Source organism: Urtica dioica, chromosome 11 (genome assembly GCF_054948205.1).
Source record: "Urtica dioica subsp. dioica isolate 48M chromosome 11, U.dioica_male_clone48M_v1_H2, whole genome shotgun sequence".
NCBI classification, from domain to species: Eukaryota; Viridiplantae; Streptophyta; class Magnoliopsida; order Rosales; family Urticaceae; genus Urtica; species Urtica dioica.
In genome coordinates this window covers 22,062,444-22,336,409 of record NC_142766.1, presented here as the reverse complement: position 1 = coordinate 22,336,409, position 273,966 = coordinate 22,062,444, and the positions used below count along the sequence as shown (strand labels likewise).

The 273,966-nt window shown below is 37.3% G+C and overlaps 44 protein-coding genes, 1 long non-coding RNA gene and 1 pseudogene across 52 annotated transcripts in view; 9 read left to right on the top strand and 37 right to left on the bottom strand.

Annotated features, from left to right (window-relative positions):
• VPS54 overlaps positions 1-1,834 on the top strand; it is an 8,446-nt gene extending 6,612 nt beyond the window's left edge. Inside the window, exons 16-19 of the mRNA XM_089630649.1 lie at positions 391-552; positions 660-727; positions 1,061-1,141; positions 1,244-1,834. Of these exons, the coding sequence (XP_089486775.1) occupies positions 391-552; positions 660-727; positions 1,061-1,141; positions 1,244-1,379 (447 nt within the window). The 3' untranslated portion in view covers positions 1,380-1,834. The remainder of the gene's footprint in view (positions 1-390; positions 553-659; positions 728-1,060; positions 1,142-1,243) is intronic.
• A 1,244-nt stretch (positions 1,835-3,078) lies between these two features.
• Positions 3,079-7,084, bottom strand: LOC149382474 (subtilisin-like protease SBT3). Its single transcript, XM_089630846.1, has 2 exons — positions 5,715-7,084; positions 3,079-4,308 (listed from the first exon to the last, which is right to left on the bottom strand). The coding sequence occupies exons 1-2, from the start codon at positions 7,008-7,010 to the stop codon at positions 3,295-3,297; spliced, it is 2,310 nt and encodes a 769-aa protein (XP_089486972.1). The 5' UTR covers positions 7,011-7,084; the 3' UTR covers positions 3,079-3,294.
• A 3,730-nt stretch (positions 7,085-10,814) lies between these two features.
• On the bottom strand, positions 10,815-13,790 carry LOC149382473 (subtilisin-like protease SBT3). Its single transcript, XM_089601842.1, has 2 exons — positions 12,397-13,790; positions 10,815-12,047 (listed from the first exon to the last, which is right to left on the bottom strand). The coding sequence occupies exons 1-2, from the start codon at positions 13,708-13,710 to the stop codon at positions 11,019-11,021; spliced, it is 2,343 nt and encodes a 780-aa protein (XP_089457968.1). The 5' UTR covers positions 13,711-13,790; the 3' UTR covers positions 10,815-11,018.
• A 2,794-nt stretch (positions 13,791-16,584) lies between these two features.
• Positions 16,585-19,990, bottom strand: LOC149382472 (subtilisin-like protease SBT3). The gene is made up of 2 exons (XM_089600733.1): positions 18,494-19,990; positions 16,585-17,700 (listed from the first exon to the last, which is right to left on the bottom strand). Exons 1-2 carry the CDS (start codon positions 19,808-19,810, stop codon positions 16,702-16,704), a joined length of 2,316 nt encoding a protein of 771 aa, XP_089456859.1. The 5' UTR covers positions 19,811-19,990; the 3' UTR covers positions 16,585-16,701.
• Positions 19,991-23,265: 3,275 nt separating this feature from the next.
• On the bottom strand, positions 23,266-28,523 carry LOC149382471 (subtilisin-like protease SBT3). Its single transcript, XM_089630689.1, has 2 exons — positions 27,123-28,523; positions 23,266-24,390 (listed from the first exon to the last, which is right to left on the bottom strand). The coding sequence occupies exons 1-2, from the start codon at positions 28,437-28,439 to the stop codon at positions 23,404-23,406; spliced, it is 2,304 nt and encodes a 767-aa protein (XP_089486815.1). The 5' UTR covers positions 28,440-28,523; the 3' UTR covers positions 23,266-23,403.
• Positions 28,524-30,756: 2,233 nt separating this feature from the next.
• LOC149382470 (subtilisin-like protease SBT3) lies at positions 30,757-33,824 on the bottom strand. The gene is made up of 2 exons (XM_089629850.1): positions 32,393-33,824; positions 30,757-31,991 (listed from the first exon to the last, which is right to left on the bottom strand). The coding sequence occupies exons 1-2, from the start codon at positions 33,704-33,706 to the stop codon at positions 30,966-30,968; spliced, it is 2,340 nt and encodes a 779-aa protein (XP_089485976.1). The 5' UTR covers positions 33,707-33,824; the 3' UTR covers positions 30,757-30,965.
• A 133-nt stretch (positions 33,825-33,957) lies between these two features.
• On the bottom strand, positions 33,958-39,086 carry LOC149382469 (subtilisin-like protease SBT3). Its single transcript, XM_089629851.1, has 3 exons — positions 38,338-39,086; positions 36,528-37,254; positions 33,958-35,184 (listed from the first exon to the last, which is right to left on the bottom strand). The coding sequence occupies exons 1-3, from the start codon at positions 38,928-38,930 to the stop codon at positions 34,171-34,173; spliced, it is 2,334 nt and encodes a 777-aa protein (XP_089485977.1). The 5' UTR covers positions 38,931-39,086; the 3' UTR covers positions 33,958-34,170.
• A 2,267-nt stretch (positions 39,087-41,353) lies between these two features.
• On the bottom strand, positions 41,354-44,745 carry LOC149382468 (subtilisin-like protease SBT3). The gene is made up of 3 exons (XM_089630450.1): positions 44,005-44,745; positions 42,931-43,657; positions 41,354-42,521 (listed from the first exon to the last, which is right to left on the bottom strand). The coding sequence occupies exons 1-3, from the start codon at positions 44,595-44,597 to the stop codon at positions 41,508-41,510; spliced, it is 2,334 nt and encodes a 777-aa protein (XP_089486576.1). The 5' UTR covers positions 44,598-44,745; the 3' UTR covers positions 41,354-41,507.
• A 2,958-nt stretch (positions 44,746-47,703) lies between these two features.
• On the top strand, positions 47,704-49,845 carry LOC149382467 (uncharacterized). The gene is made up of 2 exons (XR_016293779.1): positions 47,704-48,063; positions 48,191-49,845. It is a non-coding gene; the product is annotated as an uncharacterized LOC149382467 (long non-coding RNA).
• On the bottom strand, positions 48,398-51,791 carry LOC149382466 (subtilisin-like protease SBT3). The gene is made up of 2 exons (XM_089600704.1): positions 50,400-51,791; positions 48,398-49,555 (listed from the first exon to the last, which is right to left on the bottom strand). Exons 1-2 carry the CDS (start codon positions 51,702-51,704, stop codon positions 48,542-48,544), a joined length of 2,319 nt encoding a protein of 772 aa, XP_089456830.1. The 5' UTR covers positions 51,705-51,791; the 3' UTR covers positions 48,398-48,541.
• Positions 51,792-59,749: 7,958 nt separating this feature from the next.
• Positions 59,750-62,554, top strand: LOC149382465 (Nucleotidylyl transferase superfamily protein). The gene is made up of 12 exons (XM_089630361.1): positions 59,750-60,074; positions 60,156-60,275; positions 60,374-60,559; positions 60,651-60,702; positions 60,793-60,858; positions 61,152-61,238; positions 61,340-61,432; positions 61,599-61,679; positions 61,802-61,873; positions 61,941-62,009; positions 62,107-62,217; positions 62,324-62,554. Exons 1-12 carry the CDS (start codon positions 59,845-59,847, stop codon positions 62,372-62,374), a joined length of 1,218 nt encoding a protein of 405 aa, XP_089486487.1. The 5' UTR covers positions 59,750-59,844; the 3' UTR covers positions 62,375-62,554.
• Positions 62,555-62,787: 233 nt separating this feature from the next.
• Positions 62,788-65,812, bottom strand: LOC149382464 (uncharacterized). Its single transcript, XM_089630360.1, has 2 exons — positions 65,690-65,812; positions 62,788-65,051 (listed from the first exon to the last, which is right to left on the bottom strand). The coding sequence occupies exon 2, from the start codon at positions 64,842-64,844 to the stop codon at positions 62,991-62,993; it is 1,854 nt and encodes a 617-aa protein (XP_089486486.1). The 5' UTR covers positions 64,845-65,051; positions 65,690-65,812; the 3' UTR covers positions 62,788-62,990.
• A 2,059-nt stretch (positions 65,813-67,871) lies between these two features.
• Positions 67,872-70,334, bottom strand: LOC149382463 (F-box protein At2g02240-like). Its single transcript, XM_089630216.1, has 3 exons — positions 69,828-70,334; positions 69,036-69,154; positions 67,872-68,700 (listed from the first exon to the last, which is right to left on the bottom strand). The coding sequence occupies exons 1-3, from the start codon at positions 70,119-70,121 to the stop codon at positions 68,292-68,294; spliced, it is 822 nt and encodes a 273-aa protein (XP_089486342.1). The 5' UTR covers positions 70,122-70,334; the 3' UTR covers positions 67,872-68,291.
• A 4,508-nt stretch (positions 70,335-74,842) lies between these two features.
• Positions 74,843-77,473, bottom strand: LOC149382462 (putative F-box protein PP2-B12). The gene is made up of 3 exons (XM_089630215.1): positions 76,858-77,473; positions 76,060-76,178; positions 74,843-75,749 (listed from the first exon to the last, which is right to left on the bottom strand). The coding sequence occupies exons 1-3, from the start codon at positions 77,149-77,151 to the stop codon at positions 75,242-75,244; spliced, it is 921 nt and encodes a 306-aa protein (XP_089486341.1). The 5' UTR covers positions 77,152-77,473; the 3' UTR covers positions 74,843-75,241.
• An 11,354-nt stretch (positions 77,474-88,827) lies between these two features.
• LOC149382461 (putative serine/threonine-protein kinase PBL25) lies at positions 88,828-91,561 on the top strand. Its single transcript, XM_089601498.1, has 5 exons — positions 88,828-88,924; positions 89,229-89,377; positions 89,472-89,661; positions 89,909-90,300; positions 90,653-91,561. The coding sequence occupies exons 1-5, from the start codon at positions 88,828-88,830 to the stop codon at positions 91,559-91,561; spliced, it is 1,737 nt and encodes a 578-aa protein (XP_089457624.1).
• Positions 91,562-92,647: 1,086 nt separating this feature from the next.
• Positions 92,648-95,587, top strand: LOC149382460 (inactive protein kinase SELMODRAFT_444075-like). The gene is made up of 9 exons (XM_089630819.1): positions 92,648-92,866; positions 92,937-93,073; positions 93,146-93,237; positions 93,305-94,269; positions 94,338-94,501; positions 94,600-94,676; positions 94,763-94,898; positions 94,965-95,114; positions 95,290-95,587. Exons 1-9 carry the CDS (start codon positions 92,677-92,679, stop codon positions 95,524-95,526), a joined length of 2,148 nt encoding a protein of 715 aa, XP_089486945.1. The 5' UTR covers positions 92,648-92,676; the 3' UTR covers positions 95,527-95,587.
• NPQ1 (non-photochemical quenching 1) lies at positions 95,563-97,920 on the bottom strand. The gene is made up of 6 exons (XM_089630820.1): positions 97,716-97,920; positions 97,375-97,621; positions 97,119-97,291; positions 96,939-97,035; positions 96,482-96,873; positions 95,563-96,212 (listed from the first exon to the last, which is right to left on the bottom strand). Exons 2-6 carry the CDS (start codon positions 97,582-97,584, stop codon positions 95,699-95,701), a joined length of 1,386 nt encoding a protein of 461 aa, XP_089486946.1. The 5' UTR covers positions 97,585-97,621; positions 97,716-97,920; the 3' UTR covers positions 95,563-95,698.
• Positions 97,921-98,057: 137 nt separating this feature from the next.
• Positions 98,058-101,204, top strand: LOC149382458 (Tetratricopeptide repeat (TPR)-like superfamily protein). Its single transcript, XM_089629966.1, has one exon. It carries the CDS (start codon positions 98,210-98,212, stop codon positions 100,424-100,426), a length of 2,217 nt encoding a protein of 738 aa, XP_089486092.1. The 5' UTR covers positions 98,058-98,209; the 3' UTR covers positions 100,427-101,204.
• A 291-nt stretch (positions 101,205-101,495) lies between these two features.
• Positions 101,496-108,689, bottom strand: LOC149382457 (uncharacterized). Its single transcript, XM_089601497.1, has 15 exons — positions 108,121-108,689; positions 107,885-108,041; positions 107,633-107,801; positions 107,452-107,532; positions 107,242-107,349; positions 106,889-107,161; positions 106,703-106,792; positions 104,924-104,998; positions 103,258-103,735; positions 103,005-103,167; positions 102,736-102,925; positions 102,572-102,652; positions 102,377-102,484; positions 102,043-102,309; positions 101,496-101,948 (listed from the first exon to the last, which is right to left on the bottom strand). Exons 1-15 carry the CDS (start codon positions 108,461-108,463, stop codon positions 101,847-101,849), a joined length of 2,685 nt encoding a protein of 894 aa, XP_089457623.1. The 5' UTR covers positions 108,464-108,689; the 3' UTR covers positions 101,496-101,846.
• Positions 108,690-110,010: 1,321 nt separating this feature from the next.
• DJ1D (Class I glutamine amidotransferase-like superfamily protein) lies at positions 110,011-112,716 on the top strand. 2 transcript variants are annotated; one of them, XM_089601741.1, is made up of 5 exons: positions 110,011-110,129; positions 110,186-110,441; positions 111,206-111,649; positions 111,741-112,103; positions 112,182-112,716. In XM_089601741.1, exons 2-5 carry the CDS (start codon positions 110,265-110,267, stop codon positions 112,368-112,370), a joined length of 1,173 nt encoding a protein of 390 aa, XP_089457867.1. In that variant the 5' UTR covers positions 110,011-110,129; positions 110,186-110,264; the 3' UTR covers positions 112,371-112,716. The 2 variants fall into 2 exon arrangements, with proteins under 2 accessions (XP_089457867.1, XP_089457865.1); XM_089601739.1 differs by lacking the exon at positions 110,011-110,129 and having other exon boundaries at positions 110,144-110,441.
• Positions 112,717-123,056: 10,340 nt separating this feature from the next.
• Positions 123,057-125,675, top strand: LOC149382455 (ubiquitin hydrolase). 2 transcript variants are annotated; one of them, XM_089629841.1, is made up of 4 exons: positions 123,057-123,362; positions 123,492-123,740; positions 123,849-124,100; positions 125,508-125,675. In XM_089629841.1, exons 1-4 carry the CDS (start codon positions 123,342-123,344, stop codon positions 125,559-125,561), a joined length of 576 nt encoding a protein of 191 aa, XP_089485967.1. In that variant the 5' UTR covers positions 123,057-123,341; the 3' UTR covers positions 125,562-125,675. The 2 variants fall into 2 exon arrangements, with proteins under 2 accessions (XP_089485967.1, XP_089485968.1); XM_089629842.1 differs by having other exon boundaries at positions 123,101-123,362; positions 123,852-124,100.
• Positions 125,676-133,530: 7,855 nt separating this feature from the next.
• On the bottom strand, positions 133,531-136,356 carry LOC149382454 (U-box domain-containing protein 9-like). 2 transcript variants are annotated; one of them, XM_089629693.1, is made up of 4 exons: positions 135,888-136,356; positions 135,604-135,665; positions 134,775-135,425; positions 133,531-134,219 (listed from the first exon to the last, which is right to left on the bottom strand). In XM_089629693.1, exons 1-4 carry the CDS (start codon positions 135,940-135,942, stop codon positions 133,779-133,781), a joined length of 1,209 nt encoding a protein of 402 aa, XP_089485819.1. In that variant the 5' UTR covers positions 135,943-136,356; the 3' UTR covers positions 133,531-133,778. The 2 variants fall into 2 exon arrangements, with proteins under 2 accessions (XP_089485819.1, XP_089485818.1); XM_089629692.1 differs by lacking the exon at positions 135,604-135,665.
• A 3,155-nt stretch (positions 136,357-139,511) lies between these two features.
• Positions 139,512-143,621, bottom strand: LOC149382453 (U11/U12 small nuclear ribonucleoprotein 48 kDa protein-like). Of its 4 annotated transcripts, none has more exons than XM_089601733.1 (5): positions 142,202-143,621; positions 141,991-142,105; positions 141,555-141,662; positions 140,692-141,361; positions 139,512-139,956 (listed from the first exon to the last, which is right to left on the bottom strand). In XM_089601733.1, exons 1-4 carry the CDS (start codon positions 143,557-143,559, stop codon positions 140,729-140,731), a joined length of 2,214 nt encoding a protein of 737 aa, XP_089457859.1. In that variant the 5' UTR covers positions 143,560-143,621; the 3' UTR covers positions 139,512-139,956; positions 140,692-140,728. The 4 variants fall into 4 exon arrangements, with proteins under 4 accessions (XP_089457859.1, XP_089457856.1, XP_089457857.1 ...); XM_089601730.1 differs by lacking the exon at positions 139,512-139,956 and adding an exon at positions 139,987-140,588; XM_089601731.1 differs by lacking the exon at positions 139,512-139,956 and adding an exon at positions 139,987-140,574.
• A 7,842-nt stretch (positions 143,622-151,463) lies between these two features.
• On the bottom strand, positions 151,464-152,657 carry LOC149382452 (uncharacterized). The gene has a single exon (XM_089601496.1). The coding sequence runs from the start codon at positions 152,655-152,657 to the stop codon at positions 151,464-151,466; it is 1,194 nt and encodes a 397-aa protein (XP_089457622.1).
• A 2,009-nt stretch (positions 152,658-154,666) lies between these two features.
• Positions 154,667-156,195, bottom strand: LOC149382451 (germin-like protein subfamily 1 member 17). The gene is made up of 2 exons (XM_089630305.1): positions 155,969-156,195; positions 154,667-155,407 (listed from the first exon to the last, which is right to left on the bottom strand). Exons 1-2 carry the CDS (start codon positions 156,084-156,086, stop codon positions 154,851-154,853), a joined length of 675 nt encoding a protein of 224 aa, XP_089486431.1. The 5' UTR covers positions 156,087-156,195; the 3' UTR covers positions 154,667-154,850.
• An 8,126-nt stretch (positions 156,196-164,321) lies between these two features.
• On the bottom strand, positions 164,322-165,169 carry LOC149382450 (U11/U12 small nuclear ribonucleoprotein 48 kDa protein-like). Its single transcript, XM_089601619.1, has 2 exons — positions 164,571-165,169; positions 164,322-164,484 (listed from the first exon to the last, which is right to left on the bottom strand). The coding sequence occupies exons 1-2, from the start codon at positions 165,084-165,086 to the stop codon at positions 164,467-164,469; spliced, it is 534 nt and encodes a 177-aa protein (XP_089457745.1). The 5' UTR covers positions 165,087-165,169; the 3' UTR covers positions 164,322-164,466.
• A 2,371-nt stretch (positions 165,170-167,540) lies between these two features.
• On the bottom strand, positions 167,541-169,048 carry LOC149382449 (germin-like protein subfamily 1 member 17). The gene is made up of 2 exons (XM_089630323.1): positions 168,830-169,048; positions 167,541-168,277 (listed from the first exon to the last, which is right to left on the bottom strand). Exons 1-2 carry the CDS (start codon positions 168,945-168,947, stop codon positions 167,721-167,723), a joined length of 675 nt encoding a protein of 224 aa, XP_089486449.1. The 5' UTR covers positions 168,948-169,048; the 3' UTR covers positions 167,541-167,720.
• A 4,300-nt stretch (positions 169,049-173,348) lies between these two features.
• Positions 173,349-174,352, bottom strand: LOC149382448 (germin-like protein subfamily 1 member 17). Its single transcript, XM_089601963.1, has 2 exons — positions 174,171-174,352; positions 173,349-174,109 (listed from the first exon to the last, which is right to left on the bottom strand). Exons 1-2 carry the CDS (start codon positions 174,316-174,318, stop codon positions 173,550-173,552), a joined length of 708 nt encoding a protein of 235 aa, XP_089458089.1. The 5' UTR covers positions 174,319-174,352; the 3' UTR covers positions 173,349-173,549.
• A 2,069-nt stretch (positions 174,353-176,421) lies between these two features.
• Positions 176,422-177,652, bottom strand: LOC149382447 (germin-like protein subfamily 1 member 6). Its single transcript, XM_089602145.1, has 2 exons — positions 177,457-177,652; positions 176,422-177,202 (listed from the first exon to the last, which is right to left on the bottom strand). The coding sequence occupies exons 1-2, from the start codon at positions 177,596-177,598 to the stop codon at positions 176,676-176,678; spliced, it is 669 nt and encodes a 222-aa protein (XP_089458271.1). The 5' UTR covers positions 177,599-177,652; the 3' UTR covers positions 176,422-176,675.
• Positions 177,653-180,055: 2,403 nt separating this feature from the next.
• LOC149382446 (germin-like protein subfamily 1 member 17) lies at positions 180,056-181,446 on the bottom strand. The gene is made up of 2 exons (XM_089630498.1): positions 181,224-181,446; positions 180,056-180,850 (listed from the first exon to the last, which is right to left on the bottom strand). The coding sequence occupies exons 1-2, from the start codon at positions 181,354-181,356 to the stop codon at positions 180,297-180,299; spliced, it is 687 nt and encodes a 228-aa protein (XP_089486624.1). The 5' UTR covers positions 181,357-181,446; the 3' UTR covers positions 180,056-180,296.
• A 2,048-nt stretch (positions 181,447-183,494) lies between these two features.
• On the bottom strand, positions 183,495-185,062 carry LOC149382445 (germin-like protein subfamily 1 member 17). The gene is made up of 2 exons (XM_089630442.1): positions 184,864-185,062; positions 183,495-184,255 (listed from the first exon to the last, which is right to left on the bottom strand). The coding sequence occupies exons 1-2, from the start codon at positions 184,994-184,996 to the stop codon at positions 183,702-183,704; spliced, it is 687 nt and encodes a 228-aa protein (XP_089486568.1). The 5' UTR covers positions 184,997-185,062; the 3' UTR covers positions 183,495-183,701.
• Positions 185,063-187,583: 2,521 nt separating this feature from the next.
• Positions 187,584-188,533, bottom strand: LOC149382444 (germin-like protein subfamily 1 member 17). The gene is made up of 2 exons (XM_089629986.1): positions 188,372-188,533; positions 187,584-188,279 (listed from the first exon to the last, which is right to left on the bottom strand). The coding sequence occupies exons 1-2, from the start codon at positions 188,493-188,495 to the stop codon at positions 187,720-187,722; spliced, it is 684 nt and encodes a 227-aa protein (XP_089486112.1). The 5' UTR covers positions 188,496-188,533; the 3' UTR covers positions 187,584-187,719.
• A 3,052-nt stretch (positions 188,534-191,585) lies between these two features.
• LOC149382443 (germin-like protein subfamily 1 member 17) lies at positions 191,586-192,684 on the bottom strand. Its single transcript, XM_089630843.1, has 2 exons — positions 192,512-192,684; positions 191,586-192,404 (listed from the first exon to the last, which is right to left on the bottom strand). Exons 1-2 carry the CDS (start codon positions 192,630-192,632, stop codon positions 191,845-191,847), a joined length of 681 nt encoding a protein of 226 aa, XP_089486969.1. The 5' UTR covers positions 192,633-192,684; the 3' UTR covers positions 191,586-191,844.
• A 7,670-nt stretch (positions 192,685-200,354) lies between these two features.
• LOC149382442 (uncharacterized) lies at positions 200,355-204,754 on the bottom strand. The gene is made up of 6 exons (XM_089601495.1): positions 203,650-204,754; positions 203,341-203,553; positions 202,087-202,248; positions 201,418-201,892; positions 200,774-201,357; positions 200,355-200,656 (listed from the first exon to the last, which is right to left on the bottom strand). Exons 1-6 carry the CDS (start codon positions 204,752-204,754, stop codon positions 200,355-200,357), a joined length of 2,841 nt encoding a protein of 946 aa, XP_089457621.1.
• A 2,364-nt stretch (positions 204,755-207,118) lies between these two features.
• On the bottom strand, positions 207,119-215,337 carry LOC149382441 (germin-like protein subfamily 1 member 20). The gene is made up of 3 exons (XM_089630844.1): positions 215,164-215,337; positions 215,034-215,068; positions 207,119-207,898 (listed from the first exon to the last, which is right to left on the bottom strand). Exons 1-3 carry the CDS (start codon positions 215,282-215,284, stop codon positions 207,374-207,376), a joined length of 681 nt encoding a protein of 226 aa, XP_089486970.1. The 5' UTR covers positions 215,285-215,337; the 3' UTR covers positions 207,119-207,373.
• A 3,059-nt stretch (positions 215,338-218,396) lies between these two features.
• On the bottom strand, positions 218,397-219,399 carry LOC149382440 (germin-like protein subfamily 1 member 17). Its single transcript, XM_089629985.1, has 2 exons — positions 219,212-219,399; positions 218,397-219,115 (listed from the first exon to the last, which is right to left on the bottom strand). The coding sequence occupies exons 1-2, from the start codon at positions 219,333-219,335 to the stop codon at positions 218,556-218,558; spliced, it is 684 nt and encodes a 227-aa protein (XP_089486111.1). The 5' UTR covers positions 219,336-219,399; the 3' UTR covers positions 218,397-218,555.
• Positions 219,400-228,590: 9,191 nt separating this feature from the next.
• On the top strand, positions 228,591-230,785 carry LOC149382439 (uncharacterized; annotated as a pseudogene). The gene is made up of 2 exons (XR_016293812.1): positions 228,591-228,708; positions 229,695-230,785. The product of XR_016293812.1 is annotated as an uncharacterized LOC149382439 (transcript).
• A 3,395-nt stretch (positions 230,786-234,180) lies between these two features.
• LOC149382438 (germin-like protein subfamily 1 member 17) lies at positions 234,181-235,232 on the bottom strand. The gene is made up of 2 exons (XM_089630036.1): positions 235,038-235,232; positions 234,181-234,941 (listed from the first exon to the last, which is right to left on the bottom strand). The coding sequence occupies exons 1-2, from the start codon at positions 235,159-235,161 to the stop codon at positions 234,382-234,384; spliced, it is 684 nt and encodes a 227-aa protein (XP_089486162.1). The 5' UTR covers positions 235,162-235,232; the 3' UTR covers positions 234,181-234,381.
• A 2,675-nt stretch (positions 235,233-237,907) lies between these two features.
• On the bottom strand, positions 237,908-239,050 carry LOC149382437 (germin-like protein subfamily 1 member 17). Its single transcript, XM_089629995.1, has 2 exons — positions 238,877-239,050; positions 237,908-238,681 (listed from the first exon to the last, which is right to left on the bottom strand). Exons 1-2 carry the CDS (start codon positions 238,998-239,000, stop codon positions 238,119-238,121), a joined length of 687 nt encoding a protein of 228 aa, XP_089486121.1. The 5' UTR covers positions 239,001-239,050; the 3' UTR covers positions 237,908-238,118.
• A 5,715-nt stretch (positions 239,051-244,765) lies between these two features.
• On the bottom strand, positions 244,766-246,613 carry LOC149382436 (uncharacterized). Its single transcript, XM_089601494.1, has 3 exons — positions 246,176-246,613; positions 245,937-246,067; positions 244,766-245,873 (listed from the first exon to the last, which is right to left on the bottom strand). The coding sequence occupies exons 1-3, from the start codon at positions 246,611-246,613 to the stop codon at positions 244,766-244,768; spliced, it is 1,677 nt and encodes a 558-aa protein (XP_089457620.1).
• A 1,732-nt stretch (positions 246,614-248,345) lies between these two features.
• Positions 248,346-249,503, bottom strand: LOC149382435 (germin-like protein subfamily 1 member 17). Its single transcript, XM_089630621.1, has 2 exons — positions 249,329-249,503; positions 248,346-249,137 (listed from the first exon to the last, which is right to left on the bottom strand). Exons 1-2 carry the CDS (start codon positions 249,450-249,452, stop codon positions 248,575-248,577), a joined length of 687 nt encoding a protein of 228 aa, XP_089486747.1. The 5' UTR covers positions 249,453-249,503; the 3' UTR covers positions 248,346-248,574.
• Positions 249,504-251,779: 2,276 nt separating this feature from the next.
• On the bottom strand, positions 251,780-252,831 carry LOC149382434 (germin-like protein subfamily 1 member 17). The gene is made up of 2 exons (XM_089630491.1): positions 252,659-252,831; positions 251,780-252,551 (listed from the first exon to the last, which is right to left on the bottom strand). Exons 1-2 carry the CDS (start codon positions 252,777-252,779, stop codon positions 251,992-251,994), a joined length of 681 nt encoding a protein of 226 aa, XP_089486617.1. The 5' UTR covers positions 252,780-252,831; the 3' UTR covers positions 251,780-251,991.
• A 3,540-nt stretch (positions 252,832-256,371) lies between these two features.
• Positions 256,372-257,242, bottom strand: LOC149382433 (germin-like protein subfamily 1 member 17). The gene is made up of 2 exons (XM_089630065.1): positions 257,050-257,242; positions 256,372-256,955 (listed from the first exon to the last, which is right to left on the bottom strand). Exons 1-2 carry the CDS (start codon positions 257,171-257,173, stop codon positions 256,396-256,398), a joined length of 684 nt encoding a protein of 227 aa, XP_089486191.1. The 5' UTR covers positions 257,174-257,242; the 3' UTR covers positions 256,372-256,395.
• A 7,778-nt stretch (positions 257,243-265,020) lies between these two features.
• LOC149382432 (germin-like protein subfamily 1 member 17) lies at positions 265,021-266,036 on the bottom strand. Its single transcript, XM_089630043.1, has 2 exons — positions 265,883-266,036; positions 265,021-265,700 (listed from the first exon to the last, which is right to left on the bottom strand). The coding sequence occupies exons 1-2, from the start codon at positions 266,004-266,006 to the stop codon at positions 265,138-265,140; spliced, it is 687 nt and encodes a 228-aa protein (XP_089486169.1). The 5' UTR covers positions 266,007-266,036; the 3' UTR covers positions 265,021-265,137.
• Positions 266,037-267,850: 1,814 nt separating this feature from the next.
• LOC149382431 (germin-like protein subfamily 1 member 17) lies at positions 267,851-268,967 on the bottom strand. The gene is made up of 2 exons (XM_089630413.1): positions 268,773-268,967; positions 267,851-268,666 (listed from the first exon to the last, which is right to left on the bottom strand). Exons 1-2 carry the CDS (start codon positions 268,891-268,893, stop codon positions 268,107-268,109), a joined length of 681 nt encoding a protein of 226 aa, XP_089486539.1. The 5' UTR covers positions 268,894-268,967; the 3' UTR covers positions 267,851-268,106.
• A 2,927-nt stretch (positions 268,968-271,894) lies between these two features.
• Positions 271,895-272,927, bottom strand: LOC149382430 (germin-like protein subfamily 1 member 17). Its single transcript, XM_089630023.1, has 2 exons — positions 272,738-272,927; positions 271,895-272,641 (listed from the first exon to the last, which is right to left on the bottom strand). The coding sequence occupies exons 1-2, from the start codon at positions 272,859-272,861 to the stop codon at positions 272,082-272,084; spliced, it is 684 nt and encodes a 227-aa protein (XP_089486149.1). The 5' UTR covers positions 272,862-272,927; the 3' UTR covers positions 271,895-272,081.
• Between the last annotated feature and the right edge of the window lie 1,039 nt (positions 272,928-273,966).

Genomic DNA, 273,966 nt, shown 5'->3' with positions numbered 1-273,966 from the left:
ATGTCACCATTCGTCTGCTATCCTGGTCCGTCTTGTTATTTGGACCTTCAAAACTGCAGTAATATGTTTCCCTTTATTAAAATTGGCAAGAATTGAGTTGCTAGCAGATGATGATTCCCCTTGTATTGTGGGTGGCCTTGTATATCTGTTACAAGTGTCATATATTCCATCTTCTCAAGTATTGCACATTGTCTTCATTGTTTCCACTCTCATTGTTTTCGTATTCGTTTTTACGTGCTCTGACAAGAGAGGATAGCTCATTGATGAGCACCTCCACCTCCCAAATGAGGATATGTTTCAGTCATGCCGGAGATTCTTATTAAAAAGAAATCGCGTGCTTTATGCTTTTAGTTCATTTGTAGTGATATGTATTATGTTTGCTGTAATCAGGATTATAGGGTTCACCGGGATGAAATACATTCAAAACTGGTTCAGATTATGAGAGAAAGGTTACTGGTACATTTGCGTACCTTACCACAGATTGTGGAGGGCTGGAATAGACCTGAAGATACTGACCCGCAGCCTAGTCAGTTTGCCCGTTCCCTGACCAAGGTTAATTTTCTTCTTATGCACCTAGTTTTTCCCTTAATAACATAAAGCTACCTTAATCCGATTTGAATTGTTTTGCTCACATCCTTCATGGTTCAATTTGCTTGTAGGAAGTTGGATTCTTGCAACGTGTTTTATCTCGAACTTTGAATGATGTAGATGTTCAAGCTATTTTCAGGTGTGGACGAATTTAGTTCTTATATTTGCTTGATTACATTATGTGACGTTTATCATTTTCATTGAATTGCCTAATAAACTTAATCTCTGTATAAATGTTATCTGTAGTGCAGTAATTGTAATAATTTGTTAATCAAACTTGATATTGATTATAGTGCTTGCAGCAGAAACTGCTGGCTTTTGTTCTCGTTTATTCAAAATTGTATGCTGAGAGTAATATAAAGCCGAGGAAATCGGTAGTGTCTACATGTATAAATAAACCAAAAAAGGGATGCGGTTCCCATTTGCAACCTCATTTGTACCGTTTCCTCACTTATATGGTTCTCTCTTTCAGGCAAGTGGTTGTAATTTTCCACTCGCAGATTTCGGAAGCATTCTCTCGCATGGAGATAAATACTCCAGAAGCAAAGGACAGGTACTATATATACGTGTGTGTGTGTGTTTTGTAGTCATATACCCATGTAGAATCTTCTTACACTTCAATTGATATGCTTTATTATATTTGCTCTATATCCAGGCTACAACGGGATATCACACACATCCTTGCATGCATTCGATCATTGCCCACCGACAACTTAAACGAATCTGGTACTCCAAACTGGGGTCAACTAGATGAGCTTTTAGCAGAGAGATTCGGGGGTGAAACTGGTTAAAAATGTGAAGGACATTAATTATTCGTTTCAAGAGTCCTAATCTGATACAAGAGCAGATTCCGGGGGAATCCTCAATCAGAGTCCTTGGCTTTGCATCTGCCTCCTGTGCTGTTGAGTTCAGGTAATAAAGCTCGGGAACATTCATTTTTTGAGTGTAAAATATAGGGTTACCACTTCGAGTTTCGGTCTTGAAGTCCACAGTTTGTAAGGAAATCTTGTAGAGAGGAAAGATATAAAAAATTGACACCTATAGATCAAATGAGAGATTTTGCTTGGCCTGTGGTTGAAAGCGATTTTTATTTTAATTTATTTTTTCCTTTCGTTATCAACATGTGAGAGTTCTTTTCTTTTTGGCGTTTGTAATGATCAATTCTTTTGCCCAGGTTTTGCACTTGCTCGTTGACATGTATAAAGTTTTACATTTATAAAGGCTAAAGGTTTTGTTTTTTTGTTTTTTTGTTTTAATTGAAAACTGGCATATCTAGTTGGCCCGGACTTGGTAAAACAAATTGATTTTGGTTTGGTCAATAGTTTCCAATTATCAGTAAAATACCGCTGTTATAATTCATATTCGCACGACGCGTGAAAGGCCAGTTGTCTAGACTGGCTTTAATACTTAAGCTCCTATCTGGTATAAATATGCATGTGCTTTTACCAGTGTTATAAGCTTAAACAACTACAACGCGAATGGAAATTATGCCAGAGTTAAACACTTTTGTGTAACATGTCAAGCCATTGACGGAGTGACATATATGATGGCTGGTTCCACATTTTCAGGCGTAAGGCGAACTTAATACCTTTCTTTCAATAGTAGACATTAGACACCAAAACCTTCCCTCTAGAAAGAAACCCATTTTTTCTTTCTTTCTCTTAAGCATTGTGGTAGTTCTAGCTCTTCATTTGGCTCGGCGTGTTTGGGCTCCTTGGAGGAAGACCATAGTGTTGCGCAGAGGTTGGCCAAGGCTGTCGATTTCCAGGTGTGGAAGTCACTTTGCCAGAGTTTCTAATGATTTACTATGGTGACTCCATTCTCATGTCAAAGGTAGCGCAAGAGAAGTCGATGATGGATATGGAACATGGACTCGAGTTCACCGATCATAAATTGTGCATGCACCTCTAAAGCGGATGCATGGAGGTCGGTGTTGATATGAGTTCACGCTGGTCCTCATTCTCGCTTTCTTTAACCTCTTGCTGGCTCTTTCTGCTGTTGAAGTTGGTTCTTTATTTTTACTTTACCATTTTGCCTTGTTTTTCCCTTTTTGTTCTTGAAAATGGAATAACCACCTTCTGGAGCTGATTTATGGAGTTCTTGTTAGACTTAGGGTCCGTTTGGAACCCGGACAATGTGAGGGAAAAAGAATGAGAATTTACTGTGTTTTCCTAGTTTTGTTTTAATTGAGAAAAATAAGAGATAAATTTGATTTTTTACAGGTTACTGTTAAAAAAAAAAAAAAAATCATCGTACTCAATAGTTTGTGTGGATTAATCGTTTGTGTGCATTATTTATATTTATTGGAGTCTAGTAGTCTACGTTTGAATCCCGTAAATACCTTTCTATTTTATCGATGAGTTTGATTTGGCTTCAAACTAAATCTATGCGTAGAAAATCTATCTTTTTATATCAGCAACGTCTACAGTAGTGATTTTAGATTATGTTTTCTACCAGTTAAGGGTGTAACAAAAATAATAAAATAGAAAATAAGATGGGGTTTAAGCTAGGTAAACAGAAGCACTATTTGTGACAATTTTTTTGTAGAAGAACTTCTCACTTTTCCATCACAATATGATGCAAAAAGCATTACTCATCCTTACTATTTCGTACACAAACAATCGAGAGTCATTTTCAATAGCACGACCAACCCAAAGATAAAAGTAGTTGTACGAATCCATTTCTCATCCTATATCACTTTCGGACTCAGAACTCAGAAGGTGAGACCATAATCGGGCTTCGCACTCTGTGCTTTCCATTTTCCTCGACCCACGTGAGCTCGCCGTATCTTCTACCCTTGACGTTCCTACACCCGACTATAACCGTGTAGCTTCGCTTCTCGTTCTTCTTCCCAAACACTAACTTCTGCGGCGAAACCCTTACTGTCGAACTCTTTGGACTCTTCACTGAAACACTATACGTAGTCGGACCAACCCCGACATTCGTCACAACCCTCCTAAACTTCACAGACCCAGACTCGTCCGCCAAATCGCACAACGCCACAAAAGCCGGGTAATTCAGGTCCAACGACTCCTTCGAACAGTCGTCGGCTTTCGAACGCGTGACGGTCTTTGTCTCCTCGGCCGTGTAGTTCAAAGCACACAAGAAGTTGACGTACTCTTGTGGCCTGATGTCGTAGACCAAGCCGGGATCGACGGCCCTGTTGGGGTCCACGTGGCCGGACCCCATGGCCAGAGGCGAAGCTGGCCTGAAAAAATCTCCGTTGTCGATGATGGGCTTTCCTGTGTTGTCGAGCGGGTTCGCTGTGGTCATCATGGCCGACTTGACCGCCGCGGGGCTCCATTTCGGGTGCACGGATTTTATCAAGGCGGCGATGCCGGAGATGTGAGGACAAGACATGGATGTTCCGGAGAGTAAGTTGTAGTGGCTCGGCAAGGCCACGTTTTTCCCGATCTTGGCGGCGGTTTCGGTGGGGACAGAGGCGGCGAGAATCCTTGTCCCCGGAGCCATGATGTCGGGTTTCAGGATGTGAGGAATCCATATCGCCGGACCTCTCGAGCTGTACGAAGCCGCCGCCGGAGCTGGCTTTGTGCCCACGAAAGTCTGCTGGAATTTTATGGAAGCGATTGGATTATCGGTGCTTTTTGCGTATCTGATCAATTTACGTCCATCTTTTGGGCTCATGATTACGCCGGGACATGCAAAATGTCCGGACTCCAACACTCGTGGCTCGGTTGAGATAAATATAGCTCCGGTCACCTGTGACATGCCATATCAATTGAGTTATATTGGAGTGTATACGCCTTTTGTTTATGACAATTGTTTTAGAAATTGATCAAGGGCTATTAATATTTAATGGAAATTTAGACTCCAATATACAAAAAAAAAAAAAAAAATTGATTCAATGTCTCAATAAATTCTATACTATGCCTATTTTTTTTTAACAAAAAATTAGAAAATAACCAATTTAAACGTTTGATATTATTGTTAAATAGTCAACGTTTGATATACATTAGATAAATAACCATAAATGATGACGTGACTTAATATATGGCAGTAACTATTTATTTAAGATTTACGTTTGTAAATATATGAAATTGTATATTTAACTAATATTTACCAAACGTTGATTATTTAACAATATAAAACGTTTAAGTTGACTATTTTCCTAATGAACTTTTTTTTTTTAATTTAGACAAACATACCCCTCACCTCAAATGAAATCTCATTGACTCATCACCAAATCATCTCATTAACTGTTCCACACCAATATTCGTAGAAATGAGTAAGTGTTCTTATCCCATCAATCTATGGAAAGTTTCAGTATCCATTTTATTACATGTTTAAGAATGATTTTGTACTAGAATATATTAGATTCGAGAACTTTTTTTTAACGAATGGTTGCTCTTAGAAAAATATGGGTTTGCATTTTCGGGTTCATTTTTTTCCCGTAAAACATAGAAACTGTCATATTCTATCGCGATAAGTCATTTTTGTGAGGGTTTAAGCCTTGTGTCTTATTCTGTCGTGAGATGTATTTTACCTTATTATGTTCCTAAACGTCTATTTATTGTCTAATGTTTTATTTAGGGCAAGGGCATTTTGGTAAAAAGAGATCTAGTTCCAAATTAATGTCCAGTTTTAGTGTAAAAGTTTATGCATGAGACGTTTTCAAGAAGAAAAAATGAAAGAGACATAAAAATCTGTCAATAATAAATGCCATTTATATCCCATATATTTCATATGTCAATGTCGTTTTAATGTCTCAGTCCCGTACAGTTGTTTTATTTAATTTTAGTAATTAGAGTATTAGACACACTTCGTGTAATTTCCCCCAAAAAAAAAAAGTAATCAGACTCACCGACAGTTTTTAGTAAACTTATGCAATTTATTGTTTAGGATCTCTTGTCTAGGAGATCCCGGTGATTTATGGATTGTCAGGACTCCTCTTGTCGGCCTAATATTTTTCCTATCATAGCTCAATTTAATCGCTCTATCAATATTGTTTTAATAATATCGAAAGCATAATTATGAAATTGGCATTTCGTATTTAAATTTTAAACAAATTTTACCCCGTGTAAAGAATGTTGTATAATATGATTATAGAAAAGACTCGTTATCCCAATTTCACGTGGGGAAAGCTAAAGTTAGATAGGGTAACGCACCTGTGCCTCAATGACAAAGCCGATTTGAGTGTGCGTGAGCTGATCGCGGTCACTCAGCTCAGGCAAAGTGGAGTCACACACGATTATTTGGTCACTCCCCGAATGACTCACCGCCTCCGCCAACAGCTCCGTCGAATTACACGCCGACACCGTTCTGTTGTAAACCACTCTCACGTTCTCCACAATCGCCGCCGCCGGAAACAAACTAAACCCCGTTATGCTCTCCCCGTTTCCCAGCCTCACTGTCCCTCCGAACGACCGGTCCGCCGTTCCCGCCGCCACCGTCACCGCCCACGGGCTTGGGTTGTTCAGCGTCCGAAAGTCCGGTCCCCTATTCCCCGCCGACAACGACACCACTATCCCCTTTTCCATGGCCCCGAACGCCGCGATAGCCACCGCATCCTCGTAGAGGTGCACGTGGCGGAAGCTGAGTGAGATCGAGAGCACGTCAACGCCGTCCTCCACCGCCTTGTCTATCCCCGCCAGCACGTCCGCCGCCGAACTCCCCTCCGCCCAAAGGACCTTGTACACTGCCAGCCTGGCACGCGGCGCGATCCCCGTGGCGGTCCCGGTGGCGTACCCGAAGTAGGTCGCTCCTTTCACGGCGGAGCCCGCCGCCGTGGAGCCCGTGTGCGTTCCGTGTCCGTCATCGTCTCTGGCGGAGTTCATCCGGAATGTGACGCCGGGATTCTCTGCTGCCACGCCTTTGTTGAAGTACTGCGCTCCGATGAGCTTGCGGTTGCACATCGAGGTGTTGAACTCATGTCCCTCCTGGCATTTCCCCTTCCATTTCTTCGGGATGTTCGCTGACATCCCGTCGTCCTTGAAGCTCTCGCTCTCCGGCCACACTCCGGTGTCGACGACGCCGATGATGACGTCGCCGCCGAAGTTGGACGCGGGCCATATTCCGGAGGTGGGGCTGAGGTGGAGGAATTCCGGGGTGTGAGTGGTGTCGAGCTCGGCGGGTCTGTCGGGAAAGGACGAGACGAAACCCGGAGCGTTCTCGAGTCGCTTAAGCTCGCCTGGGGTTAGTCTGGCGCTGAAGCCGTGGAAAACGGTGTCGTAAGAGTAGATGATGGAAGGAGAGGAATGAGTTGACTTTTGGTCAACGAGGGAGTCGAGAACGGAGGAGTGCCAGTGGCTGTGGCTGGTGAAGGGCTCAGGCATATGAGACTTGTCCATGTGGACAATGTAAGTAGATCTCGCTTCTTCTGCTGAGACTGTATGAGAAATGGCCAACAGAAGCCATAGCAGTGTCGGTGTAACGAGGAAGATAAGATTGTTGGGAAGACTCATTTCTTCGCTTCTGATTTGTGATCTAGAACGAAAAACACATAAAAAGAGGTGAGAGTGAGCGTGTGTAGTGCGCTTTAGGTATTTAGTATATACCCAAGTCAGATTATATAATAGCCAATAGCCCAATACTAGCTCACTTTGAAATTAAACAATTACCCTTCTGAGTACAAAATATAAAATAAAAGAATTAACAAATTATTAAAAAATAACCATAAAATGTATCTCTTTACGTACATACAGGGGAAAAAAATCGAAATTAATAAGTTATTAAAATATCTTCCATATTCTCTTTTGAAATTCTCGATATAAAGCCAACAAAAAATTTTAAATTATTTGTGATTGGTAATTCATAACTTGTTTATATGGTTAGAACTTAGAATTTTAAAATGACTCAAATTTGAACCTAAAAAAATATATACTAAATAACTCGAAAATTAAGAACGAAAAAGTCAAATAAATATCAAAACTAAAACCGCATGAGAGCGAGAGAGAGAGTTTCAAAACCACACTATTATGTTGAAATCTCACATAATAACTTTCCATAAAATTAACTTTATTTTTATTTTATTTAAAATCTGTAATTTATTAGGTTAATTTAGATCTTGTATATTTTTATTATAGTCATCTATAGAAAATTTGGCTATTTAATTAAAAAAAAATTAACTTTACCTAATTAACAATTTTATTTGAGGTTTAAAATGACCTAATTTGCGTATATTTGTTTATGTATCATATGCAAACTTTTTGGCTGCTATGAAAAGTAATTATTAACTACTAGCTGGAGTTGGTGGACGTGGAAGACTAATAATTTTTAATGCGACAAAATTTAGTTTTACTAGTCCTTTATCCCCTGTCACTCTTTTAAGTTTAAATTCAGAAGTTTAATTCTTATTTATTTATTTATGGTTTTTTAGTTTTTGATATATTTATTTAAGTTAAATCTTGAATAATCTTCAACTCAACTATTCTCATTTTTTGTTTTGTTTTTAAATAACTGTTATAATTTATAACTATAATGTACTTTTTGGCTGGCTACTCTCGTTAAAAAAATTTCATGCGGTACGCTCGTTAAAAAAATATGAAAAATGCTTCAAGATCGACGGCCACGGAGAAAAGCTTATCCGTTTGAATAAATTTATACCATGACAAAGCTGCATAATAATAATATTACCACGTGACCACATGCTAAAACATTGGACCCACCTCTCTCTTTCTTGAAAATCAAATATGTAGCATTAGACTCACAAAAACATAATCATTTGCATTTCAATCAACTTTTTTTAAAAGAAATTCGTAAATAATAGTCATAAATATTTCGGGAATACCAATAAATATGATGTATAATTAACATTATTTACATATATTTACTATAAATTTACTCGGCGTAAATAGATTAACGTGGCTGGTTATAAAAAATTAACGAAACATTAATTATTTAAAAAATTTTAACATTTTATATGGCTAAATAACTAATAGACCATAATTTATTATTGATAAGTTTACATTCGACTGAGAATTCTGGTCTATTAGTATCCATATTACCACCCGAGCTTAACGCTTCAAGTTATTCCAATAGATTGGGGATGAAAGTACGTAAAATTGGAATTCGAACTCTACGCATCCCATTTTGTTCGACCCACACAGGTTCTCCGTACGTTGACATCCCATCCTTGCTCTTCTTACACCTAACCCAAACGGTGTAGTTTTGCTTGTCGTTCTTCTTTCCAAACACCAGTCTCCGCGGGGAAACCCTAACCACCGAATCCCTCGGAGCTTTCACCGAAACGCCGTACGTAGCCGGACCTTCTCCCACATTCGTCACAGTCCTCTTCAACTTCAAAACCCTAGACGAGTTTGACTCTCTACACAGAGCCATAAAAGTCGGGTAATTCAGATCCAAATGCGGGCTCGAACAGCCGTACGCGCCTTCGATCTCGTCACCGTCGAGATCTGCTCGCGCGTGAAGTTCAGACCGCACAGGAAGTCGATGTAGTCACGAGGCGCCAGGTCGCCGTACGCCTTCTATTATTTTTCTTTGAATCTGGGAGATGGTTGTCAGGGCCGGCTCAACGAAATTTTGGGCCTTGGGCGATTGAAAAAAACGGGACCTTTTACAATTATATTTAAATTAATTTAAAAATATAATATGTTATAAATTTATCATTAAACAAAATATAAAATATAAAATAACAAGACCATTCAATTTATTAAAAAAAACAAATAACAAAATAAAAAGGTAAGAAAATTACACAAAATCCACTTTTCTTGCTTTTCGAGATGCAAATTCAGAAATTAAATCCTTATAATCAAGTTTGTCTAGCAACTCTTTTTCGACTGACAAAATAGCAAACCCGCTAAGTCTTTTTTGGCACATGGATGATCTCAAATAAGACTTTATCAACTTCAACTTCGAAAAACTTCTCTCTGCGGAAGCAACGGAAACAAGAATAGTCAACATTATTCTATAAGCAACATAAGCATTAGGAAAAGAATCAATGTGCTTAATATAGTTTATAAGTATTTCCATCGAGTTACTATCATCTTTTTGAAAAACTTCCCTTAAAACATATATATATATATATATATATATATATATATATATATATATATATTGGGTGCAGTAGTGTATGCAATGCAAGTGTGAAGGCTAGTAAACCTTTTCTGCTGTAACTAAATATTTCGTCCGTGTGTGTATATATATGACGTATATATAAAACATATATAGTATATTACATCGAGAATATGTACGTGTGATTTATAAGAAAAGCGTTTGGTCCAGTCTGGAGATATATGTGGATATGGTCGTAGATATAAGATATATGATAGCAAGCCAATAGTTGTAAGTGAGGTACGTAGAGAGCAAGCTAATAAATTATCACTTAGCAGCGTTGCATGTGGGGTACGTTGTTCAATCATTCATTTGGATATATTAATGAGTGTAAGGACAATAATTGATCGACCGACAAAAAAGAGGAATAAACATGCTATGTTAGAGGCGTATAAATATAAATCAACCATCCCAGTTTCAAATTTATGGCTGACTTAAATAATAATAGTGATAATAAAAGAATTAACAGACTATACAGTGGTAGCCATGGAGGTCACGAAAGAGATAATATATATGACTACAAATGTTTATGTACGAGCTGGATCAAGATCATGATAGAAGTGTGTTATATAGTGATAAAAGTATCATTTAGTTGTTCAAAGAACTCGATATATCATGCTCGGATACGAAGCATATATAACTGCGATATCACTTTGTCAGATCGGCATTAGAAGATGAAGTGTTAATGCTTGAGAAGCTCGTAGGAAGTCAGAATCCAGCTGATATGTTGATGAAGTCTGTGCTATATGACAAACTGAAGTTGTGCTCCACTTCAGTTGGACTCCTTGCCTGAGGATCGGAGTCGCCGCTGCAGATAGAGACATATGATGAGATTAGTCTCAAAATGAGAGATTGTTTGTGTGTGGAGCCTAATCAATAGCCGGACTGACGAGACGAATTGAAGACCTTTCGACGACTTGCACTCAGATCGATTTGGAGTTTGAAAATGGGGTGGTAAACCCCCTTCTTGGGGGTTGTGGTGGGCAAGGCCTTTTGGGCAAAAATTCTATTGTAAAGTTTATCAGTTGAAGGTATTTTGATAATTCCAAGTCCGTCTATTGGCCCTAACGTATCCTTTATAAATATCATGTGCATCGAATATTTTTGTAGAGCGCAAAAGAGTTGTAAATATATTTTCTTCCGAATTTGAGTTTAGTGAAAATTTGCAACAGCAAATTGTGAATGTAGTTTTCGCATTAAAAGTGAATTACTATAAATATTTACGTGTTATTTGTTCTTTGCGTATTAATTTCATTTTCTGATTTTTGGTCGGATTTGAAAATCAAAGCCTAACACATGGAATGGTCAACTATTCGTTTTGAAATACATTTGCTACCTACTGGTCGGAATTGAACTCACTGGTCAATTATTATCATTCCTCAAAGACGATTATACAATTCCTAGTTGTCAAATGGTAACACTGTAACTGGACACCTAACTCTGTGCTTCCCATTTTCTTCGACCCACACAAGTTCGCCTTCTGTTGAGATCCCCTCCTTGCTCTTCTTGCACCCAACTGAAACGGTATAGCTCTGCTTCTCGTTCTTCTTTCCGAATACCAATCTCCGCGGAGAAACCCTAATTACCGAATTCCCCTTATATTTCACAGAAACGCCGTACGTAGCCGGACCATCTCCCACGTTCGTCACAGTCCTCTTGAACTTCAAAGTCCTAGACACGTTGGACTCTCCGTCTCCGCACATAGCCACAAAGGCCGGGTAGTTCAGATCCAGCGACGGGTTCGAACAGCCATAAGCCTTCGATCTCGTCACCGTCGAGATCTGCTCACGCGTGAAGTTCATGCCGCACATGAAATCGACGTAGTCCCGAGGCTCCATGTCGTAGACCAAGCCCGGGTCGACCGCTCGGTTCGGGACAATGTGACCCGAGCCCATAGCCCACAGTGAGGCGGGCTGAAATCCGTCTCCGTTGTCGATGATGGGCTTTCCGGTGTTGTCGAGCGGGTTCGCGGTGGTCATCATGGCGGACTTGATCGCGGCCGGGCTCCAATCGGGGTGGACAGCTTTTATCAAGGCTGCGACGCCGGAGATGTGAGGACAAGCCATTGATGTTCCGGAGAGTAAGTTAAACTCGCTCGACAAATCCAATTTAAAGCCGATCCGGGCGGTTATTTCATTGGGAGTCGAAGCCGCGAGAATCCTCACCCCCGGAGCCAAGATGTCGGGTTTCATGAGGAACGGCATGTTCAGCGCCGAGCCTCTCGAGCTGAACGAAGCCACCGCCGGAGATGGCTTCGATCCTCCGAAAGTCTGCTGGAATTTGATGGAAGCGGTCGGGTGTTCGGTCCTCTGTGCGTATCTGATCAGAGTTCGTCCGTCTTTTGGACTGATTAATACTCCGGGAAGCAAGAACGGCTCTGATAATTCACGTATTGTTGGATCGGTTGAGATAAATATAGCTCCAGTTAACTGTACAAGTATCCACAATCACGACATCAATGCTAATGCCAAGAATTGGTCATCTGCTAATATCATAACCTATTTATTACCAACAATTCGTTTATTTAAAGAAATCACATTGCAACTTAATTTAAAGATTTGAAGTAAATGAGAAAATCTAAGGTTTGCTATTATTTTATACTTTTTCTATTTGTTTTACTTTAGCCCGTAAAGATTTGTCTAATTTTACATATTACTACAATACTATTGGCACCGGCAACTGATTTTTAGGAAATCATCAAAAACAAAACTATGAACTGCTTCTAAATAAAATAGGGAATTTTGGGATACACAGAGAGGAGTGAATAGAGTAAAGCACCTGTGCAACGGCTACGGCATTTGTCTGTGAGCCTGTAACGCCAAAGAGGCCTTCCAGTTCAGGTAACGTCGAATCACAGACCATGACATAGTTACCTCCCAATTGAAACTCATCTTCCACCGCTTTCAGCGACTCCGCATCACAGGCCGACAATGTCTTGTTGTACACCAGCCTCAAGTTCCGCACTATCGCCGACGCCGGGAACAAAGTCCACCCCTCTATGACGTCACCGTTCCCGAGCGTCACCGTCCCGGCGAACAACCGGTCATCCGTCCCCGCCGCCACCGTCACCGCCCACGGAATCCCGTTGTGGAGCGTCCTGTAGTTCGGCCCCCTGTTCCCCGCCGACAGCGACACCACTATCCCCTTTTCCATGGCCCCGAAAGCCGCTATGGCCACCGGATCTTCGTACATCGGGATCCGCCGGAAACCGAGGGAGATCGAGAGCACGTCAACCCCGTCCTCCACCGCCTTCTCTATCCCCGCCAGCACGTCCGCCGACGAACTCCCTTGCCCTTCCTGCCACAGGACCTTGTACACCGCCAGCCTGGCACGCGGTGCGATCCCCCGCGCCGTCCCTTTGGCGTACCCGAAGTAGGTCGCGCCGGGGACGGCGGAGCCCGCCGCGGTGGCGGCCGTGTGGGTCCCGTGACCGGTTTGGTCTCGGGCGGAGTTCATGCTGAACTTCAGGCCCGGCTCGTGAGCGAGCAGGCCTTTGTTGAAGTACTGCGCTCCGATGAGCTTGCGGTTGCACATCGAGGTGTTGAACTCCTGTCCCGGCTGGCATTTCCCCTTCCATTTCTTCGGGATTTTTGCGGACATTCCGTCGTCCTTGAAGCTGTCGCTCTCCGGCCACACTCCGGTGTCGATGACGCCGATGATGACGTTGTCGCCGAAGTGGGAGGCGGGCCAGAGGCCGGTGGAGAAGCCGAGGCCGAGAAATCCCGGCGTGTGGGTGGTGTCGACCTCGACGGGTCTGTCGGGGAAAGACGAGACGAAATCCGGAGCGTTCTCGAGCCGCTCAAGCTCGGATTCGGTTAGTCTGGCGCTGAAGCCGTGGAAAACGGTGTCGTAAGAGTAGATGATGGAAGGAGGGGAGAGAGTTGACTTTTGGTCAACGAGGGAGTCGAGAATGGAAGAGTGCCAGTGGTGGTGGCTCGTGAATGGCTCGGGCATGTGAGACTTGTCCATGTGGACAATGTAAGTAGATCTCGCTTCTGCACATATGGAGATCGTAGCTTGAATGGCCAAGATAAGCCATAGCATTGTCGTACTAGCGAGGAAGATAAGATTGTTGAGAAGAAACTCTTTCATCTTCTTCTTCTTTTTCGTTTTTTTTTTTTTCTTTTTCTTTTTAATTTGGTAAGATTTGTGTTAATTATCCTGTATATGTATAAGGTCCTAAGGAGCAGTGTATATGGAAGTGTAAAGGGCGGGATCGCAAGTGTGGGTGTCCATGTCCTCCTAATAAATCCGTTAGTTGCGGTTGGTATTATATGACATTAAAGAAATAACATCCTAAAGATATAATGAATTTCGGCATTATTTGCGTACTTGTTTGTTCATTTGGACTCTTGGAGCATACGAATGACGTCAGTTGTAATCGTACTAATGACGTCTGTCTATAATGTATATAAAGTATAAACAATCAGCCAATCAGGTAAACAATGACATATATATATATATATATATATATATATATATATACATGTATATATATACATGTGATATTTATGTTTGATTGGTCCAGAGATATTTAGATATGGTTACACAAGTTGAATATGTCGAGAGAGCAAGTCAAGTTGCAAGTGAAGTAGAGCAAACCAAGGATTAAAATCTCGCATCTCGCGGCCGTACCGCATTTTTTTTTTGGGGGGTATCTCGTCTCGTACCGTGGTATCTCGTGGTATTTGATGAACGTTCGGGGTATCTCGTACCGTGTGGTATACCGCATTTCGCGGGATATACCGCAAAAAAAAAGGTATTCCGCAGGGTATTTAAACAACTTTTTAATTATGATTTTGTATAAGTTTAGGATACACAATCTATATAAATTTTAGAATAAAGTTTACAAAATTCCATACATGTAATATAAAGTTCTCAAGCAAAGTCACACTAAATAAAGAAAACAAATAATTATACACATAATAGAGAGTTTTCACACAAAACAACACAATATAATAAGTGTACTACAAACCAAAACATAGTAAAAAATAGAGTTCACAGTAATTTACTTAAATAAATTACTGCCTAAATTCGGATTTAAAAATAAACCATTTCAAAATCAAAACGACTTCAAGATTAACAACATATAATTCAAATTACCAACTAAATTCGGAATAAAATAAAACTCATCACAATCAACATTAACAACATCATCAAATTATTTAAAATTACTACATACATTCGGATTATAATAACTTCATATCAACAATCCATTAAAAAATACTCAGCAATCCAATAAAAAAATATTCAAAATTCAAAAAAAAAAAAAAAAAATCAGTTTCGAACCTTACCGCGCGAGATCGGGGGTACACGGCGAGATTTGAGCACTTTTACACCTCCAGCGCGCGAGATTCGGAGGTACGCGAGATAGGGCGCGAGATTTCGCGAGATTTGACCAATCTCGCGAGATATACTCATATCCCTCTCGCACCCCTCCCAAACGCGAGATCTCGCGCGAGATACCCCCATCTCGCGCGAGATTTCAAACCTTGGAGCAAACAGCAAAGTAGTGACTAATGTCCTACGCTTCCCGCTTCTGGTCAGTGTTAGTGTAAGAAAAATCCTCTACCGACAAAAAAAGAAAAGAAAAAGGAATATATCTGTTTTGGTATTTAAACTATCTGTGCGTTTTCATAGATGTTTGGCAATCTTTTAACCATCAACTGTAATTTTTTCTGGTGTGAGTTAGGCTCGCACTATTAATTAATATAATACGAGATTATTCCTAAATTATGACATCTTCAATATTTTAGTGTCAAAATTTAATTAGTCAAAATTAATTCAAAAGAAATTATAAAACAAACAATGTCCACAAACATATTAAAACAAAATGAAGACAACCAAACAACGTTTTTGCTCCGAAAAATCATCGATATTACATTAATTTTTGTTGGATTTTCTTTCTCGTATTTTAACGATCTTTTATTTTTAAATTATATGTAAATGTGAGACATTAATATTATCATAAAAGAAGAGGTAATTAATGCTATTTTTTCTCATGATTTTCGTTTTGAAGTTTTCCATTTTTGTTGATTTTTGTGTAAGAAAGGGCATTGAATGTCTATGCTTTGAGGATGGTAGACTTCTATGCTTTGACCTTTGAGGATGATACACATATTTTTACATTAAAAAGTTTAGAAACAAACATGAGACGAGATATAGATACCTAACACAACAAATGACGCAAACGGTACATTTCTTCGTTGGTTTTTCTTATTCTCATCATTTTACAATTTTTTTCCTCTTACTTTTTGTTGATTTTTGTCGTTTATATTTTTGTTGATCATATATGTATATATTATACATACGTCAAATTTTTGTGAGTAAATGGACTTTATCCCACCTAGCTCAAGAACAATTATCAGACTATTAATTAAAGGTCGAATGTTAAGTTATTTTGCTAGACAATCATTACAAATGTGAAAGGGTCAACCAATTTTATTTTAATAGAAGCTGGATAATAAATGATGCTCAATTAACATTATAAATTGAACTCTATCGATTGCGTGAGGAACAACTAGATGAGTTCTATGTATAGATAAACAGCAAACGTTGTATCAAAATCATGGGTCACCCAATTGATCAATTCATAACTCGTATATAAACCTAACTTTTAAAAGATAGACAATACACTATATATATGAGTCAAAAACTATTGGTCTCCATTCTCTGAGGGCTTATTTTTGGTAGAGTGGATTTTAGGGAGGATGGATTAATATAGATAGATTTGGGTGGATGAATTTTTAGTTTCTCTTGTTTGGTATATTTAAAATAGAATATGAAAAGAGTTGTAGGAATGATTTAAATCCGTGGGACTCACAGAAAATCGATCCCCCATAATTTGAAAGGGTTGTGAGAATAGAGGGATTATTTATTTTATTTTACAATAATAACTTTATTTCCTCTATTTTATTTATTTAAACCAAACAACAAATAGAAGGAAAATAATCTTTCATCTCATTATACCAATCAACTTTTTTGAGAAAATTACAATCCATCACTTTCATTTCGTTTCTTTTCCATGTTATTTAATTCATCCATTCATTTCTCCATCTTTCCTACGGAACAAAAGCCTAAAGCTTAGTCATCCGTAAAACCATTATACATTATAATTGGACATCGAACTTTACGCTTCCCATTTTCTTCAACCCACATTAGTTCGCCTTCTGTTGACCACCCAGTTCCGTTCTCCTTACACAACACTGAAACGGTGTAGCTTTGCTTCTCGTTCTTCTTCCCAAATACCAATCTCTGCGGGGAAACCCTAACCACCGAATTCCCCTTATACTTCACAGAGACGGTGTACGTGGCCGGACCATCTCCCACGTTCGTCACAGTCCTCTTGAACGTCCTAGTCACGTTGGACTCTTCGCACATAGCCACAAAAGCCGGGTAGTTGAGATCCAAAGACGGGTTCGAACAACCATAAGCCTTCGATCTCGTCACCGTCGAGATCTGCTCGCGCGTATAGTTCAATCCGCACATGAAATTAACGTAGTCCCGAGGCGTCACGTCGTAGACTAAACCCGGGTCGACTGCTCGGTTCGGGTCAACGTGACCGGAACCCATAGCCCAATGCGAGGCGGGACGAAACCCGTCTCCGATGGGTTTTCCGGTGTTATCGAGCGGGTTCACGGTGGTCATCATGGCGGACTTGACCGCAGCAGAACTCCAATCTGGATGTACGGCTTTTATTAAGGCTGCGACGCCAGAGACATGAGGACAAGCCATTGATGTTCCGGAGAGTATTTCAAACTTGTTGGACGAATGTCCGATTGATGTGGTGATACTTTCCGGAACATAAGCCGCTAGAATTCTCACCCCCGGAGCCAAGATGTCGGGTTTCATGATGAATGGCATGTTTAGCTTCGGACCTCTCGAGCTGAACCAAGCCACCGCCGGAGATGGCTTCGTCCCCACAAAAGTCTGCTGGAATTTGATGGAAGCCGTGGGGTTTTTGGTTCGGTTTGAGTACTTGATCAGAGTTTCTCCGTCATCTAAGTTGATTAATACTCCGGGAAACGGGTCTAATTCTTCACGATGTGCTATATCGTCTGAGATAAATACAGCTCCACTTATCTGTGTACAAGTGATTACAATATGGCTGGATCGTTAAAACATTATTTTAGCTGTGATTATTTTCCTGTGATCACAATTTCATACTTTTTATTTATTTAAAGCCATTAATGTTGTTGCGATGAATTTCATAAAATTTAAATTTATATCACTAACACTTTTGTATTCTTGAGAATCAAACCAAAGGAAATCATATACCCATTAAAAAAAAAAAACAAAAAACAGCTTAAAATAACCTAATGTTATTTTCTCTAAAAGCTATATGGTTCTTTAGTTATATAAAAATAATAAAGCCAAATTCATGCTTATTTTTTCATATTATATGATGTATGCATGAATCTTGTCCTAGTTTTGACTGTTTTCTTCCTTATTAAATACTTATGCAAATGTTTAAGTATGAGATCTAAATAGGTCATACGACTCGCCTAAAATGGTCCTATGTTTTTTTTTGGCAAAATTCATGGTTTATAAATAAAAGGTGTCCAGTTACTGTCTAGTCATATGAAACATATTAGAAATTTTCAAATAGTCAATGTTTCTTTAATTTTTGTTAAATAGTCACGTAAATCTATTTACGCTATCAAAATGATAAAAAATGCATAATAAATTTCTAGTAAATATGTGTAAATAACGTTGATTACATCATATTTGGGCTATTTACGAAATATTTACAAAATATATGCTAAAACGCAAACCCTTATGTTTACGTGACTTATATCACTAAATAATTGTAAATAAAATTTACTCATCATGAATGTATTTTTGAAAATAGAAAAACGTGGAAAGAGTGAAGCACCTGCGCCTTCTGGACGTTATTCATCTGCTCGCCTGTGATGCCCCATTCGTCTTGAAAATCAGGTGATATATCATCATAACACACCATTATATAGTGACCTCTCAAATCATGAAACTCGGCTTTCACCGCTTCCAACGACTCCGAATCACAGACCGCCAACGTCTTGTTGTACACCAGCCTCAAGTCCCGCACCACCGCCGGAGCCCGGAACAAGGTCCACCCCCTTACGCTCTCCCCGTTCCCCAGCGTCACCGTTCCCGCCAAAATCCGGTCATCCGTCCCCGCCGCCACAGTCACCGCCCACGGAATCCCGTTGTGCAGCCACTCTGATTCCGGTCCATCGTTCCCCGCCGACGTCGACACCACTACCCCCTTCTCCATGGCCCCGAACGCCGCTATCGCCACCGGGTCCTCGTGCAGCGGGACCCGTCCGTAGCTGAAGGAGATCGAGAGCACGTCGACCCCGTCCTCCACCGCCTTCTCTATCCCCGCCAGCACGTCCGCCGAAGAACTCGTTTGCACACCCTCTTTCACCCACAGGACCTTGTACACTGCCAGCCTGGCGAGCGTAGCCACACCCCTTGCTGTCCCCGTGGCGTACCCGTCGTGGGTCGCCCCTACCACGGCTGAGCCGCCAGCAATGCTGGCGGTGTGAGTTCCGTGACCGGTCACGTCCCTGGCGGAGTTCATGCTGAACTTCAAGCCCGGATTCTCCGCGAGCATGGCTTTGTTGAAGTACTGCGCTCCGATGAGCTTGCGGTTGCACATCGAGGTGTTGAACTCCTGTCCCTCCTGGCATTTCCCCTTCCATTTCTTCGGGATGTTTGCGGACATTCCGTCGTCCTTGAAGCTCACGCTCTCCGGCCACACTCCGGAGTCGATGACGCCGATGATGACGTTGTCGCCGAAGTGGGAGGCGGGCCAGATTCCGGCGGTGGGGCTGAGGCCGAGGAATTCCGGTGAGTGAGTGGTGTGGAGCTCGGCGGGTCTGTCGGGGAAAGACGAGACGAAACCCGGGGCGTTCTCGAGCCGCTGAAGCTCGGATTTGGTTAGTCTGGCGCTGAAGCCGTGGAAAACGGTGTCGTAAGAGTAGATGATGGAAGGAGGGGAGTGAGTTGACTTTTGGTCAACGAGGGAGTCGAGAACGGAGGAGTGCCAGTGGTGGTGGCTGGTAAAGGGCTCGGGCATGTGAGATTTGTCCATGTGGACAATGTAAGTTGATCTCGTTTCTGCAGATATGGAGATCGTAACTTGAATGGCCAAGAGAAGCGACATCAGGATGATAAGATTGTTGGGAAGATCATGAAGAGCTTTCATCTTTTTTTTTTTGGGGGGGGGTGAGATTTGTGTTAGTTATTCTGTATAGACGGAGCAGTGTGTATGGATGTGTGAGGGCTGGATGGCAAGTGCTGGTGTCTTATAATATATATATAGGCCAGTTTCACCCGGAAATTCTTTTACTAATAATTACGCCGGCTGTGGTTGATATATGATATGAAGAGATAGGGTCTCAAATAGTACGCATTTCAGCACTTACATTTCGGCATTATTCGTCTACTTTACTTTTCAGTCATAGCATTGTTAATGATTGATATGAAGAAATTATATCTCAGAATAAAAAAAAATTATAAATATGAAAAAAATTGAAAATAAATATAATTTGCTAATTGCGAAAAATATAATAAAAAATTATTATAAAAATGAAAAATATAAAAAAATTCGGAAAACATCTCATTTTTCGATTTTTATAATTTTCATTGCTTTTTTACATATTTGTTTTATTTTCGATATTGAATTAAAGAACTTATATATAGCAGAGATTATTCCTAAACTAGACCTCCTCAATATTTTTGGACAAAAATCCAATTGTCAAAATTATTCCAAAAAATTAAGATTTGTCAAATTTGTGTAATTACGCTTTTACGTCTCTCTCTCTCTCTCTCTCTCTCTCTCTCTCTCTCTCTGTGCAATGAGACCGATGTACCTCGCCTTGTTGGCTCCAGCTGAGATCTCGACCCTCGCGGCGGCGGTTACTACCACTCCGAAATCTCCCACCCCGCTCACGGCATCGACATACATCGCCCCGCTGGCATCGATCAAGTCGCTGAACCGAACCATGCCGGACTGATCAAGCTCCGCGCGTGGGAGAAGGGGAAGAGCCTTGACTTGGCTTCGGCGTCTTCATTCATCTTCTCGACTCTTCCATCATGTTGTCGAGATCGCCGGGCCACGAGACCGACACGAGAGCGTCGAGGTCCTCATCGAGTGGCTATAGAAAAACTCCAAAAGTTTGGTTGTATTAGACTGTGGGTATTAAATTGAGATTTTTTTTTATTTTTATTTTTGGGGGTTAATTGTTGCGTTAGTTTCGTACGCAAGTGCACGTAGTCACCCAAGTAGTATAATCGTAAGAACGAGTCGATCCTACGAGGATTGCGAGAGAATTATAGCTACAAATGACCGATAAAATTAAATTAAACAAAGTATGATGGACTTAAAATAAATATTACTAGCCCTACCCACTCAGCAAACACTTATTTTTCAGCGTCAATGCATTTGTGACTGTTATTCCAACCAAACTCACTAGCATTTGGTCTAAGCATTTTAGCAATAACGTGATATATCGTGCATAGCATAATTTTATTCTGGAAATCAGTTTGAAGTTGTCCTATAATTTGAAATCCGTGAATCTTTTCCTCCATTAGCTGAATCCCATGTTTTAAATATGTCATTGTTAGTTTTCCACCTACCATTATTATTTGTGACATCCAATAGAGATGCAACTAGTTTTTCATCTTCATTTCCATTCCACTAATGCTTGGAAGATTTTTCACATGGAATTCAAATTTGTCAAACTTTAAATTATTATCTCATGGTCAATCAATAGACATGGAGAAAATTCAATGGTGCAATCATATCAACAACAGCAATAAAAACAAAGTAAAAAACTTTGGAAATTATATTAACAACAATAATCGTGCAATGATTTATATCATTAACAACAATAAAAACTTAGTCAATTCAGATTAGAACTAATATAGAGCAAAAGTCCAAAATGAGTGGCCAAGTTCCATGGTGATGAGCCTCTAACCACCATCAATAACAAAAGCATTTACAATTTAGAAATAATGTATAATAAAAACAATTTTAGTATACGGGCATCATCCTAAAAATATAAGCCACTCATTAATTTATTTGGTATTGATGGGTATTATGGTTGGGTTAATGACAGACATAGGAACCTGGGGATCACAAATATTATGGAGATTAATGGTCAGCAGCTACATTAAACCAGTGATCTAAAAACTTGCTGTTGAACAATCTTTAAAGAGAAATGATTTTTGACACGACTCACGACTACCCCCAACAAAAGCAATAAACACAAAAAATTGTTCCACTTGTCAACATTGTGTGGATCGTCCAAATTCGGGTCCGTGACAAATAGATTGTTAATGATTTAAACTTTAAAGATCGAAATTTCTAAATTAAAATCACAACACTTCAGCAAATTAAATGCTACAGCAAATAATCCAGCAACGATGTATTATTGGAGTCGCCCACGTCTCAAGTGTTCCAGGCACCTTCGTATCGGACATCTTTGCAAGCATTTATAAAAATATAAAGGGTAAATACTTGATAAAAATTCTAATGAGAAAATATTATTTTAGTTACTCATATTTATCATCGTCAGATACATTATCAGTCTCATCTAAATCAATATCACCATCGACACATCTTCGTCTCTAGCGTAATTAATAAGGTCTTCGCCTTCTTCCTCCTATATAAAAGTGCTTCATGCTCATCGACATTTTTCCCCAATCACAAGAGCTCCGCTACCGATGTTTGGTCACGATGAGACATAAGCTTGAAGTCAATTTGCTGTATTAGCAATGGAACTACATATGAAAAAGGGTTTTCGATGTAAGGAAGCAGGTGTCACACAAACCGACGATTACAATCTTCAACGACATTCCATTTCTTACCATTATGAATGTCGTTTGTATAAAAGACCTGAATCGCTTGAGCATCAAGTGTAAATGACTCGTCCGTGAACTATTTTTTCGTCACATAAGCACTCGTCGTACCACAAATAATATTCTTGCATACTCTTTTCCTTGCGTTGTGCTTGTCAACAACAATGTCAAAATAATACGAGCCAATCAAATCTATAATTCAGCTCCACGGCATCCTCTATTTTCCATAGAACGTATAATCATCTACGAGAGTACACTAATACCGCTGTTTTGAGTGCTTTTCATGTTATCATGATGATAAGTGATATATTTAAAGTTGTTGACCATACTATTCGGATCCATATAGACTGTTTGAAATGGCCACTGACAAAGCGTATAGCTGTTCAAACAATGTCACTGTCTTCTGTTGTAGGGCGTTGGATTCGGGTATGAACGACTTTATCATTTTACATTTCTATCATTTTATTTGATTTTCTGATTTTTTTTTTTTTTTTGGTGAACGACCTTTTAGTGCTGAATTATATGTTATTATGAAACATTAATGTTAGAAAAAAGAAGTAATTAGTGTCATTTTTTTTTCATGATTGCCGTTTTATAGTTTTTCTGTTTTTGTTGGATTTTCGTAGGTTTTTCTTGTTTTTGTCATTTTCAACTTTATTATTTTTCCTTTTTGTTGATTTTTATCGTTTATATTTATATTTGGTCCTTTTTTATTTGTTTTTTTTCCTTTTCATGTCAAAGTTTTGAAATCGGTCTATCTTATTTTTTTCTAAGATAGACCATTTGACTAAATCCCACTTCTTATTCCAAAAATAATTCACTTAATTTTTTTTTTAACACAGTTGCAATTGCAAACACTAAAGGCATTACATCAAGTTTTTTGCGTACAGTCTTGCGACACACAACGGAATAGACTCCATCCATGCATCGGACTACTCAAAAGGAATTATACATCGTAATTGGACTTCGAACTCTGTGCTTCCCATTTTCTTCGACCCACACAAGTTCGCCTTCTGATGAGATCCCATTATTGCTCTCCTTACACTTAACTGAAACGGTATAGCTTTTCTTCTCATTCTTCTTTCGAAATACCAATCTCCTCGGAAAAACCCTAACCACCGATTTCCCCTTATACTTCACAGAAACGCCGTACGTAGCCGGACCAGCTCCCACATTCGTCACAGTCCTCTTGAACGTCCTAGTCACGTTTGACTCTTCGCACATAGCCACAAACGCCGGGTAGTTCAGATCCAAAGACGGGTTCGAACAACCATAAGCCTTCGATCTCGTCACCGTCGAGATCTGCTCGCGCGTATAGTTCAATCCACACATGAAATCAACGTAGTCCCGAGGCGTCACGTCGTAGACCAAACCCGGGTCGACTGCTCGGTTCGGGTCAACGTGGCCCGAACCGATTTCCCAATGCGAGGAGGGATTTTCGTCTCCGATGGGTTTTCCGGTGTTGTCGAGCGGGTTCGCGGTGGTCATCATGGCGGACTTGACCGCTGCGGGGCTCCATTTCGAGTGCACGGCTTTTATTAAGGCTGCGACGCCGGAGATGTGAGGACAAGACATTGATGTTCCGGAGAGTAATCTAAACTCGCGGGACGATTTTCCGATCGATGTGGTGATTCTTTCAGGAACATAAGCCGCGAGAATCCTCACCCCCGGAGCCAAGATGTCGGGTTTCATGAGGAAGGGCATGTTCAGCGCCGGACCTCTCGAGCTTGACGAAGCCACCGCCGGAGAGGGCTTTGTCCCCACGAAAGTCTGCTGGAATTTGATGGAAACCGTGGGGTTTTTGGTTCGGTTTGCGTACTTGATCAGAGTTTCTCCGTCATCTAAGCTGATCATTACTCCGGGAAACGGGTCTAATTGCTCACGTGATGATGGATCGCTTGAGATAAATATAGCTCCAGTTATCTGTTTAAGTGATCACAATATGGCAGGATAGTTGAAAAAAAAAACTTTTTAACTAAGATTATTTTCCTGTGATTTTTTATTTAAATGCCATTAATGCTGTTGGATGAATTTCATAAACTTAATTTAATATAATTATATCACTAACACTAACATTTTGTATTCTTGAGAATCAAACTAAAGGGAATCATATACCTTTTTTTCTTGATAAAAACGGTTTGAAATAGTTAATAGTTACTTTCACTTAAAATTATAGTCTAAATATAAAAATATAGTCAAAGTCATGGTTATCTTTTTCATAACGCATGCTAGAATTTCAACGTATGATATCTAAATATGTCATATGACTCTCTCTCTCTCTCTCTCTCTCTCTCTCTCTCTCTCTCTCTCTCTCTCTCTTGTTTACAAAAATCATATTCGGTTAAATAAATATTTCACGATCGAAATTAACCGTTCGATTAATTTTAACCGGTTAACTTTTGGTTAACCTAGATTATAAGACATATTAGATAAAAAATAATATAATATATTATTTTTTAAAATTAAATTTATTTATTTATTTAACTTAAGTTATAAATAAAAATATCTATTAACAAAATTTAGTATAATTAAACGAAAATTTATTAAAATTTATTTACAAATTTATAATAACTTTAAAAAAATTAAATACATCAATTTACTAATTAATTTAATTATAATGAAAATTAAAAGCTATTAATTTCTTAAATAAATATAAATATTAAATAAATGACATTAAAATTATTCGGTTAATTTCGGTTAAACTAACTAAAAAAAAGAGTTTTATAAGCAACTAGGCCACCTAAAACGTTAGGTTTGGGATCTAGCCTATGTTTGAAGTTTTTTAGGGAAATAACCAAACGTAATAGGTGGCAAATTATGTTTTACTTTTTTGTCCTGAGTTTTTTAATTAGCATATTTTTTTTTCCTTTTTTTGTGCGTTAATTGTTCCTGATACGTAGGAGGCAGTTATTTTGCTTTTGAATCATTATCCACGTTCTCTCTCTCTCTCTCTCTCTCTCTCTCTCTCTCTCTCTCTCTCTCTCTCTCTCCAGCCACTCCACAAATCGGATCTGGGCGTTTTCTCTCTCTCTCTCTCTCTCTCTCCAACCCGAGCGTGGCTGCGCCCGGCGAGATCGGCACCGGGTGGCATTGGCCTAGGAGCGCCGGGGAGAGCCGAGTCGACCGGCGTGGAGGCGTGCTCGGCGAGGCGGCCCGGGCGAAGGTGCGTCGGCCCTCGTCGGCGCTGTCTGCGCCGGAAGCATCGCCAGAGGAGACCCAGGCGGCTCTGGGGGCGCGCGCGGCCTGGGTGGAGTCGCGCAGGTCGAGCCGGGCGCTGGGATGGTCGTGTCGGCCCTGGACGGCGACGCCGGGACTGTTTGGCAGGCGAGCGGCGGCGATGGAGGCCCGGGCAGCCTGGGCCCGGCCTTCCCCGATGGGAGGCGCACCTTACAATTAAGCTTCTGTAGTATATTATTTACAATTATTTCCATTTATTTCGAAACTAGATCTGGGTTTTTTTTAACCAAGATCTCAGATCTGGTTTTTTAAAAAATAGTACAGACTGTGTTGTTACAGATTATTTATTTACAGTTATTTAATTTCCAATAATTTACGTTTATTATATGTGTTGACAGGTTCTCAACAGTAACGCCAATCTTGGTGAGCCGTTCTAGATTAGCGTGCCACGTATAACAATTTTGAAATTTTATGTTATTTTATATTATTATTGCCTATTATTTAATATAAATATATTCATTATTTTCATTTGATTAAGTAAAAGGGCAAATTAGTCTATTAATTATTGACACCTAAGCACGTTGGCTATTTCCCTAAAAGTTATGAAACATAGGCTAAAAACAAAATATATAGTTTCAAAGTCGCTATTTTGGTACAATGCCCCTAAAAGAATTCGGTTAAACGGTTAAATTTTAACCTAAATTTTTTGTTAAAGGTTAACCTAAGTTAATTGGATTTTTACGCCTAAAATGATCCTTAGCCTTTGTTAAGCCTGCAGAATAAACGACATACTCCAAACGACAGTGTAGGAGTAAGTTGTCATTCATTCTGCAGAATTCAAAGAGGCTGTGACGTGGCCTCAACCTCGACAAAGGAATCAATCCCGTACGATTTCTTTCTTACCGTTAATCGGGGAAAATTGTTTCCCTTCATCATATAGTACTCTCTGACAGCTGTGAATGAGCTACAATTATCAATCTCTTGTAATTTACAGCTTCCCTAGAGTCCGTGTACAAACCTGTGTAATTTACAGCTCTACAGTGTATTGATTAATGCTGATAAATCAAAGCATTTCTTTCTGTTTTTATTCTTTGCTACTTTCACATTCTTCATAGCCTTCTACATTTTATTTCCTATACTTATTTAAAAATAAAATAATCTATAATAACCCTTTGATATTTGGCGAAATTTGTCGTCGTCTAATTGAGTCAGGTTTGTGAATAAAAATTGCTCATGAATGTATTTTTGAAAATAGAAAAACACCATAAGATTTTGTTTGTGTTTGTGCCTATGGGTGTTCAAATTTAAAAAAAAAAAAAAAAAAAAAATTCTTTCTAAAAAATCCCCTGCACATGCCGTTTCTTAACTTGACAGAGGGAGTAATTTTTCAAAAAAAAAAACCAGTAAGTTAGGGATATGATTCTCCTTAAAATAAAATAGGAATGTAGGGATATATATAGAGAGAAGAGGTGAAGCACCTTTGCCTTCTTCACGCTAGATATTTGCCAGGCTGTGACGCCAAAATCATCTTGCAAATCAGGCAACGTCGAGTCATAACACACCATGATATAGTTACCTCCCAAATGAAACTCATCTTCCACTGCTTCCAACGACTCCGGCTCACAGTCCGACAATGTCTCGTTGTACACCAGCCTCAAGTTCCGCACCTCCGCCGCCGGCCGGAACAATGTCCACCCCCTCACGATCTCCCCGTTCCCCAGCGTCACCGTCCCCGCCAACAATCGGTCATCCGTCCCCGCCGCCACAGTCACCGCCCACGGAATCCCGTTGTGCAGCGTCTCCAATTCCGGTCCATTGTTCCCCGCCGACAGCGACACCACTATCCCCTTTTCCATGGCCCCGAACGCCGCGATCGCCACCGGATCTTTGTACATCGGGACCCGCCCTTGGCCGAGGGAGATCGAGAGCACGTCCACGCCGTCCTCAACCGCCTTCTCTATCCCCGCCAGCACGTCCGCCGACGAACTCGTTTGCACATCCTCTTTCATCCACAGGACCTTGTACGCCGCCAGCCTGGCACGCGTCGCGATCCCTCTCGCTGTCCCTTTGGCGTACCCGTCGTAGGCCGCCCCTACCACGGCTGAGCCTCCCGCTGTGCTGGCCGTGTGAGTTCCGTGACCGGTCACATCCCGGGTGGAGTTCATGCTGAACTTCAAGCCCGGATTCGCCGCGAGCATGGCTTTGTTGAAGTACTGCGCTCCGATGAGCTTGCGGTTGCACATCGAGGTGTTGAAATCCTGTCCCGGCTGGCATTTTCCCTTCCATTTCTTCGGGATCTTTGCGGACATCCCGTCGTCCTTGAAGCTCTCGCTCTCCGGCCACACTCCGGAGTCGATGACGCCGATGATGACGTTGTCGCCGAAGTGGGAGGCGGGCCAGATTCCGGCGGTGGGGCTGAGGCCGAGGAATTCCGGTGAGTGAGTGGTGTGGAGCTCGGCGGGTCTGTCGGGGAAAGACGAGACGAAACCCGGAGCGTTCTCGAGCTGCTCAAGCTCGGATTTGGTTAGTCTGGCGCTGAAGCCGTGGAAAACGGTGTCGTAAGAGTAGATGATGGAAGGAGGGGAGTGAGTTGACTTTTGGTCAACGAGGGAGTCGAGGACGGAGGAGTGCCAGTGGTGGTGGCTGGTGAATGGCTCGGGCATGTGAGACTTGTCCATGTGGACAATGTAAGTTGACCTTGTTTCTTCAGATATGGAGATCGTAGCTTGAATGGCCAAGAGGAGAAGCCACAGCAGGAAGATAAGATTGTTGGGAAGATCATGAAGCGGTTTCATCCTCTGTTAATAATTCTGTATATACGGAGCAGTGTGTAAGCAAGTAAGATGGCTGGAGTGAGATGACTGGATGGCAAGTGCCAGTCCCGTAATATATAGGACAGTTTCAGGAATCTTTTTAAAAAAGAAATAATTACGCGGTTGTACACATTTCAACTTTAACATTTTGTATCATTCATCTACTATTTCTACTTTTCAATCGTGCATGTGCATTGTTTAGGATTGATATAAAGAAATAAGGGGCAATGAATACCTCGTGCTCAATTAACAAAAATAGCTCAAGTTTCATTTTATATATCATCGATTCGGAGTAAATTAATTAATTAATTAATTTATTTTACTTTGAATTGATGGATTCTTTTTAATAAATTAACATTTAGGCTAGAATCTATAAAGAGTTAGTAGAATAACTAAATTCAACAAATTTTTTAAAAATAATATCTCAAAATACAATAAAAATTATAAAAAATTTCATAAATCGAAAATAAATCTAATATTGTAATAAACTACAGAAAGTTTGAAAATCGCTGATAAAGTTTGAAAATCATTTTTTTTCTTCACTTAATGGTGTTTTTATCATTTCTAATGGACACAAGTATAATCTTCTTTATATTCATAAAACATAGTATGGTTTTCTAATTTGGCCGTCTAACTAGTAGTGTTTCTTAAGTTTTCTTTTCGACATTATTTGTTTACTTTTCTAGTTTTAATCATAGCATTATTTATGATATGAATAAATAATATCTCAAAATACCACATTTTCGGTGGTTTATTTTTCTACTTTTTAATCATATTGATATGAAGAAATAAATCTCAAAATAGAGTATATTTTGGCATTATTTGTCTAATTTTCTACTTTTTTATCAGTGATTTGAAAAAATAATACCTCGAAATACTACAAATTTTTGCATTATTGAGCTACTTTTCTACTTTAAGTTTGAGCCTTATTTTTTTTTTTAGCATTATTTATTTACTTGCTTGTTTGTAGAGGTGACAATTTGGTCGGACCTCTGTGGTCATTCAGCACAGCCATTTTCGGAAGAGTAGTCTAGCTTGGGTTCAATGATGTATAGACCTTTAAGTCATACCCGTATCCATCCTTTAATATTAAAAATAAAAAAACAAATCAGACCTTAATTATTGCCACATAAACATGTTGGCTATTTTCCTAAAAATTGTGAAACGTAGACTAAAAACAAATTTCATAGTTTCATTTTGGTTATTTTGCTACACTGCCCAAAAAAGATTACTTTTAAAAATTTAAATTTTGTCCATCATTTAATTTTGTATATAAATATTTACTCAAGTTAAAGTCTATTGTTGATATAATTGATTTTAAATTAAAAATTAAGTTCTTTTGATTAAAAAATATACATTTTTTATTATAAAAATATTTAATTTTATATATTTAAAGGTTTTGGTTTGATTTTTTTTTTAGGTCCTTTTTAAAATACAAATTTATTCTAATTCACTTTTTTGTCTTATTAATTGAGCTATTTCTTTCGCAACATCTATGATTTTCTCGTATTTTGTTCTTTTTTCTTGTCTCGAGATATATCTAATATCAGTAGAGCATTAGCCAAAATTGATGATGGGTTTTCCTATGTTGTCGAGCGGGTTTGTAGTGGTCATCATGGCAGACTTGACCGCATCGGGGCTCCAATCCCGGTACAAGGATTTTATCAAGTCCGTAACGCTTGAGATGTGATTACAAGCCATTGATGTTTTGAAGATTAAATTGAATTCTCCAAAGAAATCAAATTTAAGTCGATTTTGGCGGTTATTATATTGGATTTCCTAAAATGTTCAAAGTTTGGTTTTCAAATATGAGGTAACATCAACCTTGGTTTCTCAAATTTTCTTGTAAATAAGTAGTTTTTTTTTTAATGTAAATTAAAAAGAAAAAAAATACATTAACACGGTACTGTAATCTGAAAGTCACTTTTTGACGGTTACATTCAGATTATCATCTTTTTTATTTTTTCAAATCGAGATATTCCAACTCAAGAAGAAAAAAAACTCCAACCCATCCACCACGAGCTTGGAACAAATGTCCTTATGAGCTATTTTCAAATTACCAACAGCGACATTCAGATTACCATCTTCTATATTTTCTTTGCACTGCTAATACATGCTATTTTAAGCTTGGAACAAATAAAGTGGTTCAAATTAAAAGAAATTGACTTATCTGAAATTTGTGTGTTTTTTTGTTTGCGGTTCAAGGTCTCTTTGGTGAAGCTTTATGCAGCGAAAAATAAGCTTTAAAAAAATGGCAACATCCGTGACTTGCAAAACACTTTATTACTTAAACCTAGTGTACTTACGTAATTTTTGCAACAGAGAACAGAGAGCCACAATAGTGCAGCAGAAATACAAAACAAAATGTTGAAGCATGAAACCTCCAACTTCTATTTAAAGACACTTAAAAGGTTATATATTCTCGAACTATTTGACTGGCATATTCATTACATATTACACTTAAAAGGTTATGCATACGTATTTGCATATTCTGACCATATGAAAGACCTACTGATCAAGGTCTATTGGAAAAGGCGACACTGCGATTGGACTTCGCACTCTGTGCTTTCCATTTTCTTCAATCCATACTAGTTCGCCGAACATATAAATATCGCTCGTCTTACACCGAACTGAAACAGTGTAGTTTTGCTTATCGTCCTTCTTTCCAAACACAAGCTTCTGTGGGAACACTGTAACTGTCGTATTTTTCGGAGTCTTCACCGAGACCCTGTAAGTGGCCGGACCATTGGCCACATTCGTCACAACCCTTCTAAGCTTCACAGCTCCAGAGGCGTCCGCGTTCACACACAACACGAAAAAAGACGGGTAATTCAGATCCAACGACGCCTTCGAACAATCATTGGCTTTCGATCGAGTGATGGTCTTGATCTGCTCGTCCGTATAGTTCATGGCGCACAAGAAGTTGACGTACTCTTGCGGCCTAATGTCGTACACCAAACCCGGGTCAAGCGCTCGGTTCGGGTCTATATGACCCGACCCCATTGCAACGGCCGAGGCGGGCCGAGATTCGTCTCCATTGTCTGTGATGGGCTTTCCCGTGTTGTCCAGCGGATTCGCGGTGGTCATCATGGCTGACTTGACCACCGCGGGGCTCCATTTCGGGTGTACGGATTTTATCATCGCCGCCACCCCGGAGACATGAGGACAAGACATGGAGGTTCCAGATTTCAAGTCGTAGTGACTCGGAAGCTCGATGTTTGTTCCGATCAGTGCTGAGATTACGGTCGGAACGGTGGCGGCGAGAATCCGAGTCCCCGGGGCCAAGATGTCGGGCTTTATGATGAATGGATTGACTCGCGATGGGCCTCTCGAGCTGAACGAAGCCACCGCAGGAGATGGCTTCGTCCCCGCGAAAGTCTGTTGGAATTTTATGGAAGCTTTTGGATGTTCTGTGCGTTGAGCGTATCTGATTAGCGCTCGTTTATCTTTGGGGCTAATCAACACACCGGGACACGCAAAGCGTCCTGATTCAATTAGATCAATCTCAGATGAGATAAATATAGCTCCGGTCACCTGTGTGTATGAATTTGGATAATATGTAAGGAAAATAAGTGAAAAACGTGTGCGCTTTGAACTATTATATATATATTTCATTTAAGTTACATACTATATAACGAACTATTTTAAGATTTAGAAGGTTAAGTGAAGTGTGTCTTGGTGAATATAGAAATTCAATTTTTCCCATTTGAAAACATGGATAGGAGTCAAGTGACGGAGGTAGGCTGGGCCTAGGGAGGCCCCCCTTAATCTTGTTTATACTTTATATATATTTTTGCCCAATTTTTTAAATTTTATACTTTTTGTTTTACCTTACAAATTAGTCCCCTTTAAATTATTTTTTGTACATTAGCCCCCTTAATTTACATCTCTGGCTAAAAGTAAAGAAAATAAAAAAAAAAGCTACGATAAAGCACCTGTGCCTCGATGATATGATGTATCTGAAAGCTGGTGACCAAAACGCTGTCTTGTAGCTCAGGCAAAGTGGAGTCGCACACGATGATACGTTTGCCGAAATGCGTCCCTGCCTCCGACAACATCGCCGTCGAATTGCACACGGCCAGGGTTCTGTTGTACAGCAGATCCACGTTCTGCACTATCGCCGCCGCCGGGAACAAGCTCCATCCCCTGATGCTCTCCCCGTTCCCCAGCGTCACCGTCCCTCCGAACGACCGGTCCACCGTCCCCGCCCCAACCGTCACCGCCCACGGGCTCGCGTTTCGCACCGTCCCAACGCTGGGTCCCCTATTCCCCGCCGACAGCGACACTACCACGCCCTTTTCCACGGCCCCGAACGCCGCTATCGCCACCGGATCCTCGTACGGCAGATTCCGCTGGAAGTTGAGGGAGATCGACAGCACGTCAACCCCGTCCTCCACCGCCTTATCTATCGCCGCCAGATAGTCCGCCGCCGAACTCCCCTCGAGCCACACCACCTTGTAGACCGCCAGCCGGGCCCGCGGGGCGATCCCCACGGCGGTCCCCGTTGCGTACCCGAAGTAATTCGCTCCCCTGACGGCGGAGCCCGCAGCGGTCGATGCCGTGTGCGTGCCGTGACCGCCCTCGTCTCTGGCGGAGTTCATCTGGAATGTGACGCCGGGATTCTCTGCGGCGACGCCTTTGTTGAAGTACTGCGCTCCGATGAGCTTGCGGTTGCACATCGAGGTGTTGAACTCCTGCCCCTCCTGGCATTTCCCCTTCCATTTCTTCGGGATGTTCGCTGACATCCCGTCGTCCTTGAAGCTCTCGCTCTCCGGCCACACTCCGGTGTCGACAACGCCGATGATGACGTTTTCACCGAAGTCTGACGCAGGCCATATTCCGGCGGTGGTGCTGAGGCCGAGGAATTCGGGGGTGCGAGTGGTGTGAAGCTCGGCGGGTCTGTCGCGATATGCAGAAACAAATCCCGGGGAGTTTTCGAGTTGCTTAAGCTCGCCTGGGGTTAGTCTGGCGCTGAAGCCGTGCATGACGGTATCGTAAGAGTAGATGATGGAAGGAAGAGAGTGAGTTGACTTTTGGTCAACGAGGGAGTCGAGGACGGAGGAGTGCCAGTGGTGGTGGCTGGTGAAGGGCTCGGGCATGTGAGACTTGTCCATATGGACGATGTAACTTGACCTTGTTTCTGCTTCTGCGACAGAGATCATAATAGCATGGATGGCTAACAAAAGCCACAGCATTGTAGTACTAACAGAGAGGAGAAGAGGGCTTCCAATATCAGCGAGTGCTTTCATCGTCTTGTTTTTTTTTCAAAGTTGAGATATCTAAATTGATTTGTATTCTATCTTGACTATATAATGAGTGTAAGGTCACTAGCTGGGTCATCGAAATAAATGCGTCTGTGATGGGTAGGTATTTTATGAGAAAAATAAATATCTCAAGTTATTGATGATTGCATAGCTGCCTTCTTGTTGTGTGGTGTTCGTTTTCGTATCATCCGGCCGATCGAGGATATTTAGTGTGGACTTGGCCGACAAAGAAAACGGAGAAGGATAAGGATCAGAATTGTCAAACATGTACAATACCAACTGTCGCTTATTCAGGCATATTTGTGCTTACTAATAAAACATACGTAATTTGGAATTCCACAGACTACTAATGCCTGAATTAAAGAATTCCATATACAACAACACAACTCAAATCATGAGCACACACTTATTCATATTTGTAAAACCATTTATACAGAGTAAAAAGAGCATTACTCGGGTGTCACCATAATTGGACTTCTCACTCTGCGCTTTCCATTGGCCTCTACCCACACAAGCTCGCCAAACGTCCACGTGCTGTTTTCATTCTTCGGAGCACATCTAATTCCCACGCTATAGCTCAGCTTCTCATTCTTCTTCTTAAACACCAGTTTCGGCGGCGAAACCCTCACCGTCGAACTCGCCAGAGTTTTCACCTTGACACTGTACGTGGCGGGTCCGTCCCCAACGTTGGTCACGACCCTATTGAACTTCACGACCCCAGACTTGTCCGCGGTCTCGCACGCCGCCACGAAAGACGGGTAGTTCAGATCCAGAGAAGCCCTCGAACAATTGTTGGCTTTCGTCCTCGTGACGGCCGCGATTTGGTCGGCGGTGAAGTTGAGAGCGCACATGAAGTCCACGTAGTCCTGCGGGGCCGCGTCGTAGACCAAGCCGGGATCGACGGCCCTGTTGGGGTCCACGTGGCCGGACCCCATTGCCAGAGGCGAAGCTGGGCTGTCGAGCAAGTTGTCGATGATGGGCTTCCCTGTATTGTCGAGCGGGTTCGCGGTGGTCATAATGGCGGACTTCACTGCCGCGGGGCTCCAATCAGGGTGAGACGATTTAAGCATCGCCGCGACTCCGGCGATATGAGGGCAGGCCATGGAGGTTCCGTGGAGCAGATTGTAGTTGCTCGAGATCGCCACGTTTCTCCCGAGCATGGCGGTCTCGACGCCGGGGACCCAGGCGGCGAGGATCCACGTGCCCGGAGCCATAATGTCGGGCTTGATGAGGTAAGGGTTGTCCCGCGCGAAGCCTTCCAAGGTGTACGTGGCAACTGCCGGGGCTGGCTTCGTCCCCAAGAAAGTCTGTTGGAATTTCATGGTGGCGACCGGGGATTCGGTGCTCTGCGCGTATTTTATTACCGTAGGTCCGTCTTTTGGGTTGATCACCATTCCAGGAAATGCGAATTTCTGGGATTCGAGTACCAGCGCGTCGTCGGAGATAAATATTGCTCCCACCACCTGCCATCATTTTAGTTTTATTTTTATTTTTATATATAAGTAGTTTAGGGACTGAGTAACAATTTGGGAAAATAACACATTTATATCCTGTGTTTTAGTTAAATGTCGAGTTTAACCCTCGGTTTTCAAAAATGTCGAGTTCATACCCTCTGTTTAACTAAAATGACGAAATTATACACTTTGTTTAACTAAAATGACGAAATTATACCCTGAAATAGACAACAGTGTCACGAATATTCTTTTTATTGACTTTTCATTGACGTTGACTATAATATTTATATATAAACACCAATTATCTTTATTCATTCGCGTCATATATGTAATTTATTTAAAAACTAAAAAATAAACAACAGTCTCTTAATCGTGAAGAACACAGAAAGAGACAAAAGGATAAACATCAATAGTTGATAGTCATCAAAATCGCATATTCGAACAGATAATCCAGGATTTAGAGTTACAATTCGAACACGGAATGAAGTCATTTATTAGGAGGTATGAGTTTTATTATTTAATTTCAATTTAAGGCTATTTTTATTTCAAAATTGAGAATTTTAAAGTTAGGGTCTGATTTAGATTTGATTTGGTTTTTCTTATATAAGAGTTAATATCAATGAAAGGGAGATTTGTGACGCTGTTATTCATTTCAGGGTATAATTTTGTCATTTTAGTTAAACAGATGGTATAATTTCGTCATTTTAGTTAAACAGAGGGTATGAATTCGACATTTTTGAAAACCGAGGGTTAAACTCGACATTTCACTAAAACACAGGGTATAAATGTGTTATTTTTCCTAACAATTTCACCTAAGTGTATTTTTATATTAGTGGCACTGATGTACAAGAGATTTGATAAAAATGTGTAAAAAAAAATTTTTTTTTGGAAAAATGGTATGAAATAGCCAATTCAAACTATGACATTTGCAAAATAGTCATAGTTTCATTAGGTATAGCAAAATAGCCAATTGAGAGCAGTACGACTTTTAATCATGTCTCGATTAATTTTAATCCAGCCTTCATAAAACTTACATTCTGTCTTTATAGTTCGTTGGGATTAAATTTAATCCAGCCTAAATTAATCTTACTATTTTACAAAAGCTTAAGTTCTATTTGGCTATATAGCCGCTTGACCATTTTTTTTTTTTTGTGTTTTAAAAAATACTTCTATTTAATTTATTTATTTGAACATGTATACACTTCATAACTGAAATATGTTTCCTCAAAAAAAAAAAAAAAAAAAATATGTATACATATATTATGTTTGGGACAAAAATAGAGTAAGAATATAAAAGTCTAAAGCAGCTCATGCGGTGAGTAACTTTCCACGTAAGAGTAAAAGAAACGAACCTGTGCATCCAAGACGCTTCCCATTTGGGTGCTAAGAATGGAAAATTGATCTTTCAGATCAGGCAGAGTCGCGTCGCAGACGACTATGAAACGAGTATCGCCTTGGAAATCCCCTGCTCCAGTTATCAGCTCCGTAGAATTGCAAAACGACACCGTTCTGTTATAGACCACTTTCACGTTTTCCACAATCGCCCCCGCCGGAAACAAGCTCCACCCTCTCACGATCTTCCCGTTGCCGAGCCTCACCGTCCCTCCCACGCTCCGATCCACCGACCCCGCCGCAACCGTCACCGCCCACGGCGCGCCGTTCCTCAGCCGCCTCGAGTCCCGATTCCCGTTCCCGGCCGACAGCGACACCACCACCCCTCTCTCCGCCGCCCCGAACGCCGCTATCGCCAGCGGGTCCTCGTGCAGCGACACCTGGCTGAAGCTGAGGGACACGGACAGCACGTCAACGCCGTCCTCCACCGCCTTGTCGAACGCCGCCAGAACGTCCGACTCGAACATCCCGTTCCCACTCCACATCACCTTGTACACCGCCAGCCTGGCCCGCGGCGCCATTCCACGCGCCGTCCCCGCCGCGTACCCGAAGTACGACGCGCCGGGGGCCGGAGACCCGGCCGCCGTAGCCGCCGTGTGCGTTCCGTGGCCGTCGGTGTCCCTCGCGGAGTTCATGTCGATCTTGATATCGGGTCCACCGTCGGCGATCAATCCCTTGTTGAAGTACCTGTTGCTACAAGGGCTTGATGAGTGGAAATTGCTTCTAATACCTACTTTTAATACTTAAATCTAAAAAAAATATAAAAAATAGCCTCTTTAAAGTTTTTAACTTTTTATTACGAAAATTGATTTTTTATAAGCTCAAAATAGTTACTTTTTTATGTTTATAATTAAAAAAAAAAAAAAAAAAAACATGTTTATTATTATTTGGACTCTATTTCATGAAAAAATGGCGACGTAAAGACCCAATGTTTAAAGGTTCTCTCACTTAAGTACCAAATGTTTAAAAGTGGCGATTAAAGTTCTCAACTTCACTAAACTCTCCCTCCGTTGCAACTCAGGTCGTTAAAATGGATGTCAATTAAAATGGACGGCCAAGATCTATTACAGTATAATAGAAGAAATAAACCCCAAATATATCGACCAAATTCAAATCCCAAATTCGAACCAAAACCCAAAACGTGACGGAACGCGACGGAGATGGCTGACCAAGCCGAAGATGTTGACCTTCGCGAAGACGAGTATGCCGATGACGGAGAAGATGAAGAAATAACGACTCCACAACAATGGTGGTCCAGCGTGAATCAAGCTTGCGTTGAGTTACCTGGCGTTGGGGATGAAGACTCTGATGGTGTCGGAGGCGATGGAAGTGACCTAGAAAGTCTCTGTGGTGATGATGAAGAATAGCGTGACAAGAGTGCACTTGAGTACAATCCGCGCTCAAGTAATTCAAATTTCAAGTTCAAAATTGGAATGGAATTTCCTACCATGGATGATTTAGCCACGTGTATTTGACATCCATTTTAACGACCTGAGTTGCAAAGGAGGGAGAGTTTAGTGAAGTTGGGAACTTTAGCCGCCACTTTTAAACATTAAGTACTTAAGTGGGAGAACCCGAAAATATTGGGTCTTTATGCCGCCATTTTTTCTTTAATTTATTTCCTCTTTACAATTTCATTTGGAAAAAAAAAATTTGTTATCTTTTGAAAGCAGTTATTTTTAAAAAAATTTATAAATAACAGCTATTTTTGAAATATTACACTTAAAAAGTGTTAGTTTTGTAATTTTCCCAATTAATAACTAAGAGTACCTTGCTCCGATGAGCTTGCGGTTGCAAGTGGAAGCGTTGAAGTCCTGTCCCGGCTGGCATATTCCCTTCCACCTCGCCGGGATGTTCGGCGGCATCTCTCGGTCGCTGAAGCTCTCGTGCTCCGGCCACACTCCGGTGTCGACGACGCCGATGATGGCGTCTTCGCCGGAGTTCGTGGCGTTCCAGATCCCGGCGGTGGGTCTGAGGCCGAGGAACTCCGGGGTCCGGGTCGTCTCGAGCTGCCCGGTCCTGTCCCGGGAAGCGGAGAGGAAGCCTCGGGATTTCTTGATGCTCTGTAGCTCGGCCTCGGTCAGGCTCGCGCTGAAGCCGTGGAAAACGGTGCCGTATGAGTAGATGATGGACGGCGGTGAGCCTCCAGGTTGATCGGTCGTTGACTTTTGGTCAACGAGGGAGTCGAGAATGGAAGAGTGCCAGTGTTGGTGGCTGGTGAACGGCTCAGGCATATCAGACTTGTCGGTGTGGATTATGTAAGTTGATCTCGTTTTCGTACATACCGTAGTTTGTAGCTGAATTGCCAAAAAAAGGCATAGCAATATTGAACCCATTATGGATTGAAAATGGTTTGCTTTCATTTTCTTGTTTCAAAGCTTGAATTGGGCATGGGGTTGTGTTTGAACTTTGAAGTCTTAAGTGATTTCAGTTTTCTTCTTCTCAGATGTTAGATCTATTTGAATGCGACCGCATTATCTAAATAATATATTGGTTGAAAGAAAAATACGTGAAGAAGTTTGTCTTTATCATTATTGCTATTACTAAAGAAACAAAAAACTATTAGTCACCAGCCGCCGTGGAAACTAGATTCACGAGATAAGGTGGGACACACACTGGACTAAACCGGATAACTTTGCCTTCTTTTAGGGTGGTCCAATTTATTGGTTTTGTATTATTTTAATTTTTTTGTAATTAATCTAAATTGTTTTTTAAAATTTATTTTAGATTTTTTTTTAATATTACATAATATAGATGCTCGATGATTACTTTAATCAATAAAAAGAAGTTATAGGCCAGAATATTACTGGCCTAAATATAATCCACAAATTTTAAGTAAATTATGGCCTAAATGTTAGGGACACTGGATTGGTTTTGTCGGTGAGTATTCGTAAATTATTTAATGTGTGTGGTAATTAATTCAATGCTTTATGCTAAATCATTGTATTTGACAGCCAATAAATCTAGTGCGGTAGCTTTTGGTCATAAAGCTTCATGAATATGAATGAAAAAAAAAGGAGTGATCGCCTTTGGCTGCGAAAGAATATATGCGGATATGCCCTGTTTGTGTGTGGAAGTTAATTCATTTTATTAAATAACAAAGAAAATAGTTCGAAAAATAGTCAAACTAAAATATAGTAATATACACACAAGCGCGTCAAGATTCCGCAAATATTCCTGCACATAAATAAATAAATAAAAATTCTAACCTTGACCAAATCCAATTGACTATCATAGCTAAGGTTAATAAAAATACATCTCCAACGAAGTTATGCACGTACTATATTGATTTTTTTTTTTTTTGTATTTGATCATTGATTAAATCAAGCTAATGTAATTTATTATGATTATTAATTTAATTTAACATCAATTGCAAAGATGGAACTCGGAAAAAAGAAGTTAGGCTGAGACCGATGTTGACGAAATTTTGTAAGTTTAATTTACTATAAGCATCAATTTAATTTATTTATGAAAACTATTGAGAAATGAAAGGTAACTTTGAAGTTTAAAGTGTTAGAATATAAAATAAGTAAATGGTCAATTATAACGTTTCAAATTGTTATATAGCACACATTTCGTAAATCTTAGATAAATAGTTATAAAGATGATTTACCTGATAAATGGAAGTATTATTTACTTAAATTTACGTCTGTAAATATGTGAAAGTGACTATTTATCTAAGATTTACGAAACGTTGATTATTTAGCAATGTCAAATTATAAATGTGACTATTTACCTAATAATTAGTTAACTAGTCAATTAAAACGTTTGAGATTCCTATATAGCCAACGTTTCGTAAATCTTAACTAAATAGCCATAAAGATGATGTGACATTCCTCATTTGTTATTTCATTGAAATAAAAAGCTGGAGTATTTATGTCAATTTACACATATATATACATAGACATGATTATTTATTTAAAATTTACGAAACATTAATTATATAACAATGTGAAACTGTAAATATGACTATATCATCTTTAAACAATTCATTTATGTATTATTCTTCTACGGAATATATCTAAAAAATTATATTTTTCTTTCCTTTCCATTTTTTTTCCTCGTAAAAGAAGCCATCAGTTCCCCTTTTAATCTTTCCTACCAAACAAAACAAGGCCTTTTTCTCCTCTCTCTCGAACGATTTGGTACTCGAATTGTCGCTGGCGTCGAAGTCACTCTCGGTAAAATGATTTTATTGCGGTGAGACTCCATTGACGAAAACAAAACTTTCATTCTCATTATTTTGCGAAATTTCTCAATTAAAATACTTAACAGCCCAAAGTTTATGAATTGGATCTCAATTTCTCTTTCGTTCGCTCTCGTTCCTCCGTTTCGCATACAAAGTAACCTGAACCCTAGAAAAAGAAAACAGAAATTGACAGAAAACCACTAACCTAAAGATCAAACCATGGAGCTTGTGATGAATTCATTCATAGAGAGAGCCAAGAAAAAAGCAGGGGAAACAGAGGTCAGAATTGCAATTTTATTAAGCTTAATGTTTGCTTGCTCAAAGAACAAAGCCTTGACTGTGTCCCTAATAATTTGTATTGTTGCTTCTATTAATTTGTTTTCTTAAACTTTTTTGTGATTGCAGACCTTGACAAATAGCAACCTGCTAAAAAATCTCTTTATACCTTGGCTGGTACAATATCCTGCAACTCATATTGCTTCTTTTATCACACTCTGTTTTCTTACAATCTTCAGCTGTAGTCTATACGAGCTGATCAGTATAAAATCCTCTTTAAATTAAGGGTTCTGTTGGTGTTTTCTTATATCTAGACGTAGGTGCAGGGATTTAAATGCTTAAAGCAGAAACATATAAGTTATAACGTACATCATATTATTTACAATCCGAAAAAAAGAAAGATACAAAGAGTAGACATTCAAATGACGCACATGAAGGTGTGTGCTGACAAACTAGTATAGAGTCAAAGCGTACACTACTCAGGTGTCACCATAATTGGACTTCTCACTCTGCGCTTTCCATTGGCCTCTACCCACACAAGCTCGCCAAACGTCCACGTGCTGTTTTCATTCTTCGGAGCACATCTAATTCCCACGCTATAGCTCAGCTTCTCATTCTTCTTCTTAAACACCAGTTTCGGCGGCGAAACCCTCACCGTCGAACTCGCCGGAGTTTTCACCTTGACACCGTACGTGGCGGGTCCGTCCCCAACGTTGGTCACGACCCTATTGAACTTCACGACCCCAGACTTGTCCGCGGTCTCGCACGCCGCCACGAAAGACGGGTAGTTCAGATCCAGAGAAGCCCTCGAACAATTATTGGCTTTCGACCTCGTGACGGCCGCGATTTGGTCGGCGGTGAAGTTGAGAGCGCACATGAAGTCCACGTAGTCCTGCGGGGCCGCGTCGTAGACCAAGCCGGGATCGACGGCCCTGTTGGGGTCCACGTGGCCGGACCCCATTGCCAGAGGCGAAGCTGGGCGGTCGAGCAAGTTGTCGATGATGGGCTTCCCAGTGTTGTCGAGCGGGTTCGCGGTGGTCATAATGGCGGACTTCACCGCCGCGGGGCTCCAATCAGGGTGAGCCGATTTCAGCATCGCCGCGACTCCGGCGATGTGAGGGCAGGCCATGGAGGTTCCGAAGAGGATATTGTAGTTGCTCGAGATCGCCACGTTTCTCCCGAGCATGGCGGTCTCGACGCCGGGGACCCAGGCGGCGAGGATCCACGTGCCCGGAGCCATGACGTCGGGCTTGATGAGGTAAGGGTTGTCCCGCGCGAAGCCTTCCAAGGTGTACGTGGCAACTGCCGGGGCTGGCTTCGTCCCCAAGAAAGTCTGTTGGAATTTCATGGTGGCGACCGGAGATTCGGTGCTCTGTGCGTATTTTATCACCGTAGGTCCGTCTTTTGGGTTGATCACCATACCGGGGAACGCGAATTTTTCTTGTTCGAGTACCAGCGCGTCGTCTGAGATAAATATTGCTCCCATCACCTGCCACAATTTTAGTTTTTTTTTTATTTTATTTTATTTTATTATATAAAACTGAGTAACAATTTCGGCCGGTTTATCCACCGTAAGTGCAGTTGCATTGGCTCTTAGTGGCACTTATGTACAAGAACTTTAATAAAAATGTGACAAAATTATCTTTTTTAGTGTGTAAAAAAACTTCTATTTAACTTATTTATTTTAACATGTATGCACTTCAAAATCACATGTGACAAGAATAAGAATATAGAACTCTAAAAATATATGGTTATATACAAATGAAAAAAGAGAGAGGAATAACGTTGAAAAAAAATACTATTTTTTTCTCATTTTATTAAAACAAATAACAAAAAATAATTTAATAGAACAGCTCATGCTGTGAGTAACTTTCTACGTAAGAGTAAAAGAAAAGAACCTGTGCCTCCAAGACGTTTCTCATTTGGGAGCTAAGAATGGAAAATTGATCTTTCAGCTCAGGCAGAGTTGTGTCGCAGACGACTATGAAACGAGTATCGCCTTGGGAATCCCCTGCTCCAGTTATCAACTCCGTAGAATTGCAAAACGACACCGTTCTGTTATAGACCACTTTCACGTTTTCCACAATCGCCCCCGCCGGAAACAAGCTCCACCCTCTCACGATCTTCCCGTTGCCGAGCCTCACCGTCCCTCCCACGCTCCGGTCCACCGACCCCGCCGCCACCGTCACCGCCCACGGCGCGCCGTTCCTCAGCCGCCTCGAGTCCCGATCCCCGTTCCCCGCCGCCAGCGACACCACCACCCCTCTCTCCGCCGCCCCAAACGCCGCTATCGCCAGCGGGTCCTCGTGCAGCGACACCTGGCGGAAGCTGAGGGACACCGACAGCACGTCAACGCCGTCCTCCACCGCCTTGTCGAACGCCGCCAGAACGTCCGACTCGAACATCCCGTTCCCACTCCACATCACCTTGTACACCGCCAGCCTGGCCCGCGGCGCCATTCCACGCGCCGTCCCCGCCGCGTACCCGAAGTACGACGCGCCGGAGGCCGGAGACCCGGCCGCCGTCGCCGCCGTGTGCGTTCCGTGGCCGTTGGTGTCCCTCGCGGAGTTCATGTCGATCTTGATATCGGGTCCACCGTCGGCGATCAATCCCTTGTTGAAATACCTGTTGCAACAAGGGATTGATAAGTGGAAATTGCTTCTAATACCTACTTTTAATACTTTATCTAAAAAAATTAGAAAAAATAGCCTCTTTAAAGTTTTTAACTTTTTATTACGAAAATTGCTTTTTTATAAGCTGAAAATAGTTACTTTTTTATGTTTATAATTAAAAAAAACATGTTTATCATTATTTGGACTCTATTTAATTTATTTCCTCTTTACAATTTCATTTGGAAAAAAAAAATTGTTATCTTTTGAAAGCAGTTATTTTTTAAAGAATAAAGCTATTTTTGAAATATACACTTAAAAAGTGTTAGTTTTGTAATTTTCCCAATTAATAATTAAGAGTACCTTGCTCCGATGAGCTTGCGGTTGCAAGTGGAAGCGTTGAAGTCCTGTCCCGGCTGGCATATTCCCTTCCACCTCGCCGGGATGTTCGGCGGCATCTCTCGGTCGCTGAAGCTCTCGTGCTCCGGCCACACTCCGGTGTCGACGACGCCGATGATGGCGTCTTCGCCGGAGTTCGTGGCGTTCCAGATCCCGGCGGTGGGTCTGAGGCCGAGGAACTCCGGGGTCCGGGTCGTCTCGAGCTGCCCGGTCCTGTCCCGGGAAGCGGAGAGGAAGCCTCGGGATTTCTTGATGCTCTCCAGCTCGGCCTCGGTCAGGCTTGCGCTGAAGCCGTGGAAAACGGTGCCGTATGAGTAGATGATGGACGGCGGTGAGGCTCCGGGTTGATCGGTCGTTGACTTTTGGTCAACGAGGGAGTCGAGAATGGAAGAGTGCCAGTGTTGGTGGCTGGTGAACGGCTCAGGCATATCAGACTTGTCGGTGTGGATTATGTAAGTTGATCTCGTTTTCGTACATACCGTTGTTTGTAGCTGAATTGCCAAAAAAAGGCATAGCAATATTGAACCCATTATGGATTGAAAATGGTTTGCTTTCATTTTCTTGTTTCAAAGCTTGAATTGGGTATGGGGTTGTGTTTGAACTTTGAAGTCTCAAGTGATTTCAGTTTTCTTCTTCTTAGATGTTAGATCTATTTGAATGCCACCTCATTTTCTAAATAATATATTGGTTGAAATAAAAATACGTTGAGAAGTTTGTCTTTATCATTATTGCTTTTTTTTTAGGGACTTTATCATTATTGCTATGGGAAAATAACACATTTATACCCTGTGTTTTAGTGAAATGTCGAGTTTAACCCTCGGTTTTCAAAAATGTCGAGTTCATACCCTTTGTTTAACTAAAATGACGAAATTATACCCCATGTTTAACTAAAATGACGAAATTATACCTTGAAATAGACAACAGTGTCACGAATATTCTTTTTATTGACTTTTCATTGACGTTGACTATAATATGTATATATAAACACCAATTATTTTTATTCATTCGCGCCATATATGTAATTTATTTAAAAACTAAAAAATAAACAACAGTATCTTAATCGTGAAGAACACAGAAAGAGGCAAATGGGTAAACATCGATAGTTGATAGTCATCAAAATCGCATATTCGAACAGAGAATCCAGAATTTAGAGTTACAATTCGAACACGGAATGAAGTCATTTCTTAGGAGGTATGAGTTTTATTATTTAATTTCAATTTAAGGCTATTTTTATTTCAAAATTGAGAATTTGGAAGTTAGGGCACTGATTTAGATTTGATTTGGTTTTTCTTATATAAGAGTTAATATCAATGAAAGGGAGATTTGTGACGCTGTTATTCATTTCAGGGTATAATTTCGTCATTTTAGTTAAACAGATGGTATGAACTCGACATTTTTGAAAACCGAGGGTTAAACTCGACATTTCACTAAAATACAGGGTATAAATGTGATATTTTCCCTATTGCTATTACTAAAGAAACAAAAAAATATTAGTCACCAGCCGCCGTGGAGACTAGATTCGTTTGAGACGAGATAAGGTGGGACACACACTGGACTAAACCGTATAACTTTGCCTTCTTTTTTTTTTTTTTTTTTTTAAAGGCCAACTTTGCCTTCTTTTAGGGTGGTCCAATTTATTGGTTTTGTACTATTTTAATTTTTTTTGTAATTAATCTAAATTGTTTTTTAAAATTTATTTTAGATTTTTGTTTAATATTCCATAATATCGATGTTCGATGATTACTTTAATCAATAAAAAAGAAGTTATAGGCCAAAATGTGACTGACCTAAATATAATACACAAATTTTAAGTAAATTATGGCCTAAATGTTAGGGACACTGGATTGGTTTTGTCGGTGAGTATTCGTAAATTATTTAATGTGTGGGGTAACTAATTCAATGCTTTATACTAAATCATTGTATTTGACAGCCAATAAATCTAGTGTGGTAGCTTTTGGTCATAAAGCTTCATGAATATGAATGAAAAAGAAAGGAGTGATCGCCTTTCGCTGCGAAAGAATATATGCGGATATGCCCTGTGTGTGTGGAAGTTAATTCATTTTATTAAATAACAAAGAAAATAGTTCGAAAAATAGTCAAACTAAAATATACACAATAGCGAAACTAAAATATACACACAAGCGCGTCAAGATTCATCCTGCACATAAATAAATAAATAAAAATTATAACCTTAACCAAATCCAATTGACTATCATAGCTAAGGTTAATAAAAATACATCTCCAACGAAGTTATGCACGTACTATATTGATTTTTTTTTGTATTTGATTATTGATTAAATCAAGTTAATGTAATTTATTATGATTATTAATTTAATTTAATATCAATTGCAAAGATGGAACTCGGAAAAAAGAAGATAGGCTGAGACCGATGTTTTGATGAAATTTTGTAAGTTTAATTTACTATAAGCATCAATTTAATTTACTTATGAAAACTATTGAGAAATGAAAAGTAACTTTAAAGTTTAAAGTATTAGAATATAAAATAAGTGAATAGCCAATTATAACGTTTGAAATTGCTATATAGTACACACTTCGTAAATCTTAGATAAATAATCATATAAATGATGTTGCCTAATAAATGGAAGTGATTATTTACTTAAAATTTACGTCTGTAAATATATGAAAGTGACTATTTGCCTAAGATTTACGAAACGTTGATTATTTAACAATGTCAAATTATAGATAGGGTAATCTAGCAACGTAGCCAATTTCAAACATGATTTTAAGGATGTAGCCAACGTTTGGTAAATTTTGTAATCTAGCCATTTACAGAAATAAACGGTTAGAAAATATCGAAAATACCCTTATGTAACATAAATCATAGAAATCAAATACTAGCCAACGTTTCAGCCAGCCGAAATTTATCGTGCGTAAAATAAACGGAAATTAACAAAGCAGCGGAGATTAACAAAGAATTAGAAAGAAATAAGAAAATGCTCAATAACAAACTTTGCCAAATATAGAATTTTTTTTAAAATTCTAAATATATACACGTGTATTAACTTCGAAAATTTTGATTGATCAAATGTGGGCTACAAGTTTTGTAAGCAAATTCTAGTAGAGTATATTATAGTAATTAACATTTTACATAATTAAGACACGTCATCATTTTTTGCTATAATGAAAATTTGGACGAAACGTTGACTAGATTACAATTTCAACGTTTCAGGAGGCTTAGTTCGACTAATTTTTCTTATAAATATGACTATTTACCTAATAATTAGGTAACTAGCAAACTAAAACGTTTGAGATTTTTATATAGCCAATGTTTCGTAAATCTTAACTAGATAGCCATAAAGATGATGTGTCATTCTTGATTTGTCATTTCATTAAAATAAAAAGGTGAAATATTTATCGTTAATTTACGCATATAAATACATGGACGTGACTATTTACTCAAGATTTATGAAACGTTAATCATATAACGATGTGAAACTGTGAATACGACTATATATTCTTTAAACAATTCATTTATCTATTATTCTTTACTTTCTACCGAATATATCTAAAAAATTATCTTTTTCTTCCTTCCCATTTTTAAAATTATATTTTTCTTTCCTTTCCATTATTTTTTCCCCTTGTAAAAGAAACCATCAGTTCTCCCCTTTTAATCTTTCCTACCAAACAAAACAACAAGGCCTTTTTCTCCTCTCTCTCTCTCTCTCTCGAACGATTTGGTACTCGAATTGTCGCTGGCGTCGAAGTCACTCTCGGTAAAATGATTTTATTGCGGTGAGACTCCATTGACGAAAACAAAACTTTCATTCTCATTATTTTGCGAAATTTCTCAATTAAAATACTTAACAGCCCAAAGTTTATGAATTGGATCTCAATTTCTCTTTCATTCGCTCTCGTTCCTCCGTTTCGCATACAAAGTAACCTGAACCCTAGAAAAAGAAAACAGAAATTGACAGAAAACCACTACCCTAAAGATCAAACCATGGAGCTTGTGATCAATTCATTCATAGAGAGAGCCAAGAAAAAAGCAGGGGAAACACAGAGGTCAGATTTGCAATTTTATTTAGCTTAATGTTTGCTTGCTCAAAGAACACAGCCTTGATTGTGTCCCTAATAATTTGTATTTTTGCTTCTATTTATTTGTTTTCTTGAACTTTTTTTGTGATTGCAGACCTTGACAAATAGCAACCTGCTAAAAAATCTCTTTATACCTTGGCTGGTACAATATCCTGCAACTCATATTGTTTCTTTTATACCACTCTGCTTTCTTACAATCTTCAGCTGTAGTCTATACGAGCTGATCAGTATAAAATCCTGTTTAAATTAAGGGTTCTGTTGGTGTTTTCTTATCTAGACGTAGGTGCAGGGATTTAAATGCTTAAAGCAGAAACATATAACGTGCATCAGATTATTTGCAATCCGAAAAAAAAAAGAAAAAAGATACAAAGAGTAGACATTCAAATGACGCACATGAACACTCAAAGGTGTGTGCTGACAAACTAGTACAGAGTCAAAGCGTACACTACTCGGGTGTCACAATAATTGGACTTCTCACTCTGCGCTTTCCTTTCGCCTCTACCCACACAAGCTCGCCAAATGTAAACGTGCTGTTTCCATTCGGAGTACATCTAATTCCCACGCTATAACTCAGCTTCTCATTCTTCTTCTTAAACACCAGTCTCTGCGGCGAAACCCTCACCGTGGAACTCACCGGAGTTTTCACCCTGACACCGTACGTGGCGGGACCGTCCCCAACGTTGGTCACGACCCTCTTGAACTTCACGACCCCAGACTTGTCCGCGGTCTCGCAGGCCGCCACGAAAGACGGGTAGTTCAGATCCAGAGAAGCCCTCGAACAATTATTGGCTTTCGACCTCGTGACGGCCGCGATTTGGTCGGCGGTGAAGTTGAGAGCGCACATGAAGTCCACGAAGTCCTGCGGGGCCGCGTCGTAGACCAAGCCGGGATCGACGGCCCTGTTGGGGTCCACGTGGCCGGACCCCATTGCCAGAGGCGAAGCTGGGATGTCGAGAAAGTTGTCGTTGATGGGCTTCCCTGTGTTGTCGAGCGGGTTCGCGGTGGTCATAATGGCGGACTTCACCGCCGCGGGGCTCCAATCAGGGTGAGCCGATTTCAGCATCGCCGCGACTCCGGCGATGTGAGGCGTGGCCATGGAGGTTCCGTGGAGGAGATTGTAGTCGCTGAAGACAGCGACGTTTCCGATCATGCCAGTTTTAATGCCGGGGACAGCGGCCGCGAGAATCCACGTGCCCGGAGCCATGATGTCGGGCTTGATGAGGTAAGGGTTGTCCCGCGCGAAGCCTCCTAAGCTGTACGTAGCCACTCCCGGGGCTGGCTTCGTCCCCAAGAAAGTCTGTTGGAATTTCAGTGACGCGACGGGGTTTTTGGTGCTCTGTGCGTACTTTATAACAGCCTTTCCGTCTTTCGGGCTGATCACCAAACCGATGGACCGGAATTTTTCTGATTCAAGTATCAGCGCTTCGTCTGAAATAAATATTGCTCCGACCACATGTGGCTGTAATCATTTTGTGAATGTTAGTACTTCAGGCAGTGAATAGCAACAAAGACTGTAATCATTGGACATCTCTTTTTCTAATATATTGTTGTTTGGCATGGACGTAACGCAAGCGTACTTGCGTTATCGTCCTTTAGTCGCGCATTTATTTCTGGTATTACTGAAATACTATAAAAAAAAAAAATTATATAGACTAAGTTACTTTAAATAATGTGAAGATTGTAATCTAGCCAACGTTTCAGCTAAGTTTCAAATATAGTCACAATTGATGATGTGGTTTTTATTAGTCATTTAATAATTTACATATTTATCTTTTATTTAAAAGTCGGCTGAATATCTCGTCTATTTATTTTCAATTATTTATTACATGCATAAATAAAAATTAACAAAAATTTATTGACGATTCACAAATTACTTATTTTAATCAATATTTAATTTGTTTCTTATATTATATTCATGAATGATTTTCCTTTTAAATATTCAAATTTGAATCCAAGCGTGTACTAAGCCTGATGATGTTGTTGACTTTTTTATTAGTGGGACTCAAACATTGACTACTGTTTTATTTTCACTCATTTAAATCACACAATGGTATATTCGATATTTCATAGTCGTAAATTTCAGTAAATGATTAGATTACAAAATTTATTAAATGTGAGCTAAATTTTAAATATCACGTTTCAAAAAGATTAAGTTGCCAGTTTGCCAAAAAAAAAATGAGCACAGTAGATAGAAACACGTCATATTTTATTTTTCAATGATTTTAATTTGCCTAACTTTAATATAGCAAAAAAAAAAAAAAAAGAGAGAGAGAGGTATCAGATTCGGAGAGAAACAAACAAACCAGTGCATCCAAGAAGCTATTCATTTGAGAGTCAAGAACCGTGGTAGAGTGTTCTCTGAGCTCAGGCAGAGTGGCATCACAGATGATTATGAAACGTTGACGAGTACCTTCACCGTTATTATCCCCCGCGTCCGATATCAGCTCCGACGAAGTGCACGCCGACGCCGTTCTATTGTACACCAATCTATCATTCTCCACAATCACCCCCGCCGGGAACAAGCTCCAGCCTCTGACGCTCTCCCCGTTCCCCAGCCTCACCGTCCCTCCCAATGTCCGGTCCACCGACCCCGCCGCCACCGTCACCGCCCACGGAGCCCCGTTCCTCAGCCACCTCAAGTCCCGATCCCCGTTCCCCGCCGCCAGCGACACCACCACCCCTCTCTCCGCCGCCCCGAACGCCGCTATCGCCAGCGGGTCCTCGTGCAGCGACACCTGGCGGAAGCTGAGGGACACCGACAGCACGTCAACGCCGTCCTCCACCGCCTTGTCCATCGCCGCTATCACGTCCGACGCGAACATCCCGTTCCCCGTCCACGACACCTTGTACACCGCCAGCCGGGCCCGCGGCGCGATCCCACGCGCCGTCCCCTCCGCGTACCCGAAGTACGACGCGCCGGCGGCCGGAGACCCGGCCGCGGTCGCCGCCGTGTGGGTCCCGTGGCCGTCGGTGTCCCTCGCGGAGTTCATGTCGATCACGAGGTCGGGCCCGCGGTCGGCGATCATGCCTTTGTTGAAGTACTGCGCTCCGATGAGCTTGCGGTTGCACATCGAGGCGTTGAAGTCCTGTCCCGGCTGGCATATTCCCTTCCACCTCGCCGGGATGTTCGGCGGCATCTCGCGGTCGCTGAAGCTCTCGTGCTCCGGCCACACTCCGGTGTCGACGACGCCGATGATGGCGTCTTCGCCGGAGTTCGTGGCGTTCCAGATCCCGGCGGTGGGGCTGAGGCCGAGGAACTCCGGGGTCCGGGTCGTCTCGAGCTGCCCGGTCTTGTCCCGGGAAGCCGAGAGGACGCCTCGGGATTTCTTGATGCTCTGTAGCTCGGCCTCGGTCAGGCTCGCGCTGAAGCCGTGGAAAACGGTGCCGTACGAGTAGAGAATGGAAGGCGGTGAGGCTCGAGATTGATCGTTCGTCGAGCCGAGAATGGAAGTGTGCCAGTGGTGGTGGCTGGTGAAAGGCTCGGGCATTTCAGACTTGTCGGTGTGGATTATGTAAGTTGATCTCGTTTCCGTACATACTGTAGTTTGTACCTGAATGGCCAAGAAAAGGCATAGCAATGTACTGAGAACATGGGAGACTGTTTTCATTTTCTTTGTTTCTTTTTTTGGGAGTGAATCTCAAATCTGGCTGTGCATGAAGAAGTCTGATTATATGCGTAACACGAGGCATATCTATATAATTGCAAATATGTTCAGAAATTTTGTTTTTTTTAAGAAAAAGAAACAGAAAAAAGCATTCGACGCTAGCCGCCGGGGACACTAGATTCATTTTTTGTGGGTCAATTAAATGCACGAGATAAGGTGGGACCGCCGGGGTCGGATATTATCATGCATTGCCGCTTCTCATTCAAAGAAGAAGAAAACAAAAAAGACGTTCCCTCTGTTGAATTTAAAATGAAATTATGTGCTAGTAAGTCAAGTTTCACTCTATTCTTTTGTGTGGGTATCGGCTTCGTACCTTTTCTTAAAGGTGTCTGGTGGCTACGTTATAATAATTATTATAAGATCTGTACTAAATCTCTTACAGGCATAAGATGCTAAAATCTAATCAGTCTATCAGTCTGCTATAGCCTTTGGTCGCTACGGGTCATGAATATCAGGAAAGGTATGCTTAAAAAATATATTCGGATATTATCATAAAATATACAGAAGTTACTGCAGCTATGCTTAAAGGAATTTATTTAGCTTGGTTTATAACACTAGCCGAGCTCATGCTATGTTTGTTGTCTTTGACAGCCCCCAAATGTCACTATGATCATGGAAAATGGTTGACATGGATTATATAGTTAGGTCTTTGAACAAATTATGAGTATGTTTAGAGAGCTGTGACATCTTCATTCACGAAAAGGGATAGACACAAGCGTTTGAGACATACAAAATTTAGGTGTCCTAAACGAAGATGATTCATATGTCTCTATGGGTAGTGATGACTTGAAAAGGCTAGAGAGAGGGAAACTTTGCGTTGATGCGGGGACAAGGTCTTGAGGTTGTAGAGTCCAGCACAGAACTCGACATTATAAACCGCTTTCCTTGAATTCGATCGGGTCCTGAAATACACATGGATATTTATCGAATATGGTTAGTCAATGAGAATCTTTATTGAGCTTGTGTACGGAGAGTAGATTACAATGAAATTAGAGGATGAAGAACACAAATTCTAGCTTTAATCTCTTCATAACAAATATTGTTCTCATGCCAATGACTTTCAATTGAGATCCATCTGCTATGGTTACCGATATATCTTTGTCACACGGTTGGTATGTGGAAAAGAGATTTTGATTTTCATCCATGTGGTCATAAGCTCTAGAGTCAACAATCCAGGTTGATGCACTTTCAGAGGAATCATGTAGAGCTCGTGATATATTACGTCATTGTGCTAGATTTATTGAATTTCTTCACCAATCTGAGCTTGTTATTTTAGCTTCATAAAGAGTGTGAGCTGGTCGTTGAGTTTTGAGCTCAACGAGTTGGATTTTGAGGTCGTGGCTGAGCGCCCGTTTGAGATTGAGTCCTTTGTTTTGTGAGCTAATTTCCAGTTTTGTGGCTTCTTATGAATCGTTCAGTAGGTTTCACGGGTATGCCAAGGACAGTGTTCAGTCATTGTAATATGGACGAGCTTTTCGAGAGAGTTCTTCTCGGTGTTAGCTCAAGCTATCGTGCTCTCGTCATAGGTGACTAGGGCTGAGGACTTACAACACGGTCGTAGTAAATAGTAGGAGAAAATGAGCCTTTAAGAGACAAAAATCGCTTTTAACGGCCAAAATCCGCTTCTAAAACTCCATTTAGAAGCAACCATAGTCCAAACAGTCTACTTCTAATGACTAGTACATATGATTCATCTAGACAGCAATAACTCATTTTGAAGTCGCTAGCTATTGCTCTTTTAAATAAAAATATATTAATAAGTATTCGCTCTTTTAAAGGAATATAATTAATTTTATAAAATGAATAATGGTACATATACATTGTGTTTCCTAAGCGCTAAAAAAAAAAAAAAAAAAAAAAAAATTGAAGAAAAGCTGCATCATAGTAACTGAAACTCCTTTGAGCATCCTATTTTCGGGAGCCTGGAAAAAAAAATTACGTACATTAATATGTGAAATTGATCTTAAAGGTGGCAAAAAAATACACAAGAATAGTTATGATAGTTACCAGAGTTTCGCCTAGCCAAAAACATACGCAATTGTGGATCAACGGGCAGACCCATTTGTTCATACAATGGGTCATACAACGAGTTCCTAATCGCTGTTGGTCTGCTTATAAGAATATTGAATCTTGTTATTAATTAAATGAAAAAAAATAAACAATAAGAGAAATATTCTTAATTTTAAAAATTAATCAAACATTTCAGGGATAATTTAACAAAGTTTACCTTGGATTTTGATCAGCTAAGCTACTCTGGCCAGGAGAGCTCTGGCTTTGAGAAAATAAAGTATTAGTTCTCTGCTGAAGATTGGCAGATTGAGAGCTATTATCATTTTGGTCCTGCCACGACGTCAATCACATGTTCAACCCAATTTGTGTGTTAGTTGTGTGGCCAGACAAATATTGTTAAAAAAAATTAATGACAAATAATTCCAGAAATTTAATAAATAAATAAATAAAAGTGACAAAAATCTATACCATGAAAGGCCTTGTTGATGATGAACTTCCAGCTTCAAATCCGCCAGAGTTCATTAAGCTCTCATTTATGTGCCGCTGAAAAACGTGAACAATTAATTTGGTCAAAATCAATATATGTATTGAGATGAGATGTGCAATTATTAAAAAAAAAAAAAAAAAAAATTCCGAGTGATCTCAACTTACAAAAATATAAAACATAATTAATACTAAAATTATACCTGTGGAGGCATTTGTATTGAAGGATGAAATAGGCCTGGGAAGCCACAATCTACAGAACCCATAGAATGAGACCTGTTTTTAATTACCACACAAATTGTATATCAGCCTGACATACTAATATTCATTTAGGATATAAAAAAACGTAATTATTTTGGTATCATACTGTGTCATATGAGGCTCGGCGTCCTGATTTCGCGCGGGCAAACTCAAGTTATGCCCCGTAAGATTCGCATTCGGAAAATGACCGAACGTAAATGTCTCCTGATAGGTAATGTTTAAATTTGTGTTACTTTTTTGTTTATATATAATATGACGCGAAATTGAGAAAAAAAAAAAATGAAAAGAAATTAATACGGAGGCTGGACGAAAGAATCTTCTAGTATCAGCCGGTGGCGGGCTGGCTGAGCCAATTCTGAATATCGATGGTCGTCTGAGTAAAACACGAAATAAAACTATTTAATTGAGTAGTCTTCATAATTCGGCTTTTAATTTAATAAAATGAAAAAAAAAATATTGTATGTCTGTGAACATATGTTGATTAGATTATTCGGCATTTGGCCCTGTCTATGGTGACACACAGACATTGATTAGTAATTTTTTTTTTTGCCCGGAAGTTTTTTCATTGAATTTTTGTGTGTAAAACAATTCCAGTACGATTAATGTGCTCTAACAGCTAATATATGCACAACCATTTTCTTTCATATTGATCTATTTTCGGAAAAAAAAAAAAAAAATCTTGTTAATCTAATTGCGAAGAATTGAAACAGTTTTATATACCTTTGAGGTGAAGACGAGCCTGCCTCAGAGTCATTGGGCCGACTCGTCCCATTCGACGAGGAACCGGGTAAATCGGCTTGCTCTCTGAGCCTTTTGTTTACCTATGAAATAAACATACCATAATTTATTTAATGAGCAAAAATACAAGTTTTCTTGTAATATTTAGCTTCAAATATGATTTTGCCTCAATAGATGCATACCTCAACCTCCATCAGCTTCAGCAGGTCATAGGCTTCTCTAGGCATCTTCGGCATGACTGAAAATTCCTAATTACAAAAAAAATAAAAAATAAAAAAAAGTTATCCACATTGTCTAATTATACAGAATAAAAAGAGACATAAAAGTTATCATACCTGAACTACCGAATATGTTAAACAAAAATCTCAAGGATAGACGAAATACTGATTGAAAACGAGCTTATTCTTAAACAACTGGCTTTTAATCTTGCGTGTAATAAACGAAGTAAATCCCATCTATTTATAAGAGCATGATTGAAGACTGAAATCTCTAGAAAAGGCATGCGAATTAATATATGTATGGATATAGAAAAATCTAAAACCGGATTCTGTAATTATAAAAGTTATCAAGATAAAATCTAAAACTCTTAATTAAAGTATGTTATCAATAGAGAATCCAGTGTTTTGAATTTTACTACTATCAATCTCTCACAAATGGATACCAAAATTAGAGATTCTTAAACGGGTAGTTTTGGATATCAAGAAATGAGTCTAATTAAGCATAATACATATCTCTATAGTATTTTAATTAATACGTGATTGTTCTAAGCGTACCCCGAGCTGGTCTCTACGAGAGACATGTATTCTGGTTGAATTTGTTTCCGTTCCTGCTCATAAAAAAAAATATTAAAATTATAAAGATGCATTTTTATATTATAACATAAGTTGCCAATAATATGCTTACCAATATATATAAGATCTCACACAAAAATGTCTTTTGTTTTGATCTGATCTCCCGAAATATTTCCTGATTTTTCCCGAACACAAATATTTGCCTGTGTGGCCTAATTTTTTTGCGTCTCAATGACATGTTGGGATGTGTCATCAAGGGTGAACAGTGTAAATTCCTGCATGATGAAAGATAACAAAGAGATGTTGTAATAAAATATTGTAGTAACCCAATCATTATATATATAATCAATTTACAAGTTTAACAACGTTATTTCAAAAAACATATATTGACGAACATAAATATATAGCGCAATCTAATTACAATATATATATATATATATATATATATATATATATATGAGATTCAGCCTATATTATACATCAATTTAAATACATATTAAAATTGAAATTCGATAAGCAAAGCATGAAAAAAAAAATTGAAACATCTTATACATCTCTACAAATTTAATCTCATTCAAAATGCGCAAACTTTGACTAATAGACTTGCTATGTAAAAAAAAAAATATATATATATATATATATATATATATATTTACAAAAATTCAATATCTATAGCATAAATCTGTATCGGAAGAATATATAGTTTGGGAAAAAGAAATGGCATGTAAGCTTGATTGAACATATTTTACCGTCATCGACTGCAAAAGACAATATTTGATCGGAAGAACTTAAATTTCTCTTTAAAATACAAATCGGCGCATTGGCATTTTATAAGCGATAGGGTTTTTGTTATGTATCTTAACACTCTCTTTTTATAAGTGCACGAATTAAGATAACGTTTATCTCTTCGTCAGCAAGATGCAAAATGAAGTATTATCAAGCGTATCGGATTAGATTTTATTTATTTCATAAATGTGTTAATCGAAGATAGTATTTCCTAGTGTTTTTCATTTTTCGTTCGAGAATGATGTAATATAAATATTTAGGATATTCATTTATTTAGTAATTGGCTCTTGATTAGGTACTTTCAGTGATCTAGACTATGATATATATCAAGACATATGACAAATCAAGCAATATCTTCACTATGGAGAGATCACACAAGATTTTCATTCTTACACCAGAGACATGTCAATCATAGAAATGTTATAATTAATTTTCTTAACTATTTTTAATGTAATAAATGGCATCTTGTGCTTCATTTAAATACTCTTTTAGAGAACTCGAGTCTTCTATCACAAATAGTTTATTATACAATGCACTAGCACAATGGTTCCTCAAAACCCATCGTGCAAATAACTATAATAAATGTGTTAGTCCTAAAATGTGTTTTATTGCAAGAAGGTTTTGAAAAATCACTGTGCAACTCCCATGTGTTAAGAGTTTCCACGGCAGTTTTCGAAACAACTGTGAAAATTAAACACAACCAAAAAATAGAGTCCGTGTAGTTCTCCGGTGCAATGTCAAAGAAAGAAGGAAAAACAAAATTATACCGAAGGATTTCGCCTTGGAAAAATCCAAAGAAAATACACAATTTGCACGACATCTTTAAAAAGTTTAGTGTAAAACTATTTGTAATCCTATATTATTTGGATTCTTTTTTCTTCTTCTTCTTTCCTATCGTCCTATTTTTTTTATTCTATGTCTTCTTCTTGTGAGACGATGCGAGTCTGGGACGGTAATGACGTTGTAGGAAAAAAATTGGATTTTCCTGGGAGACTCCAATATTAGAAGAAAAAATTTCGTCATGCAAACTTACACGACACTGAATTGGGGATTTTAGGCCTTTCAAATTTCACAATTTCTATCCATGCAAATTTCTATCCCTTTCATTGATCCTCCGCAGCTACCACACTACACCCATCAAAATCAAAATCAAAATAAACAAACATTTACAAAATAATTGTTCCTTAAACTTAATTGGGAATTTGACGGCTCTAAAATGCAAATAGCCGTTAGTTACTTCTCTGCCATTTGATAAACATAAGGCATAAATAGTTACAAAAATTGTAAGCATTAAAGAATAATTGTCTGCAGTTTCAAAGAAAATTGTCGTTCTCTGATGCCTTTCGTCGTTTACTCTGCTATGTCGTTTTTTGACAAATTTCTTCGTTTTCGCTGCTATGTCGTTCCGTCGTTTTCTTTGTTATGTCGTTTTTTTAATACAAATTTCATGGTTTTTGCTGCTATGTCGTTTTTTACTAATTTTGTCGTTTTCCCCTTAAATTCAAAGCACTTTTTTTCGTCGTTTTTTTTACCTCAGAATTTCGTGGTTTCAGCTGCTATGTCGTTTTTTTCTTTTTTTTTGACAAATGTTGTCGTTTTCTCTGTCTTGTCAATTTTTTTTTTACAAATTTCGTCGTTTTCGCTGTCATGTCGTTCTTTACTAATTTTGTCGTTTTCTCGGCTATGTCGTTTTTCCCTTTAAGAGGCAGATCAGAAAAGGGTCGAAGACAAAGAACTACAAGTGGTGACTCCATGGCAAGTCTCTGCAAAAGACGGTGGCAAAATCGACTACGACAAGCTCATCGACCAATTCGGCTGCCAGAGACTCGGCGACTATCTCATCAACCGCGTTCGCCGCCTCACTTCTCGCCCTCCCCACGTTTTCCTCCGCCGCGTCGCCTTCTTCGCTCACCGGTCTCTCTCTCTCTCTCTCTCTCTCTCTCTCTCTCTCTCTCTCTCTCTCTCTCTCTTTGTAACCATTTTAATCTCTCTCAGCTCGTTTAGGTTCCAATGTCAAATCCGGTTTGTCGCAATTGCAGGGACTTCAACGACATTCTCGACGCCTACGAAAAAGGAGAGAATTTCTACTCTACACTGGACGAGGACCTTCCTCGAAGTCTGCATTTCAGTCATCTCGTTCCATTCATATTCACCGAGTCAGATGTTATTGCATAGATTTCCTCTTGGATTACACTTCTGATTTTCAAATATTCAAGGGGATATACCAGTGAAATACCTCGGCTTTTTCCTGGATGACGATGCAGAACTTGAACACATAAAGACAGTAATAGAACCATCCGTTCGCTCGATCCATTCGTCTGCACACACAATTCGTATAAAATCTGACTGACTATTAGCTTAATTCCGATAACTTTTATTTATTTATTTATAAATTGTTAGTAAATTTTCGTCCATTATAGTTAATAGATGCTGATTTGTATGATTTCAGGTTTTTTTACTTGTAAATTGTTAGTAAATTTTCGTTAATTACCGTTAATATGTGTGCTTATTCTTTATGATTATAAATTTTCGTTAATTTTTGTTTATAAATTTTTAGACATTTTATATATTTTTACTATTTTAGGAAATTATCAATTGGAGAAAAGAATAATCGAAGATGGTTGATTAACTCAAAAGATTTTTATAAAATATACTGATTTTGTTGTAAATTGTTTAATATTCATAACAAGAATTAATTAAGTGATGAAGTGACGGATCATTGAAGAAATCTTAGTGAAAAATTGAAAAGTCATGAGATATGCAACAATCACGTAATAAATCTACTTACTTAAAATTTATGGATTATTTAGCAATTTTTTCAATTTTAGCTTATAAATTTGAATTTTAAATGGTATATTTAAGGATCTTGATTTATCAAGTTTCCCTTAGGAAAAGTCCCTACTAAAGGTGAATTGGCCAAAACGCAGCGTCGAAAGAGGAAAGAAAGAAGAATACACAAAAACACATCTTTGTCGTTGCCGCGACGCGAGAGTGAGAGAGAGAGAGGAGTGAAGATGGAGAAGAAAGAGGCAGAGGCTGAACAGAAAGGAGTCGAAGACGAAGAACAACAAGTGGTGAATCCATGGCAAGTCTCTGCAAAAGAGGGTGGCAAAATCGACTACGACAAGCTCATCGACCAATTCGGCTGCCAGAGACTCGACGACTCTCTCATTGACCGCGTTCGCCGCCTCACTTCTCGCCCTCCCCACGTTTTCCTCCGCCGCGGCGTCTTCTTCGCTCACCGGTCTCTCTCTCTCTGTAACCATTTCAATCTCTCTCAGCTCGTTTAGGTTCCAATGTCAAATCTGGTCTGTCGCAATTGCAGGGACTTCAACGACATTCTCGACGCCTACGAGAGGGGAGAGAAGTTCTATCTCTACACCGGACGAGGACCTTCCTCGGAGTCTCTGCATTTAGGTCATCTCGTTCCATTCATGTTCACCAAGTCAGTCTCTCTCTCTCTCTCTCTCTCTCTCTCTTTTTTCTCGCTGTGTCCTGTTTGTCGAAAAAGAAAAGATTTTGATCTGATCGGGAAATCCTTAGGTATCTGCAAGACGCGTTCAAGGTTCCTCTTGTGATTCAGTTGACCGACGACGAGAAGTGCATGTGGAAAAACCTCTCCGTCGAGGAATGCCAGAGACTCGCTCGCGAGAACGCCAAGGACATCATTGCCTGTGGCTTCGACATCACAAGGACATTCATCTTCTCCGATTTCGATTACGTCGGCGGGTCGGTACCAGAATCTCTTCCCTAAAAAAAATGATTTTATACTCTGTGTGATGAATGTAGATTTTGATTTTGGGTAATTCTTTTGTTGCAGCGAGTTCTACAAGAATATGGTGAGGGTTGCAAAGTGTGTCACTTACAACAAGGTACCATCTTTTTTTTTAAAACTTGAATCTCGTCTTTGAAGTTTAGAGATTTCTGTGCTCATTTTGAAATGTTCTTTGGTTATTATGTAGGTTGTGGGTATCTTTGGTTTCACCGGGGAAGATCATATTGGGAAAGTTAGCTTCCCACCTGTTCAGGTATATAAACACCATTTTCAAAAAAATTTCCCTTTCCAATTTTAGTTTCTGAACCTTTGTATAATGGCACCGAAAAGCAATCAAGAGGAAGAACAGCTCTGAGCTATTATAATTGAAAATATATCATAGATGTTTTACAGAGTGATAAGAAGCTTTATATACAAACTAATCTAACTAGTTCATATAAAAAGAAGGAAAGATATTCTAATAGCAGTACCTATGAAAGTGTATTTAGCATAGCTACGTTGCTCGATATTCTTTTGATGTAATATGTTTCACGCGTGTTTGTACAGGCAGTACCATCCTTTCCTAGTTCGTTTCCACATCTTTTCACGGGTAAAGAAAAACTCCGTTGCTTGATTCCTTGTGCAATTGACCAGGTACTGGAAACAAAACTGAATCTTCTTATCTTGTTGTGGAGTTGTTATGCTTGAATGGTACCTCAAATTGAATTATTATTCTATTGGCTTTCATTTTTCAGGATCCTTATTTCAGAATGACACGGGATGTTGCTCCGCGATTAGGCTATAACAAGCCCGCGCTGATTGAGTCGTCTTTCTTCCCTGCACTGCAGGTAAATGTTGCCTTGGCTCAAAGTGCAAAGTTATTTTCTAATTCTTTTTGTACCGAGATAGCAGAAAGTAATATTTGAGAGACGATTTGGAGCTCGGCATGAACCTGAGTGGGTTTTCTTAGTGCTTTCAAGATCTCTTATCTTGTTCCTCTCTTATTATTTGCAGGGAGAGACGGGAAAAATGTCTGCTAGTGACCCGAATTCAGCCATATATGTGACCGACTCTTCTAAAGATATAAAAAACAAGGTTTGAAGCCTCGTTTATTTTGGGTTGCATCATTGCCGGGTCACATAACTTTTGATTGAAGCCTCGTTTATATTAGGTTGCCTTTTTATATGTTTATGTTTCTTTTCTTCTGATTTATGTAGATTAATAGATACGCATTCTCTGGTGGACAAGATTCAATAGAGAAACATAGACAGTACGGGGCAAATCTCGAGGTACTATTACCCTTAAAATTACTGTAGATTTCCTTTTGAATTACACTCATGATTTTCAAATATTCAGGTGGACATACCAGTGAAATACCTCGGCTTTTTCCTAGAGGATGACGCAGAACTCGAACACATAAAGACAGTAATAGAACCATCCGTTCGCTCGATTCATTCATCAGCGCACACTTCTTTCTTGTTCTCTGACAACTTTTTTTTTTTTTTTTTTTTACCAAATAAAGGAGTACGGAGCGGGACGAATGCTGACTGGTGAAGTGAAACAGAGGCTTGTTCAAGTCTTAACTGAGGTAGTGGAAAGACATCGCAAAGCTAGAGCTGCCGTGACAGATGAGGTATTCAACATATATAACATAATCAGAGCATTCCACATGTTCTTCAAAAAGGGGAGAGATTTTTTTTTTTGGTATCGATAATGAGTCGCTTGTTTTCTTGTTTCAGATGGTTGACGCTTTCATGGCTGTGAGACCACTCCCCAATATGTTCAACTGAAGCCTGTGATACAAAATTTCCTGCTTTCCTTGCTGCTATATCATTTAATTATTTCAAATCCAATTGAGATTAGCAAACAGTACTTGCTTTATTTATTTTGATTTCTAAAGGATTGGAAAATTTTGGCAGATTCAATATATGTGTGACAAGAGTACATGTTTACGTACCTCAATTTTTTTTCCCCCCGCGTACATACCACAAACTTTCTTCTTAATCTTTAAATAAATTAATTAAAAAGAGAATCACATGTTTTCCCAGCCATGAACATTAGTAATTTCTCGTCAGATTATTATTTCGATGACCCTCCAAAGACAATATTCCACGACAAGCGGCCAATAGTTCTTTCACAAGATTTATTCGAAATTGAAGAGTACGTAACGGGAAACAATCAAACATCTCAAATCTTAACTACATTTTCGATTAAATGAAACAGAACAACTACATTATGCACATACAGAAACAGATGCAGAAATGACAAAAAGGTTACGTCCTGATTTTGCATCTGATCAGTTAGAATACATCAACATTACAATTACAACAGTGCAACTAATCCATCTCAGAAATACTCGACTAAAAAAAAAAAAAAAAAAAAACCCTCGATAAAGCTCAACTCATGTTAAATGGGCATAGTACATTTCTTCTGGGAATGTCCCAACATATGGCATCGACCACACTGGACAATCCTCTTCGGCCGCTTGAAATTCTCGACTCGCAGAACCTTCTTCTTCGGCCTGCCGGGCGGGCGGCGAGTCCTCGGCGGCCGTATCGCAGTGTCCGGTTTAACACCGCTCACAGTCCCACCACCCTCGATCATCTCGCCTTGTTGGACCCACATACTCTTATCCGGGACGCGATTTATCACCTGCGAATAAGCTTCCCTGTAACTCCCCACAGTGAAACAAGGCTCGGCGAATAGCTGAACGCTGTGGCCGCAAGACATGAGCGCCGCGGCGGCGTGGGCGCACGGCAAGCCGTAGATCTGCCACCGCCGACATGAACAAACCCGAGTCCTTATGTCAACGATGTTCGTCCTCTCGCTCGAGACGATCTCGAACTCAACCTCGTTCGCCCGCAGAACCTGGTAGCACTGAGCGTCCGAGATCGCCTCCATGATCCTCTTCTCCGCCGACGGAACGAGGATCGACGAAAGTCTCATACCGATATCGCGGCGCTCGTCGAACCAACACACTAACTGTTGGCGAATATGTTCCATCATTTGCACGACCGGGAGTTCGTGGCACTCGAGCGCCCAGTTGTACAGAAGCTCCGTGACCCCGAGGGTGAAATGACCGTACCGCACCCCTTCGAAGTACGCCACCGCCCAGAGCTGGGGAGGGAATTGCTGGTACCACGGAATCACGTCCTGCGAGATCTCCACCATCTCCGAGACCTTGCTCTCGAACTCCGCCGCGGTGAGAGCGTAAACGGCGTTCCAGAAGATGTTCACGAGCTTCGTGTTCTTGAAAGTGTCGCGGAAGTTTTCGCTGACGTAACGGAGACAGAAGCCGTGGAAAGCGCTCGGGAAGTGGGTTTCCACGGCCTCGACGAGCCCTCTCTGCCTCTCGGACAGCACGGTGAGTCTCGGCATGCTCTCGGTGTTCACTCCGAGAAGCTTCCGTAATTCGGACATGAACCACATCCAATTCTCGTCGCTCTCTTCGTCCACGATGGCGATCGCCAGCGGAAACAGGGCATCGTCTGCGTCGACGGTCGAGGCGCAGAGAACCGTGCCGAGATATTTTCCCTTGAGGTTCGCCTTGTCGAGCTCCAGAAGAGGCCGACAAGCGTTTATGAACCCGTAAATGGACGCCCGAAACGAGACGAAGAGGCGTTGGAAGCAATTGTCCTGACCGGTCGTGAAAACCGAAGCCACGCTTCCCGGGTTGGTCTTCCTTATTTGGTCGCAGTACGCAGGAAGAAGGCGATACCCTTCCTCGAAGGTCCCGTGAAGCGCAGCCATGCTTCGTTCCTTCCCACGCCAGGCTTGCATATAAGACACAGCCACGCCGTGCTGGTCTCTGATATCTTGAAGAATCTCCTTGGGCTTGTACTGCGGATTATCTCTGACGCGAGCCTCGACCGACCTCGCGACCCAACCCACCGAGGCCTGTTGGTGATGCAGGTTCCGAACCCCCTCGCAAGTGTGTTCCGAGTGGAGCGTTCTGACGGTGAACGTCGAAACTCCGGAGCATTTCGCCACGTGGACGCGCCACGGACAGCCTTCTTTCGAGCACTTGGCTATGAACCGGCTGCGATCCGATTTCACTATCCGGAGATCGAAGTGCATCGCTATGGCGATGTCCTTCATCGTTCTCCTGCAAGTTTCGACGTCAGGGAATTCTTGCCCGATAGCCAACGAATGGTCTACCAGAGGGAGAGACTCGTGGTCCACATCCGCAAGAGAGACGTGCTCTACTTCTAGCATTGAAAGGGAAGCGTTGGTGTCTATGCCTAAAGAATGATCAGCCATGGATTCTCAGCTTAACTGGCAGCAGCCAAATCACATGGTTTGAGAAATTCTCATCGTCGTTCACGCGGATCAAAATCACGAGAAGACTACGAAAACACTTTTTTCAAATACTGCGGGCCAATTAAAGGTCGGGTTTTACAGCAATACCAAGCGATGTATTATAATCCCGTGCTGCTAAACTGGTTGTCTAAAACGGTACGCGTTGATCTGCACAACAAAAAAATAGACACCCAAAAACAGAAGGTTGGATTATTAAGACCAAGGTTTTAAAAACGTTAAAAAGGAATCTACTGAGGCGTGGAAACGGTAAAACGCCCGGAAAACGCCTCAGTAACGTACGTTTTAGGTCTGGAAAATGAGGCGTACGCCTTGCTGGGATTTTTTTTTTTACGTGAATGACCTTGCTTGAACACCAATTTGCAGATTTGGACTTGTTATAAAGACCTTTTCTTTTTCATTTACTTTTATTCAGTTTCAACTAAGAAAAACGCAACCCTAAACATCTAAGTCAAAACCCAGGACAAAATCCCCCAAAATCCAAATACACGAACAAAAACCATCTTCTAAGCCCTAAAATCTGGAATGCTGTACCTGGTACTTGATTAGACTTTGCCAAAAACGGACTTTGCCCAAAACGGAATTTGAATTTTAGACGAGTTCAAATTACATGAACTAAAAACACATCAATTATATATTTTCGCAATGAAATAGGGAATTCAAGCAATACTAATTGACTATATATTTTCAAATTACATAAACTAAAAAAAAACACATCAATTATATATTTTCGCAATGAAATAAGGAATTCAAGCAATACATATTACAATCAAGAGTTTGAAAATCACCTGGTGGTCGTGACAATGAGACGGTGCGATACGGTGGGAGCGCCGGAGAGATGGCGAGCAATTGGATTTTCTAATCGTACAGGTATCACTTACACTTACTAGGTTTTTATATTTAAGAATTATTTTTTTTTCTTTAATTAAGTGGATATAGACCAGGGATTGAAATGTCATTTTATTTGAGTCTCCTGATTAATGGAATATAAATAAATGTGAGAAAAAAAAAATTAATTTACAATTTTTTATGAAAAACCGACAAACGATAAAAAAAAAAGAAAAAAGAACAATGTGACAAAATATATTTTAAATATATAGATATAATATATATACATTGTATATAATACATACATCTATTTTTCAAATTTTAAACACCTTTAATAACAGCTATTTCTTCATATCAAAAGATTGATTTTATTTTTTGACAAAACCTTAGTTTTTATAGCTTTATTGGCTTCCCGCACAAGTATGAGTTCTATATTGAATTCTTTAATGGTTGAAAAGAAAATACATTGCGTATATAACCTTTTTTTATATAGAAAATTGTATATATAATTATATTATATAGATGTGCTAGTAAATATATATATTGTATATATAATATTGTATCATTTTTGTTTTTATGCATTTTTAAAATCAACATTTTATCTTTTGTCTAAATAAAATAGCATACATATAATTAAAAAATAATAATAAAAAAAAATAAAGTAACACAAGCACAACGTGGATCAAGTCGATACCACTCCAAATTTGGAGCAGCATGTCTCGTATTCGAATCCTGGAGGTCGGGTATAATTTTCTTTATTAAGCGAATTAGCAAAAAAAAAAACGACAGAAAAAAAAAATACAACAACAAAATAGTAAATGACAAACAAAAAACGACGACAAAACGAAGAAAAAAAATGCCTTCGTCGACCGGAAAACCTGCAGCAGCGGTGCCGCCGCTGAAAATCAACAAAGTTTAAACCTTAATATAGACATCTTATAAAGTCTTTTATCTCTTTAATTTACTCAAGTTTTTATTAGCAGCTCTCATTCATTTCTATTTTATTTCATTTTTTCTTCCAATTAGTCTTCTTCGTAGATTTATAAATAATGGTAAATTTTACGTATATAATAGTGATTTAATAATAATAGTGAATTATGTGTATGTGATACTAATTTCATGATGAAGTTTTTTTTCTTCTCTATTAAGCGAGGGGTATTATTGGATCATAGTCATGATGATAAAATGTGAATAAATTTGAGCTAAACTTACCTAATAGACTGTAAGAATGAAAACTTGAAAAATTCAGGGTGGATTCAAATCATAACAGACTCCTAACAAAATGTTCATAATCTTTTCTCTTTTTTTTTTTTGGTTCAGGATTCAATGATATCGGGAAAACATTGTAAAACTGGCGAAAAAAGTCGAGTAAACTTTACATTTAAAATACCTAAAGACTATATTACCAATTTATTCCGGTGATTTTAAGTCCGGTCTGAGAAATCCGTTGAAATGCAGACTTAATCATGTTATGCGGGGGTCGAAACCCTTTAATCTCGACATATCTTGTGACAAATTTGGTAATAGATGTCAAAAAATGAATTTTTTTTTAAATTTTAATAAAATCATCCAAAATGATATTATTCATGTCCAATTCCTTTTTAAAGTCATCGATAATATGTGGCAGAACATACAATATGGGCTATTTCAAAATTGATAAGGTTTCTTAAACTTTAATCCGAGTCGAGAACAAGGGTGCTGAAACAAAATGGCCATTCTCATTCTCATTGAGAAGATCAACTCGAGGATCTTTTCAAGTTCTCGCGGACATTGGACTCGTTCCAGAGCACCAAGATTGAAGAAGGGGCTCTGTGACAAAACCAAATTGTATTCTCTTTTATCGTCACAGGAATTTGAGGAGGCCTTGAGCGGTACGAGAATTGGGACAAACCATAAGAAGTGATTTATCACAATTTACGCATTTGCCCCGAGGCCGTCGAATAAAACAATCAGAGTTCTTAGCTTTGCTTTAGAACAATCTGTCGTCGACATAGAATAATTGCGAGATTGTCGAGAGCTTGTTTTTCACAATCTGTATACCGTGAAGACTCTTGTGGCAGAACTGAGCGTAAAGAAAGAAGTGAACACAGCCCTTGCGCACAATTGACCGTATATTCTGAAATTATAATTTATGTTGAAATATTTTGAGTTAAAATAATATTTGTCATTACATTGAATAGAATTCTAGGGTGTAGACTGGAGTCACGGGACCAGTAATCAGTGACAAGACTTCATGAAAATACAGGGTCCTTTTTGTAAATAAAGATTCTGCGTACCATAACCTCGTATCAATTATTACGTCGCTCTTAAGTCTTAAAAAGATTGATACAAGTTACAACATAGAAATACAAATAAATAAATAAAAAACAAAAAAAAAAAAGATAAAAAAAAGGAAATAAAGTACAGGCCACAAAAAGTCCATACATATTGAGAAAGCAAGAAAAAGAAAGATGTATAACAAGAAACAGAAATTATCAGGCATCAAAGGAAACCACTTTACTGAACCCACCAAAAAAAAAAAAAAAAACTAGTTGGCAGTCAATTTGATAGCTTTAATAGATATTATCGCACTTGACGAGCTCTCTCGGAGGGCCTGATTTCGATCCCTTGAAAGACCAGACCTCCTTTCCAATTGAGGCGTCTGACCTCGGTCACGCTCATCTCGAGCTCTCCACCGACTCCGTCGTAGAAAAACTCGCCGAGCTCGACCTCGTACCACCCGTCTGTCCTGACCTTGGGCCTGTTCCTGGGGCTCTGTTCCGATACCAGGTAGACCGTACGGGATTGCTTATCGCCCCCGGCGAGCCCGATCGAGGCCTCCACGGGCTGGTGCTCGAACCCGTACGAGTCCATAGAGGACTTGAACACCAGATTCGCAGTGTACAGTGTCGACGGCGACAGCCTGCTGATATCGGTCTTGCCACGGACTTCGAACCAGCACACCGAGATGAGCTCCGCCACATCTTCAAACCTGTTCCGACAAGCAACAATAACACAATGTCGTGCGTTAGGATGGGAAATGAAAGCCCAATAGATGATGTGAGGGAAAAATCAAGTCAAAGAGTGAATAGAGAGTCACACGAGTCAGGACTAGTATAGGTGGTTATGAACTTCGAATTTTTCTTGATCCAAACAATACACAGCATAAATAAGTCGTGTACCATAGTTTATTCAGTACTAAGAAAATCATTCAAGCACAGCATAATTATCTCTCTGTTCTATACGTTTCCTAGCCAAACAAACGCTATTGTATCATTGATTAGCAACTTATAAGATTGCCAAGAATAAGGTATTATAAGAACTGACCTGGCGTCGGGAAGAGAAACCCATCTCCAGTACCTGGGAGCGTCGCTCCAAATAATGGAGAGCGACCTTGCAGAGAGCATGAAACACTTTTTGCCACTCAGCTTGTCCAGCGAGAAGCTCTGTATAATGTTGAGGAATCATAACTCAGACGAACAGTGCAAGTTTTATTTCAATACAACACAGGAGATAGATGATTTGACGGCCGTAAGAATCCAATTTTAATTAGGAAAAAGCTAATAGATCCAAAGCCTTTTAACAGGAAAAGAGAAATTTCCTCCTTTCGAATCAACGGTCAAAGTCAACCACTACCATCTCAAAAAACTGAAAGAGACTTTCTAGGTATCGCACATGCGAAGAAACAGAGAGAAAATGTAAATCACTCCAAAATATAAGCATTCACGGTCTGTGAAAGCGAAATCGAAATAGAAATCGAGATTCTAACACAAAAGAACAAGAGAAAGATGCGACTTTTATTAATTACAACACAGAGCAGAGTTAATTTGATGGCCGCAAAACCCCAATTTCAATCAGGACAACAAATAACAATGCTATTAGATCCAAAATTCTTAACAGGATTTTCCTGGAAAGAATATCGCACTTTTTCAATCAGTAGAAGAAATGTACACATAAACAACAAAGTCAACGGTCACACTTGATCACCGAAAGCGAAAGCGAAATCGAAAACAAGACTTTGGCTTTATCTGTCACTCAAACAAACAGACCTAAACCTAATCGACGAACCAAGGTAGAGAAGAAACGAGATCTCATTTCGGCGGGTGAGGGTGAAATTACCTTGGTGCCCTGGTCGATGAGGACGGGACGGTCGCAGAGGGAGAGAAAGAGGTGCTTCTTGGAGGGGTAAGGCTGGGGAGAGGCGATGGAGAGACAGTCCGGTGGGAGAAACCGGTCCCACACGGCGTCAGATTCGGCGGCGGACCTGAAGATCCTGGACACGAGGCAGAGCCTGCACGCGTCACGTGGCGTAGTCAGCGACACTATGTTCGCGATACAACCCTCCGGAAGCACGTTGAAGAAATCCTCCGCCGCATCGCCGCCGCGCATCACCATAGCCAAAATGGGCCACATATACAGAATAAATTATGAGAGAGTTTAGAAGGAGATCTTCCTACGATGTTGGCGGAGAGAGCGTGTGCGTGGTTCATGTATTTGTAAGAGATGAGAATGGGTTATGGTAAGGAACCGTATTGGAAATTGATGGGCGGCACTGGCATGACTCGGTCAGCCCAGAATCTCTAATCATATGAAAGCATTTCTTCTTTTCCCCGGCCCCACACCTTTGCCTAATTTTCTCTCCTTTGAATTTCCCAAGTAGACGCGTTTCCCTTCCCTTCTCCGAGGATCTCTACACACGATTTAAATGCCGTTTCGAGACTTCTGATTTACGCAAAATCGATACGTTGAGAAAAATAAAAAAAAAATATGAAAAAAGGTAAATAAAATTCCATTTTCATATACCGTTTTCGATGAAAAATCGACGTGCCGATGAAAAACCGAACGGAAATAATATTGTCTAATATATTAAAAAGATAATACATAATTATATATATATATATATATGTATCTTTTGAATTTTTAAACTTTAAATATATATTCTATATAATATCTATAGATTTAGTACGTATTTATACATATTGGTGTTTATTTTGCTGTTGAGAGTAATATGTATAATAATGTTTTGGGTTTAATACACATATTTTGTTTTTTCAAAAAATTGGCCACATAAGCCTTACAAACGTTGGCAATTGCGTTTTAGCCAACATTTGGTTAATTATTAGTAAATAGCCAATACGCCTACGTGGCAGGATAATAACTGCATTTTTTTTTACTAATTTGCCCTTATTAATTATCGGGCTTCATTATATTTGAGGCAGTTTTTTTTATTTTAAAATAAACTGAATGGGAAAGTATTTAAATTGGACGTGTGATTTGGTCTGTGTATATCGGCATTAATGGTAATGACTCCCTGAAATTCTGGACGTGGTTTGAGTAATATTTAGCGGGAAGTTTCAGAATATTGGTTTCTATATCTGTGGCCGAATAGAATATTCACAGTATCTCAATATATTTAGCATTTACAGACTTATTCTATTTGTGGCAGAATAGAGTATTCACAGTATCACAGTATCTCAATATATTTAGCATTTAAATTCTGAAAAATTATTCTTCATTTTCGCTCATTGAATCTGGTAAGGATCGTTGTTCGCATAATTTTCTCGTTATCTGTTGTTAATTGATTTGTCAGCTTATTTACAATACAAATAAACTGTAAATAAATTTTGTATTTACTGTCTATTAACAGGATTCCAGTAAATAGCGTATATTTTTCTCACAAATTTGATTGGTAGAAGCAAAAATAGACTTTTTGCAGATTGTAAATGAACCAGTATATTTAACATGACATCAATTTACATATAAATGAATCAATTTACAATTTATAATTTACATGACAGCAAATACGCACCAAAAAAAAAATTCCCTTTGTATTCTTTCTTATTGGATCTAAAAACCAGAGCGTTCATCCATTTTTTCCAATCTTTTATTTCTCCGAATCGAAGTGAAAACCCTAGAGATCGGCGATGGAGGAGAGGCATCGCGAGGACGATCATAGCGAGAACAGCGACTACACGTCGCAGGACGAAGGGAATGGTGCTGGTGGCCGCGCGCAGAAGAGAAGAAGGAGAAGAAGACGGCGGCGCTCGGTCTCAGCGGGATGGCGCGCGCGAGGAAGAGAAGCTCGGGCTCGGGTTGGTGCTGGTGGCCGCGCGCAGAAGAGAAGAAGGAGAAGAAGACGGCGGCGCTCGGTCTCAGCGGGATGGCGCGCACGAGGAAGAGAAGCTCGGGCTCGGGCTGGCGCTGGTGGCTGTGCTCAGAAGAGAAGAAGGAGAAGAAGACGATGTTTGACATTTCTGTTTGTGTGAGAGAGAAAATAGCGTGTGAGAGAGAAGATTGTGTGAATTAATGGTATTAATTACGGATCTTTATGATGTTCATCAATAACCGCTGCAGTTATTATCATAATATTTTGATTTATATGAATTTATTTCAGTAATGTAGTGGGCGGGAACATGTTAGGGGTTTTTGGTATTTTTACAACGTGTAAATAAATTGGGCTGACTATTAACCCGAAATTAACAGAATGTTGGCCAAATCCAAATCTGTCTAAATAAGGGAGGCTATTTAGTTATATTACCCTTGTTTTTTTTTTTTTTTTTTTTTGCATTCTTTGTTTTTCCATAGTGTTTGATATTATATAAATATTTAGACAGTAAATAAAATATCTTAATTTCAAATTATATTCGGAATATTTATCACTCAAATGTTTTTACAAAGCTATTAATTTCTTACGGCAGTTTAGCTAATTAGAAAACCATACAACTTCCAGCATATATTATTTGCGGTAATATATGCTTCTTCTGATAATATTCAAAATAATAACTAGAATTAAGACTATGTGGTCCCATGTGTATAATTACAGCCATGGACTTTGACTTCATATGTATATTTTATTATTTCAATGTCTACCTACCAAATAATAACAAAAAATACAAAAGAAAATATGAGCATTGCTTACCTAAACACGCTTCAATCAAGTTTGTTGTCGTAACCTTCATGTAATGTATACATCTCATTTAATTTCCAAACCCCTCTTGACTTCACCATTTGCTTCTTCACAAGTTTGTAGTCGTAAATCAAGTTGTATAGATATATGATTTTAGTTCAAATTTGTGTTGAGAATATGATTTTTTAGTCGTCAGAAAAAATGGTGGTACGCGGGAAAAAATGGTGGTTAGCCGAAATAAATGAAGATTCGCCGAAAGTCCTCCAAAAAATCTGAAAAAATATATATGATAGATCGTCACATTACAAACAACATTCATGAAGGGGATTATATGAAAAAAAAAAAAGAAAAAAAAATATTTTACCCCGGAAAATGAAGATGAGATGTGATGGATCACTGTGTTGTTTGAACTTGAATATTAAGGGAAGGATGAGTGATAATATAATGGAGAAAGTGAATGCTTTGGGGGAACGGCTGAAGATAGAAGGCACGGAGGTGGGGAGAAAGGTATCTGCGGGGATCATTGTGGTTAGCCGAAAAAAAATGAAGGTTCGTCGGAAGTCCTCCAAAAAATCTGAAAAAATATATATGATAGATCGTCACATTACAAACAACATTCATGAATGGAATTATATGAAGAAAAAAAAATTATTTTACCCTAGAAAATGAAGATTTAAATTTCCGATTTTCGTTTTTTTTTTCTCTTTTTCTCCAACTTTCGTCGAAAGTCTTGGGCATTCTACAGCTTGTAATACTACGTTTTGACAGAAAATTGATAGTCGTTTTCGTCCGAAACGGCATGTCGTTTCCACGATATTCGAACGACAAACATGAAGGAAACGACATTTTCCTCTATCGCCGGCCGTTAGCTCACTGAAAACGATTTTCTCCCGGAAATTCCCCGGCATTTTAAACATTGCTACATACACATATTTGTATAATACTATTAATTATTTCATAATGATAAAATGTGAATAAATTTGAGCTAAACTTACCGAATATACTGTAAGAATGAAAACTTGAAAAACTCAGGGTGAATTCAAATCATAACATACTCCTGACAAAATGTTCATATTTTTTGTTCAGGACTCAATGATATCGGGAAAACATTGTAAAACTGGCGAAAAAAGTGAAGTAAATTTTACATTTAAATACCTAAAGACAATATTACCAATTTATTCCGGTGATTTTAAGTCCGGTCTGAGAAATCCGATGAAATTCAGACTTAATCATGTTACGCGGGGGCCGAAACCCTTTAGTCTCGACATATCTTGTGACAAATTTGATAATAGATGTCAAAAAATGAAATATATATATATATATATATATATATATATTAATAAAAGCATCCAAAATGATATTATTCATGTCCGATTCCTTTTTAAAGTCATCGATATTATGTGGCAGAACATACAATATGGGCTATTTCAAAATTGATACCCCGTTTGGTTACATTTTATATCCCTGTTTTCTGTTTTCTGATTCTAATTCTAGAAAACAGTTTTAGAAAAACTGTTTGGTTATAAATTCAGAAAACAGATTTAGAATCATTATTCTGTTTTCTTTGAAATTTGTTAAGAAAACAGAAAACAATGAAAAGTTGTTTTCTATTTTATCTCTATACAATTGAATGAAAAACATAACCAAACAACATTAAAAATATTCTGAAACGTAATTCTAAATCTGTTTTTTAAATTTAAAAATTAGAATCAGAAAACAGAATTTATAAACATAAAACGAGTTTAGAAAACTAAACCAAACGGCCCCTAAGGTTTCTTAAATTTAAATCCGAGTCGAGAAATAAAATGGCCATTCTCATTGAGATGCCACATAAAATTGCATCGCTACTCGGATCAGCTCGAGGATCTTCTCAAGTTCTCGCGGACATTGGCCTCGTTCCAGAGCACCAAGATTGAAGAAGGAGCTCTGTGACAAAAACCAAATTGTATTCTCTTTTATCGTCACATGAATTTGAGGAGGCCTTGAGCGGTATGAGAATTGGGACAAATCATAAGAAGTGATTTATCATAGTTTACGCATTTGCCCCGAGGCCGTCGAATAAAACAATCAGAGTTCGCAGCTTTGCTTTAGAACAATCTGTCGTCGACATAGAATAAGTGCGAGATCATCGAGAGCTTGTTTTTCACAATCAGTATACTGTGAAGACTCGTGGTAGGAAATTATAATTTATGTTGAAATATTTTGAGTTAAAATAATATTTGTCATTGCATTGAATAGAATTCTAGTGTAGACTGGAGTCACGGGACCAGTAATCAGTGACAAGACTTCGTGAAAATACAGGGTCCTTTTTGTAAATAAAGATTCTGAGTACCATAACCTCGTATTAACTATTACGTCGCTCTTAAGTCTTAAGAAGATTGATACAACATAGAAACACAAATAAAAAAACAATAAAAAAAGGAAATAAAGTACAGGCCACAAAAAGTCAATACATATTGAGAAAGCAAGAAAAAGAAAGATGTATAACAAGAAACAGAAATTACCAGTAGGCATCAAAGGAAATCACTTTACTGAACCCACCCAAAAAAAAAAAAAAACACTAGTTGGCAGTCAAGTCGGAGATGTTTTGATAGCTTTAATAGATATTATCACACTTGACGAACGTCTAAGCTCTCTCGGAGGGCCTGATTTCGATCCCTTGAAAGACCAGACCTCCTTTCCAATCGCCGCTTCTGACCTCGGTCACGCTCATCTCGAGCTCTCCACCGACTCCATCGTAGAAAAACTCGCCGAGCTCGACCTCGTACCACCCGTCTGTCCTGACCTTGGGCTGGTTCTCGGCCCCCACTCCGGGGCCCGCCGGCGGCGGCGGCGGCGCTTGGAATTCCGCGTCGTGGTTCCTGAGCTGATGTGGCAGAACCCCGAAGCGGCGCGGGACGAACCTGTTCCTGGGCCTCTGTTCCGATACCAGGTAGACCGTACGGGATTGCTTATCGCCCCCGGCGAGCCCGATCGAGGTCTCCACGGGCTGGTGCTCAAAACCGTACGAGCCCATAGAGGACTTGAACACCAGATTCGCAGTGTACAGTGTCGACGGCGACAGCCTGCTGATATCGGTCTTGCCACAGACTTCGAACCAGCACACCGAGATGAGCTCCGCCACGTCATCAAACCTGTTCCGACGAGCAACAAAAACACAATGTCGTGCGTTAGGATGGGAAATGAAAGCCCGATAGACGATGTGAGGGAAAAATCAAGTCAAAGAGCGAATAGGTGGTTATGAACTTCGAATTTTTCTTGATCCAAACAACACACAGCATAATTAAGTCGTGTACCATAGTTTATTCAGAACTAAGAAGAAAATCAATCAAGCACAGCATAATTATCTCTCTGTTCTATACGTTTCCTAGCCAAACAAACGCTGTTGTATCAGTGATTAGCAACTTATAAGATTGCCAAGAATAAGGTATTAGAAGAACTGACCTGGCGTCGGGAAGAGAAACCCATCTCCAGTACCTGGGAGTGTCGCTCCAAATAATGGAGAGCGACCTTGCAGAGAGCATGAAACACTTTTTGCCACTCAGCTTGTCCAGCGAGAAGCTCTGTATAATGTTGAGGAATCATAACTCAGAAGAACAGTGCAAGTTTTATTTCAATACAACACAGGAGATAGATGATTTGACGGCCGTAAGAATCCAATTTCAATTCGGAAAAAGCTAATAGATCCAAAGCCTTTTGACAGGAAAAGAGAAATTTCCTCCTTTCGAATCAACGGTCAAAGTCAACCACTACCATCTCAAAAAACTGAAAGAGACTTTCTAGGTATCGCACATACGAAGAAACAGAGAGAAAATAAAAATCACTCCAAAATATAAGCATTCACGGTCTGTGAAAGCGAAATCGAAATAGAAATCGAGATTCTAACACAAAAGAACAAGAGAAAGATGCGACTTTTATTAATTACAACACACAGCAGAGTTAATTTGATGGCCGCAAAACCCCAATTTCAATCAGGACAACAAATAACAATGCTATTAGATCCAAAATTCTCAACAGGATTTTCCTGGAAAGAATATCGCACTTTTTCAATCGGTAGAAGAAATAGACAAATAAGCCACAAAGTCAACGGTCACACTTGATCCCCGAAAGCGAAAGCGAAAGCGAAATCGAAAACAAGACTTTGGCTTTATCTGTCACTCAAACAAACAAACCTAAACCTAATCGACGAACCAAGGTAGATAAGAAACGAGATCTCATTTCGGCGGGTGAGGGTGAAATTACCTTGGTGCCCTGGTCGATGAGGACGGGACGGTCGCAGAGGGAGAGAAAGAGGTGCTTCTTGGAGGGGTAAGGCTGGGGAGAGGCGATGGAGAGACAGTCCGGTGGGAGAAACCGGTCCCACACGGCGTCAGATTCGGCGGCGGACCTGAAGATCCTGGACACGAGGCAGAGCCTGCACGCGTCACGTGGCGTCGTCAGCGACACTATGTTCGCGATACAACCCTCCGGAAGCACGTTGAAGAAATCCTCAGCCGCATCGCCGCCGTGCATCACCATAGCCAAAATGGGCCACATATACAGAATAAATTATGAGAGAGTTTAGAAGGAGATCTTCCTATGATGTTGGTGGAGAGAGTGTGTGTGCGTGGTTCATGTATTTGTAAGAGATGAGAATGGGTTTTGGTAAGGAAGCTTAGCGGTGAAGTATTGAAAATTGGTGGGCGTGGCATCTGTGGCATTGGCATGACTCGGTCGGCCCAGAATCTCTATCATATGAAAGCATTTCTTCTTTTTCCCGGCCCCACACCAATTCTCTCTCATTAAAATTCCCCAAGTAGACGCGTGTCCCTTCCCTTCTCCGGGGATCTCTACACAGTACACACACATATTTGTATAATACTATTATTTTTTTCTTTTTTAAGGTAAGGAAAATGACATTATAAATATTTATTGTTATTTTGATAGTTAATGAAAATTTAAACGTGAAAGGTTGAAATTACAAATTAGTCAACAGTTTATAATTGTTTTAAAAATAAGCCAAGAAATATGAAGTAGTAATTCGTGTATTTTTATTTTTACTATTCTCATTTTATTTTTTATTTTATTTTTGTAATTAATTTTTATTCAATTAATTAATTGATTGATTTTGCATATATATAATTGTTGTCGCTTGTTTTCGGACAACTATTTAAAGACTCGCTCGGTTCGACTCAAGGTCAGACGAGCTGATCACGCTCGAGCTTAGGCATCCTGAACTCGGTATCTCGAGTTCGTCCTAAGCCATTGATGGTCTTCCACATCCTCTGAGGTATCCAGAAAGAGAGGAAAGACGATGAACTACAAATGGGAAATAGAGTGATTATCTCTGTTTACCTCTCCGACGCTCAACATTAAGAAGATTTAGATGAAAGAATATAGGATTTATTGTTTAGGGATTGAATGTGAGTGAAACGAGCTTCATAAAGGTTTCAGCAGCATTTTAAGGCTCAAATTTGGATTCCCTTAGGCTTTGGGTCGAGATCTTTATTTACAGAGTTGGGAGAGCTATCCTCTGGACAAGGAACCCTTGTGGACACGTGACTGGCCAGCCGAGTACCGATGGCCAAAGGGCCGAGTGGGAGGGCGCCCTTGGCCGAGTGGTCGAGCGGGTAGGCACATGAGACCGAGAGGCCGGGCGAACGGACGCCAGTGACTGAGAGGCCGAGTGCCCATGGCCAAGAGGCAGATTGGCGATGATCGGATGCGCCCCAGTGACTAGGGGGTCCGAGTAGTGGGCCTTGGCCGAGCCGGGCCTACGGTTTCAATTTGGTGATCCATCATGTCGTTCCGGAGGCCTAGAACGGACGGATAACAATAGTTATATTTACAACGCTTTATTGCACAGTTTAGTTATGGAAAGAATTTAAAAAATTTAAACATAGTTGCCCTCAGATCCACGAGTGAAGTTTTATCTCTCCTCTTGCGATTTTTTTGCCTAACGATCTGATCTCTCTCTCAAATCCAATATTTTATTTCTCAACGTTGTTGTACTACTCTCAGCCGCCATCGTTGAATTCATCGACCACAAGTCAAACACACGACTCATCATCGCTCGTCCTCGACCATTTGCTCTTGTCGTCGCTCGTCCTCGCCGCAAAAGAAGTGAGACTCCTAATCTCTTTGCATTTTTCTTTTATTTTTTTCACTAAAAAAAAATTTGTGGGTGTGTTTTCGATCGGTTGCAAAATAATGCTCTCAAGAATGAAACTCGTTGGCCTGATTATGATATGAAACCTCGTTTTTTGAGATGGACGATGCTTGTATAACGAAAAGTTTGAGTAATTACTGTAAATTTTCGTTAGTTTCTGTTAATAATACTATTATTGTTAATATGCAGTTGTGTTCATCTTCGTCTATAAATATTTCTTTTGGATTTTTTGCTGTGAAATAATTGTTAATTTTAGTATTTTTGTAATTTTGTCGCACAAACGCAGTCTGAATAAATTTGAGACTAAGATGGAATTTTCGAACGCCATAGTGAAGAGTAAAAATTGGAGTAAATCGAGAGACAAATTTATCGTTAATGGAGATAGATAATTGAGGAATGAAGGGTCATTAAACATGGTTATGGTCAACTCATTTAATGACTCATTTTTTTTTATTTGAAATGTTTAATGAAATGTATTTTGGATATTTGATTATCGTTCATTTAGTTAATAACTAATTTACAAAATTAATAAAAATTTAGTTATTTAGCAAAACTTAAAATTTGTTAATTGATTTATCTTAAAAAAATAGTATCTAATATTTTTGTAATTAATTTACAACCCAAAACTTCAACTACATTCTTACAACATCAATATTATCTCCAATCTATTATTTTTATCATATTTTTCCACATTTAATTTCAGCTTTCAAGGTATACGTCTGTCTTTCTCTCTCATGCATGACCGGAACAAATGTCACATTTTCGTAAATCAATAGTTATTTTTTTAGTGGAAACGAACTATTAAAAAAATTATTAAGAAATAAATTGATAACATCAAAATGCATATTTTAAAAACATTGGTTATTTTGTTAAATCTTGAAACATTTATTTTATAATTCTAACGTTTTAACTTTCTTAATCCTTGTAACTTTTGTTTTATTATTGATTTTTTTAGAACATAATGTTTTATTATTGATTTAATTTGAAGAAATATTTCCAACAGTTTTTGACTATTTACAAAAAATTTACAAAACGTTGGTTAAAACACAAACACTTATGTTTATGTGGCTTATATCGCTAATTTTTTTTTTTTTTTTTTTAATTATTCATTTCTGATTTTTATCCAGGTGCATGTGAAATAAGGAGTAGATAAGCCAGGCATTGTGTTTATTGTTCATATTGACCCCTTATTTTCGGGATTCCACAGGATACGTCTTAAATCATGAGAATTGTCATTTCGGGATAGATAATCGTTTTTTATTATTATATATTTATAAAGTTGCAGTTAAAAACATGATCCTGCCCAAATTAATAATATGCAGATACAGATTTATTTATTTTATTCATTTATTTATTAACAGATAACGCAGATAGAGATTATCTGAACAATTTGAATTAGTTTTCTTTATCTGGATACACATTTATCTTGGGAATAACTTATTATCATGTGATATTTGAATAAGCATATTTAGTTTCATTTTTTTGTTAAATTAGTCAGTAAATTGTTCTACTTTATAATTAAATATAAATAATGTCAATTGAATCATCAAATATTATTTAATCATTTTTTAATAAATTTATTGAAGTAATTATAAATACTTATTTATTTATATTTTCAATTTATTAAGCAATTGTATTAGTTAAAAAAAAATACTAAAATCATCCTAAATTTTTTTCACGAAGAACTGCTTTAGTTTTGAATAAATAATGTAATATTGATGTAATGGATAGGTACGTATTTAAGGTGAATTACTCAGGACCATGGACCATTGATTAATCTCGATAAATAACACTTTTCTTATTAAGATTGAAAAGCTTATATATATATATATATATATATATATATATATATATATATATATATATATATATATATATATATATATATATATATATACTCCTTACTTTTGAATTCAATGTATTAGATATTGATAAAGAAGAAATGGCCATGCCCATGAAATGCAACTCAATATCCCAAAATGCAAATTGAATTCAGAAGAATCTTATAGTTATTTTATTGGAACACCTTAAAAACATCCAATATTTATAAATACAAAAATCAGATCGCAGGAACCAAAATCGCCAAACGAGGATCATGGCAAAAGATCTTTGGGTCCACTATGTCACCCGAGCCGAAATCCCACCTCAATTTACATTGTTTTCTGAGCATTTTTGTACTCCAGCTTAAATACATGTCTAGTGAATATAGACACCTTTTTTTTCCCGTGACTCGAACTCTCCTCATTTGAGCACTTTCCGTCTTAGTTAAATTCACACTAATTATCTCAAATATGTGGTGTTCCATCTAAAACCAAGCTTGGTAATTAGAGGAGTAACTCACAAACCTTATAAAGAGCCCATAATCGTAATACCCAGTCGATGTGGGACTATCCTTGATACACCCCTTCACGAGCACATGCACAGACACACATTGGCACAGACACTGTAAGCGTGAAATATAGGCCCGATCAGGTAGCCCACAACCGAGAATGGGTTCCGCTCTGATACCATCTCAAAGGTGTGTGGTTCCATTTAAAACCAAGGGGTGTATCAAGGATAGTCTCACATCGACTGGGTATTACGATCATGAGCTCTTTATAAGGCTTACGAGTTACTCCTCTAATTACCAAGCTTGGTTTTAGATGAAACCCCACACCTTAAAGATGGTATCAGAGCGGGGCCCATTCTTGGTTGTGGGCTACCTGATCGGGTCTATACTTCACGCTTCCAGTGCATGTGCCAATGTGTGCCTGTGCATGTGCGCGTGAGGGGGTGTATCAAGGATAGTCCCACATCGATTGTGTATTACGATCCTGAACTCTTTATAAGGCTTGTGGGTTACTCCTCTAATTACCAAGCTTGGTTTTAGATGGAACCCTACACCTTAAAGATGGTATCAGAGCGGGGCCCATTCTTGGTTGTGAGCTACCTGATCGGGCCTATACTTCACGCTTCCAGTCAATGTGTGCCTGTGCATGTGCGCGTGAGGGGGTGTATCAAAGATAGTCCCACATCGATTGGGTATTACGATCCTGGACTCTTTACAAGGCTTGTGGGTTACTCATCTAATTACCAAGCTTGATTTTAGATGGAACCCCACACCTTTAAGATGGTATCAGAGCGGGACCCAATTTCGATTGTGGGCTACCTGATCGGGCCTATACTTCACGCTTCCAGTGCCTGTGCCAATGTGTGCCTGCGTCTGTGCGCGTGAGGGGGTGTATCAAGGGTAGTCCCACATCGACTGAGTATTACGATCTTGAGCTCTTTATAAAGCTTGTGGGTTACTCCTCTAATTGCCAAGATTGATTTTAGATGTAACCCCACACCTTTAAGAAATTTCGGTAATTAAAAAACAGTTATCTGGTTCTAAATAACAATGATAAAATATCAATTTTACTTGTTGAACGGTTTTTACTCTATTTTTGTTTTCTTTTCAAATCCTATATTATGATGATCTTGTTTAATTTGTTTACCGATTTAATATTTTGGTACGATTAGAACGAAAACTTCAAGTATGCAGTTTCAAAATTGTATGTCTAAGTTCTTATATTGTTATAACATCATTTTCCTATTACGAAAAAGAATAATCCAAATAATAAAAAAGACTATATACTTAATCCATTCGCGACTTGAGCCAAAAAAATCAATTCAAGATTTGAGGCCAAAGGCCAAATCAATTATTAAACACATTTTAAAAAAGTGTGATGTAGTTAAATAACCAATTTAAAGTTATGAATTTGCAAAATAGTCAAGATTTATCTTAATTGACTGAAATAGCCAAAATGTGCACCAAGTTAGTTTAAAAAAAATTTTGAATCCAAGATTAATTTTTTTTAAAAGTGATAAATTGCTTATAATAATCGTCAAAAAAATTAATCTTGGCTGTCAAAAAAATTTTGAAAACGTAAATTTGGCTACTTTGCTGAAAAGTTGAAACTTTGGTTATTTTGCTAATCAATAAGTTTCAAATGGCTACTTTGTATAATTTTTCCTTTAAAAAATTATCGTCCGTGTCCGTTTGAGACCCGTGTGTATAGTTTGTCCGACCTCGTCTGGAGGCCCGTTCTTTATCAACTTCCCTTGTCCGCATCATCCATCTGAGACGTTAGCGCGATATGTCGATCTTATCAATTTGTGGGGCCAGCACAGAAGCTGCCCTTCTATTGTCTTAGCCGGTCTGTGGGGCCGGCCCCAACTTGTTTGAACCTATCCTAAATGGGCTAGCCTCGTCGGTCCCATATGAAGTTGGCACTAACTTTTTTTTTTTTACCTTCTTTGACACATCTTCTTTAGTTCGCCTCTCTTTGGCCCATGAAGCCTCCAAAACTCATTGTGCCCCCTTACCTCTTGCATATAAAAATAAGTTCTTCCCAAGGCACAAGATCACTCTCTCGACCCAATCTCTTCTCTCTCTCTCTCTCTCTCTCATTGTTAGAGGCGGTATAAGATACAATCATCGATCACATTTGATCCGACTAAATATCTAGTACCGGAATGCGTGTTGGAGGAATTCTCGTTGCGTCTCGATTGTTTTTTTATTCTTGTTTTTTAGGCAATAGATTTTGAAGACCCATTTTTTTGCCCAAAAAAAGAACAACAAGAACGGAAAATCGACCCCTCATTAGTTTACGTAGTCCTTCGAATCCATCTCATTAGTTTACGTGTACTCTATTTTAATCAACATTATTAACATAGATTAATTGATGTACCGTGTATTTATCCTCCATCTAATCATATGATATAGTCAATACATAAAATTAGGCTAAACATATGCAAACTCAAACCGAAGTAACATTGTCCTTGAAACAAAAAGGTGGTGTATCCTATTTAAACATAATATGAAAAGTTGTTTTATAGCTTTTAATTAATGATATCCTTCAAGGACCCGAAAAGCTATATATATTTATACATTATTGTGGTGTTTGGTAAAGGCACAAGTATGTGATCTTTTGACGTCTAAGCTGCAACTTTCTACGTGTTAAATCAAAAGCTTGCATGGCTGCCACTACCGATATACTATTCAGCTTACTCGCTTTACTTTGCCTGCGTTTTCCAACATGCTATCCACTATATTTTGATTTATTTTCTTTCTTATTTAATCTACATTCTTCTTTTCGGTGTCCTCAACTTGAGTAATTTTTTTTTTAATTAAAAGTCAGTACTAATTTAAAGTTACAATTACATATATCTATATTATATAATAATCTATAAACATTAATTGAATTATACAGTTTATAAATTACATAACGCAACAAAAGTTAAATCTCTAAATCACACAGATAACATGAAAATAAAGCAAACAGACAAAAGAAATCCGTTTGTTTGTTGTTTTATATGTAACTGACTGACATTACAGATCTAGAAAAGCTAATCAGAAGGACAAATTTGAAAAGAAAAAAAATTTGAGGAGGCTAATTTGAAAAATAAAATCTCAAATGAGGTTAATTTATAAATTTTTAAGTAATTTTTTTTAATATTTTTTAAAATGAGCCAAAAATGTAAAAATAAAATAAAATTGAGAGGGATCACGTGACCCTCCTAGATTCCATGTAAACACGTCACTGAGTGTATGAGTAATAAACGAAAAGAAAAAAAAAACACGTATAATACAATGTTGTAACTAGAAATATTGTATTTATTATATTTGTTTTTATGCATTATTATTGATAACTAAAAATAATCAAACTTTTAAGTTTTTTTAATTTATACTTTTAATGAGTATAAAAAGAGTGATGATAGATAATAACGGATCAACGCCCGCTGTTACTCTAATACAAGTGGGACTTATTGATATATGGGTCCCACCACCTCACTCACATCAGCAGGCGTTGACCGGCCGATGAAAATCATTTTTGGTATAAAAAAGAAGTCTCATCATACAAGGAAGCACGTAGGAGGCTTGAATTGAACATGGTTTTTTACAAAGAAAATAGCATGTCATATATTGACATCTTCTATTTTTAGGTATCATTGGCGCCTGATGGAAATTTTAGTATGCAAGCTGTTTTAGTTTGTAATATGTTCTAAGTTATTTAGATATTAAATTTCATTTAAAATATGTTTTTCTCTTTCGAAAATGATCAAAACGCTATACTATGTTGCAACCATCTAAAAAAATCCCACACTTATACACTTGAAAAGTCCAAATTAACCTACATATTTATTTTTATTTACATGATATCCCAATCATAATAAAGTATGTCTAAGTTATTGAGTTTATAATTTATATCATTCTTATTCATATGTACAAATAGAAAAACGGATAGAATATCATTGTTGAAAGTGTGAAGATTGAAAGTCGACATCTGAAAGTAATGAGTACGTTTCCTTTTTGTGTTTCAACATATAATTGTCCATTTATAAGTTTTTTTTATTGACCAAAAAGTCGCGGGTTCTTTCGTGGGTGGGAGTTTTTCAGATTTTCGATCGATTTTGAATTTTCAACCAAGTTTAAGAACTTTTGACCGTTTAGTATATTTTTTCGACTAATTTAGTTTAGTGTCGTTTTTGGTTGATTTCTGATAAGTGAGATTCATTCACACTTATCTATGACTCTTAGATAAGAATCGAAGCTTGTTCTTAATGTTTTTGATATTATTTTGTAGTTTTTATTGCATTTTCAGGTTTGAGAGAGTATGAGAAGGTTGTGGTGCGAAAACGGGCTAAATCGGAGCTAAATCGAGCAAGTTATGGTCATTTGAAGTCAAGTCAACAAAAGTCAACGACGGTCAATGGAGTCAACGTTTCTCGAGAGGCGCGCTGCGCCTAAAACATGGCGCGCCGCGCCCTGGTGCCAAAATTTACACCGAGAGCTCGAGCAGACGACGCGCAAGAGAAGCGCGGCGCGCCTTCAGAATTTCACGAGTAGCGCGCCGCGCCGTTATGTGGCGCACCGCGCCTTCAGAAAATTCACGAGTGGCGCACCGCGCCGTTATGTGGCGCACCGCGCCAGTTGCTTTTTCAGCACTTTTTGGAGCTCGTCTTTTAGATCATTTTTGGCCCTTGGATCTCATCCAAGGGTCCTTATTTGCTCCGAAAACATTTCCTAAACTCTCATATACACTTATTCAAAGAGAAAAAGGGGAAGCTTTTAGAATAGAACACTTTTGTTTTGGTTTTAAAACTTTAGAGAGAGAAAGTGAGAGAGAGAAAGCTAGGGTTTGGCACCCATTTTGCTCTTGAGCTTGGGAGTGAAGAAGAAGAGGGAGAAGTGACAACCTCCATCATCCTCATCACCTCCATTTGTTCACTCTTAACTCTATCTCTTTTATTTATTGTTCTTTACTTATTTACTCCACTTTTTGCTTGTTGAACATATTTTAAGCTTTCAAGTATTCTATTTGGGTTTTGTTGATTACCTTTGTCATTTGAGCATTGCGATAAGTTTATTGTTTTATCTAAGTGGAATATTGAAGTAGTGCTTGAGTTTTATGATATATTTATTTGGTTGTTGAGATTAGCATTCAATGTCTTGTTTCTTTATTGTTTTGCTTCTTTTACTTATTTCAATTTTACTTTATTTATTCTTAATCATGAGTAGCTAAGTAGATTTGGGGTGCGATGTAGTTAAGTAGTTGAGTTGGTTGGTCAAACATTTGGATTAGATTGGTGCTTAATTCATGGTTGGGTTGAGAGTGAAATTCTATGGGTATGGGGCGTGTGTTAGCGCTAATTAGAGTAGCTACCTAGTTAGTGAATCTTAGACGAGTTTAGAAACCGAGAGGTAATAAACGAGTGAGCTCTACTCGTCCCATCATTAACCTTCCTAGAGCTATAGAAAGACTAGGGGGTAGATGTAGTTGTTTGAAATCCCGGGCTAAAAGCGGTTTTGTGCTTTAATAGAACCCAAACCGAGAGGTGTAAGTTCGACACATAGCTAGATTCCTAAAGACTCGAGAGAGATTAGTGAATGTTATAGAGGGATTGAGACTAAGTTTTAACACTCTAAACCCGAGCTTAGAATCGTATCTTGACCGACCGACTCAATGAAATAACGAAATCGCGCCCCTTCCTTTTAACTTGTGTTTAAATAGTGTTTTCACTTTTATTTACATTTCATCTTGTTCACAAAACAATCAAAAACCCCCATTTTTCATTTTCCATAACTCGAAAAAGAAAGCTAGTGAGTTCGCTTCGAAAATAGTCTAGAGTCCTTGTGGGATCGATATCCGTGCTTTTGCACTCTATTACTTGACGACACGTTCGCGTGCGTCGTGTAGAATTTTTCTTTAGTTAAGAAAATTCGCATCAATTTCTACAAAATTTCGGCCAATTCTTGAGTTTTTGACCATTTATATAACGGTGAACTTTCACCGATTTTAATCGTTTTTAACCATTTAGTATATTTTCGACCAAATGTTAAAAAAAAGGTATTGGGCAATTTTATTTTCATTTAAGGGTAATTTAGACTTTTTAAGTGGGTATGTGTTGGGTTTTTTAGATAATTGATGCATAATGTAGTGTTTTGACCCCAATGGCTCTACAGCATAGGCTTTATCATATTTCTCTTTTTAAGAATTATTTCGTTCTCGCGTATCCTACATTTAAGAATTATCATGCTTTTTCAAATACCATAGCTTATACCCCAGTAGAAGATAACAAAGGAAAACAAATACTCTTAGAAATTCAAAGTCAAGATGTTTATCGTAAATATTCTCAAAAGGGCACCTTTCATGAAGAACCCGCGTTGTTATCATGTCCATCAAATAAGTGGTTGTAAGAATATATTCCGTCCATAATTTAATGGGAATTCGTATCTAGAAAGAACAAAGCACGAGTTACATTTAGCAGGTAATGATGCTTTCTTGCAACCACATCATTTAAAAACAGAGCAGTGATTCACATCAACATCAACGGTCAGCGGTCCGCTGATCAAAAGCATTTCCGTTTAAAAAATGGAGTGAGTTCACTTCACACAAGAAAATTGATGGAAAATTTCAGCTTAAGCAAAAAATTCATTGAACACTAATTCATGCGTATTTTTAGACATGGGAATTGCTTAAATATTGACCTAGCAGACTTTTTTCTCCGAAGCACAAAATTTTGGAATCAAATGATAAACATCATACTTATATTTCATCAGATTAGCCAAACAAAATCTCGTACAATCATCTATCATCTACTGCAGTCAGGTAAAATATATTATTAAAGTGTGATTGTATTTTATTATAAGGCGTCCACACATCACAATGTACAAGTCAAGGAGTTTATGAAAACTTGTATTTTGAAAGAAAGGGCAGTCTTTTTTTATCTGCTAAAATACATATGCAGCCAGATTTATTCTTATAAATGTAACAGAAATCCAAGATTGACCTCAAAGGTTCTAGCTTCTTGAATGACAAGTGGCCAAAAATCAGTTATGACAAAGGCTCATTTTACAAATGGTCTGTTACCATATTCAAAGTTATTAAAGTAGCATTTTATTTATTTATGGTTTAGGTTAATTGAAAACCAAATAAAACTTATATAAAAAAGAAAGAAAAAAACAATTGACATGAAACTAGTAGCATCATCATAGTACAGCTGGAAATTTGGTGGAAATCCAACGGCGTTGAAGTTTGAGTCAAATTATCCTTAAATAAGGATTCCAAAAGCACGTTTGTCATCCCTTAATTCCATTTATAGCCTAAAAATTCGACAAACCAAATTTTTTTTCTCCATTCCTTCACCCACATTTTGCTCTCTCCAAACTTAAATTACCAGAGCTAATATAATTAATTTACGCATTGCACTCGTCCATTCAATCTCCCTCAATTTTCTCTTCGGTATTCGTTAGGAAAACTCTATCACATAATTTTTTTTTCCTTAACTTTTCTGTTCATATGACAGCCCCAGAAAAAAATGGCTTCCTTGTCTCTTGTGGAAGTTTTTTGGTCGACGTTATCACTTGTGGGGTCCTTCAATCACACATTTGGGGGACCCTTTGTTAAATTCGAGTGATGAGTTACAATTTTTTGCTTTGTTTTATTCAACATTCCTGCTTTGTTCTGCCTAAAGACAATAAGAAAATAAACTTGGCATAAGATTATTTGATGTTTTTTTGGCTTAAGCGATTAGGAGAAATGAGTTGTTTTCCGTGTTTCACATCACAAAGAAGTAAGAAGCCGAGTCACCGGAATGACGATAACGGTTTCTCGGGTAAAGCATCCAGATCATCCGGTGAGTTTTCAATGACGACTGGGTTATCATTTACATTATTTGGTCTTAATCCCAATGATGTGTTACGTCGTGAAATTCTTATATTAACCGGTAGATTTTAGTTTAGTTTTCCCTTTTAATTGAGCATGGAGGTCCTAGTTAGAAAAAAAATAGTATCATTATCATTATTCGACTCACTCACGTTAATGTACGTGCATGCAAAATTTGATTTTGTTAGATATTTTTTTTTCTTTTCACGTTTGTAACAAGAATGTCATGGTATAAATAATATAATAAAAAAAACGATATGCAGCGAGAGGAAAAGGTAAACAAGGAGAGGATAAGCATATAAACGCACAGACATTCACTTTTCGTGAGCTTGCCATTGCAACTAACAATTTCCGTCAAGAATGTCTTTTGGGTGAAGGTGGTTTTGGAAGAGTGTATAAGGGCACTATTAAGGCTAGTGGACAGGTTATTTATTCAATAATCACTCCCATACATAAATTAATCAATAATAATAATCCCAATTTTTTTTTTGTAACATTCTATGTGTATGTATATGTAGGTTGTGGCGGTGAAGCAACTTGATAGGAATGGGTTGCAAGGGAACATGGAGTTTTTGGCTGAGGTTTTGACATTAAGCCTTCTTCATCATCCAAACCTGGTCAACCTCATTGGTTACTGTGCAGATGGAGAGCAAAGGCTCTTGGTTTTTGAATACCTCACTGGTGGTTCATTAGAAGATCATCTTATTGGTACGTAACTTTCTTGGTCGACTCTCAGAGCTAGTTTTTGGGTGTGAGTCAGACTCACACTTCTAATATCGATGTTAGGCCACCGATGAACGTTCATTCTTACAAACTTCACTCTCATCCTATGCGCGAGGGTGTGTACGTGTTATAATGTGTCACATATCGACTCCGGATTTATGCAATGTGTTCTTTAAAAGCGTTTGCGAATCCTTACTCTTGAACAGTTTTATTATGTTTTTTTTTGTTGCAGATATAACGCCTGATAAAAACCCGTTGGATTGGTTCACGAGGATCAAGATCGCCTTCGGGATCGCCACGGGGCTCGAGTACTTGCACGAGACGGCAAACCCTCCGGTGATATACCGAGATCTCAAGTCTTCGAACATCCTGTTGGACGGCGAGCTTAACCCCAAACTCTCCGACTTCGGAGGAGGAAAGATCGGACAGCCTGGCGAGAAGGCTAACGTCTCGTCTAGAGCCATGGGGACCTACGGTTACTCTGCTCCCGAGTACACTAGAACCGGCCAACTCACCTTGAAGTCCGACATCTACAGTTACGGGGTCGTCTTGCTCGAACTCATCACCGGACGAAGAGCCATCGACACCACAAGACCAAACGACGAACAAAACCTAGTTTCTTGGGTAAATCATTGCCATAATCTCACACCGAATGTTAGGGACAAGAATTAAGATCATGGGTCACTCTTCTTATCATCAATTAGTTTTTGAAGTAGAATTCCATATAATACTTTAACATGGTATGAGAGTCCAACAATACATAAGAAATTGATTCTCATCAGGGGCAGACCCAGGTGTAAGCCTCAAGAGGCCTGGGCCCTGAAAACCCAAATTTTTGGGCTTAATAAAAAAAATATCTTTTTTTTTTCATTCTAAATTGATTTTTGGCCTTCCCTTCTTTCAAAATCTGGATCTGCCACTGATTCTCATGATACATTTTTTTTCTATTCTGATGATGATTTCATACTCTTGGCAGGCACAGCCGTTTTTCCGAGATCCGAAGAAGTTTCCGGACCTAGCGGACCCACTTCTGGGCGGGGAGTTCCCGGAGAAGGACTTGAACCAGGCGGTGGCGATAGCGGCGATGTGCCTGCAAGACGAGGCGACAGCGAGGCCTCTGATCAGCGACGTCGTGATGACTCTGAGCTTCCTCTCCACCCGAGCTTCCACCGTGATCCTGCCTCCCCCTCCTCCTTCTTCTCCGTCCCCGGAGCCTCCGCCCGATCCAGCTCCGGCAGCAGACCCTCGACAGTACAGAGAAAGCGACAGCGGGAGCGAAACCTCGGAGGACACCGAGACCAACTCCGACTACTACGAGGAACCCAAGTCCGGCGGAAATACCAACAACGGGCCAAAGAAATGGAAAAGCATGACCACGTCGGGGTCGTCAACTTCGAGCTCCGACGAAGAATCAGAAGAAGAAGAAGAAGAAGAAGAAGACCATAACACCAATGACGTCGAAGAAGAAGACGAGGATGAAGACGAAGAAGAAGGGAGCGAGGGTGAAGAGAGCGAGAGCGGGTCTTCAAGCATGTCGAGCAGCGTGGGATCGAGGCGGCTGATTCCGGCGCCGGCTCCGGCGGAGTATCGGGGAACGGGGCCGTACTGGAGGAGGAGGGACTCGACGGCGTCGAGCGGGAGCGCGGCGGCGTTCATGAGCCGCCGGAGGAGAAGGATGTCCAGCGGAAACTTCACTGTCAGCCGCAACGGCAGCGACGTCTCGGTCGGAGTGATGAGCGCGTGCCACGAGCAGAGCTTCAGCTTCGGCTCTCAGGACTGCTTCGGCAACGTCGCTGACAGCGTCGCCGGCGGCTCTTTGGATGGAAGCTTTCGTTCGTCATCAATCAATTATAACAACAATAATAATCATCATCATGGTATATGATCATTCCATTTCCATGTAATGTGTAACTGTTTAATCATGGTGTTTTGTACAAAGCCATGTGATCGTTTCTTTCTTTCTCGGGCTTCATGAAGAAGTGTGTAAGTATTATTTTTCTAGATTTATTTTTTGGGACTTCTGTATTATTATTATTTATTTTTTTGTTGGAAAGGGAATAATTATGTGCTTAGATGACACTTCTTCAATGACTGACCAAAATTTGCATAATTTTCTTCAAAATGTCTGAAGTCAGAAGTACTTCTCAATCATAACATGGCAACCACCAATGAATGTACTCATGTACTGCATGACATGATATACTAGGCAAATACAAAGATATTTATGTTGTCGAATGTATTAAAGTAAAGATTTTAGATCAGTTTTTCTTTTTCAGACCGGACTTTTGGTGCATTATTGAGTTACCAGCCTGGGTCCTTCTCATCCATTGAATTGTTACAACTCATCGGTTGGTAATAGCGAGCCAAGCAAAAACTGGACAAATCCTTGTATAGGTTAAACCACATGATTCCACATTAAAAAGTCATCATTAGTTGTACCTCAAATTAAATAAGGAAAAAATTGTGGGGCCTGAACTTGTAAATAAATGGTAACGAGAGTAGTCAGGTACGTAGTTCAAGAGCAACATTGCCATATAGAAAAGGTCAAGAAAAAGAGATTATACATGTGTGAAAATTGTCGTGGAAAGTATCGGAAGGTCTAACATCGACTAGGTATCTATATTCGGAAATCCTCCGTCTTTTTAGCCGCTTTTAAAGTACGAGTTACGTCCACACTTCTAACATGGTATCAAAGCCAGACCCGATTGATGTTGGATCAGCTGTAGTCATTCTTATAAACTTCACGCTCTAGATTGTTAAGAGCGTGAGAGAGCTTCAATGTTTCATTCATTTGATGATTGAGACTGACATTATTAGCACTCCCCTCCAAAAGCTAAATGACACACAAAAGGACATTTCAAATTGATTCTATCAATCTTTATCAATGACACCTTTGTTTACATTGACTATATTGCAGTATTTGAACCAACTGAAATGTTGATATGCTCATGGTAATTACTAGAAGAAAAAAAAATTCTGTTTGAGATTTTAAGCGGAAATATGGAAAGAAATATAATTTTAGTGGCAGTTGATGCTAGTAAAGAAGGCAGAGAATATGCTCTTGAATGGGCAGCGAGTAACGTGGCAAGAGCTTCAGACTCTCTAATCCTGCTAGCCCTTCTTCCTTCGCACTCTCACCTGAATCCCGATTTCCGACCCCATCAATCAGCAACATCTCAGTTTCGATTTTGTAATTGAATGGGTTTCTTTTTTTCTTTTCGCATTCTTGGCTTATGATTTTTGTCCTGTTTCCATTACAGGCATGTCAAAGAAGTTGAGAGTCGACCAGCGAAAAGAGGGCTGTTCTTATGGAGTCGATCGCAACACATTCTATCGAGCGAAGAATGTCTATTTGAACATGATGCAAGAACTTCGCTCAGTTCATGATCTTACACAGGTATAAGTTTCTAACCGCTCGTAACTCTGAATCCTCAGTTCCTTGTCACTCAAGTCTTATTCTTGGCTCTAGGTGAAAACCGAAGTAAGAGTTGTTGCTTTGCAATCTGGTTCGGTTGCTTCAAAAGCCAAAGAACTTCAGGCAAATTGGGTGATACTGGACAGGTACTATTTCTACAATGGTGATGCTATTTAGTCTTGTACTATTATTAACTTCCAACTGTCATTGCAGGCAGTTATGGAGAGAAAGTGAGTACTGCCTGAAACAACTCGAGTGTAACATTGTGCTCGTAGACCATAACGTACATAAAATCCTCAAAGAAGTAAATTACCCATCAAATGAGAACCTTCAGAGGCAAGGAAACCAGAACAATATTGAAACAGAAATTGGCATACTTAGTCTGCCTCCTATAAATACTCATCGTGATTACGTCGCAGCTGCCAGTCCAGTTTTCAACACACATGTTTCATTCTCACTGAATTCTTGTTTTTTCAATGAGAAAGTAAAAGCTCAAGCCAGATTGAGGGAGTGTAAACTCCGATTCTCTTACAAGCCATCGATTTTCATCACTGGGAAATCTCATCTCAATTTTTTAGCCAATCCCTTTATCAGGGCTAGTTGTACAAGAGCTAGAACCAGAAGTATATTTTGTTCACTATCTTCTACAAGGAAGGAATTAGAACTGAAGTCCGAAGAGCAATGTCACGCGAATCCACACTCTTCAAAATCAAAAGCAGATTTGCTAACAGTGATAAACAGAAGCGACGAGGCCGCTGAAGTTTCCTTTCCAACAATGAATAGAACCTCAAGCATAAGAAAAGCCATGTCCCTTCAGGCTAAACAGCCACCGAACCCTCCACCTCTGTGTTCAGTCTGCAAGCACGAAGCTCCTATATTCGGCAAGGCTCCGAGAAAGCTCGGCTTCAAAGAGATCGAGAGAGCGACAAACGGATTCTCACGAGAGAACTTCTTGGGAGAAGGAGGTTTCGGTCCTGTCCACAAAGGGGTGTTACCGGATGGTCAAGTCGTAGCGGTAAAGCAACACAAGAGAGGATCCGAATTCTGGTCCGAGGTTGGCGTGTTGAGCTGTGCACAGCACAAGAATGTGGTGATTCTACTCGGTTATTGCACTGAAACGGAGTGGTTTTTGGTGTACGAGTTCTCTTGCAATGGTTCTCTCGACAACCATTTGTACGGTAAGCCCTCTTATGTCGAGTCAAAACCAAACGGATTCGTGTCGGCTAATGCGAGAAGGTTTTTGCAGGGAAAGAGAAAAAAGAGTCGATGCCTTGGAGAAGAAGAATGAGAGTCGCGATAGGAGCTGCGAGAGGATTGAGATATCTGCACGAAGATTGCCGGCTCGGTTGCATTGTACACACAGACTTCAGACCCAGAAACATCTTTCTCACTCACGACTTTGAGGCCATGGTCAATCTTTTACTTTTTATTGTTATGTTTTCATGGGTTGCAGAATGTTGTGAATCGAAACTTCCACAGTGGTTGATTTATTTTGTTTATGTGGTAAGGTAGGGGATTTTGGACTTGCAAGATGGCAAGTGAATGGCCAGTCCGCGGAGAAACGGGTTGTTATCGATGCATTAGGGTACTCTTAATTCTTCCACTCTCTCTCCTATTTCATACTGCAGAAAATGACTTAATTCTCTCTTACAACGGAGTATGTTTATGTAGCAGCGCGGCACCTGAATACTCACTGAGTGGCCTCGTCAGTGAGAAAACAGATGTTTATGCGTTCGGGGTGGTTTTGCTAGAGCTCTTGAGTGGCCTCAACGTTACCGATTTTTTGAGGAAATTTGTATCCGAACAGGCAAGTACTCAACCGTAACAATGGAAGTAGTCCGATACTGAAATCTACTAAATATTAAATCCTCAGGGCTCTTTATTATTGCTCGAAGGCATGAATGTCAAGGAGATCATAGACCCTCTTTTGGAGAACTATGTAGAAAAGCAAGTAGAATGTATGATGGTTGCTGCTAAATTATGCATTTCACCAAACCCGGATCAACGGCCAAGAATATCAAAGGTTTTATTTTAATAGTATTTGTTTAATATATTAGCACAATTATTAGCATAATAATATATTGTAAAGTTTGACATAAATTTCAATAGCATAAAAAAATTGCATTAATAATATATTTACTTTTACTTGGAAATAGAAACCAGCTTTAGCCATTAGTATTATCATTACATGTGTGCAGGTGCTGAAAATATTGGAAGGGGACGTTTTTGGGATTATGGCATGTGGCTCTAGAAAGATTTCTTCTATTTGTTCGTCACAGAATACAAGTTTAAGTCGGATTAAATTAGGAAAGCTAAGTGCTTGTGGAGAGAATATAGACAGAAAATCAGACGAACCAGTTAGTCACGGAACACCGAGTGGAGAAAATGCGAGTCGTGTTCCGCTTTCCAAGTTTTTTCAAAACTTGAATTACTGATAAGAAATTCAATTCCTAGTGTATGAAGTAGAGGCATAACAGAATTGAGGATGCTATATATATTGTGCTGTAGAAACTTTGAGACATGGGTGTATTATTATTATTATTGCTTACATGTTCCAAAAAAAAATGTAGAGGGTGAGAAATTTATGAGAAACATTGTTTCATCTGTTTACCTAATCTTCCTGATCGGCAAAGCTTGGCCGAAAAGTCTCTCGACCTCGCTGGCTTCCATTTTAAGCTTGTCAAAGACCTCCATCTCTTCTTTGGTCAGGCTTTTCAAGAAATTTTCCTCGTCTTGTTTGAGCAAATTAAGCCCTTCCAGAAGCTTCTGAAACAAGTTCATCTCCGTCTTTTCGACCACTTCGACTTCCTTCTCCACTTCGCTCTCTATCTCCTCAACTTCTCTCACTATGGTCCTCTCTCCCTCCTCTATCTTCTTCTCCAGCCTCTCCACCAGCGGAGGCTCGGGCCCGCAAGTGTTGTCGGTCCTGATGAACGTGCTGAAATCTCGGCCCACGCTCTTGGCCGCGGCTTCGAGCTCGGGGACTATACTTTCGGGCAATACCGAGCTTCTGGTGTACACGACCGCTCCACCATAGCCGTCCCATGCGTCGTTTCGGCCGCGATAGTACACAAATATGTAATCATCCGGTTTATTTTCAATTTTTGATGCCAGAATATACCTGAAAATGACACAACAAAACAGAAACTCGTCAAAAACAGAACTGTTGGGAATCGATGACAATAAAACAGTAGAATACGGAAAATAGGAACACACAAATATATGTGGGAAATCCAAGAGTAGAAAAAACCCCACGATAAAGTATTTATTAAATTTAGGGCCTGTCGGGATTGCAGCGAATATCAAGTTTCCGGGTCCAACCAAGCTCATCCAGTCACCAAAACGAACAACTAAGAGTGTTATGATCAAGAGAAGCATTGTTTTTTTTACCAGTCATCTTGGTAATGCAGATACTCGTTATCGTGATTGTAAAATACTCCAGGCTGATTCAGGTCCTGAGTGAAAGTCTGAACGGCCGACCGGGTGAAAAATCCGCCATCCGGGGTTCGTATTCTCCAATTTATATTCCCGACAAGCTTTCCGGCTTCTGTGCGAAATTCGTGCAATTGGCAGTCGAACGCATCGAACGTCGGGTTTAAGCCGCTCGTGATGTACCACTTCCCGCTGAAATCGGCGATGTTGAAACTCTGAACAAGGGCAGAGGGCTTGGGGACGGGGAATTCTCCAACATCGGATTTCATAGGAACACACTTCTTCCGCGAAACTGCGCACTCATTAAATTCGTCCACAACGCTGTTCTCAAACAAGTCACCGCATTTTATCTGCAAAATAGTGATGAACAAGACTAAGACGAAACAAAAAAGAAGGAAAAAATATATTAAAATACCTGGCATTCAGTTTCATCAGGTCGATTGTTGCAAGTTTGGAGGCACGCCACGTTGGCGGCGCAAGACGGGTTTGCAATGCACTTGGCAAGTTCTATCCTGACACAAAAGCTCTAGTAATTGAAATTAAAAAGGAAGAATTTCACATATACTTTGGCACCTAGGATTTTGAGTAAAATTACCTGCATTCCTTTAGTAAGCAAGTACAGGTTTTGAGAGCATCAACAGCATTGGCTGATGGAATGACCATGAAAGCAAAAGCAAGCAAGCCAATCACTTTCATCAACTCTACATCTCTCCATTCTTTGGCAGACTTTGATGCTTTTTCCATGAAATGCTTCATCGCTACTCTCATCTATAAAACACAGGCATTTAAAGAAGTTAGAGTCAACAGCCGATTTTATTAGTTACTAGTTGGGAGAGTTTTCTAGGAACTACCTTGGGTTTAGCGGTACTAATGTCAAATGATGAAGAATTCTCCTTTGAACATTTTGACCTAATACAACAACTTTTTCTTCCATAACTCAAGTCCCTGGAGTTTCGGGGCCACAACTTCACAAAAAGTTGTAATTGCATCGAGTTTCTTCGGCGAAAATTGTCCCCAATGGAAGCTTCAGAACTCACAAATACAATCGAACGGGCAGCCATTAATGTAATTGTTAAGTGCCTTGGCCTCAATACTCACCTGAACAAAAGTTTAAAGAAATTAAAGTATCAGCGAAAACAAGACATCCCAAAAACTAAACTTCAAAAATTTGGGAAGAAACAAAAAAATCCACCTTGGAGTGGGATAAGAAGAAAGGTTTGGAATTGGATAGAAGTAATGGTTGGCATTGCAGGAGGAACAAGAAGTATTAAAGGCATAGCAAATAAGAAAACAAAAAAATAATGGGAGGAGATTAGTGTGTGAGCGACGTTGCAAGGTGGGTTTTGTTTAGTTTTTCCTTTAACGGATAAGAGGTGATAATGTGTGGAAATGAGATGAGTAACGTCTCTCTCTCTTTGTTTTCCAGAAACTAGTACAACAATTACAATCCAATGCCGGTCCACGTGTACTAGATATTTAACAATTTCCTTATTGTGTATATATATACTGATTTGAAGTTGAACAGCCCGGTTCTAGTATAATATTATTTTATTTTTTCAGACTATTTGAATGAAACGTTAATAGGCAATAATAGTTGATTGAGGCTTTGAAGGATAATTTACCGAAAGTGAAAGCGCGATGTGAAGATAAACTAGGAAGGCAAGTACAGTTTCTGATAAAGGCGTGATGTTACGCTCGCACTCTCGCGCGTGGTATATAACCCTCAGAGTCAGAAGCTTCTACTCAGCAGCCACAAGTCTCGGCCGCGAAACTGACCAACTCTTTCACAGGGTGCGCGTTCTCGCCACGCGCGGACACGTCGACGAAGCCCTCTCAATCTTCTATTCCTCCGAGAGATCCCAATGCCGTGAAGCCTACGCGGCTCTGTTCCACGAGTGCTCTCGCCGGGGTTTGATCCGAGACGGTCTTCATCTCCACCGCCACATGATCTCCAACAACCCTATTATCTCCGGCGACATATTCGTCTCCAACCACGTCGTTAACATGTACAGTAAATTCGGTTACTTGGACCGCGCGCACCAAGTGTTCGACGAAATGCCTCACAGAAACGCCGTGTCTTGGACCGCTCTCATATCCGGGTACGGGCAACACGGGCTGACCGTTGACTGTTTCAGACTCTTCTCCGCGATGCTGGCCCATTTCCGGCCCAATGAGTTCGCGTTCGCCAGCGCGTTGAGTTCTTGCGGCGGCGGCGATGGACGGTTTGGGAGGCAAGTCCACGCGCTCGCCGCCAAAATGTGCTTGGACTCCTGTAGCCACGTGTCAAACGCTCTCATCTCGATGTACTGCAAGCTCGGCGCTTCCATGGACGAAGCTTGGACCGTGTTCACGACCATGGAATGTCGGAACACCGTGTCGTGGAACTCCATGATCTCAATGCTTCACCGTCACGGCCTCGGAGCTCGAGCCATTGATCTTTTCGCTCAGATGCGTCACGAGGGGATTAACTTAGATCGGACCACTCTTCTAGCCGTCCTTTCTTCGCTCGAAAATAACCCCTGCTCTAGGCTCTGCCTTCAATTACACTGCCTCGCAGTCAAAACGGGGTTTTCCTCGGAAGTCAAAGTGGCCACTGCGTTGGTCAAAGCCTACTCAGACCTAACGAGCAGCGCCGAAGATTGCTTCAGGGTCTTCTCCGAAACGAGCAATCATCGCGACATCGTTTCGTGGACCGGCATTATAACCGCGCTGGCCGAGCGGGACCCAGAGAGAGCTCTTCTCGTCTTTTCGAAGCTGGGCCGAGCGAGCGTCGCTCCGGATTGGTACACTTTCTCAGCGGTCTTGAAAGCCTGCGCTGGTCTCGTGACCGAGACTCACGCCTCGGCCGTCCATTCTCAGTCGATCAAGTCCGGATTCGATGGAGACACGGTGCTCGGAAACTCCCTGGTCCACGCGTACTCGAGGTGCGGCTCGATCTCCATGGCCAAGCGAGCTTTCGACGAGATCGAAAACCCCGACGTCGTCTCGTGGAACTCCGTCCTCAAATCCTACGCGTTGCACGGACGAGCTAAAGAGGCGTTGCAACTCTTCTCTGCGATGAACGTTCCACCCGACTCCGCCACCTTCGTCGCCCTTCTCTCGGCCTGTAGCCACGCCGGCCTCGTCGAACGAGGGGTCGAGATTTTCGAGTCCATGGAGGGAAAGTACGGTACCGCCCCTCGGGTCGACCACTACGCGTGCGTGGTCGACATGTACGGCCGAGCGGGAAAAGTCCACGAGGCCGAGGAGCTCATAGCTCGGATGCCGGTGGAACCGGATTCGGTGGTTTGGAGCGCGTTGTTGGGTTCGTGTAGAAAGCACGGAGATGCTCGGCTGGCCAAGCTAGCCGCGGATAAGCTCAGAGAGTTGGACCCGAAAAGCTCGCTCGGGTACGCCCAAATGTCAAACATATATTGCTCTGGCGGAAACTTCGCGGAAGCCGGTTCGGTCTGGAACGAGATGAAAGAGTGTCGAGTGAGAAAAGAGCCCGGTTTGAGTTGGGTCGAAATCAAGAACCGGGTTCATGAGTTTGCCTCGGGAGGCCAACGCCACCCGGACCGGGTCGCTATACGCCAAAAACTCGACGAACTAATAGGGAAGTTAAAGGAGATTGGTTATGTGGCAGAGACGGGTTTCGCTTCGCAGGACGTGGAAGAGGAACAGAAGGAAGAGCAAGTTTATTACCACAGTGAGAAACTGGCTTTGGCGTTCTCGATCATGACGAGCGAAGAGGAGGGTTTGAACCCTCGGATCAAGATCATAAAGAACATCAGGATTTGCGTGGACTGTCATAATTTCATGAAGTTGGCGTCGGGTCTGATACGGAAGGAGATCGTTGTGAGAGACTCAAACCGGTTCCATCATTTCGAAAATGGAATCTGCTCTTGTGATGACTATTGGTGAGAAAAGTACTGTGGCGTGTTTGCCAATCAAGAGAGCCAGTGTGCTTATTAATAACTTGGAGGTGAAGATAAGTTCAGATCTTGATATTTCAAATTTAATTTGTGCTGCCAAATGTTTTCTTGGTGCCAAAGCTATGATTTTGGCTCTTTCTCTTACCTGAGCTAAAGTTAAAAAGGAGAATCGCCGAATTCAAAATAAAAACTCCCAGAAGACGCACAGAAAAGGAGAGTAACAAAAATCACCAACGGTTTGAGGAACGAGATGATAACAATAATGGAGAATGGAAGGGGATTTTTTTTTGTGACAAGGATAGCATTGTAAAAGGTGGATTGATTATTGGCAATCATCTAAACTTATTAAAGATTAATCGAAGACCTAATTACTTCAGAAACACAAGGAAGGTCGATTTGATTCTGTTTATAATTATATCCTTATGATAGCCAAGAGGATAAACAAATTAAAAGAGAGTGAAGAGAGAGACGGTGGTAGTGACAACTTTATTTTAATTTCTTTTAGTTTTGTTCTCGAGTACATGACCAACTCTGAGCTGACTCGGTCGAGCGATGTGTATAGTTTTGGAATTGTGGTTTTGCAGAGCTTGTCGGGATAGAAGATCGTTCAAGAATTGACACCGTCTTTGACGAGATGGACAAGGCTTGGAAGAACACAACTGAATTCAAGGTGACCATTCACATCTCTAAACGTTGTCAACTTGTCACACATAGTAGAGTAAATGCTGTCTAACCTGTAAAACTTTCTACTTTTCGAAGAAAATGAAGAAGGCAAAGAACGATGCAAGTATTTCATGGGCGACATCGGTGTCAAAACTTCCAGTTTGACTTGACTTCGCGTTTAAGTCGCAGAGCTGAATAAATGGGGTTTTAGAATATAACCCTTTGTGTCTGCATAAATGCTCATTAGTACATCTTTGTGTCGCATATCAAGTTCACACTAAAGCTCTTTGACTATTGGTTTATGCATATTAATTGTGAAGATTTCGCATTTAGTAAACAAAACAACACTAGCTCATGCGACGTAAAAAAAAAAAAAAAACAAGAACAAAACAATAGGACACATTAATATAGTCTATATATTTTTTATATCATTTCATTGTACCAGAAACTTAGTTACAAACTTACAACGCATATTTGAGGATCGTTGCTAGGGGATAAACTAGTTACAAAGCTCAAAAAAAGAGTCGTTTACTAATATCAGCTACCATTTCACAACGCTTCAAAAGATCCCATAAACCATCAAGCTTGTAATCTTAGTTACAAAACTCACAAAAGAGAGTGATTTACAAACATCACCTACCATTTCATAAAGCTTTCACAGCAGAAGAATCTATTTCATAAAACCCTAAAGTCTGTAAACGTAGTTACTACAACGCTCACATAAGAGAGTGATCTACAAACATAAGCTACCATTTAACAAAGCTTTCACAGCAGAAAAAGCTATCCCATAAAACCCTCAAGTCATCCTTAAGCATCTCTTTCAAAGCACTCTCATCAACACTCTGCTCCTGCAAGAAAATCAATGAAAAATCAGGGATGTCACATCTCCGACAAAGTAAAATAAACCCCCAAGGGAGAGAGAACAACTCAATTATTCGGTACCTTCAATTCTGAAGCTATTCTCTTCAGTTTTATGGCTATCTCCCGAGACGCTTCACCCGATAGAGCCCTGAAATCGAACCGATCAGCATCTCTGACCTTGAGCCTCATTGATCGATTCACATAGGTTTTCGATGTCGTGTGCCAAACTCCAACCACGTTAAAACTCCCGGAACTCGACTTCCCCAACGGCCATCTCAGCCCACCCTTAACTTGAGCATCAAGAACAGCATTGTCGATCAATTCTTGGATGCTTTGCATGTCAATGTCCTAGAAAAATCACAAGAGAACCATTAAAAAATAAACAAGTACCAAACACTATTTGCGTAATACTTACGGACAGAGAAGTGATGATCCTTTTGGTGGTTAGCATCAGCCTTAGATCCATATTTTTGTCGAGGCAAGAGATGTCCATGACCATATAACGCACTTGGTTGAGCTCACTCTATACGCAAAAAGAAAGGACGAAATATCAAGTATCACAAAGATGCCATACTATATGGAATCAAGCAATTAATTATCAGAAATATACCTTGTAGAGCACGAGCTTTCCGTCTTTCGACACTCGACATTTGCAAGAAATTGTTGAATCCGGGCGAGTAGAATCCGAGAGCTTTTGCATATTTAAATTCCACAAGTCAAATGACTTCATTCACCATTATGATTATGAAAGACAAGGAAAGAGTAAAAGTATACCTTAACATGGTACAGATCTTTCACCTCTTCAAATTCAACCCCAATCTTTTGGACACCTTCTTTTGATATATATTCCATATATGACTCTGGAATTCTTGTGTTGAAGGACCTTTTCAATCCTCTCAGTGTATCTTCATCGCAAGCCAAATCTTCTGGTTCAGATGCTTGGTTAACTGAAGATCCCCTGAACCTGAAGGTACCAAAAATTAATTTCTCGACCAGCAAAGGAATCAAATACAGAACACAGAGAGAGAAGAAATTACACAAACCTCCTGAAAATAATTTTGCCGAACCTGGCAACCAATGTTGGCGTCAGTAGTTCTTCACGTTCATTGGACCCCATTTCGTTCCTCACACGCTCGAATGACGTAAGCAAGTCTTTCACCACATTCTCTGCCACGTACTCCCACGAGCTTCTCAGGCCCCCACTCTCTGTGAACCAAACTAGTACAGTCATCATAATCTTCTTCATGTTTTGACCCTTCAAGAAAAAGAAAAGAAAAGAAAAAAAAAAAAAAAGACCTTTTTCTTCATTGAAGATCAAAGCTAGAGGCTTTTCACTGATTTTTCGCTCGATGGAGTCGAAGGAAACTGGTTGGAGGGTAACATAATCAGGAAATTTACTCCGATCGTCGTCGTTGTCGAAGCCGACAGGAAACCATTTCGAAATGGACTCGTTAGCGTAAATGATCTTCGAGGTTCTCTGAGCATTGACGTTGGTGCTTCTTGAAGACTTGAACTTGGGGTTGTTAGGGCTGAAAAGAGGCCTTAGAAATTCTGGTTTCGGAGGAGTGTAGTTCTCTGCGCCCTTCGATTGACGTCTGTGTGGAGGTATGTAAGCCATGATCGATTGAAGATCCTCTCTCTCTCTCTCTCTCTCTCTCTCTCTCTCTCTCTCTCTCTCTCTCTCTCTCTCTGCAAGTTTCTCTTTTTTGGGCAATGGAAGCTTGGGAGTTGTTACTTGAGTTGGCCTTGCTTTCATGTCCTTTATAATGTCATTTTATGTCCTTGTACTTCTTTGGGTGTTTCTTTCTTTGCAAGGCCTTCTTTGAGAAGCGTTCAAAACATAGTTTGCTTTAGAAGGAGACCACGGTCTCCTCGGGAATCGACGGTAATAAACTAATTAACCTTAATGATTGAGTCCTATTGTTTCTATAAAAATTGATTCAATCATTGAGCTCTAACTATTCTTTACTTAAATTTTTATAATTAATTTTTTTCCCCGAACATAATAGAATTTAACTATAGCTCTAACAATTATATTTTTAATTTTAAATAATAAAAGTATAATTTCAACGAATCATTGGTCTATTTAAAATAATTTCTTTTTAATAAATATTCGAGAATTTTTTTTTATAAATTTAACGATTTAAGCATAAAAATTAAGAATTAGGGTATTAATTTAACAATTAAACTGTAGAGGGTTAAATTATAAAAATGTAAACAATCAGGATAAAATTAGAAATAATACCACTGAATGACAAAATTTTCAATTTTAGACTATGAAATTACCGAGTGTGTAATGAGATGATTATTAAGCTAATTGACAGAGCAACTAGTTAAATAATTAACTGCTTATGCAAGATAAACAAGCATGCAATCAAAAGTAGAACAACATATACATATAATTGATAATCTAATTTAGTGGACAAGACATTTATTCTGGAGGACGGCGTAAGCTCGGTGGTGAATTGTTTTCACTAATAACTCAAGTTTGCAAACTCCTTCTCAACTTATTCTCTCCTTCAATTCTCTGATAAACTATAATCTAAGTTCCTTCGAAATCAGAGATCTCTCTCTTTTCCATGCGACTTCTCGAAGATCTTCTCAGTGTAATACGTAGAAGTAGAACACACTTTACTAAACAACCCTGTGGATGAAAGTAATTCCTTAAACTCGTTGCCGATATAGCTCTCCAGAGTAGAGAGAGAAGTTCAAGGATAAGTTGACTATGTGAGAGTAAACCAATTGCCAACCTAAACTCAAACCCTTACACGAGTTTTGTTTTGATAAACTAAAAAATTTCCTTGTATCAGTTCGCTTAGAAAATCAAATCCGATTGAATCTCCCCAATATCTCGAAACTAAAAACAAAATATGTTTAGTTCGACTCGTGCGGGAAGAACATGTGACTTAAGTGAGCCAATAATTTTGAACAATTTAATTAAAATATTTTTCTAAACTAAAACCAGGTAAAAATGATCCACCAAACTCTTCTTTGGCATGTTTGACAAAACAACATAAGACACAATGCTGAGTGCTTCCTACAAAAGAATGTTTATAATCGTAATAAAATAATGTCACAATTTACAATAGAATAAGTCAACCATTAGTCTCCAAAATTTTAAACTCTATATTTTTTACACCTTCTGTACATTTGTAATTTTTATTATTTAGTTCATAAACTTCTAATTTAAAAAAAAAAAATCATTTATCTGACACTTAATATTTGTAATATAGTCAATTTTTTCCCCGAACTCTTATGTTGGATTTTGTTGTAATTGATTTTTGTTAAATTAGGAACAATGAAAAATGATATAATATTGGGTAAATTTTTTGAAAAGATAAGTATAAATCGTGAGAATTAAAATTTTTTAAGGGCCAAGTGGTTGGAATTCAGAAATTTGCAATTATTCAAAAAAATTATGGGAGAAGATGTTGGTATGTCTCTTTGATTTAGTATTTGTGGGATTTAGACACCGTGACTGAAGTATTATTGAATGGCAAAAACGAATCAACACAGCAAAGTTCACACAATAACAGCCCTAATAATTTCCGGTTCAAGATTTTAATAAAGAACCTAATTAAGACCGAAAATAAACCAGACTAACAACTATGCAGAGGATTGAATCAATGAACATAAACATGCGTGCAGAAATGTAAAAGACACCAAGGATTATCGTGGTTCGGCGTCCAAATGCCTACTCCACGTTGAGCTCAGAGGATAAGCTCGTTTCACTAATCACAGAAGTCTTTACAAGCACACAAACACTGATTACAACCAGCCAAGATATCGCTGAATCAATACACACGAAAAAACCCCAAACCACAAGAAACCCTAGTTCTTTTCTTGACTCAACCGAGAGTCCCGAGTCGGAGATTCCTCCACAAGATCACAACAATCGCACTCGAACAGAACACACCAGGTCTCGGCAATGAGAGCAACAAGTCGAGCGTATATCAGAAAGAGAAGAACAGCGAGAGGCTGCGAGTTATTTAGAGAGAGAGAGAGAGAGCCGTGTAGAGAGAGAGTCAAAAACTGCCGAATGAATGCTCTGTCTAGGGTTTCCTCTCTTATATGTTGATGTTTCTTTGTGGGCTTGCGAAATGGGCTTGGCCCAGATGAAAACTAATTGGACCTCTTCTATTCCAACAGTATTAATTATACCCGTGTCTTGACATAGACAAAGCTGTTAAAGATTTTGCCAGAAGAAGGACAAGGTTGGGAGATTTTGATTATTTAGATTTCTCTACTAATCTTATACGATATTTTTTAAGACCCGAGAATGTTATCGAAATTGAGGGTGCTTAACGAAACCTATGAACAGTTTTCCGGTCTTAGCGTATTTTGCCAAAACTACATGTATTTTCGATAGAAGTTTTAAGCCAAATTCGATATCGAGTATTGACGGAGATCATTACAATTTACAACATACCAAAAACAAAATTACAAACTCAAAACAGATACTTATAATAGCATTACTAGGGGAAAACTTAAGTTACAAAACTCATATGATATGTTTTTACAAACATCATTTAATATGTTTTTACAAACCTACAACAGATACTTATAATAGCATTACTAGGGGAAAAACTTAGTTACAAAACTCGTATAATATGTTTTTACAAACATCATTTAATATGTTGTTACAAACTTACAACAGATACTTAAAATAGCATTACTAGGGGAAAAACTTAGTTACAAAACTCATATAATATGTTTTTACAAACACCATTTACCACTTTACAAAACTTTCACAGCAAAAGAAGCTATCCCATAAAACTTTCAAGTCATCCTTAAGCATCTCTTTCACAGCATTCTCATCAACACTATTCTCCTACAAGAAATCAATGGAATTATCCTGTCAAATCTCAAAGAAATCACCAAAAAAAATAAAAAAGACTGCCAAGAGAAAAGAACTCAGGTTTCATACCTTCAACTCCGATGCTATTCTTTTCAGCTTTACGACTATCTCACGAGACTTTTCGCCCAAAGAAGTAATGAGATTGAACCTATCAGCGTCTCTGACCTTGAGCTTCATCGACTTTGACTGATTGACATAAGACTTGGCGGTTGTGTGCCAAACACCAACCACGCGAAAACCTTTAAAACTCGACTTGCCCAATGGCCATCTCAGCCCACCCTCAACTCCAGCATCAAGACTAGCATAGCCGATCAATTTTCGGATGCTTTGCATATCATCATCCTAGAAAAAAAAATCACAAGAAAAATATTAACGCTACGAACACCATATCTTATTATATCCATCATATTCGAAATACTTACCGTCAGCAAAGTGGCAATCTTTTTGGCACTGAGCATCAACCTCAGATCCACATTCTTGTCAAGGCAAGAGATGTCCGTTACCATATAACGCTCTTGGTTGAGTTTAGTCTATACACGAGATGAAAAAATTAAATTAGTGACAAAAATAAAATTTTCGTTTTAGTATTTTTCACATGGAACAAAACAAAGTCATTATCAATAGAAACTTGCCTGGTAGAGCTCCAGCTTTCCGTCTTTGGACACTTTACATTTGCAAGAAATGATCGACTCTGGCCGCGAATGAGTGAACAGCTTTTGCATATTCAAACATACATATAACAAGTCAAAATCGGAATTCGACACATTCAAGAGTTATGATTAGTGTGTGAGCGAAAGAGTAAAAAAAAAATACCTTGACATGGTACAGATCTTTGTCCTCTACAAACTCAAATCCAGTCTTTTGGGAACCTTCATTTTGTATGTGCTCCATATATGACTTTGGAATGCTTGTGTTGAAGGTTCTTTTCAGTCCTCTCAATGTATCTTCATCACAAGCCAAATCTTCTTGCTCAGACTCGTCCCTGAATGAACAAAGAAGTTGAATTATCAGCCAACCAAGTAATCAATCACACAACAGAATTAAGATAAGAGAATTCACACTAACCTCCTGAAAATAATTTTGCCGAACCTGGCGACCAAAGTCGGCCTCAGTTTATCACTTTCACTGGACCTAATTTCGCTCCGCACAGACTCGAACGAAGTGAGTAAGTCTTTCACCGCATTTTCGGCCACGTAGTCCCACGGCCTTTTCTCAACTCTCTCTGTGAACCAAACAAGTACATCATAAACAAACTTTGTCATATTTTGACTCCTCAAGGAAAACAAAAAAAAAGTCGCTACCTTTGTCTTCAACGACGTCGTTCAAGATCAACGCCAGAGCATTTTCGCCGACTCTACGCACGACAGAGTCGTATGAAACTGGTTGGAGTGTAACATAATCGGGAAATTTGCTCCGATCATCGTTGTTGTTGAACCCGACGGGAAACCATCTCCATATGGCCTCATTCGCGTAAATGATCTTCGGGAAGCTCAAAGCTACGGCGTTGCCTCTTCTCGGAGACTTGAAATTCGGATTATTGATGTTGAAAAGAGGCCTAATTTGATAGTACTCTGGTTTCGGAGGAGAACATCTCTCTATGCCCATCTTCGATTGATCACGTCTGTGTGGAGGAATGTAAGCCATGATGATCAATGGAAAATCCTCTCTCTCTCTCTCTCTCTCTCTCTCTATCTGTAAATGATTTTCTTTACTAGTGGAACCTTGGATATTGTTATTGACTTGTGATCTACTCTCTGGGCAGTGTACTTATAGTGTCATTCTTTATTTGTCCTTATCCTTCCTTTAATTGTATAATAAAGAAGGTGTTTCTTCTTTGCAAAGACCTTGTTTAAGAAGGTGATCGTGTGATTGGTCTGTACAGAACGATTCCTTTATACTGTTTACTTTTTTATTTTCTTGTCTTCACTTTCGTTAACTACGTTTCGTCGGAAGAATCTTCCTTGTTCCTTCCTGGAGTGGCGATGATAGCATATATAACTTTTAATCGTAAAAGAAAACAGTGGGTTTTCTTTAGCGTTAGATAAATAATATTTAATTGAAAAAGTTGTATATTTGACTGTTTGGGACCTAGGTACAATTATGACTTCCATTTTAGATTTTCTATCTTAAATAGTAGTCTAAACTCTCTAATAATAAAATAAAATAAAAATAGTTGAAATTAAGACAATACGTCTAGCATAATTTAAATAAAAGATGGTCAAACAACAATTTCTAATACTTATCTCATAAAAAAAAAAAAAAACACATTTTCTTATACTTGTTAATTATTAATTGTTGTCCTTAGCTATTATCAGCAACAAAAACGAATGGATTAAGTTATAACTTGAGCCATACGTCCGCGACATTCTAAATAGTTCCAGTCCAAATTAACACCAAACTGTGTTTTTATTAATATTTTTTATATATATATATACATTTTTAATATTGATGTATGTACTTTAGTGTTTGTCTGAAACCATATAACAGTATAAAACAAATAAACATACGTAAAAATGTTCCATGACTAGGTGCTTGTATAAGATGCTCGTCCCGGGTTCGAATACTGAAAGGCGCAACATTTTGAAAAACGACATCTCAGCAAAAACGACATCTCAGAAAAAACGACATAAAGGAACAACGACATAACAGTGAAAACGACATCTCAGCAAAAACAACATAACAGTGAAAACGACATCTCAGAAAAACCGACATCTCCGAAAAAACGACATAAAGGAAAAACGACATAACATTGAAAACGACACAAAGGAAAAACGACATCGAATATAAGACGACATCACAGAAAAACGACAGAAAAGGAAAACGACTTTGAATATATAACGATATCACAAGAAAAACGACGAAAATAGTAAAAAAACAAGACAAAAAAAGGAAAACGACTCTGAATATTAAACGACAGCACTGCAAAAAACGAGAACAAAAAAAAAACAAAACAAAAAAAAACAACAACAACGAAAAAGGGAAAAGATTTCGAATATAAAACGATATCACAGGAAAAAAAAAAAAAAAAAAAAAAAAAAAAAAGACGAAATTTGTCAAAAAAACGTCAAATAGTAAAAACGACAGACGAAATGAAAAATATGCCTTCAATGGCCTCCCGACAGCTCGCCGAATTTTAAAATTATAGATAGTTTTAAAGTATTACATAAATAGATTATAGAGTTTCAATTTTCACGAAATATAAATTTTATAAATTTAATCTCCTTTTAGACGCTCTGACAAGAATATCCCTTAACCGCTAAACCATGTGCAAGAAAATCAAGAACACGTGGCGTATCAGCCAGAAATCAAGGCCGATAATATTTTATAAATCCCATTTCTTTTTCCAGTATAAACCATAGCTCATAGACAGTCCACTACAATTCACGAACTCCTATTCTAATCTTGTGTATTGCGAGAAAGACGAAGAAGAAGAAGAAGACAAATTATGGCGATAGTTGAGAAGAGGGTTCTCTTGCTCTGCGGAGATTTCATGGAGGACTACGAGGCCATGGTTCCTTTCCAGGCACTCCAGGCCTACGGAATTGCCGTCGACGCCGTCTGTCCAGGCAAGAAAGCCGGAGATGTCTGCCGTACCGCCATTCACGACGATCTCGGTCTTCAGGTTTGCCGATTCTCCCTCTCTCTCGTCTGTAACTTGATTGATTTCGTTTCTCTTGTCTACTATGTATATCATTTCCGTCATATCCGGAATTTTGTCAATTTTTGTTACAGATTTGTTGAGATTGCTTTGTTAGGTTTTTATGGGGAAATATTTTAGCAATTTTTAGAAACTTACTAATCTGATTTGTTGTACTCTAGAAAGAAAATATGAAACTGCTTTGCAATTGGACTTCGGAAACCATATTTGACTTCTTGCTGTTTGTGGAAATGCCGATATTTGCGATTGTCGTAATAGTTAGTTGTCTGAAGAATTTAGATATTTCCTTTTGTTGGGGATTGGATTAGAATAATGGACTTGATGAATAATCATATGATTTATGAACTAGTTTGTAACTGAAAGCAATTTGAGCAACCAATAGTTAATTGAATCCAGATATGACATCTTTAAATGGTGGTCTAATATAGTATCCATAGGCTGTCCCACCGATAATTTAATAAAATTTGATATGTTTTTTCAAGTCTAAATTTGATTAGATTTATTGGTTTCTCTGGCCACATAACCTTTCGGAACCGTTATTGGATGACAGATCTTATTCACGGGAACCACATCTTTCTTGATTATTGGATGACAGATCTTATTCACGGCCACATAACCTTTTTGACTACGTTTTAGATATAATCTACAGGAAAAAAAAATGATACGTCCATGGTTTGTTTCCATCGACAAATTTTAAATGGAACCTCGATTATTATCTCTTATTGCAGACTTATTCCGAGTTGAGAGGTCACAACTTCACGCTTAATGCGACTTTTGACGAGGTTGAGTTCAGCAAGTACGATGGGCTGGTAATACCAGGAGGCCGAGCCCCCGAATATCTCGCCATGGACAATTCGGTTGTGGAATTGACCCGCAAATTCGTCGACGCTGAGAAGCCGATTGCTGCGATCTGCCATGGCCAACTGATCTTAGCCGCGGCTGGAGTGCTTTCGGGTCGGAGGTGCACGGCTTACCCTGCAGTGAAACCTCTACTCGTCGCAAACGGTGCTCATTGGATCGAACCGGAGACCTTAAACGTCTGTGTCGTCGATGGTAATATCATAACCGCAGCCACTTATGAAGGCCATCCCGAGTTCATCAGACTCTTTGTATTGGCGCTGGGAGGCAAAATCACCGGGGCCTCCGACAAGAAGATTTTGTTTCTGTGTGGGGTACGCAGTTGAAAAAATTGTCGAATGACATTAATTTTCGTCCTCCAAACAAACTTTTGTAATAATTTCGTTCCATTCTTCGGCGATGCAGGATTTCATGGAGGACTACGAGGTTCAGGTCCCTTTTCAGGCTCTCGAAGCTCTGGGCTGCCTCGTCGACGCGGTTTGCCCAAAGAAGAAGGGCGGCGACACGTGTGCGACAGCTGTACATGATTTCGAGGGCGATCAGACGTACAGCGAGAAGCCAGGTCATAATTTCACTTTGACGGCCGATTTCGATTACTTGGATGTCCCGAGCTACGACGCGCTTGTCATTCCCGGAGGCCGAGCACCGGAGTATTTGGCGTTGGACGATAATGTAATTTCCATTGCAAAGCACTTCATGGAGGCCAAGAAACCCGTTGCCTCAATCTGCCACGGACAGCAGATTTTAGCAGCCGCTGATGTACTCAAGGTATAATAATAATAAAAAATGTCTGTTCTTCTGCGTGTGAGTTTTCTTGATCATCTATTTTTCATGAATTTTTTGCAGGGGAAGAAATGCACTGCATATCCGGCGGTGAAGCTGAATGTGGTCTCGTCGGGGGCGACGTGGTTGGAGCCGAACCCCATCGACCGATGCTTCACCGATGGAAATCTGGTCACCGGAGCAGCATGGCCCGCCCACCCTCAGTTCGTTGCTCAGCTCATGGTTTTGCTTGGCATCCGGGTCTCGTTTTGAGTTCATCTGATACCATAATAATGAAAGAATAGAACCCTCAGTTCGTTGCTCAGCTCATGGTTTTGCTTGGCATCCGGGTCTCGTTTTGAGTTCATCTGATACCATAATAATGAAAGAATAGAAGTACAAAAATGGTCTGAGGTGACAAAGAATAAAGGTTTCTGTAACCGAGTATTTCGTGCGCGGTGTTTTGTTTACAAGTTTCCTGCCATAGTTTTGTTTGCTGTTTTACTTTTTCTACTCATCCGATGGTTACATTACATAGCAACTGTTTTCTCTTCACATTAATGTAGTTGCTTTTTTAATCTTGTACATAAACAACTTATCACAGTTTGCCATAAGTAAACCTACGCCTCTCAGTTAAAGAAATCGGGGCCGGTTTTCGTAGGCCAAAACGATAAGAGGAAACATCTCTTCTTCTGAATTAAAAATAAAATAAAATAAAAATAAAAACCATCCCTTCTTCTCAGACGATAGGGGGTGAGTGTTGGGAAAAATAAAAAAGGGCATGCTGGGCTACAAAACGACGTATTAGAAAAACCTACGTCGTTTTATTTTCGAATTCACATACGTGTAGACAATATTGTAGACATGTGTAGACTTCTACGTGTTGCTTGTGATAGAAACGACAACTCTCTTGCTCTCAAATGCTCATATTGATTATTTCAACTGAAGAAGGAGAAAACGGGTGATCCAAGAAATGATGATGTCAACCTCAACCTCAAGTCTGCTTGAAATAACCCAGAATCTGCTAAGAGTAACCTCGAAAACAGAAAGATCGAAATGATAGACCCCAAGATGGGAACACCCAAAATAGTAAACTAAAACATGGTACGATGCAAAGTGGTAGACTTGAATACGGAGACCTAATATATTCGAAAATGAGACACCCAATAATAGAAATGGCAAAAATGGGACATCCGTTACAGAATTGGAAGAGACAAATAGTAGTGCGTAAAATGCATATCCAAGACCAAAAATTGGAAGCTGTTTTCTCCGACTATTTGAGTCTATCAATGAAGAGGGTGATGCTCGACGAAAATTACATAATATGGATGGAAATTTCTTCACTTTGCAACGCACAATTATTTACTCAACATCTAGAACACGTGTCCATCTAGTTAATGACGCAAACAATTTCTTATTAGTTATTTTCAGCGGAGAGAGTTTGACATATAGTTCATTTAGACCTCCTACTATAAATTCGAACTTACCTATCGGATAATTAAGAATATAGTACAAATTAAGACAACGAAAAATACATTAGAGTAGTTACACTTTATTTTCAATATTTTAATAATTAAATTATAATTTTAATTGAGTGTAGTTATATAACTATTTCAATAATCCGGACAGTGAAATGTAACTAATTAACCCTGACCATTGTAATTACTTAAGCCGGTCGTCGATTGAAAATTAAAATGCTCAAATTTAGTATTAATAGGTTTGTATAGTGAAACACATTTTTTTAAGTCATAAAGAGGACTACAAAACTTGGTATGTTTGTTTACATCTCCACTCCTACACTTATTTATTCAGTGAATTATCAGAATATTATACTTTGGTAATTAACCACATAAACAACAAGCAGAGACAAAAAATCAACAACAAAATTACCTAAGTATCATACTCTGCAGGTAAAATCGTATGTTAGATGACACAAGTTTATTAGCTTACCATGAAGGGGAAACATAGAAAAAACGAAAACGTTCGTCTTCTTTAATGCAGCGACTACGAGTATGACTTGCTTTGCAAGACACATGTACATAATAACTTTATGATCAGAAAAAAAAAATAAAAAAAAAATAAAAAAGAGGAACCATAGTTAAAAAAAATATTGATAATAAAAGGGGACAAGTTAGTTAAGAGCTGAAAACAGCTATAAGACAATGCCTTGTCTTGATAGTATTCAAAGACATGTCGTTATCTTTGCCACTGAGTATTTACGCTACTTTTGTAAGGAAACAATGTACAGCTCTGCATATATATCTAATAAGTTTGAAACTGAAGAACACGTGTTTTTCTTGCTGTAACATTGACATAGCAAACTTGATGTTTCCAATTATATTCTAATTGCATCAGTTTTTCTAATACATACATCATAGCAATAAATTTTAGTTGTGTAATTATGTATTTATCTCAAAGGTGAATTTCCTTCTTCAACTTTGGTGTAAACCAATTTTTTCGGTTAAAAATCACCAAACCCCTTTCCATAATTCCACTACATATTAATGTATATGTATACAGTACTTGTTCATATTTTGACATGTGATAATCAAACAAAAATAAAATACTGATCAAGGTGTGTCCGTGTGATCGGACGTGTGTTCGTGTGCGGAGACACAGAGAGAGAGAGAGAGAGAGAGAGAGAGAGAGAGAGAGAGAGAGAGAGAGAGAGAGAGAGAGAGAGAGAGAGAGAGTCGTATCATACGATATCCATAGAGATCCATCACGATCTCCATATTGGGAAACTTTTATGCCAGAAATTACGGATGTAAATAATATAGCTACAAAACGTGGGAGACACGTGTCTGTGTTGTCATATGTGGAATTGTTGATTTCAAACCTTAACATGTCTGACTGACCATTTTTTCAAACAAATAAATAAATTAATATTTCTCGTGTCATCTTTGTCAAACTATTGCATCGAGGGAAGGTTAGTCTTAGAGTGGTCCCTATGTTAATTTTATTTAATTAATTTTTGTACACTCACATTTACATATACTATTGGCGCCTAACTAAACGATCTTGACTAGATTATAAAAAGTCCATTAAAAAAAATAGTCAATTTAAACGTTTGACATTGTTAAATAATTAGTGTTTGATAAATTTTAGGCCGTTGTAGATTTATAGCAAAAAATAAATTTTAAAATTGGGATGTAACCAATGTTTGCAAATGATTAAAAAAATAGCCAATGAAAATTAAATTTGACTTAAATATCATCATATTAAACATGTTATAATTAACAAAAAAAAATGTAAATAATTTTAAAAAAATCAATAACTAATGACTAGTGTTATAGGCTCCGAATTTCTAGAAAAATTTCAACCTACTTTATTAATTAAAAAAAATCACAAATTTTGTTTTTAGCTTTTCTATGTAAACCAAAAAACTTAGATTAATCTTCATTTAATTTTCATTTATTTCCAAAAAATTTCTGAAAATTTACAGTTATTTCCATTAAAAAAAAATTACATAAATTTCTAGTCTTTCATAGAAAAAACTTGAGTATCGCTGAGAAGAATGCACGACGATAATGAAGACCCTAAAGTTTTATTATGTTTTGGTCTTGAAAATGCGGATCAAAAACCACATCTCGCCGATGAACGGAAAATGTACCAATGGTGGACTCCGGAAGAATTCTATAGCAATAGACATGACATTTTCATCAAACACAATGGGTCTATTTTTTAAGCTCTCTTCGCCACGAATCCGTAGGATTTGGAATCACTCAATTTCGAGTTCATATGAGAATTTATGAATTTTTTAAGTTTTGATGAGAAAAAAAAATTGTACGAGAGAGATAAAAATAGTGATGAAAAAAAAATGAAAATTCAAATGATTTATTCAAGTATCACCTTATTTGTTCCGTTAAACGTGATGTTTTGGATTGACCTAGTAAGTTATAAATTTTTAAATTTTAAGTTAATAGGCACTTTGAAACGTAAATTTTAAGTAAATAGTCATATTTTTTTTATGTATCAAATGTTGGTTATTTACTTAAAATTTACGTGTGAAAGTAATTATTTATATTAAAATTTAACAAACTTTGATTATTTATCCATATCAAATGTTTAAGTCGATTATTTTTCTAATTTTCTTATAACAATATTACTCTCTACTCTATATAATATATATCCGATAAAAAAAATATAATATATATACATACACATTTTCAAAAGAAAAAAAACATATATACTGTATACATATACAATCTATATTCCTCTATAATGGGAGAAGAAAAAGAAAATACTACATGAGCTAGCTTTGCACATGCACTTATCTTGAGTAATAAATTAGTGTCCCCACTGAATGGTTCTCAATATCTGCTATAGATCTGCTAGCTTATGCATATGATAACGAAGCTCGAAGCAGATTTAGAATATCAACATAACGGACGAAAGTGAAAGGAAGCTTTGAAAAAAAATATAATAGAAAAAATGGAAAACTAAAAACTCTCAGAAACCTGCAACGCAGTAATAAAAACAGAAGTTTGTCACTGTAATAAAATAAATAAAATAAAACGTAGCAACTATACATGCCAACAGATATACTGTAGAATATTTAACATTTGGCAGAGATATATCGTGGGCACGATTTATATTTATTCTGTTCACACAGATTCGCAGTTTTAATTACACACTCAACAACAACAGCACATCCATGATTAATTCTTCATCGCTTTTGCTTTGTATTTCCTATGTGAATTTTACTCGGCTATTCCTAGAAAAAACATTCTAAATTTTAATTTTTTTTTTTTTGCATCCGTTTTTATTTGGGTTTATTTATTTATCGGAATTACATTTGGTTTTTTCTAGTACATTATGATACATATTTGTATCCTAGCACATGAAATATATTTTATCGAATCAAATGTCAAATAAATTAATAGTTTAATATTTGTATCCTTATTTATAATTAAAGATCAAATTTTGTAGTATATACGCCATTCTGGATTGATTATTAATAGTTCAAAATAAATTTAAACAAACGTAAGCTCGTTCTTAAGATTATGTCGGAGTTAAATGTGAAGAATAAGCAATCACATTAAATGAGTACTATATTTCAAAAAGCACCAATTTTTTTATTATATAAAATTATATATCTCCTAACCAATTGCTACCAAATACACTTGGCGTTCTTGAGGTTATCTATAATTAATTCAGTTTGGCCGGTCCCCTGGAATTGAAAGGAAGTCAGATGTTTCTAATTTCGTTGGTCCAGCTCTCTATGCCAAACCAACGACTTTTTCAACACTCCTTGGGGCTCTCAAATCAAAATGACTATTTTTTTTCCTTAGCCCTAATCAAGACAAAAAAAAATTATAAAATAAAGTAAAAAACTTTTTAACCAATAAAGAACGATTATGCACAGCAGCACAGGCACAGCCCCACATGGGTAATGCAGATATTTGCTGCGTTTTTGGCTTTATCAATACCTTTTCTAAAAGGTTATTTATTTATCACCATTAAATTAGGTCAACGGGGAAAAACCATAATTTATAGAAGTATTCACGACATTATTACAAACATTTCCAGTTACCGGATTTTCGTAGTAGATCATAATGAATAATATTTCCTGTGTATTATGCTACACCTACTGTTTAAGATGTGAAATATTTTTAACATGCATATGTGGAGTTCAGAGTTATATATAAAAATAAAAAATAAAAAAATGCAGAATTCAGACCATATTTTAGCTATATCTTACGAGTTCAGACAATTTTTTTACTTATTTATTACGAGTTCAGAGTTCAGACAATCGACACTCAATATTTATTTTTTAAAATGCATGCTAAGTTATTATTCCGTTCCTCTCATGCAATGTAACTTTTTGAATCAACTATTTATATTTCCAAAAATTAAATATCTATGGATCCAAAAAAAAAAGAATTCGAAGTTTCTAACTAGAGCAAAAAATACTACTGATAAAAATAAGTACAGCAAATTATTATATCTTGTACGAGAGGTCTTTAACTTTCTACATTTGAAATTTTAACCTTATTTTTGTTTTCTTAAAACAACCATATAAAGTGAGAAAATTTAACATTCTCACTGTGTTGTCTAACTTCGGACTTCGGACCTTCGGTACAAATTTAAATGGAAAATGATTTGCTATATATTAGATGAATCGTTAAAAAGTGCATTTTTCAACCAAAAAAAAAAACTGAGAATAACTAAAATCCAGATATTTACAATGCAAAACGTCTAGTAAATACAGGAAAAACAAACAAAAAAACCAATTATTTACCCACAAAATATTTTGCACTTTTTAAAACATATGAAATTTGTTGTAAAACATGATAACCACATGAGACAATAATATTATGTTTTATTTTATGAGAAAGAAATAATTTAATTTAAATATTCGTGAGAGAATTTTAATTTTTTTGCGAATCAAGATAAATTCTGAAAAATAGAATAAGTGAAAAATTAGGTTTAGGGAATATTTTTTTTATCAAAATTACTATAATTTTTTATTTTGGACATCTTTGTGATATAAACCCAATCTAGTGTACTTATAGATTTTAGTCATATCAAATTTCTCTCACATAAATTTAAGAATTAAAGACTTTGTTTTAGGGTTTTAATTGTAGCAGTATCTGGAAATGGAAACTCTCATATCACATGACTAATCATTAGTCACTAATGATGACTTAACTATTTGATTTTGTATTTCTAACTAAATAAACTGATTCGTACATTATTTCCGTTCCTTTTTTGAAATGTCACAATTGATGTACGTTTTGTAGGTAAGGGGTCACAAAACTAGTGTCTATAATGCTAAGAAAAAATGTACAAGGGTCAAAACTCGCGAAAAGCCTATTATAGCCTTAAATTTGCTACATTTGAGGAGCTCGAGATATTATTATTCCTTGCATGGGACGTTGTCTGGAGACGAATGTCATGGAAACAAAAGGGTAGAAAAAAAAAAAAAACAAAAAAAAAAACAAGTTGCACAAAAACAGGAGATCAAATCGGATTATTAATAACTGTTTGATAGTATCGAAATAGCTTTATCATGGTGGACCATACACATATGCATTATATGGCATTGCTAAAAGTCGATTGAATTGAAGAAATAAAACGAAGTACGGACAACAATTTCCATGATCATTTATGTAGTGTAATGAACACAAAAGAAAAGCTACCACTCGACGTAATAAACAAGTGAATATCAATTCCCTACACAAAGTAATAATCATAGAAACAAACAATAAAATTGAAGATGATCTTTTCGTTCTTCTCTTGATCAAAAGATATGTTCAGACCGTAACAAATTTAATTTGCGTTATGGTCATAGCAGTGGACTTTATGACCGTATTGTCCCTTTCCACACTGGCACTTGATTTTACTTTTATCTTCCTATTAAATCTTGTTAAATACCAAGCTTGGTAGGTACGTTGTGGGAGTTGTTAAAGTTCTCTGTTGGTAATAAGTAAAGAGTAGAGCCAAGTAGCAAGGAATAGTGGTATTCGTATTAAGGCCATCTCCAACCCACACACTATAACATCAAATATGCCGTTTTTTTTCCTCCAACCACACTGCAAAACCAACACCAAATTTGCAGTGGTGTACAGTGCCGCGCCAAATTTGGCGTGGCACTGTTCACACGGCAAATTTTTTTTTTTTTTTTTTTTTTTTATATATATATAACCTTACAAATATTTTTAAAACACCAAAATTCATAAATTGACTACAAAAATACATTAAAACAAAATAACAATACATAAAAATTTAAACATAGATTACAAAATTTAAATTAAACACACAAAATAAAATAAAAACTAAAAACAATAACATAATTTTAAAAGACATAATAAATACTTAAAACACAATTTGATAACCGGGAAAATTATTGGTAAGTACTAAATTATTTTAATCACTTAATTAAAAAATATCACCATTATAATTATTTATTGAAATATTTATTAATAAAGAGATTGTTTTGTTTTAATAATATAATAATGGTGAATAGTATTTTTAGTGTGAAATTTGGTGTTGTGGTTGGAGTTGGAAAAAAATTTGGTGCTAAATCAACACAAAAGTTGTGTTGAATTAACACCAAATATAGAAATTGGGTTGGGATTGCCCTAACCATTAAATTTTTGTAAATATTACATATAGAGTACGTACGTTAGGTCAATTCTATAAATTTTAAAGCGACAAGTAATGAAGTAGATGATAAGATTAGATCATAGCTAGTACGGAATAGTATATGAAGCGAAAGCATGATTGATTTTGAGACAAGATGTCGGTGAACTAATTACAACGGTTTTTGTGCATAATCATGGTGCTTCTAAAACTAATTCAATTGTCTTGCGATAAGAAGTGTAAACAAGATACAGAATCTAAAAATAAAAGAATAAATGGTCATTCAACACAGGTCTTTTATATAGATGTTAGAAATATTATTCCTAAGATAATATTTGAGAGAATAATAATTAGACAAAATAAATGTAATATATTATCAAAATATATCATTATTAGACAAAGGATCACAAAAAATAATACGTGACATATATATATATATATATATATTTGATATATAGCATATATCTCTTTCATATGCTCTCTGTCCCAACCCTTTTCTCAAAGTCTATATATAAAGTAAACACAGGATCAACATATAAGCGCGCGCGCATAATTAAACGTGAACCTAAAAATCATCATTAATAATGATACCTTATAATGGAAGCACAGATCACTATGTTGTTACGCAAGAGTGGGAAACAAAGAAAGTAGATTCATAAGTATGTTATATTTAAAAAGAATGCATTTCATTCATGGTCATCCTCATATCATATTAATATACTGTCGTGCCAAACTTTTTCCTAACTATACTATTACATTACATATTCCTTACGTCCACCGCGTGAACGAATACCCTAATTTATTTTAAAAGCAATTTTTTCTCATAACTTCTATAAACTACAAGTAAAGTATAGTTTACATCCTATTAAACTATGTGGCTAAATTAAATTATAAAAATCTTAAACCAATTAGACAGATAATTTATCTTATTAGCCTTAAAATAAAGAGACAGTTGTATGGCCTTATTGATGTAAAAAAAAAAAATCAGCGCAAAGCAATCTCGACTAATTCGTGATGGAAATTCATCAATTTGAATTTATAGAAATGAGCCTCAAAATTCCGCAACAAGAGTAAATCCGTTCCGAAATAATGAACAAAATACAATAATTGAAATAACGTAAAATAAATGGACGAAAGATGGCTCGGTACCTTTTTTTATCGAATTGAAATGACGATGAACAATAGAAATGACAATGAGAACAACCATTGGCAAGGTCGGGAGCAAAAAAATATCGTAAGAGTTGATAGCAGATTGTAACGTTCGAAAGTATGCTCCTTGATCTTGTATTTATAGCCTTAAGGGGTGATTGGCGAGTTTCGGTTCTTCAGGTCCACGTCGCCCGTCCGAATAGAATCTCGTTGCTCATCTAGGGGTCACATATTACCTATGACTCGGTCTCGGAGGGACGGTTAGAAGTCGTGCTACGTGGGGCTGACGTTATCAAGATTTTCAGGAAAGCGGTTGAAGAGTTTGTTTTTGGGCGAGCTGACCTTTGTAAGAGTGAGCCCGTGGGACGTGAACTGATTCGATGTTGGACTCGTTCAGATAACGATTGGTGATACCGAGCTGAGATCAAATTATGATCTAATCCAGTAAATTTTGCGGCCATGCGATCTGCGCTTTAAGATTACTCGTTGCATGAATCATCAATTTATAAGAATTAATGGATGACGAAATCTAACATCAACAATTCTTGAGATATGAATTTCATGTTTTTTTTATTAATGCATCTAGGTACATATAAATTGTATAGCTAAAGTAATAGGGAGAGCACGCGACAATTTTGATATTATGTTAAAGTATTTAGCTATATTTGTTTTTTCAGTAAAATACAGTTTAATTACAAGATTTCTAAACAAGCTACCTGTTAGAATTTCAAAACTATCGATTTTATTAAAATTAAAAAATACTTTTCTTGTGATGGTTTTTTGGTGAACTGTGCTACATACAACTTCTCCGCCACCAGACAAGTTTTAAGAGCATCGAAAGAAGCTTGAAACTAATCCTACAATGAAGATTTAGATAAAAATGAAAGATGTCAAATTTACAACATAAGTAAAAGAGTAATATAAAAACTCTATTATTATAAGCAAATTGATCCATTCGATATTCTTAGAATTAATTTAAGTTTAAAAATCAGTACTAGAGGCAATTTCTTCAATAAAATATCAAGCATCAACACAATCTATATTGAGGACAGTTAAGTTAAACACAGTTTTAATTTTGTTGGATATTCTTTTTCACAGATGAATTAATGTAGTTTTTTTTTTCTCCTTAGATTTTTATTTTATCGTGCTTTAATTTAAATTTCCAAATAAAACATGAAAATCCAGTCCTTGATATTAGAATATTGATCCGAAATTAAAAATAATTTATACCTATATATTTTTAAATTATTAGAATCTACTTTAAAAAAATATTATCTATAGAGAAAAAAAGAGGAAAAATATTAATTTCGTTACCGTTTTTTTATCCTTCTTAAGTGAATGTATTTAAAGTCTGAAACACATATCCTTATTTTGTTTTTATCGTCGAAATAGTTTATTTGGTATGGCCTTGGATTAGATTCATCATCAACTACTCCACTACTAGGTAAAACCGTAAAAGCACAACAATTTTCTAACCATATAATAATTTATTTTTGTTTTTGTAAAAGCTAGAAAGCCCAAGAGCGTCAAGAGCCAAGACCCACCTAAATGAGTCTCTCTGTCTTTCTTGTCCAGTACTTTACCCCTGTAGGCCATAAATCAAGTAAAAATCAATATTGATTCTAAAATCTCTCTTAAAGAGTCTTTAGATTCTTTCCTCCTCTAATTCTGAGCATAAAATTTATTATCTTTCTGGGATATACACAGAACTTGCTTTTACCTTTTTGCTCCAATATATTATATAATTAAATTAAATATAATATCACAATTCACACACCCTTTTATTTAAGTCCTCCTTCAGAGGCTCCACAATTCACGCCAATGGTTAGAATAAATAGAAAGAGAATAGCCAAGAAGAGAGAAGGAGCTTAGAAAGAAAGAAAAAAAGTTTGTTTGTAAAGCAAACTTTTGTTATCTTCATTTCACTTCTTCGGAATTTTCTGTCTCCCACCACAAACAAACCACCATAAAAACAAAGCCTAAGACAAAAAGGAAACCAAAAGAAAAATGGAAGCTCTTCATCACCATGTAAGTCCTTTCTCCATAAAGTTACAATCTTTTTTCTATCTAGCACAGGCTTTTCCAAGTTAATTTGTTGGTTAAACTTTTTTTTTTCCCTTTCTCTTCTCACATTTGGGTTTATGAAAAAAATTAAAGGACCACTTTTACTTCAACAACCACAAGAAGAGTGGGCAAATACCGGCGTTTGGCAACTGGGATTACGCGAACGAGTTGCCAATCACTCAGTACTTCGATTGCGCTAGGCAAGCGGGTTTGATCCGCTACAGCTCCTCCTCTGGCGATACCGTGGACCACCCATACGTCCCACGTGGCGACTTCCACGCCGTCGATCATCACCAACACACCAAGCCTCATCGCACCGTTCAACAAGTCCCCGCCAGAAAGGTAACGCCTCTCTCCGTCGACAAGACTTAGATAGTTGAACCCAAATATTAATTAATTAATTAATTAAGATTTGGGGAAATGTTATTAAATTTGATAATTGTTACACAGCAGACGAAACGATGCCCACCCAACAAGGAGCAGAAGAAGCAATTACAAGGCAATAATTACAGTAACAATAATAATATTAGTAACTATAAAAATAAGAACAAAGTGTGTGACGTGACGGAACAGCCACGTAAGCTGGTGAGAAACGACGCCGTACATCGGGCTGATCAGACGGCTCACGTTCATCGTGCGCCAAAGCCGGTGGATGAAGATCTCTACAAAATCCCTCCAGAGCTTCTTCACTATTCCAAACGGGTACATTTCCTCTTCTGGGTCCCACGTAGTTTTTTTTTTTTTTTTTGTTACCATGATTTATAATCCCGTGTATCACATTCACTTGTTGCGTGGTGTCATTCCATTTCATTTCAATTCAGTAATTGTCGTCACGTACAATACCAACGGCTTGGTGGATCGTGTGATTGATAGTCAATGCATGATAATTAACCCAGCCGTGCTTTATTTGCTTGAATTATTGTGTCTTGACTCTTGACGTACTAAAGAACACATGTCACGCTCACGAGTTTTGTGATATAATTTTGATTATTTACGGTAATATTTATTACATAATGTCGTCTCAGTGTGCACCGAGTTTCAGAAGTCCTTTGAAAAACTCTCTTGTTTGTCTTTCACGCCGCTAAAGTCAAACACTCTTTTGACTTTGATATTAATGTTTGGGAAAATAACACATTTATACCTCGTGTTTTAATGAAATGTCGAGTTTAACCCTCGGTTTTCAAAAATGTCGAGTTCATACCCTCTGTTTAACTAAAATGACGAAATTATACCCCATGTTTAACTAAAATGATGAAATTATACCCTGAAATACACAACAGTGTCACGAATATTCTTTTTATTAACTTTTCATTGACGTTGACTATAATATGTATATATAAACACCAATTATCTTTATTCATTCGCGCCATATATGTAATTTATTTAAAAACTAAAAAATAAACAACAGTCTCTTAATCGTGAAGAACACAGAAAGATGCAAATGGGTAAACATCGATAGTTGATAGTCATCAAAATCGCATATTCGAACAGAGAATCCAGAATTTAGAGTTACAATTCGAACACGGAATGAAGTCATTTCTTAGGAGGTATGAGTTTTATTATTTAATTTCAATTTAAGGCTATTTTTATTTCAAAATTGAGAATTTGGAAGTTAGGGCACTGATTTAGATTTGATTTGGTTTTTCTTATATAAGAGTTAATATCAATGAAAAGGGAGATTTGTGACGCTGTTATTCATTTCAGGGTATAATTTTGTCATTTTAGTTAAACAGAGGGTATGAACTCGACATTTTTGAAAACCGAGGGTTAAACTCGACATTTCACTAAAACACAGGGTATAAATGTGATATTTTCCCTTAATGTTTTTCCTCTTGAGTCTTGACCTTTGAAATTGATTACGTTGCGTACATAGCATTTAGCACAAACAACAAGGACGAGAATTTATTAATTTTTCTTGATCCACTCGATTTTGTTGATATTAATTAATTTATCAAGTCTAAAGCTGTTATATTCTGTTAGGATTTATAGGGTTATTTAATAATTAAATGATTTTTCTTTCATTCTCCATATTTGTATTTATTTATTTATTTCAATTGTTTCTAGAAATAAAATATTATTTATTCTAATTGTTTTATGTTGTATTTGTAGAAGAAGAGACTGGGAATCTTTTCACGATGCTTGGTTCCAGCTTGCACTTCATGAGTTACGTGAAGGGAGTTATGAAGAAAAATGCATTGAATGCTCTTTTTGCTGCTTTGTTGACCCATTACTAGGTTTTGGATTAAATTAATTAGATATAAATCGTAATTTATTTTTATATATATAGTTCAGTAGCTGGCTAAAGGACTTTGTTCTCCAAGGCAAGTCAGAATGTGTTTTTGGTACACCATGTTGTTATTATAAGCTTTGATTATCAGTGTAAGAAAGCATTATCGTACGAGGCCCTTAAATAGAGTGTACATTTCTTGATGCTTACATATATGTGGACAGTCGTACTCAAATTGATGTCTTGTTTTTATATTACTCAAATTTCTTTTAACAAAAAAAAAAATCTTGACACAGACAAGACTCAAAGGAAAAATTAGAAAAAAAGAAAAAAAGAGGGTAAAAATAGATAATATATATATATATATATATATATATATATATTCTCTCTCCTCCTTTTATTAGTATTTTTGTTAAAATTATGTTTTGGTGGGAAAGATGGTAGTAGTTGATGCAATTTCTCAAATATTAAACTTCCGAATCAATAGTGTTGTAGCAACACCATTTATCCACTCCCGAGAACAATATGTTGGCGTGACTATTGCAATTCGGAATTATGACTGCCCAAATAGTGTTACCAAACAAAGTGTAGGTTCCTACAATATTATTTATTCGTAGAGAAGAAATACATGCAAATGGGATGAAATTCATTTCCTTCCAATCAATCAAGAGTAATGGAAATTTCCTCCCGGTGACAATGTATGGAAGGAATTATTCCTTGTGGTAGACCTCAACCTGGCTTATTGGAAATTTCGGCCTTCCAATAAGCCGATAAGGACGGCTTAATGGCTTAACGAAAATTTTCCTTCCGTTAAGCCATTAAGCCGTTTCCGTTTCTTATTGGAAGCCATTATTCCGTTAAGCCAATAAGCCGTTTTGATTTCAATTAAAATGTAAAATCAAAAGGACAAAAATGTTACGTTTTTAATCAAAAAGGTTAATATGCAAACTAAATTTTATCTTTACATACAAACTATATAATGAAAATATTTTCGAGACGTTTTTATTTTAAGTAAGAAACGTTGACGGAACCACGAAAATTTTATTAATGAACTCTCACTTGTAGCGGAGGAAAACCGTGGTTACAAAAAATATCATAAAACGAAAGGATTACAAAAATAAACCGTGGTACATAAACTATATTTTAGAAACTATATTATATTAAACTATATAGAAAATTTAATTTAGAAACTATATTATATAAATTACATAGAGCTTGATGAGATTGTAGAGAGAATTTGATGGATGATGTTGTGAAAAATTGGATTGAAATGAGTTATATTTATAGAGAAAAAGGATGAAAGTGTAAAAAAATTAATAAATCCGTGTATAAACAGTAAAATAACGGAAACCGCGGAAGCCGAATTTCCGTGTAAACGGTTCCGCGGAAGCCTTCTTTCCGTATAGACGGAAGCCGCTAAGCCGTTAAGCCGAACCACGCGCGGAAGGAAGGAAGGCTTCCGCATTTCCGTCTCCAACAAGCCAGGTTGAGGTAGACCATCGAAAATCAGTGGAAGGTGTACAGAAATGTTCCTTCCGTTGATTTCAATATTTTTTTCAACTTTTTTTTTTATTCTCCTATAAATATTACTCTCATTCACATTATTTTCTCACAGCTTTCTCATCTAATCTCTTCAACTATTCTCATTTCGATACCATATTCTCATATATTTATTGTTATTTTAAAGTTTCTAATTTAATTTTCATTTAATATATAATTTTAGTAAAATTTATATTTTTCTCCACTTTTTCTTCTTCTTCTTCATATATAGTTTGTAATCGAGTTTTAATATATAATTTTCATATATAAATTTTGTATATAAATTGTCGTACTTTATAAGTTTAAAAAAAATAGTATTCATTTTCTCATTTCTATATTATAGTCTTTATTTAAAAAACACTATATTTTAATAATTTGTAAAAATATTAAATTTAATTATATATATATATATATATATATATATATATATATATATATATATATATATATATGAAACTGTAAAGTTTTGCCAATGGAACAGAGCTTTCTCTTCTATAGTTGGTGGAATTCCGATAAATATTGAAAAAAAAAAAAATCATTCTTTTTGAATTAAATACGGAATTCTCTGAGCAATGGAAATGGACATCTAACTTCATTTCACAAGCCCAAATTTAGTTATGGCCTATGGGTAGGATATGGAAATGAATGTCACAGCTACCCAAGTTTTTGATAAAAAAAAATATCACCTCCCACTTGTATTTAACACTTTAGAGCATCTCCAGCCGAGCGGGATAACTATGCTTTGGGGTTATAATTCACTCCAACCGAACCTTATATATAACGCCAATATAGCGTTATCTACTTTTCATAATTGTTTTGCGCTATATATGGTGCATTACTATTCATCACTCTAAAAACACTTTTCACTTGTTATTTAGTCCTTACAAATTTTGTTATTTACTCAATTATCATTGTTTTATAAAAGTATTTCATATTTATCTCAAAAATTATTTATATATATTAAATATTTTAAAAGACCACAATATTTTAAAATACAACATTGACATTTGAAGTTTGGAAAAACTAAAATGACATTAATATTAATACCGAAACGAATTAACATTACAACGACATCGAAATGCAAAACTAAAAAAAAACATTAAAAAAACAGAATACAACAAAATAAAATTACAATACATAAACTAATACTCGGGGAGATTAGCGTCGGATCCTCCAAGACCGGTGAAATATTGCGAATATGAATCGGAATTAGGAAGTGGTGTTTGAGATTGTTGTTGTTCGGCTCTCTTTTGTAAAACATTGGCTTGTTCAGCTTCCGGGAAGCAACAATGACATCAACGTGTTAGAGTCTTCTCACCTATTTTTCAATCTCACTCAAGGTATTGCTCCTCCCGCTCATTATATCATACAGGGAAATGAGTATAATATGGGTTATTATTTGGCTGATAGTATATATCCAAAATGGTCTACTATTGTTCAAACTATTCGAGAACCCCGTGGCCGAAAAAAACAATATTTTGCAATGAAGCAAGAATCCTGTAGAAAAGACGTAGAACGTGCTTTTGGAGTTCTCCAAGAATGGTTTGCAATTGTGGCGGGACCGTCAAGATTTTGGAGAAAAGATGTCTTAAAAGATATAATGACTACATGCATAATAATGCATAACATGATAATAGAAGATGAGCGTGATCTCAACGTGCCCATTGAAGTTAACATAGAAACGCCACCATTGGGGGTTGAATTAGCGGAGAATGATGATACACGATTTCATGAGTTTTTCAGTCGCTACAGACAAATAAGAGACAAAGATGCACATATCACGCTCCGAAATGCATTGATCGACCATTTGTGGGAGAGATATTCTAATTCAGATGTGTAATTGTACTTTATTTTATTTTATTTTATGTTATTTGTTTTGTATTGTATTTTGTGTTTAATAAATATTAAGTTTACTTTGTGTTAATTTGTATTTTCAATAATTTTATGGAGTAATACTTCATTATTAAATAATGAATAAGTGGTATAATTAAAATATATTAAATAAATATAAGGGTATATAAATAAATAAGAGAAAGTTGAATATAAAATTAATATTTCAATTTGGTGTAAAAAATAGAGTTCGGTTGGAGATGAGGTAGTGTTTGATGTGACATGTACTGTAAAATAGAATAGAAAATGGTGTTATCGGATGGAGTTGGTCTTATACACTATTGCTATTGTAAATTTGTATTATTGGTTCCTTACATTTTTTATAATCCTTTTTTTTTTGTAAAGGAAGAGTAGCGTTGTTCCCTATGTATTTTTCTTAATATAAGGCTTATAAGCTTGTGAGTCTGAAATGCTTTTTGCAATCTGAGAAAAAATAAAATAAAATAATAATGAACTAAGTCACTATATTTAGAAAATTTGCTAATTAATAAATCTTTTGTAAATTTTAGATAAATAGTCTTGTACATTTAGTCAATTTTAGAAGATTTACATGGTATATTTACGTCATTTGATTTTAAAAATAATTTTTTATGATCATTTATTAAAAACTTTAAAAAAAATTAGCTAAATAGCAAAATTTATTATTTTCATAGAGCTATATATCTGTTATCTTTTTTGCAAAGTTTTTGCTTTTGTTTTTTGTTTTTTATATATACTTTTGCAGAGAAAGTAAAGCAAGAAAATAGACTACACTACAACGAAGGTAAGATCTCATTGGTTATTCGTATTCTGAGCGTCAGTACTTATTTCTTAGTTTTATTTCACTTACCAAAATAACATAAAGTTCCAAAAATAGATTCAAAGAATGTTTAAAAGTTTCTCTAAACAGAAGCTGGGATCAAGAATTAAAATTTGGCGTTTTTATCGTGTTGTCAGATACAAACTTAACCAGCAAGCCATACTATATATATGCGCACCTTCCAGGCAGTTAGACGTAAAGTAAAAAGATTTCTACCATTGGCGAATAATACTTCAAAAATAAGAAAACTGACGTCAGAAAAGAGATCTATTATTAATATTAAATAATAATAATAATAATAATAATAATAATAGTAATAATAATAATAATTTGACAGCGTAACTTTAAATTTATAAAAAAAGAAGTTCAATTTTTTATAATGATCAAACTTAATCAATTTCCTTTTTCTAAAAGCATGAATTTGACATATTTATGTGCAAGTGCAAGTGCAAGCACATATATTAAAATTGAATTTTTATCTTGTGTTCGGACAAAAATATATCTTCAATTACTTTTTCTCACTTCTCTATCACTCTAATTATCTTGCTTTTTATCCTTCCAACGACCTCCAAAGATCAATGATAATTTCTTATTATCTTTGACGATATATGATAGATAGGGCAGAATTACTTTTAAAAAATCAGTTTTTTTCATTTATAACTCTATCATTGAAGAAAATATTGAATTTCATAGAAAATAATCGAAACCGATGCACTATAAAAGGAGTCATTGTCCCCTTAATTCCGAGTCATTATGATTACTTTTTATGAATTCCCGATTACTTCATATAAAATTTATACGTTCTTCAAGAGTTCGAAATAAATAAATAAAAAATTCGATTTAGTCCGTGTATGATACAGTCGTCAGAGATTATTTGAGATTGTCGTAAGAGTGAAACCGAGAGAGTTAGAGAGATAAAAAAAAAAAAAAAGATAAGTCAGAGAAAATGTTTGTATGGATATTTTTGTAAAAAAAGTGATACAAATATAATTTTGATATGTTACATACAACAAGTTGTTAAAGGCGTGGAGCCTAATTGCTCGCCGAGCTAACGAGTTGAAGACTGGCGTCGAGCTGACGAGTTGGAATATTGAAGACCGAGATCGATTGCCGAGCTGACCACGTTGAATAGGAGGTCATATGACAATGTGCATGTCGTTTTGGTCAGGAATTAGGTCAAAAATATCTTAATTTTTTTGTTATTCAGGGAGTCTAGAATATATAATTTTATCTACTAATATTATGAAATTTTATTATTGTCATCTGGCACTGTCATGTGTATATAAAATAGTGTTACGCGTAATTTCAGGATGCAATGAAATTCAACGAGGATGAGAGGTTAAAAATAATTGAGGTTTGCCTTTGCTAGGTCCGTCTTTTAATAATAATAAAAATGATAAAAGGAAAATAATAATAAAAAAACATGTACCTCTTATTATAGGCCTTAGTATCAGTGATTGTAAAGTGTGCAATAAGCAAAGAATAAAGGGCTTCATAAACCTTTATTTTATTTTTCGTTTGAATATATTGGTTGAACTATAATCGAAATGCTTGAGATTGCGTTTCATTATCAAAATTCAAAAGGTCCGTCGTCTCCTCAATTCTTAAGGACCACTTAACCGAAAGCAAATTATTGAGCCAAAAAGAAAGAATAATAAAAGTTCAGAAGTTCTTTTGCAAATTGATCAATTAGAAAAAACAAGCGCAACTTATAAATGTGGTCTGCATCAATACCTCCAAAAATCACTGCAAACTTGTGTATATTGTTTTATTTACGATTAAAACGTGACAAACCTCTGAAACTGTCCATGCACCTTTGAAATAAAAAATTAAGAAAAAAATAACATGTGGTCTATATATTATAACGCTGAAAGAATATACTACGGCTTTTAGTATATTCCCCTATTTTCTCTTCTGAGCTTGAAAATATCGCGTTGTGCCATTTATGGCATATATTTGGTTCAGTGTGCAACGTAATTAAGGACAAATTAGTGAGAAAAAACCAAATATATATATATATATATATATATATATATATATATATATGAAAAGTGACACTATTGATCAAAATGATATAATATATTAGCAATGGAAACACATGTGACCCTAATTATCAAAATTACATAATACAAGATAAATTATAAGAGGGTATGCATTTCTGCAGCTCGTAAGACTTGAACTCATGACTTTTCAGACGAGATATGTGTGAGATTATGATTAGGGCATCGTTTGGCATAACTTTGTTTAAAAAAAACGCTTTTAAACTGACAGGTGTTTGATAAGCTGTTTATAAAACAGTTGTTGTTGGTAACAAAAACTGATTTTGCGTTTGGTAAAATAAATATATTACAGTAAAAAGACTAAAATAGACATAAAATAAATATTTAACAATGCTATGGATAATCACGTGGGGATATTAAAATAATTTTATATCAAATACAAAAACGCTTTTTCTAAAAGCTAAGATTCGTAGCTTTTGTGACTCATATACAATTTTTAAAATCGTTTTTGAAATTTTTTCTAAAAACTGTTTTACCAAACAGTAAGATTGCAGTTTAATTTTTGCTAACAGCAAAAACAGGCTTAAAAAAGCTGTGCCAAACACGCCCTAGATCAAATTAGCTACCACAAAACCAAACATTTTGTTGTGCCATACTATTGGATTATATTTATCTATTTAATTGACTTTTATTTTGAATTTTGTGAGTAGTCCCGAAAGCTTCTAGATAGTCACAAAACTCTGATGTACGTAGAGAAGAAAACTATTGTTGATCGAAGTAAGACTCATATCATTCAATTAGGTGGTTACCAAGTCTATTCCATGCACGTCGAATTAATAGCTGTGACATTCATGATTAGAAAATAGTATACTCCGCTCTATAAAATCCAAGTAAGTTGGTTGTTTTTGTCATAGATTTTGAAACACAGAGGTGGTGAAATTTATTTATTCCAATTATATAATCATTTCCATTAATTAATGCGGAATATTGTTTTATAAGTCTCATTATTTATAAAACAAAGTCAGGACAATATATTTAAGATAAAGCTGCGGCTAATAAATGGAATAAAATAGACAAGAATCCCTTTAATTATCTTATTCTTGGATTGAATATCTCTGCCTACATAAAATAATTTATTTTCTACTGAGGTCAATAAAATGGGCCTTTTGAATGAGACAGAGTTGTCTCGACTAATTTTCAGTTTTTCTAGTTTTGTTTGTTTGATTTTCTTGTTTTCATCGAATTTATTCATTTAAATTGTTTTTCGTCGCTTGGTTGGTTGCAGCAAAGTTCACGCAATGGTAAATAAAAAAAAAGTCCAAGTATATATTTGTATTTTGTACCCCATTTAAAGTCAAATATTTGTACTTGCCATAGGAATTGTTTTGTAACTTCTTGCCTCAACTCTTAACCACCCAAACGCTTCTCAACTACAGGATATGATCATAATCCAGTACTACTAATTAAAAAAAAGGTGATATTTGTGAAGCACAGTTATAAACCTGCCGACACCGATAGTGTTTGATACTAAAGTGGTGACAAAGAGACCAATGTCTTAAGAGCCCACATTTTATTTTTCAAAATTATTCAAGTAGGTCCTATCCTAACCCATTATTCTCTTTCAACGTCAAAAAATGCCAAACCCCTTCAAAATGATCAACAACAAAATACAATCAATGCCACCAAGTTCGCTTTATTTATTTAAATAATTTATCTATTTAATAATTGATTTTTCCTCTCAAGTCTTCACGCACATCAGGAACAGACAATAACAAGCCATTCAAATAACTTATCTTTTAAAGCCTTAATTACAACACTTTGGCACATAGCTCTGTGAAAAAAAGTATATTTTTTTTTACATTTGTGTAGTTTCGAAAAAAAAAAAACGGTATGTACATACACGATTAAGACGCGGACCCTAAAAATCAAGTAGTGTGCGTAATCAAAGCGGCTCTGTTAATCCTCTCGAGAATGCTATTAGCCTTTCTTTTGGCGCGAGAAGTCCCGGTCCGAGCAAGCCTCGTGAGCGTCCCGTTCCTGGCCTCCTCGGCCTTGATCTCCCTGAGCTTCACGCGGTCGTTGTAGCACATGGTGTAGAGGATCGCGATGCAGTTTTCCTTGCTCGTCTCGCAATCACCGTCTCTGAGAATCCCGAGCAGCAGAGACACGGCGCTCAGGCCGTCCATCTCCTCGACCGCTCTCTGGTGCACCGACAGCAGCGCCAGAATCGAGAGCAGCTCCGGGACCATCACGCCGTCTCTGATCTTTCCGACGATCACCGGGACCGCCCCTTCTCGCACCGCCCTCCTCTTGTTCTCGAGAGCCATGCACAGGCTGAACATCGCCGACGCAGCGTCCTTCATCGCCTGAGGGTAAAAGACGTAATTTTCAGTTTAAAACTAGACTTTCTAAGATGTCATAATTCACAATTAGGTTCAGTAGTTGAACTTTATCCAAACTAGATTTTTTTCCCGCGTTTAGACAAAAATACCCTTCTTACGACAAAAAAACATAAAGCGTCGTTGAACCTCGCAGGACGTCTTTGAGCGCTGCAGGGCATTTTTTTTTTCAAAGGGCAAAGTTGTCAAATAAAGTATAAATCTGATAATAAGTCCATTTTTTGAAAAATTTCCCTTGTTAGTTTGGTGGGTATCTTTGGAGAGGCTTGAATGCGAGTTCTCTTGTAAAAAAATCAAGAGCCTAACCACTTGACCAACCAGTCTTAGGCTTCTGCTTCTTCTGCTCTACTAATAAAAAAAATTCATACTTACACGAGCATATAGCTAAACCTCTCCATTTTAAGGTAGGTAAGCTAAATAAAATTGGGGTTATGATTATAATTTATTGCGGCTTATTTCGGTTGACACGGAAGTTGATTTTCATGTGTTAGGAAACAGTTACAAAATTGAATTCATCTTTACCTGCGGATCATCATCTCCGTCGTTCAAAAGGTCAATGAGCGAACGGACGGCCCCGGGAACGTCGCCGATCGCGAGCTTGCTGGCTTGCGTGTCCGAGAGCGTGAAAAGCGCCGCGGCCGCGTTGCTCCTCGTGCGGGCCGTCCCCGACCCCAGCGACTCGACGAGCAGCGAGACCGCACTCGAATCCCCGACCACGAGCCTCTTGTTGTTCTCGTGGATCGAGAGGTTCAGGAGCGTCGTGATCAGGTCCTCCTGGAGGTCGGGGTGCTCGTGGGCCCGGCCCGGGACCAGAGGCCCGACCAGCCTCGCCACGCTGTCCTCGCAATCGCCGAAGAGCTCGCGGGACGACGGGTTCGTCCTCGTCAGCGACCGGAGCTCCCTCACGGCCTCTTTCCGATCGGTCAGCGACGGTGACGAGACTTTGTCGAGAAGGGCTTTGAGATGTTCTCGGTCGGTCTCGCCGGACGACGGTGACTCGCCGGAGATTGTTCGGCGGCGGTCGGGTAATCCTTGGTCGGAGAGCCACTGAGAGATCATGTCTTGGACCAAGTGATTCGGGGTTAGGACGGTGTGGGAAAGGACTAGCTGGGTCTGAGGGCATGTTCTGTGCCCTTCTTTCAACCACCGCTCTATGAAAGGCCGGTCATAAGTCTGCAACAAATTTCCAAATAACAAAACACTTCAAAAAACATGAACCAGAAAGCTTGTTGCCCATGAACATCAGTGACCTTATTTTACATTTTTACTAGATTTTATTCTAATTTAATTTAATTTAATTTAATTTAATTTTTATTTATTTATTTGCAATGCCAAGGCAAGGCAAAAGCACCTGAAAAACGTGAAGACCGTCTGTCACGAGCTCGTCATCAAAGAAACCATTTTTCCTCTCCACTGCTCAGAATTAACCATTAGGATTATTAACATGTTGTCTTGCAAAAAATAGCCTAAGCCTAGCCTCATTCATATTTTTTTTTATTTAATTAAAATCTTTGTTATCTTTCAAGGTCTAACCATGTAAGGGATTCACAAAAAATATCAACCTTGCATAGAAAATTCAGAGTGGTAAGTATGAATTGAAAAAAGAAAAGAAAAAGAAAAGAAAAGAAGGCTAACCAGTCCTGTGGCTAGGATAACAGGGTCTCTCATGAGCTCTCTGGAGATGGGACATTTGAATTCTTCAGGAATCGCGAGATTCGTACTGTCAACGAGTTTTAAAGAAGAGGGCTTTTCGAATTTCAAGTCTTTTAGGGAATTCAAGACCCTCATAGCCTCGTCCTCTGCCACGTCATTGTCGTCGTCGTCGACAATGGCTTTTACCAGTCTCTTCAACTCTTTTTTCAGTTCAATCGCGGTTCTGAAACACGCCGTTGACGGGTCAGCGCTTTTCAAGATTCCGTCTTTTGCCATTTTCGAAACCATTCCCAAGGATATCGAGATAAGAAGATGAAAGAAGAACAAAAGAAAAAACAAAAGAAAAAAAAGGAAAATAAACCCACGAAGCTTGTTTATGAATTCATGGATTTTGACCCAAAAAATGACGCGCAATGTACGGTTTATACACACAACTGACAGATGTTGTGTTGTGTGTGTCTCAAGTGTATATATACAGTTGATACTTCTCATATAATGCCGTGGTTTTTTCCTAGCAAAAAAAAGAAAAGAAAAAAAGAATGAATGCCGTGGTTTTCTGGGGTGAATTTGGTCACTTTGTTTGTCTTTGTCCCACCCACCATTGATTAACAAAATAATATAATTAACTTGTAATTAGTGTCGGTTTATATTTAAGTCTAGAGAACTTAAAAAAAAAAAATTAATTAATTTGGACCAAAATATTATTCCTTCCAAAAGTGAGAAACATATATTCACCTTTTTTTTTATACTTTATCCATGGAAAGAATTATAAAAGTTTTGGACATCAAAGGTTGGAAATAACGTTATCATTTAGACTTATCGCAACTCTAATTTTACAGATAAATTGTTTATCGCAAAGAAATTAAAACAAACATGGATTATCATTATCGATAGATAAATTGTTTATCGACATATTTACCGTAAGTTGACAAGTAAACGAACGGGTAATAAAAATAAATAGCCTTTAGATAAAAACATTCAAGTTAATAGTATTTTCAAAATGAGTTTGGTTCCATTTTACATAGGATAAACTATAAAAATAAATAGCATTCAGATAAAAACATTCAAGTTAATAGTATTTTCAAAATGAGCTTGGTTCCATTTTATAGAGGATAAACATTCAAGTTAATAGATATATTCATTTTATAGGATATATCTATTTTATTGTCTAATTTACAGGAGTATAGTTGTCATACTGGGTGGCTAACATGGTGGCCCATAATTTAACAACTTTAGTTCTTTTCATAGATGATAAACTTGTTTGGTTGGAGGATACCTCTCTTCGATAGAGTATGTAATTAATAAAAAAAACATTGTGATTAATAATAGATTTCTATTTGCTCTTCGACTTTTCTATGAAAACCCTAATTAAAAAAAAAAAAAAAACAGCCGCCACTGGATCTTCCTCCCCCTTTGGTCAAGTGCAACGGCGGCTTCGTTTCGCTGTGTGCCTTTGTCTCAAGGGAGAGGGATGTGTCAACATGATTTAGGTGTTGGTAGCGAGATGGGACATCGAAGGTAGAGGCTAAGTGTAAATGGCCGTGGTTGCGTCAATGGGCGTGGCTGCGCTTCGACGGCAGTGTCTGGGCGTCGATGGTGATGGCTACGCCTCGATGGTGGTGGTTGTGTTAGCGCTTCAGTGGCGGCGGCGGCGTGCTTTCTTAGTTGAGGCTCTCGTGGCCTTTCAGGTTGAGGCTCTCGTGGCCTTTCAGAGAAGAAAAGGCTCCCCCCTGCCGGCCTTTGTTGCAGACTCAGTCGCGTGAATGGCGTCTCGGCGGCAGATCCGACTTTGACCGCATTTCTTCGTAGAGAAAGATTCCTTCTTTGCTCGTACTCTTCGGAATTTCATTGTTGTACCATAGTGGACCTCCATTTTTATTTTAATTCTCTCAACTTAATTATGTTTGTGTGTCTTGTATTTTGCCTTTGTTTTATGTTTTGGATTGGAGACAGATTAGTTGCCGTCCATCGTCTCATTATGGGATCACTGTTAGATAGAAGACGTCTCTTTTTCCTAGTCAACGGACCACGATTGTTTGATTCTTTCCATCAACCATTGAGGATATTTTGAAAGAGCCGGATATGTGTTCGATTTTCAGTGTGTGTATGTTTCTTCCCCTTGTCGGAAGTATGCGCGAAATGGTCGATTATCTGTACTTAGCATTAAACTTGATTCAACTGCGAATGACTTCATTAACATGATGATCTTCTGCACCCTTATAGACGGACCTCTATTTTCAGAGACATCTTCTTTTTCTTTTTCTGACTCAGTATCGTTAGTGAGTTCAGATTCAGTAATGACAATGTCATCCTCTTTGTCTGCAACATCTTTATTGACATTAATTTGTACTTAAGGAATGACTTTGATCTTCATCATATGAACTCATAATCTCAACAGAGTTGTTATTAATCACGACATTAATAGACTCCATCATAGATTTAGTGCGCTTATTAAAGACACGATAAGCGCGGCTATTTATAGAATATCCAAGAAAAATACCTTCGCCACTCTTTGGATTGAGCTTTCGACGTTGTTCCCGATCAGCAATGACGTAGCACACAGAACCAAAGTTGTGGAAGAAACGAACGTTGGGCTTTCTCTCCCTCCATATCTCATAACGAGTGGTAGTAGTACCCGGACGCATAGTTGCTCGATTATGAATATGACAAGTAGTGTTAAGGGCTTCAGCCCAAAAGTATAAAAGAAGATGCTTAGCAAGGATCTTCACACTGACCATCTCTTGAAGTGTACGATTCTTTCTTTTAACAATACCATTCTGCTGTGAAGTAATGGGGGCATAAAATTCATGAGAGATGCCTTCAAAATTGCAAAAAGTAGAGAAGCTGGAGTTTTCGAATTCCCTTCCATGATCATTTCATTGCGCTTTGTATTTAGATTTTCTATATATGTATTTGGGATATTGTTTCCTATTATCTAATACTTTATCTCAAAAAAATAAAATAGATTTCTATTTCTAAAAAAATATATATTATATTTAGATATGAGCAATTAATGATAAATGTATCAAAAAGCTAAGCTAACACGCATTCAAAAGTCTCAACATAATTTCATGGCAGAATAGTTTACCAAGAATACTATACCAAAAGTAAGGGAGGTTACACTGATTACGAATTAATAGCCTCCAACATTGACCCAATAGTGACCTAAACGAGAATCTTTTGTATTCATAATTTCATATGGTGTAAAAAAAATATTAGTATTAGTAAAAACTGAAATCACACACATCTGATTTTCAAGGAAACTGACTACTTAGAATATAGTTGTGATTGTTTTATGCTTATTTTATTTCCAGCACGAAGAGGACGAATCATTGTTTAGTATCATGATAATAAGGCAACATGAAAATAGTATGATTTCTACACAACATTTTTTTTTTTTTTAACTTTATAGTTTTTTAATTCTTTAATACTATTTCTTAGCGTATCCTCTTCATAATCATAATATGATTTTCTCTCACATGCTGGATTCATGACTCGTTTATTTATTACAAGAAATTGCTCAGATTCAAAACACCAAATTCCACTCATAACATTGACATCCCAACTGAAGTGCTCAACTGGCAACACTTTTACGACAAATTAAAACTCGCACAGTTCACTTACGAAATCATTCTTTATTTCACAAAATTATTAAAGGTTTATTTGGAAGAAAATCCACGGTAGAATCTAATCTATTAAAGCGAAAAATGAAGACAGACACAAGCCAGCCAGGTGGCACAAGTTAAGAGCCCAACACCACTTTCTTTCTTTTGAGGAATGTGGTACTTTTTGGCGGCAGATTATCTTTCCAACTTTAGGGGTAGTCAAATCATATCATATACATATACGTCTATTCTTTTTTGCTCAGAATATACATATACGTCTACATGTGCATCATCGGATTCTCCTTTGCCATTTCATGGGACCAAATGTTGATTTGAATACCATACATATTGCCCCACGTTCTACGTCTCTTATCATCTCTTCGCAATACGCATGTCCCACAACTTTGGTCGGCAATGCCAAATCCATTCAACCAACTCCATACTTTCTTCATTTAAAAAAAAAAAATCAAAACAGATAATAAATAAAGAACATACTTAATTTGGGATTGTACAATTTTAGTTGACTCGAAAAGAAGAAAAAATAATGAATTCAATTGATGAACTACATGTTTCATATGAAAGGACATAAGTATTAACGTGAATACTTTTATCCTTACTGCTGAAAAAACAAAAACAAAAAAAAAAAATCAAAATCTAATATTATAGGTTCTCATTTGATATCTCGTTTCAATTGCAAGTGGTTCCGGTAATTATCAAGCAACTTGGAGGGTAGAGTAGACAAGTAAAAGTATACGTTACCTGGAAAAAGAACACAAGTGAGGGCTTATCATAGGAGTAATAACAGAAACTATGATAAAGACTGGTGACATTTTTAAGATAGTTTCGTATGATATCTTTACTCTATTCACCATCATGACCTTGGTCATGAATCATGATTAGAGACCTCTATGCAATGAATTCTATAATGAGATTCGTAAAGGACTATGAAGATAAATAAATAAAACGACCAAATCAGCTGCAACCACACAAAGGAAAAGCAAGGATACAAAAGAAGGATACGGATGTATAAAAGCTATTGCTGAGGCATATTCACTTCTTTCGTACTGCAAGTTGTGCACTAAAACCATGTTACAAACAGAGTGTCATTTTCAACGCCAAACTAAAACAACACTGAAAAGAATTGAAAAGAATAAGGATGCCTAAAAAAAGATAAAACTTACCCAGCATCTTAAAACTGTTCTGTTATCTGCTGAATGGTCATTTTTCTTTGCGAACTTTTCTGGCGGCGTATTTGCTGTTATGAGACACGTCATCTTCGTATGTGTTCTGAGGCTCCGAAGGATCGTATCTATCCTCAAATTTATTTCGCGAAAACGGCTCTGAGCTGTAACTCTCATATCTATCTGTGTGGCGTCCATCTCTGTATTTTGAACTGTATTCGGAAGTTAATCTTGAAGCTGTTGAGCTAGTATCAATATCATGATACCTCGAGGTTCTCGAAGACGAGTGTTTTGGACTTTCATCTCTTGAACTTCTAGAATGGGACTCTCTATTTCGTTTTTGCCTACCAGCACTTTTTTTGTCTTCGGCGAATTCATGAGTCTCTCTCCTTGGCTGGTCATAATCTTTATCAAACTGACCCCTAAAAGTCGTTGATTGAATACCATAATCAGAGTTTGATTGTTTCTTTCGGTTATCAGCGTTATCAACACCTGCTGCGTAAAGGTTATGATGGTTTTCCCTTAACATCAGAGTATCTTTAGTCAATTTCGAATCAAATGGAACTTTCGATAAAAGACCATCTTCTCTCACGCTATCTTTCTCAAAGCATCCAATCCCCCCAGCTAGCTTAATTTCATCCATGAAATCCTCAATAATACCTCGCATAACCTGTTAGAAATGTAATATTGTGGAAGTCACATCACATGTTGAGACTGTAAGTAAAACATATCAGGCAGAATTTGCCTCTAAAACGTGGTGTAACAGAAACTCTTGATTTGGCTAAATTTGAAAAACGCAGGATGTAACTTTGACCCAGCTTTTACAATCAAGTAACTCTTACTGTGTGTAATCGATGGCTTACCTCTAAGTTGGACCCCTTAGACTTTTTTCCACGATATGACATCCTTCGCCTTTTGTAATCCCTTTCCTCCGCTAACAACTCCTCTCTTGTTCTTGCCTTGTTCGTTCCCTAGAATATTAACAAATAATTGGCAGAAAATAGATGAACTCTAAAAGGTTAACAGAAATGCACCAGGACTTGTTTTAGAATACCCTTTTCTGAAAGAAAAAGAAAACATATACAGAATGGGGAGTAGAGGGCAAGTTCTACATCGCTAATGTGTACGTAAACACAAAAAAAAAAAAATAAAAAAAAAATAAATAAATCAATATCAACGAAAACAGCAATTTTGAAGGCACTTTCACACAGTCAAATATACCTTTCAAGGAGAAGCCAACATTTTAACATTCACAGAATAGATCTATAGAGCTGACGTAATGGTCTATAAGTTCAGTACCTCATTAGATAATCTTAGCTGGGGAATCCCGTCATGATCAATTATCGGCCTATACTGAGGACGTACTCTCCGCTCCTCGATAGCTCTTCGAGAAACATACTCATGCTCAGCCATCCTACAGAGAGAAACATGGGTCCGGATCCAATCGCATGGTCATCAATACAGGATTGAAAAAGATCAACGGAAAATGAACAAGTGATCGTTGGCACACCGTTGATAACTATTAAGTGGTTGATGGAAGCGAAGTCCCTTGATTTTCTCTTCAACCAAAGACCTCTCATGCAATGCTGCGATTGCTGCAGCGACCCGAGACACAAAAATAACCCCACTGGCAATGCTTTTCTCAACTTCATGGTTTGATACTTTACTGGTTCCGATTTCAGGCGCTTGTTGAACTTCAAAACGCTCATTCACATTCTCATTAGCATCTAAACACTGTGGGAGCACTTCCGAATCTGTAGATTTCCCAACCTCCTTGTTCTCCAACGAGAAAATCAATAAGCTCGGTGCGGCATCCAATATGCATTTCTTAATAAAATTAAGCGTAAAGACCTTCCCACCCATCTCGCTGTAAAGAATCGAAAGCTGCGACGCCAACCACATCAGCGATTGAACGAGAACAGGACAACTAAAATTCTTATTCCCTAAAGTCTCATCCGAATCTCGTTTATCCATTGAAACCAGAGCTTCCCTTCGGATTGCCTTCAAGCACAGGTTACACAACAGAGACATGTGATCCCTCATAGCCTCATCAACCACAACCCCGAATCGAGGCGAATTTGTAATTATCCAGTTTCCTAAATCACACACTCTGATCACATCTAAGCTCGATAACGAGAAAAGAACACGGTGCGAATACACACTTGGATACTCATTCCAAGCCTCAACCTCGGCTATAATAGCCCAAAATTCAGAAGGAAGAATCTTCCTCTGACCTCTCTCAAGACCCTCACTCTCTCCCTCACCACTGCCCGGAAAATTCGCACATTTGATAGACAGAAAATCAGGAAGCGAAAAATTTCTGCCCATACCATCTAGAGAAGACATACTAACCACACCGTGACAACCGCGATAGAAGTAGCTCCGGCCGAAATTGGCATAGAAATCATCCAGCGAGAAGCAGAGCTCGGAGCCCGAGCCATGAAGTGTCTGAATCGCGGCATCTTGGGTGCGAGAAGAATTGGAAGGCTCAAGGGTATCAGGATAGTTCAGTGGTGGGAGAAGATCCGATTGGAGAGGAAATTGAGAGGACGAGCAGCGGAGGAAATGCGAAAAGAGTGAATTCGGGGGAATAAGGTGTCGCGAATCGAAGGGGCAAGAGACGAAGCCATTGAAAGCGGCTTGATTAGGGTTTTGGATTGGAAGAAGAGAGAGCAGAGATTGGGCGGACTGTTCGGAGCGGCGAATTAGATCGTCGAGAGACGAGAGTGTGGATGAGAGGCTCGAACCGAGGTCTTGAGGCTGTGGATTTCGGAGATGAGAGCTCGAAGAGTTCGATTCAGGGTTAATGTTAGGGTTAGGGTTCGGTGGAAGGGAAGTGAACGGAATCGGAGGCGAAGGGTTGGTCATGACATGAGAATTTGGAATTGCAGATTTCGAGGGAAAATGGAAGAAAGTGAAGACGAATAGGCTCTTCTGAGAAAGTGAGAGAAAGCAAAAAAAAAATTGCAGAGCAAAATAAAAAAGGAAAGCAAAATTACGAACGACAATTAAGAGAAAAAACGTCAATCCAAGTTCAAAGTATAAAACGACAACGGTCCAAAGTCGAAAACGACAACCCAAGTTCAAAGTATAAAACGACAACTCGAAGTTTAAAGTGGAAAACGACAACCCAAGTTCAAAGTATAAAACGACAACTCAAGATCCAACGACAACCCAAGGTCCAAAGTGGAAAACGACAACCCAAGTTCAAGGTATAAAACGACAACTCAAGGTCCAAAATGGAAAACGAAAACCCAAGGTCCAAAGTGGAAAACGACAATCCAAGTTCAAAGTATAAAACGACAACTCAAGGTCCAAAATGGAAAACGACAACCCAAGAGTGGAAAACGACAATCCAAGTTCAAAGTATAAAACGACAGCTCAAGGTCCAAAGTGGAAAACGACAACTCAAGGTCCAACGTATAAAACGACAACTCAAGGTCCAAAGTGGAAAACGACATACTTATTAAAGCAAAAGTGAATTAGAGTTGGCTTGTTTTGTACTCTTAAATTTCTGCAGTAATCATCAAAGGTTAAATTTCCCCAAGAATCATTTTAAGCTTGATTTTAAATTTCTATAATTTTTACAGCCGATCCGTTTATTTTTTACTAATAAATATAGATAAATGATCATACATTTTTTTCTCTTCCCCGAAATACCAACACTATCCCATGCATGTTTATATTTACTTTTGGCCGATCCAATCCAAAACAAAAATGTTCTGGATACCGAATTCTTTAAGTAAATGAAAGAACATGTGATGAAAAGGTGACGATGAGATGTTGAAAGTCTTCCAACTTATTGTCCAGCCACGAAGAACACTACAATTTTCTACTAATTATATCTTGGTGGCAATTCTCATAATTTCACCAAAACATGATTCTGTTGGATTTTCTTTTTTCCCACGTTGACAGTCAAAAGACTGAAAAAGAATTTATTATACGAATGCTGATTATTTGATTTTAGGTATATGGTCTAGTTGGTATATTGTTTTTACTTGGTTTGTTTTAGGTATATACCCTTCTGATATATTAAATTAATATGATCCATCGTACTTAAGTTGTCAATTATTTGTTCCACCAACCTTCGACCAAACCTGCTCTTTTCTTTTATTATATATATAAAGTAAAAAAAAAAAAATACATGCATACGTATACAAAAGTTATGTTTATATTGTCACTTTCTATTATCGGCCAATTTCAATATTTTTTTTTTTGTTTTTATTTATCTGTTCCGATGACTCTGTATCCAGTTTCTCCGTACGTATATGGGATATGATTAATTATTAGGGAAGAATTATGGCCAGTACTCAGGATTCACTATAGTATTACTGTAATAGACTACTAGTGAAAAGCATGCGTATATTATTATTACAAGAATATGCGTAATGTGCCATTTACTTATCATTGTTTCAGCTTTGAATAAGTCAAGTAAAAAACAAGGTTATGGTCTGAGCTCAACGTGGCTTAACGGGAGTTACCGCGCCTCCCGTCCCGCCCCCGCCCGGACTCCCGTTAATTCGCCGAACGGGAGTCCCGTCCCGTTATATAACGGGACGGAGGCGGTAAATGTCTAACGGGATCCGCGGATCCCGTTAGGCATTAAAAAAAAAAAAATTAAAAAAAAAAAATTTAAGAAATAAAATGAAAGGATTAAAGTGAAAAGATTTGTAATAAGTGGGTAGAAATGAAAAATATGAATGTTGTTAAATAATTAAAAATGGGTAAAAAAAACAATAAAGAAGAATGTGAAATTAAAAATGGACCTCGTAAAAAACCTCACCGACCCCTAAAAAGGTGCGACGGCGAGGAAAAAGAGCACCCCTTTCCTCGTTAAATGTTTGAAAATGTATCCCGGACAAGGGCCGGGATATCCCTTTGTTATACACGATACTTTAACCATTTATGTTTACGTTTGCAAAATCAACTTCAAAATCGTCTAGAATATCGAAGCACATGAATGTTTCTTGTGCTCGATTTCGATGTTGAATCCAATCTTTTCCGCACGTCAATGCTTCGACCATCTCCGGTTTCAGGCTGCATCTTCTATCGTCGATGATCCGGCCCGCGCTGCTAAAAGCCGCCTCAGAGGACACAGTTGAAACTGGGATGATGAGGATGTCTTGTGCCATAGATGACAAGATCGGAAACCTCCTCGCATTCTGCCTCCACCAAACCAAGAGGTCGATGGCTTCGTCGTCCGACCTGACCCAATCGTTCCTATCGTACTCTTGGATCTCCAGATGGGACCGTGCGTCGGTTGCGCTTGACCTCGTCTGACTTGTCCCAGCTTCTTGTTGTTGAGGAGACGGGCTGTACGCGGGCGCGTTGACGAAGACATTCGTGTATTGGTGTCTTCTCAGATATTGCGTCTGTGATTGAGAAGGTTGCGCTCGGTATTGCGGTAGAAGTTTCGCCTCGTAAACCTTGAAAAGATCAAAAAAAGCTTGCACGATCCTCGGAAGATCAAGTGCAACGTAATCTTGGTCCACAAAATGGTTTCTTATGTATTTCAAAAAAAATTTTAAACCTCCAATTTTACATCGGACGTCTAGAATGGCTCCAAAACCGTATAGTAATGGAACCTTTCCAGCCCCCCAATATTTTAAAAACTTTGCTGTCATTGCTTGAATAGAATCTTGAAAAATAGTTTCGTTTTTATTTTTATCAAGATGCACAGCTATTGCGGTCATAGTATGAAGACCGAGAAAAGAAGTGGGAGTGTAAACAGCAGAAAGATAACAAGTTTCTTTATAAAAAATGTCGAGAAAAGAAACAAATGATTCAGCCATCCTAATATCCAAATCAGATATAGCGTTTTCGCCATGTACGCTGTTAATGTAAGAAACAATAACATCGACGTAACGCTCGGATAAGAAGTTGGTCAGCATAAGAAAGGTTGAATTCCACCTAATTTTGTTATCGAGGTGAAATGTGCGTTCTTGAAGGCCGTTTAGTCTAAGCCGTCTCTTAAGCTCATCTACTCTAGAGGTTGAACTATTTATCCAACTTATGTAATTCCTAATCTTGTTTATCGAAGGGTCGTAACTAGCGGCTCCGGCTTGAACTATGAGGTTGATGATGTGGGTAGCACAACGTTGATGTATAAGGGTTTCGTCTGCGTTAAGTTTTTGGGTCAACTCCCTAATCATGGCGTTGTTGCTAGTGGCATTATCTAAGGTCACAGATATAACCCTATTGTTCAAACCCCACTCAGCTAAAACACTAACTATGATATCTAAGATGTTCTCACCAGTGTGAGAACCTTCTATCCTCCTAAACGCTATGATACGTTTGTTCAGGTTCCAATCGTCGTCTATGTTATGGACTACAACGCTCATAAAGTCCATCTTAGATTGACCGGTCCATATATCCGATGTTAAGGCTACGCTATATCTACCAGAGGATATTGAGTCTTTCATTTGTTCCTTTTCTCCTAAAAACCATTTTAGGATATCGGATCTCAAGGCTTTCCTAGACATTAGTTGTACGTTTGGAATAAAAGAACTAATGAATCTAACAAAGCCTTGAGATTCGATATGACTAAAAGATTGATCGGTTGATACAAAATATTCAACTAAATCACGTCTAAATCTTAAAAGATCGATGTTACTTACTTGGGTTGTAGAGGCTCCAGATTGTGTCCCCCCCTGGCAGTGTCTGTGATGACTCCACAATAGCGACGTCCCAACTCTAGTGTTATGAGCGCTAAAGATTTTGCCACAAACGTGACATTTTCCGGCTTTTTCACCGTTGGCAATCACCTCTTCAAAGAACGTCCAGACAACAGACCTCGCTCGACGTCGTGATGCTTGTGCTTGTTGAGGTTGTTGTTGTTGCGGTGGTTGTTGTTGTTGAGGTGGTTGTTGTTGTTGTTGTTCTTCTCGGGCGCGTCGTCTTTGTCGGGTATCCTCTTGTTGCTCACGTTGTCGAGGTCGTGGAACTTGAGTTCGAGGCTGAGGTGGTGGCGGTGGGACGTCTTCTTCTTCATCCTCCTCCTCCTCGTCATCATGTTGTTCATTTGGATCTTGGGTTTCGTCGTCGTCTTGTTCTTCATTTGGATTTTGGGATTGATGATAATGTTCCTCGAACACTTGAAACTCTTGAAAAGCGGCTTCGGATGGCGGTATTTGTGCTTGATATGCTTGCTCGGGATCCATTTGAGGATAATATGGCATTTGTGTGTTTGGAATTTCGGTGAAATCCGAGTGGTGGAAAGTAGGAGCAACATAATTTGGATCAAATGTGTATTGAGTGTTTGGGTCGGGGGCGTTTTGAGACAAGTGCAACCAATTTTCTTCAAAACGGTGCATTCTTTCACCTCGGGAAGCTCTTCCCCTTCGACCCCCTCGGTTGTGGGATGAAGATGCCATGATAAAATATAAGCGTATGAGACTAAAAACGAGAGAAATTGAGAGAATTCGAGATTGAAATTGAGAGAGAGTTGAGAGAAATTGAGAGAATTCGAGATGATGTGAGAGAGAGTTGTGAGAAAAATGAATGAATTAGGGGGGTATTTATAGATTTTTGAGATAAGTGGGTAAAAAATTGAATTTTTTTTTTCACCCGAGCCCCCAACGACTATATTTCCAACGGCCATATCCTCAACGACTCTATTTTTTCGGCCGTTGGATCTTTGATCCAACGGCCGAGATCAAAAGGCAACGGCCATATTGGCTAGCGGGACTAACGGGACTCCCGTTTCCCGTTAAGCACAGTAACGGGAGCGGGAGTCCCGTCCGTTGCCAGTAACGGGAGTCCCGCTCCCGTTACTGTGCCTAACGGTAGCGGGGATTCCGTCCCGTCCCGCTACCGTTAGGCCAGGTTTAGTCTGAGCATATATATGTTACCACCAAGTAAAAAAAAAAAAAGAGAACACGAGGTTTTGCTCTCGTTCGCGAACACCCGAAAACAATCCTCTCATCTAGTTCGCTCTTGAGTCATTTTCTTATTTCTTTATCGCGGGAGCCAAGATTGTGTTATAAAAGTTCTGCTAATTATTTATGACGCATTTGCTAAGCTATTTTCTAAAATCTGGTGGAAGAGTAAAATAACACCGTTGCTATAATAAAACCATCCAACGAAACATTTAACTTTCTCATTTGATTTTAACATTCAAATTTCACAATCGGTCTATTACTCACGCAATATTGTAATTTACCTTAACATATCATAGGTAAATAACTAGATTAGTAATGGTCGTCATTTAATCGCATTTCAGTAAAAAAAAAAAAAGTACTATATGTTTATGCGATTTCTCGGATAACATTTATGAGACACGTGTCAGAGTGCGAGCTTGCGACGTGTCTTGATCCTGTTTTGTCGGGGTCGTGTTTCTTGAATTCTTGAGAGGTGGTGAAAACTCTTCGTTCTCTTGAGAGCTTCTGAGATTGGTAGATGTCTTCTAATTGCCTTCTTTGTTGGTCTCGTCTTTTCTTTTTTCTCTATGTTGGGTAGTCAGGTTTCACTCATTGTATTTCTTTTTCTCAAAGAACAGTTGGGTCCTTGATCTTCGTATATGGGTTGGGAGAATTTCGGAGTTGAGAGGATTTTGATTTAAGAGGATTCTGGGTTGAGAGTGAATTGAGTTGAGAATGAGTTCTGAGTTGAGCTATATTTATAGAGTATTAATCTTGTCGCTTGTCGCTTGGCGCTTGGCGCTTGTCCCTTGTTGCTTGGCGCTTGACGCTTGTCCCTTGTCGCTAGTCCTTTGTCGCTTGTCCATTGTCGCTTGCGCTTGGCGCTTGTCGTTTGGCGCTTGGCGCTTGTCCCTTGTCGCTTGTCCTTTGTCGCTTGGCGCTTGACGCTTGTCCCTTGTCGCTTGCGCTTGGCGCTTGTCCCTTGTCGCTTGCGCTTGGCGCTTGTCGCTTGTCCCTTGTCGCTTGTCCTTTGTCGCTTGGCGCTTGACGCTTGTCCCTTGTCGCTTGCGCTTGGCGCTTGTCCCTTGTCGCTTGCGCTTGACTTAGTCATGCGTATTTTTAGCTCGTTTGACTAAATTGTGCTTTTTATATTGTAACGTCGTTTTAGCAATTGAGATGCCGTTTTTACCATAAGAAAAATGACGGTATAACATTAACCCCTCAGTTTCGCGTACGACTTGTCGTGCGGGAAACTTTGTAGTCTTGTCGGCACTCTTTCTTTTTGTTTTGTTTTATTTTTTATTTTTTGAGAGATCTTGACGTGGCGAGCTCTCTATTTTTTTTGTGAGAGGTCTCGACGTCGCGAGCTCCCTATTTTTTTTTGTGAGAGGTCTCAACGTCGCGAGCTCTCTATATTTTTTTTTTGAGAGGTCTCGATGCCGTGAGCTCTCTATTTTTTTTTTAGAGAGGTCTCGACTCCGCGAGCTCTCCATATTTTTTTGTGAGAGGTCTCGATTCCGCGAGAGCTCTCTTATTCTTTGTGCTCTCTATTTTTTTTTGTGAGAGGTCTCGACGCCGCGAGCTCTCTATTTTTTTTTGTGAGAGGTCTCGACGCCGCGAGCTCTCTATTTTTTTTGTGAGAGGTCTCGACGCCGCGGGCTCTCTATTTTTTTGTGAGAGGTCTCGACGCCGCGAGCTCTTTATTTTTTTTTGTGAGAGGTCTCGACTCCGCGAGCTCTCTATATATATTTTTTTGTGAGAGGTCTCGACGCCGCGAGCTCTCTATTTTTTTTTGTGAGAGGTCTCGACTCCGCGAGCTCTCTATTTTTTTTTAGAGGTCTCGACTCCGCGAGCTCTCTATTTTTTTAGAGGTCTCGACTCCGAGAGCTCTCTTATTCTTTTGTGAGAGGTCTCGACTCCGCGAGCTCTCTATTTTTTTTAGAGGTCTCGACTCCGCGAGCTCTCTAATTTTTTTTTTAGAGGTCTCGACTCCGCGAGCTCTCTATTTTTTTTAGAGGTCTCGACTCCGCGAGCTCTCTTATTCTTTTGTGAGAGGTCTCGACTCCGCGGTCTCTCTATTGTTTTTAGAGGCCTCGACTCCGCGAGCTCTCTATTTTTTTTAGAGGTCTCGACTCCGCGAGCTCTCTTATTCTTTTGTGAGAGGTCTCGACTCCGCGAGCTCTCTATTTTTTTTAGAGGTCTCGACTCCGCGAGCTCTCTATTTTTTTGTGTTGGCTTCTTCCCTCGGGTCAAAGTCTTCAAACATTTGGGCTTTGCCGCTCTGGCTCGGAAGATCTTTTCCGATATGATATACAGCCTCTATCCTTCCGTCATATTTCTTAGTGGTGTCAACATTTTTGCTGCGGGACCCTTGGACGTAGCACATTCTTGAATCCGCCTGATTTCCTTTCATCACTCCAATCCCCGATGCTGTCGGGAACTTCATGAGGAGGTGGTATGTCGAGGTGACGGCACGAAGTTTATTGAGCGTCAGTCGGCCTATAATGATGTTGTGGGCAGAGGGACGATCTACAATCAAGAAGTTGACTAATCGTGTGGTTTGAGCTTCCCCTTCTGTTCCGAAGGTAACCGGGAGACTGATGGATCCTTCTGTGTAGACGCGTTCTCCAGCGAATCCGAAGAGCGGGGTCTTGACCGGGGTTAAGTAGATTTCGCCGAGTTCCATTCGCTTGAGGGCCGTTTTGAACAGGATGTCGGTGGAGTTTCCGTTGTCAATGAGGATTCTCTTTACCATGTTGTGGCCACCTGCGCTTTAACAACGATCGCATCGTTATGCGGGTGCATTACTCGGAGTGCTTTCTCCTCCGTGAAGCGAATTGTTTCGTATGGAGTGGTTGGACATTTATTTTCTGTAAGGTTGATATGGTGGGAGTGGGCTTCCCCAGTCGCTGCTCATGCGTAGTTCTTTCGCTCGTGGGTGGTATCCCCCGTCTCAGGTCCACCAAAGATGGTCGTTACGATGTTAAGCGGGGTGTTCACCGTATTTCTTTGAGTGCCGCGGTTGTGGTCATCAGTGGCGGGTCTCTTTCCGCGGTCTTGTTGCTTGTTGGTTTGAGTGGCCCGTCTTCTTTCAGCGGCATCTGGATTGGTGACCATCAATAGGACGAAATCTTTTAATTCTCCATTTTGGATGAGGTCCTCGATCTGTCTCCTGAGTTGAATACAGTCGGCAGTGAGATGGCCGTGATCTTTGTGGAATTCACAATACTTCCTTTTATCTCGCATGGGCTGCGGGTTGGTGAACATGTTCCTATGCAATGAAAGGATCCTATTTGGCGTGGTTTTGAGCGGAGTAAAGTCTGCGTTTCTTTGGAACTTCTCAGCAAGCAGGGGTCGTGGATTTGGCAGGGGACGGACGTCCGAGACCGTGACTGACGTGGCCCGGTTCTTCTTTCTTCGTAAGTCGTTGTCGAATTGTTCATCTTCTCTCTGACAGCTTTCCATATCGTTAGCTTTTCGACTGTCGAGGTATTCGTCGACGGAGATATCCTGGGTAGCGCGAGTGATGAGTTCTGACATGGTTGTTGGTCGTTGTCTCACCAATGATATCAGAAAGTTGCTGGTTTTGAGCCCATCGATGAAGGCAAAAATAACATCGCTGTCATCGTACTCATCTACCTTGTTTGACTCTTCGATGAATCTGTTCAGGTAACACTGAAGGGTCTCGTGGTGTCCTTGCTTGATTGTTAGAAGATACGACTTTTCTTTCCTTCGGACGCGTGACGCGGCGAAACGCGTGAGAAATTTTTCTTGAAGGTCCTCGAAAGATTGAATTGATCCCCGTTTTAGCCTTTGGAACCATTTGAATGCGGTTCCGGTGAGTGTGAGGCAGAATGCTTGGCACATTGTCGAGGGTGTTTGGCCTGCCATCTTCATGTTTATTCGGTATCGGTGGATATGATAGAGAGGGTAGGTGCTCCCATCGTAGAGTGCCATGATTGGCGGGCGGAAATTTCCTACGGCATCTTCGGCGAGGACGTTCGCAGCGAACGGCGAGGTTACTCCTTCGATCATGCTTCTCACGATGGGGATCCTGGTTTGTGCCGCTTGTATTTCTCGTATTTCCTCCCTTAACACATTGAACATGTTGGTTACTTCGCCGTTTCTCCCCTGAGGGACGACAGACGCAAATCATGTAGTGTGCCTTCTTTCGTTCGACGCTTGGTTAATTTGAGTGACAGGTGGCACAAGTGGTGTTTTGGTTGGTGGAAGGGCGGCTTCTTGCGGCTCAGGGGCGGCTTGACGTCTTAGCATCTCCTACCGGGCGTTGAGATGACGTCCTAAATTCATATTGGGTTCGAGACATCCTGGCAACCCGGTACGTCTAGGTGACGAAAAGTGTCGCGTCCCTGCTGTTTGCCACTTCTTCTTCTTGTCCTAGTCGTTCGAAGGCAGACCTTCGCAATGGTTCAGTCATTGCTCCTGCCGTAGAGCGTGCGGTTTGAGGGAATTGTTGTCTTGGTGCCTCATTTTCGTTTGCTCCCGAGCCCTGAGGCTGATCTACCCACTCCGCTTGATGGTGAGGATCGATGTCTCGGATGCTTGGGTCGGGAGCTTCGTCCTGTCTACCTTCGTCGGCGGGTTCCTCGTTAAGTGTTTGTTTTGCCTCATGCCTTTGACCCCTAAGCGGGTATTTTGCGAGCATCTCTCTATTGCTTGGGAGTGCAATGTCATGGCCATCTCTTCTCGCTCCCTCGCGAACTCGCTTGCCAGTAGGAAAACATTGTTCTCGAGGCGCTCCATGCGATCGTCTCGTTCAATAAAGATGGAGTTAGGTGTGGCGGGATTCACCAGGCCGGTGGGATTCGGGTGCAACGACGGCACGGTGCTTGCTGCTGGGACGACACTTGGTGGCGATGTTTCTTGGACTTGGCTATGTCTAGCTTGAGTCCGGGCTCGCGTATGAAGCGCTACGCTTTCTGCCCGTTGAGGGGCGTTGCTTCCAGAAGCGGCGGCACGGTTGGTCATCTTGCGGAGATTCCTTGCGTCGACTCCTGAGTTAGGATTCTCAGGTGGATGTGAGCTTTCCTTCGGATGAGAAAAGAATTGCTGGCGGGAATGTCGTGGTTGTTCTCGAGATCCTCTCCTTCTAGCGCCAAAATGTTAATGCGATTTCTCGGATAACATTTATGAGACACGTGTCGGAGTGTGAGCTTGCGACGTGTCTTGATCCTGTTTTGTCGGGGTCGTGTTTCTTGAATTCTTGAGAGGTGGTGAAAACTCTTCGTTCTCTTGAGAGCTTCTGAGATTGGTAGATGTCTTCTAGTTGCCTTCTTTGCTGGTCTCGTCTTTCCTTTTTTCTCTATGTTGGGTAGTCAGGTTTCACTCATTGTATTTCTTTTTCTCAAAGAACAGTTGGGTCCTTGATCTTCGTATATGGGTTGGGAGAATTTCGGAGTTGAGAGAAAAATGAGAGTTGAGAGGATTTTGAGTTCAGAGGATTCTGGGTTGAGAGTGAATTGAGTTGAGAATGAGTTCTGAGTTGAGCTATTTATACAGTATTAATCTTGACGCTTGTCGCTTGTCGCTTGGTGCTTGGCGTTTGTCCCTTGTTGCTTGGCGCTTGTCGCTTGGCGCTTGACGCTTGTCCCTTGTCGCCCCTTGTCGCTAGTCCTTTGTCGCTTGTCCCTTGTCGCTTGCGCTTGACGCTTGTCGTTTGGCGCTTGCCGCTTGTCCCTTGTCGCTTGTCCTTTGTCGCTTGACGCTTGTCGCTTGGCGCTTGACGCTTGTCCCTTGTCGCTTGCGCTTGCCGCTTGGCGCTTGTCGCTTGCGCTTGACTTAGTCATGCGTATTTTTAGCTCGTTTGACTAAATTATCCTTTTATATTATAATGTCGTTTTAGCAATTGAGACGTCGTTTTTACCATAAGAAAAATGACGGTATAACACTATATGTTCTTCATTCTTTATTCGCCCAAACCATCATCACATATGAATTCTAAAAAGGCTTCAATGTACGTTAGTAAAGTTGATTTAATAATTGTTACAAGAATGCATGCATATGCATGCACGATGGAAACTGTACCTTTTTTTTCTTTCTACCAGCAAATGAATGATTATTAAACACTAGAGAAATACGATATATCATCACACATGTAAAACACAAGCGTACGTAGATCCATTCATTTCTTAACAATAATGTCATTGAGACAAAGCACAAACCTGAACAATACAAGAGTACATAAAAGATGGATATCGAATATTCCATTCGAATTATTCCAAAACGGAAACACAATAAGTAAACACTTACACACTTACTATTATAGTTAAAACTCCCACTCTAATTGTTGGACCAAAACTGCCTCTGAAGATTGGCAACAACATACTTGTCCAACCGGAAAGCCTTTGCAAGGAAATCGGGATTAATCGGAGGCTTAGACCCAAACACCGCGTTAGCGATAGTGATGGTCCCGGGATTCTGGCTCCCGAGGCCGGCGAAAGCCACGGCCGGAACGTGTCCCACGTTGAACTGGAAGTGAATCTGACCGATCGGGAACACGAACACGTCGCCTTTGTTGAGGATCTTCGTGAAGAGGCGATTTCCGTCCTGGTTCGAGGACACGAACCCGACATAGAGCGTTCCCTCGACGACGACGAGGATCTCCGAGGCTCGAGGGTGTGTGTGAGGCGGGTTTTGGCCGTACGGTGCGTAGTCGATGCGGACTAGCGAGACTCCGAGGGTGTTGAGGCCCGGGATCCGATCCACGTTCACGTTCGTCACGTTGGACCCAACCAAGTTTATGGTGCTCCCCGCAATGTTCAGACCCGACGTGAAGAAATCGTCCGCGTTCGCAAGCTTCGGGTTCTTGCAGAATTTGCCGTTCACGAACAGTGCTTCTGAGATATCAAAAATTACGTGTGACCAAAAAAATATGTACTGATCAGGAATTCTAGCAGGTTGAATTATTTATATGAATAGACTTTCAATTAACATTATAGATTATAGTGTGTATATATGCTTAAGAATAATGGCCATATTAGATCCCATGTGAGTTAATTTTTTTAAGTGCGTGCATTATGGCCATATTTAATAACAAATGAAAACTATATATTAATATAAATATTTACATTACTGAATTACGCTTTAAATTATTATTTTTTATTTAAGCTGTGTGCAACAGAAGAAATTTTTTATACTAATTGTTAAAGACACGAATAAATTCGTAATATATATATATATATATATATATATATATATATATATATATGTAATATGTGGTGTAGTGGTGAAGACAGAATTGTTAGTGGGCAAACTTGAAAAAAAATAAGAATGGAAATTTTAAAAAAATATATAATTTTGGACAAATAATATAAAAAATGATATATAGAATAAAAAAAATATAATTTTTAAAAATTGAGGAGACATTGCATGTATATATATATTTATTAGAATACGACCTGCATCGTTGGGATCGTTTACTGCGACGCAGAAGTCTTGGAGAGGGCTTGGGTCATAAGCAGAGGCAGTTGACAAAGTCATTATGGTAAGTGTGACTAGGAATTTGAAGGCATTCATTATTCTCCGAATTTTCTTGGATCGTGTGTGTGTACAAAAATACTAAGATGCTGTACTAGGTATATTTTGGCTGGTTACGTAATTAGTGAGGGATGAAATGTCTTTGAACTAGAATACGTCTATTTATAGATGGAAGCCTCGATCACTAATGTAGTGTCAACTAACACAAACATTAGAAGATAAGAGCTAGGTTTAATATTTAATTTATTTAGTGCAAGTAAGTTGAGTTTTATGTATGTGCCAAGGGGAAATACCATTTCTTCAACCACTATACCCATGAATATATATTTAAATACATCGTGCGTTTTTGCTGCAATGAATTAACGTCGTAGTGGTTATTAATTTGACTTTCAATTTTCTTATTTCTCTGCGTGTATATCAGTTTTGTGCATTCCGGACTGAGAAAGTGAGGGAAGCGAAAAAAAATTCAGAGCAAAATAATAAGGGAAAGCAAAATTACGAACGACAATTAATAGAAAAAAAACGATAATTCAAGTCTAAAGTATAAAACGACAACGGTCCAAAGTGGAAAACGACAACCCAAGTTCAAGGTATAAAACGACAACTCTAGGTCCAAAATGGAAAACGACAACCCAAGGTTCAAAGTGGAAAACGACAATCCAAGTTCAAAGTATAAAACGATAACTCAAGGTCCAAAGTGGAAAAACGACATCTCAAAAGTGGAAAACGACAGCCCAAGTTCAAAGTATGAAACGACAACTCAAGGTCCTGAGTGGAAAACGACAACCCAAGGTTCAGAGTGGAAAACGACAACCCAAGGTCTAAAGTAGAAAACGACATACTTATTAAAGCAAAAGTGAATTAGAGTTGGCTTGTTTTGTACTCTTAAATTTCTGCAGTAATCATCAAGGGTTAAATTTCCCCAAGAATCATTTTAAGCTTGATTTTAAATTTCTATAAATTTTAGAGCCGATCCGTTTAATTTTTACTAATAAATCTACATAAATAATCATACGTTTTTCTCTTCCCCGAAATACCAGCTATCCCATACATGTTTATATTTACCTTTGGCCGATCCAATCCGAAACAAAAATGTTCTGGATACCGAATTCTTTAAGTAAATGAAAGAACATGTGATGAAAAGGTGACGATGAGAAGTTGAAAGTATTCCAACTTATTGTCCAGCCACGAAGAACACGACAATTTTCTACTAATTATATCTTGGTGGCAATTCTCATAATTTCACCAAAACAAGATTCTGTTGGATTTTTTTTCCCCATGTTGACAGTCAAAAGACTGAAAAAGAATTTATTATACGAATGCTGATTATTTGATTTTAGGTATATGGTTTAGCTGGTATATTGTTTTTACTTGGTTTGTTTTAGCTATATACCCTTCTGATATATTAAATTAATATGATCATCGTACTTAAAGTTGTCAATTATTTGTTCCACCAACCTTCGACCAAACCTGCTCTTTTCTTTTATTATATATATATAAAGTAAAAAAAAATATACATGCATACGTATACAAAAGTTATATTTATATTGTCACTTTCTATTATCGGCCAATTTCAATATTTTTTTTGTTTGTTTTTATTTATCTGTTTTCATGACTTTGTATCCAGTTTCTCCGTACGTATAGGAGAAGAATTATGGCCAGTACTCAGCATTCACTATAGTATTACTGTATTAGACTAATAGTGAAAAGCATGCGTATATTATTATTATAAGAATATGCGTAATATGTGTCATTTATGTATCATTGTTTCAGCTTTGAATGATTCAAGTAAAAAACAAGGTTATGGTCTGAGCATACACATGTTACCACCAAGTAAAAAAAAAAAAAAAAAAAGAAAGAGAATACGAGGTTTTGCTCTCGTTCGCGAACACCCGAGAACAATCCTCTCATCTAGTTCGGTCTTGAGTCATTTTCTTATTTCTTTACGCGGGAGCCAAGATTGTGTTATAAAAGTTCTGCTAATTATTTGGGAGGCATTTGTTAAGCTATTTTCTAAACTCTGGTGGAAGAGTAAAATAACACCGTTGCTATAATAAAACCATCCAACGAAACCTCGATAGTGTCTTCTGATTTTCAAAGTTATTATGTGTTGTTATTATTCAAAATTGTAGTCCTCCAATCGTACGTCTACGTTTATTTTCTAATAAATTATTTAACTTTCTCATTTGATTTTAACATTCAAATTTCACAATCGGCCTATAATATATTTCCGGGAGAGAGAAAGATATTTGAAGATCGAAGGATTTGTTTATTCAAGCTTACTCTTGCTTACAATCCACGCTGAGTATATATAGCCCTTCAATGTAACAGTAGCTGTAACAGAATTAGTTACAGATGTTCTAGAGGGAATCCAAGAGAAGCTAATACACGTAAGCTAATACAACATACACTCTAATACTCCCCCTCAAGTTCATAATACTAGGAAGTAGTATTTTGAGCTTGGATACAATCGAGTGTGAGCTTTGACCGCATCTTGATGAAGTTTGGACTTGCTGTAGCCTTTGTAAAAACATCTGCAACTTGATCTACCGACGGCACATGTCTGATTTCAATTTCCTTCCTCATGACCTTCTCTCAAACAAAATATAAGTCAAGCTCAATGTGTTTGGTTCTGGCATGGAGAACTGGATTGGCAGCTATCATGATGGTGCTGAGATTATCACACCACACCTTTGGAGTGGTTGCTTGTGCAACACGCAACTCGCCAAGAAGGGATTTCACCCATCAGCCCTCGATACTCGGCTTCAGCAGATGACCTTGACACAGTGTTCTGTTTCTTAGACTGCCAGGACACGATGTTGGGACCAAGATATAGACAATAGCCAGAAGTTGAACGGAGATCATCATTGTCAGCACCCCAATCTGCATCACAGAAGCCTACAAGCGTCATCTCAGCTTCAGAACACCTCTTCATGTGGAGACCATAATCTGGAGTACCCGCCAAGTAACGTAGAATCCGCTTGACTGCCTTCCAGTGAACTTTAAGTGGATTTTGCATAAATTTGCATACACGGTTGATAGAGAAAGCGAGCTCAGGTCTGGTGATGGTGGCATACACGTTTGGTTTTGCTGAGATTGAGGTAGGACAAGAAGGGGTAAGGACGGGGTAGATGTGGGTTTGGGAGGTGTGTTGGAAGACTTGAGCTTTGAGAAGGGAAACGACAGTTCATCAAAAATCACATCTCTTGCAATGAATAACCTGCCCTTGTCATTTAGACATTTGAACCCCTTGTGTTTTAGGCTGTACCCTAGGAAAGTACATGGTGATGACCTGAAATCAAACTTGTGGTTGTTGTAGGGTCTGAGATAGGGAAAACATAGACACCCAAAGGTTTTCAGTGTAGAGTAATCTGGTTGCTTCTTGTATAACGTAAACAGGGGCATTTGAAAGTTTAGAACTACAGATGGTAATCTATTTATTAAGTATACAACAGTTCTAAAGGCTTCATCCCATAACTTGAGAGGCATAGAGGACTGAGTAAGAAAATTCAATCCACAGTCAACTATATGTCTATGTTTTCTCTCAGAACTTCTATTTTGCTCCTGAATGTGAGGGCAGAGGTGTTGATGATGAATTCCTTGGGAGTCAAGGTATTTAGTATAGGTTCTATATTCTCCTCCCCAATCTGTTTAGACATTTTTTATTTTGTGATCAAGTTGTAGTTCAGCTTGTGTTTTGAAAAGAATGAAGGTGTTTAGAGCCTCTGATTTGATTTTGATCATGTAAATCTATGTGTATTTGGAGAAGCTATCAAAAAGGTGAATATAATACCTATAACCACTACTGGACAGAACAGGAGATGGACCCCAGATATCTGAGTATACCATCTCAAGAGGCTTAGAATGTGTAGTGAATGAACTAGGGAAAGGTGTTTTATGAATTTTACCACGACAACAAGCTGAACACACAAAATGAGAATCTTTATTGACTGTTTTGAGATTACAGGATTGAAGCACTTTCTTTACAATCAGTTCAGAGGGACGCCCTAGTTTGTTATGTCAAATCAAGTAGTCTTTGGAATTAGATTCTTGAGTACAGGTAGTAGAAGCTAAAAGACAAGAAGCTCTTTGCTGTAGAGGTTTGGACTGAACTATAGGTGTGGCTGTTTGTGGTCCACTGGCTGGTGTAGATAAAGGCATTTGAGACGGATCAAACATGTACATGCCAGCTTTAACAATCCCCTTCATTAAAGTAGCTCTGTTGTTGAGGTCCTTGACAACACAAAAGGATGGATGAAATTCAAAGAAGACATTATTATCTTTTGCAAACTGAGACACATACAACGATTTCTTTGTAATCTTGGGAACATGAAGGAGCTTGTTGAGAGTTAGGGTCTTAGATGCAACATAAGGTGAGTTAAAGATAGAGTTTCCAATATGAGATATACATAAGCCCTTACCATCTCCCATGTGAACTTGTTCTCGGCCAAAGAACTCTGACTTGTTGTTGAAGTTTCTGGTGTCAGTAGTGAGATGATTGGTTGCGCCAGAGTCTGGATACCATTCTGATCTAGTGTTGCTGTTGAACCATGCTCCTTCTCCATCATCTGGTGTGGCCATCATCGTATACATCTGTTCATCACTCTGCACATCAGCTTCAAGACCTGTTGGTGAGGAGATTGCTACAAGATTTCCCTGAGCTTTGTTGCCTTGATGTTGTAATTGAGCTGGTCTTGAAAAGCTATGATCAAACCTGTAGAAGCATTGCATCACAGTGTGACCAATTCTTCCATATAGTTGACATTGAATCTTGCTGCCTTGATTCTTGAAGTTTCCTCTCCCTTGGCCACGAGGCTGTTGATTGAAGCTCCTGTTGTAGCTATTGTTGTTAGTGAATCGCTGAGCTTGCTGACTGTAGTTGTTGTAGTTTGACTGATGTGAGCCTCTTCTCCTGTTGTTGTTGTAGCCTTGTCTTCCTGAGTAGGCAAGATTGGCCATAAGACTGTCGAGTGAGAGCTGATCCAGAGCAAGATCATTGTTCCTATTGCGCCGCTGAATGTGTGCCTCTTGAGCTAATAGTAGTGACTCAATCTCATCCACAGTATATGGATCAAGCCTTGAATTCACAGCAACCATGAACGTTTCATATTTAACTGGCAATCCATCAAACACAGCTGTGATATGCTCTTTTGTGGTGATCTCAGTACCTACCATATTCAGAAGATCTATGCGATTCCTGATTTTCAGTAAAAACTCAGTCATGGATAGAGAGTTCTTTTTGGTATTTTCGAGCATAGTCTTGTATTGCGCTTGTTTGGCACGGACTTGAGTAACAAAGTACACTTGTAATTGAGACCAGACTTGAGAAGAATTTTCACAGTTAATGAACCTGGACAAAAGACCTTCTGTCATTGAGGAAAGAAGCCATGACAGGATGAGTTGATCTTGTTGCTCCCAATCCAAGAAAGCGGTGCTCTGGATTCCATTCCTTTCATCGGCCTCTGACGCAAATTCGCTAGGTCGAGGTGATGATTCTGAGAGATAGTTTTGGAGGCGAAGACCTTTAATGGTGGTGGAGACTTGTTTTTGCCAGATCAGAAAATTGTTCTGATCGAGCTTCGATGGAATTGGATTTGAGAAGGTGATCGGCGCGAATTTCGTCACCGGTGGTTGAGCTTGATTGAATTGAGGATTCAATGGCGGCCATGAATTGTTCGGATGATGAGCCGGATTGCTGTGACCTCCCAGAGTTGAGCTTGATCGATCTCCCATGGCGGAAAGAATGATGATCGAATTCCGAAGCCGGATTCAACGCTCTGATACCATAAAAGATTTCTGGGAGAGAGAAAGATATTTGGAGATCGAAGGATTTGTTTATTCAAGCTTACTCTTGCGTACAATCCACGCTGAGTATATATAGCCCTTCAATGTAACAGTAGCTATATCAGAATTAGTTACAGATGTTCTAGATGGAATCCAAGAGAAGCTAATACACGTAAGCTAATACAACATACACTCTAATAGCCTATTACTCACGCAATATTGTAATGAAAAATTAGTCGATCTAAGCTACATCAAACGTTGCAATTGTAATATCTAGCCAACGTTTCGTTTAATTTTCGAATCTAGCCAAATTTGATGACGTGTCATATTTATGTAAGATGGTATTTACTATATTAGCCTTGGTTTGGTTTCAAAAATACTAGCCCACGTTTTGAAACTTGATTTTGTAGCCGAATTTGTTATATTCGGTTTATATTTAGAATTTAAAAAAAAATTCTATACTTGGCAAAGCTGGTTATTGAGCGTTTTTTTTTTCTTTAATGAACATATGATAAATTTACATATGTGCAGGTAGAGCCGATTTCTTTCCTTTCCTTTAATACGCATTTAATACGGTATTTTTATTTTCCAAATTTATTTTCTAATTTTGAACGGGATTTTATCATAATTACGTGTATTCATTATCTTGTTTGACTTATTCAAGCAAATAAATATTTTCTTTCCCTTTTAATTACATCACCGAATCTCATATTATGAATTCAAAAAGCTGAAATTAAATTACTGAAATTATAGCCGTGTAAGCAAATACAGTGTAAATATTTGTAAATTTTTGTTAATCTCCGCTGATTTGTTAATTTATGTTAATTATGGTAAATTTTTTGTGCATTTATTGCATTAAATTTTCTATTTTAATTACATCACCGAATCTCCTATTAAATTAGCTAAATATCCAATTAAATTGCGAAACATATGAAATTAATTGGCTGTATACAATTCAAAACGGTCAAACGTGGGCTAGTGTTTTGATCAAGTAAGTATACGAAAAAGGGTAAATTAAGTATTTTATATCTGTAAATTTCAGTAAATTGCTAGATTGCAAAATTTACCAAACGTTGGCTAGATTCAAAAAACCATGTTTCAAAATGGCTACGTTGCTAGTTTACCCTATTGTAATTTACCTTAACATATCATAGGAAAATAACTAGATTAATAATGGTCGTCATTTGATTGCATTCATTAAAAAAAAAGTAATATATGCTCTTCATTCTTTATTCGCCAAAACCATGATCACATATGAATTCTAAAAAGGCTTCAATGTACGTTAGTAAAGTTGATTTAATAATTATTACAAAAATGCATGCATATGCATGCACGATGGAACTGGAAACTCTACTAATTTTTTTTTTCTACCAGCTAATGAATGATTAATAAACACTAGAGAAATATGATATATCATCACACATGTAAAACACAAGCGTACGTAGATCCATTCATTTCTTAACAATAATGTCATTGAGACAAAGCACAAACCTGAACAATACAAGAGTACATAAAAGATGGATATCGAATATTCCATTCGAATATTATTCCAAAACGGAAACACAATAAGTAAACACTTACACACTTACTATCATAGTTAAAACTCCCACTCTAATTGTTGGACCAAAACTGCCTCTGAAGATTGGCAACAACATACTTGTCCAACCGGAAAGCCTTTGCAAGGAAATCGGGATTAATCGGAGGCTTAGACCCAAACACCGCGTTAGCGATAGTGATGGTCCCAGGATTCTGGCTCCCGAGGCCGGCGAAAGCCACGGCCGGAACGTGTCCCACGTTGAACTGGAAGTGAATCTGACCGATCGGGAACACGAACGACAATTAAGAGAAAAAACGACAACCCAAGTCTAAAGTATAAAACGACAACGGTCCAAAGTCGAAAACGACAACCCAAGTTCAAAGTATAAAACGACAACTCAAGGTCCAAAGTGGAAAACGACAACCCAAGTTCAAAGTATAAAACGACAACTCAAGATCCAACGACAACCCAAGGTCCAAAGTGGAAAACGACAACCCAAGTTCAAAGTATAAAACGACAACCCAAGGTTCAAAGTAGAAAACGACAATCCAAGTTCAAATTATAAAACGACAAATCAAGGTCCAAAGTTGCAAAACGACAACTCAAGGTCCAAAGTCGAAAACGACAACCCAAGTTCAAAGTATGAAACGACAACTCAAGGTCCAAAGTGGAAAACGAAAACCCAAGGTCCAGAGTGGAAAACGACAACCCAAGGTCTAAAGTAGAAAACGACATACTTATTAAAGCAAAAGTGAATTAGAGTTGGCTTGTTTTGTACTCTTAAATTTCTGCAGTAATCATCGAAGGTTAAATTTCCCCAAGAATCATTTTAAGCTTGATTGTAAATTTCTAGAATTTTCAGAGCCGATCCGTTTATTTTTTACAAATAAATCTAGATAAATGATCATAGCCTCATCAACCACAACCCCGTATCGAGGCGAATATTTAATCTCACTCTCTGATCACATCTAATCTCGATGACGAGAAAAGAACACGGTGCGAATACACACACTTGGATACTCATTCCAAGCCTCAACCTCGGCTCTAATAGCCCAAAATTTAGAAGGAAGAATCTTCCTCTGACCTCTCTCAAAACCCTCACTCTCTCCCCCACCACTGCCCGGAAAATTCGCACATTCGACAGACAGAAAATCAGGAAGCGAAAAATTTCTGCCAATACCATCTAGAGAAGATATACTAACCACACCGTGACAACCGCGATAGAAGTAGCTCCGGCCGAAATTGGCGTAGAAATCATCCAGCGAGAAGCAGAGGTCGGAGCCCGAGCCATGAAGTGTCTGAATCGCGGCATCTTGGGTGCGAGAAGAATTGGAAGGCTCAAGGGTATTGGGATAGTTCAGTGGTGGGAGAAGATCCGATTGGAGAGGAAATTGAGAGGACGAGCAGCGGAGGAAATGCGAAAAGAGTGAATTCGGGGGCATAAGGTGTCGTGAATCGAAGGGGCAAGAGACGAAGCCATTGAAAGCGGCTTGATTAGGGTTTTGGATCGGAAGAAGAGAGAGCAGAGATTGGGCGGACTGTTCGGAGCGGCGAATTAGATCGTCGAGAGACGAGAGTGTGGATGAGAAGCTCGAACCGAGGTCTTGAGGCTGTGGATTTCGGAGATGAGAGCTCGAAGAGTTCGATTCAGGGTTAATGTTAGGGTTAGGGTTCGGTGGAAGGGAAGTGAACGGAATCGGAGGCGAAGGGTTGGTCATGACATGAGAATTTGGAATTGCAGATTTCGAGGGAAAATGGAAGAAAGTGAAGACGAATAGTGTTTGGGCTCTTCTGAGAAAGTGAGGGAAAGCCAAAAAAAAAATTGCAGAGCAAAATAAAAAAGGAAAGCAAAATTACGAACGACAATTAAGAGAAAAAAACGTCAATCCAAGTTCAAAGTATAAAACGACAACGGTCCAAAGTCGAAAACGACAACCCAAGTTCAAAGTATAAAACGACAACTCGAAGTTTAAAGTGAAGACGAATTGGCTCTTCTGAGAAAGTGAGGGAAAGCAAAAAAAAAAATTGCAGAGCAAAAAAGCAAAATTACGAACGACAATTAAGAGTAAAAACGACAACCCAAAGTATAAAACGACAACGGTCCAAAGTCGAAAACGACAACCCAAGTTCAAAGTATAAAACGATAACTCAAAGTTTAAAGTGAAAAACGACAACCCAAGTTCAAAGTATAAAACGACAACTCAAGATCCAACGACAACCCAAGGTCCAAAGTGGAAAACGACAACCCAAGTTCAAGGTATAAAACGACAACTCAAGGTCCAAAATGGAAAACGACAACCCAAGGTTCAAAGTGGAAAACGACAACTCAAGGTCCAAAGTGGAAAAACGACAACTCAAGATCCAAAGTGGAAAACGACAACCCAATTTCAAAGTATGAAACGACAACTCAAGGTCTAAAGTGGAAAACGACAACCCAAGGTTCAGAGTGGAAAACGACAACTCAAGGTCTAGAGTGGAAAACGACATACTTATTCAAGCAAAAGTGAATTAGAGTTGGCTTGTTTTGTACTCTTAAATTTCTGCAGTAATCATCAAAGGTTAAATTTCCCCAAGAATCATTTTAAGCTTGATTTTAAATTTCTAGAATTTTTAGTGCCGATCCGTTTAATTTTTACTGATAAATCTCGATAAATGGTCATACATGTTTTTCTCTTCCCCGAAATACTAACTATCCCATGCATGTTTATATTTACTTTTGGCCGATCCAATCCAAAACAAAAATGTTCTGGATACCGAATTCTTTATGTAAATGAAAGAACATGTGATGAAAAGGTGATGAGAAGTTGAAAGTCTTCCAACTTATTGTCCAGCCACGAAGAACACGACAATTATTTGGTGGCAATTCTCATTATTTCACCAAAACATGATTCTGTTGGATTTTCTTTTTTTCCCATGTTGACAGTCAAAAGACTGAAAATGCTGATTATTTGATTTTAGGTATATGGTTTAGTTGGTATATTGTTTTTACTTGGTTGGTTTTAGCTATATACCCTTCTGATATATTAATTAATATGATCATCGTACTTAAGTTGTCAATTATTTGTTCCACCAACCTTCGACCAAACCTGTTCTATTCTTTTATTATATATGTAAAGTAAAAAAAAAAAAAAAAATACATGCATACATATATAAAAGTTATGTTTATATTGTCACTTTCTATTATCGGCCAATTTCAATAATTTTTTTGTTTGTTTTTATTTATCTGTTCCGATGACTTTGTATCCAGTTTCTCCGTACGTATATGGGATATGCTTAATTATTAGAGAAGAATTATGGCCAGTACTCAGAATTCACTATAGTAAGACTACTAGTGAAAAGCATGCGTATATTATTATTATAAGAATATGCGTAATGTGTCATTTATGTATCATTGTTTCAGCTTTGAATGATTCAAGTAAAAAAAAGGGGTATGGTCTGAGCATATATATGTTACCACCGAGTAAAAAAAAAAAAAAAGAGAGAAGAGAAAACGAGGTTTTGCTCTCGTTCACGAACAACCGAAAACAATCCTCTCATCTAGTTCGCTCTTGAGTCATTTTCTTATTTCTTTATCGCGAAAGTGGTTATTTGGTACAAGTTTTAGTGGCGCGGGAGCCAAGTTTGTGTTATAAAAGTTCTGCTAATTATTTGGGAGTCATTTGCTCAACTATTTTCTAAAATCTGGTGAAAGAGTAAAATAACACCGTTACTATAAAAAAAAACCGTCCAACGAAACCTCGACAGTGTCTTCAGATTTTCAATGTATTACGTGTTGTTATTATTCGAAATTGTAGTCCTCCAATCGTCTACGTTTATTTTCTAATAAATTATTTAACTTGCTCATTTGATTTAACATTCAAATTTCACAATCGGCCTATCACTCACGAAATATTGTAATTTACCTTAACATGTCATAGGTAAATAACTAGATTAATAATGGTTGTCATTTGATTGCATTCAGTAAAAAAAAGTACTATATGTTTTTCATTCTTTATTCGCCAAAACCATGATCACAATGTACGTTAGTAAAGTTGATTTAATTATTGCTACAAAAATGCATGCATATGCATGCACGATGGAAACTCTACTAATTTTTTTTTTCTACCAGCTAATGAATGATTAATAAACACTAGAGAAATATGATATATCATCACACATGTAAATATGATATATCATCACAAGCGTACGTAGATCCATTCATTTCTTAACAATAATGTCATTGAGACAAAGCACAAACCTGAACAATACAACAGTACATAAAAGATGGATATCGAATCCATTCGAATTATTCCAAAACGGAAACACAATAAGTAAACACTTACACACTTATTATTATAGTTAAAACTCCCACTCTAATTGTTGGACCAAAACTGCCTCTGAAGATTGGCAACAACATACTTGTCCAACCGGAAAGCCTTTGCAAGGAAATCGGGATTAATCGGAGGCTTAGACCCAAACACCGCGTTAGCAATAGTGATGGTCCCAGGATTCTGGCTCCCGAGGCCGGCGAAAGCCACAGCCGGGACGTGTCCCACGTTGAACTGGAAGTGAATCTGACCGATCGGGAACACGAACACGTCGCCTTTGTTGAGGATCTTCGTGAAGAGGCGATTTCCGTCCTGGTTCGAGGACACGAACCCGACATAGAGCGTTCCCTCGACGACGACGAGGATCTCCGAGGCTCGAGGGTGTGTGTGAGGCGGGTTTTGGCCGTACGGTGCGTAGTCGATGCGGACTAGCGAGACTCCGAGGGTGTTGAGGCCCGGGATCCGATCCACGTTCACGTTCGTCACGTTGGACCCAACCAAGTTTATGGTGCTCCCCGCAATGTTCAGACCCGACGTGAAGAAATCGTCCGCGTTCGCAAGCTTCGGGTTCTTGCAGAATTTGCCGTTCACGAATAGTGCTTCTGAGATATCAAAAATTACGTGTGACCAAAAAAATATGTACTGATCAGGAATTCTAGGTTAAAGTATTTATTTCATATATATATGAATAGACTCTCAATTAACATTATAGTGTATATATGTGCTTAAGAATAATGGCCATATTAGATCCCATGTGAGTTAATTTTTTTAAGTGCGTATATCATGGCCATATTTAATTATAACAAATGAAAACTATATATCTGAATGAATATTTTGAAATAAATATTTACTGAATTACGCTTTAAATTATTGTTTTTTTTTATTTAAGCTGAGTGCAACTGAAGAATTTTTCATACTAATTATTAAAGACTGAAAACTAATTATGAATAAATTCGTAAAATATATATATAATATTTGGTATAGTGGTGATGACAGAATTGTTAGTGGGGCAAACTTGAAGAAAAAAGTAAGAATGGAAAATTAAAAAAAAATATATAATTTTGGACGAATAATATAAAAAATGATAAATAGAATAAAAAAATATAATTTTTAAAAATTGAGGAGACATTATATATATATATTCGAATACGTACCTGCATCGTTGGGATCGTTTACTGCGACGCAGAAGTCTTGGAGAGGGCTTGGGTCATAGGCAGAGGCAGTTGACAAAGTCAGTATGGTAAGTGTGACTAGGAATTTAAAGGCATTCATTATTCTCCGAATTTTCTTGAATCGTGTGTGTATACAAAAATACTATATAAAGATGCTGTACTAGGTATATTTTGGCTGGTTACGTAATTAGTGAGGGATGAAATGTCTTTGAACTAGAATACATCTATTTATAGATGGAAGCCTCGATCACTAATGTAGTGTCAACTAACACAAACATTAGAAGATAAGAGCTAGGTTTAATATTTAATTTATTTAGTGCAAGTAAGTTGAGTTTTATCAGTATGTGCCAAGGGGAAATACCATTTCTTCAACCACTATACCCATGAATATATATTTAAATACATCGTGCGTTTTTGCTGCAATGAATTAACGTCGTAGTGGTTATTAATTTGACTTTCAATTTTCTTATTTCTCGGCGTGTATATCAGTTTTATGCATTCCGATTTTTAAAATTATTCAATCCATCTTATGGTTTGTTGCCATATCTGAATTCCATATAAGCATGACATTATTCTTTACACTATTTTTACGGAACACGCCTAAAATATGCCTATACTCTGTTTTCAATATATATATATATATATATATATATATATATATATATATATAAACTAAATTAGAGATATACTCAGCTCACAACTGCTGTTATTTTTAATAATTTGTATGATGATCGCGTCAGTGTGGATTGAATATTAGTGGAATATTCCATATGTTAATTAAATTCGACTTGAGTATATTTCAATAAATTAACAAAAAAATTATACAAAATAACCATTTGAAACTAATCGATTAGCAAAATAGTCAAAAGTTCAAATTTTCAGTAAAGTATCAAAAGTTACGTTGTTATATTTTTTCTTACACAAGAATTACTTTTTTAAATAATTATTATAAGTAATTCATCATTTTTAAAAATATTAATCATAGGATTAATTTTGTTTTTGAAACCTGATTATTGTACATTTTGACTATTTTTTTAATTTTAAGCAAACATTGATTATTTTGCAAATCCTTAACTTTAATCGGTTATTTATTTAGCCAAATCACCCTAAATTAATTTGGTCATGTGCTCTACGTGTACATCATTGTATGCATGATAGAGTGAATACAAATCAGAAAGCAGCCTAAAAACATGACGACAGAAAGATTTACAAGGTGGAGTAAACGTTAAATTATTCATTCAAGTAGCAGCCAGTAAGTGCTAGGAAGACTCAGCGTCATTGTGGATATGTATATATTCCATTACCACGAGTTAGAAACTTAGAATCAAATAGCATAATTTCCACTTGTTTTCAAAATAATAATAATAAAAAAAAAACAAAAAATTAGGAAAATAACCAACTTAAACGTTTGATATTGCTAAATAGCCAACGTTTGATAAATCTTAGGTAAATAGCCATAAATAATTACGTGGCTTAATATATGGCAGTGAGATTTACGTTTGTAAATATATGAAAGCGGCTATTTACCTAAGATTTACCAAACGTTGGCTATTTAGCAATATCAAACGTTTAAGTTGACTATTTTCCTAATGAACCCTAAAAAAAATAGGTTACAAACAATGTATAATCATTTTATGATCGACTTAAATGTGCATGTAATTTGTGAATTATTTTTTTATTTTTTAACTGATTATTATTCTTTTTCTTAGGGATCATTAGTCCATGAATTATAATAATTTTTTACCAAATCTGAAGTGTGCAACTTACACGATTTTGGTCAATTCATGTGCAAAAATAATTTCCAGATAAATTATATTTAGGTTTCAAAAGCAAAAATTTGCACCTACGCTTGTAATGAAAATTGATTTTGTGATACTTTTTTTCTCATCATAAGATAATATAACATAAAAGAAGGGCCGCACACTTGAGAGAAACACATTGTTATATGCAGTGGTGGAGCCAGAATTTAAACTCGGGAGGAAGTATATATATATTTGATAATTATAAAACAAAAAAGAAAATTCAAGAGTGCATAAGATTTTTTTAGGAGACAAATTTGAAAAATCATATAAGTTTGGGATAATAAATATGCAATTTTTAAAAATTGGTATATGCTCCTCATAGACTCCATCTTGCTCCGCCAGTGGTTACATAAGTTTTGGATGGACGAGCCATCCGAAGACCATTGGAAATTCTGTCACTGTTGCCTCCAAGCGTCACCACGTGCTTCCCAAAGTACTAGACGCATATCTCATTAGTAAAAGATGGTCCTCTCCAACTAATATGCCGTTTTCCTTCTGGTGCTCGTCATCAATTGGCAGATGTGTTCACCAAACCACTACCAACCTCTATTGGTCCTCTCCGATCCAAGATATGGCTTCGTAGTATCTAATTTAGGACATCTTTATAGGAGAAGGCCGGCTTAACCCCAAGGCTTAGACGACGGTTTTTTAGTGTCGTCTAAGCCAATTTTTATAGTAGTGGGAGGTTATTAAGTCATTGTTTTAGGTCCACACTTGACGGTAAATTGTTTTAGGCCAAAAAATATCTTGAGGGGAACTAGTGATGGGAACTAGCAGGGCCGGCCCAAAGTACTACAAGACCTTAGGCAAAAATAAAATTTAAGACCTTTATTTTAAAAATATATAAAATATATTATAAAAAATTTGGGTCTTATACATAATAATTTTATTTCTGAGGCCTTTTTTAAAAGAAATTTGAGGTTTTTTTTAGACTTATTTTTCCATTTAAAATTTGAGTCATTAAGCCATGACCTAAATGGTCAAAGAGTAGGGCCGGCCCTGGGAACTAGTGATATAATTCATCTTGTAATATAGGAGTTGGAAACTTACCTAGTTTTAACCGTCTCAATTAGTTCAGTGTCGTATAAGAACTATTTAGTTGTTTCATTCATTAATGAGAAATCTGACGATTTTCTTTTTAGGTCTTTTCTGTCCATTCAATCGTATTAATTAGAGGACGTATTGTTGACGTTTTGTGAAAACGAAATAAAATAACTAATGTAAAGAGAAAATACCAAGATATGTACCTTGTGTTTTAGTAAAATGTCGAATTTAACTTTTGGTTTTAAAAAATATCGAGTTCATACCATCTGTTTAACTATAATGACGAAATTATACTCTGAAGCACAGAAATGTTTCAGGTTCAATAGTTTATTGACCAGAATGACCTAAAAAAAGTTAGAGACCAAAATTCTACAATCATAGAAGTTTATGTACTACTTGAATTAAAAAATATGAGGCCTAATTATTACTTCTTGCTAAGGTCTCGGTATCTATTGGGCCGGCCCCGTGTCAAAGCAATCTCAGTTTGAGTTTTATTTCTTGAAGTTATTTATTTGTTATTTTCGTAGCTAAAAATAATGGATTAAATTAGAGTGATTTTTTTAAGTGTTTTGGGTCAAATAGTGTTTAGTGATCCCATATGTATTAGAGATTAAGTTAATTTTTAATTTTAATATTGTTAGGCCTAAATAATGTTTTGTTTGCCTTATGTTAGGGCATCATGAAACTCCAAATTTGATTTGTATTTTTCTATTTAAAGAGGTTTTATGAATAAGAAGAAAGACGTTTTGATTAATGAAAAAAAAAATTCCAAAGAGAGATTTCTCTAATTTCCTTGCTTTCGGTATTATGGTTTTGGTTTTCTTTGTGAATCAACGAGTTCAAAATGCACTTAATCTGGTATTCGTAATCTACTGAATCAACAGGTTTTTGGAAGATCCTCGATTGGTATTCGCGAGCAAATCAACAGTCGTGGGATTTGCATCTTTTCTTACCCTTCCGATAATTCAGTTGGTGTAGCATGACTAGCTAGCCTTTGAAAAAGTGGAAGCCAAGAACTCTATGTAGTAGGATTTTGTGTGTGTATCAATAAACAAATGGAAAAATGATATGAAATAGTCAATTCAAACTATGGCTTTTGCAAAATAGCCATAGTTTCATTATGTATAGCAAAATAGCCAATTAAGAGTACTGAGACTTTTAATCCTGTCTCGATTAATTTGAATTCAGTCTTTATAAAGCTTATATTCTGTCTTTATAGTTCGTTGGGATTAAATTTAATCCAGTCTAGATTAATCTTACTTGGGCTAGTTTGCTTATAGTTGACAAACAATGGCTATTTTGCAAAAGTTTAAGTTCTATTTAGTTATATAGCCGCTTGACCCTAAACAAATATGCCAAGTCTAGTGAACTCTTGTCAAAACACACAACTCTTCTCTGGACCTGCTCGGCTGATACTAAGTGGTTATATAAACCGCTATATAGGATTTCCGGGCAATCACTAAACCAAGTTACCAAGCTTCATTTTATTTATAGTAACATTCTCTGTAAATATATTCACAGATTTTATTAATAATTTTAAGCTAGATGATATAAGTGGCGGATCCAAACTCGGAAGGAGGGGGAGGGGGGGGTGCGAAACTGAAATTAGGCTGTAAAAAAAAATAATAATAATAATAATAATTTTTTTTTTAGCCCAAATTTTTTTTGGGGGTCAGGTCACTTGAACCCACCACCTGGGTCCGCCCCTGAAACATGTCATTGGCGGAACTAAGAGTAGTACAAGGGCCATTTAAATTTATTTATTCAAGGCTCAACCAACCAAAATGTCACGTACGTGAGATAATTCTGGCTCCGGCCATTTATTTATATATTATTTCCGACTGCGATTAACAAGTTTAATTTTCCAAGTCCGCGAGGCTCTTCTTCATCATATCAACCGTCTCCTTGTCGATGGAGAATTCCTTGGCAAGATCATCTAGGTCAACCGGCATACGGGAGCTGGTCGACGCGGTAGGATTGATAAAGGTTATCCCGGCATTCTGGCTGGGGAAAGCCACCAGCAACTCGGTCGACACGTTCCCCAAATTGATATTGAAATGGGGCATCCCCTGAGGCACGACAACGGAGTCTCCGGGGCCCAGAGAGTTTCCGAAGAACTTGTTGCCGTTCGAAGTGGAAGTTCTGAACCCCGTGAACATGTTTCCCCTTACGACGATTTCGAGCTCGGAGCCACGTGGATGGAAGTGTGGAGGGAGAAAGCCGCGGGGAGCGTAAAAACCGATGGCCGCCGAAATTCCCATCGTGTTCACACCCGGGCATGAGTCTATATCGTATAATGTGGCCTTGAAATCCGAAGAACCAGGAAACACTATATCGCCCTCGCCGCTGCAAGCAAAGTCCGTTGCGGTCACTGTCTCCGGGTCTTTGCAGAATTTGCCGTTCACAGCCACAGCCACTGCCAGAATTTGCCATTCAATTAATAAATAGCGTACGTAATCGAATATGCATAGTAATACCTTTTTTCGTGTTGCCGTTCTCAGGGATGGCAGGGCAAAAATCCTGCAGCGGGGACGGGTCGTAGGCAGATGCAAGGTAATTGGTGGCGAAAATTAAGGTAGAAAGTAGAGCCAGAGCGAAATGAGAAGCAGAGATCACCATCTTCATGGTATTCTAGTGGTATAATTGAATAAATGAAATATTGGTGGCGTGAGAAAACTTGCTTCCCCGTCGATGCCAATTTATAGGTGTTTAAGTTCGTGGGGTTAATGGAATTTTTCAAATTTGTTCCTTATCTAAGTTAAGAATTACAAGTCTCAATCACTAATAGTGTTTTTTTTTTTAGTTATAGTAGGTTTGACTCTTTTTTGGAGCACCTTGAATGTAATTAATGAACACTAAGTAAAAAAAAAAAGTCATTTAATAGTAACAGGTATTTAAAATAAACAATAAACGGGTATTATTGTGATCCACTTAATAATGCTGCGTATGAAAACATATTTGTCTTTCAGATGATATGGATGTTATTTTCTCTTTTTTCATTAACTACAATTCATTTATAAGACGGAAAATGACGTGTACCAAACTATATTTGTTTATCAGATAAGCCCACCTATATTATTTGCAGCCAAGACAGCGATGGACCTTAGTAGTAGCTCCACATATACCATAAGCATTTGACAAGTACCCGAATTCCTCATTGATAGCAAGTCCCTGAGTCCCTGTTCCACCTTATATTGGCTTCAACACCAGTAGAATTAGGATATATTTTAGCGATTTCACTTAGATATAGTAAAAAATTTAACAAAAAATTAATAAAATGGACTATAACTCTAAGAAAACGTTGAAATTTCATTTTAGCCAACGCTTGGTTAATAATTAAAAATTATCCAATCAGATGAGTAGCTGACTAAAGGGGACAAAAATAACCTTTAACTGATTTTAACTAAAAAAATTAAATTACAAAATTAATTACATGAAAATTTTTATATTTAATTAATATTTGACTTAAATTCCTTATTTTTCTCTTTTTCTCTCTTAACGTATTCGTTTATAATGGTTAATAACAGTTTATAAAAGTCGTTTATGAATGCTCTTTCCTGGACTTGCTAAAACATATGCATTTCAATACTTATAAACAGTTATTAACATACGTAATTTAGGGAGAAAAAACTAGAACCTATAAATTTATCAATATTTATTTTCGATTATTAACTATATTTGTTATCGATTACAAACTATAACAAAAAAAAAAAAAAAAAGAACTCAAGCTATTCATTCACATTTTTAATAGTGCTATGTTCCATTATCTATACTAGTAAATTTCCATTTCAAAATGGTTCACACTGTCCATTGAAAATAGCAAAAATTTCATAACAAAATCGATGAAATAAAAATAAAACATCAAATTAAAGAGTAGTCTCCAGGTAAAAAGATCTAAACAACATCAAAACCCTAATGCCAGATCTAAACAAGCATCTGAAGAAAACAAAATATTTTATTAATATAAAGGAAAAAAATTGGTTCACCTTCCTCTCTTGATTGGAAGGAAAGCACATCACTGATTTAATTGTGCTATCTAGGCTCTGTCACACGAGAGATCACCCATGCGTAAGAAATGTAGTGTTTGTTTTGTAGGGAGAGAGAGAGATATCACACGTAAGTTTTATTTCTAAAAATAAAACTACCAACTTTTTTTAATTAAATTTATGTTCAAGGTTACAACTGGATTTGAATTTTGGTTGGATTGTCACATAAGTGAAATTGACTATTTTATTAAAAATATTCAAACGTTGACTATTTCAAAATCTTACGTTTCAAGCGATCTACTTCGTATAATTTCTCTATAAAATATATTTAAGAGTATGATAATTATTTATGTTACTAAATAATATAAGGGTCCTGTAGATATATAACCTTATTTACATGTATGGTTTGCTATTTAGTAAACTTTTAATAAATATTTGGTAAATACACATTGGCCCTGTTTGGCATAGTAACTACTGATGACATACGCAAGTAACTACAGAATATGTGTACATTGAAATCAAGAGTGTGTGTAACTCTGTCTTGTTGTCACCATTTTTGTGAGCGATAGAAGTTACGTATGTATTGCGTGATATTTTTAAGATCATATATTATTATAAACGTGAATCAAACATTTGATGAGTGATTTAATAAAGGCGAAAAAATCTCAAATTCAGGGAGTCTGACTTGAAATTCAGGAGTAATTTAATAAAAGTGCACTCAAGGGTTGATCATCTAGCTAAGACTATTGTGTGTATTATTGGCTATAAGACATTATGTATTTACATATTTTCTACTTTCAACGAGTAAATTTAGTCAAAAGTATGAGTATGAATATAGTGATATATTATTCTTTTAATCAAACCAAAATGAAATATTACGTAGGATCACCCCAACGAGTTTTTATTTTATTTTATTTAATACTGCTCATGCAGCTAAACAGTCCCGTCATTTTTGATCCACGATTATTCTGGTTTTTTTTTTTTATTATTATTCATTTAAGTTTCCACGAGGCTCTTCTGAATCACATCAACCATTTCCTGGTCCAGCGAGAATGTCTTGGCGAGAATCTCAATGTTGATCGAAGACGTGTTGGAGTCGAGAATGAATAATCCGGGATTCTGGCTTGAGAAAGCCGAGAGTGATAGAGCCGGCTTATTATTCAACAGATTGAACAGGAAGTGAATCATCCCCTGAGGTATAGCCATGGCTTGTCCGGCCTCAAGAACGTTGCCGAAGAACTTATTCCCATTTGCGGTCGAGGTCTTGAATCCCGCAAAGATCTTTCCTGTCTCGCAGATTAGCAGCTCCGAGGCGCGGGGATGGTAATGCGGTGGGATAATCCCGTTCCCAGAGAGCCTTCCGATAGTTACCGAAACACCCATCGTGTTCAGAGCCGGGCATGGGTCGATGAAGTATCTCGTCACGTCACTGCCATTATTAACCTGCAGTTCTGCTCCACTGCAAACAAAGTCTTTTGAGGTCACGCTACTCGGGTCTTTGCAGAATTTTCCGTTCACATACACTGCCGGATATAATGAGAAATTTGAATATTAATCACCATGAGCCATGAATACGTATCAAAGAAATCGTAATCAAGGAACCAAAGTTATAGGGGATCAATTGTCAAAAGTAAAAAAATAAAATATTAAAGGCGAAATTAAAAATATAATTATTCATAAAAGTATTTTTTTTTTTTTTGGTTGTTGTTGTAAGCATTAAAAAATTAATTATCTAATTTTGCTAGAAAACATATATTATTAGAAATTGCAAATATACCCATTTTCTTGTGGCCGTCAGGGACAGCAACGCAGTAATCCTGAAGAGAGTCTGGGTCAGTGGCAAATGCAAGGTAATTAGATGCGAGAATCAAGGCAGAAAATAGAGCCAGAGAAAAAGGAGAAGAGATGGTTATCTTCATATTGGTCTTTTTATGTAATTATGGTGGTAATTGACTGACGAATTATTAGTGGTATGATTATGTGATATGAGATAACTTGCTCCCCGTGGCTGCCTATTTAAAGATGTTCGTGGGATCAGTGCAATTTTTCAATTTGGTTCTTTACCGCTTAATTACTTACAAGTCCCAATCCGTTGAGTTTTTTTTTTCTTTATGATTTGTATATATGCGATTCGAACTCTATTTGTTTGACAACCTTGAAGGCTTTACACAAGCTTATACGCGCTCATACAAGATGGCATATACGCTGTTATGAATTGGTTTATGTTATGGTTTGACAATATAGTCCAATATGTCTTGAAATATGTTGGAGCTCACTCGAACATATATCGCGATATTCAAATCGTTCTGAAGTTTGTGTAGGTTTCGATTTTTCTTGAAGATTTTTCCCAATTTGATCTGCATCATATATCTGCTACTGAAATCATCTCAGAACCCTAGATTACCATCTAGCTCAATGACCTCTTTAAAAGACTTGTTTCTGCCCTTATAGGTCTTTTACGCACTGAGTGTGTTTTGAAACTAGCAAAGATGTGTAGATTATAGGAGGGGTGTTGTCACACATCTCCAGTAATAATTTCTTAACAAGATTTTTTAACCATTGAAAATAAATACATCGTGTTAATTCTTTTAATTTCTAGTATATTATTTTTAATTTTCTAACAGTCTGGCTTGCAGTGACAATGTTGTAAAATCTGTATAAAAAAAAAAAAAACAAACAAATTGTGGTGATGAATTTGCATATTAATTAAATTTTAAACCACCAGCGACATTAGAGGCTATCCAACGACGCAGACAATAGAGGTTGTAATAAAAGCTGAGATTTAGACAACTTATTTAGCGAAACAATCTCATTCGTTGTTTCTAATTTTGGCCTAAGTGAGTGTCGTGTGGAGAACCTTGCTAGCTATATCTATATGACATCATGAATGCAAATAGAGGTTCATGGGTCTCAATAATTTCACCCTAACAATCCCGACAAATATTAATTATGTAACGAGAAAGAAATTATAGGTTAGTTACAATAATTAAATACTATTTTTTTCGTGAAGTCTCTCTCAAAATGATGTGATTTTCAGATGTCCTCTTCGAAGTAAACCGTGTTCCAACTACAATAATACTTTTATTTTGGAAAGAAAAGAATGGACATATATTGGGACGAAATGTATAATCAGGGCAGCCAGGGAATTTAGATATTACGTAAAAGAATTTGTTAACGAAATCATTGGAATATATTTTAAGATATTATTGATTTATTTTAGGTTGGATTGATGTTAGTACTATTCGGAAACACATATTGAGCAAATTTCAATATATTGTTAGTTTGAGATAATTTATATTTCTGCTCCCGTTGAAAGATTGACCTGGAGCATGAGGGGTGTGTGGAATTGTGAAATAAGTTTAGATATCGTCAAGGCATCACTAGTTGTCCTGATAGGGTTAAGGTAAAGTATAAACTTATCGGAGAGATAAATTATTTGGGTTGAATAAGTAAAATTAGGTATTATCAATAAATTGAGTGCCTCATAAAAAAAACTAAAACAAAATTGAGTGAAGTATTAATTTGTAGATATACCACTATAAATAAAAAGAGAAGCTAGGAATAGTGGTTGGGAAAATTTTCTGCAGTTTCTCATGTTCGAAAAAATAGTCGCTACTACATAAACCTCGCACGCAAATCCGAGCAGCGCGCAAAAAAATTAGCGGAAGCATGATTTGATGTCACCTGTTTTTTGAGCGACACCCCGTGCATCTAGTCCAATAACACACTGCCATGTGGCGATGTGGCAGACCTAGGGCATCGCTCCTTTTTCCGTGACGCTTAGCTGACACACTGCCACGCGGCAGTGTGTCATTTGACCACAACACTATGGAAGTCGCTCATTAAATGATCAGTGACGTCCCATTAGACTTTATATATATATAACCGATACTTGGCGAAAATTTTAATTCTCACCTTGTCTCTCTGGCTCTCTCTTACTCTAGCGTCTCCCCGCTCGCACCGTTCTTCGTTTTCACCATCGCCACTGCCATTGGAGCTCTGGCAAGTGCGTTTTAGGGTTTTTTTTTTTTTTTTTTTTTTTTTTTTATCCTTCGCCGCCCCTTGTCTCATTAGCAGAATATAAATTTCCTATTTTTCTAGGTTGCTTGTTGGATGATGGCTCATAATGAAATCTTTTACCATTGATTAATATCGTTATATTCAGCCAAGTACGACTCTGTAGAGTACAGTAGCAACATTGTAATTATTACTTATAAAACACAGAATGGCAAGAATTTATGGCCATGGCTTAATTATAAGCCAAAATTATATAAGAACGTGCCATTTATTGTAATGAATCGATTTTAACACCCCTTTATTAGCTCTCCTGCGTCATTGCAACCATAACTTATGACACCTGAAATAAGATAAATGTATACATAAATAATATGGAGTATATATTGAATGTATCGTACGACCAACTATCTCCATGCAATTTTATTCTGATCAAGACCTTATAAAAGTCAATGATATTATGAGGCCAATACATATAGCTATAAGAACCCACGTCCAATGATTAACAAGTAAATGGTTGGATTGCTACACATGCATAATCAACCATTAATTATTTATTCCCGTATATTAAATAAACTCCCGTGTATCCACGGTGTATCATGATCACATGTTACGGCCGAACTTTTGCTGAAGCATCTTGACCACTTCCTTGTCCAACATGAAAGCCTTAGCCAACACTCCGGCGTCGATGGGAGGGTCAGACCCGAACACGGCGTTCGCGATGGTGATTACTCCGGCGTTCTGGCTTCCGAACTTCGACATCGCCACCGCCGGAGTCTTTCCGATGTTGATCTCGAAGTGGATCATCCCGATCGGAAACACGAACACGTCGCCTTCCTTGAGGACTTTGGCGAAGAGGCGGTTTCCGTTCTGGTTCGAGGCCACGAACGCGACGAAGAGCGTGCCTTTGATGACGGTGAGGAGCTCCGTGGCTCGCGGGTGGGTGTGGGGCGGGTTGAGGCCGCCGTAGGGCGCGAAGTCTATCCGGACTATCGACACGCCGAGGGTGTTGAGCCCCGGGAGATTTTCCACGTTCACGGTGGTCACGTTCGACCCGACTGCATTTTCCGTGTTTCCGGGGATGTTGAGGCCGCTGAAGAAGAAATCTTCCGCTTTCACCTCTTTCGGGTTCTTGCAGAATTTCCCGTTCACAAACACTGATTGAAAAATATTATATGATTTAGTTATACTTATTTTATTTTTTTTATTGAACTTAGATTAGTTTTGTCTAGAAACCTTATATATGGTTACTTGAATTTCTTTTTTTGTTTTGTTTAATACAAATAAACCTCTAATATTACCTTGTTGAGCTACACAAATAGTTTATTGTTTACATTTTCATGGGCTTATATGTATTATAATTATTTTGTTATTAGTACGCCTCTAAATAACTATGGTTTTACTAATACAAATAATTTAATTTAAAGGGCATATTTGAAGATCGTAATGTCAATAGATGGGTAAAAATAGAAAAGGGAAACAAAGAGGTGTTTGACATTAGTGTGTACACGAGAGGGCAATACTACTTACAGTATTCTTTTGGGTCGTTGACTGCCACGCAAAAGTCCTGAAGAGGACTAGGGTCAAAAGCACTTGCCATGTAGTTTGTTAAAGTCAACACAGCAATCGCCAGTGCAAAAAGACCGGTACTCTTCGTCGTCATGGTATATATGATATTTGATTCTCTCTATATAATATTACACGACTGTTTTAGATATGAATTATAGACGTGAGAAATCTTGCATGCACCACATGACCAATAAATACTGGGATTCCTTACCACAACTACTTATATGGTTTTGTGAACGTAATACTTACTACTATATATATTTAAGGACATTGTATTTTTATTTAATTTTAATTATGTGAAGTCATTTCTGTTTCCTAACTTGATAAGTGGCACGTTTGGAGAAGGTTTTTATTGCACGCCTTCTATTTTTCTTGAAGGAACCTATTATGTGTGTTTATATTTATAACAGGTAAGAGTTATATCGAAATTCCTCAATATTCCTCTCTTTCTTTAGAAGTTGCTTAACTTTGTAATATGTACATATATTCTCCACGTCAAAGTCGTTATTATATTAATTAGTTGCTCGATAATCTTCTTGGTTTTTATATTTTAAGTGTTTATTACGTTATTAATTCAGTATTTGAAATTATTCATTTGACCTAAAGTTACGCTGGCTAAAAATTACTTACATGTCTTGTCTCGAGTTGAAGCAATGTGTAACGTAAGCATTCAAGGACTTGCATTGAAAACTTTCCTAAATGGGTATAGATTATTAAGGGATTTTTCTCTGATCAGCTTTGCTTCCTCATGATACTTCAATTTCTAATCATGATATATAGTCAAATTATGTAATTGCTTTGTGAGAAATATCTCCTCAATTGTTAAAATTTGTGCCATTATAATTTTTATTTTTTTCCTGGATAATGCAAAGCGTTTTTACGGTTTCTATCAACGTTGTTACCATTTATGAAGATTAATAATTGCAGGAGTAAAGTCAATAGAGTACGTATGATAACGAAGTGCCACCTAGATTTTCTTCCATTTTTTTATTTTTCTCCGTCTTATGTTTTTTAATGATAAATTTTTTAGAAAAATTGCGAAAATATTTAATATAGTTTGATGATCATGTGTTACTTTTCTGGGTTAAAACTCGACTAAAGCCCTGACATATCGACGGGAAGACTATCTTATCTTAGTGATCCTAATTGTTGCCTCTAGGGAGACCTGAACCGTCGACCAATAAGATTCCAAGAATCGGCCATAGACCAACTTGAGGTTGTTTGATGAGTACGTTATTAGAGCATAGTTAGATTTATCAATGATAGTATACTTATCTTTATTATTATTGAAGTTATATAATCTGTACTGTTACAGAATGTGTTGTACGTGTAACGTAACAAACTCCTATATGACATAAAATAAATAGATAGTCAAACTGACAGACTCTAGTCTATACAATACCATTTCATACGACTACTCATGAATCACGTCTCACTGCACGCGATCAACAACTATCACAGATACAAACTCGTATATGCTCAAAATTCATCTGTGCCCAAAACGGAGAGTCGTAGGTGAAGACTACTGAAAGCGGAGTCCGGTCATTTGAGACCATTGTGTACTACGATTATTGTTATATATTAATGAATCCTTTTCGATCAGATAGGTGTTTATCAACGAACTTGGTTATCACAATATTGGTGTCCTTAACATTACGTAACCATTTATTCCATATCATATTGATCATCGTCTAATTATTTGATCTCTAATAAAATGGTGTTACATAAGTTGTTACAACATTTTTGTAACGTCGATAATGGGCGCATTTGTTTCGCGTGTAATTTGTGGTATACAAAAATAATGTTAGACTAATAAATATTTTATATTATAAAAACTTATATTTTATATTATAGAAACTTATTTTATTCATAATATGAAGTCAAAATCCAAATGTAATTTAATTTAGCTTTCATATCTATTACGAATAAAATTTCATTTCAAATTTGACAAGCTAAATACACAAATTATGATTCTCATATAGAAATTAAAGATTAAGTTATATCTGAATCAGTTAATTAAACGGTGAGTTAATCTTCGTTGTATATTGACTAACTTTTCTTTGCTGTAAGTTACACAATGATTTCTCCTAAAAATTAATAAACTATAACTTACGAATACACGTGACAGTTTATATATATATATATATATATATATATATATATATATATATATATATATATATATATATATATAAAATATAATATACGTATTGGTTATATGAATATCGTACGGGTACGACCAATTATATCCGGGTGCAATTTATTTCGATCACGATTTCATAAAAAGTCAATGATAGTCGTGAAGTCAATACATAAAATGACGAACCACGTCCAACGATTACAAAGTTAATGATCGGATCATAGAACATGCATATAATCCAACATTAATTTATTTATACATATAATAATATGAACTCGATCTCCGGTGAAATGATATCATCACATGCTAGGGCCGAACTTCTTCTGAAGCATCTCAACAACATCCTTGTCGAGCATGAAAGCCTTGGCCAACACTCCGGCGTCGATGGGAGGGTCGGACCCGAACACGGCGTTGGCGACGGTGATGACGCCGGCGTTCTGGCTGCCGAAGCCCGACATGGCCACCGCCGGAGTCTTTCCGATGTTGATCTCGAAGTGGATCATCCCGATCGGGAACACGAACACGTCGCCTTCCTTGAGGACTTTGGCGAAGAGGCGGTTTCCGTTCTGGTTCGAGGCCACGAACGCGACGTAGAGCGTGCCTTCGAGGACAGTGATGATCTCGGTGGCTCGCGGGTGGATGTGGGGCGGGTTGAGGCCGCCGTAGGGCGCGAAGTCTATCCGGACCACCGACACGCCGAGGGTGTTGAGCCCCGCGAGATTTTCCACGTTCACGGTCGTCACGTTCGATCCCACCGCGTTTTCGGTGTTTCCGGGGATGTTGAGGCCGCTGAAGAAGAAGTCCTCGGCTTTCACCTCCTTCGGGTTCTTGCAGAACTTCCCGTTCACAAACACTAGTTGAAATATATACAAAATATATTTTACAAAAAAATTGACCAAATAAACCACCGAAAATCTAAGAATTGTTAGATAGTCAATTTTTTGTAAATAAACACCTCAACTTATTTATGACACTCAAAAGACAAAAATATACCAAAAAACATTCCCGCCTATTTTGAGTTTTTTTGTCTTTTTGAGTGCCATAAAAAATTTGATGTGGTTATTTATAGAAAATGAAGACTATTTGAACTTCCCGTTCACAAACACTAGGTGAAAAATATACAAAATATGTATTATACGTATCTGTGTGAATGTGCAAGGAACCAGAATATAAGCTTCATTAATTACTGGAGCTAAATGTCAAAATAAAATTTAATAGAGGCTAAATACATACCTAGGAAGTGGTTAGAATTTTTCAAAAGTAATTTGGAGAAGCTAATTTCTAATTTTATTAGATAGATAAAATTATTAAGGGTACTAATATAAATAAAATGTATTAAGGGGCACATTTGTAATTTTATGTAAACAAAGGGGTAATAACTGTAAAGGACTATGTAGTGTATATATGATCGCTGTTAAGGGTTGGTTAAAAAGTAAATTATAAGAGCGCAAAATTACTTACAGTATTCTTTTGGATCGTTGACTGCCACGCAAAAGTCCTGAAGAGGACTAGGGTCGTAAGCAGTTGCTATGTGGATTGCCAAGGTCAACACAGCAATAGCCAATGCAAAACGACCAGTAGTCTTCGTCGTCATGATGTATAGGATTATGATTTAAATCTCTCTATAATCTTATGAACTCTTTTTCATATATGAATATATGGACGTGAGAAATCTTGCATGCACAACATGTCCCATATATAGTGGGATTCCTTACCAGAACTAGCTAAATTATTTTATGTGAACGTGATAATTACTACAATATATTTAAGGACTTTTGTAATTTTAATTATATGGTTAATTACTTATTATCGGTTACTTAACTTCATTAGAGGTACGTTTCGGGAAGCTTTTCATTGCACGCCCTCTTATTTTTTTTCTTTAAGCAACCGAATGTGTTTGTTATAAGAGGCCAAATTATATTTGAAATGCTGTTGGCGTGAGATATTGTTCATATTTTTTTCAATTTGTTCATCCTTGTTCATCATTGCCTTATCTATTCAATCACTAGCAGGTAATTTAAAAATCTTTTCCAGTTGTATCTAATAATTAAAATGTTAACGCCACACATTAATTATTATTAGGTAGGGTAATTATAGAGTTGTACATGTAGTTCTGACATTAATAATAATAATAAAAAAAAACTATACAAAATAAATAATAAATTACAACTAATTGATCTATAAAATAATTAAACTTTCAAGCTTTTAGAAAAATAGTCAAAGTTACATAGAAAAAATGATTTTGACACTATTATTAAAAGTTTTGATCCTAAATACATATAAGTACTTTATCATTTTCAAAATATTTAATAGCATGATAAAAATATAAATAAGATCTGGTACTTGCACATATTTATAAATTTTGACTATTTTATGAATTTTAGACAAATTTTAACTATTTTACAAATATAATAATTTTGATTGGTTATTTAATTTATCTATAACATATTTTTTTTATTTCCTTAATTAGCCTCATGTTACTTTATCTAATCACTATTAAATTGAATTGAGATCTATTCCTTCCACCTAAAGTTACTCTGGCTAAACAAAATGTACTTATCTTTCTAGTCTCAAGCTTAAGCAATGGGTTACGTAAGTTTGGTAAGTATTACAGAACTTTCCTTATTCTGTATAGAATATACCATGACATTTATCATCTTTGCTTCATCGTCCTCGTGATATATACTTTGATTTCAAATCATGTTTGAGTGTAAATGCCCTCTAAAATATCTCTGTAATGGTTCGTATTTGTGCCAATACAATGTATATGAATTTCGCACCGTATTTATTTTTTCTATTAAGGTTCTTACAATTTATGAAGATTAATTAATAATTGCATGTAAACTTAAGAGAGTACGTATGATAGACAGCACGGTGCCACCTAAGAATGTATTATAAACTATATTTCCCCTCTTATTTTCTCTCCATAATTTGATTTCCATAAATTTATCACAACATGATCCATGTATTATAAACTATATTTCCCCTTTTATTTTCTCTCCATAATTTGATTTCCATAAATTTATCACAACTTGATCCATGTGCTATATTTCCCCTCTTATTTTCTCTCCATAATTTGATTTCCATAAATTTATCACAACATGATCCATGTATTATAAACTATAGGGAAAATGACACATATATACTCTGTGTTTTAGTGAAATGTCGAGTTTAACTTTTGGTTTTCAAAAATGTCGAGATCATACCCTTTGTTTAACTAAAATGACGAAATTATACTCTGAAATAGACAACAGTGCCACAAATCTTCTTTTTATTGAATTTTCATTGACGTCGACTATAATATTTATATGTAAACACCAATTATCTTTATTCATTCGCGTCATATATGTAATTTATTTAAAAACTAAAAAATAAACAACAGTCTCTTAATCGTGAAGAACGCAAAAAGAGGCAAAAGGGTAAAAATCGACAGTTGATAGTCATCAAAATTATAGATTCAAACAGAGAACCCATGATTCAGAGTTGCAATTCGAACACAGAATGAAGTTATCTCTTGGGAGATATGAATTTTATTATTTAATTTCAATTTAATGCTATTTTTATTTCAAAATTGGAAATTTGAAAGTTAGGATACTGTTTTGGATTTGATTCTGTTTTTTTTATATAAGAGTTCATATTAATGAAAGGGAGATTTGTGGCGCTATTATCCATTTCAGGGTATAATTTCGTCATTTTAGTTAAGCAGAATGTATGATCTCGAAATTTTTGAAAACCAAAGGTTAATATCGACATTTCACTAAAACATGGGTATAAATGTGTTATTTTCCCTAAACTATATTCAGATGTCCATACATGTACTGATAAACGACAGGTATTTCCACTCGTACTGGGAAATGTAATGTAAATTTGTAATACATTTGAATAAAATTAGATGTCGTTTATCAGTAGATGTCGTTTATCAGTACTAGTCGTTTATAGTATTATATTGTCGTTTATCCGTAGATGTCGTTTATCAGTACGAGTCGTTTATAGTATTCTACTGTCGTTTATCCGTAGATGTCGTTTATCTGTACGAGTCGTTTATAGTATTCTACTGTCGTTTATCAGTAAACCAATTGCTGATGAGTAAAAAAAAAAAACAGTAACAATTGTAAAACAATTGTTGAGGCACAAAGTTTACGTCTTATTCAATTAAGTGTAGATAAATACACGAGGTTTTATCTTAAGGAATACAACCATGAGAGAAGAGCAAATATTGCTATGCCATTTATTCAAAAATCATAAATTAATGGGTAAAACATAATATTCTTTATAAAAATATGCGTGTTGTGCGCGCGCGATAGTTTGTGTATTTGATCAATTGTTATCAACCCAGAACTGCTTCTGGAGATAGTTGATGACGTCCTTGTCCACCTGAAAAGCCCTGGTGAGAATATCTGCGTTGATCGGAGGGTCTGACCCGAACACGGCATTGGCGATGGTGATCACTCCCGGGTTCTGGCTGCCAAGTCCGGCGAAAGCCACCGCCGGAGTGTGACCGGTGTTGAACTGAAAGTGAATGAGACCGATCGGGAACACAAACACGTCACCTTTCTTGAGTTGCTTCGTGAAGAGCTTGTTTTTGGCGCCTTGGATGTTCGAGGTCACGAAGCCCACCAAGAGCTCTCCCTCGGCCACCACCAAGATTTCTGAGGCGCGTGGGTGAGTGTGTGGCGGGTTCTGTCCGTACGGCGCGTAGTCAATACGCACGAGCTGTATCCCAAGAGTGTTGAGCCCCGGAACTTTGTCGACGTTCACGGCGGTTACAACCGAGCCGACCGGGCTAGTAATATTTCCGGGCATGTCGAGCCCGGAAAAGAAGAAATCGTCGGCCTTTGCGAGCATGGGATCCTTGCAGAATCTCCCATTCACAAACACTGATCACAAGCAAGAAAAAAAAGTATATATTAAAAACCCTAGCTAGGACCGCTGACTAAATGTTGACAAAAAAAAAGTGCGTAAAACTTACAAGCGTTTTTAGGGTCGTTTGTGGCAATACAGAAGTCTTGAAGAGGGCTTGGGTCATAGGCAGTGGCAATAGAAGTTGCCAAAGCCAAGAGAGCCACTGAAAGAAGGAATTGTCCACCTTTCATTGTTGTTAATACTATATGTTTTTTTAGGAATTGATACTATATGTTTTTGTATGCTCTATATGTTTGTTGATTGAGGGATGACAAAGCTCTTTCTACAATATGCCTATTTATATTCATCAGTTTTTTAACTAGTCTAGTTAGCTAGTATCTTTTTCATGAAGCTTCATAAAAGACTAGGTAAACTTTGATGCATCATATTAAGTTCTATTAATATATATGTAGTTAGGAATTAACTTTAACGACTGAACATAGTTTTAACTGAGTCAAACAAGTATCCTCTAAAAGGAAACTTTCAACGTAGAATTGTTGGTCTTTTTGTGAAAAACCTATTACTGGATAATAATGGGTAGAGCCAAAAGGTGTAAACTGTACAAGTTAACAATAAGATTGATGAAATGAGGGAGGAGTCATTAGTTTCGGTATGTTGCTTAAAACTTAAAATTTCTTTCTAAGTCTTGTTTGCTTTCTTTATTCCTAATTATGGGTTAACTGCTCCTTAAATAAATTTAAAATTAATGATCAGGTTTAGTTTGCAATATCCGAATTTTTTCCAGTGGTGACTATAAGAAACCTATCCGCGATGGTGTTTCTCTTTTGTTAGGTGTGGACTTAAGAAAATTTATTTTTATTAAAATATACCCGTAGTTTGGTTTGGTCTTGTGTTAAAAATTGCTGACATATGTTTATTTATTTTTATTCAAAAGTCTAATAATCAATACCTGGCATCTGAATCTAAGGGCTAATACTTGATCAATTAAAGTTTATTTGAATTTTTTTATCAAAAGAAATAGACAAAAAAAGTTATAAATTATAATTTTTTTAAAATTTTTTGTATTCTAATTCTTTTTGAACTAGTGTATTGTAATTTGTATTAACAACGTCTAAAAATAATTAAAAGAGCATATATACTTCTACAATGCAACGAAGTTCTGGACGGTGTTAAGACAAAACCATTTATAACTTAGATAAAATTCTACTAATTAGTATTTTGACCAAGAACAAAAGTCTTTGTAAATATAATAGTGCAACGCCTACAGTTATTGAAGAGTTCTCATCTCAATAAATATAGTATCGAAATGATATAAAGCTATATGATTAGACTTAATTGTTATTAAATAACAAAATATGTATCATCCTTGAACCTTTAATTTATCCAAAGTAATACATTAACTTTATGCAAAAACTTGAAACTATTGTTTCCTTAAGTTAAATGCAATATATATATATATATATATATATATATATATATATATATATATTAAAATTCATAGAGGAAATTATGGTTTCCCTAAAATTCATGATATTTTAGTTGGATCTGTTTCAATCGATCAGATTGCTATAAAAGAAGATAAAACAATTTGTCATATCTTCCAGATAACGACAAAAAAATTAATTGTAAACAAAGAGTACTGGGCCGGTAGGTTAGTTTGTTTGTGTTAGGGGGAAAAAAAGGCTAGAAGCCTAGAAGTAGAAAGTCAAACACCGTTAAGAAATTCATTGTGACTGATTCAGTACTCGTCGAAACGTTTCCAATATGACAAAACTGGTGTAACTTTAATTTATTAATTGTTACAAGCAGGCGAAGTACGTTGGGACAACAATCAAAATGATCGTAATTACTAAATACTCTATTTATCTATTTATTGATATGATCGTAATAAGGAAACTAAAGTTAAATATCTTTTTTGAAGTTGCATTTTAACTCATATTTGATTAATAATTGAAAATTAGTCATTCAAATTATTAACTTACCAAAAGAGATTAAAATGCCCTTTGACCAAATTGAATATAAATTTTTTAAAAATATTAACAACATTTTACAGGTTATTAAAAAAAAAAAAAACTAAATGCTTAAAATAAGCCGTTATTTGGAATTCAATTTCTTAAAAAATAGATAAAACAGTAAATAACATACAATTCTATTTTTAAACTTATTCTTATTCTTTCTTGTAAATTCATATATATCAGTCAAAATCAAAGGTTAATATAAGTTAGTACATGTTAATATTGGTTAACATTGGATGAAATATAGTTCAAATGATATATTTGTTCATATGAGTTAATACTTGTCATGGTTCATATTAATTAATATTGGATGCAATAAAGTTTAAATGAGTGGTCGATGCATATGAAATAAAATTTTAGGGAAATTTTAGAGCTAAAATGAGGTTTTATTTTTCTTGAAAGTACAAGAGGAAAATGAGAAGCCAAACATATTTGTGTTAGGATTTGATATGGAGGTAAAGTCTTCGTAATATATAGTATCAGATGAATTAGGTTCCACAACTTTACATGGGGTCTCGTTATCAGTTTCTCCCTTCTCTTCCTTTCAAATTAAATTTACACAATTTCAAACACAATAAAAAATAAATAAATAAAATTCTATTGCATTTTCCTTCAAAGTTTCATTATCAACAAATATTAGTAAAGTTCAGTTAACAAAATAGCCTTTAAGTACTTAAGTACGTTGATGTCAAAAAATAGATACAACAATTGTCTCGGCGAACGTAAGTATATACCGAACAGGCTCGGTCAATATAGCGATTACGAAGACCAACTTGTTCTTAAATCAGACAAATCTCCATACAAAAGTATAAAAATGCAAGAAAATTCAGTATAAAGGTATAAATAGATGGTGAATTGTGCAGCGTAGCTGTATTATGTGAATGAGTGTCAAGTCCTTTCCTGTTGGGGATTTCTGCTTTTTATGGACGATTATTTCGTAAATATTGCATCATATGTAAGGCGATTGCTCTGAAATCATTCGTAAGTCTTCAGAGCGGTTATTGATACTAGCTTACGTGGCCATTGTGAGTGTAATTTGACTAGTCTTTAATTATACCGAATATTTCTACGATATTTTCGGTTTTGTTTGTCAGTATTCAAATCTTAACTTATATGGTGCTGATCGTTTCTCACTTGTTTACACTTCAAACCATACTACTTCAATCAATATTGTTCGGTGTTTCATTGTTGTTCGGTGATAGGAATGTTCTGATAATTTACCGTCGTAACAAAGTGCAACATGAACTAAATTAGTGAATGACACTTTCTTTAGTAATGACAATCCGGCTATATTAATCCAAACAGTAAGTTTAAAAAGCGCACGTGTGCTCTTATTGAATTATAAATTTGTATCAATATATTTTTACTGTGACGTCCTAGAACAAAGCTACATATGCAATGCTCTTATAGTGGTAAGAGCCACAGAACTCTATTTAAAGCGACAATAGAAAATGGTGGACATATCACCGTTCTATTTATTACAAAAACACAGAACTCGGAAAAGTAAAAGACCAAATAACAGGAACAGTTTGTGTTGCGTTTTAGTGGTGAAATGTATGTCTCTCTAGTTGTTGTCGTACCAGAACTGCTTCTGGAGTTTGTTGACGACGTTCTTGTCCACCTGGAAAGCCTTGGCGAGAATATCTGCGTTGATCGGAGGGTCGGACCCGAACACGGCGTTGGCGATGGTGATCACTCCCGGGTTTTGGCTGCTAAGTCCGGCGAAAGCCACCGCCGGAGCGTGACCGGTGTTGAACTGAAAGTGGATGAGACCGATCGGGAACACGAACACGTCACCTTTCTTGAGTTGCTTCGTGAAGAGCTTGTTCTTGGCGCCTTGGATGTTCGAGGTCACGAAACCCACCAAGAGCTCTCCCTCGATCACCACCAGGATTTCCGAGGCGCGTGGGTGAGTGTGTGGCGGGTTCTGTCCGTACGGCGCGTAGTCGATACGCGCGAGCTGTATCCCGAGAGTGTTGAGCCCTGGGAGTTTGTCGACGGTCACAGCGGTTACAATCGAGCCGACAGGGTTGTCGGTGTTTCCGGCCACGTCGAGGCCAAAAGTGAAGAAATCGTCGGCCTTGGCGAGCATTGGATCCTTGCAGAATCTCCCGTTCACAAACACTAATCACAAAAGGAAATAAATATATAATATTATGGACTGATCATATAAAATAATACAAATAATTTACTATTATTATTATATAGATAAAAAGGGTATATATACTTACGACCGTTGGTGTCATTTGTTGTGATACAGAAGTCCTGAAGAGGGCTTGGGTCATAAGCAGTGGCAATGGAAGTTGCCAAAGCAAAGAGAGCAAGTGAAAGAAGGAAGTGAATATTCTTCATGGTGGCTATGCTATACGTGTGTGGGTGTGCTCTATATGTTGGTTAATTAAGGGATGAGAAACCCTTTCTACAATATATGCCTATTTATACATTTCAGTTTCTGAACTAGTCAAATGTCTTTTTCATCGAGCATCATGAAAGACTAGCTAGGTCAATTAGATGAGTTTTTCTAAATGTTATGTGTATAAGGTACTAACTTATTTAACTACTCGATATAATATATAATTTTTTTTACTTGGTTTTTCAATATGGAATGGGTCATTAGTTTCTAGTTAATTTCTTATTGATACTATGTGTTTTATCCTAACCTGCCCCTTCAATTTTTTTCAAATTTGATAAGATTATAAGCTAAACTTTACAATTTTTTTTTTGTTAGGTGTGGACTTTATCGGGGCGCATTTACGTGTCATATGGCTGGGGTAATCAATGACATAAGAAGATAATTATTTGATGACTTCACTAAATTTCAAACGTAGAGAACGATGACTTGGCTTCTAGTGTATGGACATATACATGTTGCGCTTCAATGTAAAAACTAAAAGATACATCTTATAGTGTAATAGAAACCCCGGGGTTTTCGTAAGTTTAACCCATTGAAATTGCAAGTTTAAATTAGATTGTTGGAGAATTTCCTAAAAAATGTTTGTATCAACCAACAGCTCAGGTGGCTGATTAATAAAGAATTTCGACGATTAGTAGGTGATATATTATCCTAAAGATACACACAAAATGAAAGAACCCACTATTTACAGTCCATTTGAGCATACTCATGTAGCATGACACAAGTGTTAATATAACCAACAAGGACGATTTGTAAAAAATATCACTTTTTATGGATTATTTTTATCACCAATTCGTAAAAATATTTAAGTTAATGATGATACCTTCATAAAATATTTAAATTATTTAAGATGTCTATTACAAAAAAAACTTCGTGATTTTTAGTCAAATTTTCTATTATTCTTTAAAATCAAATATTCGGATTTGAATATAAAAATTGGTCAAAGGAATAGAACCAATCGAGCTTTAGTCTTATTTTCAACAATTAAACCAGATAATTATATATTTCATTTTTTTAACCAGGGAAAATTAGCTAGCGTTATCTTATTTGAGACTAGTCAATGTTTTACATATCTTACTAGCCTCCTTATTTCTTCTGAATGAGCGATAATTGAGAGACGCTGAAAACAGAAATCTGTCCCACGTTGTAAGCCAATGAGAATTATTGGTAAGAAAAGAGCGTATATAGAACTAGGGGTGGCAATTTGGTCCGGACACGAAACACGAAACGGTTACGACACGATTTAAAGCGGATTTGGATCTCAATATAAATGGGTCGGTTCTTAATTGGATCGAACACGCTAACACGATTAAATAATGGTTCAAAACGACACGATTACGGTAACACGATAAAAAGCCGATTAACTCGATTATTAAATGGTCGACACGAAACACGATTACGACCCGCACGAATATGATCCAATTAACACGATTACGAGTAATAGCACGATTACGATCCATTTAAACACGATTAATATTATATATGTAAAATTATAAATTTATAACTATAGACATATAATTATAATTATAAACATAAAATTGATATTAGAAAACATGATGTAATAAATAAAGTATATTCGTATAAATATCAATTCACGTATTATAATATATAGTCAATAGTATACCAATTGACTTAACGGGAGCAATGAGAATCCCAATTCATTTCGAACAATCACAATTACTATAGTCTCATAATAACATATCATATTCAATTTTGTTTTAATTCATATCGAACAATTTTCATTCACAATCACAATAACTATCATCTCATAATAACGTATCATATTCAATTTTATTGGATTTCAATTAAATTCATATTGAAAAATCACAATTTGAAATTGACAGTCACAATAACTATAGTCTCATAATACCGTATCACATTAAATTTTATTTTATTTCAATTCAATTCATATCGAACAATTACAATTTACATTCACAATAACTATCATCTCATAATAACGTATCATATTCAATTTTATGTGATTTTAATTCAATTCAATTCACAATCACAATAACTATCGTCTCATAATAACATATCATATTCAATTTTGTTTGATTTCAATTAAATTAAATTCATATTGAAAAATCATAATTTATAATTGACAGTCACAATAACTAGTCTCATTATAACGTATCATATTCAATTTCTTTAAATCGTATGAGTATTGGTTAGAGAATTACTCGTACGTAGTGTATTTGTTGAATAATGTGAATTTGGGTATTTATTATGTACTTGTTGAACTTTTGATTTTCGGTATTGTTGAATTTCTGGTCTTGGGCATTGTTATGCTTCTGATTTTGGCTTGAGTTTAAAGTGTGTTTGTTTTTGGTGTAAGTGTTTTTATTTTTATTTTTTTTACAAGCTATAAATGGATTGTGATTCTAAATCAGTTGAACAAACAGTGTCGATGTATCGGAAGTTAGTACAAAAAGAAAGAGGACAATTCTGATCTTATGACTGTTATGTTTTTTTTTTATAATTATATCGTAACTAATTGAGTCCGAATGTCTAAACACGGTTAAATACCCATTTAACACGACTATTAAACGGTTTAATTTAAATGGTTATGGATTTGTAAAAAAAAATAAACGGTCGGATTTTGATCTAGATTTCAAACATGATTAATAAATGGTCGGATTTGTTTCTAGAAATTATATTTATACAAACACGATTAACACGACACGACTACGATACGAACACGAAATTGCCATCCCTATATAGAACGTAGGAGATGTTGAACTGAAACGCTCGTTCAGCCCATATTTTTTAGTTATTCCGTTTGTAATTGAAATTTGCAATTGGTTTTCTAATGAGAAATTATACTTTACAGGCCACTAAATTACACCTTAAAGAATGACCATACTTTTAAATCTTTTAATTAAATAGCCATATTTCATAGATCTTGCATTAATTTACTTCTTATCTTACTATTATACCATTAATATATTTTATTTATTTTTAATTCTATTTAAATGAATATATTTTGTAGTTCATATTGTTTGACAAAAATAGTTGTTCTCCTGTTTTAATGGATTTCGAATTTAAGTTATTAACTTTCGAAAATTAATTGAGTTTCTTTCTCTGGTCGTTTATTTTATAAAATTTTCGATTTATTTGAATAAAAAAGTTATTTTTAAGGAAATTTTGATAATAAAAATGAGCTTTCGAAATTAAATTTTGGCAACATTTAAAAAAAAAAAATCAAAGCTGTTTGAAATTATTTTTAAGAATGAAAAATGATAATAGAATTTGTTTGGTGCTTGATGTTTTTTTTGGGTCTGAAAACAGAACGTTATTGGTTTTATTGTTTGAAAAAAAAAATTCATTGTTTGTTGTTAATAAATAAATATTGATGTTTTTTGATTGATAATAAAATGATGTTTGAAAAATGATTATCGAATTTGTTTGTGTTTGTTTTACCTTATTGTTTGTTTGTTAAAAATAAATGCATTGATTAATTAAGATATACTTTATTTGTGTGTAAAAAAATCAGACTTTTAAGTGATTCGAAGTAGTAAAGGTAGAAAAATCAGATATTTTAGCCTAATCTCAATCCGCGATATACTTATTATAAAGTCTTCATAATCTATTAGGCTCCACAATTTTTTTTTACATTAGGTCACTTTATTACTCTCTTTCCTCTCTTCCTTTCAAATTAAATTTACACCATTTTCAAACGCAGTAAAATAAAATAGTAAAATAATATATGAATAAAATGTTTCATATAATCAAATATATTAATGAATGAAAAATAATTATAAAAAAACACACACACAATAAAATATAATAAAATATATATGTTTTTTCTTCAAAGAAGATTTCTCTTCAAATGTACTATAATATATTTCCATACACTAACTAAAATATATAATAATTAATTGAATAAAGTTAGATGTCGTTTAACAGTAGATGTCGTTTATAATACAACATGATCCATGCATTAAAAACTTGAATGTCCATACATGTACTGATAAACGACAGGTATTTCCAAACGTACTGGGAAATGTGTTATAAATTTATAATACATTGAATAAAATTAGATGTCGTTTTTCCGTACAAGTCGTTTATGGTATTCTATTGTCGTTTATCAGTAAACCAATTGCTGATGAGTAAAAAAAATTGTAAAACAATTGTTGGGGGGCAAAGTTTACGTCTTATTCAATTTCTGAATTCTCTTCAAATGAATTATAATATATTTCAATACACTAACTGGAAATATATTATAATACATTGAATAATGTTAGATGTCGTTTATAAGTAGATGTCGTTTATAATACTACATGATCCATGTATTAAAAACTTAGATGTCCATACATGTACTAATAACGACATCTACTGATAAACGACAGGTTTTTCCACACGTACTGGGAAATGTGTTATAAATTTATAATACATTGAATAAAATTAGATGTCGTTTATCCGTACAAGTCGTTTATAGTACTCTACTGTCGTTTATCAGTAAACCAATTGCTGACGAGTAAAAAAAAAAGTAAAAATTGTAAAACAATTGTTGAGGCACAAAGTTTACGTCTTATTCAAATAAGTGTAGACAAATACAGGAAGTTCTTAAAGGAATACAACCATGAGAGAAGAGCAAATATGGCTATGCCATTTATTCAATGTCACAAAATAATGGGTAAAACATAATACTCTTTATAAATATGCGGAGATAGTTGACCACGCGCGCGCTAGTTTGTGTATTTGATCACAAGCAAGAAAAAAAAAGTATATATTAAAACCCTAGCTAGGACCGCTGACTAAATGTTGACAAAAAAAAAAAGTGTGTAAAACTTACAAGCGTTTTTAGGGTCGTTTGTGGCAATACAGAAGTCTTGAAGAGGGCTTGGGTCATAGGCAGTGGCAATAGAAGTTGCCAAAGCCAAGAGAGCCACTGAAAGAAGGAATTGAACACCTTTCATTGTTGTTAATACTATATGTAGGAATCGATACTATATGTATGCTCTATATGTTTGTTGATTGAGGGATGAGAATGCTCTTTCTACGATATGCCTATTTATACTCGTCAGTTTTTGGACTAGTCTAGCTAGCTATTATCTTTTTCATAAAGCTTCATAAGAGACTAGGTAAACTTTGATGCATTATTTTAAGCTATATTAATATATGTATAAACGTAACTTTAATTACGATATAATTTTTACTTAGTCAAACAAATTATCCTCTAGAAAGGAAACTTTCAACATGGGATATTTAGATCATTATTTGTTTCAGTCTATTGCTTAAAATGTCCTTCGAATTCTTCTTTGCTTTCTTTATTCCTGTTTTATGTTTACCTTCTCGATTCTTCATCAATTTAAAATTGCATATCTTTTTGCTTGAAATAATATAAGTTAGTACATGTTAATATTGATTAATATTGGATGAAATATAGTTCAAATGATATATTTGTTCATATGAGTTAATACTTGTTTATAATGGTTCATATTAATTAATATTGGATGCAATAAAGTTCAAATGAGTGGTCGATGCCTATGAAATAAAATTTGAAGGAAAATTTAGTGCTAAACTGAGATTTTATTTTTCTTGAAAGTACAAGAGGAAAATGAGAAGCCAAACATATTTGTGTTAGGATTTGAGTCATCTCTATCCGCGATATAATGGATGTAAAGTTTTCATAATATATAGTATCAGATGAATTACGTTCCACAACTTTTACATGGGGTCTCTTTATCACTTTCTCCCCTCTCTTCCTTTCAAATTAAATTTACGCAATTTTCAAACACAATAAAATAAATAAAAATAAAAACCTTTGCATTTTCCTTCAAAGTTTCATTATCTTCAAATTTTCGTAAAATCCAGTTAACAAAAATAGCCTTGAGTGTGTTAATGTCAAGGAATAGATACAATTGTCTCGGCGATCGCAAGTATATGCCGAACATGCTCGATTAATGTAGCAATTACGAAGATCAGATTGTTCTTATATCAGATAAATCTCAATACAAAAGTATAAAAATGCAAGAAAATTCAATATAAAAGTATAAATGGATGGAGAATTGTGCAGCATAGGTGTATTATGTGAATGAGTGTCCAACCCCCTCTTGTTGGGACCTTATGTTTTTATAGACGGGATAATGCTTGGACGTGGGTTGGTCAGTTCCTAATTTCCGGACGATTATTTGGTAATTGCATCGTGTGTGAGGCAATTGTTTTGAAACCGTTCGTAAGTCTTCAGAGCGGTTATTGGTATGTACTTACTACTTACGTGGCCATTGTAAATGTAATTTGACTAGTCTTTAATTATATCGAATGCTTCTATGATACTGGCCCCGTTTGGCATGGTTTTGTTTTAAAAAAAAATGCTTTTAAATTCAGTTTTTGAAAAAAAACTGTTTTTTTTCAAAAACTGACAAAGTGTTTGGTAAATTGTTTATAAAATAGTTGTTGCTATGAAAAAAAACTGATTTAGCGTTTGGTAAAATAAATATATTATAGTAAAAAGACTAAAATAGACATGTTCTTACTAATTAAATAATAATTATTAGGATTAATTCCGTTTTTACCCCCTGGACTCGTACCTCGATTTCATTTTACCCCCTGGACTCGGGATTGTTGCAGAACTCATCTCAGAACTTAGACACGTGTTACAACTTGGCACTTCCGTCAGTATTTGGACGTTAAGTGGTCACGTGTTTAACACGTGAACTAGTCTGAAAGGGTATAAGTGTACTTTTGCATATACTGAATATTTTTATTGTTTAAATAAATTCTCAGATATATTAATTATTAGAATATACCCGTAGTTTGGGTTGGTCTTGTATTAAAATTTGCTGACATACGTTTATTTTTTATTTTTAAAGTCTAATAATCAATTCCTGGGCCTATGAATCTAAGGGCTAATTAACTTGATCAATTAAAGTTTATTTGAATTTTTATTAAAATAAATAGACATAAAATTTTAAAATTATAAAAAAAAAAAATTTAATTTTTTGTATACTAATTCTTTTCGACTAGTGTATTGTATTAACAACGGCTAAAAATAATTAACTTACAATGCAACGAAAATCTGGACAGTGTTAAGACAAAACCATGTATAACTTAGATAAAATTCTACTAATTAGTATTTTGACCAAGAGCAAAAGTCTTTATAAATATAATAGTGCAGCACCTACAGTTATTGAAGAGTTCTATCATCTCAATAAATATAGTATCGAAATGATATATATAGCTATATCATTAGACATAATTGTTATTAAATAACAAAATATGTATCACCTTTAACCTTTAATTTACTCAAAGTAATACATTAACTTTATGCAAAACTTAAAATTATTGTTTCCTTCGCTTCCAGTGTCTAGCTTATACTTATACAATATATAACAGAATCAACAGAACACAGAGAGAGAGAGAGAGAGAGAGAGAGAGAGAGAGAGAGAGAGAGAGAGAGAGAGAGAGAGAGAGAGAGAGAGAGAGAGAGAGAGAGAGAGAGAGAGAGAGAGAGAGAGAGAGAGAGAGAGAGAGAGAGAGAGAGAGACGAAGCGATTCTTCTCATTGACTGGATTTGACTAACTGATTAACTAATCAGTTGGTACAGAATATAAATACATTTGGGAGATGTAATCCTGACCACAGGTATCTAACAAACTTTGATAACTTTGATCCAATGGTCTAGGACTCATCTTGTACACTATTGCAAATACCCCCTCTCAAACTGAACATGGGGTCATGTTGAGTTTGGATACAAGAAACTGAAACTGAGGAAGGGGTAGTGGCTTAGTAAACACATCGGCAACTTGTTCAGCTGTAGGGACATATCGGACTTCAACAGCTTTAGATGCCACTTTTTCTCTGATGAAATGCACATCAATCTCGATGTGTTTTGTTCTGGCGTGGAATACTGGATTGACAGCTAGGGAAGCAGCTCCTTGGTTATCACACCAGATGACAGCTGGTCCAGGATCAAGAGCAACCCCAAGTTCACTGAAAAGAGACTTCAACCAAATAAGTTCTGCAGTAGTTTGTGCTAACGCCCTGTACTCAGATTCGGTGGAGCTACGTGAGACAACCTCTTGCTTCTTTGAAGATCAGGAGATTAGGTTCGTCCCTAGGAAAACACATATTCCACTGGTTGATCTGCAGTCATCAAGATTCCCAGCCCAGTCAGCATCTGAGTATGCCATGAGATTCAGTGATGGAGCTTCAGTGAAGCGAAGTCCATGGTGTAGCGTGCCTGCCAAGTAACGCAGTAACCTCTTACACGCCTGCCAGTGTGTTACAGTTGGTGCTTGAACATATTGACTGAGCCGATTTACAGTGAAGGCAATGTCAGGTCGCGTCATCGTCAGATATTGGAGAGAACCAATTGTACTCCTGAACAGAGAAACATGCTCGAATGGATCACTATCTGCCTTCCTGAGCTTCGTTCCTTGACACATGGGTGTGGGGCTTGAAGATGAACTCTGCATGTTGGTCTTGTGTAGCAAGTCTCGTAGATACTTTGTCTGTGTGAGAGTCAAGCCGTAGTCGTCTCGAGTTGCTTCAAACCCAAGGAAGAAACTCACTTCGCCAAGACTTTTGAGTTTGAAAGACTTGTCTAGATCCACAATGGCCTTGGCAATGAGGGATGAGTTATTACCAGTGACAAGAATGTCATCTACATATACTAGTAGATAGATGACATTCTTATCATGATTGTAGATGAACAAAGAGCTGTCAGATGTTGAATTTACAAATCCCCAGGTGAGGAGAGTGGTGCTGAGCTATTCATACCAAGCTCGTGGAGCCTGTTTTAGGCCATATAGTGCTTTGTGTAGCTTGCAGATATGGGAAGGCTTCGTTGGATCTTCATACCCATCTGGCTGATAGGTGTAGACATCTTCATTGAGAATTCCATTTAGAAATGCGTTGTTGACATCTACTTGTTGAATTTCCCACTTGAAAGTCACAGCCAATGTGAATATGACCTTGATGGTTGATGGCTTGACTACTGGGCTGAATGTCTCAAAGAAATCAACACCTGGAGTTTGTTCAAATCCCCGAGCAACCAAGCGAGCTTTGAGTTTGTTCAGAGACTCATCTGCATTTTGTTTGACCTTGAAAATCCATCTGTTGGAGACTATAGACGTTGCTTGATCAGCTGGGACTAGGGACCACGTCCTATTATCCCGCAGGGCATTAAATTCAACATCCATAGCAGCTCTCCAGGCTGGATCAGCTAAAGCTTCACTCACAGATGATGGTTCATCTATATTACTACAAGTCAATGATTCAACATTAAAAGTCAAAGGTTTTGTAATTCCTGCTTTGGACCGAGTGACCATGTTGTGTGTATTGTTTGTGAGATGAGGTACATTTGTATTATGTGGTCTGATGCTTGTTATGTCAGGTGGGGTATTTTGTGGTCTGATTGGCAGGACTATTTGTAAGGGTGAGGAAGACCTGACACATGATATGTCAGTTGTTCCAGTGGCTTGAGGTGGTTCAGGATGAGACTAGGACTGTGTGTCAGATGGGAAATTGGTTGAGACTGTTGGTGGATCACTGTTGCCTGGTGGATTTTGTGTGTTACTGTGATTTGTGGTACGGCAATGGGACACGACACTGACAGGAAAATAAACAAGTGCATTCAGACCAGGAGTTTGACCATGAGATATTGGTTTGTTGTTTTCTTGTGTGAACATTTCTGTGTAAGGAAAAACAGCTTCATTAAAGACAACAGACCTAGTTGTGTAGACACGTCCATTTTTGTCAAGACACCTATAACCTCTATGACTTAGACTGTAACCAATAAACACACAAAGACTTGATTTGAATCTGAACTTGTTAGTGTTGTAGGGTCTCAGATAAGGATAGCATGCACTGCCAAAAACTTTGAAGAAGTGATAATCAGGTTTGATTTTGTAAAGGAGTTCAAAAGGAGATTTCATGTCAAGGTTTTTGGAAGGTATCCTGTTTATTGTGAACACTGCACTGACAAAAGCATCCCACCAGAATTTGTAGGGTAGTTTGGCTGTGGAGAGAAGGGTGAGGCCAAGTTCTGTTATATGTTGGTGTTTTCGTTCTGCTTTACCATGTTGTTGATGAGTGTGGGGACATGAGTGACGAAAGGCAATACCAAGGTTGTTTAGAAGAGGAAGAAGAGGCATGTATTCTCCTCCCCAATCGGTTTGTAAGGTTTTGATTTTGGTGCTGAAGTGCCTCTCAACATAGGCATTGAACTTGAGAAATATGTTTGTGGTTTCTGATTTGGTTTTGAGGGGAAAAATCCATGTGAACCTAGTTAGGTCATCTACAAAGTGAATGTAATATCTATAACCGTCTAGGGACATATCTGGTGAAGGACCCCACAAATCCGAGTGAACAAGGTCAAAGGGTGAGTTGGTTTTGGTTTCAACAGGAGTGTAGTTAAACTGATGTAGTTTCCCAATCACACAATCAGAACAAAACTGAATTTTATTAATAGATGTAGGACTTTGCACAGATTTCAAAATGAATTTCAGTACATCGTTTGGTACATGTCCTAGTCTCCTGTGCCATACATTAGCATCAGAAGTTCTGTGATTGTTTGACTTTGTGTTGCAAACTAAGGCTTGACTGTGGATTTTATTGACAACAGGACTAGCTGACTCACAAACAACCTTAGGAGAGTTTACAGGTAACGCTTTATCTACATTTGACAAAGAAACAAATGACCATTGAGATGAGACACAAGTGCTTGAAAATGAGTCTTGAGATGAGCCGCTAATTGAGAGAAATCAAGCTGATAGAGGCCATCTTTAAGAGCTACCACCAGCAACACTTTCATCGTACGCTTGTCCTTAATCAAACATTGATCAGCATAAAACTCTATGAGAACATTATTGTCTTTAGTGAACTGTGAAATACTCAACAGGTTTTTGGAAATATCTGGAACATGAAGGATGTTTTTAAGCAGTAAATTACCATTGTTGACTTTTAATTTTGAATCACCAATATGAAGTATAGGGAGATGAGAACCATTACCTACTGTGAGCTTGTTTTTGCCTTTGTACTCTGCCTGAGTGTTGATGTTTGACAGATCTGCAGTGACGTGGTTTGTGGCACCACTGTCCAGGTACCATTCATGTGCACCTTGGTCATCCTGAGCTGTTGCTGAGAAAGCTTGACTGTTCTGATGATTTGGCGTGGAATTGCCTGAGTTCTGAGGCTGTGGAGTGTTTCCACTGAAGTGCACATCAAAGCGGTGGAAACATTTTGTGACCAGATGGCCTACTCTTCCACACAACTGGCACGCCGGCCGATTGTTGTTGTTGTTGTTGCCACGACCACGTCCACCTCGACCACGGCCTCTGCCACCACGTCCACCATTCTGACCACGACCACGTTGTGCAAGATTTGCCATTGGTGCAGAGTATGAGTCCATAGAATTCATTGAGTTTAGAGACTCAATTCGCATTTCCTGTGACTGTAATGCGAATTGAACTTCCGGAAGAGAAGGCGTGTCTGATCGTGTTGTGAGATTAACGACCACAGATTCATATTCGGAGCCTAGACCTCCAAGAACATACAGGATCAGATCGTCGTTGTTCACCACTGCACCAGCACTACTGAGATCATCCGCGATGGTCTTCATCTTGAGTATGAACTCATTCACGCTTAGATTACCTTTCTTGAGTGTCTGAAGAGCGAATCGGAGTTGTAAAACCCTAGCTTTCGACGTTGTGTGGAAGATCTGGTTCAGAGTTGACCAGGCCGCCGCCGATGTAAGGCACCGATTCACATGACCTAGCATTCCCTCCGAGATGGATCCAAACATCCAGCTTAGAAGAAATTGGTCATACCTGAGCCAGAGAAGATACTCAGGATTGGGCGTTTGGACTGTGACGCCATTGGAGACTGATTGGAGCGATTGAGGAGGACACGAAAGCGATCCAGTCAGAAAGCCTTCAAGTCCATGAGCTCTCGCTGTGGAAAGCACTTGTGTGCTCCAAAAATGAAAATTGTTTCGATCCAGACGCAGATTCAGAGGATTAATGTGCGGAACAACACTCTGATATGCCTGGACTTGACTTGCGAGCGCTTGAAGCTGAGGATCGTCGATTGACGGAGATGCCGCTGAGAACGCCATTGTTTCCGATGAAGAAATCTAGTGATAAGGCCTTGGCTCTGATACCATAACAGAATCAACAGAACAGAGAGAGAGAGAGAGAGAGAGAGAGAGAGAGAGAGAGAGAGAGAGAGAGAGAGAGAGAGATTGAGACGAAGCGATTCTTCTCATTGACTGGATTTGACTAACTGATTAACTAATCAGTTGGTACATAATATAAATACATTTGGGAGATGTAATCCTGATCACAGGTATCTAACAAACTTTGATAACTTTGATCCAATGGTCTAGGACTCATCTTGTACACTATTGCTAATAATATACATGCAGAATTTTTAAAGTTTTTTAAAGAACTACTGAGTAGAAAAAAAGTAAATTTAATTTTGCAAGCTAAATGCAAAATATATTCTAAATATGTATAGTTCACCACAGAGGAAATTATGGTTTCCTTGAAATTCATGATATTATAGTTGGATCTGTTCAATCGATCAGATTGCTATAAAAGAAGATAAAATAATGTGTCATATCTTCCAGATGACAACGACACAAATTAATCATAAACAAATTAAGAGTACTGGGCAGGTAGGTTAGTTTGTTTTAGGGGAAAAAATAAGGCTAGAAGTAGAAAGTCAAACACGGGGAAGAAATTCATAGTGCTGATTCAGTACTCGAAACGTTTCCAATATGACAAAACTGGTGGAACTTAATTTATTAATTTTTACAAGCAGGCGAAATACGTTGGGACAACAATCAAATTGATCATAATGACTACATATTCTATTTATCTATTTATTGACACGATCGTAATAAGGACACTAAAGTTAAATATCTTTTTTGAAGTTGCATTTTAACTAGTATTTGATTAATAATTGAAAATTAGTCATTCAAATTATTAACTTACCGAAAGAGATTAAAATGCCCTTTGACCAAATTTAATATAAAATTTTAAAAATTACTAACAACATTTTATTACCGGTTATTAAAAAAAAATTAAATGCTTAAAATAAGCCGTTATATGGAATTCAATTTCCTAAAAATAGATAAAACAGTAAATAAGATACCACTATTTTTAAATTTATTCTTTATTCTTTCTTGTAAATTCATATATATCATTCAAAATCAAAGGTTAATATAAGTTAGTACATGTTAATATTGATTAATATTGGATGAAATATAGTTCAAATGATATATTTGTTCATATGCGTTAATACTTGTCAATAATGGTTCATATTAATTAATATTGAATGCAATAAAGTTCAAATGAGTGGTCGATGCATATGAAATAAAATTTGAGGGAAAATTTAGAGCTAAACTGAGATTTTATTTTTCTTGAAAGTACAAGAGGAAAATGAGAAGCCAAACATATTTGTGTTAGGATTTGAGTCATCTCTATCCGCGATATAATGGAGGTAAAGGTTTCATAATATATTGTATCAGATGGATTAGGTTCCACATCTTTTACACGGGGTCTCTTTATCACTTTCTTCCCTCTCTTCCTTTCAAATTAGATTTACGCAATTTTCAAACACAATTAAAAAAAAAAATGAATTTAAAAAAAAACCCTTTGCATTTTCCTTCAAAGTTTCATTATCTTCAAATTTTCGTAAAATTCAGTTAACAAAAATAGACTTTAAGTGTGGTGATGTCAAGAAATAGATACAACAATTGTCTCGGCGATCGCAAGTATATGTCGAATAGGCTCGATCAATATAGCGATTACGAAGACCAGATTGTTTTATATCAGACAAATCTCAATACAAAAGTATAAACATGCAAGAAAATTCAATATAAAGGTACAAATAGATGGAGAATTGTGCAGCGTAGGTACAATTGTATAAAATTCATGTTGGAGATACAATTGTATACAATTTTATATGAATGGATTATGATACAATTATATGAATTGTACAATAATTAATGGAAAAGGTACAAAAGTATTATATGAATGAGTGTCCAGCCCTTTCCTGTTGAGGCCTTGTGCTTTTTATAGACGGGATAATGCCTGGACGTGGATTGGTCAATTCCTACATTTCGGACGGTTATTTGGTAATTGCATCGTGTGTGAGACAATTGCTCTGAAAACTTACGTGGCCATTGTAAATGTAATTTGACTAGTCTTTAATTATACCGAATACTTCTCCGATACTTTCGGTTTTGTTTCTCAGTATTCGAATCTTAAACAGTACTGTTCGGTATAATTATGCCGATCGTTTCTCGCTTGTTTACACTTCAAACAATACTTAAACAGTATTGTTCGGTGTTTCATTGTCGTTCGTTGATACGAATGTTCTGATAATTTACCATCGTAACAAAGTGCAACATGAAATAAGTTAGTGAATGACGCTTTCTTTAGTAATGACAATCCGGCTGTATTAATCCAAACAGTAAGTTTAAAGCGCACAAGTGTGCTCTTTTTGAATTATAAATTTGTATCAATATATTTTTACTGTGACGTCCTAGAACAAAGCTACATATGCAATGCTCTTATAGTGGTAAGAGGCACAGTACTCTATTTAAAGCGACAAGAGAATGGTGGACATATCACCGTTCTATTTATTACAAAAACACAGAACTCGGAAAAGTAAGACACCAAATAACAGGAACAGTTTGTGAAGCGTTTTAGTGGTGAAATGTATGTCTCTAGTTGTTGTCGTACCAGAACTGCTTCTGGAGTTTGTTGACAACGGCCTTGTCCACCTGGAAAGCCCTGGCGAGGATGTCTGCGTTGATCGGAGGGTCGGACCCGAACACGGCGTTGGCGATGGTGATCACTCCCGGGTTTTGGCTGCTAAGTCCGGCGAAAGCCACCGCCGGAGCGTGACCGGTGTTGAACTGAAAGTGAATGAGACCGAACGGGAACACGAACACGTCACCTTTCTTGAGTTGCTTCGTGAAGAGCTTGTTCTTGGCGCCTTGGATGTTCGAGGTCACGAAACCCACCAAGAGCTCTCCCTCCATCACCACCAGGATTTCCGAGGCGCGTGGGTGAGTGTGTGGCGGGTTCTGTCCGTACGGCGCGTAGTCGATACGCGCGAGCTGTATCCCGAGAGTGTTGAGCCCTGGGAGTTTGTCGACGGTCACGGCGGTTACAATCGAGCCGACAGGGTTGTCGGTGTTTCCGGCCACGTCGAGGCCCGAAGTGAAGAAATCCTCGGCCTTGGCGAGTGTTAATGCGATTTCTCGGATAACATTCACGGGACACGCGTCGGGGTGCGAGCTTGCGACGTGTCTCGATCTTGTGTTGTCGGGGTCACGTTTCCTCGGGTCTCGAAAGAGTGGTGAAGGTTTGCTTCCTCTTGAGAGTCTTTTCGGATAGGTGATTATATTCTTCTCGCCTTTTTCATTATTTTCTTCGGATTTCTCGCCTTCTCTTCGTTATCTTTTCTTCGTCTCGACTCTTTCTTCTCTTCGTTATCTTTTTCTTGATCTTTTTCCGTCTTTTTGGCGTATTAAGTGCTTTAAGAGCATTTGGAGCTTTGTTGTTCTTTTTCTCTTGAATTTGATGTTTGGAAATAAATCGTTTGCTTTTGTATTGGGTTTTTTCTAGAGAAAGAGAGATGGAAAGGAATAGATAGAAGTTGTAGTTTTTTTTATTTCCTTAGACTTGGTTTTTTTCTTCTACATCATGGATGCTATTTATAGGGAGGGTTAATTGTCTCAAATTGTGGTTTCACACTTGTGGGAGCATTATGGGCTCAGAGACGCTAGGGGCTCTGCCTTCAGAGTGGTTTGTGGTTCAGCCTCCAGAGCCGTTCTGCGGCTCAGCGTTCAGAGCCGCTTGTGAGAACATTGGAGGCTCAGAGTCGTTAGGGGCTCTGCCTTCAGAGTGGTTTGTGGCTCAGCCTCCAGAGCCGTTCTGCAGCTCAGCGTTCAGAGCCGCTTGTGAGAACATTGGAGGCTCAGAGCCGTTAGGGGCTCTGCCTTCAGAGTGGTTTGTGGCTCAGCCTCCAGAGCCGTTCTGCGGCTCAGCATTCAGAGCCGCTTGTGAGAACATTGGAGGCTCAGAGCCGTTTAGGGGCTCTGCCTTCAGAGTGGTTTGTGGTTCAGCCTCCAGAGCCGTTCTGCGGCTCAGCGTTCAGAGCCGCTTGTGAGAACATTGGAGGCTCAGAGTCGTTAGGGGCTCTGCCTTCAGAGTGGTTTGTGGCTCAGCCTCCAGAGCCGTTCTGCAGCTCAGCGTTCAGAGCCGCTTGTGAGAACATTGGAGGCTCAGAGCCGTTAGGGGCTCTGCCTTCAGAGTGGTTTGTGGCTCAGCCTCCAGAGCCGTTCTGCGGCTCAGCATTCAGAGCCGCTTGTGAGAACATTGGAGGCTCAGAGCCGTTTAGGGGCTCTACCTTCAGAGTGGTTTGTGGCTCAGCCTCCAGAGCCGTTTTGCGGTTCAGCGTTCAGAGCCGCTTGTGTCGTTGGGCATTTTTCTTGTCATTTTTGCTCTAGGGACGTCGTTTTTGTCTTGTGAAAAATGACGGCATAACATTAACCCTCCAGTTTCTCATGTGACTTTGTCACGTGAGAAAGTTTATATAGTCTTGGGGGGTATTTTCTTTGTCTTCTTCGTCGATGACCTTTGTGTGTGCTTGTCTGGATCACGGATGATGTGACTTTAAGCTTTATTGACTTGTTCATCTGGATCGCAATGGATCTAACTTTGAGTTCTTTTTGGGTCAGTGCTTGTTCGAACAACTGGGGATCTAACTTTGAGTTTTTTTTTTTTTTTTTAGTCCGGACCACGAGGGGTCTGACTTTGAGCTTCTTTTTTTTTTCTTTTTTTTTTTAGGTCTCGACGACGCGAGCTCTATTTTTGTTTTTGTTTTGAGAGTCTCGACGGTGCGAGCTTCATTTTTCTAAGAGGTCTCGAAGGCGCGAGCTCTATTTTGTTTTTTGAGAGGTCTCGACGGTGCGAGCTTCATTTTTATTTTTTAGAGATCTCGACAGTGCGAGCTCTATTTTTGTTTTAAGAGGTCTCGACGGCGCGAGCTCTATTTTGATTTTTGAGAGGTCTCGACGGTGCGAGCTCTTATTTTTTTTTAGAGTCTCGACGGTGCGAGCTCTTTTTTTTTGTGAGAGTCTCGACGGTGCGAGCTCTTATTTTTTGTGGGAGTCTCGACGGTGCGAGCTCCTAATTTTTTTGTGAGAGTCTCGACGGTGCGAGCTCTCATTATTTTTTTGTGAGTCTCGACGGTGCGAGCTCTTATGAGAGTCTCGACGGTGCGAGCTCTTATTTTTTGTGAGAGTCTCGATGGTGCGAGCTCTTATTTTTTTTTGTGAGAGTCTCGACGGTGCGAGCTCTTATTTTTTGTGAGAGTCTCGACGGTGCAAGCTCTTATTTTTTTTTGTGAGAGTCTCGACGGTGCGAGCTCCTTTTTTTTTTTTTTGAGAGTCTCGACGGTGCGAGCTCCTAGTTTTTTTTTGTGAGAGTCTCGACGGTGCGAGCTCTTATTTTTTTGTGAGAGTCTCGACGGTGCGAGCTCTCATTATTTTTTTTGTCAGTCTCGACGGTGCGAGCTCTTATTTTGTGAGAGTCTCGACGGTGCGAGCTCTTATTAATTTTTATTTTTTAAGAGGTCTTGACGAAGCTCTTCTCCTTTTTTTTTTTTTTTTTTTTGTTGGCAGCCATGGAGTTAGCGACAAGGCTTGGCAGCCACGGACCAAAATCTCGGTGTGGGAGTCCTTGGCAACGATGTCAGTGGCAAAGGTGTCCGCCTTCATGGGAGAGGAGTCGGAGGCGCCACGAGACACGGGACAGAGAGGAGTCGGCGGCCGCCACGAGACACGGGACCAGCAGTTGGCGGCCTCGCTGCATCGGAATAGCCGGCACATGGTTCGCGGCTTCAACCAAGTCTTCACCTAGGTCAGCGGCGCGAGAGTCGGCAGCCATGGAGCTGGTTTACGGCGGACTGGCCGTGTGGAACGTCGGAATTCCGTGGATGATGCCGCGGCAGTCTGAGACTTGAAAGAGCCTTACAGCGGAGGTCTGGCTGGGACGTGGTGAGGAGTCGCCGACGGTGTTGTTTTTGGCCGAGCGTTGATTTTTCCTTGGTGTTGTCGCCGTTTGTCTCCGTGCTTGAAGAAACAGCCGAGACTTTTTCTCTCATTTTTCTTTATTTTCCGTTTGTGTATATTCTTCTCTTGTTTTGCAATGTTGTTCTCAATGGAAGAGTAAGAGGATCCGGTCTCTATCTTTTTCTTGATTTTTTTTTTTTTTTTTTTTATCGTGAGCTTGGAGTAGAGATAGTAAATTATTTTTCTCTAGCCCCCCTTTTTTTTTCTCTTTGTTTCTCTGTGTGACACAGATGGAGTTAACAGCACGCGTGGAGTTCTTGGCAGAGTCGACGGTGGTTGAGTGAGTCTGCGAAGCCGACCATGTGGGAGTCTCCAGCGCAGAGAGTCAGCGGCCATGGGGTTGGCGGCAGAGGAGTCGCCGGCACGTGTTCGGTGGTACGGGATCTCCGGCGTGCTCGTCGGACCATGAGGGTCTAACTTTGAGCTATTTGGATTTGAAGACATTGAGTGACAAGTATCGCGAGACCTTTGAGTGAAAACGGTCACGATGTGATTTGGACGACATGGGTCGCGAGGTGGGGATGCGCTGGAGTTGCGAGGCCTAAGAGGAATTGAGTGACAGGGGTCACGATGTGATTTCAACGACTAGAGTCGCGAGGCCTAGGAGGCGTTTGAGCGACAAGAGTCGCAAGACTTATTTTGGTGTGCCATTATCATAATCTTATTCGTACGGCTAGTTGGCCTTTTCTGTCTTGGTCTGTGTGTTGAAACTTATGCATCATGCAAGGGAAATGATCTCTGTGTGCAACAGGTGAGCTGCGGTCCATTCTTGATATTTTTTCTTCACAGAGCAGCATTTTTCTTGAGTGATGGGCTTACGGCCTGGGAGATCAGGGCTCATGAGCAAGCGGCTACAGGGAACTCGTCTAGTGGCTTGACAATTTGTGGGCCCTCGTCTCGCGGCTCGACGATGGACCCATCGGGATACATTATTAAGCCTCGTTCGCTTCTCCATCCCGCTGAGAGGTCCATCGAGGATGTCATTACTCCGCGTGAGCTTCTTCAACGGAAAGGTCCATTGGGACGTTACTTATTTTGCTGTGCCGGCCTCGTCGCCTAGCCGAGGGGTCGTCAAAGACTTCATCTCGTTGGCCGGACTCTCCGTTTTGCCGAGGGGCTCCGTCGGGGATAGCTTCACGTCGTGGGAGATTTATCTTCTCATCGAGGGACTTCGTCGTGTCACGCGTGTCCCATCGAGGGGTCTGTCGAGGATGCCGTCTTGTCAAGCATGACTCATGCTTTGCCGAGCGGTGCATCGCATCACCTTGATAGAAGGCGTGTGGTCCTGGTCATCGGCGGAGATCGTGCAGAATGACTTCTTGATGCGGTGCTCGACGGATCTTATTTATTTTAATATATATTTATTCTATGTTTATATTTATACATATGTATTATGTTTATATATATATATACATATACCTTTTTATATGTTTACATTTTTACACATAATCTGTATATGTATATATGTGTTTATTTTCTTTTGGTGGGCTCTCGTTGCGTGTGAGTCGGCGGCATGAGTAGTCGGCCATGGACCAGAATCTCGGTGCGGGAATCTGCCACGAGGTCGGCGGTAGATGAGTCTCCGGCACAAGGTCGCGTGTTCGGCATGAATTTGGGCTCGCGGCCTCAATCGGGTTTTCGTAAGGGTTAGCGGCGCGGAGACCTTCGCAGTGGAATCTTTGGAACAGAGTTTTCGACGAGGAGACTTTCGGCGGTGTGATCTTCTGCGCGGGAATCTTTGGCGGCTCCGTGGTCTACGGCGTCTCTGCTCCAAGTGGGTTCGTCGGATAGGAAGAAGGTGAAGACCTTTTTCTATACCGTCACGAACTGAGTCTCCGTATATGGCGTCACGGACCAGCTCCGAGGGAGCTTTACGGTTGAGCTCCGGCGAGGAATGTTTCGCGAAGGTGAGACAAGAACGAACTAGTGGGCAGCGTTATTCTCCGCCGAGTGGAGAAGAAAGATGAAATCTTCTTCTCTTTTCTTCTTAATTTTTATTGAGCGTGTCTGTTGTTGGCGACGCAGATCAGCTGGCGAGTCCTCGGCGGGTTCCAGCTTGTCGAAGGTTGGGTTCGTAGCGTCTCGGTGTCCTTCTCTGTGTCTTTGGAATGCTGGCCAGAGGTGGGAGACTCGCCAGTCAGCGCGCGAGCTGACGTCAGGAGACGGCTTCAACAACATCTTCGGCCTCTGTCATCGTCTGGGTTCTCGGAAAGCTGTGCTCTCTTTCTCCGGCGATGGAAGATTGAGATGACGATCTCGAGCTCCGTCGGGGATAAAAAAAAACCACCTCCTCTGCTGTGCCAGCGGAAGTGAACGGAGAGATACAGTTGAGCGACATTTCCTTCCCTATTTTTTGTGATGCTCATGGCAAGTCTCATTACAGTGAGGACTTGGGAGACATATATTTTTTTTTTATTTGTGTGGCCCTCTCCTAATCCTCCTGAGTGGAAGAATAGGAGAGATATCTCTTTTCTCATTTCCTTTTTACTCTTTTTCAATATTTTTTTTTTCCTGGTGTGCCGGTGAGGCTGCCGGAGAAAATGTGAGTGGAGATTTTTTTTATTCACCGAATGAGGTGTATTGAAGAAGGAAGTCATGACTCGTGTGATTGGTTGAGTGTATGTGAGAGAATCCATTGATTGTGATATTATCGAGATTGCCTTGCGGGATTGTTGGGATCTCCTAACAGAATTGTTGATATCACTCCGTCTTGTGTGATTGCCAAGAACGTCGAGGGATCTGTTCTGTTGGGTCGTTCCACCTCACGGGCGTTATGGAGAGGTCGGGCTCTTCTTCCAAAGTTTGTTGGTCGTGTCGCATCGAACGCCTTGTGGACAGTCGTTGTTGCTCTTGAGCTTTTCTCACGGAGAGAAAATATTTGCTGGCGGGAATGTCGTGGTTGTTCTCGAGATCCCCTCCTTCTAGCGCCAAAATGTTAATGCGATTTCTCGGATAACATTCACGGGACACGCGTCGGGGTGCGAGCTTGCGACGTGTCTCGATCTTGTGTTGTCGGGGTCACGTTTCCTCGGGTCTCGAAAGAGTGGTGAAGGTTTGCTTCCTCTTGAGAGTCTTTTCGGATAGGTGATTATATTCTTCTCGCCTTTTTCATTATTTTCTTCGGATTTCTCGCCTTCTCTTCGTTATCTTTTCTTCGTCTCGACTCTTTCTTCTCTTCGTTATCTTTTTCTTGATCTTTTTCCGTCTTTTTGGCGTATTAAGTGCTTTAAGAGCATTTGGAGCTTTGTTGTTCTTTTTCTCTTGAATTTGATGTTTGGAAATAAATCGTTTGCTTTTGTATTGGGTTTTTTCTAGAGAAAGAGAGATGGAAAGGAATAGATAGAAGTTGTAGTTTTTTTTATTTCCTTAGACTTGGTTTTTTTCTTCTACATCATGGATGCTATTTATAGGGAGGGTTAATTGTCTCAAATTGTGGTTTCACACTTGTGGGAGCATTATGGGCTCAGAGACGCTAGGGGCTCTGCCTTCAGAGTGGTTTGTGGTTCAGCCTCCAGAGCCGTTCTGCGGCTCAGCGTTCAGAGCCGCTTGTGAGAACATTGGAGGCTCAGAGTCGTTAGGGGCTCTGCCTTCAGAGTGGTTTGTGGCTCAGCCTCCAGAGCCGTTCTGCAGCTCAGCGTTCAGAGCCGCTTGTGAGAACATTGGAGGCTCAGAGCCGTTAGGGGCTCTGCCTTCAGAGTGGTTTGTGGCTCAGCCTCCAGAGCCGTTCTGCGGCTCAGCATTCAGAGCCGCTTGTGAGAACATTGGAGGCTCAGAGCCGTTTAGGGGCTCTGCCTTCAGAGTGGTTTGTGGTTCAGCCTCCAGAGCCGTTCTGCGGCTCAGCGTTCAGAGCCGCTTGTGAGAACATTGGAGGCTCAGAGTCGTTAGGGGCTCTGCCTTCAGAGTGGTTTGTGGCTCAGCCTCCAGAGCCGTTCTGCAGCTCAGCGTTCAGAGCCGCTTGTGAGAACATTGGAGGCTCAGAGCCGTTAGGGGCTCTGCCTTCAGAGTGGTTTGTGGCTCAGCCTCCAGAGCCGTTCTGCGGCTCAGCATTCAGAGCCGCTTGTGAGAACATTGGAGGCTCAGAGCCGTTTAGGGGCTCTACCTTCAGAGTGGTTTGTGGCTCAGCCTCCAGAGCCGTTTTGCGGTTCAGCGTTCAGAGCCGCTTGTGTCGTTGGGCATTTTTCTTGTCATTTTTGCTCTAGGGACGTCGTTTTTGTCTTGTGAAAAATGACGGCATAACAGCGAGCATTGGATCCTTGCAGAATCTCCCGTTCACAAACACTAATCACAAAAGGAAATAAGTATATAATGTTATGGACTGATCATATAAAACAATTTACTATTATTATATAGATATAAAGGGTACATATACTTACGACCGTTGGTGTCATTTGTTGTGATACAGAAGTCCTGAAGAGGGCTTGGGTCATAAGCAGTGGCAATGGAAGTTGCCAAAGCAAAGAGGGCAAGTGAAAGAAGGAAGTGAATATTCTTCATGGTGGCTATGCTATACGTGTGTGGGTGTGCTCTATATGTTGGTTAATTAAGGGATGAGAAACCCTTTCTACAATATATGCCTATTTATACACTTCAGTTTCTGAACTAGTCAAATGTCTTTTTCATCAAGCATCGTGAAAGACTAGCTACGTCAATTAGATGAAATTTTTTCTAAACGTTATGTGTATAAGGTACTAACTTATTTAACTACTCGATATAATATATAATTTTTTTACTTGGTTTTTCAATATGGAATGGGTCATTAGTTTTCAGTATTATGTGGCTGCTTAAACTTAAAAACGTCCTTCCTTAGTTTCTAGTTAATTTCTTATTGATACTATGTGTTTTATCCTAACCTGCTCCTTCAATTTTTTCAAATTAGATAAGTTATTATAAGCTAAACTTAACCATTTTTTTTTCTTTTGTTAGGTGTGGACTTAATCAGAGCTAGCGCATTTACGTGTCATATGGCTGGGGTAATCAATGACATAAGAAGATAATTATTCGATGACGTAACTAAAGTTCAAACTTAGAGAACGATGACTTTGCGTATGGACATATTCATGTTGCGCTTCAATGTAAAAACTAAAAGATACATCTTATAGTGATAGAAACCCCGGGGTTTTCGTAAGTTAAATCCATTGCAATTGCGAGTTTAAATTAGATTGTTGGTGAATTTCCTAGAAAATGTTTGTATCAACCAACAGCTCAGGTGGCTGATTAATAAAGAATTTCGACGCTTAGTAGATGATATATTATCCGAAAGATACACACAAAATGAAAGAACCCACTATTTACAGTCCATTTGAGCATACTCATGTAGCATGACACAAGTGTTAATATAACCAACAAGGACGATTTGTAAAAAGTATCACTTTTTTTTATGGATTATTTTTATCACCGATTCGTAAAAATATTGAAGTTAATGATGATACCTTCATAAAATATTTAAATTATTTAAGATGTCTATTACAAAAAAAATTGGCCAAAATCGAATAGCCAATCCAGCTTTAGTCTTATTTTCAACAATTAAACCAGATAATTATATATTTCATTTTTTTAACCAGGGAAAATTAGCTAGCGTTATCTTGTTTGAGACTAGTCAATGTTTTACATATCTTACTAGCCTCCCAAATTTTTTAGTTATTCCGTTTGTAATTGGAATATGCAATTGGTTTTCTAGTAGTTTATACTTCATAATATATAATGAGAAATTATATTTTACAGGCCACTAAATTACACCTTAAAGAATGACCATACTTTTAAATCTTTTAATTAAATAGCCATATTCCATAGAACTTGCATTAATTTACTTCTTATCTTACTATTATACCATCAATAAATTTTTATTTTTTTAAAATTCTATTTAAATGAATATATTTTGTAGTTTATATTGTTTGACCAAAATAGTTGTTCTCCTGTTTTAATGGATTTCGAATTTAAGATATTATCTTTCTAAAATTAATTGAGTTTATTTCTCTGATCGTTGATTTTATAAAAAATTTGCTTTATTTTAATAAAAAAAAAAACTATTTTTAAACAAATTTTGATAATAAAAATAGCTATTGAAATTAAATTTTGGAGAGATTTAAAAAATAATAATAATTCAAAGCTGTTTCAAATTATTTTTAAGAATGAAAAATGATAATAAAATTTGTTTGATGCTTGATGTTTTTTTGGGTCTGAAAATAGAACATTATTGGTTTTTTTGTTTGAAACATAAAAATTTCATTGTTTGTTGTTGATAATTAAATATTGATGGTTTTTTGTTTGATTATAAAATGATGTTTGAAAAATGATTATAGAATTTGTTTGTGTTTGTTTTACCTTATTGTTTGTTTGTTAAAAATAAATGCATTGATTAATTAAGATAGACTTTATTCGAACTATAGTAAAGGTAAAAAAAAAAATCAGATTTTTAAGCCTCATCAGTCCGCGATATAATTGTTATAAAGTCTTCATAATCTATTAGGCTCCACAATTTTTTACATTGGGTCACTTTATTACTCTCTTTCCTCTCTTCCTTTCAAATTAAATTTACACCATTTTCAAACACAGTAAAACAAAATAGTAAAATAATATATGAATAAATTTTTTCATGCAACTAAATATATGAATGAATGAAAAATAATTATAAAAAAAGTCACACAATAAAATAAAATAAAAAATATATATATTCTTCAGAGAAGATTTCTCTTCAAATGTATTATAATATATTTCCATACACTAACAGGAAATATATTATAATACATTGAATAAAGTTAGATGTAGTTTAGAATACACAATGATCCATGTATTAAAAGCTTAGATGTCCATACATGTACTGATAAACGACATCTACTGATAAACGACAGGTACTTCCACACGTACTGGGAAATGTGTTATAAATTTATAATACATTAAATAAAATTAGATGTCATTTATCCGTACAAGTCGTTTATAGTATTATATTGTCGTTTATCAGTAAACCAATTGCTGATGAGTAAAAAAAAAAGTAAAAAATTGTAAAACAATTGTTGATGCACAAAGTTTACGTCTTATTCAATTGCTTATTTCTCTTCTAATGTATTATAATATATTTCCATACACTAACTGGAAATATATTATAATACATTGAATAAAGTTAGATGTCGTTTATCAGTAGATGTCGTTTATAACATGATCCATGTATTAAAAACTTGGATGTCCATACATGTACTGATAAACGACATCTACTGATAAACAACAGGTATTTCCACACGTACTGGGAAATGTGTTATAAATTTATAATACATTGAATAAAATTAGATATCGTTTATCCGGACAAGTCGTTTATAGTATTCTACTGTCGTTTATCAGTAAACCAATTGCTGATGAGTTAGATGTCGTTTACCAGTATATGTCGTTTATAATATGATCGATGTATTAAAAACTTAGATGCCATACATGAACTGATAAACGACAGGTTTTTCCACACGTACTGGGAAATGTTTTATAAATTTATAATACATCGAATAAAATTAGATGTCGTTTATCCGTACAAGTCGTTTATAGTACTCTACTGTCGTTAAACAGTAAACCAATTTCTGATGAGTAAAAAAAAAGTAAAAATTTTAAAACAATTGTTGAGGCACAAAGTTTACGTCTTATTCAATTAAGTGTAGACAAATACACAAGATTTTCTCTTGAGGAATACAACCATGAGAGAGGAGCAAATAAGGCTATGCCATTTATTCAATGTCACAAAATAATGGGTAAAACATAATATTCTTTATAAATATTCTGTATATGATCAATTGTTATCAACCCAGAACTGCTTCTGGAGATAGTTGACGACGTCCTTGTCCACCTGGAAAGCCCTGGTGAGAATATCTGCGTTGATCGGAGGGTCTGACCCGAACACGGCATTGGCGATGGTGATCACTCCCGGGTTCTGGCTGCCAAGTCCGGCGAAAGCCACAGCCGGAGTGTGACCGGTGTTGAACTGAAAGTGAATGAGACCGATCGGGAACACAAACACGTCACCTTTCTTGAGTTGCTTCGTGAAGAGCTTGTTTTTGGCGCCTTGGATGTTCGAGGTCACGAAGCCCACCAAGAGCTCTCCCTCGGCCACCACCAAGATTTCTGAGGCGCGTGGGTGAGTGTGTGGCGGGTTCTGTCCGTACGGCGCGTAGTCAATACGCACGAGCTGTATCCCAAGAGTGTTGAGCCCCGGAACTTTGTCCACGTTCACGGCGGTTACAACCGAGCCGACCGGGCTAGTAATATTTCCGGGCATGTCGAGCCCGGAAAAGAAGAAATCGTCGGCCTTTGCGAGCATGGGATCCTTGCAGAATCTCCCATTCACAAACACTGCTCACAAGCAAGAAGAAAAAAAAAGTATATATTAAAAACCCTAGCTAGGACCGCTGAGTAAATGTTGACAAAAAAAAAGTGTGTAAAACTTACAAGCGTTTTTAGGGTCGTTTGTGGCAATACAGAAGTCTTGAAGAGGGCTTGGGTCATAGGCAGTGGCAATAGAAGTTGCCAAAGCCAAGAGAGCCACTGAAAGAAGGAACTGAACACCTTTCATTGTTGTTACAACTATATGTTTTATATAGGAATTGAGACTATATGTTTTTGTATGCTTTGTATGTTTGTTGATTGAGGGATGAGAAAGATCTTTCTACAATATGCCTATTTATACTCATCTGTTTTTGAACTAGTCTAGCTAGCATCTTTTTCATAAAGCTTCATAAGAGACTAGGTAAACTTTGACGCATTATTTTAATAAGTTCTATTAATATATGTGTTAACGTACTAACTTTAATTACTATATAATTTTTACTTTGTCAAACAAATTATCCTCTAGAAAGGACACTTTCAACATGGAATATTTAGGTCATTATTTGTTTCGGTCTGTTGCTTAAAATGTCTTTCGAATTCTTCTTTGCTTCTTTATTCCTATTTTATGTTTAACTGCCCGATTCTTACATTAATTTAAAATTGCATATCTTTTAGTTTGAAATAATATCCGAGTTTAAAAACTTTTTCCAGAATACTACGGTGACATGTGTAAAAAAAATCAATCCGCGTTAGGCCTTGTTCGGTAAGAAGGAATAAGAGGGAGTGGATTGATAGTTTTTACAAGGGAAAAGAAAAAAAAAAGATTGAATGATATATTATGTATGTTTTGTAGAAATAAAAGAATAATGGGCGAATGAATTGTTAAGAGCGTGTATTTGTAAAATTAATTAACTTGTTTCTTCTTTTTTTCTCGTTTTTTTTTCAAAATTAGAGGGATTGAAAGTGTTGAGTTTGATGGATTTACAATCCCTCCAAATCTTTCCTGTTTTCTCTCCCTCCGTTTGGCCGAACATTTATATTAGTTTTCTCTTTTGTTATATGAGGACTTAATCGGTGAACATTTATTTTTAGTTTAGAATACCCGTATATTGGGTTGGTCCTGTAAGATATCGAATTTTAATTATTATTTATGTAAATAATAATTATATGATAAGGACTAAATTGTAATGTTTCCTGGACCCATTTGGAATAAAAATGAGAAAAGAGGGTCAAGTGGGAATTTTTGGGAACTTTAGCATTTGTTCTTATCCTTGCCACATCATCATGGGCTAGAATTTTCCTCAAGTGATTTAAATCACTCGGCCAACCCTTGTGCCACACAAACAAACAAAGAAAAAAAAAGGGATTTAATGCTAAATAGCTAGGAGGATAAGTATATATTTCCAAGTCATCAAGTTGGAGACTTATCTCCTTCATGGAGTAATATTCTTGCCGTGTCAAACACACCAAACGCACCAGGAGAAAAAAAAAGAAGAGAAAGAAAAAAAAAGAAAGGAAAGGAAAGAAAGAAAGAAGAAGAAGAAGAAGAAGAGAGCACGGGAGAGGGAGAGGAAGAGAGCGAGAGAGAGAGAGAGAGAACTCGGGAGAGAGAGAGAGAGAGTGAGAGACGAGGTTGAGCTCGGCGAGGACATGGAAGCCGAGCGTGGTCGCGTCGGAATCGCACCGAGGAAGAAGGAAATCGGGCGGTTGTGAGACGTCGGCGACCGAGGAAGAAAGAGAAGTCGCCGGAGGAAGAGGATGGCGAGGTGAACTCCGACGATGCTTAGATCGACTCAAGATAAGTCCAGATTGCTACAAGGATAGCAGCGAGCGTAAAGATATTACGTGGACGATCGTGAAGATTAGAAAGGACTCTTTATGTTAGAAAAGGATTCGGGATTCGAAAGAATCGTATCCAGGTAAGTAGAAACATTTCAACTGTATCACAAAAATAATGTGTTGTGTGTGTTGCTTATGTGCTTGCATTTACATGATATGGTATGTGATGATTGCATTTATTGCATTTGCATTCATGTGCATCTCATCTAAAAATGGAAAAGAGTTTTACGAGAAACGAGGTTTTTTTCGAAAGAATGATGTGTGTTGTGGATCGTCCATGAATGGTTGGCTAACTCCTAGGATCGGGGAGTTTGCTACAACTTCGCGAGATAGGATCGGTCTCACGAAGGATCGGGTCATTTGAATAGTTCTGGGAACCTTATGACTTCGAAGAGCGGACCGTATGTAGTACTGGGTACCTTATGGTCACGTCGGACCATTTGAATAGTGTTGGGCACCTTATGGTTGCGACCTCCGAGCTGTATGTCATACTGCTGGGCACCTTACAGCTGCGGCGTTAGTCATACATGTATGCGAGAGGACCTGAGTGAATTGTTTACAACACACACCTTGCGCGCAATTAAGAAGAGATTTAAGAAGAAGAAAAGATGAGAAAAACTTGCTTGAGTTTTTAAAGTGAAAATCATATCATATGCATTGTTTCTGCTTACTGGGCGTTAGCTCATTCGTTTTTGTGATACATGTGAGGGATGTGAATAAAAGATGTTTATACGGTAGTGGTTGACTGGCGAGCGCTTCCACGTAGACGAGACTTCGTATATGGGCTATTTTGACCTGATGAGCCTTCTAATAGGAAATCGTTTTGAATAATGTTTTGTGAAAATGGTTATGTTTTGTGAAAATGGTTATGTTTTGTGAAGTCTGTCTAAGACTTAGAGGTCAAGTAGATTGTTTCTTTCACTATGTCGTTTATGCATGTAGACTTTAAGTCAATACGATGGTGTTGTGTGTAGATACGAAAGGTTTGTCATGACGTCGTGTCGTTTATGTTTTTTTTTTTAAAAATTCCACGTGTTTTCTTTTAAAATAAACGACTCGTCGGGGCGTGACAGGTCCTGTTTTAAAATACACGAACATATATATGTCCTATATTTAAATACCTAACCGGCCCTCTAAATCTAAGGGTTGACTGGATTAAAGTTCATTGGAGGACTCTTTTTTAAAAAAAATAGACACACGTTAAAATTAAATTAAAATCTATTTTTGTACTAATATTTAGACCACGGTAGTGTATTTTTAATTAACAGGTAATAAAAAAAAGTATACCATATACGTAAATAGATTTTCATTAGTGCCACCGTTATTTAATATATTTCGGGGATTATTTACACTAACAAAACTAATTTATTTACTTTATCTATATGTAAACACTTGTCCGTAATAATTATAAATGAAGAAGAAAAAAAAACGTTTCGCCCATTGGATAAAATTCCAGCTTTGACCAAAATCTCAAACTTCATATCACATGGTCCGTTTCTATGAAACTTTCAAAGCAACTTTCGTGTATATATAATAATAATTGTACTTTTTTTTTTTTTTTGAAAGAAAGAAAGAAATAATAATTGTACTAGTTTCTATGAACCGTTTGTTCTCAATGAAAATATAAAAATAAAATAAAAAAATTTAAAAGCATATCTTCGTACTCTCAACGATGCAACCAAGTTTTGGATAGTGTTAAAGACAAACCGGATACAACAACTTATATAAATTTCTATTGATTAAATTGGCCAGTAGCCAAAGTCTTTCCATATAAAATAGTGCATGCAGCGCCTGCAATTATTGAAGAGTTCTATCATCTCAATATATGTAGTATCAAAGTGATATCAAACTATATTATTATAATTGTTGTTGAATAACAGTATTAATCACATTTAAGTATCACTTTCTGTGAAAAGGGTGTTCGAGAATTGACTGTTTAGGCCTTCGATAAGGTTTAGAAACCGAATATATTGACTGATTGTGTAAAGTAAAGTAAGAAGCAGAAGAAAAATGATATTATCATCAGAGAATTTACAAACTGCAGAAAGTTTCCTTATCCCACATCTCTTATTAAAATGCTTATCGGACAAGTAAAAATAACAAACGTGTCGCGATCTAATTTCACTTTCTCGGTTTATTTGTGACACGCACGCTCAAATCCTTCCAAGAAATGAAAAAGTCAATTGATTTTTTTTATCTTTTTTTTAGAGAATAAATTTTCTATCCCCTAGGCCCTATGTATTACATGAGCCATATGTTAATAAAATGACATTTTGAAAATTTTATTTCATTTTCAGAAAGACTTTGCCTCGTGTAGTACAATTCATAGCTCGTCTTTTTATTTTGTTTCTTGTTTGCGGCAAAAAATGTAGTACAATTCATCAACGACGTACATCTCTTATAATGAAAGTGGTGCATAGAAGAAATCATTTCTTCTTAGGGTTGATTCCTTGTAACAAAAATGGGGTGGTGAAATAATTTATATGAGTTACAAAAAATCACTTATAATTACAACTACGTTCTATTCTATCATCAACTGTTCATAACTTCGTATGTACAACCTTCTAATGAAATTGTCTGGATATCTGCGTATAAAACTAGGGGTGTTCATGAAAACTGTCAAATCGAACAATCCGATCATCAAAACCAAACCGTACTCTTTTTTAAACCGTCTCATTAAAACTCGATAAAATTTGGGTTGTAACCAATTCAAACCGCAATTGTTTCGGGTTGGTTTGGTTTCTTTATAATCGTGAGATTGGATTGAACAAAACTAATCCGATGTTGTTAATCTTTTAATTTTTTTAAGATTGCAAATATTTTATATGTACTATTGTTAAAAAAATATCATTTTTTAATAATATTATAATTAAATAAAAATACTCCATATTATACTTTATTATTTGCGAATACATGAAAATTTGGTAACTAAAAATATGCGTAATTTTTATTTTAATATGTACATTTTCTAAATATAAGTAAATTTTTGATTTTATTTGACATAACATATTAAATATAATATACATATATGATTTTCATTCGAGTTATAAAGTCACTTGTCGAGAATTATAATCCGAAAAAACCAACTCAAACCAATCCGATTATTTTTTTGTTGGTTTGATTTTGTTTTACCTTTCAATCAAGTTGATTTGAGTTTTAAAATTAAAAAAATTAGTTGTAGCGGTTCGGATTGATAACAAATGAAAAAACCGACTAACCCAACCCGATTACACCTCTAATAAAAACTACGATAATTATATTGCATAGCTGTTTCTAAAAAAACAAGAAAATTAAAACATAGACCATTTCCTAAGATTACAAAAAATAAAATTGGGGCAATTAGACTTATACCCACTTTTTTAGAATGAACTTAAAATTTTACAAACTTTATGCTAATTTAGAAAAATACTCATTCCTGTATATAAGAAAAATGATAGTATTATAATCAAATATTCAACGAGGATATCTGAGTTGACGCGATCAATCTATGCAATAACTACACAGCTACGAAATCACATATCTTTGATTGATGTGCATCCACTAGTACAAAAAATAGCAACAGGTGCGACTTTTTTCGCACCTGAAAGTCAATTTTCGCACCCAATGATACCTTTAGGTGCGACTTTGGGTGCGACTTTTTCGCACCCGAAAGTCCGCACCTAAAAGTCTTGGGTGCGAAAAGTCGCACCCAAAAGTCTTGACTTTCGGGTGCGACATTTAGGTGCGATTTTTCGCACCTAAAGTCGCACCTAAAAAGTCACCAGAAAAAAAAAATGGCGACAATTAGGCCCTGGCTCTGTAGCTGTCCGGAGTCTTGAAGCTTCAAGAATTCGTGCCGAAATGAAATCTGCGATAAGGCAAATGCAGCTGTGTTCGTGTACCCAACCAAGACAATAATTCAATCCAAAATCCAAAGTCTTAAACAAATTATCACAGCCTCAAAACAACAATATAAATCCAGAATTCTTAACCAGAAACCAAAGAATTTACACGGCCAAAGGTAACGAAATACACTAAATTCGTCCAAAAATTAATCAACACTCAAACAGCCATTTCCAACAATACAAATAAAAAAACCCAAAAACTCGGGTTCTCTAACCCTAGTTCATCCTAATATTCGGCCAATCATCCCAAGGAATTTCTCGTTCCCACAGCTTCCTCGTCCTCTTCCCGATGGTTACCCCTTGCTCCGGCGCCTCAGTTGACGCGCGCGGTGGTGAAGAAGCTCGGCCGACAACGCCCTATGCACCCTATTAACATGTTTAGCTGGCTGGAAATTAAAGAGGAAGAAAAAAAGAGAGGGAGAGGAAACACACCTTAGGACGCTGGATGGTGGTGGTACTCGTCGGTGATGGTCGGAGAGAGAGGCTCGGTGAAGAGGACGCTCGGAGTGGACTGGTGGTGGTGGTAGGAGAGAACTCGGAGAGAGAGAGAGAGAGAGAGAGAGAGAGAGATAGAGAGAGAGAGAGAGAGGCTCGGAATGAGGTTAAGAATGAATGAAAACGAAGTAAAAATTTGTTTTGGGTGCGAAAAGTCGCACCTAAAAGCCTTATTTGGTGCGACTTTTGGGTGCGAAAAGTCGCACCCGAATATCTTCCGCACCGGAAAACAGTATTTGTAGTAGTGATCGTGATTCTCCTATCTCAACTAAAAGGTAAGGGAACTAACTCTAAGGTGCAAAATTCTTAGCGTCCCCATCTATTAATTATCTAGAAATTGTGAATGTCCTCGGAATAAAAACCGTTACTAACGCTTTTGGTGATGTTCGTATTATTCTAATCTCAAGTAGCAGACGAATGACATACAAATAATGGAAAGCTTACAAGATACGTAAGAAAGTATTATAAAAGAGCATTGCTATTGGGCACGGGTCACGACCACCTCACGATCCACTCACATTTTGACACGTGGCACTGTGCTGCCACGTGTCAAAATGTGAGTGGATCGTGAGTGATCGTGACCCGTGCCAAAGAGGATTTCCGATTATAAAAAGATCTCCGGCCACATATTATATGGGTAATTTAGTTATATAGTTTTTTTTTTTAACGTTACATTTTTAGCCAATCCTTAGCTGACTAATTTTCACTATTATAATTGAAAATTAACCGTTCCTACTATTAATCAAATTGCATCATATAATTGGCTAATTTTCACTTTTATCATCACTTGCCGCGTAATTGACTAATTTCTAATTATTAACTAAATATTGACTAAAATATAATTGACTAGTTTCACAAGTCTTAGTTAATTTAGTATGTATATATAATAGTCATTCTTTATATAATTAATAAAAAAATAAGTTAGATATCATAAGTTTAAATCTTATTCATTTGTGTTAAAATTATATATGAGTTTTTTTAGAGTTTGTATATGATTTTATTTATATATTTTGATAAAAAGGGCGTGGTGATACTTCTTTATAGTTAAGGAGATGAATACTACATTTAAATTTTTTAAGGAGTAAAATGGCACTTTGGTGAAACCTTAGTAGTATGCATTATCCATTATATTTTTCTCAATATGCTAAGGAAATTGAGGAGTGTATATATAGCTTTCAGGAAATTGAAGAGTTTAGAAAGCCTACGCGTTTCAGTGCTCGACATACCCATTAAGGAGTGTTATGAACCCTCGACCACTAGTCCGGGACTATCAAAGATAGTCCCACATCGACTGAGTGTTACGATCCTAGCCTCTTTATAAGGCTTGTGAGTTACTCCTCTAATTACCAAGCTTGGTTTTAGATGAAACCCCACACCTTTAAAATGGTATCAGAGCGGGGCCCATTCTCGATTGTGGGCTACCTGATCGGGCCTATACTTCACGCTTCCAGTGCCTGTGCCAATGTGTGCCTGTGCCTGTGCGCGTGAGGGGGTGTATTAAGGATAGTCCCACATCGACTGGGTGTTACGATCCTGGGCTCTTTATAAGGTTTGTGGGTTACTCCTCTAATTACCAAGCTTGGTTTTAGATGGAACCCCACACCTTTAATATGGTATCAGAGCGGGGCCCATTCTCGATTGTGGGCTACCTGATCGGGCCTATACTTCACGCTTCCAGTGCCTGTGCCAATGTGTGCCTGTGCCTGTGCGCGTGAGGGGGTGTATCAAGGATAGTCCCACATCGACTGGGTATTACGATCTTGGGCTCTTTATAAGGTTTGTGGGTTACTCCTCTAATTCCCAAGCTTGGTTTTAGATGGAACCTCACACCTTTAAGATGGTATCAGAGCGGGGCCCATTCTCGATTGTGGGCTACCTGATTGGGCCTATACTTCACGCTTCCAGTGCCTGTGCCGATGTGTGCCCGTACCTGTGCGCGTGAGGGGGTGTATCAAGGATAGTCCCACATCGACTGAGTGTTACGATCCTAGCCTCTTTATAAGACTTGTGGGTTACTCCTCTAATTACCAAGCTTGGTTTTAGATGGAACCTCACACCTCTTACACCTTTAAGAGGGACCATTATTAACTAGGTTGTTCAAATATTTTAGCATTAACGTGACTCGTTTTGGGTTATCTAATTTTGACCGGCATTTGCGTCGCCCACGCCATGAGCGCACAAATTAGGTACAACCTAAAGCCAAAGCCCGTCCATGATTCACAACAATGAATTAAAATTCATTTTAAAATTTATATTTTCCGTACCTCACTTGAATAATTGCCACAAATTGACCCATTAAGTATTATATTTATTCAACACTTTTTAAAATACATCCCTGGTGAGCTGACCTGCTAACTAACTCTTTAATAAATCACAGCTCTTTTAGTGTCACTATCACATTCGTCCGTCTATCAGCAGCCTCATTGTTTTTTAGCACAAATAGTTGGTTATCCAACTTAATCTGTAATTGCATTATAACCATCTAGAGTAAACAAAAATGGATTATGACTTGGATTAGAGAATATGGTCCTATCCTAGCTAATAACTAAATAATTCAAGAAAATTTGGCTATCGTCGCACGCTTTCTTTTTCAAGCAAGCATAGACAGAAAAATCAATTGTAATATACTATAACTGATTCGAATTTCGTCTAGTAATAATGGTAGTAAATTGAAAAAGTTATTGTTCCTCTATATATTTAGCTGGGGAATATTGTTGTGTGTCCCTTAAGCAAGATATAGGAAAGGAAATTATTCAAAGTTAACAATTCAATTGTTTATATTTTTTCATTCTTATAATATTGAATACACTATGAATTAATCATTCATAAAAAAATAAACGAATTTCCAGCCGTTTATGAAATTCAGACAGCAATTTTGTAACACATTTTTATTAGTCTCTATTTTTCCTTTTTTTTTTTTTTTTTTTTGCTTGAAAAAAAATTAAGGTAAATAGAGATCAATAAAAGAGAAAATCGGAAGACTTAATCTTGCATTAACACCGACTTATTTATGTTAGCTTGATGCATATGTGTGTGTAGCTCCATTAATTGCGTAGGTCACAAGTTATCTTCTTTAAATTTGCAGCACTGAGTATAGAAAGGAACTAGAAAAAGCCATCTTTCTTCAAACAAAAAAGGATAAGCCTTTTCACTCTTGCGTCTTCGACAATGTAATCAATATGGAGCAGAGAACTTAGAAAAATTTGAACTATAAATAGACGAAAGGCCAAAGCAAAACACACAAATCAGTAGATTGGTAAAAGATGAGAGAATTTGTCAAGCAATTTGATGCTCTCTTCGTTCTCACCATCGTCTTGGCTTTTACAACTTCGATCGCCTCTGCTTATGATCCGAGTCCTCTGCAGGATTTCTGCGTCGCAGCAGATGACCCCGAAAGAATACGTAAGAAAATACAAGACATTCATTCTTATAATTTTCTTATAAATGTTTTTTTTATTGTAGAGCCTAATCCAGAAGGGTAAGTTTTTTTTATTATTTTTTATCTTTAATTATATTTTTTTGTAAAAGGTTACAAACTAGGCTACGAGAAGAGTAGCCTATTTCATTGATATCTTAATTTCCTAGTGGCAAAATACTGCAATCTGATCGATTGGCTCGCCTACGAATTCCAAACCATTTTTATCAGTAATATTAGTGATTTGTTTTTGTTTTTTTTTTCTTTCTTAAACTGTTATAAAAAAAATCAATAAAAGATATCATTCTGGTCCAAATTAATATGGTTTTCTTATAATATGCGCTCCCTGAAAATTTTATATAATTTTTGCCCCCCTGATTTTAAGTTCAGGGGGTTAAGCCCCTCCTCGAATTGTATTTTTTACCATTATTAAGTTTTATTCTATACAAAAATATCCCCCCAAGTTTATTTTGTTCAAAATAGCCCCCTAAAATACTCCTCGAAACCTCTTCGGGTCCAAATTCATAGTGACTATTCAGTACTCGAAACGTTTCCAATATGACAAAACTGGTGGAACTTAACTTATTAATTTTTACAAGCATGCGAAGTACGTTGGGACAACAATCAAATTGATCGTAATTACTACATATTCTATTTATCTATTTAGAATTAATGACATTTTTTGCCCCTCGTCTTTGACCTCTTTAACACCTTGGTCCCTGATTAAAAAAACCTGCAGTCTTGGCCCATTATGATAGTCATTTTTTCACTTTCAGTCCTTCTGTTAAAAAAACCGTCAAAACAGATGAAAAATGGATCATGTGCGTATCACGTGCCTTTTAAATGAGGACAAAATCGTAATTTAATAATAAATTAAAAAATAAATCATATTACAATTAAAATTAATAAAATAAAAATAAGAATTCTAAAAATAAAAACAAATCATCTTCTTCTCTCTCTCTCTCTATATCAGACGCATCCCCATCAGAGACGCCCTAGCGTCCGATTAGGCGATCTTGGCGGCGACCAGACCTTTGATTCCCACTCTCGCCGCGCTCCCAAGCCATGGAAGACCAACCAGAGCCACGGCGGCGGAGGAATCGGAGGAATCTCCGTCGAGAATCGAGCGGGGAGAGAATCCACCACCGCCGCGGCAAAAGCCTCTTCCAAGACTAGGTCCATGGTCAACTTCAGCGAAACCCTAGAGTCAGAGGAGAGAGAGAGAGGGAGGGGAATCTGGAGGCGATGGCGATCGGAAGCTGGAGGCACGGAATCTCCAAAGAATCTTCGGTCAGAAAACGCGGCGGCGGCAGAGGAGGAGGAGGATTAGCCGCCGCGAAGAGAGTCCGATCGAATTGGATCTCCTCAGCCAAGTCCGGCGACGGAGAGGAGAAATTCAGCGGCGGAGACGACGCTGACGAGAACAACGACGACGATGTCGATGGAGGAGGAGAAAACTCCGACAGTCCGGCGAACTCCATGGACGAGGAGAGGGAAAATCTCTACGCTCGGAGACACTCGAGGATCTCCGACCGCCATAACCACCGTGACGGAGTGGATGTTCTCTCTGCGCCGTCAGACTCTGAGGCGAGGGAGTGGAACGGCAACGGACACGGAGAGGACGGAGTTAGGGTTTGGCTGAACGGATTGGGGCTAAGTAGATACGCTCCGGTGTTTGAAATCCACGAGGTTGACGACGAAGTTCTTCCGATGCTGACTCTGGAGGATCTCAAGGACATGGGAATCAACGCTGTCGGGTCTCGGAGGAAGATGTTCTCCGCGACTCAGAAGCTCGGCAAGGGCTTTTCGTAATGGTGAAGTGAAATCCATGGTAATTTCTTAGTTTTTTTTTTGTATTTTTATCATCAGTCACGGCAATCCAAGTGCGATGTTTGATGTTTCGGAAAAAAAAAAAAGAAAAAAAAAACAGAAAAGAAACAAACTTCTTGTAATACTTTTTTTTCGGGTTTGAATCTCTGAGCGAACTGACATTTTTTTTAGCGAACTGACATTTAGTTGAGCGAACTGACATTTTTTTTAGCGAACTGACATTTAGTTGAGCGAACTGACTTTTTTTTTCTTTTGCAAATGCAAAGCATCCATGGATGAGAGAAGATGGGGATGCGTCTGATATAGTGAGAGAGAGAAGAAGATGATTTGTTTTTATTTTTAGAATTCTTATTTTTATTTATTTTTATTTTATTAATTTTAATCGTAATATGATTTGTTTTTTAATTTATTATTAAATTACGATTTTGTCCTCATTTAAAAGGCACGTGATACGCACATGATCCATTTTTCATCTGTTTTGACGGTTTTTTTAACAGAATGACTGAAAGTGAAAAAATGACTATCATAATGGGTCAAGACTGCAGGTTTTTTTAATCAGGGACCAAGGTGTTAAAGAGGTCAAAGACGAGGGGCCAAAAATGTCATTAATTCATCTATTTATTGATATGATCGTAATAAGGACACTAAAGTTAAATATCTTTTTTGAAGTTGCATTTAAACTAATATTTGATTAATAATTGAAAATTACTCATTCAAATTATTAACTTACCAAAAGAATTAAAATGCCCTTTGACCAAATTTAATATAAAATTTTAAAAAATATTGGGATTTGTAACTAACTAGGCCACTTTAGCCACTTTAAACATGTGATTTTGGATCTAACCTATGTTTGACAATTTTTAGGGATATAGCCAATTGGCTTATGTGGCAATAATTAAGGTCTGATTTGCCCTTATTTATTAACACATTCGTCACTTTTTTTCTTCGTCACTTTTTTTCTCCTATTTTTTTCAAATAATTTTTTTTGCATCAAAACTTCAAAAATTCGTATTTTTCTCATACGAACTCGAAATCGAGTGATTTCAGATCCTACAAATTCGTGGCGTCGAGATCTTCAAAAATAGACCCATCGTGTTTGATGAAAAATTATGTTTAATGCATCATAGTTACGTTTCCATTTATTTTTTTTATAATTTCAAAAATTTACAGTTATTTCCATATTTAGGTAGTAATGTGATTTTTCTACATCTATGGTATTAAACATGATTTTTCATCAAACACAATAGATCTATTTTTGAAGATCTCGACGTCACGAATCCGTAGGATTTTGAATCACTCAATTTCGAGTTCATATGAGATATATATGGTTTTTTTGAAGTTTTTATGTAAAAAAAAGTGTAGGAAAAAAGTATGAGAGAAAAAATTACGAATTTGTTAATAAATAAGGGCAAATCAGACCTTAATTATTGCTACATAAAAGTTGTGAAACATGTTGGCTATTTCCATAAAAGTTGTGAAACGTAGGCTAAAAACAAATTTCATAGTTTTATTTTGATTATTTTGCTACACTGCCCAAAAATATTAGCAAATTATTACCGATTATTAAAAAAAACTAAATGCTTAAAATAAGCCGTTATTTGGAATTCAATTTTCTAAAAAATAGATAAAACAGTAAATAAGATCAACACTATTTTTAAATTTCTTCTTTATTCTTTCTTCTAAATTCATATATATAATTCAAAATCAAAGGTTAATATAAGTTAGCACATGTTAATATTGATGAATATTGGATGACATATAGTTCAAATGATATATTTGCTCATATGAGTTAATACTTGTTAATAATGGTTCATATTAATTAATTTTGGATGCAATAGAGTTCAAATGAATGATGCATATGAAATAAAATTGGGTAATATAGCTAAATAGCCACCCATATTTAGACAGTTTTGGATTTGGCCAACATTCTGTTAATTTCGGGTTAATAGCCAGCATCATTTATTTACACACTGTCAAAATACCAAAAAGACCTTACTTGTTCCCGCCCTCTATAATACTGAAAATTAAATGCATTTAAAACACAAATATTAGATAATAACTGTCGCAGGAATCAAGGAGCGTCATTAATCTTGGTAATTAATACCACCGATACCACCATCTTTCTCTCAGAATAAGAAAATGGAGAAGACGCAACCCAAATTTGAAAACCCAGAAATCTGTAACGAGAAACTGAGACCGAGCGCCATCGTCTTCTTCTCCTTCTTCTCTTCTGCGCGCGGCCACTAGCACCAGCCCGAGCCCGCGCTGCTCTTCCTCGCGCGCGCCATCCCGCTGAGACCGAGCGCCACCGTCTTCTTCTCCTTCTTCTCTTCTGCGCGCGGCCACCAACACCAGCCCGAACCCAAGCTTCTATTCCTTGCGCGCGCCATCCTGCTGAGACCGAGCGCCGCCGTCTTCTTCTCCTCATTCTCTTCTGCGCGCGGCCACCAGCACCAGCCCGAGCACTCAGCTTCTCTTCCTCGCGCGCGCCATCCCGCTGAGACCGAGCGCCGCCGCACGCGATCGCCGCCGACGAAGATTTTTTTTTTTTTTTGGTGCGTGTTTGAGTTGTAAATAAGAGTCATGTAAATTATAAATTGTAAATTGATTCATTTATATGTAAATTGATGTCATGTTAAATATACTGATTCATTTACAAATATGCAGAAAGTCTGTTTTTACACAATCAAATTTGCCAGTAAAAAACACGCTATTTACTGGAATCCCTGTTAATAGATAGTAAATACAACAATTATTTACAGTTTATTTGCTGACAAATCAATTAACATCAATAACGTGAAAAAGTCTGAATCATTGTATACTAAAATTTAAAATAAAATTGGCGGCCAAATGAATGCAATATTTTCGCCCATTATGAATCAAATAAAGTCTATAAATGCTAAATATATTAAGATACTGTCTACAATTTATTCTGCCAGAAATATGCAAACTTATTCTCAATAACTTCTCGCACAATTTCCTCAAACCATGTCCAATATTTCGGGAAACAATAACTGCTATCCAATTCGGTTTATTTTTAAATTTTAAAAACAACTGCCACATATATAATGAGTCACCATAATTAATAAGGGCAAATAAGTAAAAAAAAACAGTTAATATCCTGTCACGTAGGCGTATTGGCTATTTACAAAAAATTAACCAAATGTTGGCTAAAACGCAATTGCCAGTGTTTGTAAGGCTTATTTGGCCAATTTTTTGAATAAAATTTGAGGGAAAATTTAGAGCTAAACTGAGATTTTTATTTTTCTTGAACGTACAAGAGGAAAATGAGAAGCCAAACATATTGCTGATTTCTCTTCAAATGTATTATAATATATTTCCATACTCTAACTGGATATATATTATAATACATTGAATAATGTTAGATGTCGTTTATCAGTAGATGTCGTTTATAATACAACATGATCCATGTATTAAAAACTCAGATGTCCATACATGTACTGATAAACGACATCTACTGGTTTACGACAAGTTTTTCAACACGTACTGGGAAATGTGTTATAAATTTATAATACATTGAATAAAATTAGATGTCGTTTATGGTATTCTACTGTTTATCAGTAAACCAATTGCTGATGAGAAAAAAAAAAGTAAAAATTGTAAAACAATTGTTGAGGCACAAAGTTTACGTCTTATTCAGATAAGTGTAGACAAATACACGAGCTTTTCTCCTAATTAGGAGTACAACCATGAGAGAAAAGCATATATGGCTATGCCATTTATTCAAATGTCATAAATTAATGGGTAAAACATAATATTCTTTAGAAAAATGCGTATGTGTGCGCGCGCGGGCTAGTTTGTGTATTTGATCAATTGTTATCAACCCAGAACTGCTTCTGGAGATAGTTGACGACGTCCTTGTCCACCTGGAAAGCCCTGGTGAGAATATCTGCGTTGATCGGAGGGTCTGACCCGAACACGGCATTGGCGATGGTGATCACTCCCGGGTTCTGGCTGCCAAGTCCGGCGAAAGCCACCGCCGGAGTGTGACCGGTGTTGAACTGAAAGTGAATGAGACCGATCGGGAACACAAACACGTCACCTTTCTTGAGTTGCTTCGTGAAGAGCTTGTTTTTGGCGCCTTGGATGTTCGAGGTCACGAAGCCCACCAAGAGCTCTCCCTCGGCCACCACCAAGATTTCTGAGGCGCGTGGGTGAGTGTGTGGCGGGTTCTGTCCGTACGGCGCGTAGTCAATACGCACGAGCTGTATCCCAAGAGTGTTGAGTCCCGGGACTTTGTCCACGTTCACGGCGGTTACAACCGAGCCGACCGGGCTAGTAATATTTCCGGGCATGTCGAGCCCGGAAAAGAAGAAATCGTCGGCCTTTGCGAGCATGGGATCCTTGCAGAATCTCCCATTCACAAACACTGCTCACAAGCAAGAAGAAAAAAAAAGTATATATTAAAAACCCTAGCTAGGACCGCTGAGTAAATGTTGACAAAAAAAAAGTGTGTAAAACTTACAAGCGTTTTTAGGGTCGTTTGTGGCAATACAGAAGTCCTGAAGAGGGCTTGGGTCATAGGCAGTGGCAATAGAAGTTGCCAAAGCCAAGAGAGCCACTGAAAGAAGGAATTGAACACCTTTCATTGTTGTTAATACTATATGTATTTTTAGGAATTGATACTATATGTTTTTGTATGCTCTATATGTTTGTTGATTGAGGGATGAGAAAGATCTTTCTACAATATGCCTATTTATATTCTTCAGTTTTTGAACTAGTCTAGCTACCATTTTTTTCATAAAGCTTCATAAGAGACTAGGTAAACTTTGACGCATTTGTTTTAAGTTCTATTAATATATGTGTTAACGTACTAACTTTAATTACTATATAATTTTTTCTTTGTCAAACAAATTATCCTCCAAAGGAAACTTTCAACATGGAATATTTAGGTCATTATTTGTTTCAGTCGGTTGCTTAAAAATGTCTTTCGAATTTTTCTTTGCTTTCTTTATTCCTATTTTATGTTTAACTGCCCGATTCTTACATTAATTTAAAATTGCATATCTTTTAATTGAAATAATATCCGAGTTTAAAAACTTTTTCCAGAATACTACGGTGACATGTGTAAAAAAAATCAATCCGCATTAGGCCTTGTTCGGTAAGAAGGAATAAGAGAGAATGGATTGATCGTTTTTACATGGAAAAGAAAGAAAAAGAAAAGAAAATGATTGAATGATTTATTATGTATGTTTGGTAAAAATAAAAGAATAATGGGCGAATGAATTGTTAAGAGCGTGTATTTGTAAAATTAAATTAACTTTTTTCTTCTTTTTTTTTTTTTTAGTTTTTTTTCAAAATTAGAGGATTGAAAATGGTGAGTTTGATGGATTTACAATCCCTCCAAATCTTTCTTGTTTTCTCTCCCTCCTTGCTGCCGAACATTTATTTTAGTTTTCTCTTTTGTTATATGCGGACTTAATCGGTGAACATTTATTTTGTTTAAATTACCTGTATTTTGGGTTGGTCCTGTTTTAATATACACGAACATATGTCCTATATTTAAATACCTAACCGGCCCTCTAAATCTAAGGGTTGACTGGATTAAAGTTCATTGGAGGACTCTTATTAAAAAAAATAGACACACATATTAAAATTAAATTAAAATCTATTTTCTTACTAATATTTAAACCACGGTAGTGTATTTTTAATTAACAGGTAATAAAAAAAATTATACCATATACGTAAATAGATTTTGATTAGTGCCACCGTTATTTAATATATTTCGGGGATTATTTACACTAACAAAACTAATTTATTTACTTTATCTATATGTAAAACACTTGTACGTAATAATTATAAATGAAGAAGACGAAAAAAACGTTTCGCCCATTGGATATAACTCCAGCTTTGACCAAAATCTCAAACTTCATATCACATGGTCCGTTTCTATGAAACTTTCAAAGCAACTTTCGTGTATATATAAAAATAATTGTACTAGTTTCTATGAACCGTTTGTTCTCAATGAAAATATAAAAATAAAATAAAATTAAAAATAAAAAAAGTTAAAAGCGTATATCTTCTTACTCTCAACGATGCAACCAAGTTTTGGATAGTGTGAAAGACAAAACCGGATACAACAACTTACATAAATTTCTATTGATTAAATTGACCAAGAGCCAAAGTCTTTCCATATAAAATAGTGCATGCAGCGCCTGCAATTATTGAAGAATTCTATCATCTCAATATATATATATATATATATATATATATATATATATATATATATATATATATATATAGTATCAAAGTGATATCAAACTATATTATTATAATTGTTGTTGAATAACAGTATTAATCACATTTAAGTAAAATATTCGCCAAGATTTTTCAATATATTATTTATAAGTCATTTGAATGTTGTTGCAATACTTCAAAATTCTGTGTTATATTAGATTAATTACCTTCACTAGTTTAGGGAAAAAACCAAACTACCAAAGTCAAGGCCATCATTACATCTCTAGTACGTCAAACTACAACTTAACATTACAAATGAAATACATATCACTAAAGCTGAGCAATTATAGCAAGAAAAACTAATACATGAAACAAAGTTCTTCTATGTTGTAACAAAAGAAGATATACTACATGAAGACAAATTAAACAAATGAGAGTACCGACCCCAACACAGCATACATGAAAGGTAAGCAAGATTGAGAGTCGCGACAGCTCCTATAACATCATCGTAGAATTGTACCGCTACTTCCTAATCCCATCCATTATAGCTCTTGATTTCATTAATATCCATTGGATTTTAGTCAAACGATGCTTTCATACCTTACGTTTTAATATATAAGTCAGTTGATGGTATGATTCTAATCAATTTCAAAACACAAGACATAAAATAGACATTTGAAATTGTTTACTTCCTTATTCGCCCGACAGGTAAATGAAATAACATGTTGATAAGTAGATTGGCTAGCTAAGTTTATAGTTTGGAATAAATCGTTTAAAGATGCTTTATATCATCTTCTTAACATCTTAGAAAAAACTCGTTGGCCTGTTTGATAGATTGTGCCCGATTCGATCGATTCAGTGAGTTTTTTGCGTTAGTTCTGCTTTTACCTTTGTGCATCTAGTTGGTATAATCTATCTTGTCATACAATTTTTCAGTAAAAATGATAAGTGACATCATAAAACCATTACATGTATATAAAAAATAATTTGACGCTGCATACAAAAAGTCTTTAAAAAATCTATCAAGTAAAAGCAAGATCAAACTATAGAAAAAAGCGCAGACGTTAAATTCATCCACGTTTGTCCGTGAAACTAATAGTATCAAGCAATGTACCAAAAAAGAAAAACAAAGACTTGAAAACACAAATATGAGTTTCATTTCATTGAACTTAGTAAAACACGTAGTCTTATCGACTTAGAACATTGATAACTACAAAACGCTGTGACACGAAATGATCAGACAGAATGGTATACCACACGTAATCACCATTCTACTTAATTATTAGAGAAATACAACAGAAAACGAAGAAAAGTATACGATGTCATTCATGCCGAAGCAATCATGTATGTTTTTTTTTTTTTTTTGTTTCTAGTTATTGTTGTCGTACCAGAACTGCTTCTGGAGTTTGTTGACAACGTCCTTGTCAACCTGGAAAGCCTTGGCAAGAATATCTGCGTTGATCGGAGGGTCGGACCCGAACACGGCGTTGGCGATGGTGATGACTCCCGGGTTTTGGCTGCTAAGTGCGGCGAAAGCCACCGCCGGAGCGTGACCGGTGTTGAACTGAAAGTGGATGAGACCGATCGGGAACACGAACACGTCACCTTTCTTGAGGTACTTCGTGAAGAGCTTGTTCTTGGCGCCTTGGATGTTCGAGGTCACGAAGCCCACCAAGAGCTCTCCCTCGGCCACCACCAGGATTTCCGAGGCACGTGGGTGAGTGTGTGGTGGGTTCTGTCCGTACGGCGCGTAGTCGATACGCACGAGCTGTACCCCGAGAGTGTTGAGCCCTGGGAGTTTGTCGACGGTCACGGCGGTTACAACCGAGCCGACAGGGTTGTCGGTGTTTCCAGCCACGTCGAGGCCCGAAGTGAAGAAATCGTCGGCCTTGGCGAGCATTGGATCCTTGCAGAATCTCCCGTTCACAAACACTGCTCATATAAAAAAGAACAATATATAAGACAATGTACATGATAAAATAGGGTTTGTACGGATAAAATGAGAGAACAAAAAAAAAAAAAAATATATATATATATATATATATATAACAATACGTACATACATCTAGCTAAGACCTAAAATGAGTATACAAATTTAAGAGAAAGTGGGTATAAGTTATAACTTACAAGCGTTTTTAGTGTCGTTTGTAGCGACACAAAAGTCCTGAAGAGGGCTTGGGTCATAGGCAGTGGCAATGGAAGTTGCCAAAGCGAAAAGAACAAGTGAAATAAGGAAGTGAGTGCTCTTCATGATTGATGTTTTTCAGGTACTTTTGTGTGTTTATGTGTGTATTGCAAGTGAAGGATGAGAAATATGCATTATGATCCACGTCTATTTATAGTACGCTTGTGCATGAACTAGTCTATTTTATTTTATTTTTTTCACAAATCGGAAAGAGACCTGGTCTGTTTATTATTTATTAAAGACTTGGTTCAAAACTTATTCCAGTTCTTTAGACGTTAATAATTCCCCATTTGTACTACTTGTATAAACAATCATATATGTTAGTTTCTACTAGTGGTTGAAACTGTCAAATATTATTAATAACTGATATGTTTTCGAGTCTCTTATAGCGGTATATTTTGTATATGTATTTTCCGGATTTACTTTGTGAAATTTATATTTGACTATTCTTCCATTTCCTAACTACTCATAGGACTGCCTTATAATCGGTCTATATGAACGTACTTTCAGTTGGAAGGCTTTCTTGATGGCTTTAAAATTTTGGGTCATATAGTCTGATGATAAATTATTGTGACAGCTCTTTGAATTATTTTCTAAACGTAACTGTAGATGAACATTTATTTTAGTTTAAATTACCCGTATTTTGGGTTGGTCCTGTTTTAAAATACACGAACATATGTCCTATATTTAAATACCTAACCGGCCCTCCAAATCTAAGGGTTGACTGGATTAAAGTTCATTGGAGGACTCTTATTAAAAAAAAATAGACACACATATTAAAATTAAATTAAAATCTATTTTCGTACTAATATTTAAACCACGGTAGTGTATTTTTAATAAACAGGTAATAAAAAAAAAGTATACATAAATAGATTTTCATTAGTTCCACCGTTATTCAATATATTTCGGGGATTATTTACACTAACAAAACTAATTTATTTACTTTATCTATATGTAAACACTTGTCCGTAATAATTATAAATGAAGAAGAAAAATATATTTTAAAAAAAAAACGTTTCGCCCATTGGATAAAACCCCAGCTTTGACCAAAATCTCAAAATTCATATCACATGATCCGTTTCTATGAAATTTTCAAAGCAACTTTCGTGTATATATAATAATAATTGTACTAGTTTCTATGAACCGTTTGTTCTCAATGAAAATATAGTAAAAATAAATAAATTTAAAAGCGTATCTTCTTACTCTCAACGATGCAACCAAGTTTTGGATTGTGTTAGGACAAAACCGGATACAACAACTTATATAAATTTCTATTGATTAAATTGACCAAGAGCCAAAGTCTTTCCATATAAAATAGTGCATGCAGCGCCTGTAATTATTGAAGAGTTCTATCATCTCAATATATATAGTATCCAAATGATATCAAACTATATTATTATAATTGTTGTTAAATAACAATATTAATCACATTTAAGTAAATTCGCCAAGATTTTTCAATATATTATTTATTAGCCATTTGAATGTTGTTGTAATATTTTAAAATTCTGTGTTATATTAGATTAACTCCTTATTGAATTGAACTGTTCTATACATTTAAATCTCCTCAAATCCGATAATTAAATTGAATAAATTATCTCCAAACAGAAACAATTATGATAACGGTCAAACCTTTCAGGTACTCACAACCGCTTTCATCCAATGCTTGTATAGCGCTCAAACCAGGTTATTCTCTCGAACTTGTTAAAACACCGCTTTAATGAGAGATACGTTATATTTTACTTAGGCAATAAGGTACCTTGACCACCGTCGTCTTTACAGGTTCCACGCCGGATTAATCAAATCATCATCTAACTAAGATAGAATTCTCGTTGACAATTTTTTAGCAACACGAAATAAATTAGCGCACTAGAACTCATGTTTACTTGATTAGAAGCTGGTTTGAATACAGTGGTTCAATTCTATACAAAGAACTGACATATGCACTACTATAAGATTGACTTTGGTAGGCGCTACTTTTACGGCATTTAGTATAAAAGTCATTGTTAAAGCTTAATTATTAGTATACGAGTCGATTATATTGAAATATACCAATAAGAGTACTAGTGCATCACATCAGTTCCGAGAAAGCAGTTGTTATAAGTTTTGGGGCATTCGGATAAAAAGTGCCAAAAAAATTATGGTGAAACTAAATTTGGCGACGCGTACGTGTGACACAAGAGTTTTTAGTGGCTCGCCTATTCTCGTGAGCAGCGAAAGCCCAAACTATTATGTAGTCTTAACAAAGAGTAAAAAAAATAGAGTTTTTTAAATATATATTGAAAAAAATTAGGTATAATAGATTTTTTTTATATAAAAAAATAGAGATATATAGGTTTTTTTAAACATATATTAAAAAAATTAGGTATAATAGCTTTTTTTCAAAAATTTGAGACTTTTTTTCCTAAAATTTGAAGCCTTTTCTAGGCCTTATTTTCACAAAAAAAATCTGGAGTTTTAGGCCATTGCCTAAATAGTTTAAGCCTCGGACCGGCCCTACAACCACTGGCATTCCGAAACCCACCTCTACACTTGGTTTTGAGCACATACTCGACTCTTTTAATTACCTTCACTAGTTTAGGGAAAAAACCAAACTACCAAAGTCAAGGCCATCATTACATCTCTAGTACGTCAAACTACAACTTAACATTACAAATGAAATACATATCACTAAAGCTGAGCAATTATAGCAAGAAAAACTAATACATGAAACAAAGTTCTTCTATGTTGTAACAAAAGAAGATATACTACACGAAGACAAATTAAACAAATGAGAGTACCGACCCCAACACAGCATACATGAAAGGTAAGCAAGATTGAGAGTCGCGACAGCTCCTATAACGTCATCGTAGAATTGTACCGCTACTTCTAATCCCACCCATTATAGCTCTTGGTTTAGTTCATATCCGTTGGATTTTAGTCAAACGATGCTTTCATACCTTACGTTCAATAAATAAGTGAGTTGATGGTATGATTCTAATCAATTTCAAAACACAAGACATAAAATAGACATTTGAAATTGTTTACTTCCTTATTCGCCCGACAGGTAAATGAAATAACATGTTGATAAGTTGATTGGCTAGCTAAGTTTATAGTTTGGAATAAATCGTTTAAAGATGCTTTATATCATGTTCTTAACATCTTAGAAAAAATTTGTTGGCCTGTTTGATAGATTGTGCCCGATTCGATCGATTTAGTGAGTTTTTTGCGTTAGTTCTGGTTACCTTTGTGCATCTAGTTGGTATAATCTATCTTGTCATACAATTTTTCAGTAAAAATTGAAATTACGTGATCTGTGCTTATGTCACAGAATATGTTGTGACGGATTCTGTGACAAACACTAAAATTCGAGTGATCAAACAGAGAAGGCTGTAAGTGTGAAATTATAAAGAACACAGGGATTGGTAACCTAGTTCGGCAATTCGTGCCTACGTCTGGAGGGCCTTTGTCCGGTGGAAAGCAATCTACTATGATAACGTGGTACAATAAGGTTTTACACTAAACGACTCACTCGCTAGCTACCCAACCTACGTCTATCTTATTCAACAGCAACTTAAGCTCCCCCTAAGCACGAGATCCCCTCGATTCCCACAGAAAATCTCTCCCGAGACTTCTAACAGTGTTTCCCGATAAGAACAAAGGAAAAACCTAACCTCTTGCTTCTAATACAATCACCCGTATATAGGCAACAAAGCAGAGGTAACTGACACATTAAGAGCTTGAACACAGGTCGTTCAATGCTCAGCTAAAACACACAAAATAAACCTCTCAAAAAGTGTTTCCCCAAAAGCGTCAAGAAGGTGTGTGAAAGGAGGACACCACATATAGTCTTCGAAGCGAATTAGGGCGTGTGAATTCAGTTGCTGGAATCAGGGATATCATATCTTCTGGTCCCTGGAAAATCTCGCGGATATTTGATGACTCTGAGAATGTCGCAGAATATGTCGCAACAAAATCTGCAACAAATCAAATATTCTCTGCCGCGTGAAGACTCCACATCAGCAACAAATATCCTCCTTTTATGAGCAATTTTGCCAATTAAACATCGCCAATAAATGCATAGTATTTGCATCAACAATCTCCCCCTTTGGCGGTGTTTTAGGCAAAATCAATGCGAGGTTCAAGTGTATACAGATTACACAAAATCAACATAGTCTCAACATATTAATGAACCTCGATACTATACTCCCCTTTTTTTCCTGAAGACATGCTTGAATAAACGGGAGACAAGCAACGCCAAAGTCTAAGACAGAACGAAAGAGTACAAAGCAAGCTAACCAATAAAAAGACAAACCAGCTCATCACCTCCAAAATAGAGTAACAACCATGTCTCAGAACTCAGCAGAACCTACGAAAGACTCATCTGCAGAATCAACAGCGGCTGAGGTCGATGCAGAGGCGGTTCCAGCACGTGTAGGGGAAGCGGAAGTGGATGGTGGTGCCGATGCCGATATTCCCCCCTTATTTTCGTTTTTTTTCTTTTTTTTTTTGTTCTCTTTTTTTTTCTTTTTGTTCTTTTTTTTCTCTTTTTTTTGTTCTTTTTTTTCTTTTTTTTTTTTTTGGGTAAGGGAAATAGCTCACAAAGGTGATGACTCAAGATTCGATAACACATAGACCCAAGGCGGATCTAAGTGCTTCAAACTGAGAAGACTCGAGAGCCTTCGTGAGGATGTCGGCTAGCTGTCGGTCGGTAGAGGTGTGCTCGTCTTGCATAACAGCAATCCAATAATCGTCTCTCAATGCTTCTTGATGCCCTTTCGGTTCAATCTGTGAGGTGAAGCAGACAAACCCAATCATCTCTCTGTAGTTGACTCTTGGAACTCGTCTGGTTTGCATTCCGTCGTCAATGTTTCCGATGATGTCTGTGGAGGGATGATTCTTCTTGATCCTGCTCGAAGGCTTTGTTGCAGAGATGTCTGTGTTATCTCGGTTCCGATCAATGTTGCAGTTTCTGTCTTGAACATTTTCTGTGACATTTTCTGTCTCTGTTGGAGTATCTGCAGCTTCTGGTTCATCATCATCTGAGGTAGTGGGCCGAGTCTGGGTAGTAATATCACCATTGATCACCACGTTGATTGACTCCATAATGAAGCGTGTGTGTTTTTTGTTATACACGCGGAAAGCACGACTAGTGGTTGAATAGCCAAGAAAAACTCCCTCATCACTCTTAGCATCTAGCTTGCTCCGCTGCTCGCTGTCATTCAACACATAACACGGACTTCCAAATACACGGAAGTATTTTATATTCGATTTCCTTCCCTTCCATATCTCGTAGCATGTGGTAGAGGTGCCGGCATGGAGAGAAACACAGTTGAGGATGTAGCAGGCGGTGTTGAATGCCTCGGCCCAAAATTTGAGAGGTATATTGGCAGCGTGTAGCATGACTCTTGCCATCTCTTGTAGCGACTGGTTCTTGCACTCCACAATACCATTCTGTCGGGGAGTGGTTGGTGCTGAAAACTCGTGGGAGATGCCATGATCTTCACATAATTCAGCAAATGCGTTGTTCTCGAACTCATGACCATGATCGTTGCGGATTCGTATCACCTTGCCTATGTCACGAGCTTTCTCCTTTTGAAGGCGGAAGCAGAGAGCCTTGAAGACTTGGAACGTCTCTGATTTATCTCGTAAAAATTCCACCCAACAGAAACGTGAGAAATCATCTACACACACGTAAATATATTTTTTTTACCTCCCAGGCTTTCAACCTGCAGAGGACCCATGAGGTCCATATGGAGCAGTTCCAAAACATGTGTCATAGAAAGATGTTGTGACATGTTGTGTGACATCTTGGTCTGTATGCCTATCTGACAATCTCCACAGATCTTTCCACCCTAGTACTTCAGTGCAGGAATACCACGAACAGCTTCCTTCGAAACAACGTCATTCAAGCTACGGTAGTTGAGATGTCCAAGACGCTTGTGCCATAAGTCCGTCTCCTCGAGTTTGGTCTTCAAACAGGTTTCTGGCAGCACATCTAGAGGCACCCATAAGTAGCAATTATCGGAGGAGAGTTTATCTATCATAACATGATTGTTGGAGGCATTGGTCACAACGCATGTAGTCTTGTTGAAGTGGACATAGAGCTCGGCATCACACAATTGGCTGACGCTAATAAGATTGGCTTTAAGATCTTGCACGTAGAGGACTTTGTCAAGAGAGGGCAGACCATCAACATTCAGTGTGCCTACACCGAGAATTTTCCCTTTGACCCCGTCACCAAAGGTAACATGGCGACTAGGACAAGTCTTGATATTCTTCAAAAGATCCTTTTGACCGGTCATATGGCGGGAGCAGCCACTATCAAAATACCAATCTTCGGCCGTCATTGCTCTGAGTGAAGTGTAAGCGACATTGCATCGGATGTCTGGTTCACGAACTCTCCAAATCTTCGCGGGTGAGGCAATGGTCTTTTTCTGACTCTGGGACTGCTTCTTCAAATCTTTCTGGAGTCGATAGCACCAAGGTCTGATGTGGCCAGGCTTTAGGCAGTAATGACAAACCCGACGTCGCCGATTGCGTCTTGTCACAGGAGGTGTTTCAGCATATTCTGTGACATCAGCCTCCTCTGGTTTTTTGCTGCCTTTTACAAACGTGGTTATAGAACCAGGTTTTCGAGCATCATAACCAATGTCGTGATGATTTCCTGCATCTTTCCCCAAGCAAAGAATGTCATCAAGATTGGATGTTCCTGAATTGAGCATACGAATATTTCTTTTAAGAGCATTAAATTCAGAGATAAGCTTATCTTGTTGTGTCTTTTCGGACTGAAGTGATCGTTGAAGAGAAGCAACGGTTAAGGCAAGCACTTCGTTTTCTTTATAGATGACATTAACCTTTGTGCGAAGGTTTTCATTCAGCCGTATGACTTCGGTCCATCGACTGAATAGTTCACGATAGGCTTGTGAGACAGATTCCAATGAGATTTCAACATCACTCTCACTGGAAGAAACATTGTCATAGAATTATTTGTCAGAGACATTTTCTGTGACATCCTGATGAGACTGAGGATCGGTCGCTTCCTGAGTGGTGAATGCAAGGAGGTTGTTCGGACTGTCTTCATCCTCTGACTCTTCATCACTCCAAGTAGTATTATAGCTCTTGTTGTTCTTCTTGAGAATATTAGCACATTCTGCCTGTATGTGACCGAACCCTTCGCATTCTCTGCACTGTATCCCCTTGGATTTGCCTCTCTGGTCAAGTAATGTCTCAGCAGCCTTTGGTTTTCTCTAAGGATTGAGAGCCCGGTTGTTGTTGTTGAATTTGTCTGGGGCAGATTCCGTGGTACTCCAGCTTGGGTTGTGGTTGAGCTTCTTCATGTACTTCCCAAACTTCCCGAATTTCTTTGCCAGCATGGCAATGTTTTTAGCCATATCATCATCATCGAAGGGTGTAAGGTCTTCATGGACATCCGCTTTCAAGGCGATCCCCTTCGTTTTGGGCTCCGGATCAATCGTCATCTCAAAGGTTCGGAGAGAACCCATGAGTTCTTCAAGTTTCATGCTCTTTATGTCTTTGGCCTCCTCAATAGCAGTGACTTTATAGATGAATCGTTTGGGCAACGAACGCAACACTTTCCTGATAAGTTTCTCCTCAGGAATTTTCTCACCAAGGGCAAACGATTCATTAGCCAGATCACAAAGACGAGAATTGAACTCATTTATAGTTTCACTTTCTTCCATTCTGAGATTTTCAAACTTTGTGGTCAATAGTTAAAGTCTCGACATACGTACTGTATCGTTTCCTTCATGGTGGACTTAAAGGATTGTCCATGCGTCTTTGACAACCTCGAAGGTGTGGATGAGTTTGAAAACGTTGGCGTCCACAGCAGAAAAGATGGCGTTGAGAGCTTTCGAGTTGGAGTTTGCAAGCCTCTCTTCATCGGGGGACCAACGTTCTTCAGGCTTGAGAGTTGAGCTTCCATCGGCTTCCTTAGTGGTAGGATGAGTCCATCCCGTGAGAATCACTTTCCAAGCCTTTTCATCCAAGGACTTCAGAAACGCCTTCATACGCGCCTTCCAATAGGAGTAGTTGCTGCCGTCGAGTAATGGAGGTCGGCTAATCGACGCACCTTCCTTCATGAAATCCATCTCGAATAAAAGATCAGTAAACACCACGGATCACACTCAAGGTGAGGAGTGAACCTGCTCTGATACCAACTGAAATTACGTGATCTGTGCGTATGTCACAGAATATGTTGTGACGGATTCTGTGACAAACACTAAAATTCGAGTGATCAAACAGAGAAGGCTGTAAGTGCGAAATTATAAAGAACACAGGGATTGGTAACCCAGTTCGGCAATTCGTGCCTACGTCTGGAGGGCCTTTGCCCGGTGGAAAGCAATCTACTATGATAACGTGGTACAATAAGGTTTTACACTAAACGACTTCCTCGCTAGCTACCCAACCTACGTCTATCTTATTCAAGAGCAACTTAGGCTCCCCCTAAGCACGAGATCCCCTCGATTCCCACAGAAAATCTCTCCCGAGACTTCTAACAGTGTTTCCCGATAAGAACAAAGGAAAAACCTAACCTCTTGCTTCTAATATAAAAATAAAGCACGGGAAATAAAAGCAATCTATATATTTTCAGTACGCACATCGATTCATTTTTCAAATTGTGGATACATATGTATCCTTAGGAGACCGAAACGGCTGCTATTATTAGTATCAAACCAATAACGGTTCATACAAGCAAAATCTTCTAATCGATAATTAGGCCAAATAAAAAATTTGAATTTAATCTGTGTATTTGTCTCTCTTTTTCTTTTATTCAAAGCTAGACTCTTTACTCGATTTTCAGTCCAAATCAATCACCCGTATATAGGCAACAAAGCAGAGGTAACTGACACCTTAAGAGCTTGAACACAGGTCATTCAATGATCAGCTAAAACACACAAAATAAACCTCTCAAAAAGTGTTTCCCCAAAAGCGTCAAGAAGGTGTGTGAAAGGAGGACGCCACATATAGTCTTCGAAGCGAATTAGGGCGTGTGAATTCAGTTGCTGGCATCAGGGATATCATATCTTCTGATCCCTGGAAAATCTCGCGGATATTTGATGACTCCGAGAATGTCGCAGAATATGTCGCAACAAAATCTGCAACAAATCAAATATTCTCTGCCGCGTGAAGACTCCACATCAGCAACAAATATCCTACTTTTATGAGCAATTTTGCCAATTAAGCATCGCCAATAAATGCATAGTATTTGCATCAACAAAAATGATAAGTGACATCATAAAACCATTACATGTATATAAAAAATAATTTGACACTGCATACAAAAAGTCTTTAAACATCTATCAAGTAAAAGCAAGATCAAACTATAGAAAAAACGCAGACGTTAAATTCAATCACGTTTGTCCGTGAAACTAATAATATCAAGCAATGTACCAAGAAAAGAAAAACAAAGACTTAAACACACAAATATGAGTTTCATTTCTATTGAACTTAGTAAAACACGTAGTCTTATCGACTTAGAACATTGATAACTACAAAACGCTGTGACACGAAATGATCAGACAGAATGGTATACCACACGTAATCACCATTCTACTTAATTATTACAGAAATACATCAGAAAACGAAGAAAAGTATACGATGTCATTCATGCCGAAGCAATCATGTATGTTTTTTTTTTCTTCTAGTTATTGTTGTCGTACCAGAACTGCTTCTGGAGTTTGTTGACAACGTCCTTGTCCACCTGGAAAGCCTTGGCGAGAATATCTGCGTTGATCGGAGGGTCGGATCCGAACACTGCGTTGGCAATGGTGATCACTCCCGGGTTTTGGCTGCTAAGTCCGGCGAAAGCCACCGCCGGAGCGTGACCGGTGTTGAACTGAAAGTGGATGAGACCGATCGGGAACACGAACACGTCACCTTTCTTGAGGTACTTCGTGAAGAGCTTGTTTTTGGCGCCTTGGATGTTCGAGGTCACGAAGCCCACCAAGAGCTCTCCCTCGGCCACCACCAGGATTTCCGAGGCACGTGGGTGAGTGTGTGGCGGGTTCTGTCCGTACGGCGCGTAGTCGATACGCACGAGCTGTACCCCGAGAGTGTTGAGCCCTGGGAGTTTGTCGACGGTCACAGCGGTTACAATCGAGCCGACAGGGTTGTCGGTGTTTCCGGCCACGTCGAGGCCCGAAGTGAAGAAATCGTCGGCCTTGGCGAGCATTGGATCCTTGCAGAATCTCCCGTTCACAAACACTGCTCATATAAAAAAAGAACAATATATAAGTCAATGTACATGATAAAATAGGGCTTGTACGGATAAAATGAGAGAACAAAAAAAAAAAAGAGATATATATATATATATATATATAACAATACATACATCTAGCTAAGACCTAAAATGAGTATACAAATTTAAGAGAAAGTGGGTATAAGTTATAACTTACAAGCGTTTTTAGTGTCGTTTGTGGCGACACAAAAGTCCTGAAGAGGGCTTGGGTCATAGGCAGTGGCAATGGAAGTTGCCAAAGCGAAAAGAACAAGTGAAATAAGGAAGTGAGTGCTCTTCATGATGGATGTTTTTCAGGTACTTTATGTGTGTTTATGTGTGTATTGCAAGTGAAGGATGAGAAATATGCATTATGATCCACGTGTATTTATAGTAGGCTTGTGCATGAACTAGTCTATTTTTTTTTTTTTTTTTTCACAAATCGGAAAGAGACCTGGTCTGTTTATTATTTATTAAAGACTTGGTTCAAAACTTATTGCAGTTCTTTAGACGTTAATAATTCCCCATTTGTACTACTTGTATAAACAATCATATATGTTAGTTTCTGCTAGTGGTTGAAACTGTCAAATATTATTAATAACTGATATGTTTTCGAGTCTCTTATAGCGGTATATTTTGTATGTATTTTCCGGATTTACTTTGTGAAATTTATATTTGACTATTCTTCCATTTCCTAACTACTCATAGGACTACCTTATAATTGGTCTATATGAACGTACTTTCAGTTGGAAGGCTTTCTTGATGGCTTTAAAATTTCGGGTCATATAGTCTGATGAAAAATTATTGTGACAGCTCTTTGAATTATTTTCTAAACCTAACTGTAGATGAATACCAAATCCTTCCAGAACTATATGAAATTTATAAAGATTTTTGGGTAATGTATTTTTTTCCTCTTGTTAGGTTCTAATATCGGCCCTGAAGATGGTGCACCATCATTGTCAGCATTACAATAATAATAAAACTAATAACCGTGTTTCATTTGATCACAAAAGGTGGACGCAGGACTTTGTCTCTGAGGAAAACTAACAAAACAGTGGTAACGAATATTCGGGTACTAATTCATCAAGGTTCTTATTGTGAAGTAGTCTTGAATCTTGATTGGCTCTCTTAGCAGATAGTTTTAGTTGATATATTATATATGCTTAGTTGAAGTTAGACGATCGATATGCACAAAATGTTAGGTAATTTTTTTGTATTTTTATTGCTGTGTCGGAAATGGCGGAGAATCGGCCCTGTACTGAGATTTTTTTATGTATAAAACCCAATTGGTCCAACAATATTGTTTTTTAATCGGCCTTGTGTGTGTTTTACTATTTGGAATTCAATTTCTTAAAAATATAGATAAAACAGTAAATAAGATATAACACTATTTTTAAATTTATTCTTATTCTTTCTTGTAAATTCATATATATCAGTCAAAATCAAAGGTTAATATAAGTTAGTACATGTTAATATTGATTAACATTGGATGAAATATAGTTCAAATGATATATTTGTTCATATGAGTTAATACTTGTCATGGTTCATATTAATTAATATTGGATGCAATAAAGTTTAAATGAGTGGTCGATGCATATGAAATAAAATTTGAGGGAAATTTTAGAGGTAAAATGAGATTTTATTTTTCTTGAAAGTACAAGAGGAAAATGAGAGGCCAAACATAATTGTGTTAGGATTTGATATGGAGGTAAAGTCTTCGTAATATATAGTATCAGATGAATTAGGTTCCACAACTTTACATGGGGTCTCGTTATCAGTTTCTCTCTTCTCTTCCTTTCAAATTAAATTTACACAATTTTCAAACACAATAAAAAATAAATAAATAAAATTCTATTGCATTTTCCTTCAAAGTTTCATTATCTACAAATATTAGTAAAATTCAGTTAACCAAATAGTAAAGTATGTTGATGTCAAGAAATAGATACAACAATTGTCTCGGTAAGTATATGCCGAACAGGCTCGGTCAATATAGCGATTACGAAGACCAACTTGTTCTTAAATCAGACAAATTTCCATACAAAAGTATAAAAATGAGAGAAGATTCAATATAAAGGTATAAATAGATGGTGAATTGTGCAGCGTAGCTGTATTATGTGAATGAGTGTCCAGTCCTTTCCTGTTGGGGCTTTCTGCTTTTTATGGACTAGATAATGCCTGGACGTGAGTTAGTCAGTTTCCGCGTTCCGGACGATTATTTCGTAATTGCATCATATGTAACGCGATTGCTCTGAAATCATTCGTAAGTCTTCAGAACGGTTATTGATACTAGCTTACGTGGCCATTGTGAGTGTAATTTGACTAGTCTTTAATTATACCGAATATTTTTACGATATTTTCGGTTTTGTTTGTCAGTATTCAAATCTTAACTTATGGTGCTGATCGTTTCTCATTTTTTTACACTTCAAACCATACTACTTCAAACAATATTGTTCGGTGTTTCATTGTTGTTCGGTGATAGGAATGTTCTGATAATTTACCATCGTAACAAAGTGCAACATGAACTAAATTAGTGAATAATGACACTTTCTTTATAATGACAATCCGGCTATATTCATCCAAACAGTAAGTTTAAAGCGCACAAGTGTGCTCTTATTGAATTATAAATTTGTATCAATATATTTTTACTGTGACGTCCTAGAACAAAGCTACATATGCAATGCTCTTATAGTGGTAAGAGCCACAGAACTCTATTTAAAGCGACAAGAGAATGGTGGACATATCACCGCTCTATTTATTACAAAAACACAGAACTCGGAAAAGTAAAAGAGACCAAATAACAGGAACAGTTTGTGAAGCGTTTTAGTGGTGAAATGGATGTTTCTAGTTGTTGTCGTACCAGAACTGCTTCTGGAGTTTGTTGACAACGTTCTTGTCCACCTGGAAAGCCCTGGCGAGGATGTCTGCGTTGATCGGAGGGTCGGACCCGAACACGGCGTTGGCGATGGTGATCACTCCCGGGTTTTGGCTGCTAAGTCCGGCGAAAGCCACCGCCGGAGCGTGACCGGTGTTGAACTGAAAGTGGATGAGACCGATCGGGAACACGAACACGTCACCTTTCTTGAGTTGCTTCGTGAAGAGCTTGTTCTTGGCGCCTGGGATGTTCGAGGTCACGAAACCCACCAAGAGCTCTCCCTCGATCACCACCAGGATTTCCGAGGCGCGTGGGTGAGTGTGTGGCGGGTTCTGTCCGTACGGCGCGTAGTCGATACGCGCGAGCTGTATCCCGAGAGTGTTGAGCCCTGGGAGTTTGTCGACGGTCACGGCGGTTACAAACGAGCCGACAGGGTTGTCGGTGTTTCCGGCCACGTCGAGGCCAAAAGTGAAGAAATCGTCGGCCTTGGCGAGCATTGGATCCTTGCAGAATCTCCCGTTCACAAACACTAATAACAAAAGGAAATAAATATATAATATTAAGGACTGATCATATAAAACAATACAAATTTACTATTATTATTATTGTATAGATAAAAAGGGTATATATACTTACGACCGTTGGTGTCATTTGTTGTGATACAGAAGTCCTGAAGAGGGCTTGGGTCATAAGCAGTGGCAATGGAAGTTGCCAAAGCAAAGAGAGCAAGTGAAAAAAGGAAGTGAATATTCTTCATGGTGGCTATGCTATACGTGTGTGGGTGTACTCTATATGTTGGTTAATTAAGTGATGAGAAACCCTTTCTACAATACATGCCTATTTATACACTTCAGTTTCTGAACTAGTCAAATGTCTTTTTCATCGAGCATCATGAAAGACTAGCTAGGTCAATTAGATAAATATTTCTAAACGTTATGTGTATAAGGTACTAACTTATTTAACTACTCGATATAATATATAATTTTTTTTACTTGGTTTTTCAATATGGAATGGGTCATTAGTTTCTAGTTAATTTCTTATTGATACTATGTGTTTTATCCTAACCTGCTCCTTCAATTTTTTCAAATTAGATAAGTTATTATAAGCTAAACTTTACAAATTTTTTTCTTTTGTTAGGTGTGGACTTAAGTTATTCGATGACGTAACTAAAGTTCAAACTTAGAGAACGATGACTTTGCGTATGGACATATTCATGTTGCGCTTCAATGTAAAAATTAAAAGATACATCTTATAGTGATAGAAACCCCGGGGTTTTCGTAAGTTAAATCCATTGCAATTGCAAATTAGATTGTTGGTGAATTTCCTAGAAAATGTTTGTATCAACCAACAGCTCAGGTGGCTGATTAATAGAGAATTTCGACGCTTAGTAGATGATATATATATTATCCGAAAGATACACACAAAATGAAAGAGCCCACTATTTACAGTCCATTTGAGCATACTCATGTAGCAAGACACAAGTGTTAATATAACCAACAGGACGATTTGTAAAAAAAATATCACTTTTTGTTATGGATTATTTTTATCATCAATTCCTAAAAATATATAAGTTTTCATAAAATATTTAAATTATTTAAGACGTCTATTACAAAGAAAATTTCGTGATTTTTTTGTCAAATTTTCTGTTATTCTTTAAAATCGAGTAGAACCAATCCAGTTTTAGTCTTATTTTCAACAATTGAACCAGATAATTATATATTTCATTTTTTTTTAGAGATTTGTAATTAATTAGGTCACTTTAAACATGTAATTTTGAATCTAGTTTATGTTTGGTAATTTTTAGGGATATAGTCAAATAGCTTATGTGTCAATAATTAAGGTTTGATTTGCCCTTATTTATTAACTTCACTTTCTCTCTCCTATCTTTTTTCAAATAATTTTTTTTGCATTAAAACTTAAAAATTCGTATTTTTCTCATACGAACTCGAAATTGAGTGATTTCAGATCCTACAAATTCGTGACGTCGAAATCTTCAAAAATAGACCTTGTGTTTGATGAAAAATTATATTTATATCGATAATTTTAAAAAAATTCAGTTATTTCCATATTTAAGGTAGTAACGTGATTTTTCTACATCTATGGTATTAAACATGATTTTTCATGAAGCACAATGGATCTATTTTTGAAGATCTCGACGTCAAGAATCCGTAGGATTTAGAATCACTCAATTTTGAGTTCATATGAGATAGATATAATTTTTTGAAGTTTTTATGTAAAAAAAAAAAAAGTGTGGGAGAAAAATAAGAGAGAGAAAATGAAGAATTTGTTAATAAATAAGGGAAATCAGACCTAAATTATTGCTACATAAACCTGTTAGCTATTTTCCTTAAAGTTGTGAAACATAGACTAAAAACAAATTTCACAATTTCATTTTGGTTATTTTGCTACACTGCATTTTTTTTTAATCAGGGAAAATTAGCTAGCGTTATCTTGTTTGAGACTAGTCAATGTTTTATATATCTTACTAGCAGCCTCCTTATTTCTTCTGAATGAGCGATAATTGAGAGAAATACGCTGAAAACATAAATCTCTCCCACGTGGTAAGCCAATGAGAATTATTGGTAAGTAAAAAGCGTATATACAACGAAGGAGATGCTGAACCAAAACGCTCGCTCAGCCCAAATTTTTTAGTTATTCCGTTTGTAATTGGAATATGTAATTGGTTTTCTAGTAGTTTATATATACTTCATAATATATAATGAGAAATTATACTTTATAGGCCACTAAATTACACCTTAAAGAATGACCATACTTTTAAATCTTTAATTAAATAGCCATATTCCATAGATCTTGCATTAATTTACTTCTTATCTTACTATTATACCATTAATATATATATATATATATATATATATATATATTTTTTTTTTTTTTAAAATTCTATGTAAACGAATATATTTTGTAGTTTATATTGTTTGACCAAAATAGTTGTTCTCCTGTTTTTAATGGATTTCGAATTTAAGTTATTAACTTTCTAAAATTAATTGAGTTTCTTTCTCTGGTCGTTTATAAATAAATATTGTTGTAGATAAATAAATTATAATGGTTTTTTGTTTGATAATAAAATGATGTTTGAAAAATGATTATAGAATTTGTTTGTGTTTGTTTTACCTTATTGTTTGTTGTTAAAAATAAATGCATTGGTTGATTAAGATCCCCTATACTTTATTTATGTGTAAAATATCAGACTTTTAAGTGATTCGAACTAGTAAAGGTAAAAAAATCAGATTTATTAGCCTCATCTCAATCGGCGATATAATTGTTATAAAGTCTTCATAATGTATTAGGCTCCACAATTTTTTACATTGGGTCACTTCATGACTCTCTTTCCTCTCTTCCTTTCAAATTAAATTTACACCATTTTCAAACGTAGTAAAATAAAATATGAATAAAATGTTTCATATAATCAAATATATGAGTGAATGAAAAATAATAATAAAAAAAAAACACACACACACACACACAATTAAAAAAAAAAAAAATATATATATATATATATATATATATATATATATATAATTTGCTTCAAAGAAGATTTTTCTTCAAATGTATTATAATATATATCGATACACTAACTGGAAATATATTATAATACATTGAATAAATTTAGATGTCGTTTAACAGTACATGTCGTTTATAATACAACATGATCCATGTATTAAAAACTTCGATGTCCATACGTACTGATAAACGACAGATATTTCCACACGTACTGGGAAATGTGTTATAAATTTATAATACATTGAATAAAATTAGATGTCGTTGATCCGTACAAGTCGTTTATAGTATACTACTGTCGTTTATCAGTAAACCAATTGCTGATGAGTAAAAAAAAAGTAAAAATTGTAAAACAATTGCTGATTTCTCTTCAAATGTATTATAATATATTTCCATACTCTAACTGGATATATATTATAATACATTGAATAATGTTAGATGTCGTTTATCAGTAGATGTCGTTTATAATACAACATGATCCATGTATTAAAAATTCAGATGTGTGGACATGTACTGATAAACGACATCTACTGGTTTACGACAGGTTTTTCAACACGTACTGGGAAATGTGTTATAAATTTATAATACATTGAATAAATTAGATGTCGTTTATGGTATTCTACTGTTTATCAGTAAACCAATTGCTGATGAGAAAAAAAAAAAAAAAAATTGTAAAACAATTGTTGAGGCACAAAGTTTACGTCTTATTCAGATAAGTGTAGACAAATACACGAGCTTTTCTCCTAATTAGGAGTACAACCATGAGAGAAGAGCAAATATGGCTATGCCATTTATTCAAATGTCATAAATTAATGGGTAAAACATAATATTCTTTATAAATATTCTGTATATGATCAATTGTTATCAACCCAGAACTGCTTCTGGAGATAGTTGACGACGTTCTTGTCCACCTGGAAAGCCCTGGTGAGAATATCTGCGTTGATCGGAGGGTCTGACCCGAACACGGCATTGGCGATGGTGATCACTCCCGGGTTCTGGCTGCCAAGTCCGGCGAAAGCCACCGCCGGAGTGTGACCGGTGTTGAACTGAAAGTGGATGAGACCGATCGGGAACACGAACACGTCACCTTTCTTGAGGTGCTTCGTGAAGAGCTTGTTTTTGGCGCCTTGGATGTTCGAGGTCACGAAGCCCACCAAGAGCTCTCCCTCGGCCACCACCAAGATTTCTGAGGCGCGTGGGTGAGTGTGTGGCGGGTTCTGTCCGTACGGCGCGTAGTCAATACGCACGAGCTGTATCCCAAGAGTGTTGAGCCCCGGGACTTTGTCCACGTTCACGGCGGTTACAACCGAGCCGACCGGGCTAGTAATATTTCCGGGCATGTCGAGCCCGGAAAAGAAGAAATCGTCGGCCTTCGCGAGCATCGGATCCTTGCAGAATCTCCCATTCACAAACACTGATCACAAGCAAGAAAAAAAAAAGTATATATTAAAAACCCTAGCTAGGACCGCTGACTAAATATTGACAAAAAAAAAGCATGTAAGACTTACAAGCGTTTTTAGGGTCGTTTGTGGCAATACAGAAGTCTTGAAGAGGGCTTGGGTCATAGGCAGTGGCAATAGAAGTTGCCAAAGCTAAGAGAGCCACTGAAAGAAGGAATTGAACACCTTTCATTGTTGTTACCTACTATATGTTTTATATAGGAATTGATACTATATGTTTTTGTATGCTCTATATGTTTGTTGATTGAGGGATGAGAAAGATCTTTCTACAATATGCCTATTTATACTCATCAGTTTTTGAACTAGTCTAGCTACCATCTTTTTCATAAAGCTTCATAAGAGACTAGGTAAACTTTGACGCATTTGTTTTAAGTTCTATTAATATATGTGTTAACGTACTAACTTTAATTACCATATAATTTTTTCTTTGTCAAACAAATTATCCTCCAAAGGAAACTTTCAACATGGAATATTTAGGTCATTATTTGTTTCAGTCGGTTGCTTAAAAATGTCTTTCGAATTTTTCTTTGCTTTCTTTATTCCTATTTTATGTTTAACTGCCCGATTCTTACATTAATTTAAAATTGCATATCTTTTAGTTGAAATAATATCCGAGTTTAAAAACTTTTTCCAGAATACTACGGTGACATGTGTAAAAAAAATCAATCTGCATTAGGCCTTGTTCGGTAAGAAGGAATAAGAGAGAATGGATTGATCGTTTTTACAAGGAAAAAGAAAGAAAAAGAAAAGAAAATGATTGAATGATTTATAATGTATGTTTGGTAGAAATAAAAGAATAATGGGCGAATGAATCTTAAGAGAGTGTATTTGTAAAATTAAATTAACTTTTTTCTTCTTCTTTTTTTCTAGTTTTTTTTTTCAAAATTAGAGGGATTGAAAATGGTGAGTTTGATGGATTTACAATCCCTCCAAATCTTTCTTGTTTTCTCTCCCTGCTTTCTGCCGAACATTTATTTTAGTTTTCTCTTTAGTCTTTTGTTATGTCCGGACTTAATCGGTGAACATTTATTTTGTTTAAATTACCCGTATTTTGGGTTGGTCCTGTTTTAAAATACACGAACATATGTCCTATATTTAAATACCTAACCAGCCCTCTAAATCTAAGGGTTGACTGGATTAAAGTTCATTGGAGGACTCTTATTAAAAAAAATAGACACACATATTAAAATTAAATTATAATCTATTTTCGTGCTAATATTTAAACCACTGTAGTGTATTTTTAATTAACAGGTAATAAAAAAAAAGTATACCATATACGTAAATAGATTTTCATTAGTGCCACCGTTATTTAATATATTTCGGGGATTATTTACACTAACAAAACTAATTTATTTACTTTATCTATGTGTAAAACACTTGTCCGTAATAATTATAAATGAAGAAGAAGAAAAAAACGTTTCGCCCATTGGATATAACTCCAGCTTTGGCCAAAATCTCAAACTTCATATCACATGGTCCGTTTCTATGAAACTTTCAAAGCAACTTTCGTGTATATATAAAAATAATTGTACTAGTTTCTATGAACCGTTTGTTCTCAATGAAAATATAAAAATATAAAAAAAATTAAAAGCGTAGCTTCTTACTCTCAACGATGCAACCAAGTTTTGGATAGTGTTAAAGACAAACCGGATACAACAACTTATATAAATTTCTATTGATTAAATTGACCAAGAGCCAAAGTCTTTCCATATAAAATAGTGCATGCAGCGCCTGCAATTATTGAAGAGTTCTATCATCTCAATATATATATAGTATCAAAGTGATATCAAACTATATTATTATAATTGTTGTTGAATAACAGTATTAATCACATTTCAGTAAAATATTCGCCAAGATTTTTCAATATATTATTTATAAGTCATTTGAATGTTGTTGTAAATTTTCAAAAAAAAAAAAAGAATGTTGTTGTAATAGTTCAAAATTCTGTGTTATATTAGATTAATTCCTTATTGAATTGAAGTGCTCTATACGTTTAAATCTCCTCAAATCCGATAATTAAATTGAATAAATTATCCAAACAGAAACGATTATGATAACGGTCAAACCTTTCAGGTACAACCGCTTTCATCCAATGCCTGTATAGAGCTCAAACACCGCTTTAATGAGAGAACGTTATTTTTTACTTAGGCAATAAGGCACTTTGACCACCGTCGTCTTGGAGGTTCCACGCCGGATTAATCAAATCATCATCTAACTAAGACAGAATGCTCGTTGTCAATTTTTTAGCAACACGAACTAAATTAGCGTACTAGAACTCATGTTTACTTGATTAGAAGCTGGTTTGAATACAGTGGTTCAATTATATACAAAGAACTGACATATGCACTGCTATAAGATTGACTTTGGTAGGCGCTACTATTACGGCATTTAGTATAAAAGTCATTGTTAAAGCTTAATTATTAGTATACGAGTCGATTATATTGAAATATACCAATAAGAGTACTGGTGCATCACATCAGTTCCGAGAAAGAAGTTGTTATAAGTTTTGGGGCATTCGGATAAAAAGTGCCTCTCTATAACTATGGTGAAACTAAATTTTGCGAGGCAGACGTGTGACACGAGTTTTTAGTGGCTCGCCTATTTTCGTGAGCAGCGCAAGCCCAAACTATTACGTGATCTTAACCAAGGAAAAAAATGCCGTTTTCGTTGCCGTTTCGAGTCTCATGATTTACGGAAAATCGAACGGAAAATTTTTGGAAAATGGCAAGTGAAATGTCGTTTTCGACGGAAAACCGACGTGCCGACGGAAAACCGAACGGAAATAATATGGCGACACAAACAAATACATATATATTTTTATAAATAATTGGCTGCATAGCCATTTAAACACTAGCAATTTGGTTTTAGCCAACCTTTCGTTAATTTCCCGTAAATAGCAATCTTGCTTACGTGACAGCTTATTAATTGAATTAGTTTTACATTTTTGCCCTTACGCTATTTTAATTAGGCATTTTTTTTTTTAAATTTCGAATCAAATATTGAAACCGAATAGGGAAGTTTTCAAATTTGAAATTTGAATTTTCCAGCAGATTTTGAAAGTTCTCAGCCAATTTATTGTTATATATTTGGAAGTTTTTAGCGTTGACTTTAGGTAATTAGTTTCTATTTTCGTGACAATTCATTATGGATAAAATCTGTAAATATATTATTCATTTATTGATATTATTTTGTCTTCCATATATTCATAATTTCCAGAATTTTCGTGCCCAAAATATTTCTAGAATTTTTTCAGTTTATTTACACGAATATACTGTAAATATGCTTTGTATTTACAGTGAATATACTGTAAATATGTTTTGTATTTACAATGAATATACTGTAAATATGCTTCGTATTTACACGAATATACTGTAAATATGTTTTCTATTTACACGAACATACTATTAATGTGAGCAACAACCAAAAAAAAAAACTATTCTTCGCGGAGTCCATGATTCCGATCGGGACCTTTGGACGCAGATCGCGGAGAGGATGACGAAGTGAGAGGCGCCTGAGTTTTTCCCGGCGACGAGGCTGTTCTTTGTGGCAGATCGCGGAGAGGAGGACGAAGTGAGAGGCGCCGGAGTTTTTCCCGGTGACGAGGCTGTTCTTCGTGGCAGATATGCCTCTCAGCGTGGACGACGGGCGGGCCGATCGATCGAGATCAGTCCCAAGTGGTGGGAATCCAAGGAGATCCGAGAATTTCCTGGTCCTCCGATCATCGAAGTACACGAAACCCACATGCAAAACGCACTGAAAGGCGTACCCAGAGACCTAAGCCCGAGAGGCGTCGAGGGTTTCTCGTGGAACGTCGAGAAGAGGACGAAGAACGAGACGAGGACGAAAGCGAGGTTCCAGATCACGTATAGGACCATGATCGGCTGCGAGTACGCGCAACTCTCTCCGCCGCCGGAGATTTGTTCTTCTCCGTTGTCTTCGTCATCGTCGTCAGCGAGGATGGCGGCAGCAAGGAGGCGGAGAGAGAAAGAGGAGGTGGAGTGGTGTGGTGGCTTCGGAGGAGAGGGTGGGTTATGGAGAGAGTGAGGAGCAACAAATTAATGAATTTTAATTTGCTTCCAGAAATAACGCGACAGTTATGATGACCAAATCTTTGTAATTATGTTTTATTATTCAGTTTAAAATGAGCGGGATATTTATTGAGGTCTGTTTGGTCTTTTAATTAGTTGTTAATTGGTGGGCGTGACTATTTATTGGATATTAACAAAAGGTTAGCTAAAAACAAAACATTTATAACCAAATGGCTATTCACCTATATAACTCATATTTTTAAATGTAGTTCAAATTTATTTCAACATGTCAATACATTCAATTCTAACTACTTTCATTTCAATTCAAAACGTAACAATTTCATTTCATAATCTAATTTAAACATGTCAACAAATTTATTTTTATATAATATTGTATTGACATATTGGTAAAAGTAAAAGTACTTGTACTCCATTTTAAATATAATGATTAATTTAAAGTATAGGTTAAGTTTGTCCAACATATACTAATCTTCGGAGAAAAAAATTGATGTAAGTTGTAACTATTTTCATATTTTGTAGCATCAACAAATACAACAGATATAGAGGAAAAATTTTGAATTTTGCAACTTTCAAGAATATTAACTTTTAGTCTACACCGAACCGAAAATCGGATAAAACCGATATCCAAACCGAACCGAAACCGAAATTTGGAGCCACGTCAGCTAACCGAAATTCGGATTCGGATAACCGATCCGGTTTACGAAACTGGACCGGATATCAGATTTGATTTTGGGAAAATCTGGATATCGGATATTTAACCGATTTTTTTAATTAAAATAAATATATATTAAAACAAATTTATGTCACTATTATTAACACATGATGGTCAAGTTGTCATAGAAGAACAAACTTTTCATATATCAACTCCTACTGCTACTATAACTTGATTATGTGATCTATAAAGATAACATACAAATTCAATTGTTGTATGGTTTATTATGATCATTAGGGTAGTAATTTTAATTTTACATTATGATATTTACATGTGCTGGTAGTTGGAGACGAGTGTCCTTTTGAATTTTATTTTTTTACTCAGTTTTAGATTATGTATTGTCATTTTGGAGCTTTATAAGAGTCGTTTGTACTCGTTTTTTGAATTTTTACAAACCGGATTTGGATTTTAGAAATTGGATATCCATTTTATAAAACTGGATATTAAACTGGATTTGAAATTTTACAAACTGGATAACCAAATTTTAAAAATTGGATACTACTGGACTGGATACTGGATTTAAGAAACCGGATAACCGAATATTCGGATAACCGAATTTTGGTTTTAGACTAAATTGGACCGGATACTGGACCGAGTTTTTAAAAACCAAAAATTCGGATTCGGATACTAAAAATGTCAAAAACCGAACCGAACCGATCCAGTTTCACCCCTAATCTACAGTCAAAATTTAATATAATAGTAAACTATTAGAAAATATCTCTATAGCAGTAAAATCCAAAAATATGTGCGAATCTTGAAAGTCTCAAATAGCTATATTTAACCATTGGCTTTAATAAAAAAAAAAAAGTAAAAGACTCTCTCTCTCATCTTTCCCTTGTCTCTCTCTTCGTCTCTATCTTATCTCTTCATTCATCTTCTTCTTCTTCTTCTTTTTTTCTCCTGCTTAGTCACCACCATTTTTTTTTACAAAATTTGAGTTTATGATTTCAATCCGAAAACGACATAACATGGACAACCGGCACGTCGTTTTCGGCGAAAATCGAACGACATAACATGGAAAAACGACTTTCATGAGTTCGTCGGATGTTTTTCCGGCGAAAACGACACCGCCGACGAAAATCGGGGAATTTCGGCGACATTTAAATCCTTGACCTTAACTAAGAATAAAAAAATGAGTTTTTTAAATATATATTAAAAAGAAATTAGGTATAATAACTTATTTTTCAAAAAATAAAGACATTTAGAGCTTTTTAAATATATATTAAAAAAATAGGTATAATAGCTTTCTAATTTTCAAAATTTTGAGACATTTTTCTTAAAATTTGAAGCCTTTTTTAGGCCTTTTTTCCAAAAAAAATTTGGAGCTTTCCATTGTCTAAATAGTTTAAGCCTCAGGCCGGCCCTACTCGTGAGGCACGCTCCACACTACTGGCATTCCGAAACCCACCTCTACATATTTGGAGCTTTCGAGTAGTTTGAGCAAATACTCGACTCTTTTAATTACCTTCACTAGTTTAGGGAAAAAACCAACTACCAAAGTCAAGGCCATCATTACATCTCTAGTACGTCAAACTACAATTTAACATTACAAATGAAATACATATCACTAAGGCTAAGCAATTATAGCAAGAAAAACTTATACATGAAACAAAGTTCTTCTATGCTGTAACAGAACAAGATATACTACACGAAGACAAAACAAATGAAAGTATTGTTAATGCGATTTCTCGGATAACATTTACGGGACACGTGTCGGGGTGCGAGCTTGCGACGTGTCTCGATATTTTGTTGTCAGGGTCACGTTTCCTCGGCTCTCAAAAGGATTTGTGTTTTTTGAGGAGCGAGTATGGTGAATGGGGAGTGTGACCGTGCTCTTCGTGAGCTGCCTACGTACCCGCTTTGCGGGATCAGGTCATGACGTAGTTCAGGGCGAGTGTGTTTGCTATGTGAGTGGATTCTTGGATTTTAATTTTCTTCCTCCCGTCGAGAGGTGTCTCTCGGTCTTTGTTTATGATCCGGGATAATTTTGAAGTTGAGAGAGTATTTGGCTGAGAGAATTCTGGGGTTGAGAGAAAAGCTGAAAGTTCAGAGGATTCTCAGTTGTGAATTCTGAGTTGAGAGTGAATTGAATTTTGATTTGTGTGAGTGAGCTATTTATAGGGAAAACATGCCGCTTGTCGCAGATTCGCTTGTCGCTTGTCGCAGATTCGCTTGTCGCTTGTCGCTTGTCGCAAATCCGCTTGTCGCTTGTCTCAAATTCGTTTGTCGCTTGTCTCAAATTCGCTTGTCGCGTGTTACTAATTCGCTTGTCGTTTGTTGAAAATTCGCTTGTCGCTTATCCCAAATTCGCTTGTCGCTTGTCCCAAATTCGCTTGTCGCTTGTCATGCGTATTTTTAGCATTTGACTAAATTGTCCTTTTATATTATAACGTCGTTTTTGCAATTGAGGCATCGTTTTTACCATAAGAAAAAAGACGGCATAACAAGTATCAACCCCAACACAACATACATGAAAGGTAAGCAAGATTGAGAGTCGCGACAGCTCCTATAACATCTTCCTAGAATTGTACCGCTACTTCCTAATCCCATCCATTATAGCTCTTGATTTCATTAATATCCATTGGATTTTAGTCAAACGATGCTTTCATACCTTACGTTTTAATATATAAGTCAGTTGATGGTATGATTCTAATCAATTTCAAAACACAAGACATAAAATAGACATTTGAAATTGTTTACTTCCTTATTCGCCCGAAAGGTAAATAAAATAACATGTTGATAAGTTGATTGGCTAAGTTTTATAGTTTGGAAAAAAAATTGTTTAAAGATGCCTTATATCATGTTGTTAACATCTTGAAAAAATCCACGTTGGCCTGGTTGACAGATTGTGCCCGATTCGATCGATTCAGCTAGTGTTTTGCGTTAGTTCTGCTTTTACCTTTGTGCATCTAGTTGGTATAATCTATCTTGTCATACAATTTTTCAGTAAAATGATAAGTGACATCATAAAACCATTACATGTATATAAAATAATTTGACACTGCATACAAAAAAAGTCTTAAACAAATTTCTCTCAAGTGGAAGTAAGATCAAACTATAGAAAAAGCGCAGAGGTTAAATTCATCCACGTTTGTCCGTGAAACTAATAATATCAAGCAATGTACCAAGAAAAGAAAACAAAGACTTAAACACACAAACATGAGTTTCATTTTATTGAACTTAATTAGTAAAACACGTAGTCTTATCGACTTAGAACATTGATAACTACAAAACGCTGTGACACGAAATGATCAGACAGAATGGTATACCACACGTAATCACCACTCTACTTAATTATTACAGAAATACATCAGAAAACGAAGAAAAGTATACGATGTCATTAATGCCGAAGCAATCATGTATGTTTTTTTTTTTCTAGTTATTGTTGTCGTACCAGAACTGCTTCTGGAGTTTGTTGACAACGTTCTTGTCCACCTGGAAAGCCTTGGCGAGAATATCTGCGTTGATCGGAGGGTCGGACCCGAACACGGCGTTGGCGATGGTGATCACTCCCGGGTTTTGGCTGCTAAGTCCGGCGAAAGCCACCGCCGGAGCGTGACCAGTGTTGAACTGAAAGTGGATGAGACCGATCGGGAACACGAACACGTCACCTTTCTTGAGTTGCTTCGTGAAGAGCTTGTTTTTGGCGCCTTGGATGTTCGAGGTCACGAAGCCCACCAAGAGCTCTCCCTCGATCACCACCAGGATTTCCGAGGCGCGTGGGTGAGTGTGTGGTGGGTTCTGTCCGTACGGCGCGTAGTCGATACGCACGAGCTGTACCCCGAGAGTGTTGAGCCCTGGGAGTTTGTCGACGGTCACAGCGGTTACAATCGAGCCGACAGGGTTGTCCGTGTTTCCGGCCACGTCGAGGCCCGAAGTGAAGAAATCGTCGGCCTTGGCGAGCATTGGATCCTTGCAGAATCTCCCGTTCACAAACACTGCTCATATAAAGAAAGAACAATATATAAGTCAATGTACATGATAAAATAGGGTTTGTACGGATAAAATGAGAGAACAAAAAAAAAAAGAGATATATATATATATAACAATACATACATCTAGCTAAGACCTAAAATGAGTATACAAATTTAAGAGAAAGTGGGTATAAGTTATAACTTACAAGCGTTTTTAGTGTCGTTTGTAGCGACACAAAAGTCCTGAAGAGGGCTTGGGTCATAGGCAGTGGCAATGGAAGTTGCCAAAGCGAATAGAACAAGCGAAATAAGGAAGTGAGTGCTCTTCATGATTGATGTTTTTCAGGTACTTTATGTGTGTTTATGTGTGTATTGCAAGTGAAGGATGAGAAATATGCATTATGATCCACGTCTATTTATAGTAGGCTTATGCATGAACTAGTCTATTTTATTTTATTTTTTTCACAAATTCGGAAAGAGACCTGATCTGTTTATATTATTTATTAAAGACTTGGTTCAAAACTTATTGCAGTTCTTTAGACGTTAATAATTCCCCATTTGTACTACTTCTATAAACAATCATATATGTTAGTTTCTGCTAGTGGTTGAAACTGTCAAATATTATTAATAACTGATATGTTTTCGAGTCTCTTATAGCGGTATATTTTTGTATGTATTTTCCGGATTTACTTTGTGAAATTTATATTTGACTATTCTTCCATTTCCTAACTACTCATAGGACTGCCTTATAATCGGTCTATATGAACGTACTTTCAGTTGGAAGGCTTTCTTGATGGCTTTAAAATTTTGGGTCATATAGTCTCTGATGATAAATTATTGTGACAGCTCTTTGAATTATTTTCTAAACCTAACTGTAGATGAATACCAAATCCTTCCAGAACTATATGAAATTTATAAAGATTTTTGGGTAATGTATTTTTTTCCTCTTGTTAGGTTCTAATATCGGCCCTGAAGATGGTGCACCATCATTGTCAGCATTACAATAATAATAAAACTAATAACCGTGTTTCATTTGATCACAAAAGGTGGACGCGGGACTTTGTCTCTGAGGAAAACTAACAAAACAGTGGTAACGAATATTCGGGTACTAATTCATCAAGGTTCTTATTGTGAAGTAGTCTTGAATCTTGATTGGCTCTCTTAGCAGATAGTTTTAGTTGATATATTATATATGCTTAGTTGAAGTTAGACGATCGATATGCACAAAATGTTAGGTAATTTTTTGTATTTTTATTGCTGTGTCGGAAATGGCGGAGAATCGGCCCTGTACTGAGTTTTTTTTATGTATAAAACCCATTTAGTCCAACAATATTGTTTTTTAATCGGCCTTGTGTGTGTTTTACTATTTGGAATTCAATTTCTTAAAAAAATAGATAAAACAGTAAATAAGATACAACATTATTTTTAAATTTATTCTTATTCTTTCTTGTAAATTCATATATATCAGTCAAAATCAAAGGTTAATATAAGTTAGTACATGTTAATATTGATTAACATTGGATGAAATATAGTTCAAATGATATATTTGTTCATATGAGTTAATACTTGTCATGGTTCATATTAATTAATATTGGATGCAATAAAGTTTAAATGAGTGGTCGATGCATATGAAATAAAATTTGAGGGAAATTTTAGAGGTAAAATGAGATTTTATTTTTCTTGAAAGTACAAGAGGAAAATGAGAAGCCAAACATATTTGTGTTAGGATTTGATATGGAGGTAAAGTCTTCGTAATATATAGTATCAGATGAATTAGGTTACACAACTTTACATGGGGTCTCGTTATCAGTTTCTCCCTTCTCTTCCTTTCAAATTAAATTTACACAATTTTCAAACACAATAAAAAATAAATAAATAAAATTCTATTGCATTTTCCTTCAAAGTTTCATTATCTACAAATATTAGTAAAATTCAGTTAACCAAATAGTAAAGTATGTTTGTCAGTATTCAAATCTTAACTTATGGTGCTGATCGTTTCTCACTTTTTTTACACTTCAAACCATACTACTTCAAACAATATTGTTCGGTGTTTCATTGTTGTTCGGTGATAGGAATGTTCTGATAATTTACCATCGTAACAAAGTGCAACATGAACTAAATTAGTGAATGACACTTTCTTTATAATGACAATCCGGCTATATTAATCCAAACAGTAAGTTTAAAGCGCACAAGTGTGCTCTTATTGAATTATAAATTTGTATATCAATATATTTTTACTGTGACGTCCTAGAACAAAGCTACATATGCAATGCTCTTATAGTGGTAAGAGCCACAGAACTCTATTTAAAACGACAAGAGAATGGTGGACATATCACCGTTTATTTATTACAAAAACACAGAACTCGGAAAAGTAAAAGACCAAATAACAGGAACAGTTTGTGTAGCGTTTTAGTGGTGAAATGTATGTCTCTAGTTGTTGTCGTACCAGAACTGCTTCTGGAGTTTGTTGACAACGTTCTTGTCCACCTGGAAAGCCTTGGCGAGGATGTCTGCGTTGATCGGAGGGTCGGACCCGAACACGGCGTTGGCGATGGTGATCACTCCCGGGTTTTGGCTGCTAAGTCCGGCGAAAGCCACCGCCGGAGCGTGACCGGTGTTGAACTGAAAGTGGATGAGACCGATCGGGAACACGAACACGTCACCTTTCTTGAGTTGCTTCGTGAAGAGCTTGTTCTTGGCGTCTTGGATGTTCGAGGTCACGAAACCCACCAAGAGCTCTCCCTCGATCACCACCAGGATTTCCGAGGCGCGTGGGTGAGTGTGTGGCGGGTTCTGTCCGTACGGCGCGTAGTCGATACGCGCGAGCTGTATCCCGAGAGTGTTGAGCCCTGGGAGTTTGTCGACGGTCACAGCGGTTACAAACGAGCCGACAGGGTTGTCGGTGTTTCCGGCCACGTCGAGGCCAAAAGTGAAGAAATCGTCGGCCTTGGCGAGCATTGGATCCTTGCAGAATCTCCCGTTCACAAACACTAATCACAAAAGGAAATAAATATATAATATTATGGACTGATCATATAAAACAATACAAATAATTTACTATTATTATTATATAGATAAAAGGGTATATATACTTACGACCGTTGGTGTCATTTGTTGTGATACAGAAGTCCTGAAGAGGGCTTGGGTCATAAGCAGTGGCAATGGAAGTTGCCAAAGCAAAGAGAGCAAGTGAAAGAAGGAAGTGAATATTCTTCATGGTGGCTATGCTATACGTGTGTGGGTGTGCTCTATATGTTGGTTAATTAAGGGATGAGAAACCCTTTCTACAATATATGCCTATTTATACACTTCAGTTTCTGAACTAGTCAAATGTCTTTTTCATCGAGCATCATGAAAGACTAGCTAGGTCAATTAGATAAATATTTCTAAACGTTATGTGTATAAGGTACTAACTTATTTAACTACTATATAATATAAAAAAAATTTACTTGCTTTTTCAATATGGAATGGGTCATTAGTTTTCAGTATTATGTGGCTGCTTAAACTTAAAAACGTCTTTTCCTTGATTTCTAGTTAACTTCTTTATTGATTTGATACTAGGTGTTTTATCCTTACCTGCTCCTTCAATTTTTTCAAATTTGATAAGTTATTATTAGCTAAACTTAACTATTTTTTTGTCTTTTGTTAGGTGTGGACGTAATCGGAGCGCATTTACGTGTCATATGGCTGGGGTAATCAACATGACATAAGAAGATAATTATTCGATGACTTAACTAAAGTTCAAACTTAGAGAACGATGACTTTGCTTCTAGTGTATGGGCATATTCATGTTGCGCTTCAATGTAAAAACTAAAAGATACATCTTATAGTGTAATAGAAACCCCGGGTTTTTCGTAAGTTAAATCCATTGCAATAGCGAGTTTAAATTAGATTGTTGGTGAATTTCCTAGAAAATGTTTGTATCAACCAACAGCTCAGGTGGCTGATTAATAAAGAATTATTATCCGAAAGATACACACAAAATGAAAGAGCCCACTAATTACAGTCCATTTGAGCATACTCATGTAGCAAGACACAAGTGTTAATATAACCAACAAGGACGATTTGTAATAAAACATATCACTTTTTTATGGATTATTTTTATCACCGATTCGTAAAAATATTTAAGTTAATGATGATACCTTCATAAAATATTTAAATTATTTAAGATTTCTATTACAAAAAAAAACTTCGTGATTTTTTTGGTCAAATTTTATGTTATTATTAAAATCAAATATTCGGATTCGAATATAAAAATTGGCCAAACGAATAGAACCAATCCAGCTTTAGTCTTATTTTCAACAATTAAACCAGATAATTATATATTTCATTTTTTTAACCAGGGAAAATTAGCTAGCGTTATCTTGTTTGAGACTAGTCAATGTTTTACATATCTTACTAGCCTCCTTATTATTTCTTCTGAATGAGAGATAATTGAGAGAAATACGCTGAAAACAAAAATATGTCCCACGTGGTAAGCCAATGAAAATTATTGGTAAGAAAAGAGCGTATATAGAACGAAGGAGATGTTGAACCAAAACGCTCGCTCAGCACAAATTTTTTAGTTATTATTCCGTTTGTAATTGGAATATGTAATTGGTTTTCTAGTAGTTTATACTTCATAATTTATAATGAGATATTATACTTTATAGGCCACTAAATTACACCTTAAAGAATGACCATACTTTTAAATCTTTTAATTAAATAGCCATATTCCATAGATCTTGCTATTATACACACACACACACACACACATATATATATATATATATATATATATATATATATATATATATATTTTACATTCTATATGTAAACGAATATATTTTGTAGTTTATATTGTTTGACCAAAATAGTTGTTCTCCTGTTTTAATGGATTTCGAATATAAGTTATTAACTTTCTAAAATTAATCGAGTTTCTTTCTCTGGTCGCTTATAAATAAATATTGTTGTAGATAAATAAATATTGATGTTTTTTTGTTTGATAATAAAATGATGTTTGAAAAATGATTATAGAATTTGTTTGTGTTTGTTTTACCTTATTGTTTGTTTGTTAAAAATAAATGCATTGATTGATTAAGATAGACTTTATTTGTGTGTAAAATATCAGACTTTTAAGTGATTCGAACTAGTAAAGGTAAAAAAAAATTGTTTCATATAATCAAATATATGAATGAATGAAAATAATTTAAAAAAACAAACAAACACACACAATAAAATAAATATATATATATATATATATATATATATATATATATATATATATATTCTTCAAAGAAGATTTCTCTTCAAATGTATTATAATATATATCCATACACTAACTGGAAATATATTATAATACATTGAATAAAGTTAGATGTCGTTTAACAGTAGATGACGTTTATAATACAACATGATCCATATTATAATATTCTTTTTATTGACTTTTCATTGACGTTTACTATAATATTTATATATAAACACCAATTATCTTTATTCATTCGCGCCATATATGTAATTTATTTAAAAACTAGAAAATAAACAACAGTCTCTTAATTGTGAAGAACCAGAAAGAGGCAAAGAGGTAAACATCGATAGTTGATAGTCATCAAAATCGCATATTCGAACAGAGAATCCATGATTTAGAGTTACAATTCGAACACGGAATGAAGTCATTTCTTAGGAGGTATGCGTTTTATTATTTAATTTCAATTTAAGGCTATTTTTATTTCAAAATTGAGAAGTTAGAAGTTAGGATACTGATTTAGATTTGATTTGGTTTTTCTTATATAAGAGTTAATATCAATGAAAGGGAGATTTGTGACGTTGTTATTCATTTCAGTGTATAATTTCATCATTTTAGTTAAACAGAGGGTATGAACTCGACATTTTTTAAAACCGAGGGTTAAACTCGACATTTCACTAAAACAGAGGGTATAAATGTATTATTTTCCCAATATTTATTTGTTAAAAACAATGTTATATTGAATGAGAAATTGATGCTAGAGTGGGTTGGAAAATATTAATAATTATGAAGGAAATATCAATGTTATGTACTGATAAACGACAGGTATTTCCTCACGTACTGGGAAATGTGTTATAAATTTATAATACGTTGAATAAAATTAGATGTTGTTTATCCGTACAAGTCGTTTAGGGTATTCTACTGTCGTTTATCAGTAAAACAATTGCTGATGAGTAAAAAAAAAAGTAAAAATTGTAAAACAATTGTTGAGGCACAAAGTTTACGTCTTATTCAAATAAGTGTAGACAAATACAGGAGGTTTTCTCTTAAGGAATACAACCATGAGAGAAGAGCAAATATGGCTATGCCATTTATTCAAATGTCATAAATTAATGGGTAAAACATAATATTCTTTAGAAAAATGCGTATGTGTGCGCGCGCGCGCTAGTTTGTGTATTTGATCAATTGTTATCAACCCAGAACTGCTTCTGGAGATAGTTGACGACGTCCTTGTCCACCTGGAAAGCCCTGGTGAGAATATCTGCGTTGATCGGAGGGTCTGACCCGAACACGGCATTGGCGATGGTGATCACTCCCGGGTTCTGGCTGCCAAGTCCGGCGAAAGCCACCGCCGGAGTGTGACCGGTGTTGAACTGAAAGTGAATGAGACCGATCGGGAAAACGAACACGTCACCTTTCTTGAGTTGCTTCGTGAAGAGCTTGTTTTTGGCGCCTTGGATGTTCGAGGTCACGAAGCCCACCAAGAGCTCTCCCTCGGCCACCACCAAGATTTCTGAGGCGCGTGGGTGAGTGTGTGGCGGGTTCTGTCCGTACGGCGCGTAGTCAATACGCACGAGCTGTATCCCGAGAGTGTTGAGCCCCGGGACTTTGTCCACGTTCACGGCGGTTACAACCGAGCCGACCGGGCTAGTAATATTTCCGGGCATGTCGAGCCCGGAAAAGAAGAAATCGTCGGCCTTTGCGAGCATGGGATCCTTGCAGAATCTCCCATTCACAAACACTGATCACAAGCAAGAAAAAAAAAGTATATATTAATTAAAAACCCTAGCTAGGACCGCTGACTAAATGTTGACAAAAAAAAGTGTGTAAAACTTACAAGCGTTTTTAGGGTCGTTTGTGGCAATACAGAAGTCCTGAAGAGGGCTTGGGTCATAGGCAGTGGCAATAGAAGTTGCCAAAGCCAAGAGAGCCACTGAAAGAAGGAATTGAACACCTTTCATTGCTGTTAATACTATATGTAGGAATTGATACTATATGTTTTTGTATGCTCTATATGTTTGTTGATTGAGGGATGAGAAAGATCTTTCTACAATATGCCTATTTATACTCTTCAGTTTTTGAGCTAGTCTAGCTACCATCTTTTTCATAAAGCTTCATAAGAGACTAGGTAAACTTTGACGCATTATTTTAAGTTCTATTAATATATGTGTTAACGTACTAACTTTAATTACTATATAATTTTTACTTTGTCAAACAAGTTATCCTCGAAAGGAAACTTTCAACATGGAATATTTAGTTCATTATTTGTTTCAGTCGGTTGCTTAAAATGTCTTTCGAATTCTTCTTTGCTTTCTTTATTCCTATTTTATGTTTAACTGCCCGATTCTTACATTAATTTAAAATTGCATATCTTTTAGTTGAAATAATATCCGAGTTTAAAGTGGTACCTAGGATAGCCTAGTGGTAATTCCACACCGCCTCCTGTGTGGAGGTCGTGGGTTCAATCCCCACTGCAGCAAAGCTGCCTTAAAAAAAAAAAAAAATATCCGAGTTTAAAAACTTTTTTCCAGAATCCTACGGTGACATGTGTAAAAAAATTCAATCCGCATTAGGCCTCGTTCGGTAAGAAGGAATAAGAGAGAATGGATTGATCGTTTTTACAAGGGAAAAGAAAGAAAAAGAAAAGAAAATGATTGAATGATTTATTATGTATGTTTGGTAGAAATAAAAGAATAATGGGCGAATGAATCGTGAAGAGCGTGTATTTGTAAAATTAATTAACTTTTTTCTTCTTCTTTTTTCTCGGTTTTTTTCAAAATTAGAGGGATTGAAAATGGTGAGTTTGATGAATTTACAATCCCTTCAAATCTTTCTTGTTTTCTCTCCCTCCTCCTTTATGCCGAACATTTATTTTAGTTTTCTCTTTTGTTATATACGGACTGAATCGGTGAACATTTATTTTGTTTAAATTACCCGTATTTTGGGTTGGTCCTGTTTTAAAATACACGAACATATGTCCTATATTTAAATACCTAACCGGCCCTCTAAATCTAAGGGTTGACTGGATTAAAGTTCATTGGAGGACTCTTATTAAAAAAAATAGAC

What these genes read in the sequence shown, in the direction of transcription:
- LOC149382469 (XM_089629851.1), bottom strand. Translation starts at nt 38,930, where the DNA reads ATGAAAGCAAACCATTTTCAATCCATAATGGGTTCAATATTGCTATGC. An exon ending in CGCAAGCTCATCGGAGCAAG is followed by an intron (nt 37,255 to 38,337) that starts GTACTCTTAGTT and finishes TTGTAGCAACAG; the next exon opens with GTACTTCAACAAGGGATTGA. An exon ending in GAAGCGTCTTGGATGCACAG is followed by an intron (nt 35,185 to 36,527) that starts GTTCGTTTCTTT and finishes AAATGATGGCAG; the next exon opens with GTGGTGGGAGCAATATTTAT.
- LOC149382472 (XM_089600733.1), bottom strand. Translation starts at nt 19,810, where the DNA reads ATGAAAGCTCTTCATGATCTTCCCAACAATCTTATCATCCTGATGTCG. An exon ending in ATAACGTCCAGAAGGCGCAG is followed by an intron (nt 17,701 to 18,493) that starts GTGCTTCACTCT and finishes ACTTGTACACAG; the next exon opens with ATAAGTGGAGCTGTATTTAT.
- LOC149382470 (XM_089629850.1), bottom strand. Translation starts at nt 33,706, where the DNA reads ATGAAAGCACTCGCTGATATTGGAAGCCCTCTTCTCCTCTCTGTTAGT. An exon ending in ATCATATCATCGAGGCACAG is followed by an intron (nt 31,992 to 32,392) that starts GTGCTTTATCGT and finishes TCATACACACAG; the next exon opens with GTGACCGGAGCTATATTTAT.
- LOC149382446 (XM_089630498.1), bottom strand. Translation starts at nt 181,356, where the DNA reads ATGACGACGAAGAGTACCGGTCTTTTTGCACTGGCGATTGCTGTGTTG. An exon ending in CAACGACCCAAAAGAATACT is followed by an intron (nt 180,851 to 181,223) that starts GTAAGTAGTATT and finishes TTTTTCAATCAG; the next exon opens with TGTTTGTGAACGGGAAATTC.
- LOC149382442 (XM_089601495.1), bottom strand. Translation starts at nt 204,754, where the DNA reads ATGGCGTTCTCAGCGGCATCTCCGTCAATCGACGATCCTCAGCTTCAA. An exon ending in CAAAAACAAGCTCACAGTAG is followed by an intron (nt 203,554 to 203,649) that starts GTAATGGTTCTC and finishes TTCATGTTCCAG; the next exon opens with ATATTTCCAAAAACCTGTTG. An exon ending in AAACAGGCTCCACGAGCTTG is followed by an intron (nt 201,358 to 201,417) that starts GTATGAATAGCT and finishes AACATCTGACAG; the next exon opens with CTCTTTGTTCATCTACAATC.
- LOC149382431 (XM_089630413.1), bottom strand. Translation starts at nt 268,893, where the DNA reads ATGAAGAATATTCACTTCCTTCTTTCACTTGCTCTCTTTGCTTTGGCA. An exon ending in AACAAATGACACCAACGGTC is followed by an intron (nt 268,667 to 268,772) that starts GTAAGTATATAT and finishes TTTTGTGATTAG; the next exon opens with TGTTTGTGAACGGGAGATTC.
- LOC149382468 (XM_089630450.1), bottom strand. Translation starts at nt 44,597, where the DNA reads ATGAAAGCAAACCATTTTCAATCCATAATGGGTTCAATATTGCTATGC. An exon ending in CGCAAGCTCATCGGAGCAAG is followed by an intron (nt 43,658 to 44,004) that starts GTACTCTTAATT and finishes TTGTTGCAACAG; the next exon opens with GTATTTCAACAAGGGATTGA. An exon ending in GAAACGTCTTGGAGGCACAG is followed by an intron (nt 42,522 to 42,930) that starts GTTCTTTTCTTT and finishes AAATTGTGGCAG; the next exon opens with GTGATGGGAGCAATATTTAT.
- LOC149382453 (XM_089601733.1), bottom strand. Translation starts at nt 143,559, where the DNA reads ATGACCAACCCTTCGCCTCCGATTCCGTTCACTTCCCTTCCACCGAAC. An exon ending in CCACTTAATAGTTATCAACG is followed by an intron (nt 142,106 to 142,201) that starts GTGTGCCAACGA and finishes TTCTCTCTGTAG; the next exon opens with GATGGCTGAGCATGAGTATG. An exon ending in AGCTAAGATTATCTAATGAG is followed by an intron (nt 141,663 to 141,990) that starts GTACTGAACTTA and finishes TTAATATTCTAG; the next exon opens with GGAACGAACAAGGCAAGAAC.
- LOC149382444 (XM_089629986.1), bottom strand. Translation starts at nt 188,495, where the DNA reads ATGAAAGGTGGACAATTCCTTCTTTCAGTGGCTCTCTTGGCTTTGGCA. An exon ending in AAACGACCCTAAAAACGCTT is followed by an intron (nt 188,280 to 188,371) that starts GTAAGTTTTACG and finishes GCTTGTGATCAG; the next exon opens with TGTTTGTGAATGGGAGATTC.
- LOC149382435 (XM_089630621.1), bottom strand. Translation starts at nt 249,452, where the DNA reads ATGAAGAGCACTCACTTCCTTATTTCACTTGTTCTTTTCGCTTTGGCA. An exon ending in AAACGACACTAAAAACGCTT is followed by an intron (nt 249,138 to 249,328) that starts GTAAGTTATAAC and finishes TTATATGAGCAG; the next exon opens with TGTTTGTGAACGGGAGATTC.
- LOC149382458 (XM_089629966.1), top strand. Translation starts at nt 98,210, where the DNA reads ATGTTACGCTCGCACTCTCGCGCGTGGTATATAACCCTCAGAGTCAGA.
- LOC149382465 (XM_089630361.1), top strand. Translation starts at nt 59,845, where the DNA reads ATGGAGAAGAAAGAGGCAGAGGCTGAACAGAAAGGAGTCGAAGACGAA. An exon ending in AGTGTGTCACTTACAACAAG is followed by an intron (nt 60,703 to 60,792) that starts GTACCATCTTTT and finishes GTTATTATGTAG; the next exon opens with GTTGTGGGTATCTTTGGTTT. An exon ending in CTTTCTTCCCTGCACTGCAG is followed by an intron (nt 61,433 to 61,598) that starts GTAAATGTTGCC and finishes TATTATTTGCAG; the next exon opens with GGAGAGACGGGAAAAATGTC.
- LOC149382457 (XM_089601497.1), bottom strand. Translation starts at nt 108,463, where the DNA reads ATGGCTTACATTCCTCCACACAGACGTGATCAATCGAAGATGGGCATA. An exon ending in GAATAGCATCGGAGTTGAAG is followed by an intron (nt 106,793 to 106,888) that starts GTATGAAACCTG and finishes GATTTCTTGTAG; the next exon opens with GAGAATAGTGTTGATGAGAA. An exon ending in GAAAGCTCGTGCTCTACAAG is followed by an intron (nt 102,485 to 102,571) that starts GTATATTTCTGA and finishes TTTTGCGTATAG; the next exon opens with AGTGAGCTCAACCAAGTGCG.
- LOC149382436 (XM_089601494.1), bottom strand. Translation starts at nt 246,613, where the DNA reads ATGGAAGAAAGTGAAACTATAAATGAGTTCAATTCTCGTCTTTGTGAT. An exon ending in AATTCAACAACAACAACCGG is followed by an intron (nt 246,068 to 246,175) that starts GCTCTCAATCCT and finishes GGTCACATACAG; the next exon opens with GCAGAATGTGCTAATATTCT. An exon ending in CAGGAAGCGACCGATCCTCA is followed by an intron (nt 245,874 to 245,936) that starts GTCTCATCAGGA and finishes TGTTTCTTCCAG; the next exon opens with TGAGAGTGATGTTGAAATCT.
- LOC149382473 (XM_089601842.1), bottom strand. Translation starts at nt 13,710, where the DNA reads ATGAAAGAGTTTCTTCTCAACAATCTTATCTTCCTCGCTAGTACGACA. An exon ending in ATGCCGTAGCCGTTGCACAG is followed by an intron (nt 12,048 to 12,396) that starts GTGCTTTACTCT and finishes ATACTTGTACAG; the next exon opens with TTAACTGGAGCTATATTTAT.
- LOC149382433 (XM_089630065.1), bottom strand. Translation starts at nt 257,173, where the DNA reads ATGAAAGGTGTTCAATTCCTTCTTTCAGTGGCTCTCTTAGCTTTGGCA. An exon ending in AAACGACCCTAAAAACGCTT is followed by an intron (nt 256,956 to 257,049) that starts GTAAGTCTTACA and finishes GCTTGTGATCAG; the next exon opens with TGTTTGTGAATGGGAGATTC.
- LOC149382440 (XM_089629985.1), bottom strand. Translation starts at nt 219,335, where the DNA reads ATGAAAGGTGTTCAGTTCCTTCTTTCAGTGGCTCTCTTGGCTTTGGCA. An exon ending in AAACGACCCTAAAAACGCTT is followed by an intron (nt 219,116 to 219,211) that starts GTAAGTTTTACA and finishes GCTTGTGAGCAG; the next exon opens with TGTTTGTGAATGGGAGATTC.
- LOC149382450 (XM_089601619.1), bottom strand. Translation starts at nt 165,086, where the DNA reads ATGACCAACCCTTCGCCTCCGATTCCGTTCACTTCCCTTCCACCGAAC.
- LOC149382474 (XM_089630846.1), bottom strand. Translation starts at nt 7,010, where the DNA reads ATGAGTCTTCCCAACAATCTTATCTTCCTCGTTACACCGACACTGCTA. An exon ending in GCTTTGTCATTGAGGCACAG is followed by an intron (nt 4,309 to 5,714) that starts GTGCGTTACCCT and finishes GGCATGTCACAG; the next exon opens with GTGACCGGAGCTATATTTAT.
- LOC149382460 (XM_089630819.1), top strand. Translation starts at nt 92,677, where the DNA reads ATGGAAAGAAATATAATTTTAGTGGCAGTTGATGCTAGTAAAGAAGGC. An exon ending in CTCACGACTTTGAGGCCATG is followed by an intron (nt 94,502 to 94,599) that starts GTCAATCTTTTA and finishes TTATGTGGTAAG; the next exon opens with GTAGGGGATTTTGGACTTGC. An exon ending in GGAAATTTGTATCCGAACAG is followed by an intron (nt 94,899 to 94,964) that starts GCAAGTACTCAA and finishes TTAAATCCTCAG; the next exon opens with GGCTCTTTATTATTGCTCGA.
- LOC149382466 (XM_089600704.1), bottom strand. Translation starts at nt 51,704, where the DNA reads ATGAAAACAGTCTCCCATGTTCTCAGTACATTGCTATGCCTTTTCTTG. An exon ending in ATAGCTTCTTGGATGCACTG is followed by an intron (nt 49,556 to 50,399) that starts GTTTGTTTGTTT and finishes AAATGATTACAG; the next exon opens with CCACATGTGGTCGGAGCAAT.
- LOC149382447 (XM_089602145.1), bottom strand. Translation starts at nt 177,598, where the DNA reads ATGAAGATAACCATCTCTTCTCCTTTTTCTCTGGCTCTATTTTCTGCC. An exon ending in TGACGGCCACAAGAAAATGG is followed by an intron (nt 177,203 to 177,456) that starts GTATATTTGCAA and finishes TATATCCGGCAG; the next exon opens with TGTATGTGAACGGAAAATTC.
- LOC149382454 (XM_089629692.1), bottom strand. Translation starts at nt 136,193, where the DNA reads ATGGTTTCGAAAATGGCAAAAGACGGAATCTTGAAAAGCGCTGACCCG. An exon ending in TTATCCTAGCCACAGGACTG is followed by an intron (nt 135,426 to 135,887) that starts GTTAGCCTTCTT and finishes AATTTGTTGCAG; the next exon opens with ACTTATGACCGGCCTTTCAT. An exon ending in ACGGAGATGATGATCCGCAG is followed by an intron (nt 134,220 to 134,774) that starts GTAAAGATGAAT and finishes TTTTACCCTCAG; the next exon opens with GCGATGAAGGACGCTGCGTC.
- NPQ1 (XM_089630820.1), bottom strand. Translation starts at nt 97,584, where the DNA reads ATGGCTGCCCGTTCGATTGTATTTGTGAGTTCTGAAGCTTCCATTGGG. An exon ending in CTGATGAAACTGAATGCCAG is followed by an intron (nt 96,874 to 96,938) that starts GTATTTTAATAT and finishes ACTATTTTGCAG; the next exon opens with ATAAAATGCGGTGACTTGTT. An exon ending in CTGCATTACCAAGATGACTG is followed by an intron (nt 96,213 to 96,481) that starts GTAAAAAAAACA and finishes TGTCATTTTCAG; the next exon opens with GTATATTCTGGCATCAAAAA.
- LOC149382461 (XM_089601498.1), top strand. Translation starts at nt 88,828, where the DNA reads ATGAGTTGTTTTCCGTGTTTCACATCACAAAGAAGTAAGAAGCCGAGT. An exon ending in ATTAGAAGATCATCTTATTG is followed by an intron (nt 89,662 to 89,908) that starts GTACGTAACTTT and finishes TTTTTGTTGCAG; the next exon opens with ATATAACGCCTGATAAAAAC. An exon ending in AACAAAACCTAGTTTCTTGG is followed by an intron (nt 90,301 to 90,652) that starts GTAAATCATTGC and finishes TACTCTTGGCAG; the next exon opens with GCACAGCCGTTTTTCCGAGA.
- DJ1D (XM_089601741.1), top strand. Translation starts at nt 110,265, where the DNA reads ATGGCGATAGTTGAGAAGAGGGTTCTCTTGCTCTGCGGAGATTTCATG. An exon ending in AGATTTTGTTTCTGTGTGGG is followed by an intron (nt 111,650 to 111,740) that starts GTACGCAGTTGA and finishes TCGGCGATGCAG; the next exon opens with GATTTCATGGAGGACTACGA. An exon ending in CAGCCGCTGATGTACTCAAG is followed by an intron (nt 112,104 to 112,181) that starts GTATAATAATAA and finishes AATTTTTTGCAG; the next exon opens with GGGAAGAAATGCACTGCATA.
- LOC149382441 (XM_089630844.1), bottom strand. Translation starts at nt 215,284, where the DNA reads ATGAAGAATATTCACTTCCTTCTTTCACTTGCCCTCTTTGCTTTGGCA. An exon ending in AACAAATGACACCAACGGTC is followed by an intron (nt 215,069 to 215,163) that starts GTAAGTATATGT and finishes TTTTGTGATTAG; the next exon opens with TGTTTGTGAACGGGAGATTC. An exon ending in GATTCTGCAAGGATCCAATG is followed by an intron (nt 207,899 to 215,033) that starts CTCGCTGTTATG and finishes ATCGCATTAACA; the next exon opens with CTCGCCAAGGCCGAGGATTT.
- LOC149382445 (XM_089630442.1), bottom strand. Translation starts at nt 184,996, where the DNA reads ATGACGACGAAGACTACTGGTCGTTTTGCATTGGCTATTGCTGTGTTG. An exon ending in CAACGATCCAAAAGAATACT is followed by an intron (nt 184,256 to 184,863) that starts GTAAGTAATTTT and finishes TATTTCAACTAG; the next exon opens with TGTTTGTGAACGGGAAGTTC.
- LOC149382430 (XM_089630023.1), bottom strand. Translation starts at nt 272,861, where the DNA reads ATGAAAGGTGTTCAATTCCTTCTTTCAGTGGCTCTCTTGGCTTTGGCA. An exon ending in AAACGACCCTAAAAACGCTT is followed by an intron (nt 272,642 to 272,737) that starts GTAAGTTTTACA and finishes GCTTGTGATCAG; the next exon opens with TGTTTGTGAATGGGAGATTC.
- LOC149382448 (XM_089601963.1), bottom strand. Translation starts at nt 174,318, where the DNA reads ATGAAGATGGTGATCTCTGCTTCTCATTTCGCTCTGGCTCTACTTTCT. An exon ending in GAACGGCAACACGAAAAAAG is followed by an intron (nt 174,110 to 174,170) that starts GTATTACTATGC and finishes AAATTCTGGCAG; the next exon opens with TGGCTGTGGCTGTGAACGGC.
- LOC149382451 (XM_089630305.1), bottom strand. Translation starts at nt 156,086, where the DNA reads ATGAATGCCTTCAAATTCCTAGTCACACTTACCATAATGACTTTGTCA. An exon ending in AAACGATCCCAACGATGCAG is followed by an intron (nt 155,408 to 155,968) that starts GTCGTATTCTAA and finishes TTGATATCTCAG; the next exon opens with AAGCACTGTTCGTGAACGGC.
- LOC149382437 (XM_089629995.1), bottom strand. Translation starts at nt 239,000, where the DNA reads ATGAAGAGCACTCACTTCCTTATTTCACTTGTTCTTTTCGCTTTGGCA. An exon ending in AAACGACACTAAAAACGCTT is followed by an intron (nt 238,682 to 238,876) that starts GTAAGTTATAAC and finishes TTATATGAGCAG; the next exon opens with TGTTTGTGAACGGGAGATTC.
- LOC149382463 (XM_089630216.1), bottom strand. Translation starts at nt 70,121, where the DNA reads ATGTGGCCCATTTTGGCTATGGTGATGCGCGGCGGCGATGCGGCGGAG. An exon ending in TCATCGACCAGGGCACCAAG is followed by an intron (nt 69,155 to 69,827) that starts GTAATTTCACCC and finishes AACATTATACAG; the next exon opens with AGCTTCTCGCTGGACAAGCT. An exon ending in GTTTCTCTTCCCGACGCCAG is followed by an intron (nt 68,701 to 69,035) that starts GTCAGTTCTTAT and finishes TTGTCGGAACAG; the next exon opens with GTTTGAAGATGTGGCGGAGC.
- LOC149382471 (XM_089630689.1), bottom strand. Translation starts at nt 28,439, where the DNA reads ATGAAACCGCTTCATGATCTTCCCAACAATCTTATCTTCCTGCTGTGG. An exon ending in CTAGCGTGAAGAAGGCAAAG is followed by an intron (nt 24,391 to 27,122) that starts GTGCTTCACCTC and finishes TCACTTAAACAG; the next exon opens with ATAACTGGAGCTATATTTAT.
- LOC149382449 (XM_089630323.1), bottom strand. Translation starts at nt 168,947, where the DNA reads ATGAATGCCTTTAAATTCCTAGTCACACTTACCATACTGACTTTGTCA. An exon ending in AAACGATCCCAACGATGCAG is followed by an intron (nt 168,278 to 168,829) that starts GTACGTATTCGA and finishes TTGATATCTCAG; the next exon opens with AAGCACTATTCGTGAACGGC.
- LOC149382443 (XM_089630843.1), bottom strand. Translation starts at nt 192,632, where the DNA reads ATGAAGAATATTCACTTCCTTCTTTCACTTGCTCTCTTTGCTTTGGCA. An exon ending in AACAAATGACACCAACGGTC is followed by an intron (nt 192,405 to 192,511) that starts GTAAGTATATAT and finishes TTTTGTGATTAG; the next exon opens with TGTTTGTGAACGGGAGATTC.
- LOC149382455 (XM_089629841.1), top strand. Translation starts at nt 123,342, where the DNA reads ATGGAAGCTCTTCATCACCAT. An exon ending in TGGAAGCTCTTCATCACCAT is followed by an intron (nt 123,363 to 123,491) that starts GTAAGTCCTTTC and finishes AAAAAATTAAAG; the next exon opens with GACCACTTTTACTTCAACAA. An exon ending in TTCTTCACTATTCCAAACGG is followed by an intron (nt 124,101 to 125,507) that starts GTACATTTCCTC and finishes TTGTATTTGTAG; the next exon opens with AAGAAGAGACTGGGAATCTT.
- LOC149382464 (XM_089630360.1), bottom strand. Translation starts at nt 64,844, where the DNA reads ATGGCTGATCATTCTTTAGGCATAGACACCAACGCTTCCCTTTCAATG.
- LOC149382462 (XM_089630215.1), bottom strand. Translation starts at nt 77,151, where the DNA reads ATGTGGCCCATTTTGGCTATGGTGATGCACGGCGGCGATGCGGCTGAG. An exon ending in TCATCGACCAGGGCACCAAG is followed by an intron (nt 76,179 to 76,857) that starts GTAATTTCACCC and finishes AACATTATACAG; the next exon opens with AGCTTCTCGCTGGACAAGCT. An exon ending in GTTTCTCTTCCCGACGCCAG is followed by an intron (nt 75,750 to 76,059) that starts GTCAGTTCTTCT and finishes TCGTCGGAACAG; the next exon opens with GTTTGATGACGTGGCGGAGC.
- LOC149382452 (XM_089601496.1), bottom strand. Translation starts at nt 152,657, where the DNA reads ATGTTCAATGTGTTAAGGGAGGAAATACGAGAAATACAAGCGGCACAA.
- LOC149382438 (XM_089630036.1), bottom strand. Translation starts at nt 235,161, where the DNA reads ATGAAAGGTGTTCAATTCCTTCTTTCAGTGGCTCTCTTGGCTTTGGCA. An exon ending in AAACGACCCTAAAAACGCTT is followed by an intron (nt 234,942 to 235,037) that starts GTAAGTTTTACA and finishes GCTTGTGAGCAG; the next exon opens with TGTTTGTGAATGGGAGATTC.
- LOC149382432 (XM_089630043.1), bottom strand. Translation starts at nt 266,006, where the DNA reads ATGAAGAGCACTCACTTCCTTATTTCGCTTGTTCTATTCGCTTTGGCA. An exon ending in AAACGACACTAAAAACGCTT is followed by an intron (nt 265,701 to 265,882) that starts GTAAGTTATAAC and finishes TTATATGAGCAG; the next exon opens with TGTTTGTGAACGGGAGATTC.
- LOC149382434 (XM_089630491.1), bottom strand. Translation starts at nt 252,779, where the DNA reads ATGAAGAATATTCACTTCCTTTTTTCACTTGCTCTCTTTGCTTTGGCA. An exon ending in AACAAATGACACCAACGGTC is followed by an intron (nt 252,552 to 252,658) that starts GTAAGTATATAT and finishes TTTTGTTATTAG; the next exon opens with TGTTTGTGAACGGGAGATTC.